Raw genomic sequence first — 262,610 nt, forward strand, 5'->3', positions numbered from 1 at the left:
CAACAGATTGGTACAGTACAAAGGTTCACCTCCTCCTTCATCCTTCAGGTAGTATGGCCACAGTTTTCCTTGGCAAAGAAGCTACATGACAACCTGGCTGCATAGCAGCCTAACAATGTCTTGGCAGTGAAGACTGCTATTGTCACACCAACAGTGTTTGGTCTCTATAGGGTACTTCAGAGAAACGCTTCCACATCATGACACTGGACAGCAGAGAACAGAGAGGCAGATATCTTCATCAATATCATTTTTTTTTTGGGGGGGGGGGGGGGGGGGGGGGCTAGGCCCCTGAGGTGGAAACACAAAAGGCTGCCAAAAACCAGGGGTGTCAGATCATGGAAGGGTGGGATTGCATTCATTGACTCAGGTTGACAGTTGACAAGAAGACCCTTGTTTCAAAAAAATGTAAACAGATTTGCCTGTTGGAAGAGTGTTTCAATGTACCTGGTGAGATGAGTTGGTGCCACTAAAAGATATGAAGAAAAAAGATGGGGAGGATTGTAAAGTAATGAGACCATTGTGGAATTCATAAATTATATAAAACAACGTTTAAATAAAATGCAATGCCAGCAGAGGGCACTGCATGATCAGACAGATGAAATGTCAACCCAGTACTGTCTTAAGTCTTAATGTACGTCCAAACTTGAACGACAATAACTTAGGGACAACTACGTGGGTACACTGACAAACTTTAAAAAAAGACCAACTGTTTACCTATAAAATTTAAACAAAATGAAAAGATCCATGATACATGGTCATCAATGAAAATATTCATTTATGGAGGAAATGGGTTCTTACATGATATCTTGTAAATACAGATGTTCTCCAACCACAGGAGTTGGTATGGCACTGCTTTTTTTTTTTTTTATTCTACCTACTAAACACTTAGACACACAACAACATCCAAGTCACAAAGGAAATAAATGTAATTGACCTTGAAGAAATATTAGACACAAATCAGTGATTGACGGGACACAGCCATGAGGAGCCTTCAGGGAAGTGAACACCGACATTAGGAATGAACCATTTCATCAGTTGTCACTTCAATTTGACATCACTGCATTAAGAAGTCACTGCATTATGAAGTCATTGCATTATGCTGTCACTGCATGCTGTCACTGCATTATGATGTAATTGCATTATGCTGTCACTGCATTATGAAGTAATTGTATTATGATGTCACTGCATTATGAAATCATTGCATTATGTTGTCACTTCATTATGAAGTCATTGTATTTTATACTCTCTTTGCATTACAATGTCCATTCATTCTATAGCACAATGAAATATGTGACTTTGCAGAAAGTCAGCCAGCAGATTAGTTTTGTAGAACTCTGGAATGGAATCACCTGGAGAATGGACAGGAAATAAATGGATCAGATATCCCCAAAGAAGAGGCGATGATAAGGATTTATTCATTTTCTTAGCCCAACCTCTTCAAGAAAATAAGGAGAGTTTAAAGGCAACAGGCAACGAGTGTCTACTTCAGAACTGGAAGAGGACCAAATCACAAGAATGTCTGTATTGTGGTTTTGTAGGTTAGACGGTGTCAGCCCAGTCAAACAAATGCCTGCTGCAAAATCACTGAAGACCCTGAAGCACCTCTCCTCACCTGCCCACGCTAATACCCACACTAATAACAACTCTCCTCACCTGCCCACGCTAATACCCACACTAATAACAACTCTCCTCACCTGCCCACGCTAATACCCACACTAATAACAACTCTCCTCACCTGCCCACGCTAATACCCACACTAATAACAACTCTCCTCACCTGCCCACGCTAATACCCACACTAATAACAACTCTCCTCACCTGCCCACGCTAATACCCACACTAATAACAACTCTCCTCACCTGCCCACGCTAATACCCACACTAATAACAACTCTCCTCACCTGCCCACGCTAATACCCACACTAATAACAACTCTCCTCACCTGCCCACGCTAATACCCACACTAATAACAACTCTCCTCACCTGCCCACGCTAATACCCACACTAATAACAACTCTCCTCACCTGCCCACGCTAATACCCACACTAATAACAACTCTCCTCACCTGCCCACGCTAATACCCACACTAATAACAACTCTCCTCACCTGCCCACGCTAATACCCACACTAATAACAACTCTCCTCACCTGCCCACGCTAATACCCACACTAATAACAACTCTCCTCACCTGCCCACGCTAATACCCACACTAATAACAACTCTCCTCACCTGCCCACGCTAATACCCACACTAATAACAACTCTCCTCACCTGCCCACGCTAATACCCACACTAATAACAACTCTCCTCACCTGCCCACGCTAATACCCACACTAATAACAACTCTCCTCACCTGCCCACGCTAATACCCACACTAATAACAACTCTCCTCACCTGCCCACGCTAATACCCACACTAATAACAACTCTCCTCACCTGCCCACGCTAATACCCACACTAATAACAACAGTAATCTATTGAACTCTTATAGCGCCCCTCATAGAATCCCAAAGCGCTTCAAGAGATAAAAACAAACAAGAAAAATATCCTGACAGGTCAAACAACTGTTGCCACGTCTCAGAATGCCGCGTCCTCTGAAGATGGAGAGGGACAGGTCATGGCTTGTAAGGAGCAGAGGATGGTCTCTGGGTGATTTTCTAGAGGGATGGTTACTATAGTGTTAATGAAGTCTGGACTTTCATTCTGTACGATGTCACAGCAGCTCTCGGTGCCAGAAAGCTCAAAACAAAAAGTTCAGAAAGTGGCCAGTTGTCCTCACTGCAAGCCCGGCATTCCTTTTCCTCTCTCTCGTCACGTTTTGAAGATGTCCAGATTCAAACATCTAAACGCTTTTCTAAAAAAAACATTTTTAAATAACCAAATATATACACATTTACAGGAGCTCCGGCCACTGGCTGCTTACTAAGGTGCCGTGGCAACTAATCCCCGGCAACTCTCCTCCAACTCGTGGGATTATGTAAGGCACAAAATGGTGTTGGATATCCCCTGGAAGACATCATGACATTCCATTTCACAGAGGACAAACCCATACTCTACACCTTGGACCAAGGCTGGACTGTGTGTGTGTCAGGGTCAGATCCACACAGAGGGTTTGCCCTCCCCTGACTTGCTGCTGTTGTTGCTGCTGCTGCCGGTGCCCCCCCCACTGCTGCCCCCCTTGGCGTGCTTGAAGCGGTGTTTGCGCTCCCTGCCGGGCGGAGGCTGAGGCTGGGCCTGGACGATGTTGCTCCGGGGCTTGTCGTCACGCTCGTCCTCCAGCGGCTCCCCAGCCTTGTGCTGCTGGCTGTAGGCCTGGATGGCCGCCTCCAGCTGCTCGTGGGCCTGCTGGATCATGTCCTTGTTGAGGGCCACGCGGGCCTCCCCCCCTGTGGGGAAATTGTCCTCGTTGCTCCCGAACTGCTGCTGCTCCTCCTGGGCAATGTTGGCCCGGTTCTGCTTGCAGGCGATCTTGGTGTTGCTGAGGTCCGTGTAGGGGATCTGCTCCGGCTTCACCGCGATATTGTAGCCCGGCGGCGCCGACGGAGCGTTCCACGAGAACGGGTACCCCACGTACTCGGCGCCTCCGTCCCCCACCACCCCTCCGCCCGCGCCCGGCTCGGGCCCCGGCACCCCCGCGGAGCCGCCCACCCCAACACTGGGGCCCAGCAGACCCAACTGGTACTCATCCTCCGGGGGCGGGCACCGGCGGCGCCGCAGGATGTCGCATATGGTCCCAACGCCCAGGTGGAGCATCTCCCACACGTTGAGGGCGAGGCAGAGCATGGTGACACCGTACATGATGCGCAGGAAGATGGTCTTCTCGGTGGGCCGCGACACATAGCAGTCCACACTGTGGGGGCAGGGGTCGAAGGAGCACACGAACACGGGTATGACCCGGAAGCCATACAGCAGGTACTGGCCCGCCAGGAAGCCCGCTTCCAGGGCGGTGCGCGTCACCAGCTGCAGCACGTAGATGCGCATCAGTCCGTCTTTCTGGATGCGCCGGCGCCCGTCGTGGCGGACCTTGGGCTTGGGCCTCGGGGCCAGCGGGTCGACCCGCCGAGGGGGCTCCGGCTCCGGCACCTCGTAGATCATGGGGTCATCCTCCTGGTCCTGATCCTGGTCCTCCTCTATGCCCCGGTGCTGCCGAGCCCCGAAGCAGATCTTCCGGGGCCTCCGGTGGGTGTAGCCGCCTCCACCCGCGCCCCCCGTCGCGGCGCTCACCCCGCCCTTGGCCTCCTCCAGCCGGGCGATCTTGTTGACGGCGTAGCCCATGTACATCAGGGACGGCATGGCCACCAGGATGATCTGGAACACCCAGAAGCGGACGTGCGAGAGCGGCGCGAAGGCGTCATAGCAGACGTTCTCACAGCCCGGCTGGCCCGAGTTGCAGACAAACTTGCTCTGCTCGTCGTAGTAGATGGACTCTCCCCCCACGGCGGTGAGGACGATGCGGAACACAACCAGCACGGTGAGCCACAGCTTCCCCACGAAGGTGGAGTGGTTGTGGATCTCCTCCAGCAGCCGCGTGAGGAAGCTCCAGCTCATTATGTCGCTGGACAGTGGGGCAGACAGGGTCCCGCGCTTGTTTGCTCACAGACTCTGCAAGGGGAGGCAGAGGAAGGGAAAGGGAGAGAGAGGAGGAGGGACGGCGAAGGAAGGGGGGAGAGAAAAAGGAAAAAAACGAAATCATTCCACATACATTCTACAACTGTCTCGGAGAACATCAAAGTCATCAGAGGGTGTGATATCTTATCAGGAGAGCAGATGAGTGGCGGGGGTTTTGACAGGGAACGTGGAGAGACATTAGAGATGCAGAGCATTAGACGAGACGAAGTGCTTTGGTCCTTACAATTCCACATCAGGACTCACAGATGAATTACAGAGAGATGAGAGGAAGCTGATATAAACTCCTTAATCTGACACTGAGGACGGCAGTCAGACTCTAATCTCCTCATGTATCTGATCCATTCTACTGTTGCGAATACACTTTTCACCTAGCAACACCATTTCAACACAGTGTAATAAATGGCGGCATAGCGTCTACGGAGCTGACTACAAAGAGAAGATAACACACCAAAGAAATAGATGTAGCAGACAGAGTAGTAGAAATAGTCCCAATAGGAACTGAACACAAACACACACACATTCAGTTTGCATCCTGTCACCCTCTTTTGAGATATATATATATTTTTTTTTTTAGGGAATAAATCCTCTTAGTGATCCTGTGTGTGAGGTCCAGATTGTGTTGACTGTTTTGTTCTGGTGTGTTGAATGGCATTGTGTAGTGTGTGTGTGTGTGTGTGTGTGTGTGTGTGTGTGTGTGTGATGTTATGCCTGTCTATGTAGGTTAGCCCTGAGCTCCAGGCAGCCCAGTCCAACTGCACCAGTCACACCCGCAGGTGGCCCGGACAAAACCAGTGGAGCATCGTGTCACACAGCAGACCCACATTAGCCCAGGCACTGGAGCAGAACCCACATCCTCTTCCCGGGCCAGGAATACCCCCAGGAGAGGGGGAGCGGTGAGGGGGGGCAGGTGGCAGCAGCCAGGTTGCCTTCTGCACAGATTAACACCTCCACTAATATATGACCACCCCTCCCCCCGCCAAGGAACTCCATCCGTGCATCTCTCATTGTGAGCTGAACTGAGAGTTAAACCAGGCCATGGATGGAGCCTTGGAGGAGGTTCACAGGAACCCCACAGCCCTCTCCTCCCCCCCGAACAGGCAGTTTGGGAGCCCAGTTAGAGGAGGCCGGGGAAGGGCAGGCCCGCATTGGCGCTTCTCCCAAATGGCACCCTATTCCCTACATGGAGCACTTCTGACCGGGGTTACGGAGGGGGCAAGGGCGTCAGTTGGGACGCCCTCTGTTGTAGTGTGATAGGAAAGCAACGGGGACTTGGCATTAGAGATTGGAGTGTTTGGGGCTTCTGCCGGGACAGACTATAAAACACAGGCCGTATTGACTACTGTGACCGTATAAGGCCAGGCTGGGAGGATGTGGTGGCTACGCTGCATACTTCCGTTTTGGTGTGTGTGTGTGTGTGTGTTAACACCAGGACAGTGAGACCGTTCATATTTCCCAAGCAAAAACGTGACAACACTAGGGCCAGCCCTCCACGCTTAGCATGTGCAACCCCGTTTCCAAAAAAGTTGGGATGCTTTGTAAAATGTAAAGAAAAACAGGATGCAATGTACGAATCATTTAAACCCTATATTCAATAGAAAATGTAACAAAGACAACATGTTCAAATGTTGAAACTGTGACATTTTATTGTTTCTTGAAAAATATATGCCCACTTTGAATTTGATGCCAGCAACACGTTTAAAAAAAAACTGGGACAGGGACAAGAAAAGACTGGACAAGTTGTGTGATGCAACAAGAAAACCTGGTGAAACATCTCACAACTAATTAGGTTAATTGGCAACAGGTCAGTAACATACTGGGTATAAAAAGAGCATCCCAAAAGATGGGGAGGGTTTCACTACTCTCTGGAAAACTGCGCAGGCAAATAGTGCAACAATTAGAGAATAAAATTTCTCAACGTAAAATTGCCAAGAGTTTGGGAATCTCATAATCTACGATACATAATATCATTAAAAGATTCAGAGAATCCACAGAAATCTCTGTACGCAAGGGAGAAAGCCGAAAACAATATTGGATGGCCGGATTTTCGGGCCCTCAGGTGGCACTGGATTAAAAACAGGCATGATTCTGTAGTGGACATCACTGCATGGGCTAAATGAACACTTCCAAAAACCATTGTCTATAAACACAGTAAGGCGCTGCATTCACAAATACAAGTTAAAAAACTACCATGCAAAGAAAAAAACATGTCCTATGGTCTGCTGAATCAAAATATGAAATCATTTTTGGGAATCATGGACACCACGTCTTCAGGGAAGGCCTTGCTTATTTCAGCAAGACAATGGCAAACCGAATTCTGCATGTATTGCAACAGCATGGCTCCATAGTAAAAGAGTCTGGGTGCTAAACTGGCCTGCCTGCATTCCAAACCTGTCACCCATTGAAAACTTTTGGTGCATTATGAAATGATAAATACTGCAAAGGAGACCACGAACTGTTAAGCAGCTGCAATCCTATATCAAGCAAGAATGGGACAACATTCCACTTTCAAAACTACAGCAATTGGTCTCCAGTTCCCAAATGCTTACAGATTATTGTTAAAAGAGGAGGTGATGCAACACAGTGGTTAACATGCACCTGTCCCAACTTTTTTGAAACGTGTTGCTGGCATCAAATTTAAAATGGGCATGTATTTTTCCAAAAACAATAAAATTTCACAGTTTCAACATTTAAAATGTTGTCTTTGTACTATTTTCAATTAAATACAGGGAAAATGATTTGCACATCATTGCATTTTACGCAGTGTCCCAACTTTTTGGAAACAGGGTTGTAGGAACTGTCATGGTGACATGCAGAGACTGGATGCATCATGCCACTAATATGTCAGGCATAGATTTGTTCATTGTTAGTAGGATTAGAATCCGTGAAATATCTCTTGAATATTTTTGAAGACGTGTTTTTATGACTTGGTTTGGGACAGATTATTTTTTACCTGTGTTTTGACAAGAGACTGCTTTTTCATCTTTTGCAAGATACTATCTAACACTTTTAGAAGGGCTTCTGTTCTTAACGCAGTCTGGGATTCGTCCTCTGGTTTTAAAAGTGGTGCTGTCAAGCCAAAAAAGGTCCCGAAAAATGTTATACTACGTCGTGTATTTGCTCATTTGTGCCTCATACCAGCAAAGCCATTTGCTTTCCAACTTGGAATGTAATGGCTAACTGCAATATTATAGTGATTATACTTACATATAAACAACACATCCTGCCCAGACAGGGTAGTATAAAGAATTCCCAGAATGCATCTTTAAGTGTTCTATCAAATTTCCCAGGGAACTTCAAACATTCTGCTACTTAGCTGAGAAAGATCCTAAGCAATGAAGGGGAAAAAGGAATGCTAATCTGCAATAGAGATTCCTGGCATCTTGGATGCCTTTGGGTTATAGTGAGAGCCCTGAGACATCCACGCCATCTGCTGATGGGTTTTTTACCCACTCCAACATTCACCATATCAGGAGGAACTCAAGGAACATCTGATACCCACTCCCGACTTGCCTGGCACTAGATACCCAGACGGGCTTGCAATTCTGGGTGACTTCAACCGTCCGAGTGTCCATGAAAACTGCCTTGCCTGTGACCTCTGTCAGCTGGTTCAGGACAACCACCAGAGGTGAGGCCATCTTTGACATGATTGTCAACGACGTGAAAACATCGTGTGTGACGCCTGAGATCCTCTCTCCTGTCCTCTCAAGTGACCATAACTGTGTCTTCGGGATCCCAAATGCACAACTAACACCTTGTCAGTTCACTAAAACAAATAGCACCACCTATCCAACTTATTCTCGGGGGGGCTACTGTAGAATTGATTATGGGTGCAACTTCCGGTGAGATAGCGGAATGAGCCATTTCCTAGTAACGTTAACGTTAGCCCCAGCCAGAGTGACAGAGAAAGACATGGCTCTGGCCCCAGCCAGCCGTCAACAGTGTTTCTTTCTAAAGGAATTTCAACTATAATTGAACTAACAGTGGTTTGTGTTTTAACATATGTTGTTATTATTATTGTTATAAAATATAATTGCGGAGCTCTGGTACCTGTTGCGCTGTTCGCGGCTGTACTAACATCCAGACTATGCTAAATCTGTGGCTTCAACAACAGTGTGTTGACCACACAACCGCAACAAAAAGGGACTGTTCTTGTGACAAAAGGTACAGTTTACATCGCCTGCCAACAGATGAGAAATACAAAAGAATGTGGGTGAAAAACCTAGTCTTGAAGAGACCACCCAAAACTCTGTATGTGTGCTCATTGGAGGTGTAAAGATGACACAGCATTGTAGTGTTTGTTTGGTAACGTTAATGACAACCAGTTAATTCAGTTAGTTCATGGTACGAAGTGCAGGGCAGCCTTAAACTAAAAATAGTTTATTATGATTATCTGTGTGTTGAAAAAAATCCAGATAGTAGCCTAACATTAGGTTTTTTTTTTTTTAACTCTCCCCAGATCTGTATATATATATATATAACATAGCCTCAGAAACTAAAACTACAATAGGATACATGTCATCAAAACTAAATAGTATTAGTAGCACAATCCAATAACTAAAACCCTGGACCGGTGATTTTAAGGCTCTGACTTGGCTCTATGTTTGTTTTAAGGTAGAAAAGGTTGTGTCCCACCTCCTTTATTAAAACGCGATCGACTTTATTGCTGTGGAGGTACTGATAAGAATCCAAGCTTTTCAGGTTATTCATCGCTTCACTGTCCGTAGCAACAGAGTTGATAAAGTAGCTAAATATGCTAGTGTACGTTATTTGAGGCCACTTTTTCAGGTCGTCCTCCCATCCCTCAATAGCAGAAGGCAGAGGTATAATCACATTGTCCTGTTTGAGGTGTAACAGGCTGTGTTCCCACATGTTTTATTTCCCAAACGCTGAAAGACAATTAGCGTACCGCAATGACTGTTTATGACCGTTGCCATGGCAATCGCCGGCTCCGAAAGTCGTGCCCATAATTCACACAAGGTATCAGCCTGGCTGAAGTAAGTAAGTTTGCCAGATGGATCACTGATTTTGCCAGGGGACTTCGAATCTGTAGAACCCAGTGCCATGCCTCATCAATATTGGAGAATAAACTCAGTCCAAAGAAAAGTAAGATTTCTCCTGTCACACGAACCATCCAACCTTGCCCTCCCAATTCCTTCATTCCCAACTTCCTCGATGTCCGTGACACAGTCAGAGTCCTCATTCAAAATAACCTACGAAGGGACAACCAAGCGGCCCACGCGTTAAAATCTGCCATCAAGAAGCTGTTTGTCCCGAAGCGTCTAAAAATCTGATGTCTCCGACCTAGAACAGTGTCCATCTGTACCGTCTATGTGGGTCCCCTACTGGAACACACATCCCCGGTCTGGCACGGTTCTCAGACCACAGACAAACACAGAACACGGTTCTATGACCACAAACACAGAACAGGTGTGGTAGGATCATTCTTGGCCACAGATACTCACAGTACGTCAGATCCACTTGACACCCTACAAAGTGTTATTTCATACATCCACTAGTACTGCATTTCTCAAAGCCAGGTCCGCAGACCGGGCACTGGATACTGAGTTCTGTCTACTTCACTCCAACATTTCAAGACATCTTACAACGATAGTGACGTCCAGGCGGTTTGCTTAAGTCAAATATTTTTTAAAACAATCTCTGAAGGGGCAGTTAGCTGACAGATAGATTTAGCCTTGGCTGAAAAGAGAGCCAAGTGATGGTAATGAGAGGGGAAACCTGTTCTTACATGTTACAGCTGGCCACAGACACACACGCCACAAACCATGGAGGACGTAAACAAGATGAAGTCCAAAGTGTGGTGTCCATTGTGGTCCACCACGTGGCCTCAGCCTTGCTAAAGTGACTGGAAGCAGAATTAATGTGTTCAATGGCCTGTGAGGGTCCTCCGCCTTGCAGTTAAGACTTGCCTGTTTCTGCACTCACAGCCCTGGAGCTCCATGAATGGAACTAGCAGCCTGGGGCCCTATTACCACCCCCTACCCAGGAGAGAGCATCCAACATGGACAGGAGACTCCAGCTGCCTCCCCACCACTGCCATCCTATCGCCCCCACACATCTGGCCCTTCACTTATTCAACCAATCAAAATCTGATGGTGGAAATAAACTTAAAATCAGCATCACTCTTCCATAATTACAGAGGCAACACAGTCTTTTATGCCAGGATACATAGGAGGTGGCCAGTGGTCATAACCAACCATTACACATTCCAATACCCTCCAATAAGAAAGGTTTATCCTACAACAGATCCTTAGTCTGGTAACAGTATGGTATGTTCCAACCTATGGTCAATGGACCTATCCATATAGCCTATGTCAGTCACATGGGCAACTCCTAGCAGGAGGTATGGACAGAATGTATGTACAGGATGTGTGGGGCCCATCAGTAACAGGCAACACGTCCTATCTATGGTCCTTCTTTCAGAGTTAGTCAGCACATCTGTGTTGTGTTAAGTTTCTCATGCCCATTTCCTATCAGAGCCTTTCTATAGAGCATTTCTATAGTGCCTTTCTATAGAGCCTTTCGACAGTGCCGTTCTAAAGCACCTTTCTATAGAGCCTTTCGGTAGAGTCGTTCTAAAGCACCTTTCTATAGAGCCTTTCGGTAGAGTCGTTCTAAAGCACCTTTCTATAGAGCCTTTGGAGCAACTGAATTACTCAAAGCCCTTTACATAGTTAAGGGGGAAACTCACCTCATCCATCACGATGTGAAGCACCTGTCTGGGAGACACACAGCAACCAATTTGTGCCAGAACACCGATCGTACATCAGCTGTGAGGTGGTGGGGATTTGCCAATTAAGAATGAGGGGGTTGGTTAGGATGGAGATGGGTTCACCTTACACAGGCATGTGAGAGCATGTCTACATTCTACTATTCATTACCCATCACGTATACATACATACTGATGTAGTTTGGGTGCCTACCTTAAACCAGTGAGAGTAACTATTGTCCCCCAGCAGTGGGTTTCTATGGAAACCATCCAGCTGTTCGGTAATGATATGTAAATTGCCTCTGATCTGTGAACTGCAGTTGCTTTCAGATCAATGATTTCGAAGCCACTCGCCTGAGAGGTTACAGACCATGTGCTACATTGCTTTGATTTGACCCTTTCCTCTAATATCAGCTGGGTAGCATCCGCTTGTAGCGTAGCTCAGACACCAGCAGTCAAATGAAACCAGATGGGGGTGCAGGTCAGAGGAGTTGGAGCGGATCCCTAGGGGTTAGTTTGTTACAAATAGATGTTGTCACCGACAACCGACTGCAGATCCTCTCTGCAAAACATCCCGCTGATGAACCATCAAGACTTTTCAGACATTTTAATGAATGGACTCATAGTGCTGGTTGCCACACTGAGGTGCCAAGGCAGAGAATAGCTTTGACTAGGTGTGAGAGTGTGAGCAGCCCTGCCGTGGGGGCGGAGAACAAAGAGCTTGGATATGGACACAGAGTTTGAGCTTTGACTGGAGCTAGTGTGGGGGCTCTTCTACTGGTTGCTGTTGAGGAGAGCGCCACGGGCTGACAGCTGATATAGGCAGAGGAGCAGTGTGACATGGGAGCACTTGGGAAGGTCCAACATCAGTCGGGCTATGACGTTCTGGGGTTTGAGGGCATATGCAAAGAGTCCTACCAACAGGGAGTTGCAGATACTTGGATGAACACCTTCACTGAGTCCTCTGTAAGGTCAGGTCATAATGCAACCAATGTTGTAGAGCACAAAACGGCCTTGATGCGTGCAAGGAACGACAGTGTTTCCCAGGGTCACGCCAAGGTTATCTGCACCCTGGCCAGGGACACTGTGGAGCTGTCAACTGTGACGGAGAGGTGTTGGAGCGGACTGGCCGTCATCCCAGAGAAAGAGCAGTCCTTGTGGAGGTTGAGATGGCGCTGGGCCAACATCCGAGCGGAGACATCTCAGAGGCATGCAGAACTGCCACGCCGCCTCCTGGTGTCAGGATGGGGGAATTACACTTTTTTTAAGTGCCGTCAGTATAGAAACGATAGGTGGATGTGAGAATGTGACGGAGCCATGGGACTTGATGAATAGAGAGATGCAGAGAGGGCCTAACAGCCTATGTAGATTCCTCGTCAGTGGACTGACCACACCATCTTACACACTGAGCTGGACAAACAGAGGAACGGACAGATGGACAGGTCGACACACGTTTCTGACCCCAGACTCCATCCTCATATACAACAGATTCCGCACCATCTGCGTACATGCCCCCAACATGCAGACAGACCGACATGCAGATAGACAGACATGCAGACAGACAGGCAGGCAGACAGGCAGACAGACAGACAGACATGCAGACAGGCAGACAGACAGGCAGACAGACAGACATGCAGACAGGCAGACAGACAGGCAGACAGACAGACATGCAGACAGACAGACAGGCAGACACATAGGAGCGGAGAGTGTGTGGGTCCTGGTAAGGACTGAGGTATCAGCTGTGACTCACAGTTACTTTACCATCCTGGGACACCAACAAGGTATCATGTATTCCTCCAGCTGGAGGAGAGGAGAGGATTGGGCTGGAGGAGAGGAGAGGATGGGGCTAGAGGAGAGGAGAGAATGGGGCTGGAGGAGAGGATGGGGCTGGAGGAGAGGAGAGAATGGGGCTGGAGGAGAGGGGAGGATGGGGCTGAAGGATAGGTAGGTTTGTGATAAATTGCCAATGTAACATGGCAAAGAACAGCTCTTAGTCATGGGATACTGGCCATATGGAACACCCCCTCATGCCTTATGGCTTTATACTACAGAAATCCCGAATACTTATTGCCGATCTTATTTGCAGAACGTATTGCTCATCCTGATGCGTCGTCAGTTATTTAAAAGGTAATGTACAGTACGTCGGTGTTCAAAGGTAATGTACAGAACGTTGGTGATCAAAGGTAATGTACAGAACGTTGGTGTTCAAAGGTAATGTACAGAACATTGGTATTCAAAGGTAATGTAGAGAATGTCGGTGTTTAAAGGTAATGTACAGAACGTCGGTGTTCAAAGGTAATGTACAGAACGTAGGTGTTCAAAGGTAATGTACAGAATGTCGGTGTTTAAAGGTAATGTACAGAACATCAGTGTTTAAAGGTAATGTACAGAACGTAGGTGTTCAAAGGTAATGTACAGAAAGTCGGTGTTCAAAGGTAATGTACAGAACTTCAGTATTCATCTCTTATCTACTCATTGCTCGGATCCAATTATCTTACATGATCATCCCAAATTGTATTTAATTGTCTAGATTTAGGGGATTCTGACCTAAAATGTTTATCAGCGGTACCATCCTGTCATTTGTCCCCGTGGCAGTCCTTGGTACACCCCTCTCCCTCTTTAAGCACCACATCTTTCACTGTGGCCCATCTTTATTTATTGACCCATTGGTCAGCAGAACATGCAAAAACATTGATGTGGCCTAAAACTGTCAGGTGCTCTTATAATCTTCACCCAGCACAGCCGGATGAGGACCGGCCATCCCTTAGAATCTCTTCCGAGGTTCCAACCCATCTTGGGAGTTGTTCCAAGCCCCTGTGCATCAATGTCTTGCTGTTGCTCGCTCTTTGGGGTTCCAGGCTGGGTATCTGTACATGCATGTAGTGACGATAATGTCAAATGGGCCTTATAAAATACATTTGATTGATTAAATCTGTCCTGTAGTCCTTCTATTACAGAGGCTTCAGTGTTTGAGGCAGTAGTGGATACAGCTTAGGGGTCAATCTTCCAGCCACATCAAACTTTACAATGCATAGTTAACGGAAGATCATACAAGAACAATTGGAAACCATTGACACTAATATGTTTCTTTAATTGCTAGGAGAGTTGCTGCGTGTTTCGCCTTTCTCAGATTCAACACCCTCAACTCTCTCACCCAATAATCAATCTCACTATCCCTCCCACATAGTGAATGATTGTGAGAGCAACTGTCAGGCCTTAACACCTAACCAGATACGTTCAGGCCTTAACACCTAACCAGATACGTTCAGGCCTTAACACCTAACCAGATACGTTCAGGCCTTAACACCTAACCAGATACGTTCAGGCCTTAACACCTAACCAGATACGTTCAGGCCTTAACACCTAACCAGATACGTTCAGGCCTTAACACCTAACCAGATACGCTATACTTCCACTGCTGTTTCCATCCCTGATCTGGCCAATAAGAAACCTCAGAACCCCTCCAATATACGCCCCAAACTGATCGTGGGACAGCCAGTCTCACACAATTTGATGACACACCAGAGCATAGAAATTTGTCTTCCACAAAAAGCCAGTGAAGAATAACACCTGAAATCCAGTAGAAAGTTTGACCTGCCGTCTAAAGGGCTCAGCTCTGAATCCTCTAACAATTTCAAAATGATAAGGTCAGTCCATATGAGACACTAATAAGTAAGACACACTATATTCTGGAGAAGACTGGAATGGTTGACAGCATTCCACATATTTCATACAAAGATCATTGCCCACTTCCAGAGCTAGGAGACCCGCTGCTGGAGTGGGAGGGAACCAGGCAGAGACCTAACTGTCAAAAGGCTCCCTTTAAAGGTCACTTCAGTTTAGACGAAATAACACAAAAATAAGGAAGAACCTAAGCTTTGCCCTTCCAACTGCCTCCAAACAGAGGCAGGGACCAAGGCAGACATTAGACAACCATGTTCAGATGGGCCCCAGCGCTCAGGGTCCCATTCATGGACTCAAACATCCTCCTACAAGCTTCAGACAGAAACCTCTGGAAGAGCAGGAATGTACATACGTAAAACAAGACATCAAAGCAGTTACATCATCTAACCAGTAACCTCATCAAACCACTTTCTCTCATTAAACCAGTAACCTCATAAAACTGGTACTCTCATTAAACCAGTAACTTCATAAAACTGGTACTCTCATTAAACCAGTAACCTCATAAAACTGGTACTTTCATTACAGTTTTTCTCATTCGCTTTGTTACATTTCTCAGTTCACAACTGAAATTCAAACACTATATCATCTAGTCACTTGTGCACTTCATTTGTGCCCATCATAAATGCAATTTCTCATTCTTTTGAAAACAATTTTGAATGTTTTGGTACATTCATGCAATTTATGATGTATTTATTATGTAATATTTTCCTACATAATCAAGTGCTTATGTCATGTTGATCAAAATATATTATACGGGTTGAATAAGTTTCCCTCCCAAAACATCTAGGCATTAGTTCATTGCATAAATCATTAAATGCAAAATGGTTGAACCAGTTGTCATAATCTGTCAATCATATTTTCTATACTCAGAGACACAGCCAGATGACCCTGCTGGCTGCCATGGATGCAGCATGTGAAACATCATAGCAGATGCCTGCAGAGGCTGGATAAGACATTACAAAAGATTATTTTCGCACTGCATTCCAAGGGAAAATATCCATTGTGAAGTGAGTGTGAATCTGTGGCCTGACAGACCAGGAGGTGCAGAAAGACTGCACTGTAATTCCTCATACAGTGTTGCACATCCAGTTCCGTCTGAGCTGTGTTTCCTATGTTGAACTTGCTCATTTTGTATTTTTTCCTTTTTGCTGTAAAATAGTCGTCTTTTTCTTTTCTGTATCGCAGTCACACGTACTGTAATTTGTTGACAGACCAACAGAAATCCTGTCCAACCAGGTTATTGTAAGGTTTTTATTTTTCATTTTTCCCACTTGAAGATTTCAGTTTGTTTTTCAATTGAATTGTTCACATTATAGGTCACATTAAAAGTGAAAACATTTCTAACATGATTTATCTTTGTCTTTTTCTTTTGCATCACAAAAACCTGGCATTTTAACAGGGGTGTGTAGACTTTTTACATCAACTGTACATTCACAATATTCCACACACAGTTTCTTAAGTCAAATAACCAGACTTACACTTTGGCTTCTTCTGTTATTTAGATTTTAAGCATAATTTTATGTGTAAATATAGGTATAATATTCCCCCATCATACTGAATATTGCTATATAAAGAATTTCATAAAATAACAATATTTTGATCGACTGTTCTGTAAAAGTCTGACCACTGGGTGTCTCATCACAATAGTGACAAAAATAGTATTGTGTTGAAAAATATTTTTCTCATAATATGCAAATTGGCAGCTATTTACAGTTTTTCTCAAACATTTGGCCTCAATTCTCTAATGAGAATTACTTTTTTCTAAACAATAACTTTTAATAATAATCTCTGAACAATCAGTTTCTTGCTCACACCGGATTAGAATTTTTTATTAATTTAAGGAAATTGCACATGTTTTGGCACGTGTGCAAAAGAGTAAGTACAATTGTCTACATTAGGCACAACACCTACATGCACATGGCTTGCTGATCAAAACTGATGAATTGATTCTCAGTGAAACTGTCAAACTCTTCACAACTTCTATTCTTTCATTGTGTGAGCCATCACATGCAAAATTATCCATTCAATTATCCAAATCTGTCAGACATGCATGTATTATTCCATAAATATCTATGACATGGAATGTTTGTAATGTCTGCTAAATTGGTAAATTACCTGCCAGGTGACATAGTAATGAAATAGGAATTCGCAGGAGATTTCCCCCCCCAGTGCATCGCAAGGGAAAATATTTGATAAGATGTTGACAGACCAACATGAGCGACAGGATATCCACCAAGAAGATGGGAATTTGTAGTGTTATGTACCGTGAGGAGTTGTAATTCATTGTTTTTTATAGAACTACTGCAGGTTTTTTCATTGTTGTTGTAGTTTTTTGTTTTCATGGATTTAATTTTCTGGCAAATTTTCTGCTCACTAATGTGAATTTTCTGTTTACATGTAACACATCGCAACATTTACTGTGTACATACAAAGGTGCATATCCTTTTTCTGTGTACAACTATATTGTACAGTATTAACTTTTTCCATCTTTTACAACTGTTGAAACTGGTACCTAAAAAGCTCAGTGTGATACACACCAGCATTCAGCTAGAAAAAAAACTAGAACAAAATTTCTGTATAACAAACATTTCCAGGGTTGACTGCCATGGTGAAAAAACATCTAAACATTTTGACCAGTACGGCTCACATGATGAGAAAAAAACATTTCATTTTGGTGGCACTGGCCAATTTACTAACACAATAACTAGGTTTGAATTAAATGTTTTTGGTGAGTTACTACATTTTGCAGACATGCCATAGAGTTCTATGAAACAGTTGTGACGATTGCACTTACAGTTTAGAGAATGTTAAGACTGTAATACAAAAATATCTCGTATTTCTGAATACATGCAACTGGTAAAATGTCAACTGGTAAAATGTCAGTCTGATAAGAGTAAAGGAGAAAAAAACTATTAGAGGGTGGTGCCTGGCCTTAAACCAGTAACCTCATCAAACTAGGAACCTCATCAAACTAGGAACCTCATCAAACTAGGAACCTCATCAAACACTCTCTCCATTTCCCTTTCCGATCTCCTAATTAAAAGCACACAGTCCTAAACATTCCCTCAGATTAGGCGACATTTATGAATACTGTACATCCACTAACAGGAAAGCAAGAAAGAATTCCTTCTGTCTTTGTATCGCCTCCCACTCTCAACAATATATCATTCCCAAATGCATTCCAACTCTCCCTTAGGTTTATTCAGATTCTAAACAAAACATTTCAAACCAGTCAGAGAAAGGCTTAAACACATGCAAATTACACACTGACAAACAAGCGCTACAAACTCACCACACATTCAAAAAGACATAACAAAAAACAAACACACACACACAAACACACAAATAAACACACACGATTAATCTGCTAGGCAGACAGCCGGGATAACATCTGTAAAAGATAAATGGCATATTTAGGTTAATATGAGGGAACAATGTTCTAATACAAATTCATCACAGAAGAGGGAGAGACAGAGAGAGAGAAAGAGATGGAGAGAGCAACAGAGAGGCCAAAATCGAATTCACGTTTCAATGATTTACAGTTTTTACGATTGCTAACAAGTATTGTTCAATTCTGCGGATACCTGTGCAAAACTCTAAATACAGTTATCAAAACAACATGCCACTTGAAAATGCACATCCTATATATCTCAAAAGCAAATCTTTCTACCAAATGAAAGCTACCAGTCTCCCACGACATTCACACATTGTCATTCATAGTATCATGACCTACAAAACTCTAAAAACAGCTATCAATTTGTTTTAAATATCTTTTTCTAAAAGAAGAGTGGCAAACCAGTACAGTATAGAATGTTTGGTAAGATATGTAAAAAAATGGAAAAAGCAGAAAGGCAGATTACTGTATTTTGCTTCATGCAGAGTAATTCCAAAATACACAAAAACAAAATATTCCAGTTAAACACACACAAAGTGTAACACACCATAAATATGCATAATATATTGTCCAAAAGAAACAGATATATAACAATGCTAGTCAACCCTGTCTGCTGCATTGGGTCACAAATTCTCATCCACATCACAACGTATATGGCCTGGGTAGGTCTTCAGTTACATAATGCAGAATGAATATCAGCTGTGAATAGCAATAATATTAATAATAATAGTTTTTATTTTTTTATTTAAGATATTCTATTTTGAATTTGCAGTGCAATTTGGAGTATATGAACTTAAGTTTAACAGTTTTGATAAGGGTATCTTAATATGTACAAAATGGTCTGTAGATACACTGTTTTGCTGATAAATATGTTTTTGTGAGACAAATATTTATGAAATTTGAAGGATGTTGTCATTAAATGTATTTTGTGTCAAAGCAAGGACACAAAATACAGGTTGCCACATAGAGTGTTGATGTGATAACTGTTTTTAGAGTTTTCAAGATTCAAGGTTTATTTGTCTAATGAATGGCATGGCACCCGACATCTACGTAATGAGACTTAAGAAGAAAAAAATATAAGCAAAAACATAGCCAAACAAAAAATAATGCAATAATATACATAACACGGTACACTAGCAGCAGTTTAAAAAGAGTACTGTAAACTAGCAGCAATCTGGGTAGTAGAATTGAATATTATAGATATGGAAAGTAATAATATACATAACAATGTAAAGTAGCAGCAATTCTAGAAGGAGTAGGAAGGGGAGTATGAACATTATGGTAGAAGTATTGACATTTTATAGATAAAAATGAGTGTAATATGCTTATGGATGGTACATCATGCAAAGGAATATTCTAATGCCCATTAAATGTACCTGAAAGGACATCAGAGCAACTGGAATGTTCGTGTGTAATCAGTATGATCATGGATCAGTGTTACTGGTTGAGGAGCCTTATGGCCTGAGGGAAAAAACTGTTTGTGAGTCTGGAAGTGTGTGCTCCGATGCTCCTGTAGTGTCTACCAGACGAAAGCAGTATGAACAGACCATAGCCTGGGTGGCTGTGATCTTTGATGATATGATGCTCCATGCTTTCCTCAAGCATTGTGTGTGGTAGATGTCTTGCACGGAGGGAAGATGGCAGCCGATGATGCGCTCCGCAGACTTCACCACCCTCTGTAGGGACTTGCGGTCTGCAGCAGATCAGCTGCCGTACCAGGCAGTAATGCAGCCCTAGAGGATGCTTTCAATGGTGCACCTGTAGATGTTGGTGAAAGTATTCACCGACATCTCCTTAGTCTTGCAGACGTTGAGGGAGAAGTTGTCCATTTAGCCAGGCTCTTTACCTCCTCTCTGTAAGCGGTCTCATCATTGTTGGAGATGAGACCCAGGAAGGTTTTGTTGTCCACTGATTTTAGGATGATGTTGGAGCTGTGTGGCCAGGCAGTCATGTGTGAACAGTGAGTACAGGAGGGGACTGAGTACACAGCCCAGTGGCACTCCAGTGCTCAGGGTCAGTGCAGAGGAGGTGAGGTTGCCCGTTCTCACCACCTGGGGTCGGCCTGTAAGGAAGTCCAGGATCCAATTGCAGAGGGAGGTGTTGAGTCCCAAGGTTCTGAGCTTAGGAACGAGCTTGGCAGGCACAATAGTTTTGAATGCAGAGCTGTAGTCCACGAACAGCATCCTCATGTATGTGTTGCCTTTATTTCAGGTGGGAGAGAGCGGGGGTCCAAGGTATCAGGAAAGGTGGGGCAGATGTGGTACAGGGAAGATGGTGGTCTGTTTGAAGCAGGAAGGGACTGCAGATAGGGACAGGGAGAGGTTGAATACAGAGGTGAAAAACTCTAGTTGGTCAGCGCACCCCCTGGAAAGCCATCTGGCCCTGGAGACTTTCAAGGGTTCACTCTTTTAAGAGCTCTCCTCACGTCAGTCGTGGCTAGAGACAGGGTGCAGTCATCCTGGTCCTCAGCAAGCTTCACCAAAGGAATTGTGTTGGTTGCCTCAAACGTAGAAGATGTTGAGCTTGTCAGGGAGAGAGGCAACGGGACAAGCATCATTGCTATTTCTTCCCTTGTATTCTGTGATGTGTTGAAGTCCTCCCCACATTTTCCTGGGGTCAGAGCTGTGGTAGTTAAACTCCAACTTATCCCTGTAGTCTTTTTTTCCATCTCTGATAGCATTCCGTAGGTCATATCTGGATCTCTTCAAAGCCTCCATATCCCCAGAGCTATAGGATGAGGACCGTGCTCTGAGCCTAGCACGGATATTACCATTAAGTCAGGGCTTTTGGGTGGGGAAGGACCTGACATTGACACTCGGGAAGACATCATCAATGCACTTGTTTTGCACATGTATCCGCAGTATTGAACAATGGTTGTTAGCAATCGTAAAAAAACTGTAATGTGACTGAGGACTGAAACATACATTTTCTCAGGAATACAGTCATGTTCAATCCCGTTTATAGAGTGGGGAGAACAAGTATTTGATACACTGCCGATTTTGCAGGTTTTCCAACTTACAAAGCATGTAGAGGTCTGTAATTTATCATAGGTACACTTCAACTGTGAGAGATAAAATCCAGAAAATCACATTGTATTTTATTGCATGACATAAGTATTTGATCACCTACCAACCAGTAAGAATTCCGGCTCTCACAGACCAGTTAGTTTTTCTTTAAGAAGTCCTCCTGTTCTCCACTCATTACCTGTATTAACTGCACCTGTTTGAACTCGTTACCTGTATAAAAGACACCTGTCCACACACTCAATCAAACAGACTGACTTGGTGAGAAGGCAACCACTGTGGGCGCAATTATTAGAAAATGGAAGAAGTTCAAGATGACGGTCAATCTCCCTCGGTCTGGGGCTCCATGCAAGATCTCACCTCGTGGGGTATCAATGATCATGAGGAAGTTGAGGGATCAGCCCAGAACTACCAGGCAGGACTTGGTCAATGACCTGAAGAGAGCTGGGACCACAGTCTCAAAGAAAACCGTTAGTAACACACTACACTGTCATGGATTAAAATCCTGCAGCGCACGCAAGGTCCCCCTGCTCAAGCCAGCGCATGTCCAGGCCCATGTGAAGTTTGCCAATGACCGTCTGGATCATCCAGAGGAGGAATGGGAGAACGTCATGTGGTCTGATGAGACAAAAATAGAGCTTTTTGGTCTAAACTCCACTCGCTGTGTTTGGAGGAAGAACACCATCCCAACCGTGAAGCATGGAGGTGGAAACATCATTCTTTGGGGATGCTTCTTCTGCAAAGGGGACAGGACGACTGCACCGTATTGAGGGGAGGATGGATGGTGCCATGTATCCCGAGATCTTGGCCAACAACTTCCTTCCCTCAGTAAGACCATTGAAGATGTGCAAACTTATGTGCAAACCTGGTAAAGAACTACAGGAAACAAATTATCTCTGTAATTGCAAACAAAGGTTGCTGTACCAAATATTAAGTTCTGCTTTTCTGATGTATCAAATACTTATGTCATGCAATAAAATGCAAATTAATTACTTAAAAATCATACAATGTGATTTTCTGGATTTTTGTTTTAGATTCCGCCACTCACAGTTGAAGAGTACTAGCTATGATAAATTACAGACTTCTACATGCTGTGTAAGTAGGAAAACATGCAAAATCAGCAGTGTATCAAATACTTGTTCTCCCCACTGTATATCTCTCTGAGAACCAGTTGTTGGAACTGGAGCTTTCTTTTTCATCTGCTACCTGCGGTATTTGAGCTCAGACCCAACTAGGGTGGCAGGACTCATTACTGTATCTTTTCAAAAATATTCCTGGGTTTTCCAGAAATCTAATTTGGGAGATTACAGATAACCTACTTTTTCACTTTTAAGTCTGGAAGTCTTCCACATAGGATTCCTGAAAAGTGTCTGAATTTTAGAAAAGGTACCAGAACTTTCCGAAATTAATCCCATAATACAGGAATGCTGCACTGTATGAGATTGCTGGCTGGGAGAGGATGTAGAGAAACCTGTTCCTCTGACTGGAAGAGGATTCTATGGTAAGTCCACAACACATGGGATTTACCCCCTTCTTATTACTCTATCCATTCCAGTGGGTTCGAATAAGCCTCTCTGTTAAATGTTCAGGGATATTCAAATTACTACAATCCCTCCATTGCCAAAAATGGAATTCTTAGTCCCTTCCTTACCCTTGGATGTTATGGTAACCCTGGGAGTTTATAAGACATAATGGTGAGACTGTCTGGCAGGAAGGAGACTCCTGGCTGTTGTAAAACTCAACCAGTTATCAGAATTTATGATCACAACTTTCATCAGCTATTTTAAGAAAGTTCTTCTGAGTGTGTTTTTAGAAGGTTCTTAAGAGTCTGTTTTCAGATAGTTCAACATTCAACATAACGGCTGTGCATTGTGGGATTGTTGATGTGCTGTACGCTGTTACCTACCCGGCTACCTGCCAAACCTTTTCGAACTTACTCTATATAAACTAATTGGTTAAATTCTACTTTAAGAGTTTACCAATGCAATATTTTTATCTGTTGACTTTTTACCCAACTTTTCTACACCGGGACATAATTAACAGAACTACTCACCCCTCCCTGAACACAATTATCACGGTAATTGTTGTAGCTACAACTTGGATAACTATCGTCTTCAGGTAAAGATAGCAGAGTTAGAGGCTCGGCTTCAGACACAAATGTCAGGCAAGGATTATGTTAGTGTAGAACCAGAAAAAACTGCGTCTGTGCCACCAGGAAGAAACAACAGTGTTGTTAGCCCCCTGGAACAGCTCCAGCAGCCGGGAAAAAACATTCTATTGGTCACTGGGAAGAAATGCCGTCGACCAGTTAAACCTGAGTCACTGCTAGAGCCGACTGAGATTTTCAACAGGTTTTCCCACACAGGAGTCGGAGTCAAGGCCCGAGTCGTCTTTGGAGGGAAATGATCGGCAGCATTTTCTACCGGTGGCCCAGAAAAACAGAACTTTAGTCATCGGCGATTCCATTACCCGCAGTATTAGACTAAAGAATCAGCCGGCGATCGTACACAGTTTACCGGGGGGCAGAGCCACCGACGTAGCCGCAAATCTGGGGTTGGTGCTAGCGATGTCTGAAACTGGCAATTATCGAGAGTACAGAGATATTGTTATTCACGTTGGCACCAACAACGTTAAGATGAAATAGTCAGAGATTACGAAGCAGAACATAGCAACAGCGTGTGAACTAGTTGGAAAGATGTGTCGGCATCGAGTAATTGTCTCTGCCCCCTCATAGTTAGGGGTGGTGACGAGCTCTACAGCAGACTTGCGCAACTCAATCGCTGGCTGAAAACGGAGTTCTGCCCGTCGCAGGAGGTAGATTTGGTAGATAACTGGCTCTCTTTTTGGGACTCTACCAGAAATAGGGCCAGGCCTGATCCGCAGAGAAGAGTGACAGACTCCATCCTAGCTGGAGTGGTGCTCTTCTTTTATCTAGGAACATTGACAGGAGTCTCACTCCCATAGCCTCACCATGAGATAGGGTGCAGGTCAGGCTGCAGGCTGTTAGGCAGCCTGTTATACTATATTGGAGTCTGTCGATAGCATAGCCAGAGTAGTTAGTACAGTTTTACCTATTGCCACTGTGACTCGTTCCAGGCTGAGAAAGGTTAAACAAGGTAGTGCTAAAAATTGCAACCTTATTAAGATAAAGCCTTCCTTCACCTTGGTCACAAATAAAAATGACTGTATCACCTCGCATCTCATAATGGGACTCCTAAATGTCTCTTGCTCCAATGGCAGTTGCTGTAAATTAATTAATCTCTGATCATAATCTAGATGTTACTGGCTTGTGTGAAACATGGCTAAAGCCTGATGAATTCACTGCCCTAAATGAGGCCTCTCCTCCTGGCTATACTAGTGATAATATCCCCCGTGCATCCCGAAAAGGAGGGGGTGTTGCTAATATTTATGACAGTAAGTATACATTTACTCTTAAACACATCACTGGTTTTCATTCTTTTGAAGTTTTACTCATGAAAGTTAACCAGGCTGATAAATCATTTTACATAGCTACTATTTACAGGCCCCCCCAGGCCATACACAATGTTCCTCAATGTGTTTCCAGAATTCTTGTCTAACCTTGTAGTCATGGCAGACAGTATTATAATTTTTGGCAATTTCAATATTCATATGGAAAAGTCCAATGACCCTCATCAAAAAGCCTTTGAAGCCATAATTGACTCAAGGGGTTTTATCCAACATGTCTCAGGTCCAACGCACTGCCACAATCACACATTAGATTTAGTCCTGTCACGAGAAATAGATATTGTAGATCTAATAATTTCCTCCCAAAATCCTGGATTATCGGATCACTGTCTTATTACATTTACTGTTAAAACAAGAAATCCACTTGCTCTGCAAACAATCAGTTTCAAACGCCGTATTATAATTTCTCGGACTACAAATAGATTCATTTATATTCTTACAAGCTCGCTCATCAAACTCAACACTGCAATATACATTAGATACGAATGCACCACTAAAAACAAAATAAATATGCAACAAGAAACTTGCTCCCTGGTACACAGACAATACTACAGTACTCAAGCAAGCCTCCAAAAAAATTGGAGCGAAAGTGGTGCTCCACCAAGTTGGAAGTATTCAGACTAGCCTGGATAGACTGTACACTACAACAATGAAAATCACTCACGTCTGCTCGATCAGCTTATTTCTCCAACCTGATTGAGGTAAACAAAAACAATCCAAAATGTATCTTCGATACAGTTGCAAAGTTAACAAAAAAGCAACGCTCAACAAGTGAACTGGGTCTTCACTTTAGCTGTAATGAATACATGAACTACTTTGATGAAAAGATGGTCACCATTACAAAACGAATAACTGACTCCTTAAATAGTTATAGTCCCCAAAATCTCAGTTGTCCTGAGAATGTCCTGAACCTCCCTGACCAGGTGTCAATGAGGACACTTAAATGTTTTCATCCCCTATCGCTTGACACATTCACTAAATTTGTAATGAGTTCTAAATCCACAAATTGTCAGCTAGACTCGATTCCAAGAAAATAACTTTAGGAGCTATTTCCTGTGCTAGGTCAGCCAATGTTGAACATAATGAATTGCTCCCTTTCCTCCGGATGCATACCAAACTCACTAATAATAGTGGAAATTAAGCCTGTTCTAAAATATGGATCCAGACATATTAAACAATTATAGGCCAATATCGAACCTCCCATTTCTGTCAAAAATCTTAGAAAAATGTGTTTCCCAACAACTGAATGCCTTCCTGAAGATCCCATCATAGTACTGAGACTGCAGTCGTAAAGGTAACAAATGACCTTCTAATGGCCTCAGACAAAGGTTCCGCATCCGTTCTGTTGCTTCTTGATCTTAGTGCTGCTTTTGACACTATTGATCACTCCCTTCTCTTAGAGAGACTGGAAACACATATTGGGCTACGTGGACATGTTCTAGCCTGGTTTAAATCTTATTTATCTGAAAGATATCAGTTTGTATGTGTGGATGGCATATCCTCTGACAAATCAAAGGCATGTTTTGGTGTTCCTCAAAGCTCAGTTCTGGGCCCATTATTGTTCTCACTATATATGCTATCTCTGAGTGATGTAATCCGAAATCACAGTGTCAACTTTCACTGTTATGCTGATGACACACAGTTATATATTTCAAAGAAGCATGGAGAATTCCCAAAATTAGCTACTTTAGAAGCCTGCATTTCAGTTATTAGGAAGTGGATGACAGAAAACGTCTTGCTTTTAAACTCAAGAAAAACAGAAATGCTCGTTTTAGGACCCAAGAAACAAATAGCGTTGTTAGCAGATCTCACTCTGAACCTCGACGGCTGCATGGTCGTATCCCAAAAAACTGTAAGAAACCTTGGCGTAACCCTTGACCCTGACCTCTCCTTTGAAGAACATATAAAATATGTCTCAAGAGTTGCTTATTTTCATCTTTGAAACATTGCAAAAATCAGAAACTTTCTATCAAATAATTATGCAGAAAAACGAATCCATATTTTTGTTAGTTCTAGATTAGATTACTGCAATGCTCTTCTTTCCAGTTACCCTGATAAATCAATAAATAAACTTAAATTAGTGCTGCACACAGCTGCTAGAATCCTAACTAGAACAAAAAAATTACAGCAATGCTCTTCTTTCCAGTTACCCTGCTAAATCAATAAATAAACTTCAATTAATGCTGAACACGGCTGCTAGAATCCTAACTGGAACAAAAAAAATCTGAACACATTACTCCAGTACCAGCCTCTTTACACTGGCTGCCTGTTAGGGTTAGGGCTGATTTTAAGGTTTTATTGTTAACCTATAAATCATTACATGGACTTGCTCCTACTTACCTTGCTGAAATGATCCAGCCATACATACCTACATGTAACCTAAGATCGCAAGATGCAGGCCTTCTAATTGTTTCTAAATAAACAGCCGGAGGCAGGGCCTTTTCTTATAGAGCTCCACTAATGTGGAATGATTTGCCAATTAAGGTTAGAATTGCAAACTCAGTGCAAACTTTCAAGTGTCTACTAAAGACTCATCTCTACAGCATGGTCTATGATTAAGTGTAGTCTGGCCCAGGGGCGTGAAGGTGACCAGAAAGGCTTGATACTGTCCACCCTTGCTGTCTTGCCAGGTGAGCTCTCATCGTCACTGGGATGCCCTCCCTCTAATGCCATTCGGGGGTAGAGTCACTGGCTTGTTGTGGTCTCTTTGTTGCGCACTTGTGCAATTGGGATGTACTCCGCTCGCAATACTCTCTGCCCTCTTTCAGGGGGGTTGCCGTTGGTGGGTGTCCCTTTGGTTGATGCTTGGCAATGTGGGTGGATTGATTTTCTGCCTGTTGGGCCCTGTCCAGGTCCTCCCACGTATAGGGCCACAGTGTTACTGGACCCCCCTGTCTCAGCCCCAAGGTCTTACGCTGCTATATTATGGTGCTGGGGGAATAGGGTCACTTCTCCACTATAAATCCCTGTAGATCTAAGGAATGCATTTTCAACATTTTCCCTGTCTCCTGCCGTTTTAACCTAGGAGGTCATGAGGTCTTGACCCACACCTGAGGAGTACCTGGCTTGGGGGACCCAATGCTGTCCCTATCCAGAGTCCTCCTGGTTGTGTTGCAGATCAAGACGATACCTGACAATTTCAGCTGCCACTGTGCTGACCCCTTCCCCGTGTTGTTCCTTTCCTTGTCCATCTGGTCATGCTCCCGACCTGGACTAAGTTTAAATAGACTCTGGACTCAGCCCACATGCATTTTTTATTTTTACAATTTGTACTCTTAATATGTTCACCCGGCAGAGGTAGAAGAGGACTGGCCACCCCTCTGAGCCTGGGTCCTCTCTAGGTTTCTTCCTAAACTTCGGCCTACTTAGGGAGATTTTCCTAGCCACTGAAATTCAACACTTCTGTTGTTTGCTCCTTGGGGTTTAAGGCCGGGTGTTTTGTAAAAGGGCTTTATAAATACATTTGATTGATTGATTCTTCTGAGTCTGTTTTCATATATTCCTTCTGAGTCTGTCCCAGACTGATGGAAACATATAACTACAGCAGGTCTAAATGTCTCTGCTACATACTGATACATCTCCCAAAACATGGTAACTTAATCAGGTACATGCAGGCCTAACCGCAAAGACACACACACACACACACCAGACATAAATAAACAGTTCACTCCACAGTGGAGAGACCCTCATTCGGGCCTGTTCTATTAAAAGACCTGTTGAAGGAAATAGAACATATTTACTATGAAAATACCAAAACAGCAGAAATACTTGATAAACTTTTGGGGTAAACTTCAAAACCTCTAATAAAAAAAAAGCCCTGCATTCCTCATTTAGTCAGCTATATCCGCCATAGTCCAAATGGAAACCAGGATGGTGGAATGTGGATGTTTTTGCGGAGATGGACTGAGACATTTGGGGGCGGAGGGTGTGGGTCACAAAGGGCTTGAGTCTCTGCATTTTGTGGGAAAGAAGTGCTGGCGCGGACGTGTGTAAATGACAACTTCCAAAAGGGACAGAAGGAAGGCATCCATAAAGCTGTTCCATATGTTAGGTAATTGACCAGTCTCTGAGGCTCTCCTTCCCCTCTCTGGCACTGAGTAGGCATCTGTGAGTTCTCCTCATCTCCAGGAAGAAAAAAAAGACTACATATATAAACAAACTCTCCCACTGAATGTTCCCAAGAGCTCTACCATTAAATATAAGTAAAAAAAAACAAAAGGTCTGACAAACAGTTATTTCACAAACGCACACACACAGACAGACCCACACGCACAGCAGACATACACACAGACACACAAACACACACACACGCACAGCAGACACACACACGCACGCAAACACTCACACACACACACACACTCACACATGCACAGCAGACATACACACAGACACACGCACACACTCACACAAACACACACACACACACACACACACACACACTCGCACACACTGGAAGGAGACATACCCTCACTACTCGCCCAGACCTCTGAAAGCTTCTCCTTTGTCTGAGTCCGTTTCCTCTGCATCTCTTCCACCTTCTATGTGGTGTCCTTTAGGAACTTCCCATAATAACCCCAAGCCGGCATCACACCGCCCTGGACTAGACCCAAATGCACTGAACAACACGCGGAACAGACGCCGAGCCCGGAGCCATGTGCTAACGCAGGACAGCAGTGTGTGTGTGTATCCGAGTGTGAAGCTCTGCTGAAAGAGAGAGGAAGCCGAGCATCCCATCTCTCTCTGAGGTAAACACAACCGCCGCCGCTCACCCCTCCTCGCCTCACAACTGGGTCATGGGAGGAGGTGGGGTGGGGTTTTTATAGTAATCCCCCGTGGTGGGGGGGCTAGACAGTGATACGGGTGGGGGAGGAAGGACAGGCAAGGGAAGCCTCCACAAGCGAGAGATAAATGCCGTGGTTATTGCCGGATGCTAATGGATGTACTGTAATTGCTCGGTGGCCCTCCACGTAAATGGCCCCCATTACTGCACACCGACACATTCATGATGGGGATGGTGTCAGGAGGCAGTGACAATCCAGACAGCAATTAATACAAAGGAGCCAATGTGCACTTTTATCCTCCCTCCTCCTTCTTATCCGCGTTCTCCATCTCTTCTTACCGCTCTTCCCCTCCGCAAACCTTCAAAGGGTTATTATAATGCCGCTTCAACAAAAGGAGACAGTTCTTGGAATTTTTGGAAAATCCGCTCACCAGTGAGTCTGGTTAAATGGGAGTTAAGCTTTTACCTCAGCCCTTTTCTTATCGCTGTTGAGAGTGAAATGTGCCAACGCCACATTTTACACCATTCCCCCACTAGACTGAATTTTTTTAAATTCTAATCACATCTTGCAAAATACACTGCCTCAATTAGTTGATCAATTAAAATACTGAATCAAAATAATGGTACAGAAAACCAATATTTTTTTAATCTCTATACCCAACTATGCACTTATCAGGTTATACGGTGTCCATATCTCATCAACACTCAGTATGGTAATCCTAATTTAATGGCTTTATTAGATGCAGACGTTAGCCATAAAAAGAACATTTCATGGGAGCTTTTAAACACTGAAGCTTTGTATAGATTCTTGTCTGTAATTAGTGCCATGGAAATTAGTCAACATGGGTTGAAGGCAAGCTGGAAGGACTTTCAGTCTGTGCTGCAAGGGCATGCACACACACACACACAGAGACACACACTCTGGCCTGGGGAGCTCAAACTCACCTGCTCCTAATAAGATATCTCATTATCAGGCAGGACAGGGGGAGGGGGGAGAGAGATGGAGGAGAAGAAAGGAGAGGGGGAGAGAGAGGCTGAGGGAAGGGATGAAGAGGGGGAGGAAGAGATGGAGGAGGAGGGATGGAGAGGGGGAGAAAGAGATGGAGGGGAGGGAGGGAGAGATGGAGGGGAGGGAGGGATGGAGAGGGGGAGGGAGAGATGGAGGGGAGGGATGGAGAGGGGGAGGGAGAGATGGAAGTGAGGGATGGAGAGGGAGACATGGAGAGGGGGAAGAAGAGATGGAGGGGAGGGATGGAGAGGGAGAGATGGAGGGGAGGGATGGAGAGGGGGAGGGAGAGATGGAAGTGAGGGATGGAGAGGGAGACATGGAGAGGGGGAGGAAGAGATGGAGGGGAGGGATGGAAAGGGGGAGGGAGAGGGGGAAGCGAGGGATGGAGAGGGGGAGGGAGTGATGGAAGCGAGGGATGGAGAGGGGGAGGGAGAGATGGAGGGGAGGGAGGGATGGAGAGGGGGAGGGAGAGATGGAGGGGAGGGAGGGATGGAGAGGGGGAGGGAGAGATGGAGGGGAGGGAGGGATGGAAAGGGGGAGGGAGAGATGGAGGGGAGGGAGGGAGAGATGGAGGGGAGGGAGAGATGGAGAGGGGGAGGGAGAGATGGAGGGGAGGGAGGGATGGAAAGGGGGAGGGAGAGATGGTGGGGAGGGATGGAGAGGAGGCGCAAGAGGCAAGGGGGTCTTATAGTTCCCATGAGTGTATAATGGGAGGTTACCTGCTCCTGTGACCATTTAAGAGGACTGTGGTCTGGGTCTGTCTGTCCTCCTTCTGACTCCCCATTACAGTTTTTTACACCTGCTTACACACAAAATCTTTTCATGTCACACGATTTTTGAAACCTCTCACTCAAAAAGCATAAGCTATTTCTCAGCCTTTTACTCAGTTTTCAATTGCATAAAAACTTTTTTCAGGACACTACTCACAATTCTCTATCTAAAACACAAAAATCTAACAGGAAGTGACTTTCCTTTTCCAAACACAACCAATCAAAATGCTAAACTTATTCACCAGGTCACACACTCCTCACATGTGCAAACACTAATTGCTTAACTGATCACTAACCAATCACTGCTTTTTGTAATTTACACAATGCTTGTCCCTGATCCAGATCAGGAGCCTGATAGATTTGTGGTTATATGGGACAATGTTCTGGTCCAAAACTGGTTTGCCACCCATCCACAATTTGTAGTTTTGTAACTACCCCCATATTAACCTTTTCTAAATCCCATAGAGGAATTCTTCTCAGCCTGGTGCTGGAAAGTGTATGATCGCCAACCCTATGCCCGCATGCCGCTTCTCCAGGCAATGGAGGACGCATGTGGGGACATAGAGGTTGCCTCTGTCCAAGGTTGGATACGCCATGCTAGGGGATATTTCCCTCGATGTTTGGCAAGAGAAAACATATCTTGTGATGTGGACGAAGTATTGTGGCCAGACCCAGCCCAGAGAAGACATGAAGCGTAGCTTAGCACTGGTGAGTGTTACATTTTGAAGGAGATGTGAGGCATTTTGCATTTTGTGTGTGCAGTTTTGGGAATTGTGCGTAGAGTTTTGAAAAAAGGTGAAGAACTGTAATATGGCACAAGACAAACAGGCTCCTGACAGCACAGGGATCATGGGTGTTCCCATGCGAGATGGTGTGTGTGGCGTTCCTGTAAGTGTGCGTCTATCTGGGGGCGGGGGGATTAATGGAAGGTATAATGGAAAGACTGGGGTGTATTTTTTGTGTTTTTCAGATGGCTCTGTTTGTATGAACAGGCTGTAAGAGGTTCTGACTCCCCAGGCCAGCTCTCTTCAAGCACAGCCACAGCCCTGGGGTGAAACATGCTTCACCCTGTGGCTCTGTGTGTGTGTGTGTGTGTGTGTGTTTGTCTGTGCGTGTGGCTCTGTGTGTGTGTGTGTGTGTGTGTGTACGGCTCTGTGTGTGTTTGTGTGTGTGTGTGTCTGTCTGTGTGTGTGTGTTTGCGCGTGTCTGAGACAGGATTGAGTGGTTTTCTTGTTGTGTCCTGATGCAAGTACAGTGTTTCTGTGTGTGTGCGCGTGTGTGTGTTTCTGTGTGCACAGCGTGCAGAGTGCTTTGCCTACAGTGACAGGTATAGTGGTCGAACGTCTTTCACTACAGTGTTTTCATTGGTCTGACAGATTTGTTCCTGAGGCGTTCATTGCTCCTGACCTCCCCACACCTGGCCAGCTTGCACCACATGTTTTAAATCCTTCATTTGAATCCACCAATGGCATTACAGTTCAAATTGTAATCCACCAATGGCATTACAGTTAAAATTGTAATCCACCAATCGCATTACAGTTAAAACTGTAATCCACCGATCACATTTCAGTTGAAAGGATTCAAACTCCTGTGAGTTCAGGAAGCACGTCCTCCGTATCACCAGGCCGCCCACCGACACAAACCAGGGCCTCGCACGTTGCCGTGGTTTCAGACAAACACTCTCACTCATAAACGTCTCCGGTCCACACCCTGTTCAAACTAAACCCTGTACATTACTCAGCGGCTTTCGGTTTACTTTGAAAATAGATTTGTGTGTATTTTCGGAGACTTGATTGATAAGCACCACTTAGAATACTTCCTGTACAGGACTGCAGGTCACGTTGGCCAGAGAACAACATTGAAGGATGAACCAGGAATGCCCGTGCTTATTAAATAACATCCTGTCGACTCTTCAAGGCCCTGTCTGTGTCTGATTGGATTTTGTCCTGGAGGTGGATGGTCATCTGACCCAGCCTGGGTGCTGGGAAGTCTGGCTGGCTAGTAGGACAGGAGAGGTGAAGGAGTAAATGGGGTGCCAAGTTTTCTACCCCACAGCGGGTAAGATTTGCTCCCAAATCACTCCACTGCTACCTCAGATACTTGCAGACAAAATTGCTTTGCGTCTCGTCCAATTGACCATCCTCATTGTATTTTTTTTACCTACGAATTCGTCAAATGTCAGATGTGTATATTGAAAACATTATGTAGATCATATCACAATTATAGCATTTAAATTGTTAAATTCTGTTCTTCAGTAATATTATTACTAAACGATTATTGCAGTTTATTACATTATTGTCATTAGTAGTACTAAGAGTAGTGCTAATATTTATTTGACAGCTATTCATTGCTGCTCACATACAATTAGTTGACTTATCATATTCTTCAGTAGAAGAACTCAGTAACCTAAAAGAAGCTGGATTCCAACCATGTTAACTGAAGCTGGATTTCTACCATATTTACTGAATCTGGATTTCTACCATGTTAACTCGAGCTGGATTTCTACCATATTTACTGAAGCTGAATTTCTACCATGTAAACTGAAGCTGGATTTCTACCATATTTACTGAATCTGGATTTCTACCATGTTAACTCGAGCTGGATTTCTACCATTTTTACTGAAGCTGGATTTCTACCATGTTTACTGAAGCTGGATTTCAACAACGTTAACTGAAAGCTGGATTTATTCCATGTTAACTGAAGCAAGAGATTTAAATGGCATCAGTCTTGTTATTTAAGCAAAGCGGAACATCTGACAAATGGGGAGAGGTAGTGAGCACAACGGCCGGGTGTGTGTGCGTGTAGTGTGAGAACTGTGTGTGTTTTGGGGGCGGGGTCTGAGGCAGCAGCTTTCACCCAGTAACTCTTGTTACTTTGAGGACGCTCTCATCTGAAAGAAACACTCTGGATTGAAACGCTGAAACACAAGGCTGTGTATTTTGGAGAACACCAGTGAAGTGCCCTGGATATGGGATTCAAGTCACCCCAGCACAGCACGTGGGGAGTGTTTCCACTGGCAAGTAGAAGCAGTGGTCCTCCGTCCGAGGTCCTGACACTGACGCGACTCTAACACAGGAGCGTCCTAGCAGAGCTGCGGCATCATTTTTGGAAGAGGAGCAGCTAGCTTTACACCCTCATCAAAGCGGGCAGACATTTCCACAAGGGCCAGAGGGATGAAAGACAGAATCTTGATGGGGGTTTGAAGAGACAGGGAAAGATGGAGAGCGCTATATCTGCCCGGTTTCTCCTTCCTCTTCCTCCTGCTCCTCCTCCTCACTGGTCTTATCTCATCCATCCACCCCCCATCTTTCCTCTCCATTGATAGTGAAACAATGCCCAGTGCATAAATTAACAAAGATAACCCAGTGGGAAATCAATTCTCATACACACACACAGCAACACTGAACACACATACGCACACACACACACACATACAGGAACACTGAATACACATAAACACACACTCAGATAAACACACACACACAGTCATATAAACACACAGCGCCCACAGAGCACCCATACACTCATTTACCTTCTTAACACACACACATACCAAGTCTGCCAAACAGAGACAGCCCAGCACGCCTGGCGCGCACGGTTTTGCACCAGTGCGGTGCATATGAATGGGATGCTGTGCGTGTGAGTGTGTGTGTCTGACATCCAGCCTGGCATCTAGCCTGGCATCCAGACTGGAATCCAGGGCACAATAACACAAAGCAGTGGCGGTCCATGTGGCTCAGAGGAGAAACCGTCAGCTCTCTAACAAAGCTCTCCCCCACCCCCAACTCCCCCAGTCCCTTCCACCCAGCCGCCTGCACTGCACCCCCACCCCACCCGGCTCAGCGTGCCTCTACTGTAGCTCCAGTCCTCTTTCTTCACCCCCTCCATCAAAGCCTCCTCTCCCATCCCCCACTTTCCTCACCAGAACCCCGTCGTCACACACCGAAACCCCTGAGGACACAACTCCTCCCTCCTTCCACACATCACACGCACACACGCGTGTATTTGAAATCATTATCCAGTAGCTGCATATCACATTGGGGACCGTGTGTCAGTCCGATGTGTAGCTAACAAGCTGTGGAGGAAAGCCCCCTGAAGACTGAACAGGCAAGGAACCAGAATCTCTGAACCACACACACACCCACAAACCACGTCACAAACACGATGTCCAGCTGTAGGAGTCAAAAGGCAGAATTTTGGGGTGGAGATTAGAGCTGACTCAAATGGTGATTTATGATTGGCTTTACCCACAGCAAAAACAATGCAAGCCAGATTTACCTGTGAGACAACCAATGAGACAATAGGATGGAAAAGGAAGTGAAGATGGGAAATTTGGCATGTCAGGTGAGTCTTGTGAGTCAAGGAGGTCAGGTGAGTCTTGTGAGTCAAGGAGGTCTGGTGAGTCTTGTGAGTCATGGAGGTCTGGTGACCCCTCCACAGAAATACCACATTGACATAAGTATTCAGATCCCTTCATTCAGTACTCTTTCGGAGCATCTCTGCTGTCGAAGCATCAAGTCTTCTTTGGTGTGATGTTATGAGCTTGGCACACCAGGATTTGGGGAGTTTCTTACATACTTCTCTGCAGATCCTCTCAAGCTCTGTCAGTTTGAATGGGGAACGTTGCTGCCTGGCAATTTCCAGGTCTCTCCAGAGATGTTTGGTCGGGTTCAAGTCCAGGCTCTGGTTGGGCCACCAAAGGAAAATCACAGATCAGGGTTTCCAATAAAATAATTTAAAGGCCAGTAAAATTCTATGCTGCTGGTCAAATTGTCAGGATGAATTGTGAATTGTGAATTGTGAAAAGTTTCCCAAACTGCTCACAAATTCTTAGTAAGGGACTTTGGGGAAGTGTACCCAAAAAGGGCAAAACTGTCAAAGATTTCTTTAATTATTCCAATTTACAGTGTGCCTGCAGAGAGGGGATTCTCTTCAAAACCGAATGAAGATGGGCTCAACATCCTGTCTTCAGGAGGAACCAGGCTAATGTGAGCCACAAGCAGCACAAAGAATATTGGGCAGTTCCACTTCAACAGCAGTAGTTCACTTTGAGCAGGCCAAGATCCGCCGCAGACCCCGACGTGCTCAGGTGATATGCCAAACAAAGCACTCATCGTCTCCTGTTGTGAATATTTCATAACACTCAGTGCGTTAACGTTCAGGTCGCAAAACAATCTGGGTTACCAAAAATCATCCTGATCCCTGAAAGCTGGTCTGATACCAAAACTGGCTAATTGTTGGGATTTTCAATTGGACAAAATGACTACCTCCGCAGTTTTAGACAAAATTATTTAAATAGGCCTAGCTAACGCCCCCCTATTATCGGCCACGCCCTATTATCGGCCACACCCTATTATCAGATGTTTCTAATGGTTGGAGATAACCACCAAGCTGAAAATATGAATATTTTCACAGACATTTCAGAAATGCTAATTAATGACATGCTATTTAACATTTGTAAGTCACCAATAATCACAAAATATTGACAAATTGGTCAAATGATTTTATATTTCAAAACTGCTGTTGGCTATGACGATAATAGGGGGTTCTACGCTGTGTTTTGTTATTTATTATCCTCCACACAGGAAGTTATGGACCACCAACCCTCTTCTCAGTCACCTCCATGACCAAGGCCCTTCTCCCCCAAAGGCCCAGTTTGGCCAGATTGTCAGCTCTAATGGTTCATAACTTCATCCATTTAAAAATAATACCCTTTTTGTTATTCTTCTCCAGATCTGTGATTCAACACAATCCAGTCTTGGAGCTCCATGGACAAATCCCTCAAGCTAGCTGCTTGCTCTGACATACCACTGTCAGCTGTGGGATCTTATATAGGCAGATATCTGCTTTCCAAATAATGTCCAAATTAATCAAATTAATTTACCACAGGTCAAGTTGTAGTGAGAATGATCTTAAGGATGATCAATGGAAACAAGATGCACATGAGCTCAATTTTGAGTGGCATAGCCGAAGGTGTGACTCCTTATGTAAATGTGATATTTCAGTTTTTTATTTGTGATCAATTAGCAAAAATATATTCTAAAAAGCTGATTTTGCTTTGTCATTCCAGGTGTCATGTGTAGATTGATGAAGAGAAATCCAGTTAGGTAACAAAATGTGAAAAAAGAGACAGGGTCTGAATACTTTCTGATTGCACTGTATCTGAAATGTATGAGTGTTTGTGGGCAGAAAACATGATAATCAGCAGAACTGGATTGAGTCAACATCAATACTGGCAGACAGGAAACCTCAGTCAATTTACTGTTGTTATGATATGTAGCAATCTATTTGGTGAAGTAAATTAAGATATTTCCAACATCAACAATGAAGTAACGCATGTTTAGTTTACTGGCTACTTTGTTGTGTGCTCTGCCAAGTGATCAACTGGCACAATCATTCTTTGCTGGTTATGAATACTGGGCATAAAGCACCTGAAAGTGTTCTCCGATGTGTACTTTTTTGTTTTCTTGACCTCTCAAATATGCTACAGAACATCTAGCCAACTGAGCACGGATCAGCTATTCTGCATTCTTAGGTTCAGAATTACTGTTGAGAAATGACAGTTGTACTTCTGTACACAATATTTTTAATGCATGCCCTTTTCCTTAGTGTCCCCAAAATGTTAGGGCCGGTCCTGTTCCACCTTGGGTGGCCACCAAGTCTGCCTAACAAAAGACAAACATGAAGAAAAATACCACAGACTTCAATGACAGAAACAGAAAGTGGTGCTAACAATACAGGAACATTTACGTTTGGCTTTTTTAACTTAAAATGGAACCACTAAACAAAGCTGATGCTATCTCAAAAAAGGAACTCTTTAATCGACTGCACCAGAAAAGTTATAAAAAAAACTTTGGAGTATCAAGGATAAACCTTACAAATATTTTGACTCACAAGAATTACAAATCTTTGCTTACCACTGCCATACAGAACAAAATCATGAGAAAACTAAATCCTGTAACACCAATACAAATCCTAATTAGAAACCAGGTGGTTTGATGCTGATGCAGATTTATTTTTCCATTCAGACCTACAGTTAGGTCCGGAAATATTTGGACTCTGACGAAAGTTAGTCATTTTGGCTGTTTACCAAAATACAGGTGTATCTAAAAGAAAAGTTGAATATGGTGGAAAAGTAAGTTTTTTACGTAATTCAAATCAAAACGTGACACCTTCATATATTCTAGATTCATTACACATAAAGTGAACCATTTCAAGCCGTTTTTGTTTCAGTCTTGACTATTATGGCTTACAGCTCATGGAAATCAAAAATCCAGTATCTCAAAATATTTTAATAAAACAATTAAAACACAGAAATGTTGCCCTGAGAAGAGTTCTAATCAGCTAATTAACTCCCTGAGTTAATCCCTCCCTTCAGTCTCTCCATCTGTTTCAGTACACACAATCACAATTATGGGCAAGACTGCTGACTTGACAGTTGTCCACGAAACATTCATTGACAACCTCCACGAGGAGGGTAAGCCACAGAATGTAATTGCTGAAAGGGCAGTCTGATCGCAGACCGTGTATCAAAGCATATTCATGGAAAGCTGACTGGAAGGGAAAAGTGTGATAGGAATAGATGTACAAGCAACAAGGATGACCGCTGATTTGAGAGGATTGTCAAACAAAGCTGATTTAATAACTTGGGGGAGCTTCGTAAGGAGTGGACTGAAGCTGGAGTCAGTGCATCAAGAGCCACCACGCACAAACGTGTCCAGAAAATGGGCTACAGTTGTTGCATTCCTAGTGTCAAGCCACTCCTGAACCAGAGACAACGTCAGAAGCGTCTTACCTGGGCGAAGGAGAAAAAAAACTGGACCGTTGCTCAGTGGTTCAAAGTCCTCTCTTCAGATGAAAGTAAATGTTGCATTTAATTTGGAAATCAAGGTCCCAGAGTATGGACGAAGAGTGGAAAGATACTGAATCGAAGTTGCTTGATGTTCAGTGTGAAGTTTCCACAGTCAGTGATGATTTGGGGTGCCATGTCATCTGCTGGTGTTGGTCCACTGTGTTTTATCAAGTCCAGAGTGAATGAAGCCATCTACCAGGAGATTTTAGAGCACTTGATTCTTCCATCAAGCATTATAGGGATGCTGATTTCCTTTTCCAGCAGGACTTGGCACCTGCCCACAGTGCCAAAACAATTGGTAACTGGTTTGCTGCCCATAGTATTACTGTGCTTGATTGGCCAGCCAACTCACCTGACCTGAACCCTCAGAGAATCTATGGGGTATTTTCAAGAGCAAAATGAGATACACCAGACCCAACAGACAAGCTGAAGGCTGCCATCAAAGCAACCTGGGCTTCCGTAACAACTCAGCAGTGCCACAGGCTGATTGCCTCCATGCCACGCCGCATTGATGCAGTAATTTGTGCAAAAGGAGCCCCAACCATGTATTGAGTGCGGAAATTAACATACTAATGAAACCATTGCAGGTGTTTTTAGTTATTTAGTTGATTAAAGCTCTTCTCAGCTTGACCTTTCTGTATTATAATTTTATACATTTTAATATTTTGAGGATTTTTTATTTCCATGAGCTGTATGCTGTAATCATCAAGATTGAAACAAAAAAGGCTTGAAATGTTTCACTTTATGTGTAATGAATTTAGAATATATGAAATTGTCACTTTTTGATTTGAATTAGGAATTTTTGTTTAATATTCCACGATATTCAAATGTTTTGAGATGCACCTGTCAAAAGCTGTTTCATGGACAGGTGTGGGCTATTCCTTTATTATTTCATCATCAATAGGCAGGTAAAAGGTCTGGGGTTGATTCCAGGAGTGGCATTCACATTTGGAAGCTGTTGCTGTGAACCCACAACATGTGGTCAAAGGAGCTCTCAATTCAAGTGAAACAGGTCATCCTTAGGCTGCAAAGAAAATTCATCAGAGAGATAGCAGGAGCATTAGGAGTGGCCAAATCAACAGTTTGGTGCATTCTGAGAAAGAAATTATGCACTGGTGAGTTCTGCAATACAAAAAGGCCTGCACATCCACAGAAGACAACAATGGTGGATGATTGTAGAATCCTTTCCATGGTAAAGAAAAACCCCTTCACAACATCCAGCCAAGTGAAGAACACTCTCCAGGAGGTAGGCATATCATTATCCAAGTCTACCATAAAAAGAAAACTTCACAAGAGCAAATACAATGGGTTCACCACAAGGTGCAAACATTCATAAGCTTCAAGAACAGAAAGGCCAGATTAGACAAAACACATCTAAAAAAGCCAGCCTAGTTCTAGAACAGCCTTCTTTGGACAGATGAAACTAACACACAGTGGAGTCAGTGTGATGGCATGGGCATGCATGGCTTACAATGGCACTGGGTCACTAGTAGTTATTGATGATGTGACAGAAGAAAGAAGCAGCCAGATGAATTTTGAAGTGTATAGGGATATATTGTATGCTCAGATTCAGCTAAATTCAGTTTTTTAAGGCAAAGAAGTGGAATATTGCAATGGTCGAGTCAATCATCTGATCTCAACCCGAACGAGCATGCATATCACTTGCTGAAGACAAAGCTTAAGGTAGAAAGACCCACGAACAAACAACAACTGAAGACAGCTGCAGTAAAGGCCTGGCAAAGCATCACAACGGAGCATTCCCAGCGTTTGGTGATGTCCATGCGTTCTAGCCTTCAAGCAGTTATCGCCTGGAAAGGATTCTCAACAAAGCATTTAATTTATGATTTTGTTCATTTGCCCAATTACATTTGAGCCCCTGAAATAAGGGGACTGTGTATGAAAATGGTTGCAATTCCTAAACGTTTTATACAATATTTTTGTTCAACCCCTTTATTAAAGCTGTAAGTATGCACATCAATATCGGTTGTTTCATTTCAAATCCATTGTTGCGGCATATAGAGCCAAAATTATGAAAATTGTGTCAGTGTCCAAATATTTCCTGACCTAACTGTATTTATTCTCTGTTGTTTTAAGCTGTGGTTCTGAATGAGACCTAATTATGATTTTTACTGTTCTAATTGCGTTGGTAAGTACGTTTTCCATATACGATATCCCCTCGTAATCAACCTTTTAAGAAGAGAATGTATGTCTGGGTATATATCACAGACATTTCACCTTTCAAAAAATCATTAGCTGAACATATTATTATTTTCCTAGTTCAAAATCAGCTATTAAGCCACTGTCACTCAAGGTGTGAACATTGAATTTGGGGAGTGAAAATGACTAAATCCTTGCAGAGCATGCATGAGTTATTCCTGAAATTAATTAGCATTAAATAATGAGTGAATCATGGCCGATCCCTAAGGCAAAAGCAGAGGGGTCTTAAGTGGTGCTCTAGTCATAGCCTCACAACACACTGTTTCAGCCAGGCGTTTAAATTCTGGTTACAGTCACCTGAGAGCGGGCCCCCCATAGGCCACTGCACATTGGCCTAGCCCTTTCTGGGGTGGATGGATAATAGACTATAGACAGAGCTGCCTTGTCTCCCCATGCTCTAGTGACTCCTTAAGTTGGGTTGAGTGCCAGCAAGCTCAATTGTGGTTGTCAGCTGGAGAATGCGCTCTCCTGCAAAGCGTATGTAACGGTGAATACTTCCTGGCAGGGCCATAATCTTAAACTGGAAATCACGAAAGGGGCAAACCCTGGTTGCTGTAGCAGCCTAATAGGCTTTTTTGTAGCACTAAGCTGACCACCACCATTTAGGTATGAGCATTGATTCTGCCGCTAGCAGACGAGGGGTTGCGAATCCCCACGGGTAATGCCAATTGGCCAACACCGTCCCAAGAGCGGCTCTGCACGTCTGCAGGGATTTCTGCCCGTCAGCAGGAAGCTCAGGAGGCTCATAGGACTGCAAAGGCTAACTGAGGTCATTAAGTGATTAACAACGCCCCCCCACACATGGTTATCCACGTGACTTCCTGGTTAAAAGAGCAGTGTGAAACAAATGCTAAACAGCTTGGCACGATTGCCTAGACATGCAAGAATCCAGAATCCGTTGGGAGTTAAAAGGAGACAGTGCCACACAGTTACAATTTAATATGCCGAAATTGGAGAAGAGAGAAAAACTGAGAAAAAAAATTGAAAACAGACATTTTCAAATGAGTTAACTTCAAGGCGCCAGGATCTATACCTCTGCTGCCACTGGCTGCCACTGGCTGCCAGGCAGAGCCAGATGAACACACTGGTATGCCAACAGGGGAGCAGGAGAACACAGAGGCCAAACGCTGTTGCTGCCAGCTCGGGTTGAATTGCGAGATCCGGATAGGTACGGACATTACTCCAGCCATCACAGCGACCCGGCGCTGAGCAGAGGTTTATCTCCCTTGCATGGGGGAGGGGACAGAGCAGCTGCACATCGTTCACATCCATACACGCTTCATATCACACAACCGTTACGCATACACACCTACACAGACAACACATAGGGCCAGTGAGTCAGAATCATGCAGTGTTGTGAATACTTCATCCACTCTGACACACAGAGGGAGCAAAGCTCAGCTCCTCTGAAGGTCCTAAATGAAGTCGGATCAGCTTCAGACAACAAGCACCTTTTGTGCACCTCTTTTTGTTGATTTAGTTAAAGCATATGACTCCGTCCACCATTGAATCCTAATTAACATACACATCAATCAAGGACTGTCTCAGTGATCAGAGGACCATCCAGTGTGGTTTGAAAACTATTTCTCTGACCTCGTACAAAGTGTCAAATCTGAGGGCCCGCTGTTACCTCTGGCAGTATCTATAGGTGTCCTCAACGTATGGTTCCCAGGGTCCAAGCCTATTCTCTATTCTGCTGGAAACTCCCTCCTCCACCTTTTTGCCAACAACATCCTGTGTGGCCTCGGACTGAACCATGTGCTGTCCACCCTACAAAATAGCTTCAATAACATCCAACCTTGCCTCTTTGACCTCCATCGACTCCTTAACACCCCCCAAAAATGAAATGCATGCGCTTCATTCAGAGCACACCCAAACCAGTAACTCCTTAACATCTGCTACTCCATTGGTAACATGTACTGTAGTATATATTCCACTCTGGTCTCTCCAAAAAACCTACATTTGCTGCCAATGCGTAGAACACATTGCTAAAGACTTGCTTGACACTATCATCACACATCATTCCTTCAAAAACAAACAAAACAAACCGGTATCTGATAAACTGAAATCACTACATCCCTCTGTCTGTGTCCAACAGTTACAAGTAGTAATGGCCATTCAAGGCTTCATAACCGTTCTTCTAGCAGCAGGATATTATGCTAGCAGTGTTAACTCAGATATATATTTTTTTAACCCTAATAGAAATATATAAGGCAATATAGTTACAAATCTAGTCTGTACATTTTATGTTCAATGTCTGTTCCAATGTTATTCTTGTCTGTTCTTTTTCACAGACTAGATTGTTATATTGCCTCATAAATTTCAATGATGGTTTTTATTGTGACAACGAAAATGTGAGTGCTGCCAGCATAATATACTGCTGCGAAAATAACGCTAATGAAGCCTCGAATGGCCATCACTAGTTATGTGTTAATTGCTGTAAACAGTTTTTTGCCATGTAGAAAGTGATTATTTGTATTTAGATTTTTTTGCATTATGTGTATTTCTCTTTCCTCTTGCAAATGAAGGTGGCTGGGAAACTAGTGGTCAAGCCCACCAAGCCAACATGTTGAAAAGCCCTGTAGTTCTGTCCCTGAGCAAGACAGTTACCCGTTATTTAACCTGTGAAGCCTCCAGTTCCTTTTCTCATTTCCCTTCCCTCTTTCACTCCCTTCATCATTCCCCAACACTCGCCTCTCTCACTCAATTATTTTCTTCTCTCTCTGCCTCCAACTCTCACTCAATTATTTTCATCTATTCTCTCTCTGCCTCCAACTCTCACTCAATTATTTTCATCTATTCTCTCTCTGCCTCCAACTCTCACTCAGTTATTTTCATCTATTCTCTCTCTGCCTCCAACTCTCACTCAATTATTTTCATCTATTCTTTCTCTGCCTCCAACTCTCACTCAATTATTTTCATCTCCTCTCTCTCTGCCTGCAACTCCAACTCTCACTCCATTCTTTTTTTCCCCTGTCTCTCTGCCTTAACCTCTCTCTCCAGGTCTCCACGACTTCTCTCAGTCTGACCAGTAAATCGTTAGCCTTCTCTTCCAATGGCTGTCCCCTTTACAAGGAACAGTGAGGTTGATGGTGTTGTCATTGGGCAGCCAGAGGCTCTCACCCTGAGCGGACAGTCCATAAATACAAGTGTCATCAGCCCGGTAACAGGGCCAGTAGTGGTGGAACGAGGATCTCCTCATCCAGCACACTCTAACTCACCCGCAGTAGTAAGGAAAATACTCTATTACCCAGCAGTACCAAGGGGCAGTATCTCAGCACAGAGCAATAAAGTCCCTATTTAGGTGGCCAGTCACTTAGATTTAGGACCCCAAACTTCTCAAGAGTAAAACGGCAAAAATGTTCAAGGTTTATCAAACTGTTTTATTGAATTTGAGTAGAGCTGCCTATTGAGCTACCGGGTATCTTCCTCTGAAGTGAAATGAGTCCCTGTTTCAGAAGAGATAGATGGTGAGGCCCAGGGTGGTGGAAGATGGTGACAGTTATAGCTGCTGAAGGGGTTTGAATTTGGCCCAGTGTTAATTCAGCACACTTTTCCACTGTCTCATTATCCGAAATGACAATAACAACATATTTACAAAAAAGAAGAGACACTGTCAACAAAAAGCATAAACATGAAAAGTAAATTAAAAGAAAAATAAGTGTGGGTGCATGTGTGTGTTTGGTTGAGGAGCCTTGAGCAAAATAATTAGAAAAACTTTTTTTCAATGTCTATTCAAAGTATTTTCAACCAGGAGGATGTCTTTCTCAACCTTTTTTGCTTAGTGGGAGGGTAACAGCTTCCCCTACAAAAATAGTTTCCAATGTATTTAATTGGTGAGACCCTGGGGCCCCAAAGCAAGATTTCAGGCCTCAGCCACCAAGTCATTCAATTAGCCAAAGCCAAATTCAACAGATGGAGCACCCAATGTAGAACCATAGCAACACATTACCCTCCTGAAGACTGTGAGGGGACCAGGCAGGGGAGGTACAGGGGAGGGTATGATGTCCCCGAGGAACAAACAGAGGGAACATTGGGACCCAATAAACTCATCACCTCAAATCATCACCTCAGATCAACACCTCAAATCATCACCTCATATCCTCACCTCAAATCATCACCTCAGATCAGCACCTCAAACCATCACCTCAGATCAGCACCCGCCAAATCATCACTTCAAATCCTCACCTCAGATCAGCACCTCAAATCATCACCTCAGATCATCACCTCATATCACCTCAAATCATCACCTCAGATCAACACCTCAAACCATCACCTCAGAACATCCACCCAAACACAAAGTGTGGGCTTAGGTTTTAAGTGTGGGCCTAGGTGTTATAGTGGTATTAAACCGCTGCCTTTTGGACACATACTGCTCCACTGCTCTTCCAGCCAAAACTCTATCCTTCCCCACTTTCCTTTCAAATAAAAGAAAAATGCTTGAAAAGTGAGTTCACCATGTCAGTGCTCTATACACAATGAGTGCAGGGGGCTGTAGGGTGTCCTGCTCTTCCAGGTACAGAAGACAGAAGTGATGAAATCCAGGAATACTGCAACTGCAAAACTCCAGCCAAGGACCCAGGCAGTCCTCCATGACCCCCAGCAAAACATACAGTCAGTCATTAACAGAATTATCCGGAATAACATATTTCCTATCAACCCGGCTGTCTGACTGAGTTACGGCTGTTTATGAGAAAGGCTTTTATTCCCATCTCTCTCTCTCTCTCTCTCTCTCTCTCTCTCTCTCTCTGTCTATGCCTCTTCTGAATCCATGCCTTTCCTATGCGAAGGAGGAAACCAAGGAGAGGTGCCAAAATTAGAACAAAACAATAACAAAACATTTTGGAAATCCATGTCTATTTAAAGTTAGGCCTTTAGCTCTTCTGTCAAGTTCATAGTTTCTCTTTTTTACTGAAATCTCCAAAATGTTACCTCAGAGGATAAAGGCCAGTAGCATGCTAGCATCTGAACAACCCTGTGGGCCTTTTTCCTATCTATCACAGCATGAGATCATTGCCAGACCTCATAGCCATGGAAACCCAGTCATGTATGAAAGTTACTTTGTTCAAATATGACTGGGGGGGGTGCAAGAGACACGGAGGCCAGAGCAGGTGGGTGGGGGTACGGGTGGCTCGGGGGGGTGGGGGGTTGCCGGTTGGTGAAGGGGACTCCTCTTTTCTGTTCTACTAGAAAAGAAGAGTCTCACAAGTGTGCAAAACAAACACACACCAGTACGTCTGATCTGAGCAAGTGAACGGCTAACACTGTCATTGAGCCATGGCTGTTTAACAGTTCGCCATCATCATCGATCCTCTGACACCGCTGAAGAGAGCTGAACACTCCGCCTGTCAGGCCTTCCTAACACAGGGTTGGGAAGGCCTGCCAACGGGACCAACGGTTGCTGGCTGATGAAGAGGACAGGACCATCCTGACAGAGCTGGCTCATTGAGGTGATATAACAGGTTCCATGTTGTTGTCAGCCTGCCTCTGTGCATACAGCTAATGGCAGGTCGACCGGCCGAATCTGTTCCAGTGGTTCATGGTTACATCAAGGTTGTCACCTGGGAGGGGCCTGTCAACAAACCGACGGCTGATTGGAAGAGAATAGGTCAATCAGTGATAAAGACAGGCCGAGATTAGGGCAATGTTAAACTGTCGTTTTAACTATGCCTTAAACGCTGCCCGCAGCTGAGACCCTTCCAAATGATCTTCTCTTAATCTAACTCTCTCTGTCTTAACTCGGGTCATGGAGACTGTTACAATCATGCAAGAGCTTCAGATTAGCCATAAGTGGTTTGCTCTGGCTCCTTGAAGCTTGAGGAGGAAAATCTGGGGATTAGGGCCAAAGAGAAACTGAACTGCAGAGGTTGAGCAAAACAACAGAAGAGGATGGAAGGTTAGAGAAACAGACACCTTGGTTCCTTTTTGCAGCCGACCCGCCGACAAAACCAGACTCCAACACAAAGCTGAAGGCATACGTCATCAGCATAGATGGAGCATATTTCAACAAGACAGTGAGGTGTGGAGAAGACATCATTTTAGTAATTTGTTTGTGACAGGAACAGAAACAGAAAAATTATTCCTGAACATTTCAGGCCACAAGAGACAATGTACACGCTAGTTCATTTAATAGGATGCTAATTCGTTTTTGTTGACAAGGCCACAGCTATTCTTCCCGATGTTCACAAAAAACACAAACAATGCTAAAACAGTGATATACTAATACGCAAGGAAGTCACACCAGTGTGCAATTCAACAAAACACATAATTTCTATGTAGCACGTGAACGATTAACACTGCGCTGAAGAGAGCTGAACACTCCACCTGTCTGTCCACTACACAGGGTTAGGACGGCCAGCCCACGGCACCAAAGGCATTATAAAGCATTATTGTCCATGGGGGGGGGGGGCTAAAAATAACGTTGGCTTGTCTTTCTCTGTCACTGGGTCTTGTGTACTGCAGACCCTTAAAGTTGCTCAATTGACCGAAGTGATTCCCCTGGACAACGCAGACCACTGGTTTGCTGAGTGGACACACACAGAAATAATGTCGTCCATTGCCTATTCTTATCCATTCCCTGTGAGGTCAGATGGGAGATATCAGACGAATCTAGACAGTGACCTGGCTAGACAGCCCACGTTGTCAGCAATGAAGCAAAAGCATACACAGGTTTTTGCTTTGGCGAACAGTTCTTCAGATGTGGTGATTCAACTTAACTACGAGCCCGCGGCTGCTTCTGTAGCGAGACATCACATCATTGTGGCCCTGATGGTCTCTGTTCCTCAACACAGACCACACCAGATGTGGGCATTATTGAGAAAGTATTAGGAAAAACTGCTGGTCCACGTCAGAGTTTGATCTAGTACTGACCCTACTGAAAGAGGTTATGACCTTTCTGAATAGTCAGAGGTGAAATATGTACTTTTGACCCAGAACTGATCTCATTAGGCATAAGGATTATAAAACTTCAACTCCGCTCTCCTTTAATTCTTCTGTTCATCTTTTTCTCACCATGGAATTCCTGGTGTACTCCCTTCTTTTTATATTTTCCTGAATTCCCTCTCTATACGTCATCATCTGTAGGAGTATAGAGCCAAACAAAGATAACATGCTTACTGTCCCAATAATAGTTTTCTATACCTCATCATCTGTAGGAGTATAGAGCCAAACAAAGATAACATGCTTACTGTCCCAATAATAGTTTTCTATACCTCATCATCTGTTGGAGTATAGAGCCAAACAAAGATAACATGCTTACTGTCCCAATAATAGTTTTCTATACCTCATCATCCATACAACGCCCTCTATGCTATAAATATATAAGTGATCAATTTTACCTTAACATTTATATCTCTTCATTTATAGGGAACAATGTACGATATGGGGACCACAGATAAAAGTGTTGTTTCTAAAAAGGCGATAAGTAATCTATGCCTTAACGGGGTACATACATAAGATTGTTACTGTGCTTCTAGCATAAATCCAAGCACTGATGACCAGAACACATCTGCCGTTAATGGTTTGAGTTTTTCTTCAGAATTGTTTGGTGTGCCTGACATATTCCCTGTTTAAACATCTTCTGGTCCGTCTATCAGTTGGCATTGACGTGTAGTCTCCTCATACACTCCTGCAGTACTATTCCCCACAATCTAAACCACGCTAGACCAGCTAATACCATTCTGGTATCGTTCAACAAAGGAAGGAGCGATATGGTGCTCTTCTTGAAATTCAGTCTTGTAAACATTTGAGGCAGGATTCTGCACAGTGGCCATTTAACCACATAGTAACTATTTTATTTGAAATGCAAATGGTTTGGAGTATACAGACAAAATTAAAAAAATTAAAAACTCACAATAATTACAGAATGCACACATTTCCCAACTAATTGATAACTCATTGTGTACGTCAAAATTTGTGCCTCAAACATCTGCACCTTGTCATTTATAGCTCATCACTTTACAGTTCATCATTATAATCTCATCATTTCTCATCCTCTATGCATCGTAATCTGCATATCACCATTAATATGCCATCACCTTGACCTCATCATCTGTAACGAATCGTCTACACTTCATCAACCACACATTATCCACTCCTTTTTGCATTACTGGCTCTGCTCTTGAACCTGAGCACGTTGGTCCTGGTCGGGGGATCAGATGCTGCTGGAAGTGATGCTGCAGGGCCAATAGGGGGCCCTCTTGGCCCTGTTGGGTTTAATGACCAAACCCCAGGTCAGTGAAGGGGAAAAAAGCCTTAGGGTGCCATGTTTTGGGTGAGACGTTACACAAGCATCCTCTCCCAGGTCACTAACCATAGCCTCACAAAGACTACCTGCGAGCTTACATTTAAACGCCACACGCGCGTCTGTGTTTAAATGGAAGTGTATGGGATAGAATGGCTTTTGCCGGGCTACATTGACTATCCCACAGCTGTCAAGGTAAGAGCAGCCCGGTTAACCTCTGGGTCCTAACTAAATCATCCCTTTGCCTCCTGCCCCGTAACAAAAACAAGGCATTCATAATTGGACAGTACTATATTCACTGAATCTATAATGTAAGTAGCACTGGAAGAGCGTCAGCTAAATGACAAACGTGTCAGTCTGTCCCCCCGTCCCTGTGAAGTTGTTTCTGGCACCGGCGTTCCTCGGCCGCCTGAGCGGGGTGATGGCGTTCCTCTCTCCTCTCCCGGGGATGACAACCCGGACGGACAGGGCCCGTGCAGAAGTCTGGCCCGGCTGAACCAACGTGAACGCCGTAAACGCCTCCTCCCTCTACACGGCCCTGTGACACTGAGACCTTCACAAATTACTATGGAACACCACAAAGGTCTTGGCACCCCGCAGATGTGTGTGTGTGTACAGTTTTTTACTATACAAAAAATCCCTGCAAGGATAGTAAAACAAGGAAAATCTGACCATGTGGGGACATTTCATTGGCCTCCATGAGAGGAGAAAGGCTATTTTCTGATTTTATTATGATCCCAAGTAGTTACTGCTAGGAGTAAGGGGTTAGTATAAGGGGTTAGTATAAGGGGTTAGTTTAAAGGGTTAGTATAAGGGGTTAGTTTAAAGGGTTAGTATAAGGGGTTAGTATAAGGGGTTAGTATAAGGGGTTAGTTTAAAGGGTTTGTATAAGGGGTTAGTTTAAAGGGTTAGTTTAAGAGGACATTTTTAAATTGGATGGTTTAGGAGTTAGGGATTAGGGTTAGATTAGTATAAAACAGATTTTAAAAGGGAATCATTTATCAATATGTAATTGCTTGTGCTTGATCATGGTTTTATTATGCAAGTGGAGACAAGTCCAAACAAAGACAGTAAAATCTTACAATCCTGCCCCACAAGGTTTAGGGTTAGTTTTAGATTAAGTTTAGCCATAAATGTTGGTTGTGGAAAGCGTTAGGATTAGGTGATTGGGAAAACTGAATAATATTTTACCCCACTTAAGAATAGAAAAACAAATGGGTGTGTGTGTGAGATCCTGGTTTTACTCCACATGTGAGGACAAAATGATTAGGGAAAATGGGATTGTTCATCCTCAAAAATGACACAAAGACATTTTCTGTGAGTTTGAATCTGTGTAATGTAATGTGTGAGATGTGTGTGTGATGTTCCCTCTGTTTCTTAATTAAATCTGTAACTCTGTGAGAAAATGTACTTTTCATTTTTATGCAGATTACAGTATTATACGCTACGGCTCCTTCTCTGGAACAAACTGTCCCACCTGCAGTCTGATTTCCAACTGATACAAAAATCCCATATGGATTGGAGGTTGGTACTACATGCAAATACAATTAATTAAATGCTATTATCTAGGTCACAAAATCTAGTGTAGGATGACCTATTACTACTGTAAACGATTCTTATACAAAACGTGTTTATACCTTGGGATTGGGTTAGATGAAAATGTACATTTCAAAACAAATAACTAAGTTGGTGAACAAACAAAAGATTTAAATGTGTTTCTTCTGTAGGAACCAATCATGTCTGTCACATCTGCATAGAAAAGATTTTGTACAAGCAACTTTTATGTCCCCGATCAATTATGCTGATGCGCTATATTTGCAAGCAGCTTCGGTACTGATTTCTCAGAATGCAGTCTATCATCCGAAGCAGTGTTTTATCACTGGTGCATATTTTCTCACGCATCACTGTCTTTTATATACATCAGTTAGTGGGAACCCTGACCCCTTGAAGGGCAAGTAATAAGTTGGTGTTTTCATGTATAAGGCTGTCATGCAAAAACGACCTGACAATCTAACAGAGAAATTTAGTTGGAAGAACAGTAATTACCAAACAGGCTTTCAAGACGGGGTAGTACTGGTGAGACCGCAGGCCTATTTAGAACTAGATAAAACTGCTTTGGAATATTTTGCCCCACTCTCATGTAATGCCATACAGAGTGATCTTAAGTTATGTTTTAGTGCCTATAAGATAATTTAATTGTCTTATAAATTATTTTTATTGTCAATTGTGTTTGTTTTTCTGAATGTACTGTATGTCTTCTTTCCGTCTTTTATGTGATTTTATTGCTGTAACACAGGGCTGAGCTGTGAGACCTTGGTCTCAGTTGATTTCTCTGTATAAATAAAGTTAAAATAAAAACATGCATGTGATGAGTGTGCAAGGTGTGATCCTGGTTTTGCCATACAGTGGGGCAAAAAAGTATTTAGTCAGCCACCAATTGTGCAAGTTCTCCCACTTAAAAAGATGAGAGAGGGCTGTAATTTTCATCATAGGTACACTTCAACTATGAGAGACAAAAAGAGAAAAAGAAATCCAGAAAATCACATTGTAGGATTTTTCATGAATTTATTGGTAAATTAGGGTGGAAAATAAGTATTTGGTCAATAACAAAAGTTAATCTCAATACTTTGTTATATACCCTTTGTTGGCAATGACAGAGGTCAAACATTTCTGTAAGTCTTCACAAGGTTTTCACACACTGTTGCTGGTATTTTGGCCCATTCCTCCATGCAGATCTCCTCTAGAGCAGTGATGTTTTGGGACTGTCGCTGGGCAACACGGACTTTCAACTCCCTCCAAAGATTTTCTATGGGGTTGAGATCTGGTGACTGGCTAGGCCACTCCCGGATCTTGAAATGCTTCTTACGAAGCCACTCCTTCGTTGCCCGAGCAGTGTTTGGGATCATTGTCATGCTGAAAGACCCAGCCACGTTTCATCTTCAATGCCCTTGCTGATGAAAGGAGGTTTTCACTCAAAATCTTGAGTTGAGTTTTTACCAAAAAGTTCTATTTTGGTTTCATCTGACCATATGACATTCTCCCAATCCTCTTCGGGACCATCCAAATGCTCTCTAGCAAACCTCAGACGGGCCTGGACATGTACTGGCTTAAGCAGGGGGACACGTCTGGCACTGCAGGATTTGAGTCCCTGGCGGCGTAGTGTGTTACTGAAGGTAGCCTTTGTTACTTTGGTCCCAGCTCTCTGCAGGTCATTCACTAGGTCCCCCCGTGTGGTTCTGGGATTTCTGCTCACCGTTCTTGTGGTCATTTTGACCCCACGGGGTGAGATCTTGTGTGGAGTCCTGGATCGAGGGAGATTATCAGTGGTCTTGTACGTCTTCCATTTTCTTATAACAGTTGATTTCTTCACACCAAGCTGCTTACCTATTGCAGATTCAGTTGTTTCTGGTGTCCTTTGACAGCTCTTTGGTCTTGGCCATAGTGGAGTTTGGAGTGTGACTGTTTGAGGTTGTGGACAGGTGTCTTTTATACTGATAAGTTCAAACAGGTGCCATTAATACAGATAACGAGTGGAGGACAGAGGAGCCTCTTAAAAAAGAAGTTACAGGTCTTTGAGAGCCAGAAATCTTGCTTGTTTGTAGGTGACCAAATACTTATTTTACAGCAGAATTTACCAATAAATTCATAAAAAATCCTACAATGTGATTTTCTGGATTTTCTTTTCTCATTTTGTCTCTCATAGTTCAGGTGTACCTATGATGAACATTACAGGCCTCTCTCATCTTTTTAAGTGGGAGGACTTGCACAGTTGGTGGCTGACTAAATACTTTTTTGCCCCATTGTACATGTGGAGAAGTCCCTACAAAAACAGGTAAAACATGACAACCCTGGCCCCTAAAGTTTTTTTTTGACTGTGCCCATGATAACACCTATTTCTGGTTTGGGGTAACAAAGAATTGTGGTTAGTTTTAAGTTTTGCATGAGGGATTAGACTTACAGCTCTGGAAAAAATTAAGAGGAACAGAATGGTTACAATTAAGAGACCACTGCAAATTGAATTCTGTTCCTCACTCAAAAACTTCCTTTTCAACTTTTTTGGAAAAGAAAGAAAAAGGTGCAGTGGTCTCTTAATTTTTTCCGGAGCTGTATATGTTGGTTTACAGATTATTTGAGGTATCTGTGGTTAACATCAGGGAAAGGATTAGGGGACAGACGTTAACATCAGGAAAAGGGTTAGGGGACAGAGGTTAACATCAGGGAAAGGATTAGGGGATAGAGAAAAATGTGTTTTTCTGGCCCTGTCAGAATTAAAATAACAAATTGTGTATGTTTGCTCGTTTATTCACAAGCTACCGAGCTAAGAACTCAAGCGGACAAAAAGAGGCGTTTGGTTTTAGAAGCCAAGACACATTATCTCAGCGTAATATGATTCAAGTGGCACGACTATATGAGTATATGACTGTATATGAAAAGAGCAACCGAGCAACTAAATGTTCAACTACAGCCTGGCCATATTTCACCCTAGCAACAGCTACTTACAGTTCAACAGCACATTTCCATAGACACCACACACACACACACACACACTGTTTTATTACTAACCTTGACCACAAAACCAAAAAATCTGTTTCCTAACCTTAAGCTCTACAACCTAACCCAACTAATCTAGCCCTAATGTCTTAACTGTAATGCCTAAACCTTAAAGTAACCCAAATTCTAACACTAACCCTAACTACAAGTTTGACCCTAAACCTAACTCCCAAGGAGGAAATCGAGTTTTCCTTGTGGGGACCGTAAAAAGTCCTACTAATGAGTTTTATAATCCTTATGAGGGCTTCTGTTCTTAATTCGATTGGTTAAACCAAAACACACACACACGAACCCAGACACGACCACGAACAGAGATGACAGTTTAGTATGGTGAGCGTGTGGCTCCGCCTCTACGGTGACCTGCGGGCAGTGGGCATGAGAACTGTCGCAACACATTATGACCTCCACTGTCTCCGCCATGCTTGTACGAAAATGCGTCATGGCGCCATGATTCATGAGTCCGGGTGAATATGCATGTCCCATGATGAAGACTGTGTAAATCTCTGTGCGTGTGAGCTCTGTATTAATCTGGGTCTTTGACCCATGGTGTACATGTGTGTGTTTGTGTGTTTTACTGTTCTTAAAAGTACCCTCACAAGTATTGGAGGGTAACTTTCAGGAAAATTCGGCAAATTAAGGAAAATTGTCCAGTCCCAGGAACCCCCCCAAAAAATGTATGCTTAGGGGTTAGGGTTGGGGTCAAAATCAGAGTAGAGATTAGGAGTTTAGGTAAGGTTTGGGTTCAAGATCAGAGGATTCTTGTTCATTAAAAGTTTAGTGAAACTAATGTCTTTATGTGTGTGCTTAAATCAGTGTAATTTTGTGAGATGTGTGTGTGTGTTGGTCTTTGTTTTACCATAAATGTGAAGAAAAGATAAATGTGCGCCCACAAAAAAAGGAACATATGACAATTCAGTCCCTACAAGGTTATATTGCTGGTCCCCACAAGGATAAAGGCTATTTCTGGCCCTTGTTAGGTCTAGAATATCTCCTAGACACAAATAACCTGATGGAGGAAAACAGTGGCCTGATGTTGTCTGGCTAAAAACAGTATGAGATATTGCCACAGCGTCATTTGATTGATCGTGGCCAGTAAGCATTTGGCATCCCTTGATAAAAAAATATTTAAAAAATATTTAGCCAATTAGCTTTAAGCTGAGTGGAGTCCTTGCGCATGACAACAGCCCTCAAGGAAAGCCTGTTTGGATTTGGCATTACACCAACCCTATCAAAGTCAAACCAACTTTGAAAAAGTACATCTTGTATTTTTTTTTTTGTCCGTTGGTGGCTAGATAGCTAGCTAAAATATGACCTTTCCTAAACGGCATTGGATGGTGATAGGGATTTGGACTTGTGGTGTTACATAATTCGGTCTTTTTATTTTCCGTGATGAAAGATGGAGGAGTATAAAAGCATGGATCCAGTGGTCTGGACTCATGCAGTGCTGGACCAGCTGAGGCCACTGAAAAATATAGAAGTTCAGTTCTGCGCTAATGTTACCTAGCATTTAGCCAGGTAACATCAGCCTCAAGCAGCAGAGGAACTAAAAATGATTGCGTGTACTCTCTGACGTGTAACGTCAGCTGGCAACATGAAGAGGAGAATGGTATTGCCTTTCCATGACCAAGGTGAGTCCAAAAGGTGTTACTAGAATGCAAATGAACAAACACACAAACCCACACAAGTACTATACTTGTTTTGGGACTACAGCTGATTTCAATTTTCTTTTAAAAGCTGTTCTTTCTAAACCTTAATCCTAACCTAAACCCCTAAAAACCCTATCAGAACTCCAACTTAAACCCCAAGTCTAAAAAGCTATTTCTAACAGTGATGACTGGCACAATGTTCTGACATGTCACAATTTTCCATGGGTTACCACACCTGTTAGGAAGTGTGATCCTCACAAATGTGGTAAATAGATGCGCACACACACAGACACACAGACACAGTAGCATACCACAAAGGATTGTATCATTTAGTTTAGTTGTATTTTAATATGACCAAATTGTTATTTTGGTAGTTACCTTGAGTTGCCAATGCTGTAGGGAGGTGGTAATGAACAGGCAATTATGTTCATTCAGTGCTGGAAGAGCAGAGGCAGCTCTATTGCTTCCTAGCCAACGTGTGATTTTATGATGATGCGGACATGTGAAGGAAGTTGTTCAACCACTGTGTGGCCTCTAGACTCGGCCGTACAGTGTTGTACCTACAGGCTATAAATTACTGCTTATAGAGGTTGCAAGACGTATCGTTTTACTGGCTTGGCTTCCCCAGTGAATTTACCCACACACTGCCACTAATGGTTAGGGTTAGTTCGTTTTTTGAATGAAGAGATAAATGTTAGCCCTAGCATTTGTGTGTTATGCGATGAACGTGCCTGAGAGGTTCTCCAGCAGTGACATTCCCAGAGGGAAGAAGTCTTATGGCTGTAGCCCTGCTGTTCTCCTCTTCCTAGGAGCCACTGAGGTAAACCAGACACCATAGACTAACACACACACAGAGAAATGTGTATCTGCATTATAACACTTGATGTTGATATAATTACCTGCTATGAGCAGCCAGTGATATCTTTTTGTCATAATATCTAATTAGTGACAATTGCCATCAAAGCAAGTCCACCGCAGATTTGGGTAGAGTTGAAGATCAAGACGTGTGTCCCCTGGTGCCCGTCTTCCTAAATCGTTCTGCTTATCATTCCTCACATAAACAGGCAGGATGGTGGTCAACAATTCAACTGTAGCTTTTTCAAATGTGTTGCTGAAATGGAAACAGTTTAGGAGACTAGCCAAATTCAAAGTCCAAATAAACATTTGTTCACAAGAACAATCACAACCTATAAATTAGTTGTTTAAAAACACCAGTCCAGTCATCATTCCAGATTGTTCAACTACATAACCACATTCAATCCAAAACATAAATCAATCAAGACATTTCAGTACCATTCAACAAGCCCAATTTACAAGCACCATTTACAGTATTCCAGAAGACAAAAGACACTAAACTGACCCCTTCCTTTTTCTCTTAACTGTAGATAATTTCTTATTCTTTTGTATGTCACAGGTCAAAAAGCACAAGCCAAGAAAAAACTGAGAATTCAGATCATTTACATTAAAGGAACAATAGCACAGTCCTGTCTATATGTTTTTTGATCGAAATGAAGTCCAACATGTGCTAACCTCTGCTAAATGACAAGTCAGCTCTTGTGCCTGCTTAAGAATTTAAAATGGGATCAAGTGAAATTGCCTATAAAATGGCACTGAATTTTTTTTTAATATCGCGAATTTTTGAAAATAATTGTCAGGAAGTGAACACTACATTTGCTGCACATCTTTTTTTCAGAAAGTACAGTGGGTGTGCAAGTCTGCAGGCATAAATCATTTTTCAGACTGGGACCATTTTTAGTGTCATGATTAGACTCATACCGTAGGACTGCTGTGATTTATTTCCACTTTCTACACTATCATTCATTTTCATCCAGCACCTATAGAAAACTGTGATATCCATTTGGTTATCCATTCCTCCATCCAAGCCTGGCCCAGTGGAGGGTTAAACACAGACCGATATGAATAAGGAACAGGAAAGGAGAACATCGATCACGATAATAGAAAAATGGAGGACGGGTGCATTTTTCTGCTGCCACAGAGAATTGGCTTCTCAGTCCTTTCTCAGCACTGGGCATAGGAGACCGGGTATTCCCGACCCTCCCTGGGAGAGGGTTCCGGGCCAAGGGGGGTGGGAGAGAGGGTCAGAGGGGGTTGTCAAAGACAGTCCTGAATTATCGTGGAGACCTATGCAAGCTATGTCAATATCAATACACATTGTGTAAATGAGGGGACATGGACGAGGACAGTCACTGTGTAAATGAGGGGACATGGACGAGGACAGTCAATGTGTAAATGAGGGGACATGGACGAGGACAGTCACTATGTACATGAGGGGACATGGACGAGGACAGTCACTATGTACATGAGGGGACATGGACGAGGACAGTCACTGTGTAAATGAGGGGACATGGACGAGGACAGTCACTGTGTAAATGAGGGGACATGGACGAGGACAGTCACTGTGTAAATGAGGGGACATGGACGAGGACAGTCACTGTGTAAATGAGGGGACATGGACGAGGACAGTCACTGTGTACATGAGGGGACATGGACGAGGACAGTCACTGTGTAAATGAGGGGACATGGACGAAGAAAAGCCCTGTGTAAATGAGGGGACAAGGATTAGGACATTCACCTTGTAAATGAGCGCACAAAGATGAGAGCAGGCATCATGTAAATGAGGGGACATGGATGAAAACTGTCACTGTGTACATGAGGGACAGGGATGAAGAAAGGAAGGTTTTAGGAAAATAGGGAGAGAATTAGAATGGCTCAACCGTCATTTCCCCAAAGGAGACCAAACATAGGAAAGTCATCCATTTTCTGTATGCTGTTAAATACAAACCAATACGTAGGATTCGTTACTTTTTCCTGTTGTTGCTATGCAGTATAAAAATCTATTTTTTATACAACATGTTTTGTGTAGCTTGGTGCGAACCCATTATTGCAACACTTGTTTAAGTCATTCCTGGTCTGTCATTGTCAGACACAACACAGAGCCCCTGATGTATATTTAATGTGAACAGAGGAGAATGGAACAGGAACTCCTTACAGTAACATATGAATGGAATACCCAGGCAGTTTCCGAGATTACAGAGAACCCCTGACTGAATCCATTTCTGATAAACTGTCTGCTTCCTGGGAGAGGGGAGTTGTTCAAAATGAATACCTGCATGGATTAGAGAATCAGGTGATTAATAAGCCAAAAGCACAGAATGCAGAGGACTTGAATAGTAGCTACGGTGACCGTTTGCAAAAAATCCTAAAAATATCTCAAGTAATTTAGCTTTCATCATCTGTCTATTACTCAATCTTCTTCCTCTTTTCATGCTAACAATGTAATAAAAATAACAATAATAGTACTTTTTAACAGTGCTTTTATACTCCTGCTACTAATAATATTAATGTCTTGACAATGTACTAAAGATTAGTTCCTGTAAATATCTATATATTTGTCTTGGGTATTGCTTTATTGTGGAATAGTTCATTTAGTAAATAGGCTAATATACTGTGTGAACAGATGGCTACGCAACGCTCCGAAGGCTGCATCCCTAACTCATTTCCTGTGACTGCAAACTGAGAAACGCTTGTAAACCCCACTCAATAAGCAAAATGCATATACAGATTTGTGTATATGAATATCCAAGCAGCAGCTTCTAAAATCAAATGTAGGCTATAGCCACACAATGATTAGGCCTAACAATAGAATGCATAGTCCAATGGTTATTGTCCTAGGAAGCAAAAGGTGGTCGGATCAATTCCCCAAGGTGAAAATGTGTGACTTTAACTCAGATCTGGACCATTTAACTAAGCTCTGGATAAGAGCGCTTGCTTAATACTAAAACGTTAATCGAAGTAGGCCTATGCAAGTATGAAAAATACCATCAGAAAAAAAACATAATTACTACCCAGCATTTGAGTAACCCCATGTCCAATGAACCGGTTATACACTACTCCGGCAAACGGATCGTCAAGCATTAGCCTAATTTTGCGCGCGGTAAAAGGCAATTAAACTGCGCCAATTTGATCATCTTTCTCCAACCATGTGCAAGCATGTGTGGTGAACTGAGAGTTGTCCTCCTGAACATACGATGCATAATGTATTTCACAAAAGAAGAAAATAAGTAGGCCTAAATATTCTTGTCGGATATTGCCTTTGCCATTTTTACACAGGCAATTTGTTACCCAAGGCAAACCAATACGCACGAAGGCACGCAGCCTCGAGGCGACAATTAATAGGAAAATAGTAAGCGTCATCATTATTGAGGACAGCAATTCTTACCGCTATGCGAGTCTGTGAAGATGATTTAATATATATAGGTCTTCCCGTGAAATTGGTTCTCGGTTCTGGCTTTGCACAAGGTCCAAACTTAAATTGTTGTCGGTATTGATATGTGTATTCGGCTCCAGTGATCAAGATAACTTGAGTGTCTCATCATTCCATCAGAAAAAGCTTTTGCATTATTTTTCCATGTTCCTTGGGTAACTATTATTCTCTCATGCAATAAGGACGTCGATTAAAGCGAAGTTCTCTTCTGCATAATATATACGCCAAAAAACCTATAAACGCTTTCCAGAACAGTCTTGTCATTTTGGTAGCCTTTTCTTATTGTGTAAGGCTACTTCACATATGGAATACTAGCCTAGCATCAGCTTCTCAGACAAATTCTTGAGAGCAATCGTTCTCTTGATAATATCCTTCGCTCAATTGGCGTGCCGAGATAATCAATTTCTGACAAAGCCATGAAACGCTCGGGTATTCCGAATGTCTTCCTTTATTGTCCATTGTGTTTCTTCATTTTCGGGAGTCGATGTCTTGTGTGAGAGAATTCAACTGGTCTAATCCACCTCAATCCAACGGTGAATTCTCTCGTATTTATTATGGCAGCTAAAAGAGCGTTTTTAACCATGTGGCATGGCATAGTCGCTAGGTAGACCTCGAGTTCACACGTTTTGGTTGAAGATACGGAGATGGACACCGTAGAGTGACAGGTCGGTTTTCTGTCAGAAGCGCAGTGATGTCGACGCGAATCGAAAGAACTGGCTGTTGCGCGCAAGCATGTTTGACAGTGTGCGTGTGCACGCCAGGTTATTTTGGATGTCATTGTAAATATCACCGAAAGTTGCGTCTCCTTTGCATTATTAAAATAAAATATTTTAAAAATATAGTTTTTATATATTTATATATATTTATAGGCTACATATCTATATTATATCTATATATGTTTATCTGCTATTTTCTGGAGTGAATTTTAAATGTTTATATTTTGAACCAACTTCGTTTCAATAACCCACCTTGAACATATAGGCCCAGTAAAGATTGAGCAATTTTTTTCTTTCTCCTACTTAACCAATAGATTATCAGAGTTGTATAAACCCTTGTCGTTAACGCACTAAAAATCATTTTGCGCCAATGACCATTTCAAAATCGCAGTGCCTGTACTTACCAAACCAAAATGTATGGTGTAGCCTACGTCTGGACTTTCCTAAAAGACGAGCTGTACCACTGACAGCCGGTGTTCACCCTCTTGCATCACGGAGGAGCGCGCGAAGTGATACGGAAAGTTCTAAACCACAGAACAATGCACGTCCTTTTTGACATCACCGTGGGGTAATGGAGTAAAAAGTGACAATGGAACCGGGTTGTCGCGGTGACCAGTGGCATTCCCCTATCCCCTCTCCGGAGTGATTGCGCCTGTCAAATCAGGACAGGCTTGACAGGATTGGTTACGTCTGTGCTGCCTGCAGGGTTGCCAGGTTTACACTCGTGGTTTCTCAACACCAAGCCCAGAGGAGAATGGAAACTGGGATCCTAATACAACTTTGATGACCTCCGTCTGTTGGATAGGGAGTGACACAGTTTGGTGACCCATAGCGCAATGTAAATGACAGTCCCAACAGCCAGCACAGAGGCCCCACACCAGAGTGTCCCAAGGGTAAGACTAGGTTCCAAAGAGTCCACTTCATATCAAGATTCCATGGAGTAAAATCTTCCATTCCCGATGCACTGGGAATAAGCATTCCCACTCCAGCTCCACATCAAGGCAAAAAGACCGTAAATCCATGCTATATTATACCCGATATTTTCTCAGTACAGGGGCAGATTGGATCTGGTCTTCTGATAAGCCTTTCTATGCCAGAAGCCTCAAACCAAAGAACACCTGGCAAATTAAAACCAGGCTGGAAATGAGTTGGCCTTAGTTAAAAATCCTCCACCCCTTTCCCGCTCTTCATAATATGCATGAGTATTGCAAAGCCCCAGTCAGACTCTCCAGTGTCTGGCTGTCTGTGTTCTGCAATGTGGCTGGCCCTCCACGGATCCTGTGTACCCTCATCATTGGAACAGGATTCCGGGTTGTGGGTCCTTCAGGTGCCCCAAGGCGGTGGGAGTCACAGAGCGGATTTTTTCCCCCTCCCTTTCTCCTTGTTTGCTCTGTATTCCGACCTTGCCGGATCTCACTCGTCACGGAGCTGGCGGCCAGACAGCAACGGCGCCCCCTTGTGTCTCTGGGATGTGTCTGAGTGTTCCAGAAGGTTGGAGGGGAGGTCACAAACCGTTCTTGGATTAGGTTCCAGCCTCTACGCATACATACATACAGCTCTATCCTCGATCTACCGACTGTCTACCAGCCACTCGGTTAAAAACGGAAGGTATTTCAGCGTGGGAGGACAGCCCCCGCTAGTCAGCCAGCTCAATCTACGTTGGCAAGACATCAGCGTTGACGAACGACTGTAAATATGATGACACACAGTATATTAAACCGCATAATATCACTGTATACATGAACACATCTGCTGCCGGGGTGAATGCGAGAGGACTGCATCGGAGTGCTTGTTAGGCAGGGAAGGAGAAGTGTGACGGAACAGAACCTGAGCGGAGCAGTGGCAGACAGGCCGAGAGAGGGAGACAGAACGAGAGAGGGGGGAGATGAAAGACGAGAGTGGAAGAAAGGAGGAGGATTTCGAGCAGATGAAAAGGAGGATGAAGAAAAAAGGAGGATGTGAAGACAGGAATAAAAGGGGAAGGCCTTGTGCCCAGAGCCAGGCTGTGGCAGAGCAGAATCAGTCTATATTTAGAAGTCCACAGATTGCAGCGGGCGCTCCGGGCCCGCGCGTTCAGACCGGCAAGAACCGCTGCCGTCCGTAGCGCTGCCCAAGGCCAGACACGGTCACATGCCAGCCATCCAGTGTGGGGGGGAAGGAGGGGCAGAGACAGGATAATCAGAGACATCCGAAGACACGTGTAAGAGGGAGTTCATCATGTCCTGTCACAACAGGCGCCATCCAAAGAAGGTGTGGGGAAGCCTGGTTGTACGGACAAAACTGGGAAGTCGGCATGCTTCAGCTTTAGAAACAGTAGTCCATATGCACAAAGTTCCCTTCAGGCACTCACCAGTGATAGCTACTTTGCGGAGGGCGTTTTGTTACTATTACCACGGAGTTGTGTGGGTGTTTCAAATCGCCCCCTTGAAGTGAATGCTTTAACTGTAAATTACATAGAAAAAAAGTGCCTACCAAACTACTTAGTGCAGGGGTGTCAAACCGGTTCCACGGAGGGCCGAGTGTCTGCAGGTCTTTGGGTTTTCCTTTAAATTGGTTCCCAGGTCAGACCTGAACAACCAGGTGGGGGTAGAAACTAACCAATTAGTGAACTAATTAATCAATCAGGTACAAGGTGAGAGCGAAAACCTGCAGACACTCGGCCCTCCGTGGAACCGGTTTGACACCTGTGACTTAGTGAATGTGAAATTCAGCCGATAAATGTTTAAAAAACGTTGCATTAGATAACCGTCTGGAACGTTCCAGCGTGTTGGAAGATTACGCATTTTCCTTTTCATATTTTCACAACCGAAGGCAGCAATGCCCATCTCAGTGTGCCCAAATGAAAATCACACCAACTAAGTTCTCACCGTTGACATTCAATCAAAATGTCAAAGCCGCTCTTAGACCTTTTCTTTGCCCATCCAGTCCAAGCACACCCCCACACCTTCCCCGTGGACATGACAGAGTGCAACGCCAAACACAAAGCCATAAAAACAAGCAAATTAACCATTAACAGTGAAGTAAACACGCATTAACAATGTTGAAGTGCATTGCCAAATTTCTTAGTGTCTCGCAGCCAATTTTTCCTGCAATAAAACCCAAAGCCCAGGTGATATAGAGGGAAATGCAGTTGGGAATCACTGACTGAACTTCCAAAACATTTGTAAGCATGGTAAAACAGAGGCTCACTAAAAGCAAACCAGTCATCATGACGGCGCATTTTACCTTCTATTTCCGTGCTACGCGGCTCTTAACTGCTTTGTCCTTCGACTCCTCCCCGTCGGCAAACGAAATTTAAATCACAGAACGGTTGATTCGGACAGCCGTTGTGCTTTATCACAGGGAGGTAACGCTAGCGTTCAACGCCACCCTGGTGCGACTCTCCCCAACGCCGGTCTCCCTCTGTGCAGAGGCCTGTCTGTCAGTCTGTCACAGCCCACAACGCACCCTAAAAAGACATGCTGATCAATGCCACCGATGGCAGGGCGCCAACATGGCAGAGGTCCGCTCCACATACAGCCCAATTCACAGAGATTGAGAGATTCTACAGTACCGAGAAAACCAGTCTGAATGGAACCAGAACTCTAGTTCTATGAGGAAGTGAGGAATAGCAAGGGGTTGGTGGGATCAAAGAAATAATGGATTTCAAAAGCAGATACTTTTCTTTTTTTATTCCAAAACGGCTTAGACAGGACGAAAGCCATCCAAATGTCATAGAAAACAACAATCAGATCTACTATCAAAAAAAATTGTACATTAAAAGAACAATGGAGAATTTATACATGAAAAAAACAAACATTACAAGACAGACCGCAACAGGGTAATTCTGTTATTGACGAGTTTTCAGAAGCTATTGCTATCCCACATCACCATAAGCCCCTACAACAGTAGATGCAGTAACATCATAAAGTTCACCCCTAGAAAGACAAGAGGGAGGTTTGGGTCTGTTTACAGGAGGCTAGCAGGATCTGTTTGTTTCCATCTCATTGCTTCATTGATTAACTTAAGTCATTGAGTTTAGAACAGCTGACCACGGATAAGATAGTAAAAAAAAAAACATCAAAACGACAGCATGAAACAAACAAACCACGCAGACCCTGCCCGACCCCTCCAACCACCCCCACCCACCTCAGTGGATCTGAGCTCCCTATGAGGCTGTGTGGACAAGGAGGTGTAGATTGCGGAGCAGGAGGGTGGTGGTGGTCCTCGGGCCTTCCGTCCGGCTGTCTCCCCAAGCCTCACATGGGGTAGTTCAGGACCACGTCCTGCTTGGCCAGCTCCAACAACATGGGGTCGTCGAAGAACTTGCTGATGCTGACGTCCTCACTCAGGCCCTGCAGGGACACGGGTGACAGTCAGGTGAGTTATACTGTCGTAGTAACAGACACGGCCTGACCAATGGGACACGGCGGTGGGGGGGGGGGGGGGGGGGTTGATTACCTTGCGCCGGCGGGTCTTGATCATGAACTCTCGGGCCAGATGGGGAGCAGGCTGGGGCTCCAGCGGCCTAATCACGATGCTCTTGTCCAGGGGGTCACCAGGCACGATCTGGGACGAGACACGGGTCACCAGAGGGTTAAAGGTCATAGAAAAGGGAAGGCCGACGTGGGACGGGTTGAAAGGTGAACGTCACACCTAGTCCACGGGGGCTTAACAATGCACATCATGCTGACCTGTAGACAGCATCGGAAACCCCAGCAGAGATGGCCTGCAGTGAAAAGCTCCACCCAGGTCTTGAAACCAAACACCACCCAAACACAATACTCCCCCACAGCCCGTGTTAAGGAGTCAGACGAATGTCCAATCATCTGCACCAGGCCAGAAACGTACCGCCACAGTCCACCCACAGTTGCCCGCCAGCCCCGTGAATACAACGCCAGCACTTCTGGTTTCAGAGCAGAACGGCCTTTCAGAACGATTACTTAAACCTGCTATCTTCGCCAGCAGCACCTCATTCAGTCCCCTCTTGGCCTCAAATCAGATGCGGGGGCGGGTTTCTCATGAGGAGGTCTCTCTCTCTCTCTCTCATCCCTAAGCCCTCATTGAGAGTCATGTGTAATTGAATCCACTAGAGAAGAGGGTGCCCTAACAAAACCCACAGCCACAGGTTAAAGGCCTCATGGAAGGAAAATCAATGGAGCGTCAGCAGGCCAATCAGCAGATGGAGGGGAGCTGTTAAACGCTGTCTCACCACAAGAGGTGGGACCATAAACCTCTTATCACAGGCAGATTGCTGACATATTCAATTACGATAAGTAGCCGAAGGGGAAAAACGTGACAGGGCAAGTGAATGTCAAGAGGCATTTGTAACTGCAAAAAATTCAAGCAATGTATCACCATATAGATTTTTGGCCATAATCACAGTTCTACGGGGAGACACTGCAGGTCTCTACCACCTAACCTTTTACCAAGTAAGCACAAGCACACAGGAGCAAAAATGCATTTAGCCTTACAGAGCCAAAAACAACAGTAGTGACAGGCCCAGGACACAACCCCCAGAGTGGGAGAGCTGCTATACCTGTGTCCAAGTAAATATGGTGGGCATTAAGAAGTTGGGTGCACGTATGCGTGTGTGTTTCCCAACCTGCCAGTGGTGGAAGACGGACAGGGAGAAGGCCTGCCCCTGGGTGTGCGTCCTCAGGTCTGTCTCGAAGCCAAACGAGTCGATGGCGGGGATGAAGGCCTTAATGGTGTAGAGCGGCGACCCGGGGATGGGGGCGTCCTGGGTCACATGACCCCTAAAACACAAGGCACATCAGACGACATGGTTACAGTCACCAGGCATACCGGAACCATGCTGGCGGTAACAGGGCCAATCGGCCAATGGACTCACCTCCGCCGGGCCAGCACGGTGTACACCGCCGAGACACAGTCAGCCGGGGCCTGGACCTCCACAAAGTAATATGGCTCCATCAACCGAGGGGTGGCCTGGGGGGGGGGGATAGTCATTAGGACAAGGAGAGGGCTGCCCAGGGGAGGAGGCCAAAAACCAAACAGAAAACCCTTGAAAGAGCTTCTAAAAAACAAGGAGCTCAGCTGAAAGACACCAGTCCCCTAATTACGGTCATGGAGGGAGGGAGACCGGGAGATGACCTCACCATGAGGAAGGCGGAGTACACCACCCTCCTGGCTGTCGGGATGACCTGTCCTCCACCTCGGTGTAGAGGCTCCTGGGCAATGACCGCATCCAGGATCTTAAACTTCACGTTTCTAATGGCTGTGAAGGAAGACCAAATGTTTCCAAACTGGGGTTAAATAAGAATGGGGCTAAATGAATGGGGATGTTTTTTGTGTCACCGTTATGAGAAGTGTGGTTTAGGGCAAAAGTTACAACAGGGATTAGGGATGATTAAGAGGTCAGGGATGGTAATGCTTTTAGAGCAACATACCCTGGTGGATTTGGTGTGTGTGGTTGACGCAAGGGAGTGGGTTAGGTCTTACTGAACTCATGGGGACCAAATGTCCCAAAGAGTATAGTGAAACCAGAAAGAATTGGCCTCATTGGGACCTTTTGCGGGTCCCCGTGAGGCAAAAGTACATTTCCGGGTCAGGGTTTAGGGTGAAACGTACAATTGAATTTATAGTTAGAATTGAGGTTTCTTTAATGCCCAGGCATTGTTGGTTAAGTTTAGGGTTAAGGTAAGGGCAAAATGTTGACATAAATGTTACTTTATTGAGGTTAAGGTCAGGGTTAGGTTTAGGGTTAAGATTAGAGCAAGGGAGCATGCAATTTCTATTTTCTGGTCCCCATGAGGGTAGCTGTACAAACTTGTGTGTGTAAGTGACTCACGTTCATCGCAGAGAGGTCCCTCTCTAGTGCCCCACTGGAAGCCCTGGACGATGCTGTCCTTCACGGAGCCCAGCAGAGCCTTGTCCACCTACAGAACCAGAACCACTTAACCTACACGACCTTGACACACGGACAGTTCATACAAGCTGCCTTAACAGTTAGGGCCGAAGACAGGCGTGCAAACCCTAGCCTCACCTCGGACATCATCCCCAACCCAACTCCCTCCCTGTCCCCCTTCTGAACCAATCCCGGAGCCCGGGTCTCACCTCTGAAGGCAGGGTGTCATCTACCAGGATGTTAGGTCCAGTGGTGTCCGGCCCAAAGGCCCAGATAGACCTGGCAGCCAGCAGATCCCAGTCGTACTTCGTCTGGAAAAACTCTCCCAGTTTCTTCCTAGAAGCAGGGGTCAGGGGACATAATGCATTAGTCTGGAGGAACAAACAGCACAGGGTCAGTTTAATGAGCTGTGGAGCTGAAGTGTGTCACTGCCTTGGCACGGCAGATTACACTGGCAATTTGGGGCCCAGATGGGTTCACAGAAGAACAGAAGACAGAAGGCCAAACACTGTCCAGTTCCAAAACACGCATGCATGCACGCGCGCACAACTGGGCCACAGCAGTGGGCAGGACGGTGGGCCTCTAGGAGTGCCGTGCTCCCAGGTGGCCGTGTGCACATGCTGATACAGGGAGAGGGTGAGGGCTCCCTATATGAATGAAGTGCGTGTCGAACCTGTTCCATGTGATCTGCACCACCTCGTTCTCTATGTCCTCAGCCAGGCCCTTCTCCAGAGGCTCAGCAATCATGGTGATCTTATTCCTGTCAATCAGAAGAGGAAAGGCAGCGGAACGTTAGAGAATGTGAAGAGAAACGGGCCGCTGACATTCGCCTGCCGACTCAAAACGTGTACGTTACGCTGCCCTATCGCCAGCCAGGGGACCCAGCGGAAGCTTACTTCTTGTTGGGCGTTTCGGCAAAACACTTGAGCGACGACGTCTCCACTACGGTCTCGCAGAAGGTCACCACGGGGTCAGCCACCTGGAAGGATGAGGACGAAAGACAGGGACACAGAAGTGGAAAAATTCAGGGAAAAAAAAACACTGCACATAAAACGGTCCATTTGTTTTAGGCGGTTCAACGACAGCACAGGAAGGCTGCCTGAATGAACTGAAGGCCGTGAGGAGGGAGGCCGGACCTTAATGTCGATCTCAGAGTACATCTTGCGCAGGTCGTGCATGACGCAGTCCAGGTAGAGTTCCCCCGTGCCCAGGATGACGTGTTCCCCTGACTCCTCCACCTTGGTGGTCAGTGACGGGTAGCTCTTGTTGACCTTCCGCAGCCCGTCCAACATCTTGGGAAGCTCTGAGGGGTTGACAGGCTCCACGGCGATCTTGATGACCGACACAGTGTTGAACTTTAGCGGCCTGAAGATCTGGGCCTGAGGCAGAATGGAGAGACGGGTTGAGGCAGGTCCTTTGATGGTTGGGGGGGGTGTGTGTGTGTGTGTGTTTGTGTGTGTGTGTGGGGGGAGGTGACACCCATCTCACCTCCTCATTCCCTCTGGGCTCAGTGATGGTGGCCGTCTTGACGATGGGCTGGTCGCAACCCTCGATGAGAACCCAGTTACCAGCAGGGACCCGGTTCACCTCAATCTGGTACCTGCGGTTCAGATGACAGACATCCCCAAGTCAAACCCTAACTGAAGCACTTAAGGATCAGACATTTGAGGGAAAAGCGTGGACTTCGGCTCCAACTCGTATGGGAAAAGGGTGTGTCCGGGGGGGGTCACCTGGCCACGTTGATCCAGAGACGTCCCACGGTGCAGACCTGGGAGTCCTCCTCGTCCTCCAGGGTGTAGTTCTCCCCCAGCACCTTGACGGGCTGGCCGGCCTGAATGGTCCCACTCAGCACCCTGCCAAACGCGTGGAACTGGACCCCGTCCTCCGTGCTGTACATCTTGGTGGTGTGGCACATGAGAGGCCCCTGGAGACGGAGTGGACAACCGAACGACGGGAGGAACAAGGAGTGAGAAGTGCGCCCCGCTTGAGAAGACAGTGTGACTTAGCGAAAATATTTTCAGTTCGTTTCCTTCTCAAAACTTTTAGTTTATTTAGAAGAGGTGAAAGACACCTAAAATGTTTGTGATCAGTAATCATCATTGTCTAGGCGGTTATTATTAATATTTTTTTAAACAGCTCACTTTACTTGCACTCAATTCCAATCAACCGCTTGGTCAGTTGCAGTTCCGACAACAAGGCTATTGATTAACACTGAAAACAGACACCACCTATTAGTAACCAACTATCCATGTCGGCCTCTTCCCACTCCCAGCCACACTCATGTCAGGTTCCGTGTCCCCCCCCACTCACTGCAGGTTCCGTGTCCCCCCCCACTCACTGCAGGTTCGGTGTACCACCCCACTCACTGCAGGTTCGGTGTACCACCCCACTCCCAGCCACACTTACGCCAGGTTCCGTGTCCCCCCACTCCCAGCCACACTTACGCCAGGTTCCGTGTCCCCCCACTCCCAGCCACACTTACGCCAGGTTCCGTGTCCCCCCACTCCCAGCCACACTTACGCCAGGTTCCGTGTCCCCCCCACTCCCAGCCACACTTACGCCAGGTTCCGTGTCCCCCCACTCCCAGACACACTTACGCCAGGTTCCGTGTCCCCCCACTCCCAGACACACTTACGCCAGGTTCCGTGTCCCCCCACTCCCAGACACACTTACGCCAGGTTCCGTGTCCCCCCACTCCCAGCCACACTTACGCCAGGTTCCATGTCCCCCCCCCACTCACTGCAGGTTCGGTGTACCCCCCCACTCCCAGCCACACTCACGTCCGGGTCACATTCTGCCATGGCCTCCCCCAGGTCAGAGTCCAGTCCTCCAGTGTAGCTGTGCTCCATCTTGACTTTGGCGCCCCCTTGAGGCGAAGGAATGTGCTGCACACACATGTCTACAAAGCCTGCAGGTGGAGGGAGTTTCATACTCAGCTTCGTCTGTCACATAACATGACGTTAACAGCGCCATTACACCGCTGCTGATGAAAGGCAGGAGGGCGGTTCACTGGCTACAAAGAAAGGTTCAAATGCGAGGTGCTGAGCAGTGCATAAATGTGGCCATACCGGTGAACTCTCCGAAGAAGCGTTTGCAAACCAGCCTGAGCAGGGGCCTGATGTTGAGCTTCAGCTCCTCTTTGACAAGGTGGATCCCAAGCTCGTCCAGCACCCGAGGGAGAGACGTGTCGCAGTCGCCCACCACCTGAGAGAGGAGCGACGCTGAATCAGGCGTGCGTTCATGTTAATGTGTTTTAAGGGTGCTAATATGTGTGTGACCGTACCTGGGACAGGATCTTGTAAAGAGGCTCCAGAACAAACTCCACAAAGCTCCGCTGGGAGTTACTGGTGGGGGCTTTTTTTGTGAACTTGCGCCTAAGGTGAGAAGGCCAGGGGTTACCTTTGTTAATGAAAGTCTAAACATTTTAACTAAATTATCACAAACTAAAGAAAAGTCACTCACGTTTTGGGGTTGAAGTAAATGTCACCCCACAGCCTCTTGGCAAACTCTGTGTAGTTGATGTCACCTGAAAAACCCAAGAGAGGTTTGAATATAAATAAAATACTTAAAATATAAGCTTAAAACAATCTCATTGACTCAACAACAAATCCTCAAATATAACCGTAGAAATTATAAGGAGCGGTTAGCCTAATTTTAAAATAGTCCTGGGGGGGGTCAACACACTGGCATCAACGACACAAAAAGCTCAATACGTGAAAAGCTAAAACATCCTGCCTGCACACCAGTCTTTCTTGCTTGTCAACTTTATTTTCTTAAAATTATTTGACAATACTGTCTTAAGATCATTTCCTAAGTATTTCCCTCCTAAGTACTTCCCCTCAATTAACCATTCTCTAAAACTGTTCATGAATTGCCACCCAGACTCCTAATAAAAGCAAATAGCTACTAACTCACGGGGCAATATGAATTCCATGTACAGTATAGTGTGTCGGATTGGGGGTTAAAAAGGGTGTAGAATCTATAGTTTTGCTGGAAATAGTATCCCTTCGTACATTATAGAGGGGGGTTTATAACACAATCACCCTCCAAAGCTAATGAGCACAAGCAACTTAACAACAATAACATCAAAATAGGCTTTATATTAGATATGTACTCAACATTAACTTAATCTCTAACCATTTCTCTGTGTGCTCCACCTTATAATATTCTTCAACTTACTTAGTCTTATTTAAATATTGTAATAACAGCCAATAATTCTGAAACGCTGGTTCTTTCACTGGTACAGTAATGACCACAATACTGTGAGAATGAACTTGAATTGCTGTTTTGATCATTGTTTCTACAATAATCTCCCACTTTTTGATGTCTGGGATTTTCTTACATAAAAGAGAAATATCCAGGGGGTGCACTCACTTGTCACGACTGTATGACATGAACATTACTAAGTCTAGTATTACTGATATGTTAACAGGCACTTCAGCCCCGGAACATCAATAGTCATTTCTGGTTGTTCCAAGTTAGCCGGCTAATGCAATTATCCTGTCTTCTTATTACACCCCTGAAGCCTGGCGATGTCAGATGTGTTTTAAAGGGTTTTTGGGGGGGGGGGTTGGGTTTGGGAGGGTTGTCTCACCGTAGGTGTCGGAGTAGATCTTCGCAAAGGAGCCCAGAGTGAAGCAGACACAGTACTGGGAGCTGGCGAAACACACGTTCCCCAGCAGAGGAGACACCACCACGGTTTCATCTGTAGAGTAGGTGCTGAGGGGGGGAGGGAGGGAGGCTTGATCACCATGAGACACGGGAACATGGGGCACTAGGCAACTACAGAGCTCTCTTTATGCCAGCAGTTTTCCAGCTGCAATGGCATCTCTTTTACAAATGCTCTGCTTCTACCTGTAGAAATCTCATCTGGATTCAATCTGGTACTTTTTTTCCAAACAGACAGGTGTGCACAAAGGGGAACTGAACGTTTTCAAGTGACGTCACGGCATATGGGAACGGCCACTTGGCGGGCAAAGTCTCCTTCCATTGCCCTTCAGCTCCACAACCTTTACTAGTTATACATCAAAATGACAGTTGCAGTTCCATTGGATGCATTAACCACATATATTTTATTTGTAATCATATTTACATGTAATCATTGTAATGCTAAGTTAATAAAGTTAATACAGGAGGAAATCGCACCAATCCAACCTTCTCCACAGAAACCCAGCCAGTCAATGGTGGGTCATTTAAACATTAGGATTGGTTTACCCGACCCTGGGAAAACGTTTATATTATTACCAGTACATTTGTTTCTGTGTTATACTGGCTGCATTACGCTACACTGACCACCCATAGAACAAACGCAAAAGCAATTTTGGTTCATTAGCACTAAACTTCGCTTTGACAATGAAGGATTTCTTCACCTTCACCTCCCAAACTATTTCATTATTGACCCATCCTCATTGAAAGTTCAGACAGCTGTCTGTACTTTCGTAAGCTTTCATTTTGGTAGCAGTGTAAGGGGATGGATTGTCCACAAGGTACAACCATGTACACATCCCCAAAGTTCACCTCCGACAGGGATGCTGCTGTTTTATGATGTAAATAACACAGCGGGTGCCGTACATGGGTCAACAAGTGCCTAAGCCTTGCAGTGTGTTTGCATTCCTTTGTTTTTCATGTTTTGTGAGGTGATCTAAACACTCATGGCCTGTAGAAGAAGACATTTTGACCGGCTTCTGCACTAGCTCCATAGAATTCCCAGTGTTAGCCGCCATGTTTAAATTTCTTTTTGCCACAGCAACCATGTGACTGAAAACTATGAATAGGCCACACTGAATCAAGGGTTTGATTCGGAGGGGGTTGGTACCATGAACCATTTGGATTTAACACTTTCCTGAGCACTGCTTGACAATGCAAACTACCCCAATTCTAAATATATATTAAAAAAAAAGATTATAGCCAGAGGCCATTTCTATGCAATACCTTAAGATGCTAACTGCATTTCATGGTACTGTACTTGCACTTACAATTACAATAACGTTGAATCTAAAGTTGGAAGGTTACTGTTAAAATAACTTTACTTCCAAAGGGCAAGTGGCGACATTAGACAGGTTTGTGATGCTGTACCTGAGCATGGCGTTGACCTCATCCACTATGTGACGTAGCTTGTAGTAGGCGTCTGTGGGAGGCAGCTTGAGCTCCACGATGAGGCGGTCCACCTTGTTGATACAGATGGTGATGGCCAGGCGCTCCTGGACAGCATGCTTGATCAGACGCTCTGTGTTCAACATCACCTGGTGAGAGTTGGGGGGAGGTGTCAGTGGATAGGCCACAAAGACGGGGGGGGGGGGTAAAGGGGGATTTGAGAGAGCCAACACTCACTCCTTCAGCAGCGTCGATGAAAAGCACGATGCCGTCGGAGAGTCTAATGCCGGATGTCACCTCATCCGAAAAATTGACATGTCCTGAAGGGATGATACAGTGTATGACGTCATGCTTGGCATTTTGAAAGGAGCCAACCTAGCATGACAAATATTGCTGTGTTGAATCACATAAACCAACACCCCTTGAAAACATGTTTATTCTCCACTAAACTCCCTGAATACCTGGTGTGTCCATGATGTTGAAGAGAAAGGATTTGCCTCTGGAATCAGGAAGAACCATTGTGACAGGGGTGCTCTTGATGCCGACCCCCCTCTGTGGAGGCACCGCGCAGGAGTCAATAACACATTGTCACTGAGGACCCACAACCCTTCAAAAACCTGTCAGAACTCTAACACCCACTAACCTCTTGCTCTGTGAAGAGGATGTCTGTGTAGCGCAGCTGAAACATCAATGAAAAACAGCATTAATCAAAGGCTCCCTAGTAACGGGTTCTCTAAACAAAGGTCAAACTTGAGGTTAACAGCAACTAGGGGTGTAAAGGGGGGGGGGTACTCACATCCATGTCATCCCTCTTCCTGATCTCTGGGTGCGTCTGTTCAATCAGGCAGTCCACAAAACATGTCTGGGGACGAGAAACAAAACCACTGAACCCAGAGAAGCGGACCGGTTCATTTACTTATCGCACTGAACTCTTCAAGGGGGCGAAGGCCAGGCGGGCGTGCCTCACCTTGCCGTGATGCAGGTGACCACACAGGGTGACGTTACGGATGAGCTCGGGACTGTCCATCAGGTCAGCCAGGAACCTGCACAGAGGGTTTTGGTATTGAGCAGTCAAAGGTGACCACGCACACACTCGGAAGACATGCCACAGACACCAGTTACTCACTCCATTTCATAGACGGTGGATGGGAGCTCCTGTTCCATCAGGGTGAACTGCTTGTTTCTTACAGGCTTGATAATGGGCTCTGATGGGGCACAAAGAAGATGGTAGTCAGTTGACAACCGTTGGACCTAATGCCTCTACGAGCTTGAGTGTGTATTTGTGAAACAGTGTGTCTGTGTGTGTTCTCTGACCTGTGAGGGGCTGTGTGTCCTCTTCCTGGACTATAGTCTCCACCTCCGGCCCATACACTTCTTCTGCTGTTGGATAGTACTTCTTATCCTCATGCAGAACCACCTCCATCCCTGGGACCTCTTCATCAGCGTCAGCAGGCTCATCCTCGTCATCCTCATCAGCCTTTACATTGGAAAGTGTCATAAATTGCCAAAACACAAATCCTTTATCTGGTTGGGCTGTGTGTAACCTGCATTTACATACATGGTGACTGAAAGTTTAGTAAATGGAACAACGTACCTCATCAACATCTCTGTCATCTGCCTCCAGGTCATCATCCTCATCAGAATCTAGTTCCGGGCCAATGTAGTTTCCAAACTCGTCATAAAGATCCGTCTCCATTGTGAAAGGGACTGGGTAAATATGGTGAACGATTAGAATTGCATCAAAGTTCTTATTGGTCGCCTATGCTTTTTAACAGATCCATGTCCTCATGTACCGACTCCTAAACAATGCTCTCCTTTAAATAAACAAATATTTATACAAGAGGACATTCTACAAACCAATTAATGTTGTTTACTCAAATTTTGCAATACGTTGAGTTATTCACTGGTTCAGATGTTCATGTGTACAGACTAGTTAGTCACAGGACTATCATCTAACTAGCCTACCAATACACAATATTATTGCATGTATGCGTACAAAGCTAGCTACGAGTAATAAGATAACAATCCCAACAAACTTATACCACACAAAGATGCTTTAGTTTCATAAGGCCGAACATTTGCACATTCTATAGTATTACTCATCTACAGTTTCAGTCGTTTTATTTACCCAGCTAGCTAGGTTTTGGTCGGGTAGGCAACTATACTTATTAGCCATAGCGGCTATCAGAATGAATGATGTTCCGGCAAACAACATCCAAGATTGTAACAGTTGACGTTTCGCCTTCATTAAACTAGGTAGATTGCCTTGGACATTTGGCAATACAATAGCACTTACCAGTATGTAAAAACGTACAGCAGTTTCAAATTTGCTACGTTATTTTCCTACTTATTTGAACTATTCACAATGCTTTTCTCCAGTTCCCAAACCATGCACATGTAGGACCCTTCAGCTCAAACGAAAGCCGAACGTAGGTTACCGCTGCCATCATAGACTACCATATTTTTGCCTGATAGTATATTTTTGGAAAAATGATAATTACATCAGAAATAATGGTATGAAACAATACATTAATTATTGCGTTCCTTGGAAATGTCTTGTAACATTTACAAAAACCCTATGATCGTCTTATTAGCTAATATTTTTGAAAGGCGCGCATAAAGGCGGTATTTTCTAAGCAGGCCCATTTCTTACATACTAGACATATTTTCTTCGGCTTGTGTTGTTGGACCGCCCGACATTCGTTTAATTTCTAGAAGAAATATGATTTAATATAATTTCTTATAGTTTGTTACTGAAGACGGTAGCATAATCTTTTTAATAACGCAAACGAACAAAATGTCAAACCGGTACTTTTCACACAATCAAGTCATATAAAAATGATCTGTTCTTGAATCCATCAATAGTACTGCCTGTCATGGTATATAGACACATTTGGTAGCCTACAAATGAGGATAGTATCATAAAAATCTCAAATTTCATTTACTTTGTTTTAGGAAACTCAACGGGCGATGATCGCCGAATGTCTCTTAGAGTTGGTTACCCATACTGCTAAAACATTTTTATAGACTACCGACAAGTTAGTGTTCTATTTTGACCGGCGCTCTTTATTCCATTGCGAAAGATTGACAATGCGACCACGGGATGGAAAGAGAGTATTGTATATTTTTCACATACTTTTGAGGAGATGACAGACGCAAATTGGTCAACAAACACAACCGAGATTGGTCGACCGTCTTCCTAATTCGGTAATTCGGTGTAACTATTTAATGTTGGTAGAGAACATCTCTAAGCCACCATGACTACCTTGTTGCCATGCAATTGCCTGTTCAAGTAGTCTACTTTAGGTTGAATTTGACAAACATTTTGTTGTGGCAAACCATCTTTCAGGAAATCTAATGTTTACAGGCCCCCACCTGAACCCAATTGTAACCACATTTCAACCTAAACATCAAAGGACAATACCTTGACAAGCTTAGATGTGATTCAGTGGGGTAAATGCCTACACACCGTGTGGCTCTCCACATAAGAGGGGCTGATGGGGTTTTTTATACAGTAGCCTAACAGCAGTTATTGTTCTTGGTGTGTTTATTAAGAAAACAATATCAGATTTTAGAACTATGGGATAATAGACCAGCAACATTCAACTAAGATTTCCATGGGCTCCATTTAGATGTGGCCAGTTACTGTGGTAGGTTATGGACTGACATTGTATCTATATTAAACTAAGAGCTGTGACAACTTGGATTTATTTAATTCCAAGTCAAGCAGTTTCCATAGTTTGCAATAAGACACAGTATGTCTTTAATAAAATGTGCTGCTTTTTAAACAGAAAAGTGTGTATTGAGGGCATAATTTGAACGCATTCTAAAATTACGAATAATCACAATTAACTGTTGAAGGTTCTGTGATTAATCACATTTTTTAGGGGGGGGGCTCTGTACAAAACATGCTCTCATAACAGATTTCTTCACTTGGTCTGTGAGGGACCCATGTACCAGATTTCTTCACTAGATCTGTGAGGGACCCATGTACCAGATTTCTTCACTAGATCTGTGAGGGACCCATATACCAGATGTCTTCACTAGGTCTGTGAGGGACCCGTGTACCAGATTTCTTCACTAGGTCTGTGAGGGACCCATGTACTAGATTTCTTCACTAGGTCTGTGAGGGACCCATGTACTAGATTTCTTCACTAGGTCTGTGAGGGACCCGTGTACCAGATTTCTTCACTAGGTCTGTGAGGGACCCATGTACTAGATTTCTTCACTAGGTCTGTGAGGGACCCATGTACTAGATTTCTTCACTAGGTCTGTGAGGGACCCGTGTACCAGATTTCTTCACTAGGTCTGTGAGGGACCCATGTACTAGATTTCTTCACTAGGTCTGTGAGGGACCCATGTACTAGATTTCTTCACTAGGTCTGTGAGGGACCCATGTACCAGATGTCTTCACTAGGTCTGTGAGGGACCCATGTACTAGATTTCTTCACTACGTCTAACACATTTGCCAAATTATCATTTATATTTGGCTAAATTACAAAAATTATAAATTATATGTGGTCATTGATATAGCTCCACTGTCTGGCTAATCTGTGTAATTATGTAAATATTGGATTTATACAACAACACAAAAAACCTTCAACCAACAGGAGTAACGATGTTTGGAGGTCTTGTATTGTTTATATAGAGTCCTATCCATGATAACACTCGTATGTATTATAACAGATTATACAGAATAAATGAATTAATCTTTCTGGTGTTATTTTGACATGTCCTTTATAAAACAGGCTCAAACTTACCTCACAGCTTCTGAGAGTCGTTCATATAGTGAGGTAGAGGGAGGAGTGTATGGCATTGGCGTTGTGAAATGTATTATGTAAATAGCATTTAATCCTATTGTGCTAGTTTATTCAACACACACTGTTCTCATACACAGAACAACAGGGTGGGGGGAGGAGAGGAGAATTCAATTTCAGACTTACAAGTTTTAGTTCATGGCTTTATATTCCTGCTGGTGATGGAATATGTAGGTACAAGTAAATGGTACATGAAAAATAGACATATACAAATTATAATACATGCATATATTGGAAATATTCTGTCATATGGCCAGTACGTGTGTCACATTAAAACTTAAGCTGTATTTTCAGAAACTTAAAACTGGAGTCAATACTCAATTGTAATCTTTAGGTCTGCCAACAGGTGGCGATGTTGACATTTTTTTTTTCCCACCCCGATCATACCAATCACACACACATTTAATATTTCACAAAGACCACAACAAAATGCAAACAAAATATAATCTTATAACATAATCCTTAAGAATAACACCGAAATAGACTGACTGATGTTATATCTCATACCTCACTGGGTGAAAATGTGGAAAGGGCTTCTGCCAGAAATCAGGCCAATTATTAACTAGGACTGGTCCCCTACTGACCCAGTTCGACTGTTAATAAAAACCAATAGGGCTCAGTGTAAACAATGGGCTGCAGATAATGAGGGGGATATATCTGTACTAACTGTATCACTGAGACAGTCAATTATTTATTTAGACATGTTTGTTCCTCATCGCTCTCCATCCAGTGTAACGGGGACAATCCTTCTAAAAGCTTTGGTGTACTCAGTTCTGGCCTGATAGGTAGGGCATCAACTAAGGCTCAGATCTCTGTAATCATTAATGGAATTGCCACTGCCACTGGGTTAGTGTTTCTGATTGACCTTTAAACCCGAGTGTGAGGAACTGGGCTAAGAGGCTGCCGAATCTGTACAGCACCTCTGGCTCTGGTCTACGGCTGAGTCAGACAGGACTAAACTTAAGTGTTGCAGACAAAGGCCTCTTCAATTAGAATACAAAGGGAGTTGCTTCACACGTGTCAGAGAGAGGTTTTGTTGGTTGTTGGTCTGGGAATGTGACTGCCTCAGTGTGTCTACTGTATTTAAGCAGGAGGGGCAACCTCCGTCCCCCCAGACGCATCATTTCTCCTCCGCATGCTTCCTGAGTCGCTCCACCACATCCTCCCCGCTGGTCCAGGGCACCGTGACTGCCTTGAACTCCCCCGGCCTGGCCTCGTGGATCTCCGTGATCAGCCGGTGCATGGGGTAGTCCCGGCGGGCGAACGCGATGTCACGGGGCCCCAGGATCAGCGACGGGCAGAAGTCGTTGGCCCCGTCGCCCACGTAGAAGACGCGCTGAAAGGGCCGCCCCCGCTCCTGCGTTCGCCGCAGCACATAGTCCCTCACAACCACCTGCTTGCACATGTTGTCAGGGCAACGCGGGCAGCTGTGAGAGTGGAAGGGGCGGAGCACCAGCCGGCCGTCCTTGTCGAAGGTGGCGGGGTTCGTGAAGATCCTGACGAAGAGCTGGCGGGCCCCGACGCGACGGAGCCAGGACTCGATGAAGAAGGTGTTGGCGTCGGACACCAGCACCACCTCGAAGTCCTGCGGGGGGCGGTGCCGGAGGAACTGGAACAGGGCCAGCATGCCGGGCGAGGCCGGGATCTTCTCGATGACCGAGCGGATGGCGCTCTCGGTTACGCCCTTCTCTCCCAGATAGGCCAGCACGCGTTGCATGTACTCGTTGTAGTGGCCAGGCCGGTAGGTGTCCTTCAGCCAGTTGGGCAGGTTCTGGCCCGGAGCCGCCTGCACCACCACATCGTCACTGCTCTCGTCCACAATGGTCTCGTCAAAGTCAAAGAAGATGAGGAAGCGCCGGTCGGACGGGGGCGTGGCCGTGTTGGCGGCCATGTTATTAGCAGGGCGCCTGGATCGTGCGGGGAGAGCGTCCTTGTCTGGGGGAGAGCCAAAGCAGTTCATGATTGACTCTGATACAACTTACTGTGCTGAGTGGCACCAGAATTCTGCTCTTTGGTTCCGACCTCCTCTCACTCAGGACGAGTCAGGGCGTTAAAACACACGATGTAGAGGTTCTGGGAAATACAGCGTTAGTGTATAAGACCGGAAGGAGGAGGACAAGGCGGAGGATAGGCATGGAAGCAGAGGAAAAATTACAGGTATGAGAGGAAAAGACAAACAAAAGACACATTTAGAGAGGTTTCTTCATGAAAACCAAAATAACCAAACATAGACCCACAAAGCCACTGGCTGGTATTTTCAGAGAGGACATTTTTAATGGAGGAAATGGAGTAAAATGTGTGAGTTTAATTCCTTTTTCTAACAGAGCCCATTTGAATGTGGGTGGCCATAAAACCTGTGTACCAGCATCCAGTACAGATGTAATCCACATCAGACCTGTAAAGTCTAAGAAACTTTTATGCAGAACTATTTTTTAATATAATTTTTTTCTCAATTTAATTTGAATATTATAAATATAATTAATGGTCTACATTCACAATTCTATGAAAATTTGGTATTTTTGCAGATCATGTTAGGAAGACTGCTGTTACAGAATGCAATTTAAACCGATCACTTTTTATATTTGCACTTACTACCTACCTACATTCTCCTCTTAAAAGTGGAAATAGACCAATGAAACGGAATATGTACTGACCTTCAATTGTCCGTGCTATCAACTGGGGGTTCCTAGACCACTGTTAACTAATGCATGAGCATCTGTAAAGGTAGGAAGAAAATGCAGACGTAGACTACATTTAGAAATGAAGGCAAGCCCTGTAAATGAATTAACTTATTCTCACAAGTGAAGATTAGCGCTCGATGAGATTTGCGTGCTTTTGGGTGCACGCGCTTGAGAGCTCGCGCTTTTTTAGTGACCGCTTTAGCGTAATGTTATGCAGCACTTATTGTAGTAGTGTTACCACGATCAACACAATTGTAGACTACAATGTATATATATTACAGTAGCATGCTATTTAATATAACAGCAATATCCTGGGTGAGCAATTAGTCTGAAAAATGTGTTTTAAAATATTGTTAACCATTGAAGCAGATTGTCCATTTACCCCGTAAATTATTTAAGCACGAGAAAACGTCCTCACCTACTTGCGCTTGAAGGTTGGTTTACCAAATATCAGACATTTGCAGAGAAAACGGTAAAAAAAAAAAATCTATAAGAATGTCTCCTAACAGCTAGCCAACAGTACGGCTAGCCAATGCGTTATCTAAATAAAGTTGTCCGGTTTCTTGAATTTGGTCACCGGCATGCAGCTCTTTGTCCAGTCTCGAAGGTGGACATCCTTAGTTACGTATAGGGTTGATACACATGAACAGGGTGCATTCAGCTCGTTTTATGGGCTGTCATACCACTGCCTGCAACCCATATGACGCACGCAACCACCGGCCCATTTTGAGTCCGCCCCTTGAAGATCTTTATCAAACATAGAAATACATCAAAGTTTATTGTTGGAAAACAATAATGTTAACCGCGGGTGTAACGAAATGTTTGTTTCAAGCTCCTAAACAATGAAATTGATTAAATACTGACTGTAACGGTGTCATAAAACAAGTGAAATTAGTAAACATTCACAATGGGAGTGATGTGGCTAGAGGTTAAATCTGGTTTCAAATATCACCAGTTTGCTCGGTCTCCTTTTTGTCTAGGTCTATTCTCTTTCCTTTTTTCCTCTTCTAATTCGTCTTTGGTTAAAACAAGCATTTCTAACATGTATTAAAGATGTATTGCGAAATTCAATGGTTTTACATTGGATGTGAATAATTTTACAATAGCATAATTTAAGGGGCTTAGAAGAAAAACTGAATCAAGACATTAGTATCCAAGTGGCTGCTGAGGTAGTCAAATGCAGCAGGCTAAAGTACACCCCATTTCCTCCCTCGCCTCCTTATCTCTCCACCACAGCCTCTCCCCTCTTGACTCTCCCACTATTGCCAAAAAGAACCAGCAGAAGGGAGGTTACTTTTACTGAACGAAGATGGGTACAGTACACTTATCTGGCGCTGCATTGATAGTGAGCAAACCTGTCCAGTTCCCCACCCACTCATATGCACAAATACCTGCTGAGGTGAGTCACTTAGACGTTCCACCAGAAGCCTCTTTTTCCAACCTTGGGTCCTGGATGTGACTTTATACACGCAAACCCTGACTCACCTCCTCATCTGCAAGAACTGCAAATAAACACTCAGGACAAAAAGAGAGACTCTAAAACAACAAAAATGACAGACGCACACACTAATGGCCAGGGTGACCTTTGACCTGGTCAATGTGGTCAGGATCCACTTATTTCTGGCACATGCACAAAATGATAATCACTTCTCCTTCCTGAAGGAACTTCAAGTACATTTCAACCTCGCATAGACACACACTGACAGTAGAAAAAAAAAAATAGCAGCCGAAATGGAAGAGCATCCTGAAATAGTTTGATTGTATCCAAGACGAAGTGTTGACATATGATTCATGTGGCGTCCTCTGTTACAATGTCAACTCTGGCTGGCTTCCTGTCAGGCTAACCCAGGTCAATTAATTCAACTGGCTAATAATCATGTGTAGGGTTTTACATAAGAACTGCTGTCCTTGCAGTGCTTACAGGAGGCTTACGGCTCTGTATTGAAAGCAGATTTTCTTGCAAGCCATCAAGCTGTGTTCGCACAAGCCTTCAATTTCTCTAAAACATGTTCCTTAAGGAAAACTCCCCCAGGGCACTCTGCTATTACGGCTATGTCCATACCGTAGGAACAGGTGAAAACGGTGTTAAGGTCAGGTCAGGTCAGGTAAAAGGTGCCTAATACTTCTACAATCTATTCAGGTTAAGACAGAGAAGAAAAGACTTACCCCATCGCTGTTACCATAGGCACCGGTTGCTCTACCAACGGTTACCATGGACACAGGGATTACTACACAGTGTTGCCAGAGTACAGGCATTAACACAGAGTCCAATGGGAGAACAGAGAAAAGGTAAGGTTATGCAGTGATTTCATACATTTGATCAGTATCAGCTCTGTTATGTAGATACAATTACAAACACCTGCAATATTACAGTCAGACTAACAGAGATCCAGTTTGCCTTGAAAAATGACGCCACAATATCACCAGACGAGACTCAAAACCAGATGCTACCACCGTAGACGAAGAAATGAAAGGAATAAATGTCGAAAGGGGAGGAAGAAAAATGTCCAAAATGAAACAGCGGCAAACAGAGAGCAAGAAAGGGGTCATCGAGTTGCAGCAACCTTTGGAACAAGCACTGCCAGATCTCAGAATTAAAGCTGTAGAGGTCCCAATGTCCGGAAGCTGGATGAAACAACATCACACAGCAATCAGAACCAACACAAAGCCTGTTGATTAAATCCATGTAGTAGCTAACAACACAAGCATGAGGATGCAAGCTGGTTTCATAATGGCCTGGTGGGGAGGAAGAAAGATTATGGGTCAGGGGAATGAATGAATCACATGAATGAATCACCACTTTCAGTTTTCACCATGGTGAACAGCCTTGGTGACTGATTTGATCAGTTTAATCTGCTGTTAAGTTGTTTTTATTATCAGTCAAACAGGAGGGCCGAACTACACTTTCAATGTGGTTTTGAATAGTTTGAAAGATGATTTGGCTGTAGGTACTGTGTTTGACACATTACCAGTAATAACAAAAACAACTGAAAAAAGTAATTGTAATTGAGAATGTAATGTAGGGAATTCCCATGTGTGGGACTGGCTTAAAGAAAACAGCAGAGATTAGCAAAGGTGTTAAAAAGATAAACCCAACCATGTTTACAATAATAAATATGAAGCTACAAAGACCAGATATCAACTGAAAGAGAATAACACGACAGTACACCAATATGTGATGAAAGTTATGGCTACTTGTTTTTACTTCCGAAAGTTAGCAGTCTGTTAAATGGACTTTATCAAAAAGGTCCAACGTTTCCACTTCTCGGTAATCTCAAAAAACAAACATACAAAAAAATAAAAAACACAAACCCAGGACATTATAAAGCTGCACAATTGTGTACCAGATACTCACAATAATAAAATATGCAATGCTACATTAAGTGGTTAAAAATACAGGGGAGGGGGGAAAGTATATTGATTTTTTTTTTTTAAAACCATCTTTAAAGAATATACATTGTTATTTTCCTTAACTAGCCAGGCTTTTAGTAGAAAAGTGCATTCTATAACCAAGATCAAAGGAGGAGAATCCTACAGTAGATTGGAAGAGCAAAATGTACAGAACAGATATGAGGCCGACAGGCACCTCAGCCAATCACAAGAATGTATTTCAGATAAATGAATTAAGGAGGGGGCTAGTGTAAAATTGCCAGAGCAGGGGGAAGAACACTCTGGGACATCTCTGGGAGCCCTGCTTGAAGCCAAAGTCTGCTCCCTTACAAGGGGGGGAGGGGATATATAAACTAAACAAATTAGAAAACAAAAATGTCCTTCTTGTGCCAGGGTCCCTTCCACACTACCCGCCTCCACGTTGATTCTCCTCCTTTTCCTTGTCCCAACACAGCCCATCACCAGAACACTCTGTTCTCCACACAGCAGATGCATCACTTCCACAATGCACTGCCAGCACCTCCCCTCAACGCTCCTCACTCACGCAGCAGTAAAGTGCAGAGGATACACACAAATGAAAAGGCTTTTCAAAAACAAACCTTAGTTTGTTCGTTTTTAAATGTAAAAGACATGAAACCGTAGTGAACCGGGGGAACTGGTGTTTAAGCTGACACAAAGGTCTAATCGGGATTGGCTGCTGCTCCCTAGAGGATGAGTGTCCATTGCACTGCTAAACCAAGTGACGAAGGCCCAACACCCAAAGTTCTCCCATGGTTCACCTTCCGTTCTCTCCAAATGAAGGTAGACACTGAAACCATCATCAAACAGATCCAACGTTATCCTGGTGCGTTAGTTCACAGAAACCTACCGTCCGTTCTAGTTCCAAGGGTGTGTGTAGCGGGAGACCCAAAGAGCTGAATGACACAGAGAGAATATGGCCGGAGACGGGCCACTTCAAAGCAGCTTTTCCTACAAGAGCACCTGTACTGTTCCAATTGGCCATTGCTGAAAAACACACTCACCCACCCACACACGGAACAGAGCTCAATGTTGCTTCTGAATGGTCTGATAACCATCCAAAATAGGGGGAAGGATGGCATAAAACCCCAGAGCCCACTCTATATAAAAATACCACCCCCCAAAACACCAGAACCTCTGTCATTCAGCAACCTGACTAATCCCAACCTGACAGACACTACCTTACAATGGGACACGGATCGCTCACACGCACACTCACTCACGCACGCACACTCACGCACGCACACTCACGCACGCACACTCACGCACGCACGCACACTCACGCACGCACGCACGCACGCACACTCACGCACGCACACCAAAATTTTATTTCTTTCAACAACTTGGGTAAATGTATCTGTACAATGTAAATGTAAATGTGTGTCAGAGACATCCTCTAATTCAGGGGTGACAAAACATCTTTGACAAAATAGATGTGCTTTAAAACGACTGAAACAAACAGAAACTGCGTGGAAATGATATGAGACATTCATACCAATCCATGACCAAGAACCGATCATCACCAAACGGAAAGCCAGACAGCCAATTCTTTATGAACAGAGGACTGTTTCTTCATTAATTGACGGCAGGACCTTTTCACTTGTTGAAAGCCAGACGCTGAAGGCTGAATGCTGGGGAGAAATGTGTTTATGACACCCCTGCTCCACCTATCCTACAACTATCACTCAACAGTATGTTCTGAGCAAGATGAGAACAATTCTTCAGTTGGAAACTGAACATAGCAAAGTTCCAGAAAATATTAATAGAAAACAACATTTGATTGCTAAACAGCCCATATCACTCATCTCTAGGCAACATTCAATATGTTTATAACGTTGATATTTGCCAACATGTGCGACAGGGCCCTACTGTGTAGCCTTGAACTGTATACACGACAGGAAAATCAAGAGAACAGTTACAAAAAAGGTTTTGCTCACAAGTGTCCCCAATCCACACCAAGCTGTGGAATATCGTCCAGTTGGAAAAATACATCTATTTCAGTTAAGAGTTGTTGTTAAAAAAAGGCAGAACTTGTGTGTTTTCATGACCGTGTCACCCGTATTATCTTGGCAGCAGCAGTGAAACAGAGACAGAGAGGAACAGAGCGAGGATCATGTCGGGTCGTATGAGTAAAGGCCCATCACAGTGACGTGTTGAACAGCTTTGCTGACAGACGACTTAAAGCAGAGTCCCTTGACCAACACAAAGTGAAAGTATGCGATGACAATCATGACACACGGCTAGCGAAAGTGTGTGTGTGTGTTATAAACGAGTGCACATTCAGGTTCATCAGGTTGGTGTGTGTGTGTGTGTGTGTGTGTGTGTGATATAAACATGAGTGCACATTCAGGCTCATCAGGTTTGTTGTGTGGGAACCCCATCATTCGTCAGGCAGGACATATCCCAGGGCCGCACCGCGACAAAACAAAACTCAGAACACCAAACGTCACAGATCACACTGAGAACCACCGTCTGGACCAGATCCAGCCTGTGTACAGAACTGTAACAGAAAGCACCAGTTTACCATTTGTTGAAGTCGCCGTGGCATTTGACCGGTCGCAGAGCGGAATGGATCGTATTGACCGTGACTTGTGGCGCTGACCCCTGACTTTGAGTGCCTCAGGGGACAGGTCGAAGCCCGGCCAGAACCGAGACTGTAAACATCGGACGAGGCTGTGGTGGAACACAAGGTCCTACGGGCCGGTATTAGCGCTGCGGTTATGTGGGCCGGCCGAAACGAAGGACCGGGACAATAAATTTGATCGGTATTGCTACCTGCATCATACAACACAATTAGAGGAGTAACATCAGCAGCCATTGGGGGATGATAGGAAGTACACTGACCGCCCCGCGGCAGAAACACCTCACAAAACAGGGGGGGGGGCATCAAGATGAGCGAGAAGTTGTAAAATCTGTGTCAGTTGACTAGAGCCATCATATAGTGGGTCACTCACTAATCAAACATGTATACCGAAAGTGTATAGATCAGTCCATCTCTCCCACACTCACTCACTCTCACACACACACACACACACACACGGACACACACACACACAGACACACTCCCACAGTTGTGCAGGAAGCTGTGAGTATGTCATGTTCATGTCAGTCTCTGAGGTGCCTCTCTGCGTCCGAGGCTGGGTACAGGGGGAGTTGGGCTGGGGTCTGCTCCTTACGGTCCCGGGGAGGGGGGTGGTTCAGTGGTGCTGGGGGGCACCTGGGCCCTTGTCCTGGGGGGCCATGTGTCGCAGGTAGCCGCTGTCCTCGTGACCACACTGGTTGAGGGGTTCACTCTTGAAGAGGGCGGGGGGAGGGGGCAGGTGGGAGACGGGGGGAGGGGGCAGGTGATGGTGAGGGAGGGGCGGGACGTGGAGGGGCGGGCCGGGGTGCAGGTGATGGGAGGAGGGAGAGTGCAGGTGCAGGTGGGAGAACGTGGCGTGTCCTGCAGGGGCCCGTGGGGTGAGAGTTGCCCCAGCCGGGCTGAGCCCCAGGGGGGCGGAGGCAGCGGAGGCGGCGACCGAGGGGGCGTGGCCCGGGCCAGAGGAGGAGGAGGGGGTGCTGGCTGACATGTGGAGAGGCAGGGGGTGGCCAGCAGGGCTGGTGACCCGGAAACACTTCTCCTTGTGGGCCTTGAGCATGTTGGAGAAGCGGAAGCGCTGGCCGCACACCTCACAGGGGTAGGGCTTCTCCCCCGTGTGCGTCCGCCGGTGGCGCTTCATGTTGGGTCGGCTGGTGAAGCTCTTCCCGCAAATCTCACAGATGAATGGCTTCTCCCCTGCAAGGCATGAGAGACACAGAACCAGGAAGCGATATGAAGACAGATGGAGAACGAGAGAGAGAATGAGAAGATGGAGACAGAGTCAAGTACCGAATTACCCTAATTAGTTTAATTTTCACACGTCACAGAATTTCCTGCATGAGAGGATCGTACCACCTGGCGAAGCTTCTGGCTCCTTGGCAGATTAAACTCCCTGAACTGCGTGAGGAAGTTAACTTTTTCCACCCAGACAATGTCTCCGTGAGGGGGTCAGAGTGACAGCTGTGTCTATTGAAAATGCTAATGTCTTCCCATCTCACTGCCGTCGACCCACCCACTCAACAGGCAGCGCCGACAGTTCACACCAGAATGACACGTGAAAATGAACAACGGATCCCCATGCAAGAGCTGCTCCAAATAACCTCTTGTCCCCGTCACCACTCAGCCACCCACACGTGCGCACACGCACGCACAATTATACAGGAGCCTTCTGTTAATATGCTGCAACTTCTGTGAATCAGGTAAGTATCAGATGAAACGGTAAAGCAGTGAAGGAAAGACACAGACAGTACATCTGCGGGGCTCTCTGTCTGTGTGCGTGTTTGTCGGTGTGTCTGTCTGTCTGACTGTCTGTGTCTATGTGTTTGTCTGACTCTGTCTGTCTGACTCTCTGTCTCTGTCTGTCTGTAGCATCTATGTGCATTACAGGGTTTTACTGGGTGTGTCTCCCGCAACAAGAGGCTAAAAATGGTCAGCGGTGGCCCAGGAGAGCAGGGTAAAATAATTACACCTCACGAACAGAACCGTCAGCACCAGTGGAGTGCAGGGAGTCCGCCCACACTAAGGAGAGGCCAAATAAAAAGACAGAAAAGGGACCGGCTGGGTCTCCTAATTGTGCTTCGGAAGGGATAAAAATACAGCGTGTGATGTAGCATGTGTCTAGGTAGTCATTACAGGCAGACAGGGCGGAGGTAGGGCGGAGGTGCCATTCAGATGTCTCTCTGCCCTCTCATTACACAGACCGGGCGATGCTCCAGCGCTCCTGCGTTGCCCCGGGACGCTCGGCTCGCAGTCTTTTTATAGACCAGCTACAGAGTCTGGCTGGCTTACCAGTCACCCAGGCTGCACTCTCCAGGACACGGGACGGTCCTGGTCAGGGAGCACAGCAGAATGAACAGGAAACTGGAAGGCTGGTATCTGAATATTTGGTTTTATGTCAAAACAATTTTGTGACAGAGAAGTTGTTGGTTGCAGAGTCTACTTTTCTCCGGTGTCTGGCAATTGATCCGGAAGCTTCTGGAAGTGATTATTCTCTATGTATTGTCTTAGCGTAGCAGGATGCTGCTCACGCTCCCATTACTTTCCTTACATATCGGTCTCTGAATCTCCTCAGTACCACTCCCTTCACAGGGTTTACATCTCTGCCTCATATAAGAGCAGAAATATATATCATCTTAAGTAACATCTTAAAAATACATTTCTGCATGTATTGTCAACTAATTTAAGTATGTAGGCTCCAGCATTCTGACTGTTTAATCACATATTTTTGTACACATATTGTCTTGGGGCAAAACAAGTTGCGATTTAACCCCCCCATTTAGCGAAATGCAATCATGCAAGCAGAGTATCATACAATTTTGACAGACAATGCAAAATTGCTGCTGAAGCTCCACACCCGGGCAGCCACTCAGTAAGCAGAATACAACAGTGGGAGAGTTGTTTTTGTCTGCCTTCTAAGCCAATGTTTGCAATGTAAAAATAAAATAACACAAATTGCTATTTGGATTGCCTTTCCTTTGGTCTGGCATGTGTTAGTAGCTTTTCTAAACAGACAACCTCCTAGTTCTGTGCCCTTGTTTTGTAATAGCCTACATTTATAATGGACACATTTGTTATAGCTTTACAACATTGGTGAAGGGTGCAGAGTCCCGGGGGGGAGGGCCAGACGTCCCCCAGCCTCTGCTTACTACACTACAGATGTATTGAAATAGTGTTGTGGCATACATCTTAAATATTTACATTAGAATGTTTCCCCAAAACAGCAGCTAAATTGGTCAGAGGCGTAGGTCACGCCATGTCGATCACGCCGTTAGCATGGAGAGAGTCGTGAGGCAGACGGGGGGGGGGGGGGGGTGTATGGGGGGTTGTGGAGATAAACACACGCGAAGCTGCTTACGGATTTGAAATGCCACCGCGGAGCGACTCCTAAAGCTTAGAGGCTTTCATGGGAACGTTTTTTGAGACTCGCCATGTTTGTGTTTCCTCCATTCCTCAGGAGGTGTAAGCAGAGCGTCGTCTCGAGCTACACGTGCACCGCTGGAGCACGGATTCCACCCAACCCCCCCACCCCCACCCCCACCCCCAGGTGACATAGCCTGGGCGAGGAGCCTCACCTGTGTGCGTTTTCATGTGCTCGTCAAAATACTGCTTCATGTTGAAGTCCTTGCCACACCATTGGCACATGAACTGCTTGTGTCCGATGTGGATGCTCATGTGGGAGCGGAGCTGGTACTTATACTGGAACCTCTCGTCACAGTTCTGCACACAGGGGGAGGACAACCACACACACACAGGGCATGTTAAGTGCATATCCCAAACGGCACACTACCCCCCCACTACTAAGTGCATTATTTTTCTATGCCCACTGGTCAATAGCAGTGCACTACATAGAGGACAGGCTGCCCGTTAGAGGTCTGAATATAACATTGATAGCAGAGCAACTTCTCTCTATAGACTGAAATATTATGAGCCATAATCCACATAAAACCTTGCCGCACAACCCGGAAAAGCGTCTCTCCTGGTTCTTACACCATTAATTTTGTCCACAGGTTTTTTTTTAGATCCACTTCCAATAAGGTCACCTCTCCATTTTCATAATTGTGTAAATATCTATAGGATAAGTTGACTTTTATCAATATTGACTAAATGGTCACAAACATTCTCCAAACGCTGCAGCCATATTGATGACCAATATAGAACTGCAACATCATTGCTAATGTAGGCTAATATCTATAAGAATACAATTACCATATTACCAAATATACTGACAGGCGGCAATGTTGTCAGTAGCTAGCAAATTCCACCAAGAACAGGTAGCGATGCTAATGTTGGCTAACTAAAATTCAGTGGGCCCCCTCAATTTACTAGCTAGTCAAAATGTACTGGGGTCTAAAGTTTATTTGATAACATCACAATGACAATAAAGATTTAGCTACTAAATATTTGACTTCTTAGGACCTGGTATCATGCTTCCAAGCCCCAGTAATGACCTTACTATTCACAGAAGCATTGAATATAATTCGTATTAGCCCCCAAAGAAACTTCCAGAACATTACTGTGATGGAAAGTGCAATCTATGAATATGGTACCATCATTAATACGGTGAAATCCTAAATGCTTATTTGTTAAACACTGTGGTAAATTGGACAACATACCACAAGTAGGCAATTAGGTATCTCTGGCAGTTGTGGTATGTTGCCAATAAAGCATGGATAGGCCTGTATCCAAGCTCTCTGCAATGCTAAGAACAGCTTTTGGCCTGGGTTTATCAGCCGTATACGACACCCCTTAAAAATATATGCATAACCTAGATTTCTGAAAACCTGTCCCTGATATAGCCAAGAACCACGCATAATTGCAGTAGGAAAGAAGCCCACTACACACCCCTCGTTCCGGCAGTACTCTGTAATAACCATGTAATGACATGCTTTATTTAATTGAGCCCTGTCCACCCAAACACGCTCCCTGACCAGCAAGCTCCCTTCATGTGGCTGGCCACTCTGAGGCCCCCCAGGTTGTATGAGGAACCTCCCTCCTATACAACCTGCTGCAGACTAGAAGCCCGGATATTCAGACAAGCACGAAATGTGTTAGCAAACTTTGAAAGTATGACTGTAAACTGACAGCATAACCTGTAAGAATTAGGGCCAGTCCGAGTTAACGTTTTTAATGTAACTATAATTAAGTTATATTAAATAAAAATGAATCGTGTGAATTAGTATTTAGCAATGATTGGGCACCAGCTAACTGAAATTAAGCACATTCAGTACCAGTCAAAAAAGCTTGGATACACCAACGCATTCAAGAGTATTTCTAGATTTTTACTATTTTCCATATCGTAGAATAATGGTGAATACATCAAAACTATGAAATAACATGTGTTTCATGTGTTATTTCATAGTTGCTGGTTTCTGTTATGTCCTTCCTCATTGAGCAGGTCCAGGGTTAACATAACAAGGGACTGTTGGACCTCTCAGGTTGATCAAGATGTCAGTAGAACACCTCCACACCATGGAGAGCCCTTCAGGACTGTAGAACCCCTCCCCACCATGGAGAGCCCTTCAGGACAGTAGAACACCTCCAAACCATGGAGAGTCCTTCAGAACAGTAGAACACCTCCAAACCATGGAGAGTCCTTCAGAACAGTAGAACACCTCCACACTATGGAGAGTCCTTCAGGACAGTAGAACGCCTCCACACCATGGAGAGCCCTTCAGGACAGTAGAACACCTCCAAACCATGGAGAGTCCTTCAGAACAGTAGAACACCTCCACACTATGGAGAGCCCTTCAGGACAGTAGAACCCCTCCACACCATGGAGAGTCCTTCAGGACAGTAGAACCCCTCCACACCATGGAGAGCCCTTCAGGACAGTAGAACACCTCCAAACCATGGAGAGTCCTTCAGAACAGTAGAACACCTTCACACTATGGAGAGCCCTTCAGGACAGTAGAACACCTCTGCACCATGTTAGGTTATTCTATCTGAGCAACCAATTAACCCATACATTTTGACAATCTTAGCTTGTCATTTGGTGTAATAACCAATAGAAAGTGTCCTGCTCCAAATAGACCAGTATTTTGGACCAGTCAAAACATCACTGCACGCCGCAGTTTCTGCTCAAACAACCAATGGTTCTTTCTACGCAGCCATTTTCCAACCCCATTAGCTATTTGTAAATATTTAACAATTGCAATACAAACACATGAAAACCTTAAAATGATTAAGATTCCTACTCAGTGAGCAGAAAGCATAAAGAGAACAGAAACCTCACTGTTAAACCAATATTCATGAAGACACATTTTAATTTTCTCTAAAAGGGGAAATCAATCTTCAGTCCATTTCTGATTCCAGGAAATACTTTTTTCCTTGTTTTTGGATACATCCTGAACTTGTTTCTGTTTGTGTGGCAGAAACACAACACAGGCCATATATAGCATGACCCTTTCAAGGCTGGTCAGAAGTACGTTATTGAATGAGCAGTGACATCAGTAATTATTGAGCCAGTGAAGCAATTTTGTTATCCTTTGGTGCAATACTCACCGAATAGACTCAAGAGTTTTTATTTTGGGGTATCTCGGTACATACACTGCGGTTCAAACGTTTGGGGTCACTTAGGAATGTCCTTGTTTTTGGAAGAAAAGCACCTTTTTTGTCCATTAAAATAACAAATTGATCAGAAATACAGTGCAGACAAGAAGACAAACGCATTAGAGCAGTGGTTCCCAACTACAGTCCTCCAGTACCCCCAACAGTACACATTTTCAATGTAGCGCAAGCCAAGCACAGCTGATTCAACTTGTCAAATAATTATCAGGCTCTCATTGAGTTGAATTGGGTGTGCTTGTCCAGGGCTAGAACAAATCGAATGATCACATAGCCTTTTAAAATGATAAACTTGGATTAGCAAGAACAACGTGCCATTGGAACAAAGGAGTGATGGTTGCTGATAATGGGCCCCTGTACGCTTATGTAGATATTCCATAAAAAAATTTTTAAAGCAACAATAGTCATTTACAACATTAACAAGGTCGACACTGTATTTCTGATCAATTTGATGTTATTTTAATGGACCAAAAATTTGCTTTCTGTCATAAACAAGGACATTTCTAAGCGACCCCGACATTTTGGATGGTAGTGTATATTTACAAAATCTAGAAGTGACACGTTTCCTACATATTCACATAATTTCAAAGCACCAAGAATACTGATAAAACTGCCATGATAGGTGTTCCTGGTTTGTCAGGTGCTCACAAAATTTGTCCAGGCATCAAAGAACTGTCAATGTCCAGTCTTGATTCTCGATTAGGATGTGCGTTTGCCTTTGGAGTTGGCTATTAGCATCTGTCAACATGAGGACCAAAGAGGTGTCAATGAAAGGGGTGCTATTATTAGGCAAAAAAAAGTATTAAGAAATCTAGTCAAAACCTTAGGTACATCAAAAACAAGAAAGAAGGACTTAGAACATCATGAAAAACTAGCAAAGAATGGGTGAGTTCAGCTATTGCACACGTCCTGTTAGGAAGACCTCTACAGTGGATGACAATAATGAAGGGAAAAAAACAAGAACAGTCTAACAGATGAGGAACCCTCCCCAGTAAGTAAGACTGGATGTGTCAGCCACTACCATCCACAGAAGACATCACCAACAGAGGCTGGACTACAATTTGATTGTGCAAACCACTAGTCAGGCTCAAAGAGAAAGAGGACATCAAGGTTGTAATTTGCTCTAAAAGGACCTGTCCCAATAATTATGGAGGGCACAGTTCATGTATAGGGAATGGGAAGCCATTTAGGACAGAACAAAGTGAAAACACGTCTCACCTCACAGCGAAAGGGTTTCTCTCCAGAGTGCTGTAGTGAGTGAACCTTCAGGGACATGCTGCGCTTGAACGACTTGCCGCAGGTCTCACATGTGAAGGGCATGTCCTTAGTGTGAGCTGGAGACAGGGAGGGAGACAGAGAGGGACAGACAGGGAGGGAGAGACAGCAAGAGACAGAGAGAGAGGACGAGACAGGGACAGAGAGATAGACGACAGACCGAAAGAGAGAATGAGAGACACTGTTTTAAGATGGACAAATAGCAGAGAGCGGTAAATAGTGGGCTGTTAAAGTGTTCATGCCACTCAGGAAACAAGGGGCCTCATTTATCAGTTCATCCTGGGTTAGATGACGTACTGATTAGATCCTATTGAAAGAGCCTGTGGCACTAAACCGAGGGTGGGGGGGGGGGGGGGGGGGGGGGCTCTGTGATTCACACCATATGGAATTATTCTTTGTATAACTCCCTAAAAAAATTGTTTATGCCAAAACAACACCTGCTAAGCCATTCATTGTACTACATGGGTCATTATCATTTCAAATAACATGAAATACCCTGTTAAGAAAAAGGTACATCAAAGTTGCAATGGAAAAGCAATGAATTTGAAGAGGGGGTACAGACTGACGGAGCTCTACCTACCAACCATGTGCTTGCGAACATGAGCCATTGTATAGAACTTCTTTTCGCAGATCTCACAGGCGAACTTCTTCTCCGCGTAGCCATGCACAATCTTAATGTGCTCGTGCAGTGACCATAGCTTCTTGAAAGACTTGTTGCAGGAGACACACTGAGCAAGAGAATGACACACACACACACACACACACACGACTGTTGTTGTTTTTACATTGATTACACAGATACTCCCTGGCAGATGACACATCTTAGCTCATATCAGGTTCAAGTCCAAAATCCAATTAGATATACAGCAGAACAGAGGGAACAGTTAAGACACACAGTGAAACGGCAGAACAGAGGGGACAGTTAAGAATGAGTGTCTGGGGTTGTAGGTGTAGCTGGTGTTGTCCACCGACTACTCTGACAGCGTCTGCCTAGTATTCTTTTCCTAATGCTGTGACTCCCTCTGCTGGACAAAACAGCTATATCACTAACCTTTTTTTATTAAATGTTTGGCCCCCATGTTGAAATATTCAGGCTCACAAAGCAAAACAGTTGCACAATGACAAATTTGCTTTTGAACCGACAATGCGTAACAGGTGCACCTACACCCGTCCCGTACCCAGCACCCCTCTCTACCTGATGTTCTCCCCCCCCCCCCCCCAGCACCCCTCTCTACCTGATGTTCTCCCCCCCCCCCCCCCCCCCCCCCCCCCCCAGCACCCCTCTTTACCTGGAAGTCCCCCCAGCACCCCTCTCTACCTGATGTTCTCCCCCCCCCCCCCCCCCCCCCCAGCACCCCTCTCTACCTGATGTTCTCCCCCCCCCCCCCAGCACCCCTCTCTACCAGATGTTCTCCCCCCCCCAGCACCCCTCTTTACCTGGAAGTCCCCCCAGCACCCCTCTTTACCTGGATGTCCCCCCAGCACCCCTCTTTACCTGGATGTCCCCCCAGCACCCCTCTTTACCTGGATGCCCCCCCAGCACCCCTCTTTACCTGGATGCCCCCCCAGCACCCCTCTTTACCTGGATGTCCCCCCAGCACCCCTCTTTACCTGGATGTTCTTTTCACAGTCAGTCTGCTGGTGTAAGGCCAGCTCACTCTCCAGGACAAACTTCTTCCCACACTTGTCACAGATCTGCATGCGTCTGTGTGTGACGTTCATGTGCTTCTCCAGGTACCAGCGTGTGTTGAACACACGCGGGCACTTCTCACACGCCAGCGTCTCTTTCTCCTCCCCATACCCTTTAACCCCCACAGCGGAGCCTGCGGAGGAGGGTGCACCCTTGCCCTCCCTGGCAGCCCGACGCTTCCTTTTGGGTGGCTGGGTGGTTGTGTGCCGTCGCCCCCTGGTGGTCATGCCAGTGGTAGTGCACAGGGCCGTGTGCCGGCGGTTCCTCTGGGGCTGGCTGGTAGCGGTTGCCACTCCACGATTGGCACGCTTTGTTCTTGTTCTACGGCTCTCAATTTCTTCCTCCTCATCATCTTCCTCTTCTTCCTCCTCCTCTTCTTCCTCCAACTCCTCATCTTCCTCTTCTTCCTCATCTTCATCGTCATCATCATCATCCTCCTCCTCCTCCTCCTCCTCGCTGCCATGCCTCTCGGAGGCGTCGGTCTGGGGGTTTGGCTTGTCCCCTTTGGAGACATTCAGTGTCTGGTTGTTCAGGTTGACCTCCACGATGATCTGCTCACGTTTGAAGGACTCCTCTTCCTCCTCCCCCTCTTCGCCCTCCTCTTCCTCATCCTCTTCCTCCTCCGAGTCTTCGGAGGTGCCCCCGTTGCCAGCCTGAACGCTCCCTTCAGCCCCCCCCCTGTAATATGGCTGCTGAGGGACAGTGATGTGCTGTGAAGGCAGCTTACAGGGGGCCTGATCACCCACGGTGGGCTTGGCGGCCATTTTGTTGTCCACCAGCACGGAATACGGATTTCCCCCACCGTCCCGCTGGTACAGCTTGGCCGCTAGGTCCAGGTCTGGGCTGGAGGAGTGGTAGTAGGACTGGGCCACCTGCTGTGCCCTGCGCCCCTCCTCCTGGGCCATCCCACCTGGGCCAGGGCTGGACACCTCCTCCTTTAAGCTTTGGCACGATTTCATGCGTCAGGGAGGCTCCGGGCAGCAGTGGGTGTTTCTGGGGCACCACCAGTACAGGACGAGTACAATTGGTATCCTTAATGAAACTGTGAAAGTGCCTCTGTTATAAGGAGGAGATGGGGGGCGCTATCCTCAACCCCTCCTGCCACTCAGAAGACAGGAAGGAGGGGGTGAAGGAAGGAACGCTTCACCCCGATTCAAACAGGGTGTCCATGCTCTCCAAAGGAGACGAGCCAGGGACGGATCCGATCGTGCGACGCCAAGGTAGAGCTTTGTTCCATATGACCCTGTTGAGTTTTACTCTAAAAGCGTTTCTGGAAGTTGGTGTCTGCTCTCGAAACTTGATGGGGTTTCGGTCCCTCCGCAGATGAAGCCTCTCAGCAGTCAAAGCTATATTGTCTGTTAGGACTTCAGTCTTTAAGCTTCAGCCTTGAGGGAGAATTTCATGCCGGATTTTTGAAGCCTTTGTGCTTTTTTCAGGAGCCATCTGCAAACTGCCGCCTGTAAGACAAAGATGGACAGAGAGAGATCGAGAGAGCGAGAGAGATATTGTTAAGATCTGTGACATGTGGGGCTGCCTCTGCAAATGAATGTCTAAAGTGAAACTACAACCTCGGAAAGGTGTTGTAAACCGAGAATCTAAAAGCCACGCTTCACCACGTTTCACTGCTGTGTGTGAATGTTAAAACCACACGCATCTGAGATGTGCGAGAGGACTTAACCTCAAACGTCTTCATACACCCCTATCTACTATTTATCCTTTCAGGTCACATCCTCCACAACCATTTATTTCTACAGGGAGTTGATATTTTAGGTGCGAGAAATGACATTTAAGTAATTTATCAGACATTTATCCAGACATTAATTAGTGCATACATTTTCACACTTCCATTCACCATAAGGGTTCTGAAGTGATGGATGTGTACAGACTAACTACCTTTTAATTGGTTTCTTTGAAAGATTTATATGACATTCAGCTGAAGATTGTTATGCTGTTGAAAATGACATAAATCAACATCTATTTTGTAATGAAATTACATACATACTATTAAGACGCATACAACACGTTACCACCTCAAAATGTCACAGTATAATTCACACAGGTCCTAATATATACCATGATCTAACCCTAACCCTAACAACCCCACAGATTCCACAATACAAATAACAGTCGGTCACACTTGTGGTAACTGAGTGTTTCCAGATTTATATGAAATATCGTAATTAATTATAGTTAATGACAAACACTATGTGCCCTCATGAACTATTGACACCCCAATTATTGTTGTTTATAAGCTTGAGCTTACACTCAAAATGTTTTTGGGGAAGTCCAATTTGCACATATAGAGACGTGTCCTCCAAATGACATTACGCTAAACGGTTCTACTCCTTATCATTCGGCTTCTCAGTCAGGAAGTAATCACCAGCAACCACGCCTTTGGAGAACGCACTCAACGATTATTCATGCAGGAGTGATATAATATCCATTACAACGCATCCTCCAATCAAATTACTTTTTTTACTGAAAACAAGGGTGGAATTAACTTTGAAAAAACTTAATTTTGTTAATTTCCCTTGAATAAGTAATTCAGTGCAATATATATTATATATAGAAATATTACAATATAATATACATAAATACATCTCTGGAAAACATTAAGAGAACACTGCACATTTTCTTTCCTTTCCAGAAAAGTTGAAAAATAAGGTTTTGAGTGAGGAAGAGAAGTGTTCAGTTTGCAGTGGTCTCTTTATTTTAACCCTTCTGTTCCACACTCAAAACTTTCCTTTTCCTTTTTGACTTTTTTGAGAAAAAAAAAAAAGGTGCAGTGATCTCTTAATATTTTCCAGAGCGGTATATACAGTGGAGAGAACAAGAATTTGATACACTGCCGATATTGCAAGTTTTCCTACTTACAAAGCATGAAGAGGTCTGTAATTTTTATCATATGTACACTTCAAATGCGAGAGACAATCTATTTTTAAAAATCCAGAAAATTACATTGTATGATTTTTAAATAAATTATTTGCATTTTATTTCATGACATAAGTATTTGATCACCTACCAACCAGTAAGAATTCCGGGTCTCACAGACCTGTTCGTTGTTCTTTAAGAAGCCCTCCTGTTCACCACTCATTACCTGTATTAACTGCACCTGTTTTAACTCATTACCTGTATAAAAGACACCTGTCCACACACTCAATCAAACAGACTCCAACCTCTCCACAATGGCCAAGACCAGAGAGCTGTGTAAGGACATCAGGGATAAAATTGTAGACCTGCACAAGGCTGGGCTACAGGACAATAGGCAAGCAGCTTGGTGAGAAGGCAACAACTGTTGGCACAATTAGTAGAAAATGGAAGAAGTTCAAGATGATGGTAAATCTCCTTCGGCCATGCAAGATCTCACCTAGTGGGGCATCAATGATCATGAGGAAGGTGAGGGATCAGCCCAGAACTACATGGCAGGACCTGGTCAATGACCTTAAGAGAGCTGGGACTACAGTTTCAAAGAAAACCATTAGTAACACACTACGCTGTCAAGGATTAAAATCCTGCAGCGCACGCAAGGTCCCCCTGCTCAAGCCAGCGCATGTCCAGGCCCGTCTGAAGTTTGCCAATGACCAACTGGATGATCCAGAGGAGGAATGGGAGAAGGTCATGTGGTCTGATGAGCTATTTGGTCTAAACTCCACTCGCGGTGTTTGGAGGAAGAAGAAGGATGAGTACAACCCCAAGAACACCATCCCAACCGTGAAGCATGGATGTGGAAACATCATTCTTTGGGGATGCTTTTCTGCAAAGGGGACAGGACGACTGCACCGTATTGAGGGGAGGATGGATGGGGCCATTCCTTCCCTCAGTAAGAGCATTGAAGATGGGTCATGGCTGGGTCTTCCAGCATGACAACGACCCGAAACACACAGCCAGGGCAACTAAGGAGTGGCTCCGTAAGAAGCATCTCAAGGTCCTTGACGGGCCTTGCCAGTCTTCAGACCTGAACCCAATAGAAAATCTTTGGAGGGAGCTGAAAGTCCGTACAGCGACAGCCCCGTAACCTGAAGGATCTGGAAAAGGTCTGTATGGAGGAGGGGGCCAAAATCCCTGCTGCAGTGTGTGCAAACCTGGTCAAGAACTACAGGAAACGTATGATCTCGGTAATTGCAAACAAAGGTTTCTGTACCAAATATTAAGTTCTTCTTTTCTGATGTATCAAATATTTTTGATTTTCTGGATTTTTGTTTTAGATTCCGTCACCCACAGTTGAAGAGTACCTATGATAAAAATGACAGACTTCTACATGCTTTGTAAGTGGAAAATCGGCAGGAAACCTGCAAAATCTGCAGTGTATCAAATACTTGTTCTCCCCACTGTAGGAACATTTATTTTCCTCAAATCATTCCTCAACCATTTTTGCTTTGTGGCAGGGCGCATATATACAGTACAGAACACATTGCATGAGTCTATTGTCATAGTCTTTATTCAAGGCTGCCAATAATTTTTGCTAGGTGAGTGTACTTTTGCTTATATAGCCAATCTGCTTTTCTGGACAATGGATGATGCATAATGACAAAAAGAAAACAACACATGATTGTCCTACTATCATTCCATCATCCATAAAATCATGCAAATCCTTGATGAAAGCTGGCATGACAGGGATATAAGATGTTCCCAAGTCAATCAATCAAATGGACACCCGGCCTTAAACCCCAAGGAGCAAACAACAGTAGTGTTGAATTTCAGTGGCTAGGAAAAACTCCCTAAGAAGGCCGAATTTTAGGAAGAAACCTACAGAGGACCCAGGCTCAGAGGGGTGACCAGTCCTCTTCTGGCTGTGCCGGGTGAGATATTAAGAGTCCAATTGGAATAATTAATACATTTCTCCTGGCTAAATCCAGAGGCTATTTGATTTTAGACAAGGTCAGAAGTATGACCAGGTGGACAAGGTCAGGGACAGCAATGGGCCCCCCAAACCAGGTACTCCGCAGATGTGGATCAAGGACCTCATCTCCTCCTAAAATTTTAAACTGGAGGAAACTGAGAAAAGTTAGAAGTGCATTCCTCATATCCCCCAGCACAATAATATAGCAGCATAACCACAACAGTCAGCCAGTGTAAGGACGCTAGGACAGGAGTAATGTGTTCAAATGTTTCTGTTCTAATTAGGATTCTAGCAGCCATGTGCAGCACTAATTGAAGTTTCTTTATTAATTTGTCTGGATAACCAGAGAGAAGAGCATTGCAGTAATCTAGTCTAGAAGTAACGAAAGCATGGATTAATTTTTCTGCATCAGTTTTTGATAGAAAGTTTCTAATTTTTGCAATGTTTCGAAGATTGAAAATAAGCAACTCTTGAGACATATTTTATATGTTCTTCAAAGGAGAGGTCAGGGTCAAGGGTAACGCCAAGGTTGTTTACAGTTTTTTGGGATACGACCATGCAGCCGTCGAGGTTCACAGTGAGATCTGCTAACAATGCTAATGACTGAAAAAAATCCTGCCCTGCGTAAGTATTTACCCCCTTTGGTGCTCAAAGCCTCTTAGAGACTTACCCAAGACTGAAAAATGGAATCACTGACAAAGGTGTTTCTAAAATGTATTGACTAAATTATTAAAGTACTATTTAAGTATTTAACTTATACACATATTCACTTATTTTTTTCTTCTAAATTAGAGTAGAAATTTCAGATCACAGTGTAACAACTCTATTTGAGACACACCTTTGCCTTCTGATATCTGTTTGGGGTCATTGTTTGGCTTGAAGATCAACGACCATTAATGGATTGAACTGGATTTAATATTGGACTAAAAATCACCTGATTATATGCTAACTTCATGATGCCTCACACATGTTGAAAGCCTCCAGTACCAAAACCAAAGCAACTGAACTGCTTTAATCAAATCTACACAAATCCTGACTGTAGGGAGAGTTATTTTCATTAAGTGCTTCATTTGGTTGTCAGTAAACATTTCCATGCCAGTAGTTAGAAGAGCTTCAATTAGGCATTTCTGTGTCTCCTTCGGCAGCAGGGTCTTTATTTCACAGTGATCAAATGTTCAGAGAAAAGACCACTTTGCCGACAACTCTTAGTGGGGGTGGAATGCTGTGGGGCTGCTTTACTGTCTCAGGTCTTGGAGATGTTGCAGTTCAATTTTGAAATGAATATTACCACTTTTGCGTGCTCAGGGTAGCCTTCATGTAGAATCACACAGATACCAGTCTACAGCTAAGGACAATACAAATAAGCCTCACACATGTGCACACACACAGGCAAGCATTGATGTTCCCACCCACCTACTGTGGCAGTTATGAAAATGAAACTCACAGACAAGCTAACCACCCTTTTCATACATTTAGCGGAACACGACACAGAGCCACCAGCGTGAGCCCAGGATGCTAAATGTGGACAGCGGGTTCGTGTTCTGTGGACCACCAGAACCTGACTTTGAAGAATGTTCACCCACACAAGCCTGACCTCCCTGACGATGAGACAGCCTACGGTGGAGGGGAACTGGAAAACTCTTCTCTACCCACAGGCCATCTGGAAAACTGACACATACATTTCAACGCGTTTACACACACACACACACACACACACACACACACGCACACACGCACACACGCACACACTACATATTTGACGGTTTTATTTCTGCCGCTTAACTTGATACAAACCCGTGTCTATGGTGTGTGTGTGTGTGTGTGTGACTTGTGTAACAACGATCACAACATTTAAATGCAAGAGCTTGTCAATGTCCATAAAGCTCCTCCATTATTCTTATTACTTCAGGAGGAATTCACTGCCTGTTTCCATGGCAGTGACCGTATTGCTATGACCTTTACCCTGAAATGGTTTGATCCTCACCTTGACACTTGCCCGTTTCACCTTGGGGTGCAGGGCATGGATGCTGACTTATTACTGGGGCGGGGAGTTTCTTGACTGGCTCACGACGACAAAAGTAAAAAAAGAAAAATCCTCCCAAGCAATGAAGATCCTGTGCTTAACCGTCCAATCACCTTAAGGTAGGCTGTTACTGAAGCCTTAACATCCAATCAAAGGCATGACAAGGGGGGTCCGCAGCTGCTTCCGGATCAATGCGGTAGTGAAGGCTTCAGATACTGTTCAGCCAGGTTTAGAGAACATACCTTCAATGTAGATGCCAGTTGGTTAGAGTGCCGGGCTAGTAGTCAAAAGTAGTTGCTCGGCTCAAATCAAGCACTGTTTGGCAAATGACATGTAAGTTAAAAAGGAAAAGAGCAACTACTAGCGACGTGGTTGGTGGTTGGCTTCCAGTCCACGAGTGTCGACCCCTTGATATGAAGGCTTGTTGGATTGGCAGATCCTTAAACAAAGTTTAACAAAGTCGACGGGCAGCGCATTGAGATGACGCGGTCTATGACAGATCGGAGAGATGCCACCTAATGAGTGACGCAGGCTGTCTGTGGTTGAAAAAGTTGGGGGTCATCTGGCAGCGCATCAGACTTAATTAATCCTCTTCTCCGTCAGGAGACAGTCTATGTAAAAGTCAATTATGTTTCTCTCATGCTTCCTAGGCATCCTTTTTATTTTATTTATATATTTTTGTTACAATGGAGGAGCCCTGCCAAGTTGGCAGAGGGATGGTTTCCATAAGGCTGCAGTGTCCTCCAGGGTAAACATACACATCACTGGAACAAGTCCAGAGAGGCTCACTGTATCAACACAAGCCTAAGCATGCAAACACTTCCAATACCAGAATCGCAGATGCATGAACCGCATAGGCCTATGCTTTAAAAAGTGGCAACACAATGCATCTTTCTTCCTGTGCATGCCTGCTGCCTGATCCTTTCTGAGAATTGGACCTGCTCTAAGAGCATTAAAAACCACCACCAGGAGAGCACCGCACTCCGTTGACAGCCTTTAAATGTGTACGACAGCCCCCCCCCCCAATTTTTTTTTTTAAAACATTACCACGGACACGCACACTTTTTTGGGTGAGGGCGGAGGATGAAAGAATCTCATTTACAAAATAGTAAATATAGTTTTTTTGGGGTGACATGTCACTTTAAAACCTCCCATCTGCCAGAACCAACGTCAGCGTTCTCCCTGAACGGCTGACTACGATGCTAGTCTAAAGGAATACAACAGGGCCAAGGAGACATAGACCTAAACCAAGTGTTCAAGTGTATAACCATCTAGCACCAAATTCTCAGGGTTTGTTATGCTCAGAAAAAATAGAACTGGACCAGAACTTGCATTGGCCATTGATGTGTTCCAACAGAGAGAACCGAGGGTAGAGCCAACGGAGCATTCACAAACATTCCACAACCGCGCGCGTGCACACGAAAGCTGAGATTATGCAACTTGTATTTAACAAAATCCTTAGACCCAGCTCATCTTCAGCGATGAGTCACTGTACAGTTTCACTCCGTGTGAGAGATCACAGCACTTTGATGTGGGGAGCATGAGGAGAGAACACTTCACAATATCGGTAGTAACTACAAATATCTCTGGGTCAAATTCGATTCCACCACGAAATTAGTTTTATCGTGCCATCTTTACAGTTTATTGATCTTGGTGTCAGCTAAACCTGCGTCAGTGTAATGTCAGTTAAAAACTTGTGCGTTAAAAACTTCAGGGTTCCAAGTGAACACCATATACTTTGTCGTTGCACTAACCCTAGTTAGCGATTTTCTTAAAACCTACACAAACATTTTATTCACAAGTTCATCTGACTGTTGGGAATTAGATAAGGGCCTTTTGCCACAATCCTGAAGAAGCCCCAAATGAGAGCCTTCCGCCTGCACACCAAATTCTTTGATTGCGGTCACCTGTGGCCTCCAGCCTGGCTGTTGCCCTTTGAATGTCACTCATGGCGTCAAGCTTCACCCATCCTGCAGGAGAAAAAGCACCTTGAAGTCTGTTCAACAGCACACAAGAAAGTTGAGAAAACAGTCACTCTTCTAAGAATGAATACACATAAATAACGTTGAGATGTCACTCTGACAGTCCCTTTGCACATTAAGGCATCTAATGTGCATCTATTATATGTGGACCTTGTGAAAATTCAGCAAAAAGCCCTTATTTTTCAGTGTTAGTGACAAAGCCCAGCTACTTGATTTACGGCTTATTTAATTTCCAACCAGGAATGTCAAACTGAAGTAATAAGTCTAACTACAGAAGCTTAGTGTAGGTAGTAGCCAGATTACATACTGCATGAGTTATTTTGCACACATTTTATTCACGTAATTTCAGGATAAAAGCAACAGTTTTTGTAAGTTCCCTCTATTGTGCAGTAAATAGAAATGATGTATACCAAGAGCTCCCAAAAGAACTAAGGGACCAAGTTGCGGAAAGACATGTCTAATCTATGGCCAAGACTGTCAAAGTGCACAACCATATGAAAGCACAGGCAAATCTGGCCTATAGTGTCGCGCGGCTAGAAGGAAGACTTTACTTAAGACTGCTCACCTTCAATCCTATTTCAAGTATGCCATAAAGCGCAGGAGACTATAGTAATGTGGCAAAATGTTTTGTGGCCTGAAAAATTAAAAATTTCTGGTTAAAGCATTGCCTTTGCCTCAAACACGTAATGGCAAATCTCACTGCGCAAACGTCCCATTTTGTCTGGGTACTGCGTGCGCCAGGTGCCACAACTTCACGAGACTGTGACGTGTGCGCGACGAGTTCAAGTCTTTCGCCGATAGTAACCGTAACCGAGGGCAAGTAGACCGCGGGATCTGTCAGGGACGTGCGGGGCAGTGTGTCGTGTAAAGACACGTCGGAGGTTCAGGTTCAACGCCCAAGGTGCCATTGCATTATTTCTGCTGCGTTCGTTTGCACCCTCCCTCCGCGGGATTTAATGAGCTTTCCCTTTTGTAGCTGGTAGGGAGATGTGGAAGGGGTCACATTCCTGACTCCGCACTCATAATACCTTAACCAGCTCACCGTTAAGTGCACAGCAGGGGAGCCCTATACCCCCGTAGGTATTTGAGACTAAAACCTGTAGAGGTATAGATGGATGGGCAGCAGCAGCAGATCAGTATGCTCTAACCCTGTGTTTACTCTCTCTATAACAACATAAGAAAGGATACGTGGGAGCAGTGACAGGAGGTATGAAATGCAACAATATAATGAGATGGGTCTATGATCAGTCTGACAGATGAGACGTTAACCCATACAGCATAAGTACTTATAGATAGTAATTCTGATATAATGAAGGAACTGGAAAAAAATATTTTAAAATTGTAATTAATTCAGTGTGAATATCTAAAATAAGTGTGCTAAGGACATTTCTCGAACACCTTCCATAACAATGTGTTCAATAAAAGCTAACTTCTTGTTTCACAAGAACTGGCAAGGTTGCAGCTGGGCCTAAATTACCACTGATACTGGGCAATGCAAAGCATTCCTTCGCCCCTTTTCCAACATCCCAGACTAACACGGATGCTAGCTACCTCTGTTGTAATCAATCAGGCCTAACGTTAGTTAGCTAGCTTTTTAGCCAGCTGGCTAGATTAGCTATTTGCTAAGTCAAGTTGGCGCAGGCAATCCGCTCACTGAATTGTTGTTAAAATACGGATGAAAATACTTGTTAAACACCAAAAGGGGGGAGGACGAATATAAAATACATGCGATTGCACACAGTTCTGTTGGCAACAACCAACTTTAAAAACAGGCGCAAAGAAAGGGTTAAATAAAAAGGAAACATTGGTTGGTCAAGAAGGTCGGAAGGCCTTCAGGCTAAACTCATCCAACGTTACAGCGACGTTAAATACTGATGGATTTATTTCGCTTCTATTGGTTGAAAAACGACATGCTACTTAGCAAAATGATTTGTATTTATGTTTGTACTGTAGCCCACTAATTAAGTTCACAACGAACTGTCGTCGGTTCCACCACAAAGAATACTACTAGCCGCAAACGTTAACTACAGTACCACCATGACACACCGCTAGCCAGAAAATCCTTATCACAAACGACTTTCACTTTTTTTAACCAAAAACGGCCCAGATATAAATCGGCTAACAGAGGATTTTACGCAAGTACCAGAATCTTGCATAATTAAATGTTAAACATTGAGTTCAAAAACCAGTGCTAACCATGACATCAATATTCGTTAATAAAGTGGTTTATCATAGCTATAGGAATGAGAAGAAAAAAAATTAAAGTATTCCCTCTTCCCGAAGAAAACCCTAGCTAGCTAGATAGCTTGATAGCTAGCTTTACTCACAGCTTGATAGCTAGCTAAAAACTCAACCGTTTTGACGGTTCAGAAGTCTAGAATCCCTGAAAATAATCAAGACATCTTGTAACGGTGTAAATAAATAGCCATGTCGTTAAGAAAAGCCACTCATTTTCTTGCATCGTAGACAAATGTCATGTTTGTAAATAAATACATGGAAAACAAATAACTTAGAGAAAATGCCTTACCCTCGATGAGAGCGCCCTCTTTCTCATTTCGTGCAATCAGAGAGTTGCAGGGATTCTGGAGTGCTGCAGACGCACAACACGAGCCAACTACTGTTGCAGTTCACCACAGTTTGATAATCCTATTGCATTCTCTATTGTGAATGTGATTTTTGGGATGTGTGACACTTATGTTGTGATATGTTTGCGGTGGACTCAGTTCCAGTGTGTACGGTAGATCCATCGCTACGTGGCCCGGCCAAGGTCTCGCGCGCCCAGCCGTCCCGCGCTCATTAGAAGCAGGCTGCTGTCTAGGTTCGGTAGGCGCGCGGCGTGCCGCAATTTTTTCGTCTCCCCTCAAAACCAGACAAGGCACAATGCGCGCGCACGTGTTTGTCCCCATCTTTTGCGGGGAAATAAAACGGATGGACTCGACACGGAATTTATTGGCGATTTTTTTTTAATTGCTGTAGGAAATGTCCAACTCAAAGTCAAAGTATTTTATTTGTCAAGTGCACCGAATAACGTGTCATTCTGAACAATGACATTATTGTGACATGGCACGCGACATCCACGTTGTAATTAACAAATATATAAAGCAAAATAATAACAGAAAATACAAAATATACATAATAATAGTGACCAGAAGCAATTTCAAATAATGTAGAAATGGGAATATGGACAGTATGAATAGAAAGCTTAAATATTATATAGTGTTGTAGTGACTATAAATGGATACATTAAAATATGCTTATGTACATGAATGTACATAGAAAGTGACCAGAGCTTATGAAGTGTCCGTTTGATCAATAATAGATCGTTGTTTTTTGAGGAGCCTTATGGTCTCGGTAAAAATTATGAGTCTGGAAGTGTGTCCTGGTGCTCCGGTAACATCTACCAGATGACAGCAGTGTGAACAGACCATAGCCTGGGTGGCTGAAGTCTTTTATGATGTTCAGTGCTTTCCTAAGGCATTGTGAATAGTAGATGTCTTGCACGGAGGGGAGATGGCAGCCAATGATTCGCTCTGCAGACTTTACCACCCTCTGGAGGGCCTTGCGATCAGCAGCGAAGCAGCTGCCGTACCAGGCTGTAATGCAGCCTGAGAGGATGGTCTCAATGGTGCACCTGTAAAAGGTGGTGAGCTTTTTTGCAGACATGCTCCTCAGGACGTATAGTTGCACTTGGGAAGTATAGTCGCACTTGGGCAGTTTTTACTTCCATTGATGTCAGTATGGGGGCATGTATACCACGAACAGCATCCTCACCTTACCCCAATTCCAGGTGGCAGAAGGTGGTGTGTGCATTCAGGGCAATGGCATCGTCCATAGATCTGTTGGGGTGGTATGCAAATTGAAGGGGGTCCAAGGTGACAGGAAGGGTGGCACAGATGTGGCTTCTGACCAACCGCTCAAAGCACTTCATGATGATGGAGGTCAGTGCTACAGAGCAGTAGTCATTCAGGCAGGTGATGGAAGGTTTCTTTGGTATAGGGACAATGGTGGTCTGTGAAGCAAATGGGGACTGCTGAGTCTGGGAGAGGTTGAGTATAGAGGTGAAAATCTCCGCTATCTGGTCAGCGCCCCTCCTGGAATGTTATCTGACCCTGGTGATTTCCGAGGGTTCCCTCTTTTAAAAGCTCTCATGTCGGCCATGGCTAGGGACAGATAACAGTTGTCCTGGTCCTCAGCAAGCCTCACCGAAGGAATTGTGTGCCTCAAACCGTGCAAACTCAGGGAGTGAGTTGGCAGGACGTAAATCACTGCTGTTCCTCCCTTAGTTGTCTGTGGTGTTGCAGTCCACTAAACACACATCTGACTCCAACTTATCCCTGTACTCTTTTTCCATAGGCCATATCTGAATCTCCTCAAAGCCTCCAGGTCCCCAAAAGGCTATCCCCAATATTTGAAGGACATTTCAGTTGGCATACATTATTGGATAGTATTTCACTATATAATTGGTCAATGCCCATACATTAAAACAATGAACATGTAACCAAACTAACTGTTCTGTTGTGCTCATATGTGGAATACTGTGCTGCTACTGTAATTTTAGGAAACTTTCCAGACCTAACTAGGCCCTGCCTAGTAGGCAGTGAAATGTGCTGTAAATGCACAGCCATTGAAATTCAGCTAAATTGTCATGCGGTTACTCTATATTCATATTTAGTGTTGTGCCCACAAATGTGACTGTTTGTGTGTATAACAAACAGGAAACTCACATCCTGTGCATGCGAGAGAAATGGTGCACTGTTGATATGCAACATAGTATTATATTTCTAAAACTATACTACCACTTATTTGTAAACAAAATATTTAAGTCAAACTGAATAAAAGCTTTAGCTGAATTATTAAAATGTATTATATGAGCAAAACTAAAAAAGTTGAAACATTTGAACAACAACCTATAAGATTGTTCTAGTTGATATATATATATATATATAAAATTGCACTAAGACTGTCACCACAAATCAGGTGCAACACAAATATATTTACAGGGACCTCTAGTGGCTATAAATGAGAACGGTTACATGAACAAACCGTTTCACAAGTCTACAGATCCTAAGTACACAAAAAACCCATCAGCGATCATGCTGTAGAAATAAGACCATTTTATTGTGGAGTTGAAATTAAGTGGAATGCAGGGGCTTGCATGTCCCTCCAAATTAAACACACTGACAAACTATAAAGAATGAAGGAAGGTTGCCACCTTGGACTATCAGACGGGCACGTTTAATACCACTTTAAGGACATCATGGGTGGGGACATTGCGCTACTGAACCAAAGATAATCCAATCTCAAAATCCGTTGAAGGGGAGCGACAGAGCTCATTGGAGTGGATTTTAGGAAAACCCAGTTGTTATGGGATTTTGGACCGGCCATCACTAGACCAGTGTTTCTCAACCCTGCTCCTGGAGGCACACAGCCCTGCAAGTTTCAGGTCTCCCACTGCCCTAACACACCTGAAGTAGCCCATCAAGGACTTGATAATGGGCTGAGCATTTGAAGCAGGTGGTGGGAGACTCAGCTGGTGGGAGGCTGACTTGTATAAACCACTTGAAATTTCTAAGAGACTGATCCCAAAACACTTGTGTACAGCAGCAGTATCCAATTCACTCATACAAGGTTGTGCCCAACTAAGCACAGAGTAAATGCCATTGATTAAATGGCTTCTCCTCTCAGGTCAATAAATGCCTGTCTATAGATCGCTGTGGTAACAGTGCTAAATGTTTTCACGGCTCCCTTTCCCCAAATTAACACAATTACAACTTTTCAACGCACTCAAAAATCACATTTACTGCTCTGAATTTGCAAGAGACATATCCAGGACAACATACTGCATCACAGATTTCGTATTTTGGACAGAACGTCGTTCTCCTGCCTAACCACCACACGCTCACCAGGCTTCAGAACCTTCTCCTGGACCTCTCCGCATTCCCACTCTCAAGCCACCACAATTTCACAAGTCCATACTGGGAGAGGGAATGGAAGGAGTGCGTGTGAGAACGTGGAGAACCACGCCCCATTTGGCTGGTGCGAGGGAGGGGGTGGTTAGATCAGGGTGTGCGGGTCTCATTGGGGCAGCTGCAGGAGTGTGCCCTGGCCGGCTGGCAGGTAGGTGACGTTGCGGGAACGAGACAGCTGGAAGGCGATGTCCTCGGCAGCCTCCAGTTTGCGGAGCTCTACCAGGCCGTCTCCAGCCTCCTGCAAGGAGTTGGCGATGAGCAGGGCGGCCTGGGAGTCACCCTCAGCAGAGATGATGGCTGCCTGCTTCTGTTGCTCGGCCTGTGGGGAGGGGGGGAGGGACAAAGTGCGATGCGCTGTTTATCTTTCATTGACGGGTGGTCACATGACTTATCACGACCCCATTCAAAATCAGCCTCCCAATCCGTTTCCCCATTATCTCAGCCTGTAATAAAGACTCGTGCCTACAATCTAACAAATGACACCACCACCACGGATTAACTGATGTGGTCAAATACTGCATCCTGATGAGGACGGTTCCCAAACTCAATGGAAAAAAACTATGGGTTCTACACATCATTGTATAATATCTGAATGACACATTTCAGGTATCACATCTAAAACTAAATATTCTCTTAATAATTTAGGCCTGACTGTTTTTAGCTGTTCAAAACAGCCTGATGCCATCAGTTGCAATACAAAGTTATACAATGGGTTTAATTGGAACACCAGTGGTTTACAGTACAAAAAGGAGCACGAGAAGCTTACTTCCCTCAGAAGTTGTACACATTTGTTTCCATTCCTGTTAGTGAGCATTTATCAATCGCCAAGAAAACACCCAGTTGACATAAGGCAGAAATTGCTGCATATTCCATTCATATTTTTCCACAATGAAGTGGCCCGCAATTGTACATTAGGAGTCTCTCAGACATGTCAATAAGTCATCTTACCTTCTCTACAACAAATCTGGCTCTCTCTGCCTCTTGTTGAGCCACCTGCTTCATCTCCACAGCCTCTGTGAACTCCTTACCAAACGTCAAGTGTGTCTGTGGGAGAAGGAAGACAACGACTTACTTCACGACAGGAACACAGTCAAGACAAGGCCCACAGAGCCAGTGTCAGTTAAATGACTAAGGTCTCACCAGCGAGACGTCGTCCAGGATGAGTCCGAAGGTGGAGGCTCTTTCGGTCAGGTCTTCGCTGACCTGCCGAGACACCAGCTCTCTCTGGGTGATGAGCTCTCCTGCGTCAAACCTGGCCTGTGAGAGAAGCAAACCAAACAGGCAGAAATTGGACATCTAGTCACCTAGTCCACATCAGTGACTGTGTTGCCCTGCTGTTCAAATACAAGAAAACGCGGTTTGTGACATCACAACGCTGTCACAGTCGGTGTCATGTCACGGCCCCACGCTGACGTCCGACACTCACCACCACAGACTTCAAGACCTCCGTTGTGATGGACGGCAGGACCCGTTCATCGTAGTCCTCTCCGATGCTGGTGAAGATACGAGGCAGCTGACCGGTCACCGGCCGGAACAGGATACGAAGGGTGATGTTCACATTCTGCAGATCTGGACAGAATAATGCTCAGTACACCAGAATACAGGGCCGTGAAAAAAGTAAAGAGTAAACCTGAATACAAAGCCGTGAAAGAATATCTGCCCCGTCAGATTTTCTCCATTGCAGAAGAAATGACACCAAAGTTAGTTCATTTTATTTATCACTCCACCCTCCTTGGTTAATTAAACCCAATAAAAGGGATATGCGTCATTCAATGACTTCAAACGCTAGGCTAAAGCGGAACTTCGTCCATACGCTTGTGCACAGAGCCTATTGCCCTTGAAACACAGGTTCCAAAGCCACATCATGTTACGATCAAAATAAATTCCTCAGTTAATGCATATCAGTTTACAAGGCCATTTCTAAGGCTCCGGGGCTCTACCAAACCATTCAGAGACATTGTTAACGTTAATAATGTTCTGGAGAGTGGAAGATCTCAGGCATGGTAGTACTGCCAAAATGAAGTCACAAAGAATTGTAGAACAACATTCATGGCTCTTGCCTCCTCTAAGGTAAGTGTTCATAACCAAAATGGCGGGAGTTGCAAAGCGGAAACAATGTCTCACCAACAAGAACATGAATGATCTCAAGTTTGCCAAAGACTGTCCCCTGGAAGACAGACGAGTCAAAAGTGGATATTCTGGGCAACATTGGCTTAGTTACAAAACTTTGCATTCCATATAAATAGCTTCATACCAAAAACCCAGTTTAGTGGTTTTAGGATGCTGAATGAACCCACTGCCTTGAAGGAACCAGCAACCTGCTTTGTGTCTGAGAATTCTGCAGGAGATGCAGGCCAACTGTCCCTGAGCTGAACCTCAATCACAGCTGGGTGATGCAGCAAGTCAATGATCATAGCACACAAGAAAGTCTTCAACAGAATGGTTGAAAAACAAGGTAATGTGTCAAGACATTAAATGAGCAGTTCATGCTAAAAAAAAAAAATATCTATAAATGTCAAAACATTTTCTTGCAATCATCGCTAAGTACCAAACCAGTTTTAAGCAGTCTAATTATACTAGGACATTGGTTGTTGCCTCACAAATAAATTAAATAAGGACCAAACTTTCATTCTGTTTGTCTTGGATATTGGTTGAAGATCTGATCAAATTCAGAAATTAGGCAGGGGGCAAATACTTTATCATGGTACTGTATTCCAGGTAAAAGAGAGCAAAGAGTTAAAAAAGAAACTCTCAATGATCAAGTCTGACACATAGACAGAAGGCCTAAAAAGGACATGGAGATGAATGCTTTAGATACACACGCATACATATACACATACATATATACAGAGAGATAAAGCTATTGTGCAGGAGCCTATGAATAAACAGTTACCTTTGCTGCCGGTGATGACGGGAACATTGCGTGGACGAGAACGGCAGTCAAAAATGATAGGCTTCTGTACCCAGGGAATGAGGAAGTGGGTGCCCTCGCCAACTACGGCCTCTTGCACACCCCGAAACCTGTCAAATATAACTGCCCGATGACCAGCATCAACTAAAAAAAAAAAAAAAATGAGTGTGTCTAGCAGTGTTTCGTGATACACAAACTTAAACCCGATAAAGTTCATCCGGGTATTCTTTTAGGCTCCACAGGAATGCAGATGAATTGATTAGCGAAGGTAAATGTCTCACCATTGAAGAGAGCAGAGTTCACAACCCCACCCCCGATGGCCAGGGCCAACCCCAACTTCCCAATGGATTCAAACAGTTTCGCCATGGTTGAAGTTCTGAAAAAAATTGTGATAAACCTTGCTGTGTTTAACACAAACAATCGGTTTCAGTAGTTCCAAACCCAGGTCCTCGAGTTTTATTGTAGCCCCAGCCAGGTACACCTGGTTCAACTTGTCACGTAATTATCAGGACCTCACTGAGTTGCTTTGGGTATGCTTGTCCCGGGCTACAACAGACGTGCTGCTGGGGTTACTCGAGGACCGGAGTTTAGAACCGCTGATAATGGATAAATGTTACATCGGTCTGCATGCAATAGGCTATAACAAAGGTATGGTCCGTTTTTCCAAAACATGTATGTAAATAAAATGCTAATACCCCCCCCTCCGAACGTAATTCTTGCCTTTGTCAATGAGGCAAAGGCAAGGAATTAGGGTACATGCATTAGCTAGCTAACAAGCTAGCTAAGAGATTAGCCTGTAACAGCTAGACGTTTGCACCATAAATTATTGACATTATTTATATGGGTTAAAACAAACACTCATTGTCACATCGGCACTTAGTAAGTACTACTTCTAGAGGAGGGTAACAATAACATAATACGATCATGCTCGCTCAAGTACAGCAGCGATGTCATGAACTTGCAAATTGGTCTCTCGCGGTCCATGTTCTGCATACCTTCCAGGTATAACAAACAAATAGCTGATGGCACAATTACACACCCTAGGATAACAATATACTTATCTGATTAGGAGATTTTTCGTAACTACATAGTAAAAATAGTTTAATAGGAACTTACCTACGGTTTTGTCAGTGCTGTCTATGACCTCCACCCGCTGCAGACGTAAGAACACATGAATGTATTCTTCAAATAGAGCATGCGCGTCACCTTAGAGCAATATCCTTTCTGGTTGGATAATACGTACTGCGAAACGTTTGTATTGATGCTACTCATTGGACAGTGAGAATTTCGCTAAGCATTCTGGTTGCTGCAGTTCAGTAACAATTTCTTTATTGATGACAATAACTCGATTAGAACGCTAAGGGACCCATGCTCAAACCCAACGTCCAAATATCATTCTGCCAACTATGTGAGGGCCACTTCCTCTCAGCACAATCAAAGATCTTCTATGTCCTGACAACCCAATAAGAGGGATCCTGTGTAGGTCGCTTCATAAGTGCATTATACTTTCAACACCAGGGTCTTGGGTTTGATTCTCATTGGGGGGGGGGGGGGGCAAATGACTTTCATGTCAACAATACAGACTATTGACTGTCATGCGAATAGTCTGTAGGGTGGGGCAGGCTTCTGTGGTAGGCAAGCACCATGAAGCTGTAGTAGATGCAAGCTTCAACTGGAAGCCAGTACAGAGCAGGACAGCGATTTGGGACTGGACTAAGGCTGAACACAAGGCATGCTGCCACATTCCAGAAAAGTTGAAGTGTTTCGAGTACACATTCAGGGAGCTCCAATGATAGTGATACTCCAGTAGCAGTAGTCCAGATGCAGGCCTGGTTCCACAGGGGGGCAAAAAGGGGCATTGCCCCCTCAGGTATGCAACCTATGCCCCCTCTGTTGTGTTTCCCCATATACATAGCCAATCTTATATGAGTTCCACCCAGTCTGATCACAGTGAACATGTTGCGATCACCATAGACCAACGAATTTTGATTGCCTTTACAAGCGTATTCATATATATTTTTAAATCATCTCGGGGTGGGTGCGCGCAGTGATTAGACATGCCCACTCATTTATACAAAATGCACCCTCAGTAACGTCATCCTGGTGCCGGCCCTGACAAGATGTTCATGCTTCATGTTTCCTGTGTTGGGTAAGGTTGTAGTGCATGAGATGTCGGTCAGGCACCGAGAGATGCGTGTCGCCACCTCCATGTTAGAACGGATAGTTGAGTGTCATCTGCATAGCAATGAAAGACCATGTGAGGTTATGACAAAGCCAAGTGACTGAGGGCCGTCTTTCAGACAAAGATTAGATTTAGTCCTGGACAAAAGAAAAAGCTCAATGGAGATCACCCATACTTTATATTGATCAACACAGTTATTCATCTCTTCTCAATATGTTGCCCCCCACCCCAACTGACAAACTGAGATAATTTATTAGCCTAGAGTTTTCTATTGAACTAGATTTTTTTTGTCCTAGACTATATTTAATCCGTGACTGCGAAACCGGCAGAGGCGTCGCCTGGATCACAATACACTCGGGGCTTAGCACACCCCCCGCCCCGCCCAGGACAGAAAGTACATGATTTTGAATGTACATGCGGAACATTTCAATGTACACGCTAGCGGCCTACACGTCTGCATTGTCATAATGCGCGATCGGAATTATAGATGACTAGATCAGGGGCTATTGTTTATTATTATTATTTCTGGGTCAATTTGAGATCCGGAGCTATTCATTAAAGACTCGGGCTATAGCCCCGGACGCCCAGGCCTAACGACGCCACTGGAAACCAGCACTAAATTATTGGTGCTGTGGTAGGACCTGAACACGGTTGTCAACCGTTGCCAACGCAATAACCTCACTGTAATGACTTGAGAGCCTGGCCCATGTTCGCCCCCTGGCTTTAAAAAAATATAATGACAAGAATCTCAACCCTCCAGTTCCCCCAGTTTCACTTTCCATCCATGTTTTGAACAACATGCATGTCCGTCCACGTCCTTGGTGCGAGACTAGAAATATGAGAGACTTCTGAAAAGGTAATAATAATACAGCTATAAAAGCATATTTGTTGATATCGCTGTGTAAAAAATAAAATTCATTGAGGAGATCTACTTTGGTTCGACTTTAGATTGCCTCGTTGTAAATGTGCACTTCCTTAAATTTGAAGTTTCATTTTCTCAGTCTCCGCCGGTCGACTGTATCTACGAGAAAATCTTTCACGTAGATTTTCATAGATCTGTTGATTTTGATGTTCAACGTGATCGCATCATGCATTGAGAATGGAAGGAATATATAATTGTACTCTAGTATGTGGTATTTCGTCCTGGAAGAGTGGAGAAAAATAACATGACGCAAACTGTGCATACTCGTCGATTGAGTATGATCTTTGTGTACCTAAATTGAACGACCTCAAGTATTCATCATTACGCAAGACGTGTGAAAAGTTCGTCCATCTTCCTCGCCCTATTTCTCTTTATCTATAGTAAATAAAGCTGTTTCCATGGTACTGACATCAGTAGTTGAGTAAAAAACGGTTGATTATGTTGATGAAGTTTCGTGGCAACGACCAGCAGAGGGTGTATTTCGATAAAATATGTTGATATTACTCTCACACTTACAAAAAACCAGTTATGCATTAACTATTGCATCTTGGGTCTGACTACATTTGCGGCTTCAGGTACACTTGGCTTGGCACACCCAAATAGGGATTCCTGTAGGTCAGTGACTTTGTGTTGCCTAACAGATGGCGGAGCAGGGCCGAACAGTGAGAGTGAGTGGCCTGCCCACACATCTAGAGGAGGACCGCCTGAAAGACAAGCTCTCCATCCACTTCCTGAGATCCAGGAACGGAGGGGGGGAGATAGCGTCCATCACCATTGTCAAGGCAACGCCCGGATCTGCCCTCCTCACCTTTGAGGACAGCAGAGGTCAGTAGGTGTTATGGCTGTGCATATCAAGTGCGTCTGCCGGTACTTTGGTGGCATGGGACCGGATGTAAATGAATAATGGATTAAAGCTTACAGATGAGCAGAGGCATATAGATGAAGGAGTTCAGTAGACTGAACACTGATAAATGCTTCTCTCCTAATACAGACGCATCAGGTAAGAAATACACTGCGTCATTGCCGCTGTTCAGATCCTTTAATCAAATTGCTCTTTGGCTATGTAGCTCTTTACATTTCATTCTGCATGCGTTTTCAAAGTTGCTACTGTATGAAATACAAGGTCCCATGCCTCACGGCCTGTCACCATTGACTAACTGCTGTGAGCCAGGGTGTTGGCAGACGTTTCAGGGAAGAGGTTGGGGTGGGAGTGCTTGCTCAGGATTTCACCCTGATTGAGATTGATTTCAGTGTGTACTCGGCTGACCCCACAGTGGCATGGAGTGTGCTGCAACATGGCCGACACATTCTGGAGGTAGACGAGAAGAAGTACGAACTCACCTTGAGCGAGCTTCCCAAAGACCTGGACCCAAACATGGTATGTAAGGCATTGACAGTATCGTGAAAGTGAAGGTTATTTTAAAATGACTGATATTTTCTCTGTACCTCCCAACCTCCCGTCCAGGTCATCGTGAGCATGTCAGCTACTGTAGATTACAGTCAGTTACCTGGGAAAAAGGCAGCAGTGACCAGCCTTGACCGGAGCTATGACGTCCAGATCCACTATAAAAACCCAGAGCCTCATTGCACCCTGACAGGCCTCTACTCCCAGGTCCAGGCTGCTCTGGGACACCTCCTGGGGCTCCCTGGGGCCCTGGCCCCCAAAGACACCCCCCCACATCGGCCAGATGGTGCTGGGGGTGTTCCTGCTATGGACAGAGGGAGGAAGACTAACACCCGAGAGGAGAGAGGACATAAAAGGAGAGGTGACGATGGGCAGAGGCGGAGAACGGACCAGGCATTGGGTCTGTTCTCAGCTGAGCTAGGCTCTGACCCTAATGGGTACATTATGTCTGGAGGTCAAGGCTGGGAGAGGAAAGAGTCGTCTCAGGTGGAGGGGGGTGCTGTCGGCCGGCGTCTGAACGAGCGCCCCCCCATAATGGAGGAGGACCTCTCCCTAATCATGGATGCAGACATGTTCCTCTATCTGCGGAGCCATTGTGGAGAGGAGTACCGGGGCATCCTGACGCAGCACGGGGTGGAGGTGGTGGACGTGACCACCGATGGGGTGACCACCGTGTTCCTGCAGAGAGATCCTGGGGTGGGGGACCTGGGTCAGGAGATGGCCCGTCTGAGGGGGGCTCGTGAGGCCTTGAGCCAGCTCTACCAGGAGAAAGAGGCCAGGCTCCGGCGAGCCCAACTCCCTAAGAACATTCTCACCCCCACGGGAGGCCTGTCCAGAGCCATGGAAAGCCTGTGTGTCCGGCTGCCCAAGCTACTGCTCAGAGAGGATGACAGGAATGTCTACATCGTGGGTAGCAGTAGCGATGTGTCGGACGCCAAACAGTACCTCCTGGGGGTGAAAGAGGAGGCGGCAGACGATGTAGCCGGCGTGTTACGTTCTCCATCAGCCACGTTTGGCTCCTCAAAGCCATGGCAAGAAGAGAGACCCACCTCGCCTGTCTCATCACCAGCTGGCAGCGCCATGGACACCAAGATGGATAGGCTGCTGAAGGGATACGAGGCTGAGACAGAGCGGATGGTAGAGGCGGCTCGAGGGTACAAGTTTGCCCCCCGGTTCAAGGCCTCAGGATCGGCTGGGCTAGGAACCAGAACCAAGGAGGCAGTGATAGAAGGGGACCGATCTCCCAATATACGACCAGGCCTCGGGCCCATCCTAGGCCGGGACCTGTTTGGTTCAGAGAGAGCCGAGTTAGGAGTTGGAGGACTCACTAGGCCCGGGACACGTGGTAGAGGAGAGGATATCCTGTTTAGAAGGGGTGACCCCCTATTTTCCCCGGCCTCTATGGAGAACAGGCCCGACCTGAGTTCCATATCGACAGGCGCCAGGCAGCATCGGGAGACGCCACTATTCACCTCAACTATAAACACTGTACCTGTGGGGTCCACCCTTGTCACACCCTCTGGGTCCACCTTAAAACGGGCCAGCAGCTTCTCAGGTCGGACCGGACCCAAGGTCCAGGACCCAGGACGAAGTGAGGCTGGACAGGCCACGCACAGAATGCAAAGGTCCAACAGCTTGGACAGGCGCAGTGTCTGTGGTGCCGAGCTGGCTGTTCCCATGGTGGTGTGGAATTACATGAAAAAGGCTTACGGTGCCCGTATCAGCGACATGACCTCTGACCTGAAGATGAGTGAGAGACAGTCGGATGGGAGCAACGACGTCACAGTCATCCTGAAGGGGGCGGTGTCGTCCATGGTGAGCACCTGTCAGTCGGAGATGCAAAAGCTGGTTGCCATGGTGCAGGCAGACTTCTGTGTGCAGCGGCTGACTCTGGCTGATTTGGGTGTGTCTGACCCGGATGACGAAACCTTAGAGGTGTGCTGCGAAGAGGTGCGACGGAGGTTCAACAAGGTCTCTGTACAGTTGACGAGTGGTAGTGTGTTTCTGATTGGCCCCAAGCAGCTGTGCTCTCAGGTGGGACTCGCACTGGGCGAGGTGTTCTCTGGAGAGACAGATCAGAGGGGGGGACAGGATGACTTCTCTGCCCCCTCTACCTCCTCCAGTCAGGCCAGCCCTGTGAATGGGGTCCAGAACGCTCCGCAGTTTCAGACTGAGAGCCCTCAGCAGATGTCAGAAGCTCAGAAAGGGGTGGATGAAGCACCGCCGGGCACCAGGGTTAAGAAGAGCACTCCGAGGAGTGCCTCAACCAAGCGGCTGATGAACAGCGAATCAGAACACAAGAACACCGCCATCAGCCAGTCAGCAGCGAGGAAAGGGCCTGTCACAAAGGAGAAAGTGGACAGGGCAGGGGTTGTGGATGCAGAACGCAGCAAGACTGAGGCATCTTTTAGCCATTCAACAACGAGCAATGAGGGAAGGACGGGAGCAGTGAACGGTGGTGGCTCACTGTTGCCATTGACCACCAGTCCAGACGTGGAGCGCAGCCTGAGGCCCACAGCTGCCCACACGGGCAACAACCGACAGGCCAGCGGTGCTGAGAGCCAGAAGGCGTCAGGGAGAGACCCAGGGAGGTCCGGCCAGCCTGGGGGACAGGCGTCTATCTGTGTTTGCGGTGAAAGTGGGCAGGGCGTGACCAGGACCGGGTGTGGGGTGGCGCTATGCCAACAATGCCTGCTCAAGGTTCACGTCCACTGCAGGGTTTGTTCCAAAGCAGCGGAGCCGCAGGGGATTCTGGGTAACATGAGCTACTCAGAGATGCCGTTCAGCCTGCCGGGCCATGGCAGAGACACCACGGTTAAGATCACCTACAGCATCCCTGATGGCATTCAGGGGGTAAGACCAGGACTTGTTTTAGTTGTGCCAATTAAGTCGTCATTTTCAACATATTCTATTTTTTTTAACGTTTATACTGTCAAAATCACTTACCTGTTTCAAATTAACTCACATTGAAATGTGACTGACCCTTTTCTGTTATTTCTCGATTTGCATTTACAAGTTTCTAACTGTCCTGTTTAACTCTTAACACGGGCAAGGTTTCTAATGGCCCAGTATCTCCAACGCTGTGCCTTCCTGTTGTAGGAGAACCACCCCACGCCAGGCTCAGCGTTTCGGGGCGGAGTGTTCGAGGCCTTCCTCCCCCTCTGCGAGAGGACCAGGAAGCTCCTGCCGCAGCTGGAGAGAGCCTTCCGGCTGGGCCTAACTTTCACTGTGACGGGCCAGGACACCGGAGCCAGAGTCAGCTGGGACTGCATCCCCCATAAAACCAGCCTGCAGGGGGGCAAGTCCAGGTGAGTGGCGTGGTCTCAGTTGGGGCCTGTATGGGTGGATATGTTGTAGGTTACGAGGGCGCAAGAGAGTCTGCTAAATGATTAAAATGGAAGTGGAGTCAATGGAGGTCAAAAGCAGTGCACTGTGTAGGGAGCAGGATGTTATTTGGGACATAATGTGAGGAAATGCCTGTGGAGGTCAAAAGCAGTGCACTATGTAGGGAGCAGGATGTTATTTGGGACATAATGTGAGGAAATGCCTGTGGATGTCAAAAGCAGTGCACTATGTAGGGAGCAGGATGTTATTTGGGACACAATGTGAGGAAATGCCTGTAGATGTCAAAAGCAGTGCACTATGTAGGGAGCAGGATGTTATTTGGGACACAATGTGAGGAAATGCCTGTAGATGTCAAAAGCAGTGCACTAAGTAGGGAGCAGGATGTTATTTTGGCCTTGACCTAATTTTGTTTCCTTTCAGGAACGGTTATCCAGACTCCACCTACCTAAGCCGTCTGTCCGAAGTACTGAGGGCTCATGGGATTGAGGAGGCAACTGCAAAGTCTCCAGACAAAAACAAAACCTGATCATTGTAGTCTTAGTTGCGTTTATACAGGTGTTGGTTTAAATGCATTTTTTATTAGAATTTTAGCTGTATATATGGTAATGTCTTTCGAACTGTCCCATGTCCCCAGAGTGTTTAGCAACCGGAATCTTTTAAATTCATAGACCAATAGTGGACCTTTAAAATGTTTTCATTCTTAAGAGTTCTATAGACTGAAACAGTATGAGTCATAATCCACATAAAACCTTTTGTCCTGGCAGCTATTGTCGATTTTAGTCTTGTCGATACTGTGTTTTTAACAATAAAGATTCCCGTCTGCGTATCACTGTAACACCTACAGCTTTCATGCAAGTTACCTAAACATGAGCTGTGTACATTCACAGCTGTTACACACAGTCCCATCGCACTGAACTGATCCTGTAACACAATAATAAAGACAGCTCCACGTTGGATGTTGTTTTTGTTATGCTTTTTTATTAGTCCTGGAAAACATGTAAGGCATATGGTAACATTACACACTGAAGCGTTACAACCTCTGGGTCCTGGCATTGTGGAGCTCTGGGTCCTGGCACGGCGGACCTGTGCAGCCCGGGCACGGCGGACCAGAGAGCACCATGCACGTACTGGTCACCCAGAGTCAAGCACAGAAGCAACGTCAATTCAAAGGGTTTAAAAAACAAAGTGGGAAAACAACACCACACATGTTAGGAGAGAGGGGAAGGATAACCGAGCAGACAAATCAACCGGCAGGTAACTGTAGCTAGGACAGCGGCCATCCGCATTCAACCATTTCTGGAGACCAAGCTGTCTGGAAGGAAAGTGAGAAGGACCATTTTTTTTTTTTTTTACTTTCTTTTTTTACTTGTGTACTTGCTTTCCCAGAGGTTGGTTAATGTGTGTCTCATTATGAGGTTGACCTGATCATGACAGATGGTGGAAGGGTAGGTGCAGTGATTTGGAGAATAGTGAGGGGAGGTCTTCGCACAGAGCCTTCATGACCACTGAACTCTGGAAGGAACAGTCACCTATGATGGTGTACACACACGGATCCTAGAGCACTGTGCATGCTGGGATATCAAGCCTGGCCCACTGCACCAACAAACAGCATCTCTGTAGAGTTGGAAAATGTCAGTTGGCACTTAGCAACAGTTAAGTGATTGCTAGAGGTAGAGCCAGAGACAGACAAGTTATCGTTTTGGGAAGGGTGTGTGGAGGACGACTGCACTGCTCTGGATGTGGCAAAAGCCACACTGTCTGAGGTTATCTAACTAGGTATACACGCCATCAAACATATTTAAAAGGGTGGAAATATAGAAAGTGTGTACGTGCGTGAGCACGTGTGATCAAGACATTGAACAAATAAACTCCTGAGCAGATGCAAAGGTAGTCATATGTAATTGAGAGCTAAGCTGGAAAGACCTGTGAGAAACAGTGTGAGATATTACGGCCGCCAGTCAACGGACGTTACATTTCTTAACTCCCATTAACAATCAGTACATTATCTAGCACAGTATCGATGAGCACCGTCAGGTTTTCAATGCATAAAATGCCCTCGTTTTTCACAAGGAGCATCTCTCGTTGTTTAAGAGCGCTTGCATAAGAATGTGTCTGGCTGGAAAAGCATTCCCAAGCTGAAACACTATACAGCCTCCCCAAAGTGGAAAAACAGTCACTAGGGGTAGGATGAGGAGCGGGTTTAGGGCTTGAAAGTCTTCCACCCAGTTACACCCCAGGCCCAGCCACTCAACACCTACGCCGTCTAACCTACATTTGGTTCAACCAAACAGGGAGGGAGAAACACTGAATCAAATGACATAATCTCCGAACCACACGCCATTGGACGTATGTAGTTTGATTCCAGATGTGAGGGTGATCTGTGTGAATGGAATGATGAGCGTGTGTGGAGAGGCCGGGGAGAGGGCAGGGCTTTGGCTGGCTGATCATTGACTAGAGCCAAGGAGCTCTTCAGGTGCAACAGAGTGAGGACGTATTGGACCTGGGATCAGCTTTAGGACGGATATGTTGCATCTGGGACAGGCCCGGCTTTAGCTGAAATCAGTCTTGGAGATGGAATTCCAGCTGTGCCATAAAGCCTAGCTATGTCATCCCCTACACAGCTGTCTGTGCCGACACATCTGCTACCACTCTCTCCCTATACTGAAATCAGGCTGAGGAGAAACGGGAAACAGGACTATGATGTTCACAAAACTAAACTCGAAAGAGGAGATACTCCATGTTTAATCTGCTATTATGACAGTATCCATTTTATCTTGTTTATTCTAAGAGGTTATATAGTGTGCTGTGCTCTTCGCCGAGACAGAGTCCTCAAGATTACATATGGTGTGGTTGTAAATGCCTATCCACTGACTTGGGCTCAGTTTGTTGTAGGGGGATATCTACATCCTGATGACTATGTAAACATTTCACTGATCAGAGATCAGCACAGTAAAGAGTTGAGATATGGAGCGAGGTGCCTAAATGTCAAGTGCACGCACACACGCGCTTGGACTGAGGCATAGTGAACGAGAGCAAGACACCAACCAATCAGAAACAACAAGAATCTTCAGTTAACTGTAGCAAAATTCTATCAGAACCAATAAGAATTTGGGACAGAAGTCTCACCCAGTAACAACTTTTTTGTGTTTTTCCTTTTTCTACAAGGTCATAGGAAAAGTATTCAGAAACAGATTTTTTTTTGTCTTCTATATTTCATTAAATGCACCATTGTAGTCAAGGCATTGAAGGAAGAGTACATACAGTTTGGCACAAGTAGGCAGGGCTGACAGAGGCTCATCACATTGAACATTCAAATATTTAAGCAGGTCCCCACATAGAGTATGAACTTTGAACTTTAAACCCCTTGAAGAAAATAAAATAAAAAAAAAGATCAAATAAACAAAAACAAATATAAGTAAAACATCCTTTTACTGAAGCATTTGTTTCTCACATGGCACTCGGAATAAGAAGCACTGTCCACTGGTTTACAGGAGGCCAACTCATCAGAACAGAACACCAACCATAGCCTGTCAACAGTCACTACCCATTACTCCGGATCCGGTCCCATACCCCTGCTCCGGGTTTTCAATTTCACAGCCCTGTGTGGATGAATGATTGGATTTAAGCTGCCACCCAGCAGGAGTTCACCTTGCCTGGGCTAAGCTGGCAGAGGAAGCGATGTATGTATACAAATATAAACATACAAGTGTGTGTGTTTGGTGTGTCACTTCCAGTCTGTTTCCACAGACAATTTGAAATCCTGGAGCAGACTCAGAGCCAGTGGGACTGGAGGGGTAATGGGCTGGGGTCTCGTTTTAAATCCTGACAACCGGAGGACACTTCATTCACACACACACAAACACGCACAGACACACAAACACACACACACACACGAGAGGCCACTCATGCAAACACAGCTTCTTTACAAAGTCACTGAGCCCCTCATCAAACTTATGATTTACTTACGGGCAGGCGGACAGACGGGTGGGCGGACAGGCAGGTTGTGAAGTGTATGGACTGTTAGAGGATAGTGATGTGCGTGCGTGTGCGCGGGGGGGGGGGGGGGGGGTAATGCTGTGCATAACAGATGGTGTTTTTGTTCTAAGTTCATTACTGACTTCTGATAAGAGCAGATAGGATTAATTTAATACATTTAAGGAGGTCCAAAACACCCTGCTTCATGTATTTTTTTTTTTTAAATTGAAATGTAATCCCCTAAAACCCAACTTTCGAAACCAGTGTCGCTCTACTCAATGATTCCCACTAGGGGCAGCAGTGCCTTTATATGGGGCAGACCAACTATCGATGGTAGACTAGTCCCCAACAGTCCCCAAAAAGACTATGGGATTTAAATGTAATTACTGAAGACAGATTCTACTGCTCACAGATGTTCAGCAGCCTACAGCTTGAAAACCTGGTTTCACTACACAGCTCCATAATACTGCTCCCTCATTCCAGGTATATGAGAGGGAGGGAGAGAAACAGGGCCATCTGATGAGCATGACGCCTGTTGCCATGCCGACCGTAGGGAGAAAGACAGACACAGAAAGAGAGAAAGACAAGAGGTAAGAAGTGATAACAGCAAGAGTTTTTCCCTCTTAAGCCCCCTTGGTCCTGTGAAGATAGGTGTCAGGGGAGAAACAGGGCGTAAACCCAGGAAACATTCACCTCTTTATCATACTCAGTTCAAATGTCTTAGTCTCTTCACAACACTGCCTCTTTGACCACATCATTCTGTGTATTTGTGTACTTGTGCACGTTTTGAAGAGAAAGCACTCTCTCCTAATTGGCACTATGCACTGCTTGCCAATAGTTGGTTCATTAGAACTCAGGTGATTATACAGAAAACCAAGCCCTGATTTATCTCTAAATCGTGCATTACTTCTCCGGCTTCCTCAGTCAGAAACTGTGGGCCAGTCTCTATTGGGTCACCTCCGGGATTATGGGATATGTAGTGTCTGCGGACTACGCATGGAGAGAAATTGCAGCATGTAATATAATGTTAATATAATGTTTCACAGAAAGAAAATAACATGTACTTACTCATTTTGTGTGGGGACAGTAGGGCCCTTGTAAAAGTACTCCTCTCCAAAAAATATTCTTATTTTTAGCTCAGATGACATATGTATTCATTAGGGTTTAAAGGGAAATTTCACTTATTTGCCAACTTAATTGTTTCCTGAAGGGAGTTTAATGGACAAGGTTATTCTAATCAGTGATTCAGTTGCCTTTACAAACTTTCATTAAACAAATTCTTTAAGTACATCAAGTTGATTTTAGGTGATTTGGAGATAAAATATTATAATTTAAAATCACACCATGATTGAATCCGGATATTTAGCTAGCATCGGCTATAGTTAGCTACATTTTGTAATGGTTGTTTAAAGCAAACAAAGTCATAGATTACAGTTTCTCTCAGCCCATCATGTTGCTTCAGAGAGAGGAATAATCTATTTTAAAACACTGAATCTAGTTGAAAACAGTGAAATTCCCCTTTAATGTATCATATGTCAGAGGAGGCTGGTGAGGGGAGGACGACTCCGTAATGCCTGGAAGGAGTGAATGGAATCAAGGCCGTCCTCCCCAACATAGGTGCACCAGCCTGGTCTGGGTGTCTGTGTGGACTGTCGGGCGGAAGAGTGGGAGGGATGAGGGGGTGCAGATGGGCAAACCTAGCACGGCAGAAGTCGAGATTGAGAGGGGAGAGAGAAGGGGGGCATGGGAGCAGCGTCAGTTGAAGTGGGTCTATCACCAGGCAACAGCGAGACACCCTGGTGCCTGGACGCTACACCCTGTCCGCCCCCGGTTGATCTCCGGTCTCTCTCTGGAGCCCAAATGGGCAACCCCCCCAATGTGTTCTGCTGCCATCCAAGTGAAAGGAGAACATATCGTAGTGGTTACATTCCCATTGTGTTGAGGTGAGGCCAGGGGCTGCTTTAACAGCTCGGATGTCATTAAGGTGCATGGGGGATGAAGGGGGTGGGAAGGGGATTCCAAAATACAGTGACTCATGCCAGAGATGTTGTGGGGGGGGGGGGCTGTCCCAGGCCAGAATATTTGCTGTCAGAGTAGACTGGGTGGACAGATTATTGTAGGGACCGAGTACTGCGCAATGACACTAAAGCACCCCCCCCCCACCCCACACTCCCCTGACCAGTCACATCCGCATCATGTTCCCTCCCCCTTTCACCCCACCCAAAATAAACCCCTGCTCCCATGACAACCCCATGGCCTGTCTGCCTATCCATCCATCCACTCATTCATCCATCCATCCATCCCTCTCACTTCTCCTCCTTTGGCTCCTCCTTCTCCTCTTCCTTCTTCACCTCTTTTTTCTCCTCCTCTTTTTTCTCCTCCTTCTTAGGTTCTTCCTTCTTCTTGTCGTCTTTCTTCTCCTCCTTCTTGGAGTCGTCCTTTTTCTTGTCGTCTTTCTTCTTGTCGTCCTTTTTCTTGTCTTCTTTCTTCGGCTCCTCTTTCTTCTCCTCCTCGGGCATGGGTTCAGTGATAAGGATCACCTTGCCAATGTTGTTCCTCTCCTGCATTCTCCGCATGGCATCTCCGACCTAGACAGACAGAGATGGTTGACAATGGTTGATATGGGCGGGGACAGAACCCAACCCTACCCCTACACAGGCATCATAAATTGCCTTTCACTTGCCATAAACTACAAGCACATATCAGCATGTGGGAGATGCTATATGCTTTAGTAGGAGGATATATAAATAAACTCGACCAGGATAGAGGAGAGAGGAACATGGAGGTAGTGTAAATGTGAGCATAAGTTGGCTTAAGATGGAAGAAAATCTAAATAGAGAGTGAGAAGGCACTTGAAATGACAATTTAACATTCTCAGTACTGCCAAAACAAAGTTAAAGTAATACTATGGCCACTCCAATATCTGGAAAGTGTCTCATTCAGAGGTGGACTACATGTTTTGACCGTGTCACATTAGCAACAGACTAACTAGTTCCCAGGTGCCAGCCACAGCATCAGGCCCCAGCATGCCCCAGGGTTGTGACAGCCACAGTTAAACGTCTGATCGACTCCCTGGTTCTTTCCTGTCCTGCCTGTCAATTATAATGACAAAGGGGCGGGTCCTACAAAGGACAGATCCAGTCCAATGAGCACTCTGCTCTGCTTAACGCCCCCCCCCCCCCGCCACACACACACACCCCACACACACAATGCAGGCAGAAGACCTAACTACAAATGCCACGGCAACAGAGGGCCATCACCTAGCAACGGAAAGCCTAGTGGAAGCCTGGCCCTGACGACTGAGTCCAACGCACATGGTGAGGGGGGAGTTAGAGGAGGAGCTACAAGCGCTCAAATGTAGGAGGAGGGGGAGGAAGAGCGAGAGGAGGAAGAAGAGGGAGAGGAGAACAATAAGTAGAAAATGGAGGAGGAGGAGGGTAGAGGGTCAAGGACGTGGGGGATTTCTGAGTGTAGCTTGTGTGACAAAACACAACGAGGCCAATTACTGAAGCAGCACTGGAACTGTTCTATTCAGCACTGGATCCAGCCTTTTCTCACTCCCTCTCTGCTGCACGTTCCCTCAGCCTCGCTGTTAGTGTTCGCACAGTAACAGGCTCCCCGCCGCTCTAAAAGCGTCAATAACCACAACAGAAAGCTGTGCGTTTCTGTGTGAGTGCGTGTGCGTGCTTCAGAGCTGATGTGCTCTACATAATAAATCTATAACACACTGCTCTGTCCTACAGGCTGGTTAACATGATCACTGACCATGGAGGGGTTTGGGGAAAGGGTGTGGCATCTGGTGGGTTTTGGTAAGGGTGCAGCGTCTGGTGGGGAGGGTGGGAGCGATGGGTGGAGCTAGTGTAAGGCGGCTGGCATGGCATTAGCTCGTGGCGTCTCCATTTGAAAGGGGTTCATTAAGTGAGACATTCCCTCAGCCACTTTAAGAGGTGCTGTGACATCTATTAAGTCCACTACTTCCGTTCCTTATCTACCCCTGAACTTTGCCCGCCTCATTCCACCATCTATTCGGATCCATTCTCTTCAGTCACCCAGTCTTTCTAGTGCTCATTCTCACACACACAGCCCCTCCCAAATAACTGTCTCAGGCAGAACCAGGCTGGTCACCATGGCAACAGGAGAGAAAACGATCCACAGTGAGAAAGCGGGTGGGAGACAGACAGGGAGACCGACTAACCACTGACGTGTCCTGGAATTAACCAATGAACATATCACCCCTATTTTTCCCTCCCCCTACAATCTCTTTCTTACAATCTGACTCTCTTTCATTCAATGATCTGCTGGGAGCGAATCCTTAACACAAAATGACACATGTCTTATTGCATCAAGCCCCACCCACCCAGGTGCAGGACCCCACCCACCCATCCACCCAGGCGCAGAACCCCACCCACCCATCCACCCAGGCGCAGAACCCCACCCACCCAGGACCAGAACCCCACCCAACCTACCTGTTCAAAGTGATAGGTGGAGTCGATGCGTGGTTTGATCTTGCCCTGCCTGTAGAGTTCCAGGATGGTGGCCATGGCCTTCTGGATGATCTCCACCTCCCCGTCCAGGTAGCCCAGGTGGAAGCCACACACAGACTTGTTGTTCTGGATCAGGCTGAGCGTGTGGATGGAGAACTGGTGGTACCAGGTCTTAGCCACGGCCAGGAGATTCTTCTTCTGCCCCGCCAGCATGTTAGCTGCACCTGGGAGGGTAGAAGGCCGAGTGAAGGCAGTGATCAGAGGCCTTAAAATAGTTTAAATGTGAGAGCATGTAGACAGCAGGGTTTCATCTTATTTAGGGTTGGTTATGGTCTGTGTAGAACGGATAGTACCTCAGTCCAGCTCATTTACTGTCACACTATCTGCCTCAACTCCCTCGCTGCTGTTTTCCAGATCTCCCTCGTATATACCTCCTTTGACCAGAGGAGTTTAATTTTCAGTCCATTTCACTATCAGTGCCATTTTCCTGAATGTCAGTTTCGCCAGTAGGGTTTTATTCATTCTGCCAAACAAAATGTCCTGGGTTTCTATTGGACACATTCAAGTAGGTGCCTCTCGTGTTTGTTCGGTTGGACAACAACTCTGTATAAGAGCATCTGCTAAATAACGGAGATGTAAATGTACAATGTTGTGTTTGGATAAAAATGACACCACATAGCCCACATTCTGCGCCCCCCCCTCCACTCCCCTCTTCCTCTTTTCATCAGTTCTGTTTCTCTTCGTTCCAGTTCTCTCTCTCCATTCTCATTCTGCCTTGGTTTATGCTCTCAGCCTCATTCCCCATTGTCTCTAGGGTCTCTGTCCTGGTCTCCTCTCATGTCCCCACTTCTCTCACAATCTCTGTTCTCATAACCCCCTCTGCCCTGCTCTCTCTCCTGTGAAGGGACACACAAAGCGGGCTCAGAGTGGAGAGGAGAGGGACCCAGTCTGCTACATTCAGACACATTCCAGGTTCCGTGTGGATAGAACGTCCATTGTTCTGCCATGCATACTTCTGATAAGCTGGAAGAAGTGCAGCAGTGAGGTGGTGGTGGGGTGGGGGGGGGAGCACCATGCTGCGTTACTTGGGTGCTCTGTTTTTGCAACATGTAAGAAGGCAATGCCCTGTTCTCCAGGCATGCCTCGCCAGCCCACTGTCCCATGTGGCCATTGCATATTAGCATCAGCACAGAGAGACCGCTGAGACCTTCCCACAGAGCGCGCACGCACGCACGGGTCTCTCGCCTCTCAATTTTGTGGTCCAATTCACACTTATGGCTGTGCCTCAACTCTGCAACGCTTGGCAGGCTTGATAGGGTCGGAGGGTGAGGCGTGTCCTCTGAAACACATCTCTGGGTTGCCAGAGCGCGACAAGGCAAGGCCAGCCCTGTCCAGCACAGACCTCGGATGGTGCCTAGCCAATTTGCACCCTCACGTTTGAGGCCCCAGGGCATCGTTGATATGCTGCGACCAGGATTCTCACTCCTGCAGTGGTTTTAGTTTGATCCCGCTGTCCGACAGTGAGTAATGCAGTTCATATTCATTGTGTTTCTCAAATAAGTTTTAGGTGTAGGCGCAACGAATAATGCATTTCCTACATAAGTGTAGGTCTGTAAAGCCACAAGTATCAATGTCCAGCCTAAACAATGGAACAGTACAGGCAAACCAGAATGTCCAGAAAGAAACCCACTGTTTTTTCAACCCAGTGCATGCAACCCAGGAGTTGGGTAATCGAAACACCACAGCACTTGGTTTTTCTGACAGACTAAGACCCACCAGCCTCTTTAGGGCAGCGCCTGGGCCCAGGATTTGACAATTAATTTCATACAACATTTTGGGCACCCCTGTCATTTGCACAGGCACGCGTCATGAGACTGTGAAATGAGGCAAAAGAACGAAGGTGGTTTTTGGCCTTCCAGTCTCACCGTAGGTGATGAGCTTTCCCATGGGCTTCAGCAGGTTGTAAGCCTTCTGGGTGTCCGAGCCCCCGAGGGGATCCAGCACAATGTCCAGTCCTGAGGAAGATGACAGAGGAGTCAGTAAATGATCAAGGCTGCCTAGTTGGTGAGTGTAATTCAACATCCCAGAATGCCTCTGGTGGGGTGTATTTAAGCAAATTGGCCATTTATATATGCCAAATGACTGCCGGGACATAGAGAACATTGGAATTCTACTCATTTTAATGTAACAGATGAGTAATAAACACTTCCGCCATCGTCTGTCGGAAGAACAACCGCTCCCTTCTAGATCCACTTAACAGTTTCATTAACAAACGGTAGCTTGGGCTAGACACTGTAGCCTCGTCCAGATCCTTTACAACAAAAAACATCTCTATCATTTAAATGTTTCTAATAAAACAAGAGCAGGGAACATGGGGCTCTTTACAGCAGGGCCATCAGTCGATGGGCACTAGGATTCAGATGGCATTCAGTAAGACCCTGACCTAACGGAGCCACAGACACACTGACTGGCTGACTGACTGACTACAGACAGCAAGACAGACTGACATGCTTCATGTCGATTCCTGCCTCCAATTAGACATGTTCTTCTGTCCAAAATGTCAGCCGTCACCCCCCCCCCCCCACCCCCCACAGCAGAAACCGGCTCCCCAATCAGCCCCTGGCATCCAATCCTCCCAACACCAGTGACAAGAGAGTAAAGACAAGAATTCCGGGATGCGATTAAATGAAGGTTTTCAGAAAGAGGAAGAGACCTAAGCACCCAGGCCCCCCAGGGGATACGCTTAATCCTCACGCTTCGCAAATGACTCACAACCTCCTCAAATCACTGGAAGTGGAAAAGCACTTTGTCTGGTGCCTGCACAGACCGAAAGCCACATCGTGCTTCCCTGGGCTTGGAGGTGTGACACAGCAGGCAGAAAATATCACTTCATTATCCGCAAATAGAAGACAAAGCTACTCTTCACAAACACCGGAACTAGTACTTGGTCTTTATGGATAAACCGTTCGGTGACTTGGCCGTCTCTGTGTACTCCCCCAGTTGTGTGGACGCGGTCTGGAACTGCGGGCTCCTGTCGAAAGCCGTGCCATGCCGAAGAGAACAGCCGGTCATTGGAACTGCACCCAGGGCTGGGAGACCGGTCAGATGACTGCCTGACCACTCACCTTTGGGGCTGATCTTGCGGACCTCCTCCACGTAGTCTCGTGTACGATAGTCGATGCAGTGCGTGACCCCGCCCTGGCTAATTGTCTCGTGCTTACTGGCTGACGCCGTCCCAAACACGGTCACATCTTTCACCGTCTGACACAGCTGTGTCGCTGCAATGCCCACACCACCTGGAGGAGGAGAGAAGATGGAGACAGAAAGGAGGGGAGGTGGAGGTGAAAACCAAGGCGTTGGTTAACTTGGCATTCTTTATTTTTCCAGATGTTTCTATGAGGGGGACTAGGCGGAATGCTCACCAATCCATTCTTCCAATCATCAATAAACATTACCTCAGAGACACTCACTTAGGGTGACTGCAACAAATAAATGTAACTCGGCTGATTTGAACACGCCCTGAGACATCCATACATCCAATTATTTACATTGAATCCATTCCAGGGAAATGAGATAGTGTTGTTTACTGTGACTGGCCAGCCAGTGTGGGGCTCAAGGGTAAGTTGAGAGTATTCAATACAATCACATTAACTCCCGCCCGGAGACAAAAAAACATCCACACAAACATCCACAGAATGGAGAGAGTGGTCATTGTCCTTCAGATAACATTGTCTGTGGTTAGCTTCATGGAAGATGACCAGACTAAGAATCGGTTTTAACTATGTCAGAAATGGGTGGCAAAAGGTCAATAAACAAAACAAAAACCGGTTGTTGATGAATGTGCGAGTTAAAACAAAACCTGTGTAATAAATATTTGCCTCTAAAAGGTCAAGATAAAAAAATACCTTGAATGTCTCAAAGGGGAATTTATGTGAGAGCAGTACTTTCTGTAGGTGTAATTTACATTTTTGGGGATAGTAGTATTGTGTGTGGGTCCGTCCGTCCCAACGTTTATCAGCCAGGTTTGCGAGGTACTGACAGCTTACTGCTAAGTGGAAGGCCAGAGAGAGGGCGAACCAGGGAAGCTGACTGGATGGAGGATGTGAACTGAAGGCTTCCCATAAAGGTCAGTCATGCCTGACCAAGTAAAGGCCAGATCCTATCGAAGGCCAACAGAGCAGAGCAAACAGATCTCCCACATCACGGCCATTTCCATTGGAACAGATGCTGGCATAATCAGCCTGCACCGACCGACTGTGCCCCTCACTTGCAACATGTCGGCTGACGTTTTGTAGCGGTCACTGTGAGACACATGCTTCCCTCTCACTGTAACCAAGGCTGTCAACAAGAAGACGGCATGCATCCCCAATAGACATTGTTAAAAATATATACACATACAAAATGTATTAAAGATTTCACCACACACACAAGCAGTGGTGTTACTACTGAATTGCTGTGCCACTGAGTCAGTCTGCCTTTTGACAGCTAACACCATCTCTCCCTGTCTCACGGTCCTCTGAGGCAAACCAAGTTTGCGTTGCCAGGGAAACTCAAGCCAAATTGGCGGCGGTGACTGAGCAAAGTAGCCATTTTGTCTCACTGACTGTTCTTCCTCCAGGCCTTGGGGAGACATTTGGTGGCAGTCAGAAGCTCATCTGGGGGGGTAATATGACTGATCATACAGGAACACCCAACCAATAACCACTTACCTACAGCCAGCTGAGAGATGCAGGGTGTGTGTGTTTGTGTGTGTGTCAAGAGTGACAGAGGTGAGAAATAGCTTGCCCTGAACAATGCTCACAAATGACTATGATGTTCTCAACCACTAATGTGGTTTGTTTGAAGCCCGTTGTTTGAGGCAAATTCCCTGACCCGTCCGTCTCCGTCCATGACCGGCTGGAGCCTCCCGAGAACCAGGGCCAGGCAGCTACTCTTGTGACTGATCCCCGTCACAAGACCCAGGCTGGCCTAGCAAAGAGCCCTATGCCCCTCCACTACCTCCCTTACATGGAGGTAGGAGGGAGACCGGAATTGCCTGGATGGAAAGTCTCTTCATATCTGCTAATCAAATATGTGCTCAGTTTAAACTGTTAACCCGTTCATTAAAAATTGTTTTGCTGCCCATTGCACTTTTGGTATTCCTCAATAATTTCCTATTGCCTTATCTTCCATGCTAAAGCTCCCTTCTCCACCGGTCTCCCCCCCAAATAAAAAGCTGCATGAAAATGTTTTATAATAATAAAAAAATAATCTCAGGCTTTTCCTAAAACATTAAAAAAAAAAATCAAATTAAGTCCAAATTAATCCTCACCAAGATATTGTACAAGTTATTAAAACAATGTGTTGGAGACAGTCAACTAATAGGACAAGAAACATGCAGCTTAGCGGTGAATCAAAGCAGCATGAACAAACAAGAATGGACAGTAAACTGTGTACTTTGACCGGGCATAAATAATTTCTACAGTTGGGCTTCTCAGTAGCCAACATTTATCCATTTGAGCTTTAATGATGCCATCCAAAGTCAAATCCAATACTGTCCCCACGCAATTCGGGTCTGAAGGTTAAAACGAGTACCCTGAGGTGGTGAGGGCAATTCACACCCTTTTAGAACTTGGCAAAATGTATATATTTTTCCCAGGTTTTGAACCTGCAAATGAACAAATATTTAAAACCTTGGTTATGGAGTTACTTTTGTATCAATAAGAACAAACAAAAGTATTAGTATTGCAAACAAAATAATATTGAAAGCAAAACATCAACTAAAAAGTATCGACATCAAAAATATATTGCAAATTAAATCTTTTGAAATGCGAAAACAAATTAATTGAAAATGCATTAGAATTCTTTGAGAGGGAATATTCTCTTTATAACGCTATTGGGTGAAAACAAATGTTTTTGGCTGCATCTTTGGTTGCGTTACCCTGGATTTTGCTCTCGTTTGAGGTTTCGTTTTTTTTACACAAATTTCACGCTGGGCGGATTTAAGAGAGGAAATGCATCCATTGGTTTTAGGGCTGGGCAACATCAACAGCTCCAGTCCGTTTACGTTGTATACTTGCAACATTAATAGGTAGACAAGATATCGTGCATGGAACGGTGTTTGATTGGACGCACGTGAAATAAGTGCAACGGTATGTTGACTAAACAACCTAGCGCGGATATATTTGCCTAATAATTGTTTATATGTGAGCATTTTCTCATTTCGGATAGGAAAAGGTTCAATAGTTAATAGCTAGCCAACCAGCCCAATGGCACTGGCTAGCTGAGCAAGCTACCTTTAGAACAAGGAGGACACCAGGAAGAAGCTATGGTAAATTGTTTTGTGCCACAGTTGGAACAGTTAAATAAAAAGCTATTTAGGGTTCTGTTTTCTGTCGGTTTAGGAGGTCCAGATGATCTAAACAGGTGGCTGGAGTGGAGGAGAGTAGTGACAGGCAGCAGTGGAAGTAATGTTCACATACCACATGTATCATCTGTTATAGATAAACTCAGTGAGGATGAGATACAAGTGCCCTAGATATTCCTTATTAGTTAAGCCTACTATTACCTGGATAGGTAGAAAGTGGAGGTGCCAGAGTCATTATGGATTCTGTATAGTTTATCACAGGAAGCACAATATTAAGTAATATTAATGTGTTCGTTGTGTCCCAATTCTTCCCCCTTTTTCCTAAACAAACTGTACTTGTACACTTCCTTGCATTCATTTTGCATTATAATAGGAAGTCCCTCCGGTCATTGCTTAAACATTATTATTGTGGAAGCCAATTTGGACACTTTGTAGCCTTTTTATTGAACACAAGAACTGTTATCAGTAGGAAAGTCTCAATCATAGATCTCCAGGTAAACTGTAGGAATAACCTTGTGTGTGAATGTAACATTAATAATGAGTTTGAGTGTAACATTTGAAGTGCTTTATTAGTGGATTAATTTGTCATGGCAACCGATCTGCACACCTAACCATTACACTTATTTCAAGACTCAATATGCCCATGTTTTGGAAGCCGTTTTACCACAGATTTACTTGGTGAATGCTGTCTGATGTGTCTCTTAAAATTGTATCAGTTAAATTAACGCATACTGGCCATACTGCATAGCTATGTTTACATTAGGATTTTGGGTTAGATCTGTTCCACAGCAAACTAGCAAAATTATCACACACTCATTTTTTTGTATCAGCTTTCTAGCCAGTTTCATCTTAGCCTGATAGATATCTAACATAAGTGCACAAGATGATTGTACAGTGAATATAAATCAACACATCTTATATGGAATTTGATAAAGCAACTTCATAGTATGCATAGAGTAACAAATAAAGTAGCAATTTGTATCAGAAAGCACAATTGGGTGTATATTTTTTTACTCGCAGAAACCCAAATTAAGTTAAATACACAATAGCATGTCTACTTGTATATAGCATGTAACAAGCCTACAGTGTAAACGTTAGTGTTTTTCAACCCTGCATGTTTGAAATCTCTCCCTGCTCTGTCACACCTGATTCAAATGATCAGCTCATTATCAAGTCCTTGATGAGCTACATCAGTTATGTTTGGGCAGAGAGATCCAAAACATGCAGGGCCTCGAGGAGTAGGGTTGAAAAACACTGGTGTAAACAAAGTGGAGCTGTTGATGTTGCCCAGTCTGGTTGACCAATGGGGAGGCATTCCCTCTCTTAAACCCGCCCACCATGAAATTTGGGTCAAAAACTCACATCTGCAAAAAAAGTAATCAAGAGCAAAATCCAGGGTCACATAACTAAAGATAGAAAAAACTGCAGCCAAAGACAATTTAACGCAAATGCATTATCAAGAAAAAATATTTCCTCAAAGAATTATTTGCATTAATTTTTAATTAGTTTTATTTGTAATATATATATTTTGATCAATACTTTAGTTGATGTTTTGCCTCAATATTAATTATTTTGTTTGCAATACTAATACCTTTGTTTCCATAAAAACAAACAAAAGTAACTCCATACTACCTGGTTACATTAATTTACTATAACTGTTCCATGATGACTTATGTTAGAAACAAGCTTTCAAAACAAAAAACCTGTGAAAGATGTTATGGAAGCATATGGTGCATATTTATTAGCAGTGTCTCTATGGAATTCTGAGGTGGAGCTATTGCCTTCTACATTTGGTGAAACAATGTATATACACTTCATATGAAAATGACTGCCATTTTTCATTAGTTATTCACTTCAACCAAGGAAGATTTGAGATAAGCACTAGTTAACTTCTGTTCATTCTTATGGGTTTGTTAAGCAAAGGAGCAGTCAACGGTAAAATATTTCTGTGTTGATTGAATTCCCAAGTACACAAGTTCACAATTGAATTCATCATCCTCATTTGAAAACAGCAACAGTTTCATTGAAAAATACTCTGGTTTGATATTGGAGCAATTTGGCAGGTAAGTGTCCATTCTTCACTGAAATTGAAAACTGCATTCTCTTGATTGCAAACAATTCTCTATTCAATGCACAGAGAAATTGTAAAAAAAATAAATAAGAGGCCTTGTTGATTTGATCAGTATAACCAGATCAAAATTGTATTGAATTGATTATGTACCCTAACCCAATGTATTTGTTTTATTGAATTTGTTGGGTAGGGCCTATGGATTCACTGCCATGTTCTGGCCTGACAACTATCAGCAAAAAATAAATGAAGTATCCCTAGGCCAAATCTAGTTGCCGACCCCTGACCTGACCACTAACTAATTGCCTGGGCAAATAAGGCAATTTAAGCAAATTCCTGCACCTAATTCCAATAGTTCTGCTCGGGATTAGATTGAATTCTCTTGTCTATTGACCAGTGTGTGTAGGAAGGAAGAGCGCAGTGGACACGGACACACACAGCCTTCCAAAGTGAAGAGGAATCTTGTCCAAAACACTGTGGAATTCACTTTGCTTTTCAGTCCACTATAATTTGCTTCCACACCCATAGTTCAACATGAGGGGAGGGTGGGACCGTTTCTGAGATTTCACAAAAGGGAAGGAGGACACTCCAAGCTCCCACTAGCATACACAGGCCCACCGCGGTACTGGGTCCTTCTCAATCCTGCATGAGGCTTTCCACAGATGGTCCCTCTACATGCTCAGCAATCGGCTGCTTCCTCAGAGAGCTTCTCCACATTTCTCCCACGGAGATGCTAATCCACTTTGTAATGTGCCTCTCGTGACACTGGCGCTGAAAAGGCTGTGATTTTTGGTGTGTTGCCTGACACTAACCCATTGGAGAGGTGTGGTTCCTTCATGTCAGCGCTTCCATCCAGGTCTCTAGAACCAGACCATAGGGAGAAGTGGTGGATGGTCTTTAAGGGAAACCGTATGGCCAAGTAAAATGCTCAAAATGCAAATGTCACCTGGCAAAAGTTGCAAGGGTTCGGTTTTAATAAAGAACCCCTTTGGGCAACTTCGATAACGGAAGATAAATTACAAAGAATGTTCCCATCAAAGAGGATACAACACAAAGTCACAAGTAAGTCATGCCCCGATTCAAAACTGCCAAAGACTCTGCAGCAGTTTAATGGAAGGTAGTTGATGCAAATGAGCCACATATTAAAAATACCCCTCTGTTTACAGAGCCTTGCGACCATAGTCTCTGGTAGGGGTGGGGTTATGAAGAATACATGCAGTCTTCCAGGCCTGAGAATCTTGGTGTTTCCAGGATTAAGGCTTTCCCATCACACAAGGGGCCTGTGGAGTCTGTGGCTGAATGGAATGAAACCCTCATACCAAGAATCCAGCCACACCAACGGGTTGGGGAATAAGACCAACAAGCTGTATGACAGTTGATCCGCTTTTATCTCCAGGGCTCGTCTCCTGGCTCTGTTTAGTGTCAAATTGGACATATTACATATATGGCTGAGTGAGCATGACAAGCCAATGAGCTGTGGTTTCTGGGAATTACGGTGAGCCACTAAATGGAGATGGCTTCACAGGATTCAAAGTACCTTCAAAGATTTTTGCCATCAATCTACACACAATACCCCATAAGGACAGATTTTCTTGTTGCAATTTCTCCTATTTTACTGAAAATAAAAACCTGAAAACTCATGTACATAAGTATTCAGACCCTGTATACAGTACTTTGTGGAAGTGCTTTTGGAAACGATCAGCGTTGAGACTCGATGGCTATGCCTCCACCAGCTGTGGGTCTCGATGGCTATGCCTCCACCAGCTGTGGGTCTCGATGGCTATGCCTCCACCAGCTGTGGGTCTCGATGGCTATGCCTCCACCAGCTGTGGGTCTCGATGGCTATGCCTCCACCAGCTGTGGGTCTCGATGGCTATGCCTCCACCAGCTGTGGGTCTCGATGGCTATGCCTCCACCAGCATTGCACCTCTGGATTTGGGCAGTTCTCACACTCATCTCTACAGATCTTCTAAAACTCTGTCAGACTGAACTGTGATCTTCGGTCTCCCCACAGATGTTTGGGTTACTCAAGAACATTCACAGACCAATCAGTGGAATTTCCCTCACGGGGGACTGCAGTCAAGTTCTAGAAACATCTCCAGGGTGAACCCTGGCCCCCTAACCACTAATCCAATGACCACATGTCAAAAGATGCATCTGAGCTCAAATGGGAGTGTCATCACTAATCTGAATCCTTGTGTATGCCATATTACAGTTTTTCATTTTCAATAAATTAACATGTCTTTTTCATTTTCAATTTACACTTCTTTAAGTATTGTGTAGATTGATGGTGGAGAAAATACCTCAAATCTACATCTCTAAATCTGGACTGCAGTAATCTGGATGAGGTTTTTAACAGATTCTAGTAAGGTAGACTCCTCCATGTAGCACGTATGGGAAGCACAGTTTTAGTTACTGGGTGAGTGAATTGGAAAACATCCTGTGCCCCTGTGAATGAGGCAGACCCTGTGATTTCCTGAGTGAGAATTTACACAATGCTCACACACAGCCAGAGACAGCCAGCGACAGACAGACAGCCAGCCTGCCAGAGACAACTAGAGACAGCCAGCATGCACAAACAAACACAATCGTAACAAACTCACTCAAAACAAAAACACCAAATCAAATGTAGGACAGACACCTGTGTCCGTGCGCACGTGTGCTTGAATGGGGTCATGTGGCAACGGTCGAGTTCGATAGCAAATTCTGATTGGAGGTTCAAGAGTGGGGGGAGGGGGGGGGTAGGAGACACTGCATGCCCTGGTTTTCCTGTTCTCTCAGTGCAGCTGATCTGCCTCTGGTTGGTGGGGGGGGGGGGCACAGCCAGGACTCTACAACAGTCAGGCGTGGTTAGCGTTCCCCGGGGCATGGCAGGACAGACAACCTGCCACAGCCTCGCAGAGGTGGTTGTACTTCACGTTTAGGACAAATGATTCCGCTCCTCCCTCTCGTACTCTAAGAGTTGACGCATGGCCCGAGTGTCCCCAGCTAACTCAACAGAGGCCCAGGCCACAGTGACTGAGGGCAATTGTATATATAAACTGCATATAAAAAACGACATATGCAGGCGTGGTGGAATGCGGAGCTGACCCATGAGCACAGGATACAGTTCATAGAAAGGCCGCAGGAAACGGCTCGTCTGGGCACAGTGGAGCACTCCCCCCCACCCCCCCCCCAACCGATACAAATGTCACCGCACTCCATCCCCTGCCTGTCCCTTCAAAAAAAGACAAAGGGGAAAACATACGCACGCACCTCCATGATGATGTGTCGAACGCAGATACGCCAAGAGTGTGACCTTTGGGGGGCGGCGGGGGCTGTAGGATGCAGATGTGCGAGCCCAGCGGAGAGAGGGGGCGGGTCGGGAGGGAAACAACACGCCATTGTTTGGAGAGGGGACGACGAGAAGCCCTCACAAGAGACCAGCAAAAAAGGGGCAGCCTAGGAAGGCTCAGTGTCAAACGCAGCAGTGACCCATCTGGAGAACCCGTCTCTCCACACAAGTCTCCCTCAGTCGCTGAACTGTTTAGACTCTTCTAGAGGTGCGTTTGAGGTTTCCCCTTTATCACAGGGAAGGCCTGGGTAACAGCCTCAAAATGGGCTAAAAGATTGACAATTTTGCTTGAGAGAAAACTGGTCCCTGCTGATGTGGGTCATGTGCGAGAGGGAGCGCACAGCAGGCAGTGAGCTAGACACCTTTCCTGCTTGCCACTGTGGCGGGGTCCTCAGTGGCAAGCAGCCATCTAACAGCACACCCATAAGAGCCGGAAGGGCCTCCTAGGGCTGATGCGGATACAGAAGATTTCCCATCAAACAACTGACAGTTATAGATCCGCTGATATTAATGATGCTGATTACATCTGGCAAAGTCCTGCCATTAGACAGAGTAGCATTGTTCCCACACTGCCCAGGCCAAAATGTAACTAAAAGCTGTCTGGCTGGTTGGTGTGTAGTACTGTAGGATAGATGTGTGATAGATCTGTATTAGGCAGTTGGGATTTCTCATCTCGGCAGTGCAAGTGACACTGACACAACCAGACTAATAGAACTGCATGGACGGAAGGACAGTTTATACTCTGACACTGGAGCCTAAAGCCAGACATGGACGGCCAGACAGCACTGCCATCACCGCCGGACGAGGTAGAATGACGCCAAACCAGCCACCTAACGGTGTTAGCTATGCACCAAACAGTTGGATGTGTCCTCCGGCCACAGGACAAAGCACACGCAGTTCTCCTTTATTCATAATTCATTCAGAACCAGCACAAACAACACGCATTTCAACTGGGTTCTCTCATGGGTGTGAACGTGGGTAGTAAAATAAAAAATGTGCAACCAGTGGAGAAAAAAATAAAAACAGTGCAGCTGGTGAACCTCTGATCACAGCCTAACCCACAAACCGAAACAATAAGTGGCCTTCGCACATAATGCAGAAATGCAAACATGCAGGGACCCAGTGTGGAAGTGTCGATCATCATGCATTTCAGCAATACAGAGGGAAAAACTTTGCCGCAGGCAAAGGGGCTGTTAGGCAAATGTTTCTATCACAACTGTAATCCTCTGTTCACATCCTTCTGTCCGGACAGAGCGCTACAGAGCCAAGGGCTGGCTGGCATCATGCCATGAGAAACCAGAGGCCTACCCTTTCAGATCCCATACAGAACATGACTACTGGCTCTGTCAAAAGTAGGGCACTGTGAAGGGAAGGAGGTGGTGGTTTGGAAACATCCCCAGGACTACACTCCCTCAGTCTGCTGAACCCCTGTCCGACACAGATCTAATCCCCACGGTCCGAGTCAATGACTGACGACAGCTCAATAGGAGCGATGAAAATGAACACCTGTGAATTCCACCGCGGCCTCTCGTTGAGCGGTTACAGTCACTGGCCTCTCCTCACTCTGAAACACGTGTGTATAACAGTTTTCACCCTAATTAATAATTAATCACATATTGGCTGTGTTTCCATGTCAGGGGGCCAACAGTTGCGCTGACTTTCCCGCGGTCCTAAGAATGACAAGGTTCCTCCCTGACACACAGATTGCTTAGCAGTGTTCCTTATCTCCACCCACACTACAGCCCCCCCCCCCCCCCCCCCAGCAATAAAATACCCCTGTTTCCCGAAACACTCGTATTACATCGTTTCTGTCGACATAGAATGTACACAGAACACAGGCATGTACGCACATTTTGACCAGCTGTCCTCGTCCTTGAAATGCAACCGTCCAAGGCGCTCGCTTTCTCACGTTTATAAGAAACTTAAGGCAAAACCTCATCACACTCAGCCAGGTGCAACTCCCCAACAACTCTCCCTCCACTCCCAAACTGTGCACTCAGAACCCCAACACCAGGTGCTTCTTCCCAACCTCAACTCTCACCACAGACTAGCTCTAGTCAGCATTGAGAGGAACTGGATCTACAACATTTAGACAGGGACTCTACAATACTACTCCTTGCAACTAACGCAGTTACCAAACAACTCTTACGGTCACCTGGGATACTCACCAACGGTCCTAATTCATTTAGAAAACACAATGCAACAGTGAACAGACTGACAAACCCACCGAGGCATTTCCTTGTTCCTTATTCACAGGACAGAGAGCTGCTGCTCCGGATCATTTTAGACTCATATCTGCACCAAAGCACTGAAAATCTATCACCACATACTCCTGGAAAATGTACGGCATTAACCCTAGTGGAAGCCTTTGTAGATGGGGTTACTTTAAAAACGGGTGGCCTATTAGGCCTATGTTAATTAGGAAAGGAATTTTTAAGTCATAGGTTAAATTAAAGTAACACTGTCTCATTATCCTAGGGTTAACAACATTATAAATACCAGTCTTCTGTCCCGTCCCTTCGTAATCAAAGCGGACACAGTGCCGGTCTCCTACCTGCAGCGGAGTGGATTAGGACACTCTGGTTGGGCCTCAGGTTGCCGAAGTCGAACAGCATCATGTAGGCTGTGATGTAGTTGACGGGCAGAGCGGCAGCCTCCTCGAAGGTCATGCCCTCCGGGATGAGGAAGGTGTGGGTCGCCGGCACCACGGCCACGTCCTGCCACATCCCACATCGATTCAGCACCAGCACCTTGTCCCCCACCTGCATGGACAGGAAGTGACATCGGAGGGAGACCGTTTATTCCAGAGTTGTGTTGCCCGGCAACAGCACCCTGCTCCCTGGTAGTGCACTAGTTTGGACCCTAGCACCTCTGGTTGAGGGAGTATGGTGCCGTTTGGGACAGCCATTGTTTAACTGCAGACTACGGTTCACAGGTTACACAATTGGACATGTTTATGCAAAACGAGGGATCGGCTGTTGTGGTTTGACTCGGGGGGTGGGGGTTTACAATGCAAATGTTCCCAACATAAATTGACAATGGCAGTCTGGTCCCTCTCCATGTCACTCTATTGGCTACCGCTCCATCTGGGTCTTATCAAAGAGGCAGGATCCTCAGGCTCTCTCCTGTCCTTCCGTGGTATCCCCCACACCCCAGTACTGACCAATCAGGGAGGGACATGTCGGGGACACAGGAAACTGAGCCCAGCACTGCATTCTAATCCTCTTCCTGTTTGTTCCCCTCCCCCCACTCTTTGTTGCTTCCTCTTCAGTATCTCTTCCAATGGTCTCTCCATGTCCCTGTACAGTATCTCCCTCCCTGGTCTCTCCATGTCCCTGCATCTCCCTCCCCTGTGTGGAGTGGCCCGTTCCCCACTTTCTCATCAGTGAGACAGGACAATGGGTCCCATCTTCTCCCCTGGCCGCTCTCCACTCATCACTGGCCCTGCCAGATTCTTCCCCATGGCTGAGCACAAGACAAGCGCTCTCCTCCTGGGAACAAACCCCCCCCCCCCCCCGCCCGCCCCACACACACACACACACACGCCTAATCACCCTCCTCCTGCCCACCGGGGCCTCTAATGGTCTGAAGGGAGATGTGCCTCGCTGTCTGTCCGTCCACTCTAATTAGAGAGATCTCCCTCTCCATGGCCCGTCTCAAGCTGATGCCCCCCCCCCCCCCCCCCCCCCTCTTACATTGACTTTCAGTTTTCACTCATTTTGTGCAGGACATTTTAAATACACAGACTTTTACAGTGCAAGGAGGGGCCATGGTACTACATGGTATTTTTGCCATCAATGGTTCTCCTTTTTAATTCTGTCAATTTGTCTAAACCGTTCTACTGTCAATCACGGTTTGATTTGTTACCATTATGCATCTTGTTTTCCACAATTTAATATTAACTATGCACATGACCAGCCAGTACAGTTACTACATCTGTTAAGATCACTGCAAATATTCCCCATCTACATGGTTGTGGGTGCATTTCATCGTTCAAACCAATTCCTACCATTTCGTTCCACACCTCCCAGGTTCTAGAACAGTCAATCAACAGATGGTCCAAGGTTTCATCTCGGCCACATCCTAACATGGGGCATATCTTAGTCGTTACATAACAGTGCCAACTAACTACTGTCCTGACTCCTTTTTCCCCCTCTCCCTCAATTTCCCTGTTCTCCCTCTGTGTCCTGCCCCCCCCCTCCCACCTCCCCCCTCCCACCTCCCCCCCACCTCCCTGTGTGTACTGAAACTCATTGGCCCCTCAGTCATTTAATTGGAGCTCCAGTGTCAGGCAGGCAGGATCAATAGGCGGAGGCGTTCGAGCCGAGCAGGAAACACATTGATGACTCAACCATCGCATTCAACTACCATCGGCAAGTACTGAACCCACGCAAGACATGCGAGGGTGTCTCACTCACTCAAGGCCAAACACGGCCTCCTTTCAAATGGTCTATCACAGCACCCCCCCACCCCCCCCCCCAGCCACCACCGCCACACAGAGAGAATAAGGAGGGCTACTCACAGGACCTTGTGGTCTGCTGTTGTACACCAACAGGCTTCAGAAAGGGGTGATTCAGGTTTGGGGTATGTGGGCAACTAGTCAGAGGTTGTGGTTTGAGTGTCTCAGCGAAACAATACTCCCCCCCACCACCACCACCAACCCCCCCCCCACCCCGTTGGATGGCTTGAGGATTCCGATCTCAGTAAAACGTGGCCCATCATTGGCCAGATGGAGGAGAAGCAGTGAACCCAGTAGAGCGCTAGGGCTTTCGTTGAGGCCAGATTAGATTTGAAGTCAAGGGTCAGTGTGTTGGTCACAGTGCGTTGTGTCACCTGTGTTCGTCCTCGAACGTGCAAACTGTGTGAGGAGTAGACCGTGATCCACGGAGACTTGCGTCGTTCCGTTCCAGGTTCCTGGCCTCGCCCTGCCCAGGGATGGAACCAACCTCACGCATTACCCATAATCTGTGATTTCTACCAGTGCAGCAGTTACCATGACTACAATAGAAAATCTTGCTACTTGTGAATGTTTTGAAGTATAATACCTATAGCTCACAGTAATAGTTGTTACAGGAATATTGCAACTACAATTTCTCCATTAGAATAATTTTTTTCTCTTCCAGGAACTGACGAAAGCACACAAAAACACACATACTAGGAACAGATAGGAACCAAGAAACAACAACTCAAATATGATGTCGGTCTCCAACTTCCCTGGCGTCTTGCTCCTCTCCTGGTTGTTTATGGCCCACTGTCAAGTCAGACTGCAAAACGCATGCTGCGAGTCCGCCGAGAAGAGGACTAGAGGGATGGAGAGCGAGCGAGGGAGGGACGGAGGAAATACCAGACTGACAATGTGGGCCGGAGGGAGATAATTGAAAACATATGGGGCCGATACACCAGCGCTTATACCCTTGAAAGAGGAAACGGGTTCAGTGAAAAAGTGATCATGTTTACTGTCCGTCAAAGGCACTGCACTGTAATTTGGGCCATTTCCCCATTTATGTCACTTTCCCCTTTCTGTGCTTTGCAAGCCAGGACAGTGATGGGTGATGTCACTGTAGTATTAACCCACTTTCAGTCAATGTCAGTGACGTATGTGCACGCGTGTGAGAGATTGAAAAAGACCCAATGAGGAAGCCCCCCCCGCCCCCAAAAAAAAGTATTCTACACAGGTCAGCACATTCTCCATAAGGTCCCCTCCTGCCAACATGCAGATCTCAATCCATTAGGAACACCAGCTCTGTATTTAGGGAGTTGCACTTACCCAGGCTTAGCATGAGGAGTGTGTGTGTTTGTCTCTGTGACATTTCAATCCAATCTGCATGACTGAGAAAGCATAGCAGTATACAGGGAAGTATCTATTAGCCCACAGGTCATGTCACATTATGCGGTCTATCTATTAGCCTATTAAGTTTTGTCACGTGGTCTAGGCCTATTACAGAACCAATAACCCTGCACTATAGGCCCTCTGTCCTACATGCTCGTTCCATTCCTACAGAGCTTCAGCTCCAGTCCAAATGTCAGGACCACTCCCTTCTGAGACAGAGGTGCAGTCCTATTAGGGACCATCCCAAACGGCACCCTGTTCGCCTAAGAGCATTACTTCTGGCCCGGGCTGGGTCTGGCACCTCTCCTGCCTTGGTGGCTCTTGCTGACAGAGTCCAAATGCAATCTTGGCAAAGATGCAGAGTATTTTTATTTTAATTAGTCTAGACCTTGGTCAGTTTGTCTCCATGACCATGGGTTTTGCAATGTAGGCTGAGCTTAATCAACTGTCTAATAGCATTAACAGTATTCCATCAGAAAATATTATTGGTGTCATGTCAGTTAAGATAAATTATTAATGATTTTTGCCTAATGGACATCAAACCCTTAAATTATCTCAGAACAGGTGTTTGAACACAGTTTAAGATAATAGGCATGAATAGTTAGTCTAAAATAAGAAATGTAAAAATAAAAAAATCTAACAAGGATTAGGCAGAATATGCTGTAAACTCCATTGAAACGGGCAGGTTAGAGTTGCCATGCCATCAGTAACTGGCAGTCAGACATGACTCATCACTGTATCAAAAGGAGGGAACATGCCATTTTCAATTAATAAGCGAAATTGCTATCATGCGATTAGTAACGCTTACACAGCAACTGACTTACCTGAACAGATAAAATAAATTTGCCAAATAACGTTATTCATTTAAAAATATTCGTAGTATGGAAACATAAACCCCACCGCCCCCTAGAAAGATACGTTGCCTTGTGCGTTGTATATGCATATTATGTATTCATGGAAAATGTAACAATTGAGTGTTTGTTGGTTTGTGACTTTCCCCGAAAAAAAAAGACATGTCCGTTTACATTTTCGTCTTCTGAATCGCGCCTCGCCCTTTCCGTTCGATTCGTGCGTGCGCCACTGCTCCTCTCTGTAACAAAGGCAACCGTGACTGTCACTACTGCGTGGCGTCGCAGTCGCCGCCCCCCCCCATACACACCTTCCTCCCATCTCCTTACCCGGCGAAGTGCGGATTTTATTGTATTTAAAACAAAATAATGTGTACTTATCTGGACATTTCTATAAAATACAGAGATAACTTTATAATCTCCAAATCCACACGACAGCGCTAGACTCTTTTCATCGGGTTAGCGGTCTGGCAAATAACGCGCCACCCAACTTGGAGCTGTCAATCTCCTGTGAGCAAAGAAACGCATTTTGATTGTCCGTAGACGAGGGGCGCTGGCTTCATTGAACTCACTGCCAATTAGATAATTGTGTCCTCATCTGGAAATATCAACAAGTAAAAGAAATATGCAATGCTCGACTTGTAACTTTCCACTCAGAAGACTGAGCAAGTAGCCTAGACTGTGCTGCCCTCAAATTTACGCACGAATGACGGGGCTGGCAATAACTATACTCAGTAGAGAATTATAGGTTATATATTGTTGTGGGCCGTCATTTTTCCAGCTCTATGGTCATTCTAAAAAACGATTAGCAAATCTTATCAAATCATATAAGTCAAATTAATGCTCTTTGAGGCTTGAAGTGACGTTGAAAATGTGAAAACGTGAAGAAAAGGAATTGTCAGTTCAAATCAATATCGAAGCCTGACACGCCCTAATCTAACAGTGGGCCTAGCAGCCCGATAGATATATACCCAAATATCTCTACAAATTAGCTCACCGAATGTAGCCCATTTATTTTGTATCAAAACAGACTAGTCTACAACATAATTGCCATGGAAATTGTCAAATTCTGTAAAATGTTCGTTTACAATCCGGGGTAAAGCATTTCAAAGACAGCGTTTAGGAGACAGGTGTAGTGAGAGATGGATAGAGGGAAGACGATGCGATGGGCTTACTTTTCTATCAGTCACCTCCTCTCCTACAGCCTCGATCTCTCCGGAGCATTCCATCCCCGGCGTGACTGGCGGGGACGGGAGCCGATCGTACAGACCCTGCCGGGCCAGCAGGTCGGCAAAGTTGAGCCCGCATGCCTTGACCCGCACCATGACTTCCCCGGCCTTGAGTGTCGGCTTCCCCTTCTTCACCTGCAGTTTCACCTTATCATAGCCCCCGTAGCCGGAGAGGACCAGGGAGCGGTAGGTGAACTGATCTTCCTCTGGGACTTTCTCAGTCGTCGCCGATGTGGCTGCCGCCTCGGCGGCTTTGGCTGGTGACTCCGGCTTGGACTCAGCTTTCGGTTCCTCACTGGGTTTGGTCTCTTGCTTTGTTTCCTCTGCGTTTTGCTGCTGAGCAGGTGCGTCCTCGCCAGACATTGTGAATTGTATTAGTGGACAGTGACAAGTCGTGAAATTAAATGTTCAACCTTTTTTGTGTTCCCTCTAGCCTTAAAGAGCTTTGTCGTAACGAAGCGTTAGTAAGTCGGATCAGAATTGGTCAGGAGATAAAATAGAAATTGAGAACCAAATGTTCAGCTTTTTCAGCAGCCTCGCGTAAGGACAGACTAGAGTCAAAGAGAGCTTCAGCTGAGAGCGCAAGCTACCTCGCAACGACTACAGTGGTGAGAGGTTGTCAATTCCTCGCTGAGACTGAGTGGGACGAGAATAAGGCGAGCTATAAAACCCGGAGTACAGACTTACTAAGGAGGAGGAATGACAAGTGGAATTTATAGACCTACACGTTTTCAAAAGTTAGCGATCTAGGTTTCGCCTATTGGACAGAATTATGCAGGCTATATAGAAATAGAACGAATAGACGAACGAATCGTTGACTGTAACGGGGCTCCCTTTCAAATCATTCTATTTCTATGCTTCCGATAGCCGAAATCCAATAGATCACTTGTAACAAAAAAAAATACTGGGCTCGGGTTTAGCCAACCCAGTTCCTGGAAAACCGCTGGTACTGCACAGCTTTGGCAAAACACTACGCTGAGCTACATAGATAATCATAAATGAGTGGCTCCTTAATTACCTAAATTCAACACACCTGGTCTTCAAGATCGGGTTAATCAAAAACATGAGTAAGTTCCTCCAGGATCAGTTTTGCCGACTCCTGTAAATACACAGGTTTATTGGGGTTCCCTTTCTGGAAGTTGACGCTGTACTATTGGGAATAGATAGGCAAACACTTAAACGGAGTGGTTACTTGGAGGAAAAAGGACAGTCTACATAAAAAAAATTCTCATTTCATATCACCAGCGCAGACAATTCCACTTCACTGAAATCACAGGGATGGAGATGATGTTGATACACGTCTCTCAGAGCGTTATGATGGTAGAAATAAAGGTGTTCGCTGTGGCTTCCCTGCAAGTCCCTCTGATTGAACATATTCCGTTTACACTCGGGGTTGCAAACTCAATTAAGGAAATATTTGTTAATTAACTAACACATTTTAACAAGCAATCATAAATCCCACAGCGCAACAAACTCCTACGCTTGTGGGGACTGATTTGTCAGGTTTGCCTTTGTGGGTTCTCGGGTACACACATACATAGTCAGACCTAGATTACACAGGTTTGGACGCCAGAAGAAACACCACAATAAACGTCTCCCAGTTGTTTTATCAAATTCTTTCCCTTCCTTATTTCTCTCATCTTGCTTCTTTCCTTTTCCGCACTCCGTTTTTCTTCCTCCTTGTTCCCCACTCTGCGTTTTGCCCTATAGCTTCTCCACTTGCTTGTTTGAGTACTAGACTGCCAGATGCTCAGAAGCTGCTGTTTAATTGCTCAAGGATTAATATTGCTGCCTCACATTAGAGTTTAGTACAGGTGAGTTTAGTACAGTACGTTAAAGGACAGTGTAGTTTAGTACAGTACATTACAGGATAATATAGTTTAGTACAGTACATTACTGTGCACATTGTCAAAAATAAACGTTATTTTACGGTATTTTACTTTAAAATGTTTATGTAATTCTCTGTATTTCAGAATGACAGTAACATTCTTTTTTAAATTACACATTAAAACCTTAATTTAACATTTGTTCTTAAAAATAACTGGAAAAGTCTGTTATCAGGAAACACAAGAATGATCTGTTTTTCCACAGACTTTGATTTGCAGATTACAAAACAATCTGTATAAATAAGGAGTATTTCTGTTTTATTATTGATATCCCAGCATGCTTTGTAACAGTTATAATTGAAATGAAGGTGACAGAGCTTTGATTTTTGTTGTTTTTTATGTACAGTGTTACCCTTTGGAATGTTTTTTGGGGATTATGTTCGTGTTTGTGTGCCAACCCTAGAAAAGAAGACGATTCTATTTGGTGTGATTTGCTGCTTTATATCAATTACTTAGGGAGCTCAGACTCTTGCATATTTCTGCCGACGTTGTGTCTGGTAGAAGTTGTTAAGTCGTGTGTCATCAAAATACAAATAGCAGATGTATAAACGAATTGAACTTGAAGAACAAATATGTTTAAAAGCTATTGATGACAACAACAAAAGGGGGAATTTGGGGACATTTTTTATTCTTGCTGTGAATTTACATCAATATACATTAAAGTACATTTCCATAATTCTACAGAGAAATAATGTAATTGTTTTTTCACTGTATTTTTCCAGTACCCCAGCTGTCAGAAAAGTACATATTTTTACAGTGCAGTATTGCGTAGTACAGAACAGTATAGTTTAGTACAATACATTACAGGATAGTATAGTGCAGTACATTACAGGACAGTATAGTTTTGTACAGTACATTAAAGGACAGTATAGTTTAGTACAGTACATTAAAGGATAGTATAATGTAGTACAGGACATTACAGAACAGTGTAGTTTAGTACATTGCATTAAGGGGCAGTATAGTTTAGTACAGTCCATTACGGGACAGTATAGTTTAGTACAGTCCATTACAGGACATGACAATCCAGGAGAGTATAATTCAGTATAATACAACAACAGTACAGGCATCTTGTAAAAGCTAACACATTCAGTCGTTGTTGAGGTTTCAACGTTTCAGTCTGAAGCTGATGAGGCAGTGCTCAGAGAGGGGCCCTGGTACTGGCTGCGCGTTGGGCCACTCCCCCTCTGCTGTGTACACCAGGGGGCCACCGAGACGTCTCACAGGAAGGCCTTTTGGCATCGCCCACCGTCTAGTGAGGAACACCGGGGAGATGGCAGATGAGCCGCACAACCTAGACTGAGGCTGGGGGTTTTCTCTGAAGCCCAGTCAGACCCGGGGGGCAGTCTGCAGCGAGCACGGTGAGACACCTGGTGGCCAGTTGGTGCTGTTGTACTGTTCCCTGGGTGCATGATAGAGAGCACACAGCATGAACCACTGGGTGGTAAAACCTCTCTGAACCCCTTATGGTGTTGACCGGCACTCCACCGCCAGGCCATGTCTCTTCCCATCATTATGTCAGGTGGATGAGCCGCTTCCATAATGTATTCCTCTCATCCACAGGATGGAGTGTTGGGCTTCTGTAAATAATTTAAGGACTGGGGGACGTGGGATTATTATCCTGAAGTAGGAATTAATCGGGCAGTCAAATGCTGCATTCAAATAAACCAGAATAATGAAGTGGGCATCTTTTACGCTATATTTACGGCCTGAGCATGAAAGGCCTAAGAGGATAATGTAAGATTGATGGAATCATCAGTCAAAATGAATTGTTTTTCAGATTGCCTTATTCAAAATATTGCGCACTGCATAATTAATACCGTTGCAAGACAGCACCGTGTTATCACTGCCGGAGCGCTGTCTTCTGTCTTTGCTCCTGAACAACTGATGATTTGCCCTGAGAGTTCTTCACGGGTTTGTCTAAGTAGGTTATGAGTGACTGTGTAAGGCTGTGAGGCAGTACTTTAATGGGGCCTGGATGGGATGAGGAGCTAAGGTCTGGAGCCTGATGGACTTCTCCCCTCGCTCCCCTGGGAGACTGTGGACTACCAACGCACAGATTAGATTTAGATTGCAAAAGCATGGGTGATTTTAGACTATAAACGCACGGATGATTTTACACTACAACACAGGTGATTTTAGACTACAAACACAAATGATTTAGACGACACATTGATGATTTTAGACAGCAAACGTACGGATGACTTTAGATTACAAACACACAGATGATTTTAGACTATAGACTCAGATGTTTTTAGGTTACAAACGCATGGATGATTTTATACTACAAACACACAGGTGATTTTATACTACAAACACACATGATTTTAGACTACAAACACATAGATGATTTAGATGACACTGATGATTTTAGACAGCAAACGTACGGATGACTTTAGATTACAAACACACAGAGGATTTTAGACTACAGACACAGATGAGTTTAGGTTGCAAACGCATGGATGATTTTATACTACAAACACAAAGGTGATTTTATACTACAAACACACAGATGATTTTAGACTACAAACACACAGACAGTTTTAGACTACAAACACATAGATGATTTAGAATATAAACACACTGATTTTAGACTAGAAACCCATTGATGATTGTAGATTACAAACACACAGGAAATTTTTCAGTTACCCCTACAAAGAAAGAAACTTGTCTGTGAGGTTATTTTCTGCTAACAGCAGTAATAAAACCGATTTAGACTGTGAGCAAGGCCAGTGTGATGAAGTAATGTGAAGGTTGATGAGGAGGATTAATGCAGTAGTTAGGTTGATGGCTGTTATTGGCAATAAATATTAAATCAAACAATAACTATAATGCTCAAAATATCCCATCCCTGAAACATGTTCCATCTCTTTAATAACAAGGAATTAGCAGTTAATATGCAAAGATTTATCGATATGGATACCCCCTGCACAGCTGCTGCGTGTTGGCTCCCCAAGGAGCAGCTCGAGCTGTGGGTGACAGAGGATGCAGAAGAAGATGCAGCAGGCAATGCTACACTCCGGAGATGGAGGCCGCCATCTCCCATTCCTCTCAAGCCTCCCACTGAGTTTCCACAAATCTGTTGTTCTGGCCATAAACTTAATCAAATATGAAGTTGATGATTAATTTAAAATATATATATATATGTCCATCACAACTCCTGATTCAATCCAATTTTTGTTAGCGGTGGCTAAAGTTTGCTGGAGTTTTTTTATGGCTGAACCATGGATTACATTTTCTCTTGGCCAATAGCATTCCTTCCGGGGAAGGAATCAATCTCCATCAAGTTGAAAGAAATTGGGGGGTTACTCAGGAAGGGTTTCAACTTACTGTTGAGAGTTAAAGTATTAGAATACACAAGGTAACATTTTGAGGTCTCATACTAATATTTCATTTTCAATACAGAGAATCTCTTTGACTGCTTGGATGTGTGTATTCAGAAAGTTTTCAGACCCCTTCACATTTTGTAATGATACAGGTTTTTTCGAAAATGGATTAAATTGATATTCTGATAAATCTACACACTATACCCCATAAAGCCTTTTTTCTTTTTTTTATATTAACAGAAATATCCCATTTACATGCATATTAAGACATCATTAACTCAGCACTTTGTTGAAGTACCGTTGGTTGCGATTGCAGCCTTTAGTTTTTCTTGGGTATGACGCATCAAGCTTGGCACAACCAGCACGCTTCCCCGTAGGGATAGTGTTGGCAAGGTGATGAGCAGTGCCTGGTTTCCTTTAGATATGACACTGGGCATTAAGGCCAAAGACTTCGATCCTGTTGTTTCTCATTGTCTGAAAGCCCTTTAAGTGCTGTTTGGCGAACTACAAGCAGGGTGACATGTGCATTTTACTGAAGACTGGCCATCTGGACACTACCATCAAGGCCTGATCGGTGGAGTGCTGCAGGATGGCCATCCTTCTGGAAGGTTCTCCCATCTCCAAACAGGAACTTGGGAGCTTTGTCAGATTGATCACCGGGTTCTTGGTCTCCCTCAATTGTTCAGTTTGGCAGGGTGGCCAGCTGGAGGAAGAATGTTGGATTCCACTGTGTTTTCGGGTACATTCAAATGCTGCAAATTTCTTTGAGGTACTCTTCCCCCAGATCGGTGCCTCGTTACAATCCTGTCTCTGAGCTCTACAGACAGTACCTTCCACCTCATGACTTGGTTTTTGCTCTGACATGCTCTGTCAACTGTGGTGACTGGTGTTTTGCGAGTACTATTTAATGAAGCTGCCAGTTGAGGATGAGTGAGGCGTCTGTTTCTCAAACTAGACACTAATGTATTTGTCCTCTTGCACAAGGCCTCCTACTCCTCTTTCTGTTCTGGTTAGAGCCTGTTTGCACTGTTCTGTGAAGGGAGTACTACGCATCGTTGTACAAGATCTTCAGTTTCTTGGCAATGTCTTGCATGGAACAGCCTTCATTTTTCAGAACAATAGACTGACGAGTTTCAGAAGAAAGGGAGCCTCATCAAATAGCCTTTTAAAAAGAAAAACTTGGATCAGCAAACATAACGTGCCATTGGAACACAGCACTAATGTTTGCTGACAATTGGCCTTGGTACGCCTGTGTAGATATTCCATTGAAAATCAGCAGGTTCCAGCTACAATAGTAATTTAAAACATTAGATTATGCTGAAAGTTTGAAAAAAGTTACTTCAAGAATCAGTCATTTGGGTTGATTTTTGGCCCGGTTATAGTACATATACAACATACATTATTTTTGGTGTTTTCCAGTTCCCCTTAAACATGTTAATCTATGATTGGAGTACACGTGGCTATGGCGATATGGCTACATGTGGTCATGTGAGTCATATTCAATATGGCCCTTGAGTTGAAGAAGCACTTCTCAGATTGATAATCTGTTTAGATTACAGTTATATGGTTGACCTACACCATATACATTTGTGGTCTGTCAAATTGTCCTTTCAACCACCATTAATACACAAGTATGGTACAAGACAATTAAAATGAGATTATACCATAAAAAAATACTGTCATGTCCTGGCTATGCCCCTAGCCATATCTGCACTGGGCTAGGGCCATAGTCAGGACAGGACAGAAGGTGGTACCTCTAGCCACCTCCGATCCTTTTGGTCTCCCCAATTGGAGGCAGGTGTACATCGTTGCCTCCAATTGGGGACCCTATTTATTTTTTCTGTGTGGACCCACCAGGTGTGGTTCATTTTGGTTTTGTCGCTCCTTTGGATACCCCACGTCACTGGTTGCTGTGTTTGTTTTGTCTTCCCTTTTTTCTTTTATTAAAACATGGATTACACCCTCTATTTTGACTCTGCGCCTGTGTTGTACCACAACCTCATCTGTGACAAATACAGATAGCAGAACTGTCCATTAAAGTTAATCAGGCATTTGATTCAACGTTTTAATAAAATAACGTGCAAAAGGTTTGATTAGAGAATGTGCAACAGGTTTAATTAGGGAATGTGTAACAGATTTAATTAGGGAATGTGCAACAGGTTTAATTAGGGAATGTGCAACAGATTTAATTAGGGAATGTGAAATAGGGAGGAACCCACAGGACAGAGTCCAGGGAAATGTGTGCCTAGGCTTCCCTGAGCAGACCTGTGTCTCCTAATCTCATTTATCCTGTAAACACATTGAAGAATCCCTTTCACAAGGCAGTGATGCACACAGTATCCCAGACTGCAGTGATAACACCCTTGCAATCCAGTGCTCTGTGGAGACAGTTGAGCGTGCAGTGCTCATCTCTGGAGGGATCTGTGATTAAATGAACAGGGGTCGCACTGAACCTTGACCATGTTGTCATATACCACCCTTGGACCCTTGGTTTTTCATATCCATATTCTGTTTACCGTGGTCTATTTACCATAGTATTTTTTATTTACACTACAGGAGATAATAGGAGCTAATAAGAAAATATTTTAAGTATTACTTGCCGTCATTGCCCTAATGTTCACAAAAGAAATATTATATTGCCTCAAATCCTTTCTAGATTTCTAGACTGTGAAGAAACTAGTATGTCTGTCATGGCTGCATGTTAACCGATGATATACATAATAAACAGTTTGGATTACAAACCCATTAACATTCCTTACAAAACTGGAAGGGATACTTTTAATCTCTCCTGTACAAATAACAATGATAAAGATGTGTGCACTTTCTTAACACTGGCTCTTTGATTATTGTGAAGGGCAAGACGCGCAGCTTTGTTCTGACTCCAAGGTTTGTTTTTACTGCACTCGATCACATGACTGGTCAACACGAGATAAAACTAATGCTTACAAGACGTGTTTAGTCGGGTGTAGAGTTAAGAATGCTGAATTTCTGTTTATTACAAAAACACATGGACATACAGCGATATAACTACAGTGAGGGAAAAAAGCATTTGATCCCCTGCTGTTCGTTTGCCCACTGACAAAGAAATGATCAGTCTATAATTTTAATGGTAGGTTTATTTGAATAGTGGGAGACAGAATAACAACAAAAATTCATTTTAATGAGTGAAATACGTATTTGATCCCCTCTCAATCAGAAAGATTTCTGGCTCCCAGATGTCTTTTATACAGGTAACAATCTGAGATTAGGAGCACACTCTTAAAGGGAGTGCTCCTAATCTCAGTTTGTTATCTGTATAAAAGACACCTGTCCACAGAAGCAATCAATCAATCAGATTCCAAACTCTCCACCATGGCCAAGACCAAAGAGCTGTCCAAGGATGTCAGGAACAAGATTGTAGACATACTTAAGGCTGGAATGGGCTACCAGACCATCGCCAAGCAGCTTGGTGAGAAGGTGACAACGGTTGGTGCAATTATTCACAAATGGAAGAAATACAAAAGAACTGTCAATCTCCCTCAGTCTGGGGCTCCATGCAAGATCTCACCTCGTGTAGTTCCAATAAGCATGAGAACGGTGAGGAATCAGCCTAGAACTACATGGGAGGATCTTGTCAATGATCTCAAGGCAGCTGGGACCATAGAAAACAATTGGTACCACATTACGCTGTGAAGGACAGAAATCCTGCAGCACCTGCAAGGTCCCCCTGCTTAAGAAAGCACATGAACAGGCCCATCTGAAGTTTGCTAATGAACATCTGAATGATTCAGAGGAGAACTGGGTGAAAGTGTTGTGGTCAGCAGAGACCAAAATTAAGCTCTTTGGCATCAACTCAACTCGTCATGTTTGGAGGAGGAGGGATGCTGCCTATGACCCCAAGAACACCATCCCCACTGTCAAACATGGAGGTGGAAACATTATGCTTTGGGGGTGTTTTTCTGCTAAGGGGACAGGACCACTTCCCCGCATCAAAGGGATGATGGACAGAGCCATGTACCGTCAAATCTTGGGTGAAAATCTCCTTCCCTCAGCCAGGGCATTGAAAATGGGTCATGGATGGGTATTCCAGCATGACAATGACCCAAAACACATGGCCAAGGCAACAAAGGAGTGGCTCAAGAAGAAGCACATTACGGTCCTGGAGTGACCTACCCAGTCTCCAAACCTAAATCCCATAGAAAATCTGTGGAGGGAGCTGAAGATTCGAGTTGCCAAACGTCAGCCTCAAAACCTTAATAACTTGGAGTAGATCAGCAAAAAGGAGTGGGACAAAATCCCTCCTGAGATGTGTGCAAACCTGGTGGCCAACTACAAGAAACATCTAACCTCTGTGATTGCCAACAAGTGTTTTGCCACCAAGTACTGTCATGTTTTGCAGAGGGGTGGAATACTTATTTCACTCATTAAAATGCAAATCAATTCATAACATTTTTGACATGCGTTTTTCTGGATTGTTGTGCTGTTATTCTTTCTCTCACTGTTCAAATAAACCTACCATTAAAATTATAGACTGATTATTTCTTTGTCAGTGGGCAAATGTACAAAAACAGCAGGGGATCAAATACTTTTCCCCCTCACTGTATGTACAGTATTTATAGAGATTGATGGAGAAAGCAACCCTACAGGGCCTTTAGAAAGAATTCAGAACACTTTGGTTTATAGATTTCATTTATAATTAATTAATAGTTTTTTTTTCTGTCGGCTACATACAACACCCCACGATGACAGAGTAAAACACATTTGTTTGGAATTAATCCCCAATTTATTGATAAAAAATATAAGGCATAAGTATGACATTTGGCTCATGTGCATCCTGTGTCCTTTTATGCTCCTTGTAATGTCTCTAGAACTTGACTGGAGTTCACCTGTGGTAAATTCGATTGATTGGACATAATTTAGAAAAGCACCCGCCTGTCTGTATAAGGTCCCACACTTCATTTTAGAATTGTATTGAGGCATTGATCTGTTATAAAAACTTTACCCGTGAAAGTTCCCAGGAGCACAGTATGTGCCATCATTTTCAAATGGAAGATGTTTGGATCCACCAAGACTCTTCCTAGAGCTGGCCATCCGGCCCAACTAAGTAACCAGGCAAGACGTTTCTAGATTGATGTCACTCCTGAGTACATCGCATATGACATTAGGGAATAAATTATCTGGTCTGACAAGATCATTCCGTCCCTACAGTGGAAATTTGTGGCGGGAGTGTCATACTATGGAGATGTTTCTCAGCGACAGGGACAGGAAGGCTGATCAGGGCTGAGGGAAGAATGAACAGAACACAATACGGAGAGGTCCTTGAAGAAAACCTGATCCACAGGACCTCAGTCTGAGGCGGAGAGTCATCCTTTAGCATGATAACAATCAGAAGCACACAGCCCTGGCAATGCTGGAGTGGCTTCAGGACAAGTCTGTGAATGTTGAGTGGCCCAGCCAAAGTCTGAACTTGAACCCAACTGAACATCTGTGAGAAGATTTCAGTTCACTGATGGTCCCATCCAATCGAACAGAGCTCACGAGATTCTACAAAGAAGAATGAGAGAAACTGCTCAAATCCTGGTGTGCACAGCTGATAGAGACACACCCAACAAGACAAAAAGCTTTGATTGCTGCCAAAGGTGCTTCTATCAAGAAATTACTAAAAGGTCCGCATATTTACGTAGATGAGACATTTTTGTATTTTGTTTTTCAATAATTTGGCAAACCTCAAAAATGTGTTTTTGGTTTGTCATAATGGAGTATTGTATGGGGATTGATGCCAAAAAGTATGTGTAATCAATTATAAATGATGTCCAAAACACAACAACATGTGGAGAACGTGAAGCATCTGAATACTTTCTGAAAGCACTCTACATTAAGTATTCAGACCCTTCATTCAGTTTTCTGTATAAGTGCCTTTGGCAGCGATCACAGCTTTGAGCCTTCATGGTTATACCACAACCACACGGCTCTCTTGAAGCCCTAGAGCAGAGGTGTCAAACGAGTATCTGCAGGTTTTTGGTTTGTCCATTAAATTGGTTCCCAGTTCAGACCTAAACAACCAGGTGAGGATAGAAACTAACCAATTAGTAACCTAATTAATCAATCAAGTACAAGGTGAGAGCAAAAACCTGCAGACACTTTGCCCTCCATGGAACCGGTTTGACACCCCTGCCCTACAGGGCAATACACAAGCTCAAAAAGATTACCAACAGTAATACAAGCAAGGGTAGTGTACTGGTTGTGTGTAGCTCGATGAGGAAAAATCTACAAAGATAAAAATATATATATTTTAAAATAAGTCTTTAACATAAAATGTGAAAGGATCAAAATACCTTCAGAATGCACTGCAACTGTCATATTAATAATGATTGGTAGGTTACGTTTCTACACCATTCTATCTCTGACCAGTCCATAGTATGGCAGAAAAACAGCTTTTCAACAAACCTAATTATTAATTTATAGGGAAACTATTTAACTCATGTCAATTTATAATCTGGATCACTGGTCGTTCAGACTGCCTACACAAGTGAACAAGAGAGTGCTCTGGTTCCCCCTGCTGCTCAGATGAAACACTGCACCAGTCTTTGATTAATGTGTGACTATTGGAGATGTTGTAGAAAAACATATATTTGTCATGTGCTTCATAAAGAACAGGTGTTGGCCAACAATGGAATGCATACTTACATGACGCTTACTGATATTGCAAAGTAAAAAATGATAGAAAAAGGCAGAAATAGTAATAATTAAAACAAAATGTAGACAACATTAACACAATGAATACTTTCGGTAGAAAGTAAATATCACAAATACAGCTTCTACCCCCAAGCCATAGGTCTGCTGGACATGACACTGGTATAACCTTCTACGCCTGCCATGCAGTCAAATAGAAAAAAAGTATATTAATTGGGTGACTAACATCCTCAACTATTTCAGCGTTGTCCTCTGTCCGGGTGATTTAGTTGTCTTGGATGGCAGGGGGCTTTACTCCAGTGAGGGAGTCAGATGTTCTCACTTCTCTCTGAAGCGTTGTGAGATCTAGGACTGATCACTCATACCAAGTGGTGATGCTGCCGGTCAAGATGTACTCAATGGAGCAGTCATAGCCAGGGAAGTGAGGTTATACTAATGCAATAGCACTCCCTCGATCTGTTCTGATGGACTGCTGGCTTTGTATGTTTATATGTTTAAGTACATGCTATATTCCAGCTAAAGCCCATTAGAAATTGATATATCAAAGAGATACACTACGGCTGCAATTCCATTACGTGTCAGAATTATTTATATAGGCCTATTGAATACCCATGGCATGTTAAATATGAAATAGTATAAAATCTTGTAGGTACAGAAATTGTCCTAAGCCACACAAATTAAAACTTGTAGTCTATAGCTGGTTAATAAGGGCTGTTTGCTTTTCATAGAATAATTCAACTTCTGACCAAAGGGAGGCAGTAAAAGCCTGTAAAAACAACCAGCTTGTGGCCTCACAAAATTATAAGCAGGTCAACCTGGTGATTCGGTATCTCACAAAAAGCAAGGCCTGAAATAGAGACGTTTCCATAGATGAACTTGAACACTGCCAGCTACTCTTGATTGACTAAAAACAAGCTAGAAAGTATGTAGACATTGTAATGGACCTATACTGTTCTTTATTCTGCTCTGCTTTTGAGAAAAGGCGACATCAGAAAAAAAATGTGCACTCAATTTGAAAAGTCCTTTTGTGGCCCCTGAGCCAAAATGATTCTCCACCCCTAATATAAAAAAACCTCATTACTAAATGATAACTGAAATTCCTTCGTTTTAATTAGGTCTGATAGTTAAGATATTTCAAAAAAAAAAACATACATATTTTATAATAGGTTCACAATTGCGTCTTGCTGTTTAACTCTGTAATAAAACACAATTATTTTGTTGAAATATGCATCTAAACGCAATCCTCAATTTTTTTCCACATATATCAGGAGTTCTAAGCCTATTCTGATCATAACACGGTTGCACACAAAATAGCTATACAAAAAGTAAACCAGCGCAGAAACACCAAGAGCAACTCGCTATCTCGTTGGGCGAGTTTATGGGCAAGGCGTGGCCAAATCCGAAGTACCTAGAGTTTGAAGGGAACCGCGTGCTACTGCTGTTGCTGCCGAGTCTGTCGAGGCGGGGGTTACCAGTCGGTCAGAGGGGTATCTAGTGTAACCGTGGGAACCGAAGACTGCGCGGGGTGGACAGGGGAGGAAAACCGGGGAAAGACACATAGCCCTGCACACCTCAACCGGCGCATGTATCTGCGGGGTTGTCTTTATTGCCAGGCTCACCTTATCCATATCGGATGGTGAATGAAAACGATCTGCGACCAGTAGCCTACGGAAACACTAACTGACTGACTGACGAAGATGGAAAGTCAAAGCTGCCGCTGTAAGATCGTGGTGGTCGGAGATACGCAATGTGGTAAAACGGCGCTTTTGCATGTTTTTGCGAAGGACTGCTATCCGGAGGTAAGTGCCTAGAAACAGCCTGTAAATTAGTAATACACTCTCCACACTTGAAAACATGCTGCTTGATAATTGAAATGAGATTAAACTCAAGTGCAGTTTGGACTAAAATAAAATTAGTCTCTGAGAGACAGCAGACGGAATTGAGCGATTGTTTTTTTAATCGTAATTTCACCACACATTTCTTGACTTAAATGAGTCAGAGGTGAGACGACTGCGTTTGTTGGCGATCGAGGGCATGTCTGTGATACCTGTCTGTCTGCATACTGACGAAATAGTTATCTAAACAGGGAAATAGCACCGTAAAACCATTTGATTATTATTTCTTATCCAAGTGCTTTTTTCTAGGCTGACATTTCTTGTGTAGTCTATGACATTTAAATTAATGAACTGTAATTCTATGTAAGGCTTTTATAATTAGTGCTTTACTGATCGAGATGCTCCTTTCCCCCAGAACTATGTCCCCACAGTCTTCGAAAACTACACAGCCAGTTTTGAAATCGACAAACAGAGGATTGAGTTGAACATGTGGGACACATCAGGTAAGACTGTTTCCGTTCTCAGTATCTACCTCCTAAAGGTCGCTGATAAATCAATCCTCTGGATGCTTCTCTGGGCAGTGGAGACAGAAAGTCTGCGATGGTGTAAGGACTACTATTTAATCAATTCAGAGTTTTCAGGCAACCATCTCCGTGACAATGGACCATGCCAACTTACAACTGACTGACATATTTTGTTTTGAACATTTATGATTGTTATCGTTGCAGAAAAGCCTCTAGTGTCCATAATTTCTCTCAGCACTGCAGTGTGTTTGCATTCCTGTGTGTGTGTGTGTGTGTGTGTGTGTGTGTGTGTGTGTGTGTGTGTGTGTGTGTGTGTGTGTGTGTGTGTGTGTGTGTGTGTCAGTTCCCAGGCTGTGTCTGAATACTGCTAGGGGAGTCGAATGATAGGGGAGGCCTAAGCAGAATGACTGACTGGCTGGCCCACTAAAAGTGTCTTGACCAGTCAGTTTCAGATGTGCTTGACTCTGGTTACAGTTCACATGAAAGGGATGGTCTTCGCAGCACTGCCCCGGGTCTTGCTGTGACTGTCAAATAACAGCCTTAGATTAGTCATTTGGGAAGTTTTCATTGGTGCACGCTTCTCCTAATTCCTCTTTGTCCAACTGTTGGATCAGTGGGTTGGAGTATAATCAGTAAAAGGTCTGAGGGGTTTCGAATATGGATTTGCTCCAGGTTGGGAAAGCAATTTGTTGTTGCTGCCCTGAGACTGTTTTCAAACCGGGGTGGAATTCTCTACTTTCAGCTCTCTGCCTGGGGCTGTCGGGGGAATTGGAGAGTGCTGTTCAGCAATCCCATGATACACATCTCTGATTGACTGACTAGAACTGACTGACTGGTGCACTGACTGGCTGGATGACAACCGAATGGCTGTCCGACAGATGACTGAGTCGCTAACTAACTGACTGACACCTCAGTGACAGGCTGTCTAACTGGCCTAATGGAAGACTGACTGCCTGACTGACACCTCAGTGACAGGCAGACTGTCTAACTGGCTGACTGACTGACTGGCTGACTGACTGGAACACCCATCCATTACCCAAAACCTTCCTGATCTCCAAAGATATCCTCACAAAGGATGATGGGTATTTTTTGTGTTACTTTTTGTGTTACATGTAGCAGAGATTGTTTTCTTTAGAGGGGATTGTCTGTGTGTGGGCGGGCCCTGGTGTTGACCCTGAGAGTAAATCTACTTTATTCTGTCAGTGAGGGGTGAAGAGGTCTCTCTGGCTCAGAGGCAGTCAGTAGCTTCTCAGTGGTTCGCAAGGCTTCCTAATCTCCTCCAGCAGCTTGGCCCGGGGGCTTCTGTAATTGTAGCAGGGTTGGGCCTGTCCATCTCAAGACACTTTGATGACCTCTGGCGCTGGCGATTTGGCCTTTAATCCTCAGTAAAGATGCCCCCACCCTTTACAGTAACCACAAACAGGATGTCACCCACCCGGTCCACCAGCCCCAAGCATGTGTAACAAGAGATTGTCTTGGCTCACTTGCCTGCCTGTTTACTCCTTGGATAACATGGCAAACACAGATGCTCATGTTTTCACTCCCAGTGTAAATTAGTTAACGGATGTTCTCCCATGGTAAAAACATTTAATTGAAGAGAAGAACATTTTGCTTGGGATGCGCTCTGACTTCCTGCCTGTCATTTGTTCATTATTTATTTCAGTCCTTCGCTTTATTCCTTGGTTCCTGTAACTTCCTCCTCCACCCTCTCCTCTCCACCCTCTCCTCTCCACCCTCCTCTCGATTTATTGCCAGGGGCCAAGTGTCGCCTGCCTCCATCTGCAACATGGCCACTATCTGGGTGTAGTATAGAATTAGTGAAGAAGAGCACTTAGATATTTTTGTGGACCTTGTTTGGTCTTCAAAAACCACTGCCAATATGGCCACCGTAACTGGTCCATGTGTAGCCCAGTATCAGGGACTAATTTTGGGTATGTATTAATGATGAAATACAGTAGGTAGTAGTGGTAATAATTTGGAGAGTGTATTCTTTGAATATCAATTATTATTGAATCATTATTGATTTTCCTTGAGGTGTCTTTAAGCTTCTGCCAAAAGCAGCAACTACTTTTCCTGGGAGCTTTCAGCAGCTACTTCTTAAAACATTCAACCTATCATAATATCCAACATTAAAATAGGGAGAGAGAACCACGGTATAACTAAATTTTTGACTAAACATAAGCCAACAACCTTTCTTGAAGATGGAACTCGAGGATCCTCTTTTGTACTTTCACTCTGATAGGGCTAATAGGTCTGATTAGTCTGATAGAGGTCTGATTAGTCTGATAGAGGTCTGATTAGTCTGATAGAGGTCTGATTAGTCTGATAGAGGTCTGATTAGTCTGATAGAGGTCTGATTAGTCTGATAGAGGTCTGATTAGTCTGATAGAGGTCTGATTAGTCTGATAGAGGTCTGATTAGTCTGATAGAGGTCTGATTAGTCTGATAAGTCTGATAGAGGCTTGAGTCTGATAAGTCTGATATAGGTTTGTGAGTATAATACAGCCCTGAGAGATTTGATAGTCTCATAGAGGTCTGATAGAAGTCTGATTGATGTGATAGAGGTCTGATTTTTCAGATAGCGGTCTGATACAGCTCTGATTGGTCTAAATGGGGTCTGATTTGTCTGATATGCTGCATTTCCACTGGTGCGTTAAAAGTTTTTTTTTCTGGTAGTAAAATAAAAATAACCATAACACCATGCAGAGTTTGTTTATAATATGGAGTCTTACCGCTCTGTACTTCTATTGAGTCAATGGGATCGTAACACCTTCGGTTGTTCCAACTGTTTCCGTTGTGAGTTTTTGCTTCCCCGTACTGTTGTTTATTTTATTTTATCAGGGATCTGTTTGTTAGATCGAATGCAACCCATCACGATAAGCCAAAGACTAAGCAAATGATACCCATCGCTATTTGAATAGCACAACATGCAGCGGTATCACAGCACGTAACGCGCCAATCCTAAAGTCCGGGACTTGGCACCAAGTGTGATCCGGGCTACTCGGCCATGGCCACCTGTTCGACTGGCGCCAGTCCATGTCAATGGAAACAAAACATAGTCTGGACTTTAGGGTAAGACACCAGTGTTTGGGACCAGTGGAAACAAGGCATTAGAGACCTGATTGGTCTGATACAGGCCTGATTGGTCTAATATGTCTGATGTCTGTGATGTGTCTGAGAGATCAAAAAAGTCTGATAGGTCTCTGATAGTTCTGAAAGAGGTCTGAAATGTCTGAAAGAGGTCTGATATGTCGAATAGAGGTCCGAAAGAGGTCTGATATGTCGAATAGAGGTCTGAAAGAGGTCTGATATGTCGAATAGAGGTCTGAAATGTCTGATAGAGGTATAAAATGTCTTATTGTTATATTCTGGCGGTGGACCATTGATTAGTTGAGCTTCATTGATCTGATGTTCTCCAGACCAGCAGGTCTTCTATGTCTTCACAGTATTTAAGGAAACAGAAATTAGATGTTGATCTAATTAGGGTTATGACTGGGGACTGTGTGTATGTGAGAGAGAGTCTGGTCTAAAGGTTGAATCCATTCAACCGGGGAAGTGGGATAATGTACTCGGTGAGACCGGAAAGAATTTGATTTATTTACATTGCATATTAAAAAAAAAAAAATGAATCAGATTAGTATTCAACGTTTAAGTTGTTAAACTATTCAGACATAACTAGCACTTTTTTTTTTAATTTTAATTTTTTAAATAAACAGTTGCTACTGTCGAAGACCTCTGGGGAAGATTGTCTCTGCATGTTAGGCTTCTGTGGCACCTCAAGGCCCTAGTGGAGGCAGACTACAGAACACTGACTACAGATCTGGATGGAAGGCAGCCACGTTGTGGGCCACTTCAAGCTCAACCCACACACACACAAGCATGAACGTGTGTGAGGTCTGTGGGGACCTTAAGTGAATTTGATGTTTATTTTAAAGAGGCATTGAACAGAAACAGGGCCCTTATGGGTCTCTGTGGCCAAAGGTTAACCTTCAGCTGTTTTGTATTCCCGCCCGCCAGCAGTCAGCTACAGACCATCTGGAGATTTAACTAAATTACAAACCCATTGAGTGGAGTTCAAATGAGAGTGTGTGTGTGTGTGTGTGTGTGGTGGTGGTTGAGGGGAACATCTGTGTGTGAATGTCTGTTTATGTGGAAATCTCAGTGTGTTTGTGTAACTAATGGATGTTTTATCTATGGACAGCGGTAACTGACAAGGTTAAGCTTCTTGTGTTCAAATGTCACTGTTCCTTAGCCCATTCCTGGCTGCGACTGGACAAGCTGACATCAGACACAGGGTCACAAAGGGGTCCCTGCACCAATCAGTGACCAGCACTGCGTGTCACCGTTCATGGGTAAGGACGCTCCGCTGTCGGTCTGTGTATTCAGCTACTGGCCCAGCCGGGACTCTCATGGCTGTGACTGTCCCTGGTATGGTGGTGCAGCATGGGAACGGTTCCTCCCAGACCCGGAACGTTCTCCCCCACATAGCACACGGTTGTCCCTGGGAACGTCCAAGCAACTCATGACAGCCTGTCAGTCGTATGTCTATCCGGGTTCCCTGTGATTGGCTCACGGCAGGGACACATTCCCGTCTGAGCTCTGCTGATTACGTTCAGTTGGTCAGGGAATTTGCTAACGCAGAATTAGAATTTAGAATTTATCTGATTTCGTTAGAGGCGTTAGAACGTGTCAGAGGTCAAATAACACTCTCAAAATGATCCACTTGTTGACTGGGTCATTCTCATGTATTAGGATTCATTTAGTAAAACTCTAAAACCACTACAGTCTCACATACACACAGACACACGTTAATATCAATGTAATGTCCAAAAAAATTATTCCAATATTGTTGGACATTTTTGTTTTTCCTAACACACCTAAACTCTAACCCAAACCCCGACTGTAACGCCAAACCGTACTGCTAACCCTAATCTGAACCCTAACCCCAAAAGGAACTTTTAACTTTTAACTCCCTTATATCAAAAATAGCCATGGGGCCTGGCAACTTGCCCCTAAGCAGTCAAATTGGCCTCGTTTTATTATCCTCGCTGACGTATTTGGTAGTCAGTGGTAAAACCTGTCCATACACACTGCCATCATACACACAGTGACTTCTCAACATTCCTGGCGTCTTTGTTTTCGTTTAAAGCCACATTCTCTGTGCAGCGGACCATTAGGGGAACCAGAGCTCTGTATCAACAAGCTTAGTTCACAGGGCCTTCCCTTCCTCAGCTCCACTTGATTAATCTTTAATAGCAACTCCATGAGCTACGAACCCGACATGGAGATGAAATAACTGTCTCCTTTCCGCCGTGGCTGGCTGTAGTGAGAGGTGGCTCTGAAAAGCAAAAGCCCAACAGAGCAATGAGCAGCTCGCCTGGTAGCCATGATGTTTCACTGTTATACAGAGGTGGTTGGGATGACCTCTATGACATGCTGTGTTATTGGTTCAGTTTGACCTTCCTTGTCTTCCTCATCGTCCTCAGAATTGTATCCCCTCACTTGTCAGTTACAAATAATGAGGTACACACTCATTTTGTTTTGCAAAGCTTTTGTTTGTATTACATTTATTTATTTATTTATTTATTTATTTATAGGGGCATTTTGGGATTTCTCTGCCACTTCTTGTAAAAGTAGCACTTTTGAGCCAAAACGGGCACCAGAACGTGTTGTTTTTATGTGCCGATATGTGCCCCATGTTATCAAAATCACCCACTTAAAAACCTGGAATTCCAAGTTGGCAGACTGAGGGATGACAGTGATTCTACTTATATATTATACACTTAAACAACATACTACGCATCCAGCATGGAATGGAAGGTTTACAAGTCCTAGACGGCATCTTTAAATCTATCACAACCCATAAATCGGAGTTACCCTCCCTCTCCCTTTTTAATGTCATGGTGGGTGTCTGTAAATGTCTGTTGTCAGGTTCCTTGTAATGTAGCCTGCCTGTCGTGGTTATTATACTCCAGTCTACAGAGAGCTGTCACTTCACGGCCATCAGTCGGACCAGCCGGGGGGCAAGAGTGGCGCAACGCAGACCTGTTTTTGTGATGCCTATCACGTGGCGGGCACACCCAGCCCTGGTGATTAGTGCCAGGCAGTGAGTGTACGGTGAACCTGCGTGGATGCGTGCGTGTGAGTGTAACAGCGAATTATATGAACGTTCCAGACGATCGTCCCCTGGGACAGGTTTCTAGCGGTGTTCAGCAGGCAGTCACATTTCAGATTTACACCCCCCCCAATGCCCAATGACACTCTGTTTGAAAAGGCTATATGATAATTTCACTACCAGTTTTGCCATCAAAATGTCAAACGCTGAATAATGTTGGTCTAATGACTGTTGTTTCAGTGATTCACCATTATGAAGAATAGGTGGGTGCATAATTAAATGGAAATGGTGTTGCTCAATGCCCTGGGCTAAATTTAGGACATGTCAGGACATGCCATCTGAGCTCTTAACACGAGTAGTCAAAAGAAGCTATTGTAAAATACCCAGCCGGTCAGATGGGCTCCATACAGCTTAGTTCTACTGTCTAAAACAATGGTACAGTACTGTTCTGTCCATATCCTAACACTCAAACAACAGCTGCAGAAATCATATCTGTACAACACAACTCCAACCGACAAGTGAACTGACTCCAACCGACAAGTGAACTGACTCCAACCGACAAGTGAACTGACTCCAACCGACAAGTGAACTGACTCCAACCGACAAGTGAACTGACTCCAACCGACAAGTGAACTGACTCCAACCGACAAGTGAACTGACTCCAACCGACAAGTGAACTGACTCCAACCGACAAGTGAACTGACTCCAACCGACAAGTGAACTGACTCCAACCGACAAGTGAACTGACTCCAACCGACAAGTGAACTGACTCCAACCGACAAATTAATGACACAAATTTACAAATTAGCTGATGCCGACTGTCAAATTACCTGACACTGACAAATTAGGTGACCACAAGTTGTGCATTTGAACAGGCACTGGAAATAAAAGCTTCTTCTACCAGGTCCAGACAGACATGCAGACGACAAACAGACAGACTGACATTGTTAGAATGCATCTGGAGGTATTTTTGGACAGGGGCTGAGCTGGCTCTCCATTGAGTCCCTGACAGGAGCTGGCTCTGACGGAAAGCTTTAATCCCATCCCTTCCTGGCCTCCCTGCGGCTCCCCGTCTTTGATTCCCGTTTGGGAACACCACCTACTCCTTATCCTATACCTAACCTATTGGCTGACAGCTGAGGGAGAGCTTCCTTAGTCCTGCTTGCATCTTACATACTGAAATAGCCATAACAATATCTGTATGGTGGGGACTTTTTAAGATATCCCGGTTAAAGCATTCATGGATTTTAGTTCTTATTCCAATTCCGGCAATCATTAAACAAATCTTTCTGGAAAATCTGTAAATCTGGGAACATTTTGGGATTATTTATCAAAATTTGTGACACACACATCCCAGTTAGGACACACTTATCATCTTTAACAGCTTAACAACACAGCAAAAGATTTGTACTAGATGCAATACATATTTTAAAAGAACATTAAATAAAATATAATAGTAGTAAAAATGAAATAGTTAAAATAAAAAAGACAGAGCATAAAATATTGCTGAAATACACGGAGTAAAATCTTCTTTTAAGATCTGAAAAATGTGTACTGTTCCTGTGACAAGTCAAACAAATGACATCTGGAACTAACACATGGTGACTGTGGATGTCCAGTCGTTAGCGTGTTCTGTTCGCTGCACTTCGGTAACCTAAGCCCGTATCCAACGCAGAGGCTCCATCGTCAGCTCACTGCACATTTCCCCAGTCTGTGACTGTAACCACCCAGAGGCCTCCAGAGCCTGGAGGAGAACCAGGGTCCATGCAGCAGGACAGGATGCTTCCCAGCCAGCTTTGTGTCCCCTGGCTGGGCACCCTCCCTATGGAGCACCGCAGCTATCCGAGTCATCGGCTGACTACCACACTAGGGTCAGGGGAGGAGACCTGGGTGCTTGGGTGCTAGTTAGAGAGCCAATCAAGCCTTCCAGCAGGTAGAGGGGGAATGAAGTTAAAAAGAACATATTCTGACATCAACAGGTAGCATTTTCAAAGCGGACATTTTGAAATTAACGCAGTCTACTTCATCTCTCTCTTTTTATCTGCTATCATTCTCTGCTATGTTCTCGCACTGTGGTAGCTCATTAGTCTGGGAGGCTGCTGAAGCATGGCTCTGTCCTGGAGTCTGGAGGAGAGGAGAGAACAGAGGAAGGGAGGGGAGAGGAAAAGAGGAGTGAGATGAGGGAGGGCAGGTGATGTGTAAGGACGGGCTAGCCTTACTGACAAGCTGTAATTAAACAGAATATCCACTTTGAGTTGTAACACACAGACGTTCATACACACACAGACGTTCATACACACACAGACAACCATATCTTAGGTTTTCCTATCCTTGTGGGGGACTAAAATATGTCCCTTTCAAAATCCTCGTATCCCTAATTCTTAAATTAACCCTAACCTCAAACACCTGAGGCCTATGCTATGAAGCAGGTTTTGGATTTGGCGAGCTAACTTCAGGTTGAACCCTGGGTTGTCAGTGTCACGACAGTGGTTCACGTGTTACCGGGTTACATCGCCATGGTAACTTATGCTGCACACCTAACCTGCTGTGGAGCAGGTCATATTCGAGATTACAGATTAACATGTATAAAAGCACTTCCTACTGACCAAACAGTTCTTGATTGAAAATGGCATCACCATTCTTAGAAGATCCCGTGACATACAGTATTTAGATGCTGACAAAACGCGTTGGCTTTCTCTGATGAGTATCAATATCGAATATGTAGATTCTCAGCGGAGGGAGTTACTTATCTTTGTCAGCTTCTTGAGCTGTATGTTTCCAGTGCGACACGCTGAAGTTGTGTGCTTACATTTCCACAGACCGTATGCATAGCGGGCCATTTTTCTTGCTACAGGTAGTTTTATGTGCGCTCTGGGTGATGCGGAGAACATAAGCAAAAACACGGTCTGCCACGCGATTCACAAGGTGACTTTTTGCTCTAACAGATCTACTTGATAAATGTGTTGTGTTCCCGGGCCATTTGCCCACACAGTCTATTAAAGAGGGCTTTTGAAATGGCCGACCCTATGACGTTTACTGTGTATTTACTGTGTTTTAAATGCAGCAGACTCCTTTCATAGGGCTCCCCAGAGTGATCGGTGCCATAGTTTGCTCCCATATTCAGACAACAGCATCACTGGATGAGACTGATGGCGATTTTGTTAATTGCATGTCATTCCACAGCATCAGCGTTCAGGTAAAAGGAAAAACAAGGATGGTAATTGTTTGGTCATACTGGTACATTGCCTATATGGACACAAAGGGTTTTCAGAGAAAGCAGCAGGACGGACAGTTAAAGGTGATTCCTTTGTAACACACATAGAAATGTTCACACAGCACAGGTGTCACAGTTGGACTGTTTTTTTTTTTAGTCCTTTCAAATGCACATTGATGTTTAACCTTTTCACTTGTAATATTTATTTTGTATTTGCTCCCAAGGCTGCTTAACAATGTCGGGTTTGCCACTGAAACAAACAATATGGCAAAAATTGTCTTACACGGCATAAGAATTCATCTAAGCAACACATTAATTTAATTGAGTGCACAATTGTAATTATAGTCCAGGCCCAGGGCTATTCAAATCCGGTTCTGGAGGGCCGAAACACTTCTGGGTTTTGGTTCTACCTGCTAGTTGATTGCCTTCACTTGGCATCTCAGGTCTGAGTCAGTCCCATATTGTTAGTAGAGGATAAAGCCAGAAATGTTTCGGCCCTCGAGGACCAGAATTGAATAGCCCTGTTATAGTCAGGTCTAGTTGTACCTTAATGATGGGGCAGTGATATTAATAAGCCTTGTAACTTACGCATTTACAAAGTCTGCAATTTTTTTTGCCATGTTTCCTTTTTGTTTTTGGCAGCAGCAACTGTGTATTCTTCTCGAAAATTAACATTTGCTCCTCTTGAATGCAACATGTGTCTCTGGTTGACTTGTCCATGTGTCAGGTCCTGGCTGGGGGCCTCTAGGCACCTACTGCGCTACTGTTTTCTGTTCTCGACAATTAGAGGCAGCTGCACTTTGTCTCTGACTGGGCACCCTATTTAAGTTGCTCTTGTTTTGCTTTAGTTTGTGGTTCATTGTTTGGAGTTAGATTTGTATTTGCTGCACTTTGGTTCGCGGCTTTTGTTGTTTTGTGATGACTATTAAAAGGATGTTTCCTTCCACTCGCTCTGTGCTTCGTGTCCTGCCTTCCTATGGCCGTGACACCATGTTCGCGATTGGTCGTAAGGTGCAAACACTGCTCCTTTCATTTGAACGCGCTCGTCGCTAGATGCGGAAAACCTGGGTTGATTTAACAAGTTGATAACCACTGTCATGACACCGGACTGTGGTTGTTAGGTTTAGTGAAGCCAGCTAACAAAAATAAATCCTGGGTATGTTGAACTTGCTTCATAGTATAGGTCTGTGATCTTAACGCTAATCCTGACCTGACACAAGGTCACGCTCCTCGCAGTGCTCAGGCTGCATGCTAATGAGTGGTACATTAAAATACATTAAACCCTGTGACAAATCTGCTTCCTGTCTGGCCTTCCCTCTCCCCACCTCCCCTGTCCCCCTCCCCTGTCCCTCTCCCCACCTCCCCTGTCCCCCTCCCCTGTCCCTCTCCCCAGCTCCACTTCCCCGATCCACAGCTCCCCTGCCCCTCTAACCTAATCCTTTCTTCCTCCTCCCCACCTCCCCTGTCCCTCTCCCCAGTTCCCTGCCCCTCACCTCCCCGGTCCCTCTCCCCAGCTCCCTACTTCTCTCCCCACCTCCCCTGTCCCTCTCCCCAGTTCCCTGCCCCTCACCTCCCCGGTCCCTCTCCCCAGCTCCCTACTTCTCTCCCCACCTCACATGCCCCTCCCACCAGCTCCCCTTTAATTCCTTTAAAATGAAAGGAATAGATGCGGTTCTGGAACGCAGATATGCCGGACCAAAGATTCCGAGCATTCGTCACATATACAGGGTTCTCTACAGTGTTCCGCTCGTTCTGCAGCCAGAGAACAGGCTCCTCAAAAAGGTTTGATCAAAGCTGAATCATTGTAGCCTCACCCGGTGGTGGTGTTCTAGGTTTGTGCTTAACTTGAGTGCTTGTATGGAGGAGACTGCCCCGCGTTCTCTGCACGCATGGTAGACTTAAGTGATGTTTTGCATTAAGTTCAGTGAGTATGTCCAAGAGCAGATGGTGTTAACGGAGAAGTCTATCTTTTGTTTCAGTGAAAGCACATACTGAGTATAGTGGCGTGATGCAACCATTCTTAAAGTCCTCTCCATATCTCATTAGCTGGTGTTGTTTGTCTGTGGTAATGTTATGCAATGCTGTAATATTCGGTGTGGACGTTTGCATTCAACATGTTCGGCATCTCAGGTTGGTAGAGCATGCCAGGCTGGTCGGTTCGATTCTCAGGGGGGGTCAGTATGAAAATGTATCCACTCACTCACTACTTCACTGCAAGTGGCTTTTGATAAGAGCATCTGCTAAATTACAACAATGTAAAATGTAATTTAATCCTGCAGAAGTGGATGCAGCGTTGATTTGAAAATGTATTAATCAAGCACTGTTCTTCATTAATCGAACTAGGGGACAGGTAGCCTACTGGACAGAGCATTGGGTTACCGAAAGGTCGTTGTTTTGATTTCCTAAGTCAGCAATATGAAAAAAATTTCATTGTGCCTTTTAGCAAGGCGCTAATCCCCGACTGATGCTCTGTTAAAGAGAGTACAGTAGGACCAACATGTCAGATATGATCATTGGGTCACTGAGTAGAATAAAGACTGTCAGGGGTCCTGGGTAGGAAGAATAAAGACTGTCAGGGGTCCTGGGTAGGAAGAATAAAGACTGTCAGGGGTCCTGGGTAGGTAGAATACAGACTGTCAGGACTCGTGGGTAGGTAGAATACAGACTGTCAGGAGTCCTTGGTAGGTAGAATACAGATTGTAAAGAGTCCTGAGTAGGTAGAATGCGATGCAGCTTTCACAAAAGCGATATCCCTTCTAGTCATGATCCAGTATTTCGTTACTTCCAAATCCTTATTTGGAGGCCTCAGTTAAGGATTTTTATGGAACAAAATATTGTTTTGTCACCTCTGGGGCTCCGTAGAATGCCCTTATCTTTATTCCCGGGGAATCCAGAACCACAGCTTCGACCAATAGATGCTGGTGTTTGAGCATAGGAATGCCGACTGCCCTGTTTGCCTTCCATCCACCCCGCCATTGTGTTTCAGCTGACCGGAGGGGCACTGTGTGGGGGGTGGGGGAGTGGGGGGGGGGGGGGGGGGGGGGGGGGGCGGGGGCGGGGGCGATGCTCGCCAGGCTCCGGGCACAATAAGGCTGAGAAGCATAGCAGCTGGGACTGACTGGGAGGGCGAGGGGTAAAGGGGAGTCGGGGGGGGGGGGGGGACTTGTTTACATTACGAGAGAGAGAATAAAAAGCTAGGTAGACGTATCCTAATTTGCATAATCATTACCATAGCGTTTAAACTGACTCCGGAGTGGGCGGGGTGTAATGGATTGGGTCAGTCTACACTGGGAGTAGAAACAGAAGGTACATCTGGGTCTAACACCCCCCCCGGCTCCCGGCCTGCCCTCCCCGTGGGACCACCCCTCCAACCCAGCCGCTCCGGGCCTTCTGGGCGTGGTTTGGGTCAAACTTGTTTTCCACCCTGAGCGTGAGGATTTCCGGTCACATTCACGAACTGTCACACAGTGTACTTCACACATGCTCACTTCTGCAGACGTCCAAACACTCTCACACATTATTTAGACATCTGACGGCCGAAAAGAAACAGAAGAAAGCCCCTGCCGTAAACACGGGAAGGAGGTGTATCTCGGTTTAAGTACTTGGTCTTCATTAAGCCGTGGTGACGGGAGGCTGTGTGTGCTTCTGTGAACTCCACCAACCCTCTGGGGGCTATTGATCCCAGAGGGAGGCAAGTGAAGGGCAGACAGCCGTAGTATTGGCTGAGACTGTCTCTGCTCTGTACTTTAGCAGGAAAATCCCAGGGCTTACAGCTGACTTTTTCAGTGTCATCAACACTCCTGGCAGACAGTCGTCCCCCAGGCCGGCAGGAAGTGGATCACAGGTGAACTTGGGACATCGGTTCTTGGGACCGGTCCCTCCCGGCGGTGAGCGCTGCGTTGAGTCTCAGTAGCACAGCGTGCCACGGCTTCGGCTTTGATCACGGCACTTCAAACGGTCCCGGTGACTTGCCTGCACCGCGTCCTGGCTCCCTGAGCTACGTTTAGCTCACCCTTATACCTCCCCACCGCCCTGGACCAGACCCAGCCGGGGCCCTCCCTTCCTCACCCCCCAGGCCCTGGGAAATTACTGGATGCCTCCCTAACCCCTGAACCCAAATCCCTCTCCCTACCAAAGCCTGCATCACTTCTAGATGACTTTATAAATAGGGTCGGATGCTCTCCCTCTCTCTTTCCCTCTCTCTCTCTTTCCCTCGCTCTCTCTTTCCCTCGCTCTCTCTTTCCCTCGCTCTCTCTTTCCCTCGCTCTCTCTTTCCCTCGCTCTCTCTTTCCCTCGCTCTCTCTTTCCCTCCTTCTCTCTTTCCCTCGCTCTCTCTTTCCCTCCTTCTCTCTTTCCCTCTCTCTCTCTCTTTCCCTCTCTCTCTCTTTCCCTCTGTTTTTGAGCTCTTTGTTGGAGTGGAAGTGCACTGAAAGGAGAGGGTAAAGTGGAGCCCATCATTTCCACTCGAGCCCTCTCTAGGGACCCTACTAAGAGGGCCGGGAATGGATAGGGCCATGATCGAGATTAGCAGGGATGGCTGGGGGAGGTGGAAGATGTAAAGAGGATGTCCTTTTCCTCACACAAGCTGTCTCTTGGGACCGAGAAATCTGTCCAAACATTTTCAATTCCTGTTTCATATCACTGCTGGATGGAATATAGGTGCCCTTCTTTGTATCACATCAGCCTTATGAAAGTCCCTCAGCAAGCGAGAAAGGAGATGGAAAAAGAGATGAATAGAAAAGGATGGGATGCTTGGTATTTTACAGGTGAATGGGAATTGAAAGAGGTACGTTTAAGGCTTCCTTTCATGTGTGGGTGAGTGGGGAGTGGGTCTCGTCAGAGCTGAATCCATTAGGCCATGGTAATCACCTCCTACTGGTCACAGATTGACACGTCGGCTGTCTGCAAATCAACAGCTTTTCCCTGGCCAGCGCCGTGCCTCCTCCCTCCCGTGTTTTTTCCCGGTCTCCGCTGCAGGCTGTCCCGAGGTGCCATGAAGGTGCGGCGAGGCGGAGCGTTTTGGAGGAGCGGCGAGGAGGTGCCGTGGAGGAGCGGGGCGAGGCGGAGGCCCGCCTTCCAACCTGACTCCCACGTTTCTTTGTCTAACGGGATCAACACATAATCCCTTCAGGGAGTGAAACCGGATATTCCCGGGTCTTCCTTGATTCCAAAATACCCCCATTCCCTACCTCCCTCTGTCCCCTGCTCTGCTTTCACATGCCCAGAGCAACACAGGGGATGTGGTCAGAGGACAGAAGATGGTGTTTGTCGGGATGGTAGACTAGTGTGGATTTCGGTGGTGGGCTGATGAACCACATGGATTGGGTCTTCTGGTTGCATTTGAAGATCTGGGTTTGAACTGTGTTATATGGTGTAACGTGGACTGAACCGTGCTGACAGGTTTTAGTGACTCCTGAGACAACCAGGATACCCTCTCACACACTGACTCAACTTCTGGCCACAACACTGGAATCAGATTAGAAAGATCAGAACATAGTAGTTAACACCGTACAACTGCTTTATCACTGAGGAGAAAATCCAGGGAGAGAGAGCGACAAATGGAGTGTGAGAGAGGAAGAGAGGGGGAAGAATGAAGCCATGTTGAGAACAATAGAGAGCGATAGAAAGCTATTCTAGACAGGTAGAGATAGAGACTGACAGAGAGAGATTGAGATCAAACAGCAGGTGATGAACTGTAGAGAAGTCTCCCCGGTGTAATGACAGTGGAGGGAGGAGAGGAGAGACGACAGCAGGCCATCTCCATACCCCCACATCTCCATACCCCCCGAGGCAAATACAGGACAGACAGTAATCCAGTTGGCAGTAACATCCCTCCCTGTCCCCCTGTATGTCCCCCTCCCTGTCCCTGTTATTGTCCCCCTCCTTGTCTCCCTCCCTGTGCCTCTGTCTGTCTGTCTGTCTGTCTCCCTCCCTGTGCCTCTGTCTGTCTGTCTCCCTCCCTGTGCCTCTGTCTGTCTGTCTCCCTCCCTGTGCCTCTGTCTGTCTGTCTGTCTCCCTCCCTGTGCCTCTGTCTGTCTGTCTCCCTCCCTGTGCCTCTGTCTGTCTGTCTCCCTCCCTGTGCCTCTGTCTGTCTCCCTCCCTGTGCCTCTGTCTGTCTGTCTGTCTCCCTCCCTGTGCCTCTGTCTGTCTGTCTGTCTCCCTCCCTGTGCCTCTGTCTGTCTGTCTCCCTCCCTGTGCCTCTGTCTGTCTGTCTCCCTCCCTGTGCCTCTGTCTGTCTGTCTCCCTCCCTGTGCCTCTGTCTGTCTGTCTCCCTCCCTGTGCCTCTGTCTGTCTGTCTCCCTCCCTGTGCCTCTGTCTGTCTCCCTCCCTGTCCCTCTGTCTGTCTGTCTCCCTCCCTGTGCCCCTGTCTGTCTGTCTCCCTCTCCCTCCCTGTGCTGTCTGTCTGTCTCCCTCCCTGTGCCTCGGTCTGTCTGTCTGTCTTTCCCCCGTCTCCCTCCCTGTCTCCCCCCCTTTTCCCCTGCAGGGTTCTCGTGGCTCCTTAAAAAGTCTTAAAAGGTCTTAAATTAACATTTGGGAAATTAAAGTCATAAATTAAATTTACCATACATTTCCTGTAGGTATTTTGGAGACGGTGCATTTATAAGACTGATTGGAAAATTGTCAAGCATAGTGGCACGGTAAAACGTCTAATTAGCGTGTATTTGTTTGATTCACTTAGTATTAGACAATGAGCGACACCATTAATATACATGTTAAGTTAGCTAGCTACAGACTTTGACTGGCTGCGTGTCGTCTTTTCGTTGTCGTCAGTAGTTGCTACATGGGGATGAGCCAAGATGGTGAGATACAAGTTCAGTGAAAAACGGTAGGGGGAAGATAAGATTCAGAGGTGGTTGGCGACAGGAAACGAGTACGAGGCAAGGTGCCATTTGGTGGACCTACAGCGTGATATTAATGGATTTGATATGAATGGATTTTTTTTTGGCGGGGTGCGGATAGGGTGTATTGAATCATAACATAATAATGCATACAAATAATGGTAACTCATATTGGCCTGTTATGTAGGGAAAATTACAGATTTGCAGCATGTTTGTTTTAGCTCTGTGCTTCTGGCATTACTTTCGTCAGCCTATTTTCTGGAATGACGTATTTGTTTTTTTTTTTGGAAGATGCTACAGGTCAGCTGACTAGGGATGGGACGATGGATGATTTTAGTACTAATTGCGATGGAGAATACTCACGATTATGAAAACGTGGAGAAATTCCATAATCGGGATAATCGTAAATCGGGATAATCTTCAGATGAGTGACTTGAAAATGTTCTGCCAGTCGCTGAAGTTTCCCTGACTGCTTGTTTTATTTTAGAAGTGGAGCGCACATCTCATCTCATGTTGTACTATGCCACTAAACATCCTCTGCATTGTATGGTCAATGAAGCCGCTCTGCTTGCGTAAATAGAATATTGTCAATTACCATATAAATCGAAATTAAATGTCATTGTGAGTTGTGATTGTATTGTAATGTTATAAAGAATAACCTAGTTTTCCAATTCCTTTACAACAGTACTAGTGTAACCACTACACTTACCAGTGGAAACACGGCATTAGTAAGCTTCTGCTCAAGTCTCCACTTCCCGCTACATGCAAATACCTGTCCATTCCATTACCACGGAAAATAAGCAGTTGAAACAGGTTGAGCGCTAACAAACCAATGATATCCTACGAAGCATGCAGCTACGATGCATGCAGAACAAAACTTGCAAATTGATCTGTAGAGGAGTGACTTGCAAAAGCTCTTGCCAGTCACCAAAGTGTTCCTGACTACTTGTTTTATTTAACTGCTGGAGCGCATATCTCAATGTATTTTTAGATTCAACTTTATTGTCATTGAACAAGTACAAGTACAGTACAACTAAATGCAGTAAGCATCTAACAAGAAGTGCAAATAGAAGAGGGCAGAAAATGTACTTGTATTAAGTATAATGTATATTACAGATGTGCCATACAGATGTGCCATACAGATGTGCAATGTATAGATGTGCAATGAAGGCAAATGCAGTACAAATGGCAATTCTAAATGCCACATACAGTGGGGAGAACAAGTATTTGATACACTGCCGATTTGGCAGGTTTTCCTACTTACAAAGCATGTAGAGGTCTAATCACATTGTATGATTTTTTAAATAATTAATTTGCATTTGGAGAAGGTCTGTATGGAGGAGTGGGCCAAAATCCCTGCTGCAGTGTGTACAAACCTGGTCAAGAACTACAGGAAACGTATCTTGTATAATTGTAATGTCTCTGTAATTGCAAACAAAGGTTTCTGTACCAAATATTAAGTCCTGCTTTTTTGATGTATCAAATACTTATGTCATGCAATAAAATGCTAATTAATTAGTTAGAAATCATACAATGTGATTTTCTGGATTTTTGTTTTAGATTCCGTCACTCACAGTTGAAGAGTACCTATGATAAAAATGACAGACTTCTACATGCTTTGTAAGTGGGAAAACCTGCAAAATCCCTCTCCCTGTCTCTCCCCACTGTAAAATCCTCTGCAATGTATTGTCAATGAAGCTGGCAACCATACACATTCACCGATTTATATGTTATTATAGTATTAGTTAATTATTAAAAACCTTCTTTGATATTGTTTTACTGTAATGGCTTTTTAAAGGCACAAGAACAATATTTATGTAATGGAAGAATATCCGATCAGCCGTTTTGAGCTAGAAACCAGAGTTGTTATAGGGATTGTTATTAATGGGGATAAAATCATAAATCGGGATAATTCTGGCCAGGATGACTGGCATGAAATTCTCATATCGTCCTACCCCTACAGTTGACACACCAACCTTGCTATGGTATAAGTTGAATGATGGACGGGTAACAACTGACCATTGAAGTGGAGAAGCATAGGTTTTTGCCTCAGTTTTGTCTCAGTTCATCCCTAATAAAGACATTATCGTGAAGGAGCAAATTACTAATTGTGAAAAACCTAAACAAAGTAATTTTACTAACCCATTATTAAAAAATAACATTCTTCGTCTGCTTTTTTCCCCTTTCGAAAAAGAAACACGCCCTGTGTAGCAGGTAAAACGTCAGGTTGACACAACGCTGATGGCAATGCAACGCATATAATGTTGAAAAACTGTTACAAAACCTATAGGCCTACTACTGTAGGACTAAATACATAGAAAAGAGACAATCAAATAAATTGTTGAGTCATTATCTTAAATTATATTTGTTCAGGTCTTATACAGTTCTTAAAAAGCATTGAATTAGACTTGAAAATTATGCAAGAACCCTGTCCTGCCCTGTCTGTCTCCCTGCCCGGTTTGTCTCCCTGTCTGTCTCTGTCACTGTCTGTCTCCCTCCCTGTCTCCTTCCATGTCTCCCTCCCTGTCCACCTCCCTGTCTCCTTCCATGTCTCCTTCCATGTCTCCCTCCCTGTCTCCTTCCATGTCTCCCTCCCTGTCTCCTTCCATGTCTCCCTCCCTGTCTCCTCCCATGTCCCCCTCCCTGTCTCCTTCCATGTCTCCTTCCATGTCCCCCTCCCTGTCTCCTTCCATGTCTCCTTCCATGTCTCCCTCCCTGTCTCCTTCCATGTCTCCCTCCCTGTCTCCTTCCATGTCCCCCTCCCTGTCTCCTTCCATGTCTCCTTCCATGTCTCCCTCCCTGTCTCCCTTCCATGTCTCCCTCCCTGTCTCCCTTCCATGTCTCCCTCCCTGTCTCCCTTCCATGTCTCCTTCCATGTCCCCCTCCCTGTCTCCCTTCCATGTCCCCCTCCCTGTCTCCTTCCATGTCCCCCTCCCTGTCTCCTTCCATGTCCCCCTCCATGTCTCCTTCCATGTCCCCCTCCATGTCTCCTTCCATGTCTCCTTCCCTGTCCCCCTTCCATGTCCCCCTCCCTGTCTCCTTCCATGTCTCCTTCCCTGTCCCCCTCCTGCCTGCTCTGTCAGCACATAGCCCTTCAAAGAGAAAGAGATAGTGGGAGAGAGACAGAGAGGGAGAAAGTAGCTTTGATCAATATCCCCAGCTAGGGGACCACATTGGGGAGGTTAATGGCTATTTAACCCACTGTCACATCTTCAGTCCCACCTGCGCTTTAGCGCCTTTGAAAACACACTCTATTTCAGACCACCAGATTGTGTGTGTGTGTGTGTGTGTGGTAAAGTGCCTAACCTGCAGTTCTCACACTCAAGAACTAATGGAAAGAGAGCTGCTCAACTCAGTGTACAACATTATAAATATAAACACAATCTAATTCTGATTCACTGTCCAGTATAAACCATTCTGATCCACTGTACAGTATATGCCATTCTGATCCACTGTACAGTATATGCCATTATGGTACACTACAGTATATACCATTCTGATCCATTATGCTCTGTATCACATTCTGGTACACTATACAATATATCACTCTGAGCCACTATAGAGTATATACCATTCTGATACAATATTTAGTATATACCATTCTGATCCACTATACAGTATATACCATTATGGTACACTATACAGTATATACCATTCTGATCCATTATACTCTGTATAACATTCTGGTACACCATACAATATATCACTCTGAGCCACTATACAGTATATACCATTCTGATACAATATACAGTATATATCGTTCTGGTACAATATACAGTATATACCATTTTGATTCTGTGTACAGTATATACCATTCTGAGACTAAGTATATACAATTCTGTTTCGCAATGTAATATACCATTCTGATCCTATATACAGTGTCTAACAGCAACTAGACACCAGCCTCTGTCTCACCCTCTCTGTTTCTCTCCCTTTCAAGTTTTGACTGGAAGCCTAAGGGAGTAGCGACTCTGCCGCTTTAAAGTCTGAACCCCCCTTACTGAAGGCTGTGGACATGTGCAGTGAAAGCCCTAATGTCATATCAGCCATTTATTGGACCAATACCCTGAATCTGCCTCCGTCCTCCCCTTCCCTCTCCCACCTCTGTCCTCCCCCCTTTTCCCTCTCTTGGTTTCCTCTTTACCATCAATGCATCTTGGATACTTGTTTCCCTCGTTCCCTCTCCTCCCTGTCATCATCATTCCCTCTCTTTCCCTCGATCTCCATGGTTTCCTCTCTCTCCCCCATCTTTGTCGTTGCCTCCCTCTCCTCCTCCTCTCTGTCGTTCCCTCGCTCGTTCGCTCCCTTCCACTCTCACCTTATTTCAGGGACTCACAAAGAACCTGCAGGTTGCTACGATACTCAGCCAGCACAACTTGAAATGTTTTGCTGCTCTTTGATGGTGGAATTAAAGGGGAAAACAGCTGTGGGTGTTAGAGAGAGAACTACTTTATTTATCGGAGTGTTTCAGGGCTGTAGATTGTTTTTTATAATACAGTTACTACGTACTGAACCCAGCAACTACCACTCACTGAGGTGTGGAGAGTGTGACTGTGTCTTAGTGTAAATCTTTGTATCTACAGTGGGGAGAACAAGTATTTGATACACTGCCGATGTTGCAGGTTTTCCAACTTACAAAGCATGTAGAGGTCTGTAATTTTGTATTATAGGTACACTTCAACTGCGAGAGATGGAGTCTAAAACAAAAATCCAGAAAATCACATTGTATGATTTTTAAATAATTAATTAGCATTTTATTGCATGATTTTCTTTAAGCAGACCTCCTGTTCTCCACTCATTACCTGTATTAACTGCACCTGTTTGAACTCGTTACCTGTATAAAAGACATCTGTCCACACACTCAATCAAACAGACTCCAACCTCTCCACAATGGCCAAGACCAGAGAGCTGTGTAAGGACATCACAATTGTGGACCTGCACAAGGCTGGGATGGGCTACAGGACAATAGGCAAGCAGCTTGGTGAGAAGGCAACAACTGTTGGTGCAATTATTAGAAAATGGAAGAAGTTCAAGATGATTGTCAATCTCCCTCGGTCTGGGGCTCCATGCAAGATCACACCTCATGGGGCATCAATGATCATGAGGAAGGTGAGGGATCAGCCCAGAACTACACGGCAGGACCTGGTCAATGACCTGAAGAGAGCTGGGACCACAGTTTCAAGTTTGAGACAAAAATGTAGCTTTTTGGTCTAAACTCCACTCGCTGTGTTTGGAGGAATAAGAAGGATGAGTACAACCCCAAGAACACCATCCCAACCGTGAAGCATGGAGGTGGAAACATCATTCTTTGGGGATGCTTTTCTGCAAAGGGGACAGGACGACTGCACCGTATTGAGGAGAGGATGGATGGGGCCATGTATCGCGAGATCTTGGCCTTCTCTCAGTAAAAGCATTGAAGATGGGTCATGGCTGGGTCTTCCAGCATGACAACGACCCGAAACACACAGCCAGGGCAACTAAGGAGTGGCTCCATAAGAAGCATCTCAAGGTCCTGGAGTGGCCTAGCCAGTCTCCAGACCTGAACCCAATAGAAAATCTTTGGAGGGAGCTGAAAGTCCGTATTGCCCAGCGACAGCCCCGAAACCTGAAGGATCTGGAGAAGGTCTGTATGGAGGAGTGGATCAAAATCCCTACTGCAGTGTGTGCAAACCTGGTGAAGAACTACAGGAAACGTATGATCTCTGTAATTGCAAACAAAGTCCTGCTTTTCTGATGTATCAAATACTTATGTCATGCAATAAAATAATACAATGTGATTTTCTGGATTTTTGTTTTAGATTCCGTCACCCACAGTTGAAGAGTACCTATGATAAAAATTACAGACTTCTACATGCTTTTTAAGTGGGAAAACCTGCAAAATCGGCAGTGTATCAAATACGTGTTCTCCCCACTGTATGCATGTGTGTATGGTCCCATCAGTCTCTTTCTGCCATGCACATTCAGTGTCTTTTGGGCTGAGACTGTTTCCCCCCTCTCTTGTCTGGGAGCCACAACAATGGCTTCTTTCTCCAGCGTTCCTGTACCCGGTCGGGAAACATTTAACCATGATTCATGTCTCCACAAGTTAGGAGGTTGGCCCTTATGTCTCTACTGTGTAGCAGCATTCAGAGAGGCCAAATCCCTCTGGTAATGTCTCTATATTGCTCTTTTTAACAGACAAATAAATTATATGGAATTATGTTTTTATACTCTTACCCAAAACATGCATTACATGTGATTAAGTCGTTTTCTCTGAATAGCTGCGAGGAAAATTGGACCGTGTCTACAAAATTTACAGAAACAACAATCAAGACCTTTTTCGTGACATTTCCATCCGGCACACAGCCAGCTGTTTGTTATTAATGCGCCTAAACCAGAAAGAATGATCACCACTCCATGTCATCACAGTGTTCAGGAATGGCTCACAGGGACTCAATGATCCCTCAGACCTGACCTGTGATATCAGGGGCCTCCAGCGCTGGATTCTGTTAGTTAGCGCTTCGCTGCGCCTGTGTCCTGCTCTGGTACTGTGAGTCCCTTGGGACATTAGCGGCCTTTGAGAAGGCTGACCTTGTGGTTCTCTCTGTCCTTCCATTCAGACAGAGGCCTTTTCCTCTCCATTCTTCTCTATCCACAGTCAAGGCAGTCAGACTCTCTTCCTGTCCAAGGTGGCTGGTGACAAATCAGGCTAATGCTAAGCGTTTTGTTTGGGGAGTTTTCTGTTTTTGGCAGCGAGTGGCAGGGTCCCACTCTAATTCCTTTTCAGGTTGGGTTTGGCAGTGTCAGTCCTGACCCCCTCTCCCCTGCTCATCCATCCTGTCTCTCCTCCCATCCCTGACTGAAATTCAATTGACCTTTTGTTCTACCTTCCAGGACACGGCCCCGCCCTCACACCTCTCTCTGGCACTCTTATTTAATCTCTTCCCTCACCTCCATTACCCATCATTTTCATTATAATTTTTATTGAATCTTTATTTAGCCACCGAGTCTTTAGGTATTGGAGTCTCCATGGAAACCCACTTCACCCCCTTTTTGTCACACCTTAATGCCCCGTCCCTGTCCCCAAAATGCACCTTATCTCTCCCACCTACCACATTTAGAAAGTGGGGCCTTGCCTTTAGCAGGAGGATTTTTATGAGTGGCGATAGGCTGTGGACCCCCTCTCTCTTGTGGGTGCTCAGGTTGATGGTTAGGTAGATTGACTTATATATGAAGTGTTTTTCCTCCATTCCTCCCCCCGTCTCTTGGAGGGGTCTTCCGGGACTTTCTAAAAATGCTGAGGTAGCTGGTCTGTCGCTCCGAGGTTCTGCAACAAGGCCTCCGGTGCTGGCCGTCTGTCAATCATGTTGATCTGTGGGACTGACTGATTGGTCCCCCAAGGTCCAGTTCAATACCGTTATCACTTTGGAAGTCAAAGTAGGACCTTCGCCCCAACTTTCCTTCCTCCAGCATTTCCCTTTGGTACCTCTGTCCTCCCGTAGATTGTTTGGAGTCTCACTCCTTTCTCTCTCAATTAAAATTTAATGTGTACATTATAACAACAGTGAGAACTAAAATGAAAACAGCTAAATAATAAGTCATTGAAGTATTAGGTTAATTCTAAAATCACACAATATTTTTTCTTTAAATCACCTTCCTCTTTTCCTCTCCCATCATCACCTCACCTTTGCACTACACAATCCAGCCCTGCAGTGGGATAATGCACACTGCTCCAAAAAAGACTTACTGTTTCCGTGATAGGGCTGCTGGCGTGTGTGTGTGTGTGTGTGTGTGTGTGTGTGTGTGTGTGTGTGTGTGTGTGTGTGTGTGTGTGTGTGTGTGTGTGTGTGTGTGTGTGTGTGTGTGTGTGTGTGTGTGTGTGTGTGTGTGTGTGTGTGTGTGTGTGTGTGTGTGTGTGTGTGTGTGTGTGTGTGTGTGTGTGTGTGTGTGTGTGTGTGTGTGTGTGTGTGTGTATCAGTGTGTGTGTATCAGTGTGTGTGTATCAGTGTGTGTGTATCAGTGTGTGTGTATCAGTGTGTGTGTATCAGTGTGTGTGTATCAGTGTGTGTGTATCAGTGCGTGTGTATCAGTGCGTGTGTATCAGTGCGTGTGTATAAGTGCGTGTGTACACATTTTACTAACCCAAACTTCCCTACAAGGACAGTTATACAATTAAAAAGTATGCTTGTTGGAACACTTTTCTGGTCCCCATGAAGAAGAATTCTGTATTCTGCTTAAGTTTAGGTTAAACAGTTTGAGTTAGTGGTTGGGGTTTAGGATTAAGATTAGGGTTAGGAGTTAGGGAAAGTAGGAGGCTGAATGGGAGTGATGTCTGGGGTCCCCTGGGGGATAGCGGGCTCTCAGACTTAAACAGCAGCCACCCAGTAAACAGCAGTCATATTGTGACTGTTAATAATATGTCTGTAACAAGCGCTAACTGTGATCGTTTCCTAATGACTAGCTTCCTGCTGCTAGGAGACCTGCTCCTTCTCTCAGATCCCCTCAGCCTCTGTCTGTCAGCCCACTGCTTGCATTTAAATCTTCAGTCTGCTCCTGGAGGAGGACCGGGGAGACAGGAAGTCAAATGAACCAACATCCAACAAAGCTTTTAAATGACTTTCATATCCTCAAAAACATTTACTAAGGCTCATGCTACACACTCGTATGCTCTCAGGCGTCCAGGATGCATGCATGCTCTCACTCCCACTGAAGTGTAACGGCCTTTGACCCCAGGATGCAGCGTCTGGCCTGGCCCTGCGAGCTGATGGCTGAGGTCGGGTCAGATCAGGAGGGCAGCCAGCTGAATGGGTAGAGCCATGGGCCAGATTCATCCATTGTGCCGGCCTCATCCAAACGCGACCAGACGACCTCCGCTACAGCAGGCGCCACATCCGCCGTGCACCAAGTATTTGACTGGCATACCACGCCTGCCCTGCTTCAGCAGGCGTTCAGGGCGTAGACGCCGTGCTGTTGTACAATAACAGTGTTTGTACACCACTGAGTATGGCAGGCAGATGTCAGGTACAGGGAGGTGTTGCTTTCTCTGCCGCTCCGCTGACCGTTCCGCTTCCGGCACTGCTTGTCTCCTGACCAACCAGAGCCGCTGTGTTTCTGACCCAGGTTCTGGAGTGGATGAAGGATTGGTCCCATAGGAGGAGGTGGGAGGGGCCACAGCTCCATCAATCAATCAAAATCATTTTAGTAGAATAATTTTTAGAAGTTGTCGCAACAACATGACACGATTGCACAATGGATAGGACAAACCCCCTATTATGATCGGAACCCAGGAAGAAACCTAGGGAGGAGTCGGGGAGAAAAAATAGGGGAGAAGAGAGAGAGAGAGAGAGAGAGAGAGAGGTGGGAGAGAAGGGGGGGTATGAGAGGGGAGAGACGAGGAGGAGGGAGCGAGGATGAGAGCAGGGATGAGAGGAGAGTGAGGAGAGAGGGGGGAGAGTGAGGGCGGAGGGGGGTGAGAGTGGTTGCTAATGTGGTGTCACTGTTCTCAAAACGGACTAAGAAAACAAAGCGAGACATGGAGTGAACCAGCGCTGCGTGAGAGTGAACGAAAGTTCCTAGAGAAGAGACAATTTGCTTGTGTGGTGGTTTGAAAGAACATTAAAGATAGATGACTCACAAGAGCGACAGATCAAGAAGAAGAATTACATTAGGTAAAAGCTGCAACCTTTAGTTTGACCTTTGAACCAGCGACCATGTTGTCATTCGTGTTGGGAGATGAAATATGTAACTGCCAACTACAGTTAACGTGTGTTGCTCCCCCCCCACCCCCCAAACCTCCCCCTCTTTCCACCTCTTTAACTGTATGAAGTGGGGGGGCAGGGAACAGCTGGCTAAATCTGTGTGTGTGTTATGAGAAGGACTCTCGTTTGCAGAGATGTTTATATCAAAACAAGTTTGCTTCCGCACAAAGCCATGTTTGTGTGTGTTGTTTGCCCGTGTGTGTGTGTGTGTTTGTGCCGTGATACTACATCTCTGCTCTAATGGTTGACAGTACGTTAGTGGCCATTAGTAGAGCAGCTTTGCTCTCCAGGGTGTTTATGTGTCTGTAGGATCGCCTGGGGATGCTATACGCTCCCATTCTTTAATCACATGAGGTCCTCACTTAAAGTACTCAGAATGAATGGATGTACTGTTTGTTTGTGCCTGCAGGTTCCTCGTATTACGACAACGTTCGACCGTTGGCCTATCCCGACTCGGACGCAGTGCTAATCTGCTTCGACATCAGTCGCCCAGAAACTCTGGATAGTGTCCTTAAGAAGGTCAGTATCTTCCTCATCTTCCTCCTTCCTCCTCTTCCTCCTCCCTGATCAGTCACAAGTCGCACAACAAGAGGACAGCCGTTTTGCCCTGACGGTAGAGAATGGTGTTGTTAACGTGTTGTTTAAAACCTAATCCAAACGCTACCTCCTTCGCTGGATTCTCATGGGCAGTTTCCATGCCATCTCTGGCCAGGCACACATTCAGTCCCTTTAATAGCAGAGTAAATCACCGTGTTGGTCAGAGATGCCTGCCCCTTTTCTCCCCTGAAAACAACCCAGGCTACTTGACCCCTGAATCCCAAGCTAATGGGATGTCAGGGAGCAGGATGAGGAGCGAGCGAGGCCCGGGGTTTGGAGTGGAGCCACGTTAGTTGGGCTATAACCACTCTACGACCAGCTGCTGTGGAGAACTACTATTTTGGCTTTTCATTTGAGCAGATGTGTTTTTAACATGCGGATCGTGGCCTCTGGGTGTGATGTGTTGATTGGGGGCTTGGGAAGGGAACTTGGTGGGAACCCTTCAGACTGTGGTAAGATGTGCCCGGAGTGGTGAACATTTTTACAGCTGGTCTCATGGGAGTGTGTCAGAAGGTGTGTTACGTGACTGGATGGTGTGTGTAACATGTTGTGTGTGTGTGTGTGTGTGTGTGTTTAGTAGATCTCCATCTGGAGAACATGTGTGTTGGCTCTTTAAAGGTCTTCTCCTGGGAGTTCAGGACATTGTAAAGACATTCCCGTTGTGTTGACGCGTTTAGTGGTCTGAGGTGGCTGGGCCCCTCCCACAGGCTGGGCAGAGCTGACCCATAACACCCTACTTCGACGCACCCCTCTCCAGCTCAGGCCCCTGTTTGTCTGTCCAAATCAGGTTGAAGAACTCCCATCATGCTTTTGATTTTCCCTTGAAGCTCTGGGTAAAGAGTTGCCATGACCCCACAACCCCTAGCTGTCGCCCTGGTAATCTTTAAAACCTGGAAACCTGTTGTCCAGTCACCATGCCAAATTAGACTCTTGACACCCGGGACCTATCTTGTCACCAGGGTCATCAGCTGACAGGAGGGGGAGGGGATTGAGAAAGGGTGTGCACTGTGATTGGCTTGTATAGGGTCAGAGGTTGTTTAACTATTGATGGATGGCTGACCATCCCTGTATTCTACACAAGGCTCCTGGACATATGCCAACATGGTGAAGGTTTGGAACTTGTGTTGAGGGAGTGAGGCAGCGTGTTTTTCCAGCTGAGTAGTAGCGATGACATTTAATCTCACAGGGGGTTGTTTTAACTGGACTGAATGGGGTTGTCTTCTCTGTACTCTACCTAAAATAGCTTTATTGACTCAAGCCTAGGAGGGTAAAGAAATGAAATGAATCTCAAGCCTTTGCTTCATATCACAGGGAAATCTTTCTCTTTTTCTAGTGGATTTGTCAGCCTCATCCAAACCACTCGACTGGCAAAGAGAATTTAGAGCTCTGATTTAATGGGGAGTTGATTGAAGCACTTTCCCTTTTTATTGAGAAATGATAGATTCCTCCGAGGTCTAATCGTGGATATACATATTCATGGAACTGAATGGAGCTGTGCCGTGGCCACAGAGGTCTTCCACGTACAAGTCTTTCATGTCCATTCGTTTACACTAATGAGATGATGAGAACCTAATGTATATGACAGAGGCGAGACCAAGAAAGGCTGTCCGCCTTTGGTTGTCAGGGGCCGTGGTCAGCCTCTTCCTACGAGCTGAAACTCCTGGGTAGTTCTGGGGATCACAGGTCAAGGTATTTTGGGCCAGAGAATGTATAGGTCCCCTCTGTGGAATCATTTTACTGTCCTATTGGTGAGGGAAAGCCTGACTGATGAATGCTGATGGCTATATCCTGACACTGTCTGTTAATTTGAGACTGAAACAATTCTTTGGTTCCATTGTTGTACCTGAAAAAAATAACATAAATAAGTAGTTTACCCTCTCTGAACTCTACCTCTCTTTCTCTTTTTTTTAATCACTGTCTGTCTGTTTCTGCATGTTGGTCTGCCTGTCTGGGTGTGTGTGTGTGTGTGTGTGTGTGTGTGTGTGTGTGTGCGTGCATGCACACCCCACAGTGGCAGGGGGAGACGCAGGAGTTCTGTCCCAACGCCAAGGTGGTTCTGGTGGGCTGCAAGCTGGACATGAGGACAGACGTGAGCACTCTGAGAGAGCTGTCCAAGCAGCGCCTGATCCCCGTCACCCACGAACAGGTGAGCACAAGACACCGGGGGGAGGTAATTAAACCGCAACCATGTAAAGAGTGAGTCAGAGAGGAAAACCGTAACAGGAAGAGAGAGATGTTGAAAGGAAAGAATGAGAAACCTGGCCAGTAATTAAGTGCAGGCGGACTTCCTTGGTTTGCTAATGAACTTTTCAGGCATGACAAGCGAAGAGGGACAGACAGAGAGAGCTAACACATTACCATCCAGTGAGCTCCAGTCACACCCTGGTGATGATTCAACCACCTACAGCACCCACACCACCTACAGCGCCCACAGCGCCCAAACCACGCACAGCGCCCAAACCACGCACAGCGCCCAAACCACGCACAGCGCCCACACCACGCACAGCGCCCACACCACACACAGCACCCACAGCACCGCAATGTTGGCTACTGGACTCACCCAGCACGTAAAGCACAAATCACACTGAAACACACTGAACCAGACACGTCTGACGACACACAGAAACACACTGAACCAGACAATTTTGCACCGGTCGGCATTCCTACTGTAATATGCTGACAGAGGTTGTAGAGGTTGTTTATTGTAAAAGGGGTGGCTGGGGTAGGTAGGATGTATTGGGTTTCTGTCTCTGGGGTCGGGACAAACATTACCCTAAGGTGAAATATTCATGCAGATTTAGGGATTTGGAAAAGGCAGAATAAATACAAAACAGACTTTGATTAACGAGTGAAGCCTTTTATCGCACACTTCCATGTTCTCTAAGCCAGGAAATATGTGTGTGGGGGGGGCGGGGGGGGGCGAAGACAATGAGGGAGAAGTGATAAACGGGTCTGTAAATCCGCAAATTTTAATCAGCTTTTTTCGTGTTCATTTTGTGCTCTTCCGTGTCAGACATCCCCCCCCCCCAACACACACACACACACACACACACACACACACAAAAGCTGGTTCACCCCGCACACACAAAAGCCCCGGTAACAAAGAAGCCCTTTTCCATGCCTGGCTGTAAGCTGGCCGAGGGGCAGTAACCAAATCCAGCCCCCCCGCCCCCCCCCCCCGCAAGAAAAAATTAAACTGGGAAGAAAAAAATTATAATATCCTAGACCAACAAAACGTAGAATGGGATAGCAACGTATTGAGCTCATGAAAAAGGCCCAAGGACAGTGTTTCAGACGCTCATGTTAAAGCAGTTTTTTCTTCTTTGAAATACACTACTTTGGTCCCGGTCAGCCACCGTGCAGCTCCAGCCTGTATAAGGTCACACAGACGTGTCAGACAGGCTCCAGGCAACCAACTTCCGCTGATTTAATCCAATATCCCCTAGATAGGTTATCCTGTTGTTGATTTTTAAGGGGAATTTTGGTTTCAAAGATGAGGAGTCAGATGAGCTGACCACACATTGAACCCACCCATGTCACACTAATCTGGTAGAGCTTAGGTGCTTGTCAGACCCATCTCTTCCTCTCTCTCAACCTTTCTCTAGCTCTCTCTCTCTCTATCCCTCTCAACCTTTCTCTAGCTCTCTCTCTCTATCCCTCTCAACCTTTCTCTCTCCCTTCCCCTTCTTTCTCCCATCTCTCACTTCCTCTCCCTCTCAACCTGCCTAGCTCGCTTTCTCTCTCTGAAGTAAAGCTAATAGAGACTTTTATTGATCATGTTCCTGTCATCCGCATGACTCAGCGTGGAGGGGGCCTTGATAAGATCACACCAGTCCTGTAGCTATGAAAGGCCCCCTCTGTGTGTGACTGCGTGTTGTCCTCTGAGAGGGTACCATGTTTTAGTCCCAGGCTGTCCCTCGTATGCCTCTGGGTACAGACCAAAGCAAAACAAAGAAACACAACTAATCCTGACTAGATATTATCCGGATGCTCATTAATGAGAGTCCTAGAGGGTCAGTAGTGTAACACTGGACCTTCACATAGTGTCCCCTTTGGTCTTGGGAGGAAGGAGGAGAGCACGTGGCAGAGCCAAGCAAAGGGGAACGAGGGGGAGAGAGAGAATTGGCGAGACAGAAAGGAAGAGCGAGAGAAGGATAGTGAAAGGAAGGAGAGAAAATGTGAGAGACAGAGGGACTCGTGGATTATTCATTATTCTGTAGACATGATGTTTAGACCGGCGGTATCTCTGTTCTGTAGACATGATGTTTAGACCGGCGGTATCTCTGTTCTGTAGACATGATGTTTAGACCGGCGGTATCTCTGTTCTGTAGACATGATGTTTAGACCGGCGGTATCTCTGTTCTGTAGACATGATGTTTAGACCGGCGGTATCTCTGTTCTGTAGACATGATGTTTAGACCGGCGGTATCTCTGTTCTATAGACATGATGTTTAGACCGGCGGTATCTCTGTTCTATAGACATGATGTTTAGACCGGCGGTATCTCTGTTCTGTAGACATGATGTTTAGACCGGCGGTATCTCTGTTCTATAGACATGATGTTTAGACCGGCGGTATCTCTGTTCTGTAGACATGATGTTTAGACCGGCGGTATCTCTGTTCTATAGACATGATGTTTAGACCGGCGGTATCTCTGTTCTATAGACATGATGTTTAGACCGGCGGTATCTCTGTCCTGTAGACATGATGTTTAGACCGGCGGTATCTCTGTTCTGTAGACATGATGTTTAGACCGGCGGTATCTCTGTTCTGTAGACATGATGTTTAGACCGGCGGTATCTCTGTTCTATAGACATGATGTTTAGACCGGCGGTATCTCTGTTCTGTAGACATGATGTTTAGACCGGCGGTATCTCTGTTCTGTAGACAGGATGTTTAGACCGGCGGTATCTCTGTTCTATAGACATGATGTTTAGACCGGCGGTATCTCTGTTCTGTAGACATGATGTTTAGACCGGCGGTATCTCTGTTCTGTAGACAGGATGTTTAGACCGGCGGTATCTCTGTTCTATAGACATGATGTTTAGACCGGCGGTATCTCTGTTCTGTAGACATGATGTTTAGACCGGCGGTATCTCTGTTCTATAGACATGATGTTTAGACCGGCGGTATCTCTGTTCTATAGACATGATGTTTAGACCGGCGGTATCTCTGTTCTATAGACATGATGTTTAGACCGGCGGTATCTCTGTTCTATAGACATAATGTTTAGACCGGCGGTATCTCTGTTCTATAGACATGATGTTTAGACCGGCGGTATCTCTGTTCTATAGACATGATGTTTAGACCGGCGGTATCTCTGTTCTATAGACATGATGTTTAGACCGGCGGTATCTCTGTTCTATAGACAGGATGTTTAGACCGGCGGTATCTCTGTTCTGTAGAGATGATGTTTCGACCGGTGGTATCTCAGTGTTGTAGTTCTGCCACTATGGCTCCTTGCCTCTCAATACAGTTCCATGAACTCATTAGTTCTGTGCTACGGTGTATTGTCTCCCAGAAGCTCAAGAAGACACAGTTTTGACGCTGTTCTCGACATGAGTTTGTTGATGATGATGATGGTCTCTAACCCTCTCCCCCTGCGTCCCTCAGGGAAGTGGGCTGGCCCGTCAGATAGGTGCGGTGGCCTACGTGGAGTGCACCTCCAAGGTGTCGGAGAACAGCGTACGGGACGTGTTTCACATCACCACGCTGGCGTCAGTGCGGCGGCCTCACAAGCCTCAGCTGAAACGCAGCAGCTCCCGCAGGGGCCTGAAACGGGTGTCCCAGCTGCCCCTGCCGCCCCTCCCTAGTCGGACTGACAACCTGGACCCCGCCCCCGCCCTGAGGAAGGACCGGGCCAAGAGCTGTGTGCTCATGTAGTGACCCATCAATAACACACACACACATACAGTGGGGAGAACAAGTATTTGATACACGGCCGATTTTGCAGGTTTTCCCACTTACAAAGCATGTAGAAGTCTGTAATTTTTATCATAACTTCAACTGTGAGTGACGGAATCTAAAACAAAAATCCAGAAAATCACATTGTATGATTTTTAAGTAATTAATTTGCATTTTATTGCATGACATAAGTATTTGATACATCAGAAAAGCAGAACTTAATATTTGGTACAGAAACCTTTGTTTGCAATTACAGAGATCATACGTTTCCTGTAGTTCTTGACCAGGTTTGCATACACAGCAGCAGGGATTTTGGTCCACTCCTCCATACAGACCTTCTCCAGATCCTTCAGGTTTCGGGGCTGTCGCTGGGCAATACAGACTTTCAACTCCCTCCAAAGATTTTCTATTGGGTTCTACATGTTTTGTAAGTAGGAAAACCTGCAAAATCGGCAGTGTATCAAATACTTGTTCTCCCCACTGTATATATATATATATATATATACACACACACAATACACTGTATGATGATACACAGAAATATATGACAGACAGAGCAAGTCTATTTATTGTTTAAAAGAAACATTTGTTAAAAAAATAAATCCTCTATTATTCTTTTTTTTTTGCACTGCTGAGGAAAAAGGACAAAAAAAGATGGGGGAAAAAAATGCGTTGTGCATTGAAAACCCAGATGCTTGATATTTTTTTTTTGTGCGTGCAAGTTTTTGGAGCTGTTTACATTGTTTTGGTCTAGCTGTTTGACTGATGGCCGGTGAAGAGGACCTTCTGGGGGGTTGTCCTCTGGAGAAGAAACATCAGGAGGAAGTGAGGAGAGGACTGGTCCAAATCTGGGGAAGGACGTTCTACCTTCTGAACCTGCAGGGCAAGAACTGTGTGCCAAATGACAACCTAAGGGACACACACACGGGTGTGTCTGGTGGGGACTATTACTCTCTAGAGAAACTGCTGGAGGAGTGGAATCAGGAAGAGGGAACAAGGAACTTTTTTTAAGGGACAAATGCTCAGTGGACAATGGACACTGTTTCTGTTGCTATTCTTTGAAGATACTTCCTATTGCCATATGTCAGAATAGAAATGTGCTAAAATAAATGCTGAAAAGGGATTTGAATAAATGGGTAAATGATGGGAGTGGAGCAGACAGAACTGTGGAAATAATTTTGATATTGCTTTTGTAACCAGGGTTGACAACATGAAGAGTGAGTGGAGTTTTCCTCAGATTATTCAAACCACAAGTGCTTTCTAGAAAAAAAGTCACTTTACATATCTGTTTTAGTAATTATTTAACATTATTCTTTGTGTCGTCCCAGATCATGTCAACTTGATTCATTGAAACTGTTGCTGTTGTCGCTATTTTCAGATGTTACTTTGTGTGAAATATGGCAGTACAATGTTAGGGCTATTTTGCTGTATTTTCACCTACTCTAAATGTCTAAAATAAAGCAACCGCTCAACTATAGGGAGATGAGACTATCCCACAGGCCCTGTCTCTTCGTTTTGTTTTTAAGAACACATCCGGCATGTCAGTCGCTTAAAAATTCACAAGCAGTCTGTGTGCGATCCAGTTACAGCTCGACCCAAACAGATGGATGTTAGCTGGAATGTCAGCCTGATCTTAAAAAGCCCCTTTCGCCGCCACAATAAGCCACTAATAATGGTTCAAACCTCACCTGGTGTTAATCACTAGAATCCACAATGGGGTCCAGTTGTCAAGGTTACCACCACCTATGGCACTGGGTTATTTTCTCTTCAAAAACTAAAATGTTAACACTAGCTCGGAGGTGAGTCAGACTGACAAGGCAAAACATGGCCAACTTAATTAACTGGACAAGAGAATTTGCATCGTCAACACGACCAAGAACAAAATAGAATATTTGAATTAGTCACCGCATGCTGTATGTTAACCTGGGGTGAGATAAACTACGACTGTTTGACAGCTGTCCACAGTAAATACTGGTCTCTGAGGGAAACATTCTGTCATCTGTTTGACCCTTGGCCTCTGTGGCCGACTTAGCTGTTTCTCCCTGTACGTCCGTTTAGACATGCCCCTAGCATGTGTTTGTCCTGATCTTGACTCTGTCTTGTCTGTTAACTCTTGTGAGATCTAATCACGATCACATCACAAGGCACACACACAGAAAATCCTACAAAGACTGCAAGAAATATATTAATGTTGTGTATTTTCTACGTTTGCATTGTTTTGTATTTTTCCAGTGTAGTTGGGGGGGTACGTGTTGGTGGGACAGTTATAGGGTTGAGGTCACAGTGCAGCTGCACTGTGAGTCTTTATACAAGAGCCTATTGAATCAAGGCCATAGCCATGGAGTCAACATTGGAGGGGACCAAATCAGCCGGTGGTCCCCCAAGAAAAACATTTTTTAAAAAAATGTAATATTTGTAAGACTCTTAACCATCAATATTTACACAATCTGATATCATCGTGTTGGTATTCCTAAAACATCATAATTAATGTTGCTCCAGGACCATCAACTGACCTGTAGTTAGTTGGTTACCCCAGTCCAAAGACAGAATATTCCCCTGCCCCCCACCCTTTGACCTAACCCTAACCTCAGAGACACCTGTGCCTAAACCTAACCTTTGTGGTACCTGTGCCAACATTATGATGTTGTCGGAACAACACCAACATGGCAATATCAGATCGGTCATCAATATTTGCTCCTTTTATCACTCACCTCCATGTCACCTGCTCTCCCTGCCCTGTTGGCATCCTCATACCCCCTCTCTCCCTCCCTCTCTTTCTTTACTTTGAACGCACCATGAAATAAATATCAGTAAACTAGTTTCTTGCCATGATGTTCAGCAATAGATTACTAACCATTTCTGATCTGAATGGCAATTATTTTTATATAAATAAACATTAACTCTCTTGTGCTACTTCATACTTCTATCATCTGACTGGTACTCATTTTCTCACTCCTCTCAACTTTTCTTTTCTGACGCTGCCCAAAAAACTGAATGTCACTGGCCCCCTTACTCTTTTTCATGATGACACTCACGGTGAATGAAAGCTGACTAATAAAACAGCTTGCACTTAAATCAAACAAACACTAATAACTCTATCATAAGCAAATGCAGCTATACAGCATACTATACGAATATGCGATCAATGAAAACGATTACTGTCTGCATAAATTACACATGCAGCGCAACATAAATGATTGACACTTTACGCAGACTTCACCTGGCTTTCTGACATTTCTCAGAAAATCATTAACGTTAGCTGAATACGCACATGAACGCCATTGTGGTGGTTGATTGATTAGCACTCGCAAATTGTCCCGTTTTCACCAAAAAACTTTGTTTACACTCGAAGCAATTAATGACGCTTTTTAGCTAACTATTATTTAATTCCACAATTACAGCTCCAGCGCAAAATGACGTGTTGGTGTTAAAACTATCACAATCGACAGGAAGATATACGTAACAGTCATATTACATTTTAGTTTTCCACTTTTTAATACATTTGAAAGTAATAAGAGAGTGCAGTGTTCGTCATAGATTGTACTACCAACAGCAATCGACCAACGGCTTCTGCTGGGGTACGGCAACTACACCTGGACAAACCACACGCAGAACTGCAGTAAACCGCAAAACTAGAACTGGTAGTAATAATCTTTATTTTATTTATAATTCATATATAATTTTTATTTCATTTATAATTCATACATCAATATATTGGGGCGGATATTTATTGTAATTACAGCCTTGTATTGAATTATTTATAGAAATTGGGCCATATGTAAGATTTTTACTGGCCTACTCACTTAAATAAAATCATAAATGACCGGCAGATATCTGCAGTTAATGTTTTCAGCTAATCTTTTTTTTTCTCCAAAATTGTGCCCAGAGATATTCCCCTTTGAAACGTTCTTGCTGGTCCGTCTATCAGTGTTACATTTCAGTGTCTCCTCATACTTGCTTCAGACACTCGGGCAGTACTATGCGCCCATCCCAAACCACCCTGGGCTGGATAATACTATTACAGTCTCGTTCTGTAAGGGAAGAGGAGAAGTCATGTTTTTGTTTTTATTCTGTCTTGTAAATGTTAGAAGCGTCATTCCCCCTTTGAAATAGATGAACGAGAATATATACATGCACTGTATACCACATATACTATATATACAAATCCATTTTTGTCCCTCAAATCAGGTAAGGTCACGGGTCCCTTCAGGTGCCCCATTTTGGTTGTGCACCTTTTAGGTTGGTCTCCTCCTGCTCTACGCATGTCTAAAGTATAGGCATTAATCAGAATGTGAGCAGGATCAAGTGTGATCAAGTGTGCGTGTTAGAACCAGGGATAAAGGAGGCCATGACTTACAAACAAGCTGTGGTCCGAGCAGAGCAGCCGCAACCTCCCGTTGTGTCTGTCGGCCAGCACGGACGTGAGGTCGGTCCTCGTTTCTCACAGCGTGGCTGGAGGTGAGAGACGGGACCGTCTGTCAGTCTCTTTCCCCACACCGTGCCCTGGTGTGACTGAACACATTAGATCACTGTTTGTCACCGTCTCTGCTGCTGTCACAACAGACCAGACTACCAGACAACCTTCACAGCTTTGAGCTACACTGTCAGTGCACGTTGGAGAGAGCAGTGTGCCCAAGCAAGAAGGCAAAGGATAGCAAACAATAAAAATGGGACTGTGTACATTAATAGAGGGCAAAAAGGTCTTGGTAGAATTGTAAGATAGGGGATGGTTAATAGAAATGGAATATAAATATGTTGTGCATTTGAAAAATATTCAGAACACTTTTATCACATTTTGTTATGTCATACCCTCTTTCTAAAAAAATTAAAATCCCCTTGTCAATCTACAGGCAGTACCTCATAATTACCAAGCAAAAACACATTATTAAAAAAACTGAAATATCACATTTAAATAAGTAATGAGTCTCTTTGCTGTGACTCCGGTGCATCCTGTTTCCAATGATCATCCATGAAATGTTTCTGGAACTTGATTCACAAGTCCACCTGTGGTAACATTTTAATGTGATTGGACATGATCTGGAAAGGCACAAACCTGTCTACATAAGGTCTGGTCCCACTGTCTATGTAAGTTGACAGTGCAGGCCAAAGCAAAAATTAAGGTTGAAGGAACTGCCCGTAGAGATATTAGACAGGATGGTGTTGAGGCACAGATCTGGGGAAGGATAACAAAAATGTCTGCAGCATTGAAGGTCCTCAAGAACACAGTGTAGACTAGTCAGGACTGAGAGAAAGATGAACTGAGGAGTGGCTTTTGGACAAGTCTGTGAATGTCCTTGAGTGGTCCAGCCAGAGCCCAGACTTGAACCCTAATTTAACAGCTGGAGAGAAGTTAAAATGTATGGGCAGTGATGTTCCCCATCCAACATGACAGAGCTTGAGAGGATCTGCCAAGAGAAGAAACTCCCCAAAAACAGGTATACCAAGCTTGTAGTGTCACACCCAAGGGGACTCAAGGCTCTAATTGCTGCCGTTGGTGGTTCTGTGATTAAAGTTATGTAAATGTGATATTTCTGGTGTGGGGTTTAATATTACATTTTCAAACATTTCAAAAACCTGTTTTTGCTTGGTCATTATGGGATTGTTTCTAGATTGATGAGGAAAAAGATCTATTTTAGAATAAGACTGTAACATAACAAAATGTGGAAAAAAGTAAGGTGTCTGAATAACTTTCAAATGCTCAGTCGATTGTTTACAAGAAAATCACTGAACATCTCGAGATGAGTTGGTGTGGGAAAATGACTAGCGAGATAAAAATGTATTCCTGACAAAATAAATCTTAGTGGGTTATAAAATTAATAAAAAACCCAAACCGATTGTTGGATCCTTTTTAAAAATGTTAACTGGTGGTAAACACAATTAGCTTATTATCTTAGCTTAGCTTATCATTTGCTAAGCTTGTGATCCATACATTTATTTATGATGACTTTCAGTCATGTGAAAAAGTACACCCTCTGCCATAGAAAGTTGTATTACAGTTTTTTCTTTTTGTTTTTACATATTTGGACACATGGATATTTGAGCTAAATTAAAATAACCTTTGATAAAGGCAGCCCACCGCTGCTTTGACTGCAGTATCAACCTACTCGCGTGCGTCAGTGGCGGTCAGACTGTGATAACACGTTTTGGAATCTTGTCAGCAGGTACCAAATCTACTTGAGGGTGGGGTGTCTGTACCACACACATGTAGAGATGGGATTCATGAGTGTATAATTACAAGTGTAGTGCTTTGATTGTCTTTGTCATGTTCTGCGAATCAACTACATTAGGGACACCAATAACCTGTTCTAAGGTCTGTTTTTCTCTTTCCTGATTAACGTCTATTAACATCCTCTTAGTTTACTATCACAACCAAGTGTAATTAGTAGACTGTTAGACGTGGCTGCATCTGCCTAGGAGTGCATAAGAGCATGAAAGCATAATGTCTTAAGTAAAAGATGTGCTCATAACATGAAACACCAGGCTCTTGATTCCTTATCTGTTCCAAGGTGAATTTGCTTACATGTCCTGTTTAGTTTTTCCATGCCAAGCTGCTGAACAGAGTAACGTAATCAAGCTATCTGTAAACTGTAATCAAGAACTGTGCATTTTAGTTCCTCCATGCGGTGCTGAACAGAGTTGTATAGTAATGTAATCAATCTATGATTGAACAGTATTCCGTCCTGTTTTTCTGATTGAGCTCCCTTTGTATGGATATTCAGCAAGGACAGACAACAACTGAAGAAAGGGGGTTTTCATGGAGAAGATAAAGACCAGAGGGTGGTCATGCAAAGTTGAACAACCCATTGCGTTCACTCAGCTATGATGCTCTCGTGCAGCAAATGAACTTAAGTAACCAACTGTTATCGGTGTCTGAGGAGTATTTTCGACTCTACACCCAGCACCCCTACTTCCCACGCCTTGCACCCCTACTCCCTGCGGCTATGGATGCAAGTGATTAGTAAATAATTTGAGAGTAATTTGGGAGAGTCCAGACTTGCATAAACGTTAGAAAATGTGTCTGGTTTTGTCTTAAAGGACAACAGTGAAATTAGATGAAACATTCCTTAGATCAAAAACGATACCTCAGGCTGACCCTAGTTTCCCCAAATTAGGGACTGGGGGGGTAAGGGGGGGTGGTGGCTCTGGAGACCCGGTTTCACTGTCCTGAGGTGGGTGTGGTATCTAGGATGCATCCTCCCCCGGGTTTGGGATAAAGGACAGTCCTCCCAGAGGAACACATAACCCCCAGGCTAAACTTAATCAGTGTAAAATCTAGGGACTTAAACAGGGTGGGGGGGCCTGGAGACACAGTTGTTCCGTCTGCACACAGAGTTATTGATGAGGACACAAACTCCAAATCCTTGCTTTCAGCCAGAGCAGCTGAACGATACTTACAGAAGATAAAGAAACTGTCTGCAGCCTGACATGCTTTCCCCCAGCCACGTTTCAGTGAGAACCAATTCCCACGGCCAAGATCAGCCACTGGCTTCAGTGTACATGCTCTGCTACATGATGGGTTCAAATCTGTCCCAGCCATTGTCTTTCAGCGATGGCTCTTTCCATTGCCCATTACCTCTCCCCTCTTTCCTTATTGTTTTCATGAAGAACTAAATGTTTAAAATAGAAAATACAGGAATTCTGGGATTGCCTCGGTGATTGGAGCCATTCTCTGATTTCACATGGCATATATTCTCCAGTGATGGTACAATTTGCCATTAAGAAACATAGAAGATTCTTGTCAGGGTAGCTTGGAGTTGTTTTTTCTTGCCTCTCCTGCCAGCAACATTGATGTCTTTGTTCGTCGAGGTTTCAAGTAACAGTTAATCTTGCCGATTATCTTGTCGGATGGGTGTCAATGGACCAAACGTAAAGATGCAGATCTGGCAGGCTGAGAAAAAGATGCGTAGTTTTTCTGTCGTTAGAAGTTCTTACATTAACACGTCAATCAAATTAAGTATAAATGGATAAATAAAATGCCATCTTGTTCCCACAAGCAACATGATGCATAAGACAACTTTGTAATATGCCAAAAAAAAAAAAAATAGATAATGTAATAATAATAATAATGAATTATTGCAATTTGCTCAATCCAGCAAATTGCAATTATTACTTTGTTGTATCATTTTCACAGAAATCTAACTTTTGAAAGAAAATTTGACTAGGAACTAGACCACCATCTCATTGGCATGCAGATATATCATAAAGAATGTCCATGTGGACAGGGTTATTGGAAATGTAATAGAAGTTTACTGTATTACAATCTGTCCTTATCCCAGGCGAAGTAATATATAACCGGATTTTTCCTGCCCAAGGTGAAGTTGATATCCTTATTGGCTGGAATATTTTCAAATGTGCCTTCAGAAACCATGCAATTCAATACTCATCTTTAAAACATAAACTATTTTGGAGAAAATAAATTAGCCTAACGCATGAACAGGGGAACAGCACAGGTGGATGGAAACAAGAGCTCTATTACAGAGGCACAGAATATTTTATGGGAAAATAAAAAGAAGTGGGGAAACGTATTTAAATTTTTTCCATTCGCTTTGGTACTATTCACATAAGAATGTGGTAATATTTCACCACTCTTAGCACAAAAAACACAACTGATCATTAAAAAAGCCCCTTTTCCAAGAACTCTAAGCATATATGACACTGACTGAGTACAAAAAACAAGAACAAACATCAGTTAGTCTTCTGTCTGAAAATACATGTTTTACATTGAAATACATTATGTTCATACATAACCTGATAGGATTTTTTCTCTACTGTTAAAATACCTATCACTATGTTTATTGTTCCTAATTGATCGTCACTCAATAATTTGGTGAACATACTGTGTATATATATATTTAATTCCCTACTATGAAAAGTACAGAATCACTGCACTAAGGCCATATATTTGTATGTGACTTCAGTGGAGTTTTGACCCATTTCCTTGGTGTTGGTAGTGTGAGCCATAAAGTACAACTGCATTGCCTAAATGGTAACCAAGATGTGGTGAAAACACTGGTAATGCCTTTCAACACGGAGCAGGATAGACAGCAAGGCAGAGTTGTAGATCAGAGAGCCCCTGAACAGGGTCAAAACTACAAACTGAATTGCTGTGAGCCATCACCAGTACTTCTTTCTTGATAAAGCAGGCTTCTAACTGATTAAACCCGACACAGTGTCAGTGCAATATCATTGGCCAGTAAACAACTGTCCACGTGGCTGTAAAACATGGGGAAGATGTGTGAGTGGAGGTGGTGGGATATGGGGGTGGTGGGATATAAACCCTTCTTGGATCTTACAATGCTGGGGCTGCACACCTCACGGAGCTCTTCAAAGAAACTGTGTGTGATAATGTGCCCCAACATTCAGAGGTGATCCAGGAATGGTTCTGGGTCAATCCCTGATTCCTGACCCTTAACCTGGCCCTGGAATCTCCTTTATATTGTGAAGGTGGATGACCGCCATCACCGTGTCACCCTCCTTCAGCCCATTTCTGTCAGTTATTTCTGACAGTATTTGTTACAATTGATTAGACAAAAAACCCAGGTTGCAGTAAAAGAAAAAAAATTTGCATCAATGATTGTAAAATATGTCTTCACTGATCACACTTTTGACTATGGGATAAGAATAATGGAATTTATTTTCAGTCAGTTGTGATTGGTAGTGTAAAGTAAGGGTTTTGCCTAATGTGGAAACAGTCAAATAGACTTTACAGATCACTTTAAGTACTTTAAAGAGTCATTTTGAAATATGTGTCTTACATTGTTTGGTCTTGGACAAACTGATTGTTACTATGACTAAACTGAGAATTGCACTAAGTTATGTTTTGATCACTAAACCATTACCAAACTAGTATTCATTACATTTAACCAAAAATCTAATGGTTGAAAAAATGACCTTGAAGAAAAATCTGTTGTTCTGAATGCAGGATTGAATGGTTGATTAGTTTGGAAATTTGTACATGGAGTTTTGAAAAACCACCAGACAGACAGTAGTATTTCCAAAGTGTCCAATTGTCACGTCCTGGCTATGCCCCTAACCATCTCTGCGCTGGGCTGGGTGCATAGTCAGGACAAGACAGGAGGTGGCACCTCTAGCCACCTCTGATCCTTTTGGTCTCCCCAATTGGAGGCAGATGTTGATCGTTACCTCCAATTGGGGACCCTATTTATGTTCCATGTTTAGCCACACCCGTGTCGTTCATTTTGGTTTCTCCTTTGTATAGAATACCCCTCCTCACTGGTTGCTGCTTTTTGTTTTGTTTGAGTGTTTTGTTTCATTAAAACATGGATTATACACTTTTCCTCGACTCTGCGCCCGTATCCTACACCTACCACAACTTATTTTTAAAAACCATCATGTCATATATAAAAAAAACTGGACTGAATATTTAGAAAAATGCCAAAAATTATATTGGAATCTTCAGCATAGAAATGCTTCCAAAGGGATTTTCAGAACCTTGTTGCAAAGAATGGGAGTCATCCATGATGAAGCAGCAGAATATTTCAATATTTTCACTGCATGATATAAACTGCAACATTAAGAGTAAGGAACTTCTAGATGCTGTAGAATGTGGAATACCAGTTAATGTACAGTATCGCACAAAAGTTAGCACACCCCTCACATTTTTGCACATTTCCCGTCCCCTCAAACTAACTCAACACACAGCCATTAATGTCTAAATCGCTGGCAACAAAAGGGAGTACACCCCTAAGTGAAAATGTCTAGACATTAATGGCTGTGTGTTGAGTTATTTTGAGGGTACAACAAATGTACACTGTAATACAAGCTGTACACTCACTATTTTCCATTGTAGCAAAGTGTCATTTCATCAGTGATGTCACATGAAAAGTGAGGGGTGTACTCACTTTTGTGAGATACTGTATGTACATCAGACAGGTTTTCATATAGACAATGTATTGGAGTAACTTGAAACAATAGAACACTAAGAACATTATAGCAGAATAAAAAAATAGGCCTTTGATCATGTGCCATAAGAATTTACTGGACATATAAAGTACTGGATCATTTCTATTTTGGTGAATTCCTTACTGTACACTTTAAGGGCTCCGGTAAACAAAGTTTTTCCACCAGCCCTAGGACTGCAAAGCTTTAATCAAACAGAGACCAACGTGACACCAGCCCTTTAGTTTTCCAATTAAAAAAAGAATTGTTCTTATTGTATCAAGACAATGCTGACGGATTAAGCAAAAACTATGGCTTGCCTGGGTGCGGACTAAAACTTTTTATTTACCATACCCATTACCAAGCCACTGCACGGTACAGGAACCAGGAGAAAAGGGGAGCATCTAGTATAGTAATAACAGTGTATTGCCATTTTCATACCAACGCAGAATTCACCAATTTACTCATTCTTAATTCCAATATATAATAGATCACAGCTACAGTTAAAATCCCTGATAAAAATAGGAAAAAAATGTAACATCTCAATTAGTATTCCACTATGACGAGGTGCTAAACAAGGCTGCTCACTGTCTCCTGATCTATTTGTTGTGGCCATCAACTATGTAAAGTTTGCAGAACAAATGTCAGCAAGAAGATGTTAAACCTTAGAAGCTTGTTAAAGTTGGTTTGAACTGTTGTATATATGATGTACAAGAAAAACTGAAGAACAGTTACAGCCACTGCACACTTGTAGGGTCAGTTGGAGGGAAGCCCAGGAAAATCAAACAACTGAAAAACACTCATGAAAGCCTTTCTACAGTGCCTCTCAAATGTATTCAACCCCTTGAATTTTTCCACATCTCAACATTTAATCAAAATGGATTTAATTGGGAGATATTGCAACTGATGAACATAAAAAAAAAACTTTCATAAGAAGAAAATCAAATGTAGAAATTGTTCTATTTTAAATGCAAATACAAAATAGAAAATAATTGATTACACAACTATTATAGAGGCACTGACAAACTGGCACATTTGTCAGTAGCTACAGAGAAACTCTGAAGCTCTGTTAGAGTGGCCATTGTGGTTTTGGTCACCCAACTGACAAAGGCCCTTCTTGCCTGCTTACGTAGTTTAGCCACAATAATGGAGCCCACAGCACTCCTGGTTTTCAAGGAGGAGCAGGACATAAATGCTATACGCGGCTTGCTGTTACCTACCTGGCTACCAGACAAACTTTTTCAAATTTACTCTAAATGAACTAATTGGTTAAATTCTACTTTAAGAGTTTACCAATGCAGTATTTTTATCTGTTGACTTTTTCCACAACTTTTCTACACGGACTCTATTTGGACATAATTAACGGAACTACTCACCTCTCCCTGAACACCCGAAGCTAAGTACCATTATTATGCCTTATCACTGTAATTGTTGTTGCTACAACAAGGAGAATAGCAGAGTTAGAGGCTCAGCTTCAGACGCAAATGTCAGGCAAGGATTATGTTAGTGCAGAACTGGAAAAAACTGTGTCTGTGCCACCAGGAAGAAAGGAAAGTGTTGTTAGCCCCCAGGTTAAACTTTGACCAGTTAAACCTGTGTTTCTGCTAGAGCCGAATGAGATTTTCAACAGGTTTTCCCCACTGGAGTCGGAGTCAAGGCCCGAGCCGTCTTCGGATGGGACTCCTAAATGTTAGATCCCTTGCTCCAATGGCAGTTGTAGTAAATGAATTAATCTCTGATTATAAACTAGATGTTATTGGCTTGTGTGAAACATGGCTAAAGCCTGATGAATTTACTGCCCTAAATGAGGCCTCTCCTCCTGGCTATACTAGTGATCATATCCCTGTGCATCCCGAATAGGAGGGGGTGTTGCTAATATTTATGACAGTAAGTATACATTTACTCTTAAACACATCACTGGTTTTCATTCTTTTGAAGGTTAACCAGGCTGATAAATCGTTTTACATAGCTACTATTTACAGGCCATAAACAATGTTCCTCCATGAGTTTCCAGAATTCTTGTCTAACCTTGTAGTCATGGCATATTATACTTTTTTGCGATTTCAATATTCATATGGAAAAGTCCAATGACCCTCATCAAAAAGCCTTTGAAGCCATAATTGACTCAATGGGTTTTATCCAACATGTCTCAGGTCCAACACACTGCCACAATCATACCTTAGATTTAGTCCTGTCATAAGAAATAGATATTGTAGATCTAATAATTTCCTGGATTATCGGATCACTGTCTTATTACATTTACCGTTAAAACAAGAGATCCACTTGCTCCGCAAACAATGAGTTTCAAAAGCTGTACTATAAATTCTCTGACTACAAATAGATTTCTTGATATACTTACAAGCTCGCTCATCAACAACAGAGTAAATAATTCCGCAAACGATCTAATCGAGGATCTAAACTCAACATCTGCTTGATCATCTTATTTCTCCAATCTGATTGAGGTGAACAAAAACATTAAAAAATGTCTCTTCGATACAGTTGAACAGTTAACAAAAAAGCGAGTGGGTCTACACTTTGGCTGTAATGAATACATGAACTACTTTGATGAAATGATCATCACCATTAGAAAACAAATAACTGACTCCTCCTTAAATACAATGGGGAAAATAAGTATTTAATACACTGCCAATTTTGCAGGTTTTCCCACTTACAAAGCATGTAGAAGTCTATAATTTTTATCATAGGTATTCTTCAACCTAGAGTGACGGAATCTAAAACAAAAATCCAGAAAATCACATTGTATGATTTTTAAGTAGACAATTAGCATTTTATTGCATGACATAATTATTTGATACATCAGAAAAGCAGAACTTAATATTTGGTACAGAAACCTTTGTTTGCAATTACAGAGATCATACGTTTCCTGTAGTTCTTGACCAGGTTTGCACACACTGCAGCAGGGATTTTGGCCCATTCCTCCATACAGACCTTCTCCAGATCCTTCAGGTTTCGGGGCTATCGCTGGGCAATATAGACTTTCAGACTGGCAAGGCCACTCCAGGACCTTGAGATGCTTCTTACGAAGCCACCCCTTAGTTGCCCTGGCTGTGTGTTTCGGGTCGTTGTCATGCTGGTAGACCCAGCCACAACCCATCTTCAATAGTCTTACTGAGGGAAGTAGGTTGTTGGCCAAGATCTCGCGATACATGGCCCCATCCATCCTCTCCTCAATACGGTGCAGTCGTCCTGTCCCCTTTGCAGAAAAGCATCCCCAAAGAATGATGTTTCCACCTCCATGCTTCACGGTTGGGATGTTGTTCTTGGGGTTGTACTCATCCTTCTTCTTCCTCCAAACACGGCGAGTGGAGTTTAGACCAATATGACTTTCTCCCATTCCTCCTCTGGATCATCCAGATGGTCATTGGCAAACATCAGACGGGCCTGGACATGCGCTGGCTTGAGCAGGGGGACCTTGCGTGCGCTGCAGGATTTTAATCCATGACAGCGTAGTGTGTTACTAATGGTTTCAGGTCATTGACCAGGTCCTGCCATGTAGTTCTGGGCTGATCCCTCACCTTCCTCATGATCATTGATGCCCCACGAGGTGAGATCTTGCATGGAGCCCCAGACCGAGGGAGATTGACCGTCAACTTCAACTTCTTCCATTTTCTTATATGTGCGCCAACAGTTGTTGCCTTCTCACCAAGCTGCTTGCCTATTGTCCTGTAGCCCATCCCAGCCTTGTGCAGGTCTACAATTTTATCCCTGATGTCCTTACACAGCTCTCTGGTCTTGCCCAATGTGGAGAGGTTGGAGTCTGTTTGATTGAGTGTGTGGACAGGTGTGTTTTATACAGGTAACAAGTTCATACATGTGCAGTTAATACAGGTAATGAGTGGAGAACAGGAGGGCTTCTTAAAGAAAAACTAACAGGTCTGTGAGAGCCGGAATTCTTACTGGTTGGTAGGTGATCAAATACTTATGTCATGCAATAAAATGCTAAATAATTATTTAAAAATCATACAATGTGATTTTCTGGATTTTTGTTTTAGATTCCGTCTCTCACAGTTGAAGTGTACCTATGATAACAATTACAGACCTCTACATGCTTTGTAAGTAGGAAAACCTGCAAAATCGGCAGTGTATCAAATACTTGTTCTCCCCACTGTTGTTATAGTCCCCAAAATCTCAGTTGTCCTGAGAATGTCCTGAACCTCCCTGACCAGGTGTCAAAGGGGACACTTGAATTTTTTGATCCCGTATCGCTCGACACATTCACTACATTTTTAATGAGTTCTAAACCCGCAAATTGTCAGCTAGACCCGATTCCAAAAAAATTACTTATGGACCAATTTCCTGTGCTAGGTCCGCCAGTGTTGAACATTATAAATTGCTCCCTTTCCTCTGGATGCATACCAGAAATTAAGCATCTTCTAAAAATAATTCATCTGGATCCAGACATATTAAACAATTATAGACCAACATCAAACCTCACGTTCTTATCAAAAATCTTAGAAATATGTGTTTCCCAACAACTGAATGCCTTCCTGAAGACAAATAACATTTATGAAATGATCCAGTCTGGTTTCAGATATCTGAAACACATGCTTCCAAAATAGCTAATTTTGGGGCTTCTCCATGCTTCATTTAAATATATATCTGTGTGTCATCAGCATAACAGTGAAAATGTACATTGTGATTCCGGATTACATCGCCCAGAGGCAGCATATATATAGTGAGAACAATAATGCGCCCAGAACCGAGCCTTGACGAACACCAAAACATACCTTTGATTTGCCATCCACACATACAAACTGATATCTTTCAGATAAATAAGATTTAAACCAGGCTAGAACATGTCTGCGTAGCCCAATATGGGTTTCCAGTCTCTCTAAGAGAAGGGAGTGATCAATAGTGTCAAAAGCAGCACTAAGATCAAGAAGCAACAGGACAGATGCAGAACCTTTGTCTGAGGCCATTAGAAGGTCATTTGTTACCTTCACGAGTGCAGTCTCAGTACTATGATGGGGTAGGAAGTGGATGACAGAGAACTTCTTGCTTTTAAACTCAAGAAAAACAGAAATGCTAATTTTAGGACCCAACAAACAAAGAGCTTTGTTGGCAGATCTCACTGTGAACCTCGACGGCTGCATGGTCGTATCCCAAAGAAACCTCTGCGTTACCCTTGACCCTGACCTCTCCTTTGATGAACATAAAAAAGATGTCTCAAGAGTTGTTTATTTTCATCTTCGAAAACATTGCAAAAATCAGAAACCTTCTATCAAAAACTGATGCAGAAAAACAAATCCATGCTTTTGTTACTTCTAGATTAGATTACTGCTATGCTTTTCTTTCCAGTTACCCTGATAAATCAATAAATAAACTTCAATTAGTTCTGCACACAGTTTCTAGAATCCTAACTAGAACAGAATAATGTGAACACATTACTCCAGTACTAGCCTCTTTACACTGGCTGCCTGTTAGAGTTAGCGCTGATTTTAAGGTTTTATTGTTAACCTATAAATCCATACATGGACTTGCACCTACTTACCTTGCTGAAATGATCCAGTCATACATACCTACACGTAACCTTAGATCGCAAGATGCAGGCCTTTTAATAGTTCCTAGAATTTCTAAACAGACAGCTGGAGGCAGGGCCTTCTCTCATAGAGCTCCACTACTGTGGAATGATTTGCCAATTAAGGTTAGAAATGCAAACTCAGTGCAAACTTTCAAGTGTCTACTAAAGACTCATCTCTACAGCATGGTCCAGGGGCGTAAAGGTGACCAGGGGCGTGAAGGTGACCAGAAAGGCTTAATACTGTCCACCCTTGCTGTCTTGTCAGGTGGGCTCTCATCGACACTGGGATGCCCTCCTTCTAATGCCATTCGGGGCAGAGTCACTGGCTTGTTGTTGTCTCTCTGTTGCGCACATGTGCAATTGGGCTGTACTCTGCTGGCAATGCTCGGCCCTCTTTCAGGGGGGTTGCGATTGGTGGGGGTCCCTTTGGTTGATGCTTGGCAATATGGGTGGATTGATTTCCTGCATGTTTGGCCCTGTCCGGTTCCTCAGGTAGACCTGTTTTATTCTGCTGGGGGAGTAGGGTCAGTTCTCCTTCGCTACTATTAATCCCTGTAGATCTAAGGTATTCGAAAATATCCCTGTCTCCTGCCGTTTTAACCTAGGAGGACATGAGGTCTTGGCCCACACCTGAGGAGTACCAGGCTTGAAAGAATCGATGTTGTCCCTGTCCAAAGTCCTTCTGGTTGTGTTGCAGATCAAGACGATACCTGACGATTTCAGCTGCCATTGTGCTGACACCTCCCCCCTCCCCTGTGTAGTCCCATTCCTTGTCCATCTGGTGATGCTTCTGACCTAGACTAAGTTTAAATAGACTCTGGACTCAGCCCACATGCATTTATTAATTATTACAATTTATACTCACCCAGCACAGCCAGAAGAGGACTGGCCACCCCTCTGAACCTGGGTCCTCTCTAGGTCTCTTCCTAAATTTTGGCCATCTCAGGGAGTTGCGGAGCACATAAACAAAGGTTTTTTATTCAAAGACTTACTTGTAACAACAAAGCTTTAAAGGACTTGAAATGTAAGAGCACAAAACAAGGACACCACAAAGAACAGTGACCAACCTGGGCACAGGGAACTGGGAAGAGTAAATAGGGTGAAGCTAATGGGAAAATGAGAAACAGTCGAAAGCAATGAACACAGGGAATGATAAACTGAACATAGAAACCGAATGACTGGAACTCAAATACAATTATCATAGACGTAACAGTCAGCATGGCAGGATGGGGGGGGAGGGGGTTAGATGGATATGGGGCAGAGGGGGGAGGGTGGAGTTAGATGGGTATAGGGGCAGGGGAGGGAGGGTGGAGTTAGATGGGTATAGGGGCAGGGGGGGGAGGGTGGAGTTAGATGGGTATAGGGGCAGGGGGAGAGGGTGGAGTTAGATGGGTATAGGGGCAGAGGGGGGAGGGTGGGGTTAGATGGGTATAGGGGCAGAGGGGGGAGGGTGGAGTTAGATGGGTATAGGGGCAGAGGGGGGAGGGTGGGGTTAGATGGGTATAGGGGCAGAGGGGGGAGGGTGGGGTTAGATGGGTATAGGGGCAGAGGGGGGAGGGTGGGATTAGATGGGTATAGGGGCAGAGGGGGGAGGGTAGGGTTAGATGGGTATAGGGGCAGAGGGGGGAGGGTGGGGTTAGATGGGTATAGGGGCAGAGGGGGGAGGGTGGGGTTAGATGGGTATAGGGGCAGAGGGGGGAGGGTGGGGTTAGATGGGTATAGGGGCAGAGGGGGGAGGGTGGAGTTAGATGGGTATAGGGGCAGAGGGGGGAGGGTGGGGTTAGATGGGTTTAGGGGCAGAGGGGGGAGGGTAGGGTTAGATGGGTATAGGGGCAGAGGGGGGAGGGTGGGGTTAGATGGGTATAGGGGCAGAGGGGGGAGGGTGGGGTTAGATGGGTACAGGGGCAGAGGGGGGAGGGTGGGGTTAGATGGGTATAGAGGCAGAGGGGGTATGGTGGGGTTAGACGGGCGGTGACAGCAGTTGCTTGGTGGGACTGGACCCACTGTACCCCTGCTGTTAGGACTGACACTAAGAGGATTAGTCCTGCGGTGCCTTCATATGCTCTCTCTCTTTAGTTACTCTCACTCTCTCTTGCATTCTGTGATCCACGACCAGGGATGTGGGGTGGCACTGCCTCTCTAGTGGTGACATCCGCTTGCATCTCCCCCTCAGCTTGTGGACAAATCAAATCAGGCATTCATCTATTCACCCAGGCAGACATAGACGGGCCCATCTCCAGAACAGATCAACATAAAGCAGGCCCCTCAGGGTTTCTCAAAGAAAACTTTGCTTCGGGTTTATCGCTACCATCTCCACCCACTTATACAGGCTGTTGACGTGGAGTGGAGGTTTATTACCGCAGAATGTCTCCTATCTGTTACAGCAATCTGATCAGTCATTTAGCCTTTACAGCGGAGATGCCGGGAGGATTACAAGAACCTTTGTGAGTTCCGCAGCTCCCCCTTCCACTTCACCGCAACGGCCTGGCCCCCTCCCACACCACCCTGTTAATAACCACTGCCACTGGACATAGAGGGGCTGCAGTTACAGTGGCCATGTGACATTATTCACAGAGACAACACGCTGTCAGGTGGGCTGCCGTGTGTACATTCATGCCCAATTACTGTGGGCCGGTATTCATAAGGAAGGCCCAGTGTTATCACAATGGCCGTTCAGTTTACTATCTCCGTCCATGCCCAATTTGCCTGTGGATGTTATTAATGAGCTACAGTGTCCTGAGGGAAACTTGGTACCCTACAAAGCAGTCAGAAGAGTCGGGAAGAGTAATCTGTAAGTATGAGAGGACAAATTGGAGTCATGACTTTATGCAGAGCAGTGTTTCACACACGCACGCACGCACGCACACACACAGGTACACACACACACACTCACTACCCACAATGTGTTCTTGAGATGGATATTCCAAATGTTTAGCCTTGAGGAAAAGCCTGCAGAATATTAATCTAGAAGACCTTATCCTTGTTGCTTCTTAGATATTCAAACCCAACGTTACTTTTTCCTACCAGATGAAGACAACGAAGTGGATGCGCTGAGGTGGAGTCAGACCCGGACTGGTCTACCAGAAGGCAGTGAGGTGGAATCAGACCCGGACTGGTCTACCAGAAGGCAGTGAGGTGGAGTCAGACCCGGACTGGTCTACCAGAAGGCAGTGAGGTGGAATCAGACCCGGACTGGTCTACCTGAAGGCAGTGAGGTGGAGTCAGACCCGGACTGGTCTACCTGAAGGCAGTGAAGTGGAGTCAGACCCGGACTGGTCTACCAGAAGGCAGTGAGGTGGAATCAGACCCGGACTGGTCTACCAGAAGGCGGTGAGGTGGAATCAGCCCCGGACTGGTCTACCAGAAGGCAGTGAGGTGGAGTCAGACCCGGACTGGTCTACCAGAAGGCGGTGAGGTGGAGTCAGACCCGGACTGGTCTACCAGAAGGCAGTGAGGTGGAGTCAGACCCGGACTGGTCTACCAGAAGGCAGTGAGGTGGAATCAGACCCGGACTGGTCTACCTGAAGGCAGTGAGGTGGAGTCAGACCCGGACTGGTCTACCAGAAGGCAGTGAGGTGGAATCAGACCCGGACTGGTCTACCAGAAGGCGCTGAGGTGGAGTCAGACCCGGACTGGTCTACCTGAAGGCAGTGAGGTGGAGTCAGACCCGGACTGGTCTACCAGAAGGCAGTGAGGTGGAATCAGACCCGGACTGGTCTACCAGAAGGCAGTGAGGTGGAGTCAGACCCGGACTGGTCTACCAGAAGGCGGTGAGGTGGAATCAGACCCGGACTGGTCTACCAGAAGGCAGTGAGGTGGAGTCAGACCCGGACTGGTCTACCAGAAGGCAGTGATGTGGAGTCAGACCCAGGCTAGTCTCCAAGGTATTTTAGTAATGAAAATACAGACTGTGGAGATTAATTAGCCCACGCTTAAGCACCTAGCTCTTCCTCCCTCAAAACACATTTCTGCTAATTAAAACTGAGCTTGTGTGTGTGTCTGTGTGTGTGTGTGTGTGTTTGCACATGTGCATGTGTTTATTTTGTGTGTGTGTGTGTGTGTGTGTGACTCAGGAGATCCAGCCCTGTAAAGCCTTGCATCACATTTTTCTCTGATCACTTTTTTCACCTGAAGGAGGTCAGAGGACACTGACCAATACCAGGACCTCAAGCATAGTCATTATTCCACCATCTGTTTTCATGGAAACACACACACATACACAGAAATGCACATTAGTTGTGTCTGTAATTGAGACATGGTGGGGGGGTGAATTGGTGGCTAGTGGTGTTGCGGGAGTGGGGATGAGGATGTTTCAGAGAATATTCAATAAGTAATCTGTCATTGCGTTCGGCCCTGGGGAGCCATTCACTCTAGCTTCTAATGAAAGACGGGTTCCTCTTTCATGGATAAGGTGCACAGCGACTGAATGTTTGGGCTGGGTTTTAATTGGAACAGATCTATTGGATGAACAGATTTGTGTTGGAGGATAAATGGATCAAGGGCAACAGATGTGAACAAAACGTCTGTAGTGAACACAACCTCAAACATGACTGATGCCCCATCATGCACCCTGATAGGTGAATCAGTCCGCTTCCAAAATGGCGTCCAGTCTAATTTGTAGTTCACTACCTCTGACTAGGCCGCAATATAGGAGAATAGATGGATTAGATTAAAACTTATTGTCATTGAACAGTACAAGTACAGTTACAATAAAAATGCAGTTAGCATTGTTTTACTGAATAGAGGGCATATTACGGAAGCATGTTTAGAACTGTACAGCTACATGTTACTATATACCTGTCTGGAGACACGGAGACAGAAAGCCTGGGAGATGAGAGGAAGAGATGGAGGGAAAGAGAGAGAGGCATTTGTCAGCGCTTCTGTGTGGGGGACCTCGCTCGGGGGGGAAGAGGATGTTTCACTTTGTAATTCCTGAGGCCCCAACTTAGGTGATGAGGACACTTACCTCAGGCTCAGTAGTGTGAGTTAGAGTACAGACGAGATCACATGGACACCAAAGAGATCACAGCGAGACAGAGGAGATCACAGGGAGACAGAGGAGATCACAGGGAGACAGAGGAGATCACAGAGAGATAGAGGAGATCCCAGAGAGACAGAGGAGATCACACAGAGACAGAGGAGATCACAGGGAGACAGAGGAGATCACAGGGAGACAGAGGAGATCACATAGAGACAGAGGAGATCACATAGAGACAGAGGAGATCACAGAGACAGAGGAGATCACACGGAGACAGGAGATCACAGAGAGAGAATGGAGATCATAGAGAGACAGAGGAGATCACAGGGAGACAGAGGAGATCACAGGGAGAAAGATAAGATCACAGAGAGATAGAGGAGATCACACAGAGACAGAGGGGATCACAGGGAGACAGAGGAAATTACACAGAGACAGAGGAGATCACATAGAGACAGAGGATATCACAGAGACAGAGGAGATCACACGGAGACAGAGGAGATCACAGGGAGAAAGAGGAGATCACAGAGAGACAGAGGAGATCACACAGAGACAGAGGAGATCACAGGGAGACAGAGGAGATCACAGAGAGACAGAGGAGATCACACAGAGACAGAGGAGATCACAGAGAGACAGTTTAGATCACAGAGAGACAGAGGAGATCACAGGGAGACAGAGGAGATCACAGGGTGACAGAGGAGGATGTTCATTTAGATCCCCAAACGGCAGCAGCCCTTCCTCAGCTAGAGCTTGGTGGAGTCTTCTGGGTTGGGCTACTGTTCTCGCTGGGTTCTATGAAAAAAAAAACACCCCACAAAACATTTAAAAAGATACACATATTAAAAAAATTTAATACAAACAATGCAGGTAAATAAACCCCAAAACTACACTATTCAGTTATGTGTTTTGGAGTGTATTTGTGTGTGGCTGTGTGTGTTTCTTCATGGGCCATGTTGTGACATGCATTCCCAGATTTGTGCTGAGAGCTGTGAACGTCTGTGGGTGTGTGTGTTGGTCACGGGTGTAGAGGCTGAGGATATCTCGATTTCCCATGGCTGTTGTGTCCACACGCTGCTGTGTGAACTCGAGCCCGACAACCACAGATCACACGAATCATCCTCAACATGATGCAACAAGAACACTGAACCGCCCTGAATGATGATTGGCTGAAAGCAGTGGTTTGAGACTGTATACCACAGTTATGACAATACTTTTTAAAATACTTTTTTTAATCTCTTAATTGCGTTGGTAACCGGTTTATATGGGTTTCTGGTAGTTGGCCAATATACCACGGCTAAGACCCATATGCCTTCTTGCCTTATTGCTTAGTTATAAACAATTACCACAACAGAAACAAACCCATGATAAAACAGCAAGTCTTTGAGCGCGGATTTGGAATACACACAAACAGCCTCTGAATAAAAGCGGCTAGATAATGGTGAGGTGAAGTCCAGAACGAGTATCTGTCTGACCCTGAAGCCAGAGTGTGTTTCCACAGAGACGCTGACGTCACGGTAACCAACGAGCGGATGTTCTAGAATGTTAATGAACGCAGATGAACTTGGCATGGTGAGACCTGCACGCTGTCAGTTACCGTAGAGGCACATTCACACACGCACGCAGACGAACAAACGGCACAGGCACGTACACACACACGAACGCACATAGCCACACGTGCACATTGACGGTAATAAAATGCTATTTTAGATCAGGAGAGCGGGGGGGAGCGATAACTAGTGAGAGCGATGTGGAAACAGGAGGAGTTCAGTGGTACGGAAGAAGGCACTGAGCTGTTCCTAATCAGGCCAATGAAGCCATGATCACACACTCAGTCTGGATGCTGTTGAACCAGGAGGGTGTCTGCCTGCTTGCCTGTCTGTCTGTCTGCCTGTCTGTCTGTCTGCCCGCCCAACACTCCTCACCTTACCTTGCCTGCCCAGTTGCTGAAACCTCACTGATGTTGTCCTTACCTCTCGGTTGGCTTTCAAAGCCACTCCAGGAAGGTCTGTATACTCAGGGGAGAAAGAGGTCTTCACTTCAACTGGAGATGTATCTTGATCCCAGAAATGGACACAAATAGGGCTCCAACTAAGGCTGCCATGTGTTCTCCATGGAGACGTGTGTGTGTGTTGTGTGTGTGTTGTGTATGTGTGTTGTGTGTGTGCGTGTGTGCATGCGTGCGTGTTTGTGCCATGCATATTTGAATGTGTGATAGAGGTATTTATGTGAGTACATTCTCTCTGTGTGTTAGGATCATGTGTTCTTTTTAATCAGCACAGTGTGTTTAGATAAAGAGAGAGGGGATGTGTTGGCAGAAAGCCAGGTCCCGCTGAGCCATTCTTACCAGGGACGGATGGCATTTCGCCGCTTTTGGTAGCGCCACCCTTTGTGTTCCAGAAGCCAGAACGACACAGAGCAAAGGAACGTTGTTATTTAGGTGTCTGGTCCCATTCTGCAATCAGAAGGTATGTCCAGCTTCCTGTTCTACAGTGATTAGCTATGTCCAATCACCTTGTTCATCCAGTCTGTAACAACACACCTTCTCTGTGACAAACAGTAAACAGATGTACACATATGCAATAACACTCATGAACACAGATGGAGACTTAAGCATGCTTATTTACACACTTGTGCTGTTGCATTTGACACATCCAATTATAAAAAATATAGCAAAGAGGCAAATTTTGAGTTTTAGCTTTACTGTCTACATAATTATTAAATTTTTTTTAAATGTATGGTCAACAAACACCTAACCTGCCATGTTGAGTCCCACAGCGTTCTCTTTGCAGTGCAGTCAGGCTTCAGAGCTGACCACGGTGCAGCCCAACATCCCTGGAGGGTTAGAAAAACATGTCAGCTTTACACGAAAAGCACTGTAATCGTATTGTGCTGCCGTTTTTATTAATTTCACTAAAACCTTTGATACTGTCAACCGTTGCATGCCTATCACCGGCTCAGCGACCATGGGCTCTCAAAGGACTGTCTGGTTTTGAAGCTTGTTCTCTGACTGTGTAGAGCTCAGTTAAATCTGAGTGACTGCTATCTACGCATTTGGCGTTACCTATTGGTGCTCTTCAAAGTCACATTTATGGGCAGACCCTATTTTCTGTAGATTTTACAGTTTTTTTTATCTTCTTCTTATTTTTAGTACACTGCATGAAAAGTCATTAGGAATAGCGAATTCAAACGAGACATTCGCCACCAGTGATGTTGTGATATGGCTTTTCCATGGGCTGTAGGAGGGTGACATGCTCATGGGTAGGGCCATCATAGACCTTCCACCTCCATAATGGAGAGGAGATTGTGTGGGCAGGTATAGGGTCAGGAATCAGGGTTTAGCCCCAAACCAAAGTTTGAACCTACCCAGGGGCTTTCTGATTTCCCTGCTCTGCCGTGCTGTCTGTCACTGTGCATTGCCAGTGTCCTGTATTTGACAGTATTGTATAGTACATAAGCAATGCAATGGTCTTTTGAGGATCGGTTGTTAGAGTACAACACATTTTATTTCTATTAAACCTTTTTTTAACCAGGAAGGCTCATTGAGATTCAACATAATCTTTCCAAAAGCGTCCTGGCCAAGATAGGCAGCATCAAGTCATTATTTAAAAATTACATAAAACTTTAATTACATAAAATATGTACAATGCTGTTTGAAATTGTATAAAGTATGTGTATATGTACATAATTATTTTTTGTATTTGGTTGGTGTATTTTATTCTCTGTAAACACAGAAACACTTAATTTGTAAAGGACTAAATGAAAAAGGTCAAATAAAGCCTTTTGTTTTTGGACATTTGTTTTTGAGTGACATTGTTGTTTGGATCTTTGGTAAAATAACGTCAAGAGAATCCATATCATGCAGTGATAGAATCTTTACTTATGTACCTTATACGGTACATACTTTAACCACAGTAACAAATAGCATAGATACAAAAGGAGAGTTAACCATTTTAGGGTATATTGATTGTTGTAGGTAATATTTATTCAACCATTGTGCAATGATAGATTGAAATAACCTTCCATGAGATAACAAGTTGTTGATGTGGATATTCATTTGAATGCCATGTTCTGAGAGCCACGGTGCATTTTGCTAATAAGGTGTCATTGCGGCCAAAAGTGTTTCAACTCGTTTTGAACGCTCAAGCCAATGAGAACATTGGGACGGCCTTGCACTCGCTACAGTAGCAGTGTTTCCTACAGAAACACCATAGCCGATGACACGGGGCCTTCACCCTGCCGTTACCCCGACAACGCCACGCTCACCCAGCTTACGGTATTTCCAAGTCCATTCCAGGTAAATGACACTTTTACTATCCTGCACTGATTTTGTTGTAACTGAATGCCTAAGGCCAATCGTCTCTCAGTCATCTTACCTGGGGAAGAAAGAGTTGAATAAAATGTTTTTAATGAAATGACATTGGGGAACATGCTGTGTGGTCATAGTCACTCACACAACACATTTTACTGAAATCTCCAACCCACTCCTCATCTCTTCAGTGGAACTATTCATCCCATCACTCTGTGGGTCTCCAACAGAATTTACATAATTAATTCACACAATACAATGGAACAGATTTCATAAACATTCTGCTAATAAGCAACTAGAATCTATAACATTCATTAGACCTCCTCCTGGCTAACTGGGAATTGGCTGGCTCGAATGCTTGCTTTTAGGGATGGAGGGTTTCCTTGTTTTCTCTGTAAAGAGTTCTTCACAATGTGCTTGCATATGTGTGTGTGTGTGTGTGTGTGAGAGTCTGTGTATGTATGTATGTATGTATATATGTGTGTGTGTGTGTGTGTGTCTTTATTCACCTCTTACTGGTATGGAGAACGTTATACAGGCCTAAGGGTGTGGTGTCAGAGACTGAGTACTAGTTACTTAGATAGTGTGTGTTTGGGAGTGAGAGAATATGTGTTGTTGTGTGAGGGACTGTTTGTTGGTGCATGAGAGAGTGTGTGTTTGTGTGTGAGAGAGTACGTGTTCATGTGTAAGAGTGGGTTTTGTTCTGTGAGCAAGTGTGTGTTTGTGTGAGAGGGTTTGTGTCATTGTATCAGCGAGTGGGTTTCTGCTGTGGGAGGATGTCTTGCTGTGTGGGATTAGCAGTGTATTTTGCTGCCTTTGTCCTCATTAGGAACTGACATTAGTGGTTGGTTGAACATAATTCTTCCCTATCGGTCATTCATTCTTGTCCAACAGGATGTCCTCCCACCATCTCACTAAGACCATCAATCAGGGTGGACCCTGCAATCCTCAGACAGAACATTAAACAACCTAGCAGCTGACAGCACTGTTATACAACCACTAACTTACATTCAGTCTAACGTTTACACAACACACATCATACACATAGATAGATAGATAGATAGATAGATAGATAGATAGATAGATAGATAGATAGATAGAAAAGGATGGAGAGAAACAGGGAAAGAGATAGAGGGAATGATAGAAAGCGGGTGGTGTTGAAGAGAGAGACACAATATTGAAAGTGAGAGAGGGGGGAGAGTCAGATGAATGGAATGAGAGAGACAGAGATTGAGATCTTGTAGCTATTTGCACTGCACATTTTTTATAACGCTGTAGATACAGAAGCTTATCTTATAACATTATTTAAAAATATTTATAAAATGTATTACAGTGTCTTTATTTTATTTTGGCAGTGAAAACAAATGTTTCCTATGCCAACAAAGCCAATTAAATGTACATTTAACTGATTGAGAAAGAGAGAGATTGTGAGACCGAGACAGAGAGAGAAAGAGAAGAGAGACCGGTATTACGTACATTGCGAGAGAGACAGCGATAGAAGACGGAGATAGAAGACAAGATGGCAATAATAAGCCAATAGAGAGTGAACAAACAGTATTGTGATTGCACCAATTACCAGTCCACAGTCAACCGAATGCCCAGTCAGCACAATGCTCCGGGTTTATGTTCACGCCAGTAAAGTCTGAAATGAATTAGATTGCAGTGAACTGCGATAGTGAAGGTCCATAGATTATGTCAAAGGACAATGAGTAATACTTATATCATTGGGCACACAGATTGTCTGGAGCATAAAATGACCCAAATTTATCAAGGGATTGACGCATCTGTTCTGGTACAGCAGTCCAACCAACCCTTGTAAACACCCATCAGACATTTAAATTAGGCCAAGGTAAAAAAAAAAAAAAAATTGTGTGTTTAGGTTTGCGTTTGTTTTGGCTATGTCTCTCCAGGGAGTGCAATTTGGGAGGGGGGCAGAACAACTACTCTATGGGGCTGTAAATAGCAGGTAGAGCTTGAGTCTGCTCCATGTGAATGTGCCCTAATACCCCCCCCCACCCCACCCCCACCAGGCCGCCCAGGCAGTGTTTACTGAATGGTTATTTTAGCTGAATGCTAGGATGGCTGCAGAAAACACTGTTTGCCCAGCCAGATTCCAGGTCCATGTCTGAGGGTGGGTTGGTGAGGGCTGTGGGCTGAGACGTCAGTGATCTCAATTACTGAACCAGACAGTAATACCGGCGGAGACAGGTCTCTAATAACCGGAAAGCCGTGTGCTTGCTCAGGAAAATGTGTGTTTAAAAATAGATGCCTCGTTTAAACAGCATGTAAAATTAAGCAGATTAAAGATTCTTTCAGGGCTTGAACCCAAAAGGCACTTTGCTCTCTCTCTCTCTCTCTCTCTCTCTCTACCCCTCTTTAAATTATCTTTTTATTGTCAATTATGATTGTTTTTCTTAATGTATGTTTTATTTCCATTTTGTACGTGGTTTTATTGTTGTAATTCAGGGCTCAGCACTAAAAGAGACCTTGGTAAAGTTAAATGAAATAATACCTTCATCTACCTCTAAACCCCCTCTCTTCATCTACCTCTCAACCCCCCTATTCATCTACCTCTAAACCCCCTCTCTTGATCTACCTCTCAAACACCCCTCTCTTCATCTACATCTAAACCCCCTCTCTTCATCTACCTCTAAACCCCCTCTCTTGATCTACCTCTAAACCGCCTCTCTTCATCTACCTCTAAACCCCCTCTCTTCATCTACCTCTAAACCCCCTCTCTTGATCTACCTCTCAAACCCCCCTCTCTTCATCTACCTCTTAACCCCCTCTCTTCATCTACCTCTAAACCCCCCTCTCTTCATCTACCTCTAAACCCCCTCTCTTCATCTACCTCTAAACCCCCTCTCTTCATCTACCTCTCAACCCCCCTATTCATCTACCTCTAAACCCCCTCTCTTGATCTACCTCTCAAACCCCCCTCTCTTCATCTACCTCTTAACCCCCTCTCTTCATCTACCTCTAAACCCCCTCTCTTGATCTACCTCTAAACCCCCCTCTCTTCATCTACCTCTAAACCCCCTCTCTTCATCTACCTCTAAACCCCTTTCTCTTCATCTACCTCTAAACCCCCTCTCTTGATCTACCTCTAAACCCCCTCTCTTTATCTACCACTCAACCCCCCTCTCTTCATCTACCTCTAAACCCCCTCTTTCATCTACCTCTAAACCCCCTCTCTTGATCTACCACTCAACCCCCCTCTCTTCATCTACCTCTAAACCCCCTCTCTTCATCTACCTCTAAACCCCCTCTCTTCATCTATCTCTAAACCCCCTCTCTTCATCTACCTCTCAACCCCCCTATTCATCTACCTCTAAACCCCCTCTCTTGATCTACCTCTCAAACCCCCCTCTCTTCATCTACCTCTTAACCCCCTCTCTTCATCTACCTCTAAACCCCCTCTTTCATCTACCTCTTAACCCCCCTCTCTTCATCTACCTCTTAACCCCCTCTCTTCATCTACCTCTAAACCCCCCTCTCTTCATCTACCTCTAAACCCCCTCTCTTCATCTACCTCTAAACCCCTTTCTCTTCATCTACCTCTAAACCCCCTCTCTTGATCTACCTCTAAACCCCCTCTCTTTATCTACCACTCAACCCCCTCTCTTCATCTACCTCTAAACCCCCTCTCTTCATCTACCTCTAAACCCCCTCTCTTGATCTACCACTCAACCCCCCTCTCTTCATCTACCTCTAAACCCCCTCTCTTCATCTACCTCTAAACCCCCTCTCTTCATCTACCTCTAAACCCCCTCTCTTCATCTACCTCTCAACCCCCCTATTCATCTACCTCTAAACCCCCTCTCTTGATCTACCTCTCAAACACCCCTCTCTTCATCTACATCTAACCCCCCTCTCTTCATCTACCTCTAAACCGCCTCTCTTCATCTACCTCTAAACCCCCTCTCTTGATCTACCTCTAAACCCCCTCTCTTTATCTACCACTCAACCCCCCTCTCTTCATCTACCTCTAAACCCCCTCTCTTCATCTACCTCTAAACCCCCTCTCTTCATCTACCTCTAAACCCCCTCTCTTCATCTACCTCTCAACCCCCCTATTCATCTACCTCTAAACCCCCTCTCTTGATCTACATCTCAAACACCCCTCTCTTCATCTACATCTAACCCCCCTCTCTTCATCTACCTCTAAACCCCTTTCTCTTCATCTACCTCTAAACCCCCTCTCTTGATCTACCTCTAAACCCCCTCTCTTTATCTACCACTCAACCCCCCTCTCTTCATCTACCTCTAAACCCCCTCTCTTCATCTACCTCTAAACCCCCTCTCTTCATCTACCTCTAAACCCCCTCTCTTCATCTACCTCTAAACCCCCTCTCTTGATCTACCTCTAAACCCCCTCTCTTTATCTACCACTCAACCCCCCTCTCTTCATCTACCTCTAAACCCCCTCTCTTCATCTACCTCTAAACCCCCTCTCTTCATCTACCTCTAAACCCCCTCTCTTCATCTACCTCTCAACCCCCCTATTCATCTACCTCTAAACCCCCTCTCTTGATCTACATCTCAAACACCCCTCTCTTCATCTACATCTAACCCCCCTCTCTTCATCTACCTCTAAACCCCTTTCTCTTCATCTACCTCTAAACCCCCTCTCTTGATCTACCTCTAAACCCCCTCTCTTTATCTACCACTCAACCCCCCTCTCTTCATCTACCTCTAAACCCCCTCTCTTCATCTACCTCTAAACCCCCTCTCTTCATCTACCTCTAAACCCCCTCTCTTCATCTACCTCTAAACCCCCTCTCTTCATCTACCTCTAAACCCCCTCTCTTCATCTACCTCTAAAGCCCCTCTCTTTATCTACCACTCAACCCCCCTCTCTCTTACTGTGTCTCTATTTCTCTCACTCACAACTCTCTCTGGTTTGTCCCCCAGTCTCTTGCTGCCGCCCCTGCAAATTCAATCTTCATCCACCTCTCCTTTTCCTTCTCTTCATAAGGCAACAACACTGGCTGAGAAGCTAAAAAGGGCCAGTTATGGTGGGAGTCGTGTGCACTCTGCCGTTGCCAAGGAAATTAACATTTCTGGAGTTGATAATTGTGTGGGTGTGTACACGTGGTCACATGTGCATGGAAGAGTGGGCGTGTCTGTGTTTAGTTCATGCGTGTGTCTGTGACAGTGATGAAGGGAGCGGGGGATGAACAATGGAAACAAGAAAAGGTGATGTAGTCTGTGTGTATCTGAGAGACATTAAAGATAATAGCGCCGCTCTCTCTGCAGCTGTATTTTTAGCCCTGTGTTGTACATGTGTTGGCAAAGTGTTACCATTTCCAGTGACAACAACAGAACCCAGGACACAGAGGAGATTAGGATGAACATCCAACATGAAGAACTGAGGACACAGAGGAGTTTAGGATGAACATCCAACATGAAGAACTGAGGACACAGAGGAGTTTAGGATGAACATCCAACATGAAGAACTGAGGACACAGAGGAGTTTAGGATGAACATCCAACATGAAGAACTGAGGACACAGAGGAGATTAGGATGAACATCCAACATGAAGAACCTAGGACAGAAGAGCAGTTGGAAGAGAGCAGATCCAGGGGAGGATTTGATAAGGAGACTGCGGATTACTGCAGAGTTCAAAAAAGGCTGCACAAGCAATCTGATGACTCATTCATGTACACACACAGACACATACACACTTGCAGACATGCCGGTATATGCACACACACACACACACACACAAAGAAATACATTTTGCTTGTGGAGATGCCAAATGTTATTCACAATCAAAATCTGATTCTCCCTTATCTCAAAAACCTTAACCTTAAACAAAACCTTAACCCCTAAACCTAACCCCTAATACCAGTCCAAACTTCTAACCCAAACCCCTAATTCCAACCCTATCCTGGAATGCAAACTCAAGTCTTAACCATAACCCCTAAACCTAACCGTAACTTGTAACTTCTACCCAAAACCTAAAACTTAAACCAAAAATAGCTTTACCCCAAGGGGGCTCCCTACTAGGTCAGACAATCCTTGCTTAACTATCCTTGCCGGGCCTTTTGATTCCCAACAGGATAGTAGGACACACATGTCCCAACCCCACCAGTTAATATAGAGGAGGCTGGTCGGGTCAGTGCTGAGCTGTGATTTGCTGACACAAGCGTGTCCTTCTGCCATCTGCTCAAGGGCCTCCATTGAACTTAAGTTGTAACACACATCCCGGAAGTGCAGAGTGGTCTCCCACAGGGCCAGAGGTCAAAAGCAATGATGGAGACGGAGGCCAGATCAAAAGAGCCTTTTAGTGACATGGAGGCAACTGCTCGATAACCACGTTGACAGGCTGATGTTAACACACAGCACTAGCAGGGTCAGGTATGTAAGGTATACTGTTATGTGAGGCAGAGAAGACCTCGTCCTTTCATTTGGGATCCCGGGTAGGATGCAGGGAGTGATTCTGGTATTCCAGAGCACATGGAGCACCAGAACACATTTGGCCCACGGATACATATTCAAAACAAGCCCTCCTCCCCGATGCTCACATTCCCAGCACACAAGTGAGTTCTGAGAAAAAACATCAATATTGAATATTGCATTCCTTTTATGTCCTCACACAATGCAGAAAATTATGCCACAATAGGCTCTTGCTTTATTTATTTATTTAATCGCTGTCAACTCTATTCTCTCCCTCAACTAATGCTCCTCTCTCTTTCTCTCCTCCCCCCTTCTCCTCCCTCTCTCACTATCTTCCCATCTCTTTCTCCGCTCTCTTTCAACACACCACGCCTCCCTCTCTCTCTCTCTCTCTCTCTCTCTTTCTGTCTTTCACTCTCTCTCTTGCTTTTCTCCCTCACTATCTCTCTTGTCTCTCTTTTCCTCTTGTTCCATCTTGTCTCTATTTTATCTTTCTTCTCCTTATCACTCTTTCATTATGTGTGTATGTCACAGGGCCTGAGATAATCACAGAGGTTTTGTTCATCCGGTGGAGATGAAAGCCAAAGTTCAGGGGTTAAAGGTAGGTTGCTAGGGGTAATTTCCTGTGTCTACCACAGGGGTCAAAGAACTGTCCATTTCCAGAGTAAGGGGTCATTCAAGGGCGCAGACATCAGACAGTCGATATCAGGCACGTATCAACATGAGTATTAATGAGGATCCCCAATGGAGAACGCCTAAGCAGTAGTTACTCTCCCAGGGACCTAAACATCAAAACACAGCACATCATGATAATAAGCAGTACCACGGGAAAGTATTCAGGACCCCTCACTTTCTCCACATGTTGTGTTAGAGTCTTATTATAATGACTGATCAATTTACACAAATACAAAACAAAAACCTGTTTTTAGAAATGTGTGCCAGTTTATTGAAAACAATTACTGAAATGTTTCAATAAATAGAAGTGCCTTTGGCAGTGATTACAGTTTTGAAATTTCTTGGGTATGCCTCCACCATCTTGGCACACCTGATTTGGTCAGTTTCTCCAACTCTTTATTGTAGATCTTCTCAAGCTCAGTTTGGATACAAGGCAAGAGTGAACTGCTTTCTTCAGGTCGCTCCTGAAAATGTTAAATGGGGTTCAAGTCCAGGTCTTGGCTGGGCCACTCAAGGAAATTCAAATACATGCCCCGAAGCCAATCCAGCATTGTCTTGGCTGTGTGCTTCAGGTTGTTTTTGTGCTGAAAGAAGAATTGTCACCCCAGTCTGAGGTCATGTGCCCTTTGGATTAAGCATTTTTCAAGGATCTCCCTGTAATTTACTCCATCCATCCTTCCGCCAGTCCTAACCAGTCCCCCAGTACCTGCCGCTGAGAAGCATCCGCATAGCTTGATGCTCCCAACCCCAGGCTTTACCATTGACATGTTACCTTGTTTGTTTGCCTGATGTAGCGTTTGGCATTCAGGGCTAATAGTTCAAATTTGCTCTCATCAAACAAGATAATATTTTTCCCATTCTCGTGGGAGTCCTTCAGGCAGCATGTCGTATGCCTTTTACTTGGAAGTAGCTTCCATTTAGCCACTCTAACATAAAGGCCTGATTGATGAAGTGCTGCAGAGAGGTTTTCCTCAGGGCAGGAACTCTAAAGCTTGTTTAGAGTGGCCATTGCGTTCTTGGTCACCACCCTGACCAAGGACCTTCTTAGTTCGCTCTATGAAGAGTCTTAGTAGTTCCAAACTTCTTCCATTTCACAGTGAAGGAGCTCCTTGGAAATTTCAATGTTTTTTTTTATAACCTTGCTTAGATATATGTTTTGACATAATTCTATCTTCACACAATTCAGTAAACTTGCAAAATGTATGACTAAATCCTTTTAGACTTTTAGAGTAGTATAGTATTTTCTACTTTCACTCTAATCAAACATTGCATTTAACTTGCCCTATCTATGCAAGCCGATACATTTTATAACAAGGCTTCTAAAATTCAAAAGTAATTTGTAAATGGGTTTTCTCTGAAAAATACATTGTATCTGTTAAAAAAAATATAGAATCCAAAAGTTGCTAGTAGCTTTAGCTGTAGCAGGTAAAATGGTTGTCTGTTTAAACCAATAAGGTGTTCTTTGCCATTCTTGTGTAGAGGAATGACTTTGGCTTCCCTCCAGGTCTCCGGGCACATTTTCCTATAGGCTTAGATTTCAGATGTGGCAGATAGGATTGGCATCATCATCATCTTACAGCTCCAACAATTTACCATCCTGTTGTGGGTACTATGTTGATAGTCCTGGTGGATAATAGTACTGTATTCACCTCGTCCACAATGCATTTATTGAATTCCAAATGGCCATGCTTGTCTTTCTCCACTTGGTCATTCATGCATTTACATAGTGGCTAGGTTTGCTAATAATCTCAAGCAAAATGCTGGTAAAACGAAATGACACTGTCATAACAACTGTATAACATGTATTAACAGCAGACATAACATGTAATAATAGCTGCCATGTGTAATAACCTGTTACAGTATTGTCATAACCCTGTCATGACACATATGTAAACTTGTTGTGACAAATATTGTTAATTTATGAGGCTTACATAAATGACGTGTCATAACCCACAAAACACACTACCCAGGCAATACCTTTCAATCAAACACCTTACTTGTAAATAGACATGGATGTGATGTGTAACAAAATCAGTGATTTTACAGAATTATTGTTAAGATACACGTTAATATAAAGTCAGCCAATTTAAATTAATTAGTTCCTAATGCATGGATTTCACCCATGACTGGGAATATAGGTGTGTATGGAATGTCTCTGGGATTTATTTTAGCTCATGAAACATGAAACACACGTATAATTTATATATTTTTGCAGTGTAGTAGCTGTCTAACCAGGAATTTGCCACTGTATTATTAAAATGGTTCCCATATGGAATTCAAATGTGCATCTAACAGAATGAGGTTGTTGATGACTGAGATAAATGCAGGAGCAGATTTCATTAAAAGACAACATCAGAGTATATATATATATATATACAGCTCCAGAAAAAATTAAGAGACCACTGCACCTTTTTCTATCCTTTCCAAAAAAGTCAAAACGGAAGGTTTTGAGTGAGGAACAGAAGGGTTAAAATTAAGAGTTCACTGCAAATTGAACGTTTCTGTTCGTTAATCAAAAGTTTCCTTTTCAACTTTTTTAGAAAGGAAATGTAAAAAAAATCCGGAGCTGTATATATAAATATACGTTAATTAAAAGACACCATCACAATATATTATATAAATATATATATAATTACAGCTGGTATAACTTTTCATAAATGAAATGAATAATTATTAACATATATATATATAAAAATATATACTGAGATGGTGTCTTTTAATTAACGTACACTCACCTAAAGGATTATTAGGAACACTTGTTCAATTTGTCATTAATGCAATTATCTAATCAACCAATCACAGTTGCTTCAATGCATTTAGGGGTGTGGTCCTGGTCAAGACAATCTCCTGAACTCCAAACTGAATGTCAGAATGGGAAAGAAAGGTGATTTAAGCAATTTTGAGCGTGGCATGGTTGTTGGTGCCAGACGGGCCGGTCTGAGAATTTCACAATCTGCTCAGTTACTGGGATTTTCACGCACAACCATTTCTAGGGTTTACAAAGAATGGTGTGAAAAGGGAAAAACATCCAGTATGCGGCAGTCCTGTGGGTGAAAATGCCTTGTTGATGCTAGAGGTCAGAGGAGAATGATTCAAACTGTTAGAAGAGCAACTTTGACTGAAATAACCACTCGTTACAACCGAGGTATGCAACAAAGCATTTGTGGAGCCATAACACGCACGCATCTTAAGGCGGATGGGCTACAACAGCAGAAGACCCCACCGGGTACCTCTCATCTCCACTACAAATAGGAAAAAGAGGCTACAATTTGCACAAGCTCACCAAAATTGGACAGTTGAAGACTGGAAGAATGTTGCCTGGTCTGATGAGTCTCGATTTCTGTTGAGACATTCAGATGGTAGAGTCAGAATTTGGCGTAAACAGAATGAGAACATAGATCCATCATGCCTTGTTACCACTGTGCAGGCTGGTGGTGGTGGTGTAATGGTGTGGGGATGTTTTCTTGCCACACTTTAGGCCCCTTAGTGCCAATTTGGCATCGTTTAAATGCCACGGCCTACCTGAGCATTGTTTCTGACCATGTCCATCCCTTTATGACCACCATGTACCCATCCTCTGATGGCTACTTCCAGCAGGATAATGCACCATGTCAAAAAGCTCAAATAATTTCAAATTGGTTTCTTGAACATGACAATGAGTTCACTGTACTGAAATGGCCCCCACAGTCACCAGATCTCAACCCAATAGAGCATCTTTGGGATGTGGTGGAACGGGAGCTTCGTGCCCTGGATGTGCATCCCACAAATCTCCATCTACTGCAAGATGCTATCCTATCAATATGGGCCAACATTTCTAAAGAATGCTTTCAGCACCTTGTTGAATCAAATCCACGTAGAATTAAGGCAGTTCTGAAGGCGAAAGGGGGTCAAACACAATATTAGTATGGTGTTCCTAATAACCCTTTAGGTGAGTGTATATATTACGTGTATATATATATATATATATAAATGTATACATATATGTGTGTTAATAATAATTAATTTCATTTATGAAAAGTTATACCAGCAGTAATTACATGTTATGACATGGTTATGACGCTATCCATTACAAGAAGTGTTACCAAAAAGTAAAAAAGTGTGTGCAAAGTGGTTGGCAATGTCAAATAGTTTTGTTAAGAAAGAACCATCTGACAAAAGGAAAGATTCTGCAGATTTCACATTTTTGCAAATAAATACATCTATACTCCAAAGCATTTTACCATACATCTTGACATCATTATTCGTTTTTTCATAGTACAATTTCTTCTTTTTGTTTCTTTGTATGTTTTCTGATTTTGAAGTACATTTTTCAATCTTCCTTGCAGCCAGACATAATTGCCATACCCTTTGCGCTGTCCCTCTTCTACTGGGATTTGGTCCTTCTGAAAGTCAGTTTCATAACAACTGCATGCTTATCTGTAGCTGCATTAAGCAATTCGGTAAATGCACAAAGCGCAGCATCAGGTATACTACGAAATGGACCAGACAATGTTTTCCACCTCCTCCACATAGACAGTACAGCTTCCCCTGTATAATGATCACTTATGTCCAACACACTATAGAACCAGCCTTCTAGTCTACTACAGAACCAGCCTACACTCTTCTACATGGATTTCTGAGGCAGTAGAGCTGTGATCATGTACACAGGGGGCGACAGGGGGTTGGTTCCCATACCTTAGGTGGTTTGGCCAGAACCACACCGCCCAAGTTACAGTTTGAAGCTTATTTCTGTGTGGACAGCTTGATGACAGCCAGCTAAAATGTGAATCTCTCAGTAAGCATGCCTTGCTAAACATGTCACATACTGTAGTCCAGATTCTGACTTTGCACTCTCTGATCTTTAGCAGCCCCTTACAAGACTTGGCTTTTGGCTCTGCTTCAATAAACACCGTTAGCATCAGGTCCCTTTGTGTCTTTTAGGTAGGGCGCAGGAGAGAAGCGAGGTCATACAACACTGGATAAACCCCATTACACATGTTGCCTGATTTACAGCCACACAAAAAGCTACATCCATGGGAAATGTGTGGGTGTTAGATTTACACATACCCAGAATTGTATTTGGTGCTGTAATCCTGCTGGTAGTGATGAGAAAACCTACAGAGACAATACACAACATGGGTAAACCTAGTGTTGTTCATGATGGACCTGTACTGCTCAAGTCCGCACAGGATAAGATTTGGAATGATGGGACATCTGGGTAGGAGGAGTCGTCAATGACCTCATCCTGGAGTCATACAGGACCTTGATGAGGGGGTGGGCAGGTGTCAGACCATCACCCTTTCTGGAGACTGCTTGAAGCAGCAGGCTGACATAGGCCCAAACATAACCATCATGGAGCAGGAGGTAAGGACGGGCCTTCACAGAGCCAAATCAGAATTTTATGTTCCGCCTCCTAGGTGATCCCTCTGAAGTTGTCCTGCCACATGAGATTGTGAGAAATGACTGAACGATTCAGTCAAAACTAACAGCTGAGCCTTCAACCTCAATGCGGGAGGAGATGATTTCCTGAATTCAACCACCACCTTGTTGGTTTTGTCTGTGTTAAGTTACAGTTATTTTGACTGGGCCTGGCCACCAGACGGTTGACATCACCACAATACATAGACTCTATGCTGTCTGTAATGAAACCGACTACACCAGTGTCTGAAAACCAAACCACAGTAGCTTCACAGATGTGTTGTTGGGTTAGAGTGAGCAGAGGCAGGGTGAGAGCAAACATCCTTGTGGCGCTCCAGCCCCGACGGATAATGAGTCCAAAATGTACATACCCACATTTATATGTTGCGTCCTGTTAGTGAGGAAGTCATTGATCCCCTGCCAAATATACATGTGAAAGCTGGAAGAATTTGTGTTTTCTTCAATGTGTGTGTGTGTGTGTTGGGTCCCCTTTCGAAAGTACTTTAAAGTCATCTTTAAACAGTCCAACTCTATTAAAATTCATTGGGGCATTAACCGTACTAAACTGTTTCCTTTGTCGTTGCTTGACAGATGAGTCCACTGAGTGTTTTGACAACAGTGGTCTGTCGCTGACTGCTTAATGCTTACGCTTTTTCTAAGGGCTAAGTGGCAGCGAGCGTCAAAATTGCGAGTTTTCTAGAGCCAGCTCATACTGCACGCATTCCACACCTGACATACATGCAGATCCACACACACAAGTGACATGCGTTGTTGTTTGCTATGGACTTCTGAGGAGGGAGTATTACTTTTAAGTGAGGAGTTTTGTTGGAATTCATGCAAAGCAAAGACAGAACAGTGGCCACTCTCTCCTCTTGAGGGATTATGGATGTGAGAGGGAAATCAAATTAGCAGAGGAACAAAGAACAGTCCAAACACCCTCCAACAGTAGTCATTTACACTGCTTGGCAACGCATCAAGTCCACACATCCCAATCCTCCTGGGGGGACGGGATTGTCCACGGCCCAAACACCCCCAGGGGCATGACAGAAACAAAACCAGAACCAAATGACTTCAAAGCCAGACACACACACACACACTCACACAAACATAGACAGTGTGTAAAGTCAGTCTGTCTGAACAATCTCCGGTCATGTGACACTGGGCCAGGTGCACCTCAACTAGGTCCTTGGCGGAACTCCCTGGCTGCTGCCTCTTGTCTATCTTGACCAGCAGCCAATCAGAAACCTTCCCTCCGTTGAGGATGCCGCCTTAGGAGAACAGGCAGCCTCCCAGATTGGCCGAGCACCTGCTGCTTTGCAATATGCCCAGCCGCTACCCGCAGTGTCACAACAGGCCTCTCATTCACACGTTCTGTCCCTTCTGCCCCCCCCCCCCCCACTCTCCTCCCACTCTGCCAGGTGGGACCAAACACATGTCCGCTGTCTCATAAACAACGAGATGTGCCAGGGCTGCCCGGACGCCCCTCTGGACACCTGACAGAGATCCAAACTCCAGGCAGAGGAACAGCCAGACGACACAGACCACATTCTGATGATAAAACACTGTGGAACAGTCAGACAAAACACTGATGGACGGACAATGCAGAGGACACTGGGGCAACACCAGTAAGAGCCGGGCAAAACAGAGGATCTAACGCCAGACAAATCAGAGGATGTAAAGCCAGACAAAACAGAGGATGTACAGCCAGACAAGTCAGTAGTGGCTGCTGCTTGTAGACAGAAAAGTTTGCAACGTTCTACAATTCAACATCCTTTGAAATCAAACACAAGATATTTGAAGATGACACATAGATCAAACAATAACAGTACTATTCCCTGTGTTGATTGCCTTTTCCACTTTTCTTGTTTTTATTCATATTTTCCAAAAAAGCCAATGATGACCAATATGGCTGTGATTGAGGCACTGCTGCTTTCTGCAAATAAATCTTCACAGTCAAGTGACACCAGAACCCATGGCTCAACCTCCACTCTCTAATGATGACTGACACACTAGGGAAATTAGACTAATCACAGTCCTCCTCAACCTCTAGAGGTCTGTGGAGGTGTGTGGGGGGGGTGCAGAGGTTGAGGGGAACGGTGGAGATGTGTAGGGAGGTGTGGAGGACTGCTCAACCTCTACACCCCCCAAACACCTCCACAGCAATAGCTACAGTCACAGACACTGTCATAGCTACATTCACAGACACTACCATAGCTACAGTCACAGACACTGTCATAGCTACATTCACAGACACTACCATAGCTACAGTCACAGACACTGTCATAGCTACATTCACAGACACTACCATAGCTACAGTCACAGACACTGTCATAGCTACATTCACAGACACTACCATACTTACAGTCACAGACACTGTCATAGTTATAGTCACTAATACTGTCACAGTTACAGTCACAGACACTATCACAGTTACAGTCACAGACACTGTCATAGTTATAGTCACGGATACTGTCATAGTTATAGTCACTAATACTGTCATAGATACAGTCACAGGCACTGTCATAGTTATAGTCACGGATACTGACATAGCTACATTCACAGACACTACCATATTTACAGTCACAGACACTGTCATAGTTACAGTCACTGATACTGTCATAGCTACAGTCACATACATTATCATAGCTACAGTCACAGACACAGAGAAATGGTCAGCATGCAGTTTTACTGAGGCAAAACCAATTCAAATGTCCATCTAATATTGTTGACTTCCACTAAGCTCCAATTTGAACACTTGAACCGAGAATTACATTTTTACTGCTTGCTAACACATAATTAATGTCAAATATTATACACCCCCTGAGCGTTTGAGAGAGAAAAAACATTCAAATCAGCCTAAACTAAATCATTGCATCCAGCTCTCTGAGAATGTCAGGGGTTTTGTGGTTTTTTGACAGCTGTAATTTGTATTCTGAGGCTGAGCAGCCTTAAACATCAGAGTTTCATGCACACCTTTAGTCCTTCACTTTATCTCGTTTTCTCTCTCTTTCTCCCTCTCCCCCTCCTCCTCCCTCTCTCCCAATCCTCTCTTTACTCTCTGCCATTTTTCGTCCTCGCTTTTCAGATGAAGTGTTATTAGGTGGGGATGAGGCGCAGAGAGATGACCTGTGAAAATGAAGAAGAGTAACAGCATTGGCTGCTTCTGTAAATAACTTGAGAGGTTTCAAACACCTGCTCTGCCGCTCACGAGAAAGAGAGGAGGAGGATAAAGAGAGAGGGGGGGGGCGCGAGAGAGATGGAAAAAAGATGCATTACGTAGAGTGGAGCTGAGATATCGCACTCTGTTCCGTCGGATGAGTAGCACCATGCGTCAAGCTATTCCCTCTGAGAACACCTGTCAGAGAAGACGTCTACTTCCTTAAGAGTGTGCTAGCATTCTGATCCTCACCCATTCTGTCTGTAGCTACCTCTCTGCTCAGCCTCACTCATCCTTCTTAAAGCCTCCTGCTGACCTTAATGTAAGTACGCACGTGGTAAATACTTAGTTTGTTAAGCCACGCACTTAATCTGTAGAACCTGTACTCCCAAGGAAGGAATCAGAATCACTACGTGGAGTTCCAGAGATCTTATACATGACATCATGGACCAGGATTGATAGTGCACACACATACACACACACACATATATACAGCTCTCGAAAAACTTTTTGGGAAGGGAAAGAAGAAGGTGCAGTGGACCTGTATGTACACACGCACACACATATACAGCAATTTCAAAAAACACTTATTACACTTGTTTCTGAAAGTGGGTTAATTTACTGCAGCATATGAATTAAATTAATGTGTGCTTATTTGCGTTGATTTGCAAGCACTGAAAGAGCCTTGGAGTATGTGGGAGGCAAAATGGGCCTCGACTGTCTGTTGGTTCGTTTCTGAAGTGCTGTGTATGTGCACAACTCATTAAAATGAACAGCGATAATGGGACCAAGCTTGATTATCTGGCTAATGACTTGCGTTGTACACAGAAGCTCGGGAGCTCAATAACCCAGTACAACTACAGCAACTGGACTAATTTGTCTGGGGGAATCATATGTCCAAACAAAACCAAACAACTCCCACAATACCCATTGACAAACACTTCATCCTCATGTGACTCCTCTGGATGGTTCTGCTCCCCTAAAACAGTCTGCCTGCCAACCTAGAGTAGACAAACACAGGACACACTGATAGGTTTCTCCTGCATGTTGAATCACAGTAAGGAACAGTAATGTTACTGTCAAAGAGGCTTATGTTGCCCGCCGGTTCCGCGACTGGAAAGAAGTGTGTGTCTCTGAGTGTATAGGAATGTGTGCAGTCTCCCTCTCTCTATCTCTCACACTCACACACGCACACACACACAGCTCCTCTGTCCGTGCACCCTGCAGTTCAATCTCCCCAGTTCCTCCACTTATAACTCTGGGTTTTCTGCTGGTTCTGGACCGGTAAGGGAAGCCTTAGCTAATCCCAAATGTGTGTCCACACCATGGTTCAACCCTAACACAAGTCTAAATCCCTAACCCTAATCCGAACTTCATGTCCACACTTACTTTGAACTAATACGTCAGGACCCTTGATTTTGATGGAGTTTTCATGTTCTATAGTTTATGAGCCGGTAGTAAAACACACAACTGCTTGTTTCAAACAACCTCTTTTCTGCCGTAGTGTGTCGAGGAGCCGCAAAGCCTTGGTCGCTTATCGACAGAACTCAGGCACACTTCCATTTAAGAAACCATGGCGATGACACATGCCTCAAAAGTCAATAGCAGTCCTGTAATCTTCCTGCCCCTTGAAAGCAGCACAGCAGCAGTTGAGAGACCATGCTCTCAGAATCGCATTAAAAAAACCTATTTTTTCTGGTATGATGTGAATTATCATTGAGCTGTTTTGACAAGGTGGACTGGTTCGGCAGCCTGATGAGTCTGTTTTAGAAAGCTTACAGCGTGAGTGGCAGCCACCTTGATGACAAAAGGTCGTCCTAGGTGATCCCTCCCCCCAGCTACTACCCTGAACCAGTGGCCCCATCACCTGTCACTCATTCTCCCTCTGGCTGAGTGACAGCCAGCTCAGCAAGTGGTGAGGAGGGAGATGACTGGATTCATTCACAGCTGTTGTTTTAGAGGCTGTTTGCGTTCAGCCCTAGGGATCTCATTATAACCTGGCCTGCCGAGAGCCCTGTGCATGCACACAAACATGCATGCATACGCACACACACGTACACACACACACACAAACACAGATGCACATGCCTGCAATGTCAGCACACAGTTAGACAACACACAACCCAGGATGCGGTTATGCACAGCATTCCCAGGTGGAAGCACTCTGAGCCAAGCCTTCATTTGCACATGGAACAGAAGCCTCTCAGCCCACATCTGTTTGTTTCTTTGTGTTGGTTTAGCTGGGCATTATTTTTCTAGTTTCTGTTTTGAATATATATATATATATATATATATATATATATATATACACATGTATATACAAATGTATATAGATATTATTTTCATTATTATAGTTTTTTGTCGCCATGAACAATCCATAATCTGTTTGGACTGAGCGACCAAGAGGTAGGGTAAGATGGTGCTGACCCTAGACAGACGTGGCTGTCTTTTTGGGCGCAGTACATTCACAGAAATGCACAAGTTGATTGACATTATAGACCAAGTATCCAGTCTTGAGATCCCTAGACATAGTGTTAAATGTTAAATAAATGTTTCATAGTTCATTTTGCAGTTTGGTGGAGGATCTTTGTGCCTCCTCCATGAGCTGCCACCTTAACGTGGTGGAGGGGTTTGAGTACCCGAGTGACCCTAGGAGCTATGTTGTCTGGGGCTATATGCCCCTGGTAGGGTCTCCCAAGGCAAACAGGTCCTAGGCGACGGGTCAGACTAAGAGCGGTTCAAAACACCCCTTAATGATGAATAATTATTTGAGTTCCGTGACGTCGCCCGGTATGGCGCAGCCGGGGCCCCACCCTGGAGCCAGGCCCGGGGTTGGGGCTCGCACGCGAGCGCCTGGTGGCCGGGCCTTTCCCCATGGGGCCCGGCCGGGCATAGCCCGAAGGAGCGACGTGGGGCCGCCTTCCCGTGGGCTCACCACCCACAGGAGGGACCATAAGGGGTCGGTGCGTAGAGGATCGGGCGGCAGTCGAAGGCAGGGGCCTAGGCAACCCGATCCCTGGACACGGAAACTAGCTCTAGGGACGTGGAACGTCACCTCGCTGGCGGGGAAGGAGCCTGAGATAGTGCGTGAGGTTGAGAGGTTCCGACTGGAGGTAGTCGGAATCACCTCTACGCACGGCTTGGGCTCTGGAACCACACTCCTTGAGAGAGGATGGACTCTTCACCACTCTGGAGTTGCCCATGGTGAGAGGCGGCGGGCTGGTGTGGGTTTGCTTATAGCTCCCCAGCTCTGCCGCCATGTGTTGGAGTTTACCCCGGTGAACGAGAGGGTCGTTTCCCTGCGCCTTCGGGTCGGGGATAGGTCTCTCACTGTTGTTTGTGCCTATGGGCCGAACGGCAGTGCAGAGTACCCGACCTTCTTGGAGTCTCTGGGAGGGGTGCTGGAAAGTGCTCCAACTGGGGACTCTATCGTTCTACTGGGGGACTTCAACGCCCACGTGGGCAACGACAGTGACACCTGGAGGGGCGTGATTGGGAGGAACGGCCCCCCTGATCTGAACCCGAGTGGTGTTCAGTTATTGGACTTCTGTGCTAGTCACAGTTTGTCCATAACGAACACCATGTTCAAGCATAAGGGTGTCCATCAGTGCACATGGCACCAGGACACCCTAGGCCGCAGGTCGATGATCGACTTTGTTGTCGTTTCATCTGACCTGCGGCCGTATGTCTTGGACACTCGGGTGAAGAGAGGGGCGGAGCTGTCAACTGATCACCACCTGGTGGTGAGCTGGATCCGATGGCGGGGGAGGAAGCTGGACAGACTCGGCAGGCCCAAGCGTACTGTAAGGGTCTGCTGGGAACGTCTGGCCGAGTCTCCTGTCAGAGAGATCTTTAACTCCCACCTCCGACAGAGCTTCGCCTGGATCCCGAGGGAGGCTGGAGATATTGAGTCCGAGTGGACCATGTTCTCCACCGCCATTGTCGAAGCGGCCGTTCGGAGCTGTGGACGTAAGGTCTCTGGTGCCTGTCGAGGCGGCAATCCCCGAACCCGGTGGTGGACACCGGAAGTAAGGGATGCCGTCAAGCTGAAGAAGGAGTCCTATCAGGCCTGGTTGGCTTGTGGGACTCCTGAGGCAGCTGACGGGTACCAACAGGCCAAGCGGACTGCAGCCCGGGTGGTTGTGGAGGCAAAAACTCGGGCCTGGGAGGAGTTCGGTGAGGCCATGGAGAAGGACTATCGGCTGGCCTCGAAGAGATTCTGGCAAACCGTCCGGCGACCTCAGGAGAGGGAAACAGTGCCCAACCAACGCTGTTTACAGTAGAGGTGGCCAGCTGTTGACCTCAACTGGGGATGTCGTCGAGCGGTGGAAGGAGTACTTCGAGGATCTCCTCAATCCCGCCGTCACATCTTCCATTGAGGAAGCAGAGGATGAGGGCTCAAAGGTGGACTCGTCCATCACCCGGGCTGAAGTCACTGAGGTGGTCAAGAAACTCCTCGGTGGCAAGGCACCGGGGGTGGATGAGATCCGCCCTGAGTACCTCAAGTCTCTGGATGTTGTGGGGCTGTCTTGGTTGACACGCCTGTGCAACATCGCGTGGCGGTCGGGGACAGTGCCTTTGGGATGGCAGACCGGGGTGGTGGTCCCTCTTTTTAAGAAGGGGGACCGGAGGGTGTGTTCCAACTACAGGGGGATCATACTTCTCAGCCTCCCCGGGAAAGTCTATGCCAGGGTTCTGGAGAGGAGAATACGGCCGATAGTAGAACCTCGGATTCAGGAGGAACAGTGTGGTTTTCGTCCGGGCCGTGGAACACTGGACCAGCTCTATACCCTCTACGGGGTGTTGGAGGGTTCATGGGAGTTTGCCCAACCAATCCACATGTGTTTTGTGGATTTGGAGAAGGCATTCGACTGTGTCCCTCGCGGCATCCTGTGGAGAGTGCTTCGGGAATATGGGGTCCTGGGTCCTTTGCTAAGGGCTGTCAGGTCCCTGTACGACCGAAGCAGGAGCTTGGTCCGCATTGCCGGCAGTAAGTCAGACTTGTTCCCAGTGCATGTTGGACTCCGGCAGGGCTGCCCTTTGTCACCGGTTCTGTTCATAATTTTTATGGACAGAATTTCTAGGCGCAGCCAGGGGCCGGAGGGTGTCAGGTTTGGGGACCACACGATTTCGTCTCTGCTCTTTGCGGATGATGTTGTCGTGTTGGCCTCTTCAAACCAGGACCTTCAGCATGCGCTGGGACGGTTTGCAGCCGAGTGTGAAGCGGTGGGGATGAGAATCAGTACCTCCAAATCTGAGGCCATGGTCCTCAGTCGGAAAAGGGTGGCTTGCTCACTTCAGGTTGGTGGAGAGTGCCTGCCTCAAGTGGAGGAGTTTAAGTATCTAGGGGTCTTGTTCACGAGTGAGGGAAGGATGGAACGGGAGATTGACAGACGGATCGGTGCAGCTTCTGCAGTAATGCGGTCAATGTATCGGTCTGTCGTGGTGAAGAAAGAGCTGAGCCGCAAGGCGAAGCTCTCGATTTACCGGTCAATCTACGTTCCTACTCTCACCTATGGTCATGAGCTTTGGGTCATGACCGAAAGGACAAGATCCCGGATACAGGCGGCCAAATGAGCTTTCTCCGCAGGGTGGCTGGGCGTTCCCTTAGAGATAGGGTGAGAAGCTCGGTCACCCGGGAGGAGCTCGGAGTAGAGCCGCTGCTCCTCCACATCGAGAGGGGTCAGCTGAGGTGGCTTGGGCATCTGTTTCGGATGCCTCCGGAACGCCTTCCAGGGAAGGTGTTCCGGTCCCGTCCCACCGGGAGGAGACCCCGGGGAAGACCTAGGACACGCTGGAGGGACTATGTCTCCCGGCTGGCCTGGGAACGCCTCGGTGTCCCCCCGGAAGAGCTGGAGGAAGTGTCTGGGGAGAGGGAAGTCTGGGCATCCCTGCTTAGACTGCTGCCCCCGCGACCCGGCCCCGGATGAAGCGGAAGAAGATGATGATGATGATGATGATCTTTGTGCCTTTACCTAAAAACAATACAAAATTATTTGAGATAACTGAAAATGCCTTTTGTAATATGTTATGCATTGCTTATTTTGTTTCCAAAAAATAGTCCAAGATTTTCCAGCATACTGCGTTTACCTTTATCATTATAGATTATCTGGGCCTTCATAGAGCAAAACCAAAACCACATTCTTGTTCCAGAGACTTATTTTTTAGTCCCAACTGTACATTCTTAAGAAACGTATGTGTAAGAGCACATAATGAAGGCGATTTTCTCTTTTCTTGTTACTCCTTAGATTCCCTTTCAGTTCGTAACAGTGGACATCCTACAGCAAAACCTAACACATCCACGTGTACCAGAGACTTCTCTGATTTGAACAGAGTTGCTTATGAATTTTGTGACGAGACAACTGCCGCTGATCACTCCAGATACATACATATGTAGCTCAGGCTATGTGCGTGAGAGGAAAAAGTAGTAAAGAATATACCGACATTTTTGTGACCTCTGTCTCTTATGGGCCAATCCACCTCGGCAAAAAGACAATGATGGACCAGATTCTGGTAATGCAAATAGATGAACGGCTTATATTGTCTGACTGAAGATTCTGCTGCACACTGTAAAAATCTCAATGGTGCAGCCAACACAAACACAGAGAATTATGGGAAAATAAATAGACGACCAGATTATGAGCTAGCTTTTAGGTTTGTAACTCACACAACCAAGTGCCATTGGGAGCTTGTTTTACTGAGAGTATAATATTATCTAAGAACATATGTTAGTTGCACAGCAACGAGAGACACTTGACTCATAATATGATAAAGATCTCCAGGTGACGGCTCACCACTTATTAGAAGGCAACTTCAACTTCAGAATGTCTGACTTTGATTCATTTCTTCCCACCTCTGTTTTGTCCGCACCCTCGCCAGTCCTCAGCCACTCACAAGGTAGGCAACGTCCTTGACCAAATATTTACTAGGCGCTTTTTGTCAACTAATCTCATTGCGACCCCCATCCAGGCTCCCTGATCACCAGTTCTTTTCTTTCTCCACAGACTTTCACTTGGTCTCCCTCGTACACCCAGGTGTATATCTAGCACAATTGCATCTATCAAACTCCCATTTCACAGCCACAATACCATTCAACTCTTTCTTTGTAAGGCTTCTATTCAAATTGAAAATCAAAGGGAGACAGGTGAGGTGGAGGCACCTAGTGACTGGAGATGGGTTTTAAACCCTGTCGCGAGTGGAAGACCTTTAAGTGTTACCATAGGAACACAGCTCCACACAATAAAAAAAAAAAGATGTATACAAATATCCAAACGCTCTGGAATGGTTGATATGAGGTCAACCAGATCAGATCCAAATATATTCAAAACATATAACAAACCCACTCCATTGGCCCGCAAGACTTCCAAATTGTTTGAAATTGTACGATTTCTCTTCTGAGAGCACTTTACCAGTCAACTACAACTTTGTATTTACATAATGACAACCCTAATTTAAAATGTTGCGATTACAAAGGGGCGGGGCGGGGTGTGTGTGGGGGGGGGGGGGCCGCGTGTGGTGAAAACCCACCAGGCATCTCCCTCCACTACACATCTCCCCTCCAACTGATAACACACTACACTTCTCCCTCCACTACACATCTTCCCTCCAGATGAAAACCCACTGTGCATCCCCTTCTGGTTTCAGTACTGTACAAAAGTCTGAGGCACCTGAAAGTCAAACAAAAGTCATTTTTTTTGGATAGCGTTTTCTTTATAAAAAATTATAATAGTTTTGCGGGAGCGTGCAATTGGTATGCTGACTGCAGAAAGGTCCACCAGAGCTGTTGCCCGTGATTTGAATGTTCATTTCTCTACCATAAGCCATATTATAAATGGGGGCAAAAACAAAAGTGTTGCGTTTATAATTTTGTTCAGTTTTTAATATATTCATGTATTAATATATATATTATATATAGATTATTTTAATCAAAACACTTACTACCCAAATAAATGGCCATAGTTCGACTTTTACGGTGCCCACTCAAAACTCTTCTCTGACTCAGCCCACTCAAAACTCTTCTCTGACTCAGCCCAGTCAAAACACTTCTCTGACTCAGCACAGTCAAAACTCTTCTCTGACTCAGCCCAGTCAAAACTATTCTCTGACTCAGCCCAGTCAAAGCTCCTCTGTGACTCAGCCCACTCAAAACTCTTCTCTGACTCAGCCCACTCAAAACGCTTCTATGACTCAGCCAAGTCAAAACTCTTCTCTGACTCAACCCAGTCAAAACGCTTCTCTGACTCAGCCCAGTCAAAACTCATCTCTGACTCAAAACTCTTCTCTGATTCAGCCCAGTCAAAACTATTCTTTGACTCAGCCCAGTCAAAGCTCCTCTGTGACTCAGCCCACTCAAAACTCTTCTCTGACTCAGCCCACTCAAAACGCTTCTCTGACTCAGCCAAGTCAAAACTCTTCTCTGACTCAACCCAGTCAAAACTCTTCTCTGATTCAGCCCAGTCAAAAATATTCTCTGACTCAGCCCAGTCAAAGCTGCTCTGTGACTCAGCCCACTCAAAACTCTTCTCTGACTCAGCCCACTCAAAACGCTTCTCTGACTCAGCCAAGTCAAAACTCTTCTCTGACTCAACCCAGTCAAAACTCTTCTCTGATTCAGCCCAGTCAAAAATATTCTTTGACTCAGCCCAGTCAAAGCTGCTCTGTGACTCAGCCAAGTCAAAGCTCCTCTCTGACTCAGCCCAGTCAAAGCTCTTCTAAAAACTGCAACACCTCCGTGAGGAGATTAAACATACCAAATCTCGTTAATAAAGGAGCTTTAAATTAATCTAAAAACTTGCATTAATGGAGTGATTTCTCCTGGTGATGAACATAATTCCACAGTGTAGGAAAATAGAACATTTTCATTTGAGCTGAAATTGGAGAAGAAAATAACCAATTTAGTTTGAAAAGCTGTCCATTTTGAGTATTGTCAATACATGCTTTTCCCCTCCCTTATAGTTCCGAATTAAGTCAATTTGAGTGATTGAAATTTTCACAGATTTATTTTTTTGCTCAATGGGTGGCTTTGTTGTGGAGACCATCACTGGGGAAAAGCAAACACCGGACGCGGCTGCTCTCTAAACAACATTACTCCATGGAACGCCGGCTGAACTTTCAGTAGACTACTAAACAAGCAACGTTTCAAGTTGGATGTTGACGTTTATAATAGGCATAACGGTCCTTTGTGCCCTCACAGCTCAGTTTAGCTCAGAGCGTGCTCAGGTGCACCCATCGTTGTGGGCCAATATGCAGCAAAGCTGTGGAAGGGGTGGGCAAACAGACCATGTCTGGTTTAACAGCATTATGGCTAACGGTTTTTGAAATTGATTGACACAAAACACAATGACAACAGAGTCACCCATTGGAAGAATGTTGAACAATGGCTTATTTTGGCACTAAATAACAGATCTTTTTGCATGGATTTATTTATTTATTCATGTTTTGTTTAATTTTCATGAATTGATCAAAGTAATTGGACTGATATGACTTGCTTGCCACCAGCTGAATAACACTGATGTAAAATAACATCTGATTTAAAATAAACTGGACTTTCTCTTAGTGTTGTTGCTGTTACAGGGATTGAACACCTGTATGTTTACATAATTTATAGTTATTTTTTAAGTGGCGAGATATGGTAAATTTTCATTATACTTATTATGACAAAGATCCCGATTTCAATGCCAGACAACATTGGATTACTTTTGAAAAACACAAGTTATTATTCTTTCTGTAACATAATACACAAAAGCACAGCTAGTGAATACATTTGCTGTGTGTGTTTGGATGTCAATTAACAAGAAGTTGATTCCTCCCCTTGGTCCATATTAATGTAGTGGAAATCTTCCACAGTCTGTTCCTGGTCAACTGATTGGTGTCAGGAGGCAATAATACACTATGTTGTTACTGGCTCATTGGTGAGTCACTGTAGGGAGACAAAAAACTTCATTTCACATTACTGATCCAGGGTTTATTGGTTTGTTTGTGTGTGTGAGTGTGGAGTGGGATTTAAAGGGCTCCCTGATAAAGAAACATTATGGTTTGCATCAATATCTCTTTTCTAGCGTGTCTGCTGTCATTACAACACACACACACACACTCTGTCTCCATCTCCCTATGTAGTGTTAATGGCCTTGGCCTAATGGTATTACTATCTGCTGGTATTACTATCTGCTGGGATTACTTTCGGCTGGGATTACTATCTGCTGGTATTACTTACAGGTGGTATTAGCATCTGATGGTATTACTATCTGTTGTTATTCACATCTGCTGGTATTACTTTCAGCTGGTATTACTTTCGGCTGGGATTACTATCTGCTGGTATTACTTACAGGTGGTATTAGCATCTGATGGTATTACTATCTGTTGTTATTCACATCTGCTGGTATTACTTTCAGCTGGTATTACTATCTGCTGGGATTACTTTTTGCTAGTATAATTATCTGTTGGTATTACTTTTTGGTAGTATTACTATCTGCTGTTATTACTTTCTGCTGGTATTACTTGTTGTGAGTATTACTGTCTGCAGATATTAATATCTGCTAGTATTACTTTCTGCTGGGATTACTTTCTGCTGGTATTAATATATGCTGGTATTACTATCTGCTAGTATTACTATTTGCTGTTATTACTTTCTGCTGGTATTACAATCTGCTGGTATTACTTTTTGGTAGTATTACTATCTGCTGGTATTACTTTTTGCTGGTATGACATTGTACTTTCTGTAGATTTATATTCAACTGACATTTAGCTAAAAAGTGTTTGATGAAAATACATACCTGATATTGTTTTTGATAGGTTTGAACTGTTTGCATTATTTGACAAATTTAGAACAGAAAACATATTATATTTAAATAAAGCAAAATAGTAAGGGGATTACAGCTTGGAGATACCGAATGGACAAACTCACAGAATGGACAAACTCACTATAAAGTCCATTTCATGTGTGGCTAAAGTACCCCTTGGGGGTAGTGAATACCCCAAAAATGGATGGATGGATGGATACTGATATGTTTAAGAAATGAAATGAAGTAAATTAGCAAATTAGGTTGTGCATATTACATGAAATGGGAATGATTGTTGAAAAGTTTGATCATATTATCAAAAGTCTGAAAGTTTGGCTTAGATCAAAACATGGATTGCAATTTTAAAGAAAAGCCTGGGCTGCACACAATAGCAATAGTTTTTTAAAGATTGTAATTTTGTATTACTTTACAGGACAACTGACTGTTATCGATGTTACACCCTCCCCTGTTAATGATTCATATTCAGAAATAGACATTTAAGTATTGAACTTAAATGTCTCTGACTTTTTTGAGCTAAATATATTGAGCTAAATATATTGTAACACATTTGTAAAAAAGGTTGTTGTCATTTGTAATGTATTTAAAAGTTCACCAGAAGGCATAGTCGCTATAGTCATTATATTTTGTGCGATTTTCATTTGAAAACCCTGTCTATTCACAGGTAGTTAATAAACACTCCTCTATCAAATCTAATTGTGTGTATCTAAAAATACACATCACACAATATAAATAATGTAAAACCTTTTATGATTGTTGGCTTAAAGAATTTAGACCTAAGGATATTATGGAAATTTTATTTGTGAGTTGTCAGTTTATGGAATCGACAATACATTTGACCGTATTCAGACGTACCCTAGTGCTTTTCTACGTAGCTGCCCTGAGTTTCTCCAGTGTTATTCTGTAATGTCCTCTGCCCTCCATCTCTCTAAACCCCATCTCCATCTCAGCGTCCTTTCAATAATTCAGCAGAATGCTTGCTTTTAGCAAACAGCACCGTGCTCCCTGGCGCCTTCGTTACCTGGACGTGGTGGCCCAAGCCTGGGAGAAGTGTGTCAATGTTTCAGTGCTGGAGATTTTCAGACGAGCTGGTGGGTCAAGTGCAGGAGTGGACATTAAAATTCATAAGATACCAGGGCTTTTATTCAGAGACGCAGGAGAGCAAAGGCAAGGACGCGGGTGTCGTATACACACAAGCTGTGGTTGGCGACCGGAGACTCTGTGACCCGGAGCCGGGGGGCCACGATACCCCACACCCCAGGCCACAGCACCATGACTCCCTCCTCTGTTACACCCCCAGGGGCGTAGGCCGGGCCCTTTCATGTCCGCCCTCCCACACAGGTAGAACTGATGTAACTGATTTATGAATGGTGCTCTATTTTCCCCAGACTGTTTATTGCTTCCCGATACTTTCTAGTTATTCGGGGACTGTTGTCGTTCAGTAAACAGACAGCTTGGCTTGGCTTGACACAGCTCAGCATGGCTCTGTAGCCTGGCCAAGACAGCTGCATCTCTCTCTTCTTTCCTCTCTCAAAGATTGGCATGGACTCCGTGATGACACAGCAGGGCTGCTGGTCTCCAAGCACAGTGGATTAACCTCACGGCTTCTGAGGATACACTAGATACGCAGGGGGAAAAAAACAGTAACATCCAGATTGTTTCAAGGGTTTTGTGTATTCACAGGCAAACTGCCTCAAAACCATTGCCATGCGAGGTAATGGCATATTTAAAAGATTACAACAGGAAATAGCGCAACAGCTTTTAAGAGCAAATCTCTTTCATCTTGAGATCGGAACAACCAGGTGATACAAAGTCTTTGATCATGATTTTGTTTTTGATGACTCGCCCTGCCTCCACTCCAGCAGCGGTTTAATAGACAAACTCCCCCTGGGCTGGTCTTCTCCCCTGTGGGACAACACAAGCGCCCTCTTCTGAGAGGCTGGGGAAGTGACAGTGGAGGGTCTCCGTCAAAGGCCACAATCTAGTCGACCTCCCAAAACTTTAATGAGAACATCAGAGTGGACCCAGCCACACCGTAGGCTCACGAAAATCCTGGGTGCAATTAAATAATGGCCTCATGGAACTGCGACGGGTGTTTGTACTTGATTACTGTGTCGCCCATGTAACCCAGACCCAAACTTCTGCCTGTCAAAAGATCCCACCTCGTTGCGTTATTTTAGAAATGTGCCATGTTTTGTCAGCAGACCTGAATGCCTTGGCTTGTTAGGCTAATGAGACTGGGCGGTTGCGCAGAGAAAGGCAGATGACACTGTGCCACGGCACGGCCGAGGGAAGTGTCTTTTATTGGTTCGACAAGGGCCCCTATTGATTCTGTCTGAGGTGACTACCATAGTGATTGGACCCCTGGTGTTATCAATGTTAGCACCGAACCACACAAACTATCAGTTTATATTCACTTACATGAAGACAGGGACAAGTCTATAAAGGTTGAACAAGGGACTAGGCTGATTTACCAGGGACAAGAATATAAGGGGACTAGGCTGATTTACCAGGGACTAGACTATAATTGTGGAACCAGGGACTACAGTAGGCTGATTTACCAGGGACTGGACTATAAGTGTTGAACCAGGGACTAGGCTGATTTACAAGGGACTAGACTATAAGGGTTAAACCTGGGACTAGGCTGATTTACCAGGGACTAGACTATAAGGGGACTAGGCTGATTTACCAGGGACTAGACTATAAGGGGACTAGGCTGATTTACCAGGGACTAGACTATAAGGGGACTAGGCTGATTTACCAGGGACTAGACTGATTTACCAGAGACTAGATTATACATGTACTAACAAATTGTGTCAAATTTTACATTTGATGACATAAATGTATTTTTTTGGGGTTGGAATTTATTAATCAAAATATCATTATGTGTAGAAACCAGCTTGCTGAGTTAATGAGCTGTAGTTCATGATTCTGCACTTGCTTGTAGAAAGTCAATGTGAGCTCGAATGAGACTTGTTATGGAAAACAACAGAGACATTATTAAGTAAGATAATCAACATCAAAACAGAGAAATCCAAAAGCTGCACATCATAGCTCTTGAACACAGAGAGGTGACATTTCTTTCTCCAACCGACCTCCCCACACATAAACACACAGTCACACACAGACAGATGCACACACAGATACACACACGGATACACACACGGATGGATGATGACAACAGCACGCAGGCATAAACCCTATCCCTGGGGCTTGATTTTGTTTACACTTTCCTATCAGGGGTCATTTCCATGTAAATTCACTGGGGTGTTTATGAATTCCAGAGGCATCTGGTTTCTGTTGTCATTCACCATTGAGGCGATGCAAGAGAGAATGACACAGTCTGATGTGGTAGATGAGGCCTTGATCCAGCTGAAAGCAGATGATGAAAAAGCCCCTGACTGACTGCACTGATTCAGGTCTTACCAGGCTATTCCTTGTCCCCGTCAGGACGAAATTCTAGCTGTCAGCCTAAATAAAGCGTCAGTGTCAATTGGTGCATTCACCTTGGCAACTTTTGTTGACCAACAGTTCAACATAATGAAATGAGGAAATTAGAGAGACTTTATTTGGTGAATGAGGAGCTGGCAAAGGAGTTGGGAGAAAAACAAAAACAACGAAATATCTATTTATTTTGGTTTGAGCAAATACCCATAGATAATGTCATTTCATAGATGCAGGAAGCCTAGAATGTTTCATTGAAACACAAATTCAACCGAATATGAATGAACTGACTAGATGGATACACGATGGATGTCAAACATAGAAAAGGAAGAGAGTTAAAAACGTCTCACCTGGACAATGTCAGAACTGGAATTGGAGCTGGGCCGCAATGGAAACCGGGATCACAATCACATCTGCATGACTCACTGTCTATTTCCCAAACCACATCCGATTTGCTGTGGATACGTTTTGGTCAAAAGTGGTATATTTCATGGAATCGGGGCCATTTAAGGGACAACTGTTCATCAATAGAGACTTTGACATGTAGAGCAGCATCTCATACAGCCTTTACTCCATGAACACCTCTATGGAGGTCTGTCCGTCCGCCCTGTCTGTCTCAGTCTGTCTGTCTGTCTGTCTGCCTGCTTCCTAAAACCGTCATTCACCGATCTACATCACCACAGCAGTCTCAACTCTTTCATTTCATCCCCCTCATTTCCATCTTCTCCTCTCTGTTTCTTTCTCACTTGGCCCTGACATCTTGCTCTCTTGGATACATCATGTTCTCCTTTTTGAACCTGACACTCTCCAACAAATACTTGAGATCTCCTCATGTATTTTGTTTCTTTTCTTCCATTTTCGATCTTTCTCTCTCTCACACACACCTCTTTCTCTGTGTGGCCCACCCCACTCAGGCCGTCGGGGAGAGAAACTCATTATGGCAGAGGATTAGATCGATCAACAGGAGAGAGCTACCCAGTAGAGAGGCAGCCAGGCTGGCCGAAGCAATTTATGCCAACAACAATGGAGCTAATCTCCGCCCTCCGCCCTGCCATCCCCACAACCGCACAGAGAAAAACACTACAGCGCCTCAGTGGCTGTATCTCTCCAGATAAATTGCTAGATGTATTAGTGTATATTTACTAGAACTGTTAATGGGAATGTAATGTCAATGCTTAAAAAACGATAGGACCATTACTGACAATGAGTCTTGGACACTGTTCGATACAAGTCCTGAAGTTAAGCTTTACAGCGCAATTTAAAGGTGTCAGAGTTTGTGTCTTTCTGAAGTCCAAAACAGAAATAATGTTCCTTCTGTGATTCACTACTGACATTGAAATTACTCCCACTTGCCAGTAAAAGTAACTGTTTTCTGTGGTAGCTTGTTGTTTGGCTATGCTAGCCACTGTATATTGCCAGTAAAAGTAACTGTTTTCTGTGGTAGCTTGTTGTTTGGCTCTGCTATCCCCTGTATCTTGCCACTAAAAGTAACTGTTTTCTGTGGTAGCTTGTTCTTTGGCTATGCTAGCCACTGTATATTGCCAGTAAAAGTAACTGTTTTCTGTGGTAGCTTGTTGTTTGGCTCTGCTATCCACTGTATCTTGCCAGTAAAGTAACTGTTTTCTGTGGTAGCTTGTTCTTTGGCTATGCTAGCCACTGTATCTTGCCAGTAAAAGTAACTGTTTTCTGTGGTAGCTTGTTGTTTGGGCTATGCTAGCCACTGTATCTTGCCTGTAAAAGTAACTGTTTTCTGTGGTAGCTTGTTGTTTGGCTCTGGTTGCCACTGTATCTTGCCAGTTAGTTAAAGCCAGCCTTGTTAACTAGTTATTAGCAAGATGTTAGCTGCTAATACTGTGGAGATGAAATAATCTTAGCTGATTCCATCACTCTAGCATCTGTTCTGAGAGGTATATGCGAAAGTCAGATTCATGTCACCCTTTTATTAACATCAGGTCATTGGGTTTGCTGTGTACAATTTGATGATGTCATTTCAGAGGCTTTGATTTTGGACAGAAGCTGAAGAAAATGAACTGAAGAAAATGAATTGTTTCATTTTTGGAAGGTGCGTTGAACAGTTATACAGTTTAAAGACTTGTTTTGCCCACTATTTACTTTAAAGTTATTGTTCATGCATTAGCAGACACTGCATTCGGCTTAAATGGAAATTTCCTATATGTTTCTACAGAGCAATCTGTAAAGCTACAGCCATACAGCTTTATGTCTCCTAGAGTCTTTAAAGCTACAGCCATACAGACTGAATAGAACCTTTAAGATTTTAATTGAGACAAAAAAAAGGGAATGAAAAGACAGGACATCTTCAAAGACCAAACTGTCTTCGGTAAGAGCAGAGGATTCACTCCGCCACACGACTGCTCTCTCCTGCCATTCTCATCACCCTGGTAACCAGACAGCATAAGTAGAACTACGATTGAGCTGTTTCTCTGTGGCACTTCTTCAGTTTGGCCTCACCTCTTCCTCTTTCTTCAAACCCTCACTCTCCCTCTCTATTTCCCTGTAGAGCCCACACCACCGAGGTCAGCTTTCAGTTCACCTCAAAGCAGCGCTGCCCCCGACCCTGCATACCACACCTGGGATAGTCACGGGGCTGATAGTGGTGTGTGTGTGTGTGTGGGTTTGGGGGGTTAATATAGGATCGGTTTAAGTATACATAAAAGCAGTCGAACAGAGCTTTCCATAAATTAACGTCTCCTTTTGTCTTCATTTGTACTTTATTTGTCATCCTATATTATTATTATTATTTCTGGAGTATAGAAATCCATGCAAATGAGTATGTGTGTAATCCAGTTTCTGGTTAGAAGCGATAGTGATGTGTGCTGTTGTTTTTAGGAGTGTATTGTTCTCATACAGGTATGGCTGGGGAGGGAGGGACGGTTTCTGGAAGACGCCGTGACACCGGGGGCCAAAGCCACCGTATCCAAAACAACAGTCCTGCTCACTCAAGCTCAGCTGACATGTTACAGGAGCTGGAGAAATCCTTTAGGAACTGAAGAAATAAACAGACGACAGTACAACGGCTCTATGAGTGTGTGTTTGTGTTGTGCATGTGTCTGCACAATTATGCCAATTCAAGTGTGCTCCTTTGTGTGTACAGTACAGTGCTACTATGTGTATATGTGTGTGTGTGTGAAGGTCAAACAGTCACTGTTCTTGTCAGCGTTGTGTTTCAGGAGATTGGCTAGGGAATGAGGGCTTGATTGATATTCAAATGCTTGAGGACAAAATATATATTATTATAAGAAAAAGTCTTGGCCAGGCATTAATAAATGGCCAGTGAGTGGCACCACAATCGAAAAAGTCCCCTCCCTCATCCTCTCTGAGTCCTCCTCGCTGGAATCTAATTATACACGCTCAAAAACATATTAATTGAATTCCTCTTAGAACACTCTAATTTGTGATTTGGGTGAAGTAAGGCGTGTGGTGTGATCAGTAATAATAATGAGTGTTATTATTACTGGTGTTTTATGACAGAAGACATCAACAATGTGTAACAATGAAACGTCTCCCCAGCTAAGTTCCTCTAGTGTTTTGGTGTCAATCCAAGCTACTTCATGGCCCCCAAAAATTTCACAAACTGTGCTGGCTTAATTAAACACGTTAAGAATGTTAATTACATGGCTGAAAGTTTGCCAGCATGTTCAGCGACCGCCGCAGGGACTGGGAGCAGAATACCCATAATCCCTTTCACATCACGCTTCTGTCCTTGGCCTGAGAGAGCGCTGCATCCCGCGGACACAGACACAAATTCTCATCTGCACATACGAGATAACTATACGCATTCACGCACGCATTCGCACATGCACGCGTGTACACACACACACAGACACCTCCCCTTGTCATTCAATCCCTACATCTGGTCTCTTTCTGTAACTATTATACATCTGATCTCGGCGGTGGCAGAAAGTACAATGTGACAACTCATAATGCATTTTGGAAGACCTGCGCACGCACAAGCACACGCACACCTCATGAGGTACAGCTGTAGATCCTCATCCCTACGGATGACGCTTCTGCATTTCCGCATTCTGAGTCCTGTCAGAGCTCAGAGCCGAACAAACCCCTGGTCCCACAGCAGTTACTGATAGAGACAGACACAGAAATGTTTTGGAAAACATCATTTTGACATCCCTCTCGACCCCCCTGTGTGTATGTTTGCTTGTGTCATTCTTTGTGTGTTTGTTCATGTGTTCGTACGTGTGTTTTTTGTGTGCGTTGAGGAGTGGAGAAGAGAGACTGGAGATAAAATGTGTTTGGACAGGAAAGTGAGAGCAAAGCATTTCTGCTAGTACTCTGGAGTTGCTGTGTGCGTCTCGGTGGCGGCTGCTGATCCAGCTATTTTGAAGTCTGGTTTTTATTTGGCCAGAGATTAGGGACTTTCATCCCTGTAAAGAGAGGATGGAGAACCAGGGGTTATTTTCATGGGTATCAAAATCCTTTTGACTGGACAAAAATGGCTGATTCCAAACTGGGCCACATCCACAACGCCTCTGTGAGAAGGACCCTGGAATCCTGTTAAAACTGGTTATGAGAGTAAAAAAAAAAGTCCCAGCTCAAGATTTTTGGATGATTCTAAAACACTGCCCAGACAAACTCATTACTGTTTACTGCTAAAGCATCCAGACCCAAACTTTGTGTCATTTGAAACTGATAAGACCTTTCAAATGTTTATGCAACATTATGGGCCAGTGACTCAATGCCAACACTGACTATGCCAAACAAAATGCAGTGCTGTTTGACAGGTGTGTGTTGATATGATTTAGTGCAATGTACCCATCCTGTTTGAACAATATTTATGGCTAAGCAAAACTAAAACACACTGCTGCTACAAGAGCCTTCATCAAGGTATCCATGACGAAAGAGGTGCTTATCCGCTGTTTAGGCTATACTGTTTATACAGAGTTCTTATCGCATAATTATAAATATTAGAAAGGGCAAAAAAAGGGTTTGCATTCTAACATGCATGAATCCTTATAACAGTATGCAAAGATCTATCAGGTCAGGCAAATGTTATCAAACACTTTGCCACAGCAACTTTATAGGTTAACAATAAGATTCACTGGGGCTGTTAGAAGTGGAATACTCTGTGTTCAGCAGTGATTCCTCATCCGGATTAGTTATTCCTCATCATTTGCAACGATGGAGAAAATACCTCAAACTGTCAGGATTACATTTACATTTTAATCATTTAGCTGACACTCTTCTCCCGAGCGACTTACGGAGTAGCGCCAGATGAGGTAAACATTTTCCTACTGGTTCAGATTTGGTCCAAGAAATGTCTTATAACGTCCTCCTAAAGCCTACTCCGAGATGGGCAGACTTTTTTTAATCTTACAACTGATTTTAACAGGATTCCCAGGACCTTCTCTGACATGTGTTTTTGGATACAGACCCAGTTGTTGCAAGAGCGTGGATCAGAGCCGGATTTGGATTCCCTCTGAGCAGCGTGATTAACTCAGGGCCGTATCCACAATGAGTAGATTCAGTTGGCCACAGTCTTCACATGTTAATACCTGCAATGGATCCTGGATCAGTATTCTGACTCCAACTTCATTCACCTCGAGTGTAGAGCACTAATCAAGCCAAAACCCACAGAAGTGTTTCAAACTGGGTGTTCTTAACAGTTGAATCTTCATTATCCATTAAGACAGTAATGTTGATTGTAGATGGCACTGTTGGATCTCAATACAAAGTCCACATGGTAAGGACCCATGGTGAGTCTGAAAGAAACAGCTGGGTTTATTCTCTGGAGATAACTAGAGTGGTAATGACGCAATGGCCACCACTTAGAAGACATGGTGCTGGTCTGTTGGACTCAAATCAATCTATATTGTGCGTCTTAACATGAAAGGAAGTAATAAATACAACTATAACGTAATGAGCTGGAATGTCTGGCTATAGCTCTAAATTATGGACATATAAAAGTGTATTGAAAAGCACTGATTATCCAAGCAGGTCTGAATCCGGAACATTTCGATTAGGAGACTCAATTCAAAGGAGACACACTACAGAGCAGAGTACCAGAGGTGACAGAATGAGGGAAGATCCAGAAACAATCATCTCCCTCGTTCTCTGTTAGACCAACAGCTGCTTCTCCTCTGACCTGCCAACAAACAAATGACTATAAAGAGAGTGAATGGGTTTTTAATTTCACTTGTAAACACCTCCCTCCCTCTGAATCTCCCTCCCTCCCTCTGAATCTCCTTCCCTCCCTCTGAATCCCACTCCCTCTCTCCCTCTGAATCCCCCTCCCCCCCACCCTCCGAATCCTCCTCCCTCCCTCCGAATCCCCCTCCCCCCCACCCTCCGAATCCTCCTCCCTCCCTCTGAATCCCCTTCCCTCCTTCTGAATCTCCCCCCCTCTGAATCTCCCTCCCTTTGAATCCCCCTCCCTCGTTCGCTCCCTCCCTTGCTGCTTTCGTCGCCAAATAAACATGAACAGGAGGTGAGGTGAAGAGAGAAGCAGGATCCATTGAAATATCAAAACAGGAAGTTAATGAGGATATTAGAGTGTTTTGTTTTGCCTGTGATGCAGCAGTACATCGGCGCTGGAGACAACAGCTTAGACCACTGGCCCTCCCTAGGCCCTGTTAAAGAGGATTTTGACTGTGACTGAGCTGCTTAGAGGTTACGCCATTTTCCATGTATTCGTTTGTTAATTAATCGCAAATGCCTCATTACCATCATCATCATTGTGACATTTTGACATCATGTGCATGTTTCCACTTGACATCAATACACAGTGGCAGAACTCTGTCCGACAGCGCCCTCACGGTGCTTTGGTGTTGAATTACCACATGAAACTAACGGGAAATAGAAAAGTTAGAGCTTGGACTGTTGCCATGCAGGAACGCGTGTTTGTTCATCATTTAGCTGTTGGGAGCCACTCATCGTGGGTGGTTTAACAATTCCATTCTATTCAGGGCCTATGGGCTGATAGGCAGATCATCAGTCTGTAAATGACAGTGTTGAGCTGGGACTCCACACATACTGCACTGGTGGGCGAGAGGTCAGTGCAATCTATGTTTGACGTGATATTGACATAAATGCACGCCAGTGCACACTTTTCTCTTTACTTTCTTAACTATATTCAAAAACCATCAATTAAATGTGCTTGTTGCTAGGGAAACCGTTCAATTAAACGATGTTCTTAACAGTACCAGGATCTGCTGACGTGATCCCTTCTCTGAAGGCTGGACCTGGAAGAATGAAAACTCAAACCTGAGGTACTCTATTGTGAATTTAGAAACAAATCGAGTCACTTCTTCGGCCTCCATTCATCCTCTCTGTGACCGACTAATCTTCTAAATAACAAAAGGTAAGAAATGCCAAATGGAGAATATATGCACGCGAGACACGTCTCTGGCTGTGCCTAAAAGCACCCCCATGGACACAACATGGATGTTTGGCCATGAGGTTTGTTCACAAGAGAAAGCGAAGATAACAATGGAGGACTGCCTAGGCAGCCTTGGTGGCTAAAAGCACACAGGCAAACTCATAAAATATTCAGGAGAGGTGTGCAGCAAAGAAATGACATTTACAGAGATGAATTAAAAACAAAAGCCTGTTAAAAGATAGCTGAGTTCTTGGAGCAACGGTAACGGAACAATGAACAAATGCCAATGCCCTTTCCCATTACCTAAGACTTGACCAAAACGGGCCCTTCTTAAACCAGCTGGTGTGTTGCCATGCTGGTGCCACGTTTGCAAGGCCCCCCGGAAACAAATTAAATTAAGATAAGACACCTACTCACTCTTACAGACACCTTGCCTGAGAGATTATTTCTGGGTGTTTTTCTTTCCACTCGACAGTATCTCATACCCCCATCCTCATCCACGTGTACAGCCTTAGAGGGGATGATTGTCAGGTCTGCTGTGTCGGAAAGTGTTGATTCAGAAGAATGTTCTGGCACCCTTGATTGCCTGTACCTGTGTAGGTCTGCTGGAGGTGTAGGCTGGGTCGGTTCAGAATCTAACCCATCCCGTGTCCAGAAAAGATAAGAAGGCATCACGTCCACACATCAACCACAGAAACAGTACCGACACCATTACCAATGAAAAACATGCAGGCAGATTAGTTCTGACAGGCTGCCTAGGTGAGATAAATGGCCGAGACATTTAGCATTTCTGTCTCTGTGAGAGACACATTCTCCTGTGTGTTTGACTTGGGCTGAGTGAGTCCCTGCCGACACGGACGGGAATCAAACAATCTATCTAAACATAAACACTGATCCAGGTGTTGCGTCTAATCACTCTGCTCCCCTAACAACAGCTCTGCCCATTAGTTTAGAATGATACCCAGCTGAACAATGTGCTCCCCTGGTCAGCGGATACAGCCGCCCAACCTGTGTTGGCCAGGTGACAACCCCTCCTGACACACTGAGGGTCCTGGTCTTAACAGTCTCCCGCCACGGCTGAGCCATTGCACACTGCTGCCAGATCAGCCGGGAACAGGAAGGCTTCTGATTGACAAGCCAGAGTGTGTGCCTGAGAAGCTAGGCTGAATGACCCACTTATTCTTCTCCAATAAGGTGTGCCCTCGGTCCATTCTCCTCATATAAGGTGTGCCCTCGGTCCATTCTCCTCTTATAAAGGTGTGCCCTCGGTCCATTCTCCTCTTATAAGGTGTGCCCTCGGTCCATTCTCCACCAATAAGGTGTGCCCTCGGTCCATTCTCCTCCAATAAGGTGTGCCCTCGGTCCATTCTCCACCAATAAGGTGTGCCCTCGGTCCATTCTCCACCAATAAGGTGTGCCCTCGGTCCATTCTCCTCTTATAAAGGTGTGCCCTCGGTCCATTCTCCTCTAATAAGTTGTGCCCTCGGTCCATTCTCCTCTTATAAGGTGTGCCCTCGGTCCATTCTCCTCTTATAAAGGTGTGCCCTCGGTCCATTCTCCTCTTATAAGGTGTGCCCTCGGTCCATTCTCCTCTTATAAAGGTGTGCCCTCGGTCCATTCTCCTCTAATAAGTTGTGCCCTCGGTCCATTCTCCACCAATAAGGTGTGCCCTCGGTCCATTCTCCTCCAATAAGGTGTGCCCTCGGTCCATTCTCCACCAATAAGGTGTGCCCTCGGTCCATTCTCCACCAATAAGGTGTGCCCTCGGTCCATTCTCCTCTAATAAGTTGTGCCCTCGGTCCATTCTCCTCTTATAAGGTGTGCCCTCGGTCCATTCTCCTCTTATAAAGGTGTGCCCTCGGTCCATTCTCCTCTAATAAGTTGTGCCCTCGGTCCATTCTCCTCTTATAAGGTGTGCCCTCGGTCCATTCTCCTCTTATAAAGGTGTGCCCTCGGTCCATTCTCCACTTATAAGGTGTGCCCTCGGTCCATTCTCCTCTTATAAAGGTGTGCCCTCGGTCCATTCTCCTCTTATAAGGTGTGCCCTCGGTCCATTCTCCTCTTATAAGGGTCTGCCCTCGGTCCTTTCTCCTCTTATAAGGTGTGCCCTCGGTCCATTCTCCTCCAATAGGGTCTGCCCTCGGTCCATTCTCCTCCAATAGGGTCTGCCCTCGGTTCATTCTCCTCCAATAGGGTCTGCCCTCGGTTCATTCTCCTCCAATAGGGTCTGCCCTTGGTTCATTCTCCTCCAATAGGGTCTGCCCTCGGTCCATTCTCCTTTAATAAGGTGTACATGATCAGGTTCCCTGTCTTGGTGGAGAAAGCTGTGGACACTGAAGTACAAATGTACAATTATGTAACAAAGCAT

General features: G+C 44.7%; 8 protein-coding genes across 19 annotated transcripts; 2 read left to right on the plus strand and 6 right to left on the minus strand.

Annotated features, from left to right (window-relative positions):
* Nucleotides 1–262: 262 nt before the first annotated feature.
* LOC105013310 (gap junction gamma-1 protein) lies at nt 263–62,252 on the minus strand. 4 transcript variants are annotated; one of them, XM_013136110.4, is made up of 2 exons: nt 61,412–62,252; nt 263–4,598 (listed from the first exon to the last, which is right to left on the minus strand). In XM_013136110.4, the coding sequence occupies exon 2, from the start codon at nt 4,542–4,544 to the stop codon at nt 3,090–3,092; it is 1,455 nt and encodes a 484-aa protein (XP_012991564.2). In that variant the 5' UTR covers nt 4,545–4,598; nt 61,412–62,252; the 3' UTR covers nt 263–3,089. The 4 variants fall into 4 exon arrangements, with proteins under 4 accessions (XP_012991564.2, XP_012991565.2, XP_012991568.2 ...); XM_013136111.4 differs by lacking the exon at nt 61,412–62,252 and adding an exon at nt 60,247–61,002; XM_013136114.4 differs by lacking the exon at nt 61,412–62,252 and adding an exon at nt 29,405–30,008.
* A 2,411-nt stretch (nt 62,253–64,663) lies between these two features.
* eftud2 (elongation factor Tu GTP binding domain containing 2) lies at nt 64,664–77,389 on the minus strand. Of its 3 annotated transcripts, none has more exons than XM_013136101.4 (27): nt 77,372–77,389; nt 75,542–75,654; nt 75,262–75,424; nt 75,074–75,152; nt 74,915–74,990; nt 74,744–74,809; nt 74,591–74,626; nt 74,409–74,499; nt 74,185–74,267; nt 73,930–74,096; nt 72,449–72,573; nt 71,317–71,380; nt 71,138–71,228; nt 70,923–71,058; nt 70,635–70,762; nt 69,585–69,778; nt 69,343–69,454; nt 68,991–69,233; nt 68,751–68,833; nt 68,528–68,614; nt 68,064–68,190; nt 67,798–67,885; nt 67,106–67,224; nt 66,841–66,935; nt 66,592–66,745; nt 65,448–65,555; nt 64,664–65,341 (listed from the first exon to the last, which is right to left on the minus strand). In XM_013136101.4, exons 2-27 carry the CDS (start codon nt 75,641–75,643, stop codon nt 65,246–65,248), a joined length of 2,913 nt encoding a protein of 970 aa, XP_012991555.1. In that variant the 5' UTR covers nt 75,644–75,654; nt 77,372–77,389; the 3' UTR covers nt 64,664–65,245. The 3 variants fall into 3 exon arrangements, with proteins under 3 accessions (XP_012991555.1, XP_012991556.1, XP_012991554.1); XM_013136102.4 differs by lacking the exon at nt 77,372–77,389 and adding an exon at nt 76,893–76,910; XM_013136100.4 differs by lacking the exon at nt 77,372–77,389 and adding an exon at nt 76,244–76,385.
* A 1,410-nt stretch (nt 77,390–78,799) lies between these two features.
* Nucleotides 78,800–84,504, minus strand: phospho1 (phosphoethanolamine/phosphocholine phosphatase 1). 5 transcript variants are annotated; one of them, XM_010874763.3, is made up of 3 exons: nt 81,868–83,576; nt 81,419–81,480; nt 78,800–80,699 (listed from the first exon to the last, which is right to left on the minus strand). In XM_010874763.3, the coding sequence occupies exon 3, from the start codon at nt 80,653–80,655 to the stop codon at nt 79,885–79,887; it is 771 nt and encodes a 256-aa protein (XP_010873065.1). In that variant the 5' UTR covers nt 80,656–80,699; nt 81,419–81,480; nt 81,868–83,576; the 3' UTR covers nt 78,800–79,884. The 5 variants fall into 5 exon arrangements, with proteins under 5 accessions (XP_010873065.1, XP_010873063.1, XP_010873062.1 ...); XM_010874761.3 differs by having other exon boundaries at nt 78,800–80,837; XM_010874760.3 differs by having other exon boundaries at nt 78,800–80,837; nt 81,864–83,576.
* Nucleotides 84,505–84,619: 115 nt separating this feature from the next.
* On the minus strand, nt 84,620–108,651 carry znf652 (zinc finger protein 652). 2 transcript variants are annotated; one of them, XM_029123179.2, is made up of 7 exons: nt 108,333–108,651; nt 105,731–105,793; nt 96,882–98,417; nt 95,851–95,998; nt 95,214–95,329; nt 91,004–91,148; nt 84,620–88,628 (listed from the first exon to the last, which is right to left on the minus strand). In XM_029123179.2, the coding sequence occupies exons 3-7, from the start codon at nt 97,917–97,919 to the stop codon at nt 88,051–88,053; spliced, it is 2,025 nt and encodes a 674-aa protein (XP_028979012.1). In that variant the 5' UTR covers nt 97,920–98,417; nt 105,731–105,793; nt 108,333–108,651; the 3' UTR covers nt 84,620–88,050. The 2 variants fall into 2 exon arrangements, with proteins under 2 accessions (XP_028979012.1, XP_028979011.1); XM_029123178.2 differs by lacking the exon at nt 105,731–105,793.
* Nucleotides 108,652–110,896: 2,245 nt separating this feature from the next.
* Nucleotides 110,897–115,887, minus strand: phb (prohibitin). 2 transcript variants are annotated; one of them, XM_010874766.4, is made up of 7 exons: nt 115,802–115,887; nt 114,967–115,061; nt 114,668–114,829; nt 113,201–113,343; nt 112,915–113,031; nt 112,723–112,818; nt 110,897–112,093 (listed from the first exon to the last, which is right to left on the minus strand). In XM_010874766.4, the coding sequence occupies exons 2-7, from the start codon at nt 115,049–115,051 to the stop codon at nt 111,881–111,883; spliced, it is 816 nt and encodes a 271-aa protein (XP_010873068.1). In that variant the 5' UTR covers nt 115,052–115,061; nt 115,802–115,887; the 3' UTR covers nt 110,897–111,880. The 2 variants fall into 2 exon arrangements, with proteins under 2 accessions (XP_010873068.1, XP_019906111.1); XM_020050552.2 differs by having other exon boundaries at nt 115,806–115,885.
* Nucleotides 115,888–117,616: 1,729 nt separating this feature from the next.
* On the plus strand, nt 117,617–123,376 carry si:busm1-163l24.3. Its single transcript, XM_010874767.5, has 6 exons — nt 117,617–117,723; nt 118,431–118,614; nt 119,064–119,167; nt 119,255–122,047; nt 122,294–122,502; nt 122,960–123,376. Exons 2-6 carry the CDS (start codon nt 118,431–118,433, stop codon nt 123,063–123,065), a joined length of 3,396 nt encoding a protein of 1,131 aa, XP_010873069.2. The 5' UTR covers nt 117,617–117,723; the 3' UTR covers nt 123,066–123,376.
* A 121-nt stretch (nt 123,377–123,497) lies between these two features.
* On the minus strand, nt 123,498–151,495 carry vat1 (vesicle amine transport 1). Its single transcript, XM_013136041.4, has 6 exons — nt 150,600–151,495; nt 145,301–145,508; nt 134,124–134,294; nt 132,924–133,013; nt 130,981–131,222; nt 123,498–129,102 (listed from the first exon to the last, which is right to left on the minus strand). The coding sequence occupies exons 1-6, from the start codon at nt 151,014–151,016 to the stop codon at nt 128,821–128,823; spliced, it is 1,410 nt and encodes a 469-aa protein (XP_012991495.2). The 5' UTR covers nt 151,017–151,495; the 3' UTR covers nt 123,498–128,820.
* A 12,406-nt stretch (nt 151,496–163,901) lies between these two features.
* On the plus strand, nt 163,902–197,360 carry rnd2 (Rho family GTPase 2). The gene is made up of 5 exons (XM_013136008.4): nt 163,902–164,333; nt 164,785–164,872; nt 191,208–191,317; nt 193,407–193,541; nt 197,008–197,360. Exons 1-5 carry the CDS (start codon nt 164,232–164,234, stop codon nt 197,275–197,277), a joined length of 705 nt encoding a protein of 234 aa, XP_012991462.3. The 5' UTR covers nt 163,902–164,231; the 3' UTR covers nt 197,278–197,360.
* Nucleotides 197,361–262,610: the final 65,250 nt, after the last annotated feature.

The sequence above is a fragment of the Esox lucius genome, chromosome 11, assembly GCF_011004845.1.
Source record: "Esox lucius isolate fEsoLuc1 chromosome 11, fEsoLuc1.pri, whole genome shotgun sequence".
Taxonomy (NCBI): Eukaryota; Metazoa; Chordata; class Actinopteri; order Esociformes; family Esocidae; genus Esox; species Esox lucius.

Coding starts and splice junctions, on each gene's coding strand:
- phb (XM_010874766.4), bottom strand. CDS start 115,051: ATGGCGAAACTGTTTGAATCCATTGGGAAGTTGGGGTTGGCCCTGGCC. Junction 113,032..113,200: donor AGGTCTTGAAGTCTGTGGTG/GTGAGTGTCGGA, acceptor CTTCTCTCACAG/GCCAGGTTTGACGCAGGAGA. Junction 112,819..112,914: donor TCCTGGACGACGTCTCGCTG/GTGAGACCTTAG, acceptor CTTCTCCCACAG/ACACACTTGACGTTTGGTAA.
- si:busm1-163l24.3 (XM_010874767.5), top strand. CDS start 118,431: ATGGCGGAGCAGGGCCGAACAGTGAGAGTGAGTGGCCTGCCCACACAT. Junction 118,615..119,063: donor CACCTTTGAGGACAGCAGAG/GTCAGTAGGTGT, acceptor CTGACCCCACAG/TGGCATGGAGTGTGCTGCAA. Junction 122,503..122,959: donor CTGCAGGGGGGCAAGTCCAG/GTGAGTGGCGTG, acceptor GTTTCCTTTCAG/GAACGGTTATCCAGACTCCA.
- vat1 (XM_013136041.4), bottom strand. CDS start 151,016: ATGTCTGGCGAGGACGCACCTGCTCAGCAGCAAAACGCAGAGGAAACA. Junction 145,509..150,599: donor AGGAGGTGACTGATAGAAAA/GTAAGCCCATCG, acceptor CTGTCCATGCAG/GTGGGGGACAAGGTGCTGGT. Junction 131,223..132,923: donor GGGAAAGCTCATCACCTACG/GTGAGACTGGAA, acceptor CTACCCTCCCAG/GTGCAGCTAACATGCTGGCG.
- rnd2 (XM_013136008.4), top strand. CDS start 164,232: ATGGAAAGTCAAAGCTGCCGCTGTAAGATCGTGGTGGTCGGAGATACG. Junction 191,318..193,406: donor TGGATAGTGTCCTTAAGAAG/GTCAGTATCTTC, acceptor CACACCCCACAG/TGGCAGGGGGAGACGCAGGA. Junction 193,542..197,007: donor TCCCCGTCACCCACGAACAG/GTGAGCACAAGA, acceptor TGCGTCCCTCAG/GGAAGTGGGCTGGCCCGTCA.
- znf652 (XM_029123178.2), bottom strand. CDS start 97,919: ATGAAATCGTGCCAAAGCTTAAAGGAGGAGGTGTCCAGCCCTGGCCCA. Junction 95,330..95,850: donor TGTTCGCAAGCACATGGTTG/GTAGGTAGAGCT, acceptor CCCTGTCTCCAG/CTCACACTAAGGACATGCCC. Junction 91,149..95,213: donor AGAAACCCTTTCGCTGTGAG/GTGAGACGTGTT, acceptor CCCTGTGTGCAG/AACTGTGACGAGAGGTTCCA.
- phospho1 (XM_010874761.3), bottom strand. CDS start 80,724: ATGAACTGCTTTGGCTCTCCCCCAGACAAGGACGCTCTCCCCGCACGA.
- LOC105013310 (XM_013136110.4), bottom strand. CDS start 4,544: ATGAGCTGGAGCTTCCTCACGCGGCTGCTGGAGGAGATCCACAACCAC.
- eftud2 (XM_013136101.4), bottom strand. CDS start 75,643: ATGGAGACGGATCTTTATGACGAGTTTGGAAACTACATTGGCCCGGAA. Junction 69,779..70,634: donor TGGCAGAATGTGACCCGGAC/GTGAGTGTGGCT, acceptor CTCCGTCTCCAG/GGGCCTCTCATGTGCCACAC. Junction 65,556..66,591: donor CCGTCTTCCACCACTGGCAG/GTTGGGAAACAC, acceptor GTCTCGTCCCAG/ATCGTGCCTGGTGACCCCCT.